The 244952-nt window shown below is 37.4% G+C and overlaps 2 protein-coding genes, 1 long non-coding RNA gene and 3 pseudogenes across 22 annotated transcripts; 3 read left to right on the forward strand and 3 right to left on the reverse strand.

Moving 5' to 3' along the window:
- Positions 1–41374: 41374 nt before the first annotated feature.
- Positions 41375–177567, forward strand: Lcorl (ligand dependent nuclear receptor corepressor-like). 19 transcript variants are annotated; one of them, XM_087584061.1, is made up of 8 exons: positions 41375–41529; positions 76131–76196; positions 93993–94072; positions 95000–95129; positions 127578–127829; positions 139035–139128; positions 147090–151864; positions 172509–177567. In XM_087584061.1, exons 1-8 carry the CDS (start codon positions 41379–41381, stop codon positions 172520–172522), a joined length of 5562 nt encoding a protein of 1853 aa, XP_087440187.1. In that variant the 5' UTR covers positions 41375–41378; the 3' UTR covers positions 172523–177567. The 19 variants fall into 19 exon arrangements, with proteins under 19 accessions (XP_087440187.1, XP_087440200.1, NP_001419749.1 ...); XM_087584074.1 differs by lacking the exon at positions 147090–151864 and having other exon boundaries at positions 41375–41525; NM_001432820.1 differs by lacking the exon at positions 147090–151864 and having other exon boundaries at positions 172509–177561.
- On the forward strand, positions 102258–107613 carry LOC148001380 (DNA-directed RNA polymerase III subunit RPC6 pseudogene; annotated as a pseudogene). Its single transcript, XR_015637060.1, has one exon. The product of XR_015637060.1 is annotated as a DNA-directed RNA polymerase III subunit RPC6 pseudogene (transcript).
- Ncapg (non-SMC condensin I complex, subunit G) lies at positions 173765–202737 on the reverse strand. The gene is made up of 21 exons (NM_001398911.1): positions 202536–202737; positions 201489–201692; positions 200669–200897; positions 198661–198806; positions 198322–198406; positions 197028–197220; positions 196427–196576; positions 194723–194863; positions 193253–193376; positions 191813–191896; positions 191366–191545; positions 186875–186985; positions 186391–186510; positions 182701–182922; positions 181146–181327; positions 180481–180655; positions 178904–179065; positions 178549–178684; positions 178184–178255; positions 175840–175909; positions 173765–174936 (listed from the first exon to the last, which is right to left on the reverse strand). Exons 1-21 carry the CDS (start codon positions 202644–202646, stop codon positions 174822–174824), a joined length of 3012 nt encoding a protein of 1003 aa, NP_001385840.1. The 5' UTR covers positions 202647–202737; the 3' UTR covers positions 173765–174821.
- A 9637-nt stretch (positions 202738–212374) lies between these two features.
- Hsp90ab1-ps5 (heat shock protein 90 alpha family class B member 1, pseudogene 5) lies at positions 212375–217400 on the reverse strand (annotated as a pseudogene).
- Dcaf16 (DDB1 and CUL4 associated factor 16) lies at positions 219460–219844 on the forward strand (annotated as a pseudogene).
- LOC120096619 (uncharacterized) lies at positions 221929–225841 on the reverse strand. The gene is made up of 2 exons (XR_015637061.1): positions 225729–225841; positions 221929–222111 (listed from the first exon to the last, which is right to left on the reverse strand). It is a non-coding gene; the product is annotated as an uncharacterized LOC120096619 (long non-coding RNA).
- Positions 225842–244952: the final 19111 nt, after the last annotated feature.

A 244952-nucleotide genomic window follows, 5' to 3' on the forward strand; every position in this document is an offset into this window, starting at 1 on the left:
AGTGGACACTATTTTTCAAGGATTATCCTTAAATAAAGAATAGTCATTCATGGATCAAATTCTAGAAAATGTTGCCATACACAGTGAGTTAAGCCAAAGAAAACTCACATTGCTCTACAGGTTGGAAAATATTGTTTGCATTCTCTAGCACATTATCAGGTCCAAGGCTCTCAGATTTATTCAGTGGCCTGAATAAATTTTAGAGAGAAGGATTAAAGAAGAAAGTAGAGACCATAAAAGATTTAAAAGTTCTGTTATTTCTTGACATTATGGGAATATTAACCAGATAAGTAGTTTGGAGGATCTCATAGCTCAGAGTTCCCTCATAGCCTATTTTTCTCAGACAGGGTAAAAATCAATTTGCCATCTTTATTACATTTTCAAGATACAAATACAACTCTTCAGCTCAAATATCAACAGATTTTCTTAGAGTTTAAGAACAGAACACGATCTTGAACATTGCTCAGTGACCTAGTTTTATAAGCACAGAAAGGTCCAAGAATCCTAAAGCATTTTGAACTCGAAAATCTGTTTTATATTTTTAGAAGCTTTTGAAAAGCAAATATTTTTAAAACGTTCCATTCCTTTAGGAATGTTGACAATGGCCAAATTATGGAGTCAGCTTAAATGCTTATCAACAGGTTAAAGGAGAAAAAGAAGTGAACAGACAGACAGAACAGAGGGAAGGAGGGAGGGGGGAGAGAGAGAGAGAGAAAAAGAGAGAGAGAGGAATGAAATTATAGCATCTTCAGGAAAATAGAAAGAACTAGAGATTATCATGCTAAGTGAAATAAGCCAAACTAATGATAACATGAATCATGTGTTTTCACACACATGAAATCAAGAGACAAATAAAAGAACATAAAACATAAAGGTGGATACAGAACTAACTACTATGGCTGTGGAAGGGGAAAGGGGGAAAGGATGTGAAGCTAAAGGTAAGAAAGAGTGAAGAAGTAAATGTGATCAGTGTGTAACATAAGCACATACAAAAACAAGCCCTTGATTCTCTGTAGGTCATAAATGCCAATAAAATGTTAACTGTGATCTTATCATATTTAGTTGTCTGTTTCTTCGTGAGCAATTCAGATAACTCTGGTGTCTCAAAAGATACATCAACATTTGTTTGTGGATGAGTAGTTATGATTATTGATTCTGCTTAGAACAAAAATATTAAGAAGGAAACAAACAAGAATCATAGTATCTCCCAATAGTCTAAGAATTTCTTCATCTTCGGGCTGTAGAGATGGCTGCATTTGTGAAGGCCGACCATGCAAGAATGAAGACCTGAATCTGGATCTGAAGCATCTATGTGAACAGCTGGCATAGGAGCAAGCCCCTCCTTCACCATCATTCTTCTTATTCATGCATTCGTTCATTCGTTCTCTCACACACCACCACCACCACCACTCCCACCACATTCTGCTCATTCATATACTCTACACACACACACACACACACACACACACACACACACACACACACACACACATCACCACCACCTTCTGAACATTCATATATCCTCCCACACACACCACCACCACCACCACATTCTTCTCATTCATGCATTCTCCCACACAATACTACTACATTCTTCTCATTCATACATCACCCACACAAACACACACAACACCACCACCACCACCACCTTCTGTTCATTCACACATCTTCTCCCTCACTACCACAGTTTCTGAAACTGGATCTATCTCTGTAGTATAAGCTTGCTTTAAACTTGTGGCAATTTTCATGCCTCATCCTACTGAGGGTTGGAAATGTAAACACAAGCCACCGTGCCCAACTTGAATTTCTTTTTTAACATCTCAGGTGAACTACAGAACCTTTATGCCCACAATATAAATGTTATTTGCTCTTTTTTGGTCTATTGTCTCCCTATAGCATAACCCAAATGTTAGTCAGAAGATTTTTTCCTTTCTTTGAACTCTATCTCCCCAGAAAAGTGTCTATTGTCATAACTGTATTGATCAAATCTAGGCGAATAACAACCTATTCTGCCTTCAGCCTTGACCCCTTTCATGCACTTCTATGTTTATCCATCTGACTCTATATATTTCTGTGTGACTGTCACACTATTTTGTTTTCATTTGCCATGACTAAAATGTCAGTCACTGTTGACCCACTGTAGCCTCTGGTCACCATCCTTCATCTTTCTAAATATAAGAAACAAACTCCCACTTCAAGTAGAAAATGAGTTGATTCTAAGACTCTATGGCCTAGCACTCTGGATCACTAGGAGCTCTGGATAATCAACCTCAAGAGAACTGGCAGAAACCAAAGGAAACTACATCTCTACTATAGACCCAGTCCACCAAGGATGCTGACCATCTGCCATGCAAAGTAAATGTTTGCTTTTGTGCCTCTAATTCCACAACTCTGCCACAGACAAAGGTCTTTGACTGTCCAGTGATTCTTTTCATCACTGAGTTAAAATTCTAGACCAGAACATCTGATGTGCTTGGCTAAGGCACAGACTTATATGCACTGCATACAGAAGGTTGGAGAGGGATCATCTGCTTCTGAGCATATACTTGTGCCTCTCATGGTCAAATGCAAACATATAAATCAAGTTTATTATCCAATAGAGTTGAACAAATCCACATGCACATGCGCGCGCGCGCGCACGCACGCACGCACACACACACACACACACACACACACACACACACACACATATTCATGTGCACACATCTTATGATGGAATCTGGGAAATTCTACAACTTGCTGTCCACAAGTTGTGGGCTCAGAAAATCCAGTAATGTAGCTCCATTCTAACAGAAAGTGTAGGAACCAGGAATTAGTAGTATAATTCCCAATCCAAAGACAGAAAAGACCAAACGTCAGGTCTTAGGCATGTAGAACATGGAAGCATTCCTTCCTTTTCCTTATTCTCCTCTATTTCTTACCTTGACAGACAAGATGATCTCAAATATCAATCTCATATCACATTTCAGGTCATCTGCTTTACCAAGTCCATGGGCTAAAAGGTTTTATAACATTAAGAAACACTTTTAATTACATACCCAGAAATAATGTGCAAATAATACAACTAAGTCAGATTGACACATGCAATTACCAACCACAATAGGACCTTTCCATTTAGATGGTAAGCATTCAAATTAACTCATGTCGATCTTTCTCCAAGACTAATTTCTCCTCTTGACCACCTTGCTTTTGTTATTCTCAAATCTGCTTGCAGCTGGTTGATGCTATTATATAGATTCAAACTAGTCAAAATATGGAGAGTAAGCAATTAATTCCAGTTATTACATCTACAACCCATACACCTAAGACACAAGAAACATTCTAGAAGAAGGGATGACATTCTGAGAACCAGAGGAAAGGGATACCTGCTACAAGATAATGCCTTCTAGACATGGCTGGGACTCCCTTTTTTTGTTATCCAGCCCCCCAAGCCCTCCCACTCCTTGCTATTTGCATAGGAAAGTGGCAAAAGCAGACATGGAGAGGGAAGGTGCTCACTCCACTCTGTTCTACATTGTCCATCAACTTGAATCAAAGCACCAGGATGTGCAGATAACCAATACTATTGTTTGAATGAATGATTGTATCTTCTGACCCTCCTCTGATCTGTTCTCACCCAAAACATTTTTGTAAATCTGTCCTTGCTAACACTGTTAAAACAGTATCTTGACATCACAGTGGATTCCAGGCTCTCCACCTGTGTACTTCCTAAAGACATTATACCAATGTGGCAAAGCACCAAAATCTAACTTTTTCTCTGTTCTTCTGTTGGGAGTTCTGGCATATGTCTACTCAGAAAGGGTCTCCTTCCTTTCTATTACATTTCAGATAGCACCCTTTCTTGACTGAATCTATTTCCAGTCTTGAGTCTATGCCCTACTTTATATGTTGTCATGGCATGAGATATGTTTCCCTAAAAAAGATAAACTGAAGGCTTAGCCCCACAAATGTGACCTTATTTTGAAACAGTTGTTTCAGAGGTAATTAGTAAAATATTATAAAGACCATCATGTGAAGTCAGAGACGCAAAGGAAGAATGCCCATGATAATGAAGATAGATGTTGTAGTTAAGAGATCATAAGCCATGAACAACAATGCCAAGCAACCAGAGCTTCCAGGGACTAAGCTACTACCCAAAGACTATACATGGACTGACCCAGGGCTCCAACCTCATAGGTAGCAATGAATAGCCTCGTAAGAGCACCACGGGAAGGGGAAGCCCTTGGTCCTGCTAAGACTGAACCCCTAGTGAATGTGGTTGTTGGGGGGAGGGTGGTAATGGGGGGAGGATGGGGAAGGGAACACCCATAAAGAAGGGGAGGGGGAGGGGCTAGGGGGATGTTGGCCCGGAAACCGGGAAAGGGAATAACAATCGAAATGTAAATAAGAAATACTCAAGTTAATAAAGAAAAAAATTTTAAAAAAAGAGATCATAAGCCGATCATCTTCAGAAACTGCTAGCAAAGACCCCAAATCCAGGAAAGGTAAAGTAGGACTCCCCTCAAAATTCCACACTTAGCATAGCCCTGTCAATGACTAGATTTACTGACTTCTGGATTCCAGAACTGGGGGGTTTCATGCCTCATCAAGGTATTATGTTATACCAGTCCTTGAAAACTTAGACAAATTCCTAATATATTTTTCACTTTGTCAGGTTAGGTTGAAAAAGGAGTGGGAGGGGGACACAGAGATAAAGAGTAAGCATATTGCCTTGCCCAGTGTACTTAGTGACTATCTTTCTTGCTACCTCATCCTTCTGTTTCCTTATCATCGACTAGAAATATTCAATTGCAAAACAGAAAATACATTGAATTTGAGAAAATTACCTTTATGCATCCAAGACTTTCTGACTGGTGTGTGTGCTTGTACAAAGTAACTTGTAAAATATTCTTTTCCTTATTGTATCTTACTTTTAAAATATGTGTACATGTGGAGAATGAACTATGTACACACAAGTATATACCGGTGCTCTTGGAAGACAGAAGGTTTAAGATCTTTAGTTATAGGTGGCTAATAGCCACCTAACTTGAAGATCATGAAATTGAACTTGGTATTCTTAAAGAACAGCTTAAAAGACATCTGTGAAAGAATTTTAAGGGCCATCTTTCCAGGCCCTTGTGGAATTATTATTAAGCTCAATATTTTTTACATTATGGAAAAAGAGATGTATATAATAATGGCTGTCTAAATGTGGTCTGGTATTCTGTGGATAATAAGTTCATTGCTAAGCCGCACCTCTACAGTGAAATATTTCTACACCTGAAACATTCCATGACAACAAAACCTTTTCTGTAAAATCTTTCCACTTTTTAAAATTTTCATCCTGGAAGAAAAAAAATAGGAAACAAAAGAGGCTATATGGAATATCATGTCGAGACGTCACTATAAGCCTCATTGGTCATCCAGCACTAATCTCCCACCAACAAAGTGAGGAAACTGTTTCAACAAAGCAAGTAAGGCAATGAAGTGAAGTTATATACCTGAGAGTGGATATTCTATTGCTGCCAAAGGAATATGCATTTCATAGACATTGCAAGATTATGGAATTATCAAATGCATCATTTTATAACAAGAAAATCTTCAAGAGAAAAAAAATCAAATGAAATTTCTTGGAATAGTCATTCACTTGATTTTACTACATGAATGAAATCCATGACCTTTGGCCCAAAGAGCTTTTGAAATTATTCATCTTTGCTAAGAAGCTTAATAAAAGGAGTTGCTTTAAATGCAATATTTTATCTAATGATCACTTTAAACTTTTTAGGGAAAAAAAGCATCATGCTGTCAGAGTTTATAGAGTTCACAAAGTCGGGCTTAAGCTGAAGCCAGTAGACACCATCCAGCAAGTACAGAAAAAAAGCAGCTAGCTTTTTCCACGTGTTTTTGGCCAATGTCTTTGAAGTAAGACAGCTGATACAAAATTTAGTTTTTAAAGCATGGCAAAATGTTGTACATTCTACTTCACTCTATGGCAACTGTTCTTGTTCCTAAATTTTCCAACCATCCTGAATGGTAGTTTTAGAGAAAAAATAAAATTAATATATGTATAATGTAAAGTAGAGAACTGAATGTATTCCATAAATAATTCCAGAACTTAATAGAGGGCAAATAATGTGTATTTATACTCATGACCCTAAAATGTATAAAGTATTCAGAATAAAAAACATAAATACTTCTAAAGTTACAGATCATTTCAACATTGCTTTAAAATATCGTATTTAAAAATGTGTTATGTGTTCACCACAGCACAAAAAGTATAACTAACAACCTACAGAAATCAGCTCTCTCGTGTGTGCGTGCTCTCTCTCTCTCTCTCTTTCTGAACCAGGTTCAGGTCATCAGGTAATGAGAAGTTACCTTTCCTTGCTGAGCCATCCCACAGGTTCTTCTTACCATTATTTCACTCACTTATTACATGTTACATCTCACCAAGTTCCTGCTTTATATAAGGTACTGCCTTACTATTCTGTGACTGAGCTCCTTTTCTTAAATGTGTGATTTTATTAAAATAAGAGGCCTAGTGTTTTCCTAGCGTTACTCTCCAATGGAATGGAGTAAATGATTCATGGGAAGCTATGGCAATTAAACACAGTTATTGGTAGGAAGCTGACAATTGTTTCTTCCCTCGTCTCAATACTTGGCAGGTTTTATGGTAAGTGGACTATATAGTGTATCTCACTGTCTTTGGGCTTAGCTTAACTGTAGTACTGTGTAACGTAACTGTAGTAGTGGAATGAGAGTGGATGTGACTAAGGAGAGACACCTCCTACGATCTCTGTTGTCTTGCTTGTCTTCAGGTACTTCTGTCATCTCCATGATGACAATGAGCCCCATTAGTCACAAATCTCAGATCGACATAGGGAAAATGCATATACCAAGGCTTCTAGAACCTATAAAACCAACAGTGCCAAGCTAAGAGAGAGAGAGAGCCAGAGAGAGAGAGAGAGACAGAGAGAGAGAGACAGAGAAAGAGACAGAGAGAGAGACAGAGAGACAGAGAGAGAGAGACAGACAGAGACAGACAGAGACAGAGAGACAGAAAGACTTGGTGTTGTCATAAGTCATAGCTGTTGGGAGCTAAGTATTATGCAGCAGAACTGCTGCGATGTATAAGCCCCCACACTCTGGCTCACCACCTCAACTAAATGCAGGGGTTGCCAAGTAAAAAAGCCAGTGTTTGAAAAACTGCTATAATTCCCCCAAAAATTATACATTAATAAGTAAAGCTTAGTCAGAGCACCTTAGGGTCATTGTGCGCATGCCTTTGAATGGGATTGTAGGACCTGAGCCCTCCTCACTGTGCTGCTTCCTGATAGAAAAATCAGCAATTCACTCAGCAATGCATTCCCATTATGAGCAGCCTGTCTCAAACCAACAATCGGGGGTACAGTTGATTATGAATCACAACCTACAGAACTGTGAGCTAGGGTAAAGGTTTTCTCTTTTTTTTTTTTTTTTATTAACTTGAGTATTTCTTATATACATTTCGAGTGTTATTCCCTTTCCCCGTATCCGGGCAAACATCCCCCTCCCCCCTCCCCTTCCTTATGGGTGTTCCCCTCCCAACTCTCCCCCCATTGCCGCCCTCCCCCCACCAGTCTAGTTCACTGGGGGTTCAGTCTTAGCAGGACCCAGGGCTTCCCCTTCCACTGGTGCTCTTACTAGGATATTCATTGCTACCTATGAGGTCAGAGTCCAGGGTCAGTCCATGTATAGACTTTAGGTAGTGGCTTAGTCCCTGGAAGCTCTGGTTGCTTGGCATTGTTGTACATATGGGGTCTCGAGCCCCTTCAAGCTCTTCCAGTTCTTTCTCTGATTCCTTCAATGGGGGTCCTATTCTCAGTTCAGTGGTTTGGTGCTGGCATTCGCCTCTGTATTTGCTGTATTCTGGCTGTGTCTCTCAGGAGCGATCTACATCCGGCTCCTGTCGGTCTGCACTTCTTTGCTTCATCCATCTTGTCTAATAGGGTGGCTGTATATGTATGGGCCACATGTGGAGCAGGCTCTGAATGGGTGTTCCTTCAGTCTCTGTTTTAATCTTTGCCTCTCTATTCCCTGCCAAGGGTATTCTTGTTCCCCTTTTAAAGAAGGAGTGAAGCATTCACATTTTGATCATCCGTCTTGAGTTTTATTTGTTCTAGGCATCTAGGGTAATTCAAGCATTTGGGCTAATAGCCACTTATCAATGAGTGCATGCCATGTATGTCTTTCTGTGATTGGGTTAGCTCACTCAGGATGATTTTTCCAGTTCCAACCATTGCCTACGAATTTCATAAAGTCGTTGTTTTTGATAGCTGAGTAATATTCCATTGTGAAGATGTACCACATTTTCTGTATCCATTCCTCTGTTGAAGGGCATCTGGGTTCTTTCTAGCTTCTGGCTATTATAAATAAGGCTGCAATGAACATAGTGGAGCACGTGTCTCTTTTATATGATGGGGCATCTTTTGGGTATATGCCCAAGAGAGGTATAGCTGGATCCTCAGGCAGTTCAATGTCCAATATTCTGAGGATCCTCCAGACTGATTTCCAGAATGGTTGTACCAGTCTGCAATCCCACCAACAATGGAGGAGTGTTCCTCTTTCTCCACATCCTCGCCAGCATCTGTTGTCCCCTGAGTTTTTGATCTTAGCCGTTCTCACTGGTGTGAGGTGAAATCTCAGGGTTGTTTTGATTTGCATTTCCCTTATGACTAAAGATGTTGAACATTTCTTTAGGTGTTTCTCAGCCATTCGGCATTCCTCAGCTGTGAATTCTTTGTTTAGCTCTGAACCCCATTTTTTAATAGGGTTATTTGTTTCCCTGCGGTCTAACTTCTTGAGTTCTTTGTATATTTTGGATATAAGGCCTCTATCTGTTGTAGGATTGGTAAAGATCTTTTCCCAATCTGTTGGTTGCCATTTTGTCCTAACCACAGTGTCCTTTGCCTTACAGAAGCTTTGCAGTTTTATGAGATCCCATTTGTCGATTCTTGATCTTAGAGCGTAAGCCATTGGTGTTTTGTTTAGGAAATTTTTTCCAGTGCCCATGTGTTCCAGATGCTTCCCTAGTTTTTCTTCTATTAGTTTGAGTGTGTCTGGTTTGATGTGGAGGTCCTTGATCCACTTAGACTTAAGCTTTGTACAGGGTGATAAGCATGGATCGATCTGCATTCTTCTACATGTTGACCTCCAGTTGAACCAGCACCATTTGCTGAAAATGCTATCTTTTTTCCATTGGATGGTTTTGGCTCCTTTGTCAAAAATCAAGTGACCATAGGTGTGTGGGTTCATTTCTGGGTCTTCAATTCTATTCCATTGGTCTATCTGTCTGTCTCTGTACCAATACCATGCAGTTTTTATCACTATTGCTCTGTAATACTGCTTGAGTTCAGGGATAGTGATTCCCCCTGAAGTCCTTTTATTGTTGAGGATAGCTTTAGCTATCCTGGGTTTTTTGTTATTCCAGATGAATTTGCAAATTGTTCTGTCCAACTCTTTGAAGAATTGGATTGGTATTTTGATGGGGATTGTATTGAATCCGTAGATTGCTTTTGGTAAAATGGCCATTTTTACTATATTAATCCTGCCAATCCATGAGCATGGGAGATCTTTCCATCTTCTGAGGTCTTCTTCAATTTCCTTCTTCAGTGTCTTGAAGTTCTTATTGTACAGATCTTTTACTTGCTTGGTTAAAGTCACACCGAGGTACTTTATATTATTTGGGTCTATTATGAAGGGTGTCTTTTCCCTAATTTCTTTCTCGGCTTGTTTCTCTTTTGTATAGAGGAAGGTAACTGATTTATTTCAGTTAATTTTATACCCAGCCACTTTGCTGAAGTTGTCTATCAGCTTTAGTAGTTCTCTGGTGGAACTTTTGGGATCACTTAAATATACTATCATGTCATCTGCAAATAGTGATATTTTGACCTTTTCTTTTCCGATCTGTATCCCCTTGATCTCCTTTTGTTGTCTGATTGCTCTGGCTAGAACTTCAAGAACTATATTGAATAAGTAGGGAGAGAGTGGGCAGCCTTCTCTAGTCCCTGATTTTAGTGGGATTGCTTCGAGTTTCTCTCCATTTAGTTTAATGTTAGCAACTGGTTTGCTGTATATGGCTTTTACTATGTTCAGGTATGGGCCTTGAATTCCTATTCTTTCCAGGACTTTTATCATGAAGGGGTGTTGAATTTTGTCAAATGCTTTCTCAGCATCTAATGAAATGATCATGTGGTTCTGTTCTTTCAGTTTGTTTATATAATGGATCACGTTGATGGTTTTCCGTATATTAAACCATCCCTGCATGCCTGGGATGAAGCCTACTTGGTCATGGTGGATGATTGTTTTGATGTGCTCTTGAATTCGGTTTGCCAGAATTTTGTTGAGTATTTTTGCGTCGATATTCATAAGGGAAATTGGTCTGAAGTTCTCTTTCTTTGTTGTGTCTTTGTGTGGTTTAGGTATAAGAGTAATTGTGGCTTCGTAGAAGGTATTCGGTAGTGGTCCATCTGTTTCAATTTTGTGGAATAGTTTGGATAATATTGGTATGAGGTCTTCTATGAAGGTTTGATAGAATTATGCACTAAACCCGTCTGGACCTGGGCTCTTTTTGGTTGGGAGACCTTTAATGACTGCTTCTATTTCCTTAGGAGTTATGGGGTTGTTTAACTGGTTTATCTGTTCCTGATTTAACTTCGGTACCTGGTATCTGTCTAGGAAATTGTCCATTTCCTGAAGATTTTCAAGTTTTGTTGAATATAGGTTTTTATAGTAAGATCTGATGATTTTTTGAATTTCCTCTGAATCTGTTGTTATGTCTCCCTTTTCATTTCTGATTTTGTTAATTTGGACGCACTCTCTGTGCAAAGGGTTAGTCTGGCTAAGGGTTTATCTATCTTGTTGATTTTCTCAAAGAACCAACTTTTGGTTCTGTTGATTCTTTCTATGGTCCTTTTTGTTTCTACTTGGTTGATTTCAGCTCTGAGTTTGATTATTTCCTGCCTTCTACTCCTCCTGGGTGTATTTGCTTCTTTTTGTTCTAGAGCTTTTAGGTGTGCTGTCAAGCTGCTGACATATGCTCTTTCCTGTTTCTTTCTGCAGGCACTCAGCGCTATGAGTTTTCCTCTTAGCACAGCTTTCATTGTGTCCCATAAGTTTGGGTATGTTGTACCTTCATTTTCATTAAATTCTAAAAAGTTTTTAATTTCTTTCTTTATTTCTTCCTTGACCAGGTTATCATTGAGTAGAGCATTGTTCAATTTCCAAGTATATGTGGGCATTCTTCCTTGATTGTTATTGAAGACCAGTTTTAGGCCGTGGTGGTCCGATAGCACGCATGGGATTATTTCTATCTTTCTGTACCTGTTGAGGCCTGTTTTTTGACCAATTATATGGTCAATTTTGGAGAAAGTACCATGAGGAGCTGAGAAGAAGGTATATCCTTTTGCTTTAGGATAGAATGTTCTATAAATATCCGTTAAGTCCATTTGGCTCATGACTTATCTTAGTCTGTCTACGTCTCTGTTTAATTTCTGTTTCCATGATCTGTCCATTGATGAGAGTGGGGTGTTGAAATCTCCCACTATTATTGTGTGAGGTGCAATGTGTGTTTTGAGCTTTAGTAAGGTTTCTTTTACGTATGTAGGTGCCCTTGTATTTGGGGCATAGATATTTAGGATTGAGAGTTCATCTTGGTGGATTTTTCCTTTGATGAATATGAAGTGTCCTTCCTTACCTTTTTTGATGACTTTTAGTTGGAAATTGATTTTATTTGATATTAGAATGGCTACTCCAGCTTGCTTCTTCCGACCATTTGCTTGGAACGTTGTTTTCCAGCCTTTCACTCTGAGGTGGTGTCTGTCTTTGTCTCTGAGGTGTGTTTCCTGTAGGCAGCAGAATGCAGGGTCCTCGTTGCGTATCCAGTTTGTTAATCTATGTCTTTTTATTGGGGAGTTGAGGCCATTGATATTGAGAGATATTAAGGAATAGTGATTATTGCTTCCCGTTATATTCATATTTGGATGTGAGGTTATGTTTGTGTGCTTTCATTCTCTTTGTTTTGTTGCCAAGACGATTAGTTTCTTGCTTCTTCTAGGGTATAGCTTGCCTCCTTATGTTGGGCTTTACCATTTATTATCCTTTGTAGTGCTGGATTTGTAGAAAGATATTGTGTAAATTTGGTTTTGTCATGGAATATCTTGGTTTCTCCATCAATGTTAATTGAGAGTTTTGCTGGATACAGTAACCTGGGCTGGCATTTGTGTTCTCTTAGGTTCTGTATGACATTAGTCCAGGATCTTCTGGCCTTCATAGTTTCTGGCGAGAAGTCTGGTGTGATTCTGATAGGTCTGCCTTTATATGTTACTTGACCTTTTTCCCTTACTGCTTTTAATATTCTTTCTTTATTTTGTGCGTTTGGTGTTTTGACAATTATGTGACAGGAGGTGTTTCTTTTCTGGTCCAATCTATTTGGAGTTCTGTAGGCTTCTTGTATGTCTATGGGTATCTCTTTTTTTAGGTTAGGGAAGTTTTCTTCTATGATTTTGTTGAAGATATTTACTGGTCCTTTGAGCTGGGAGTCTTCACTCTCTTCTATACCTATTATCCTTAGGTTTGATCTTCTCATTGAGTCCTGGATTTCCTGTATGTTTTGGACCAGTAGCTTTTTCCGCTTTACATTATCTTTGACAGTTGAGTCAATGATTTCTATGGAATCTTCTGCTCCTGAGATTCTCTCTTCCATCTCTTGTATTCTGTTGGTGAAGCTTGTATCTACAGCTCCTTGTCTCTTCTTTTGGTTTTCTATATCCAGGGTTGTTTCCATGTGTTCTTTCTTGATTGCTTCTATTTCCATTTTTAATTCCTTCAACTGTTTGATTGTGTTTTCCTGGAATTCTTTCAGGGATTTTTGCGATTCTTTCAGGGATTTTTGTGATTCCTCTCTGTAGGCTTCTACTTGTTTATTAATGTTTTCCTGTGTTTCCCTAAGGGAGTTCTTCACGTCTTTCTTGAAGTCCTCCAGCATCATGATCAAATATGATTTTGAAACTAGATCTTGCTTTTCTGGTGTGTTTGGATATTCCATGTTTGTTTTGGTGGGAGAATTGGGCTCCGATGATGGCATGTAGTCTTGGTTTCTGTTACTTGGGTTCCTGCGCTTGCCTCTCGCCATCAGATTATCTCTAGTGTTTCTTTGTTCTGCTATTTCTGACAGTGGCTAGACTGTCCTACAAGCCTGTGTGTCAGGAGTGCTGTAGACCTGTTTTCCTCTCTTTCAGTCAGTTATGGGGACAGAGTGTTCTGCTTTCGGGCGTGTAGTTTTTCCTCTCTACAGGTCTTCAGCTGTTCCTGTGGGCCTGTGTCTTGAGTTCACCAGGCAGCTTTCTTCCAGCCGAAAAGTTGGTCTTACCTGTGGTCCCGAGGCTCAAGTTCGCTTGTGGGGTGCTGCCTACGGGCTCTCTGCAGCGGCAGCAACCAGGAAGATATGCGCCGCCCCTTCTGGGAGCTTCAGTGCACCAGGGTTCCAGATGGCCTTTGGTGTTTTCCTCTGGCGTCCGAGATGTATGTACAGAGAGCAGTCTCTTCTGGTTTCCCAGGCTTGTCTGCCTCTCTGAAGGTTTAGCTCTCCCTCCCACGGGATTTGGGTGCAGAGAACTGTTTATCCGGTCTATTTCCTTCAGGTTCCGGTGGTCAGGTTTTCTCTTTATAAGTAGATTATCCTGGATGTTTGTTTCAATGATAAAAAGCTGACAAGCAAGTCTAGGAAACAGTATTTTCTCCAGTTTTTATAATGCCTCCTTATTAAACATATGCATATGCAAAGAGTTCACCAGCTATTTAAGGAATCTGTAAACAAGAACATGAGAGAGAAAAGTTGTTTTCAGTAGAAGACAGTAGGATCCCAGAGGAAGCAACTGAGGATAGGAAACTTAACTGTAAAATAATTTAATGGCTATTCTCACACACATTTAAAAGGAAGAAGCGACATAAAGCAAGAGTTTGATGCTATAAAAAGAACAATCATTTCATAACAGTGTATATGTGAATTATAAAAACGTGTTTTTGAACAAGTAAAAGTCATTACAATAATGTGGAATACAAAAGATTCTTTCACTGTGTAGGGAAAAGGACAACTATGAAAAATATGAGAGAAAAGGTTTTTAAGCTAGAACATGGGCCCCTGATAAGAATGTAAGAAAAGAAAAGGAGGGAGAGAAATTTCGAAATGAAAAGAGAATTTCCCAAAGCAGAATATATGCGTGTTTAAACTGAAAGACCATTGGGGCTGGAGAGATGGCTCAGCGGTTAAGAGCACTGAACGTTCTTCCAGAGGTCCTGAGTTCAATTCCCAGCAACTACATGGTGGCTCACAACCATCTGAAATGGGATCTGATGCCCCTTTCTAGTTTAAAGAGAGCAACAGTGTACTTATATACATAAAATAAATAAATAAATCTTAAAAAAAAAACCAAAAAACTGAAAGACTGTTTTAACTCTTCTGTGTAAAGTATGAGTTAATTAATTTCTTCTTTATTCAGATACAGTATTAAATTTTAAATAAATATTTTAAAAGTACCAGAGATTTTTTTATGTTAGATGGTTTTACAAGTGAATGAAACATTTAAATGACACAAAACTTCCTCCAACGGTTCAGTATGCTAACAGACATCAGCGCAGCAAACCTCAACGTTCTAAGTGAACAGTTAAATGTAAAGGTAGAATAGAAATACTTAAAATAGAAAGACTGATGACATTTCACTTCCCAACACAAACATTTCAAAAGCTCCCTGCAGGATACATTCCCACTACATGAAGGGGTAAACCAGGAAAGGGGAGGCAGGGGATCAAAGAGTAATAGTTCCTGGCAAGCTTGGCAAGGGCAGGAAGTATTGCCTGGATCATCTCCCTGGAAGACAAAGACGGCTGCCAGAGGTCTGTTCTGGGAAAAGAGGAAAGTCGTGAGATTCATAGCCTCAAAAATTATTTAGATTTTGTTAGAATTCATAATACGTGAAGACAACAAGGGGATTAGCAACCTTGAGGGAATGAAAAATAAACTACTTGACTTTTCAGAGAACATCATCAGATGATGTGAACATCTATTGTTTCCAGTTTTTAGGATCAACCTAAAGAAATATTAACTATTGTTAGGGAAGGGAGGCTGAAGGTTATCAGACTTGATGGGAAAGCACGGAAGATGAGAGGCAGAACCTGAGTAGGTACAAGAGCAAAGGAGAAAGGAAAGGTAAGGGTAGGTTTGAAAAATAAAAGTAAAAAAAAAAAAAAAACAAAACAAGCAAAGAACAACCTTGTCCTACTAAGTGGAGAATCAAATGCATGTGTTGTTGGTGAAACAAATCATAAACACACATTTCTTAAAGTGTTCATCTTGGTTTGCTAGTACTGACTGCTCTGACAACAGAAACTAAACACTTCTCACGCCTTTAAGGCATCAGCAGAGGTGGCATCACTGTGAAGCCCCCTTCATTCCTTGACTTGTGGAAGGTTGGCCTTTCATGGAGCCCCAGTGGTCTGTTGTCAGTGGGTTCACATCCTCAGTATTTATGTGTCCAACTTTCTTCTTCTTATAAAGACACTATCCACATTAGACCACCTATTCAATGACTTCCCTTTGACTGAAGTCTTATCTCCAAATAATCACAGTACGAGGTAATTGGACTATGAACTTTACATGAACATGGACAGTGTTTTAGCTTATAGCAATCACAAATTTATTTTTGATATGCACAAAAATAATGTTATAGTCATTGTACTGGGTGGTTTTGTCTGACTTGACACAAGCTAGAGTTAGTCATCAGAGAGGAAGGAGCCTCAATAAAGGAAATGCCTGAATGAGAACCAGCTCAAAGGAATTTTTTTCAATTAGTGATCAATGGGGATGTCACAGCACATAGTGGGTGGTACCATTCTTGGGCTGGTGGTCCTGGGTTCTATAAGGAAATAGGCTGAACAATCTAGGAAGAGCAAGCCGGTAAGCAACACCCCACCATGGGTCATCATCCAGCATCCAGGTTCATGCCCTGTGTGAATTCTTGTCATGACTTCCTCCAATGATGAACAGGGATGTGAACATGTAAGCAAAAAAGAATAAACATTTTCTCCAAACTTGCTTTCTGGGCATGGTGGGGTTTTTTTGCAACAATAAAATCCCTAACTAATACAGGTATTATTAACATAGTTTAAAGCATGTTTCGTCTAGTTACAATGTGTTAATTTTTGTTTTATCTTATATTTTATTTCATTATTTTCCCTCAGAAGTCTGTTTGTTTTTCTAATGAGTGACAGACAGGAGTGGATCTGGATAGGAATCGAGGTATGGAGGAACTGGTAGGACTAGAGAGAGGGGAAATCACTCAAGATATATTAAATGAAAAAATTATTTTTAATAAAAGAGAAAAAAGAGAGAGCAAATTTTCATATAAAATTCAGTTAAGGAAACATGTTATTCTTAAATAATATCCAGCTATAAGTAACATTTATAATAATGAATGTCCTATACAGCTATTTTATCTACTTTTTCAGAATTTAATCCAGAAATGTACAAATGAAATATGCATATTGTCTCTGTCTCAGTCATTCTTTTAAGAGGACAGGTCACCTGTTCTATAGGATGTTCCATTTAGGTCTGCCTGATATCTATTGTCTCTTCGCAATTACCTTTACTGTGGTGAGTTATCTGTCTCTCTCAAAGTGTCTTACTGGACATGAATGCTATTTGTCCCAAATTTTGGTGATACTAGGGTTGTCTTTTTGCTCAATATGGCATAAAGTATTTTTCTTTTAAAATAAATAAGTAGTTTGTACAAAGACATCTTTAAGTAATATAACTGTCCTGTTCCTGGTCAATACATTGGTGATTCCTAGATATGTCTTCTTTGTTATACTTGTTATTCAGAGTTTTATTATTGTGACTAGCTTAATTATTCATTAATTCAGTTAACTGTATCAAAACATCCTTGTTTTTTTTTAAAAAATAGAGGAAGCAGAATCTTGATAACATGTAAAATTAAAATCTACAACTAATGGTATACATTATGAATGCTGTTGCACAAAATGTGCACATTGTGGCATGATCAAATATTGCTGGCCTTACTAACCATAAGAGTGGGCTGGTGAACCTGAGGCAAGGCAACACCATGGAACTGACTGTGGTAGAGAAAGAGGAAGCTAACTTCATGGTGGCAAGTGGGGGTAGAGAAAGTGACAGGGAAGCAGAGAAGGGAGGAGAGAAGAAGGAAAAGAGGGAGGCAGATGAAGACAGCCTAGGAAAGAGAGAGAGACAGAGACAGAGACAGAGACAAATGGACAGACAGACTGACAGGGAGGGACGGACAAAGGGAGAAAGGGAGGGAGGGAGGAAGAAGCTGGTGTAACAGGCATCCTTCTTCCTCTATTTTGTTCCTTCTAGGTTCCCAACCTGTTTGAGAGTAGTACCATGTCAGCTGCTGTTCCCCATGCAAATAGTCTTTGGAAACACCTTCACGGCCATATTCGACAGTGTACCTAACAAACATTTTATATGTCTCATAATCCAATTCTTGCAGCGCCTGACCAACAGCAAGTTACCAAAACATTTACTGAATTTGTATGTCATAGGTGTTGCTTTCTAACTAAAATACCATATATGGTGACGTGTGTATCTGAAATAGTGACATTTTGAGATTAAAACACCCAGATGATACTGATGCATGCTATGTTCATATAAAAAGAATAGTTTTAGAGCTGTACATGAATTCTAATCCTACTAAATTTGCAAAACGAGACCATATTACACTTCGATTCATTTTGTTGTTTGGTTTGAATTGAGAAAAACCCATTCCAAAACACTGACATTTGGAATGCATTATTTCGGCGTGTTCATCTTTCTCAGCAAGAGCTTGAGAGCAGTGCTACTTCAGCAGTAGGCTGTGCATAATTCCCAAAGTACCAAGCAAGCATTCTAATCTAGGGTTACATAATATAACACAATTTTGTTTTTTAATATACAGAAAAACACATGTGAGGGCTTTTGGAGGTTTTCTGCTTTTTTGTTTGTTTGTTTTCTTTTCTTTTCTTTTCCTCTCAAAAGCCAGTGATTGTAAGATTGACATGTCTTGGGATACAGATGTGGTCAGGATGAGTCCTACCAGAATATCTGTGAGTTCCCCAAGTGCATGATGCAATTCTTTCATTAGCTGCGTATGAGTAAGTTGATGCTGCTCACTCTCCCTCGTCCTTGTAGAATCTGTCTGGGCAGCTATCTAATGCTACTAAGCCAAATTCCTTCTTCATTTGTTCCTGCCAAGTAGTACCATAATTGTCATCACGATATGTCATCTGTTTCACATTGCTGTCACTCAGGCAAAATGAAAGCTTTGGTGCTACTTGCCATTTCAATTCGGTTCTTATTCTTGAAAAGTAGAAAACATGCAAATATGTCTTATTCCATTACGCCGGGAGTACATTAGCATTATCCTTCTTGATTGAAGAGAGAAAGCCAAGCAGAGAAGAAGGAGGAGGTTTTTAAGATGAGGAACTGGTTGAAGATGGAGAAAGTGAGGACTCTATTTAGTAGTTTATAATGGCTCCCACAGTCCAGTACTGTCTAGCCCGATAGAATAGTCTCTGTGCAGAGACACTGAGAAATGTGGCTAATCTAAGCTGAACTCTCTATAATTTAAAATACACATACAATTCAAGCACTGTAGAAAAGAGAATGAAAAAAACATTTCATTTATATTGACTAGATGCTGAAATGATAAATTTTTAGAGGGAGGAGATTAAATAAGTCTTAAAATTAATTTCGCTCTTACTTTCTAATGGCAGTGCATGAAAATTTAGAATTTCAGGTTGCCTTTCTTCCTGCCCTATATGATATTCTGCTGAATATGAACAATTCTCACATATGACGTACAATGCATAGAGGTTAGAATGCTCAGTGATGGGACAGAATGGGTGTCACACGCATTCTCGGTGCTATTTTCTATTTTGAGAAATGGTTTATTTGGAGAAATAAGATGTTTTAGTTACTGTTGCTGAAATAAATCACCTGACCTGACAGAAATTACTTAATGGAGGGAAACTTTAGTTTAGTTTACAGTTGAAGTGTACATCGTGGCAGAGAAATCATGGCAGCAGGACCTCAAGGTAACTTGCCACATTTGATAAGCAATGAGGAAGCAGAGGGTGATGAATGCTCACACTGGTTCATTTTCTTCTTCTTTTTTTTTTTTTATGTAGCTCAAGGCTCAAATCCAGAGGATGGTGCTGTCCCCTTCAATGTGGGTTTGTCAATTTCAGCCTAAGCAAGACAATCCTTCACAAGCATGCCCAGAGCTAGTTTGTTTGAAATAATCCCCCACAATTGTGCCGGTTTTTTCTCCTAGGTAAGTCCAGAGCCTGTCAAGTTGACAATACTGTTTTTTGGGAGTGAGGGATGTTGTTACTTTTTTTTCTGTCTGGGTATCTATATATTGTTTTTTCCTGGTAGTTATAACCTGAAGTCTCTCCCCGTTTGATTCTGAGTCTACGTTCTTTGAGCAAAGCTAATCTATGATACTGGGAGCTGAGCATTTGACCCAGATTTAACCAATCAGGTTATTCTGCTCCTGTAATTACAATAATTGGCTCGAAAATGGATAAAATAACTTAAATGAATTGGCTCTAGCAATTTGAGTAGTTACAGCAAAAGTAGTGTTGCAAATCTAGGGGGTTAAGTGAGCTACTACTCACGGCTACCTTTACCAGAATAACTCAGAAGAGAAATAACAAGAGGAAGCAGAAGACTCAAGTTAAAACAGGTTCATTTCAAGTTCCTGGGTCCATTGTATGACTGAAGCCACCATTTAGGATTTTTTTCTCCCTAAGATTTTAATAAATCCCTATTTTTGATGAAAAATTCATTTAATGTCAAGTTTTCAGAACTGAGTAGCCTGATTAATCTGGATCAATGCACAATTAAGTAAACAGACTGCATTTATACAATCCAATCCATATACAATAGATTTTGCATATGTTCAAGTAAATGCAGTGGGTACTGATGGGAGGAATCAAAAGGTTGTTTATTAACATTATCCACTAGGTATCCATGTAGCAAGCACTGATTGAGATCCTCCTGTGCTAGGTACTGTCACAAGCATGGGATGAGGAAAGATAAAAATGACGTCATGGCCCCTGAGACTCTTTTTCACTTTCTAAATTATCCAAGTGCCCATTTGTTCTTGATCTCCCCAGTAGTCTTCCAATATTCAACTTCCCACTGCTTATATCTGTTTAATTTTGTCTTAGGAAGTTCTTTCTTGGGTCCCATATACCATGTAGACTTGTTTTGGGGGTCTGTTTTTGGCACTCCTCTCTGTCTGTCCTTCCTCAATGTTGAGGTTATTTGATCTTTCTCCTAAATTAGATTCTTAGTTCGTGGATCACATGCCTTCTTTGCTTTATCCCTAGCCCAGACTGGCATGGAACTCATGATTCTTCAACCTCAGCCATCCAGTGTTGAAATTAAAACCACACACCACCATCTAGGCTTCTCCACTTTGCCGTAAGGAAACGTCTTACAGTAGTATTCTGAAAGAGGATTTCTGGAAGTCAGTGTTAATGTGATTTTTCGTTCCTGAAAGTCAATCCAGGCAAGTGACTATTGATGTGACACATCTAAGTTAATGATCATTTTCTGACACAATTTCAAAGAAATTGCTCCATTGTCATCTACTGAGAAGCCCATTTCTCTCAGGAAGTTTCTAGAATCTTCTCATTATTTATAGGTTATAACATTTTCATTCAAATATGATTTATGAAATATGAAACTACTTAATCTGAAGGTACATTTCTCTCAGCTCTGGAAACTTCTTTCACTATTTCCTTGGTAATAACCTTTCTTCACCTTATATATGGCCTTCCTAAAATTAACGGCAGTCAGATCTATATTGATCTTGAAAATTTTCTAATCTCCTATGATTTCTTACCATATCCTTCCTTTTAAAAATGCTACTTCAAAGAAATGTCCTCATCTTTATCTCTCCATGCTTCTTTTGAATTTTAAATTTCATTTGACATAATTTTAATTTCCACATCTTTAGGCTTTCTCATTGTTCTCTGTTGCTATAGCATCTCCATTTAAAGCAATTCTTGTTTTGATGATACAATGTCTTTGCTCTTTGATGGTGTTAACCATAGTAGAACTTCTGTTCCCTGTAATGTCCCTATTCTTCTCCGAATTCTTTTTATCTGTTGTTTTGTTCTCTTTGTGTCTTTCAAGTTGGATGCTCTCTGTAGATGGCAATGCATATGTGTGACTGAAGTCCTTCACTGCTTAGGGCAAGCTCTGTGTAGGTGAGAAAGTTTTGATGACTGCTTGTTGTTTGGCTTTACTGAAGTGTAATCAGACCAAGGCCAGCTCTGCATCAGAGGGAGAGTCAAATGTCAGCATTTGTGAGTCTTCTCAGCAAACTCTTGAGATTTCCTCCAAATGGGCCCAGTGAAAGGGGCAGAACTAGTTACGTGTTTTCTGGGAACAAAATTGAAAAAAAAAACTCAGCAAACTTTTTCTTCAGAATCTGGGCTCAGTGTGCATTAGCCCCTTCTATATTATGCTCAGTAGCCTCAAGACCATAGATATCCCATGCAACTCTTTCAAGAGTACTTTGAGACAGAGGGCTAAATCTTAGTCCCAAAAGCATTAGAAAATAGCTGTCAGATCCATCAATGGTGCATATTTCTGCTACATCAAGGCATTTAGCGTGTAAAATGACATAAAAGGAAATTATAACCTAGTTTACATTGCATATTTTAATATGAAAAAGGTTAAATGTGTTAACTCTCTACTTTAAAACATAACTCCTTTCGGTATGTGGTCCTGTCACATTTCCGCTCCTGTCTCGATATGAGGCATGACACATAAGTTAAGTTAGGAAGAGGACGTGAGAATATGGGCAGATAGAGATCAAAGAAGTGCAGTCCTCCATGTCATCATTGCTCATTTGTTCCATGAAATTCTAAGTTGTTGCTTTCTCGTGTCAACCAATCGACAGTCCTGTTTGTACCAAGTCAGGTGTAGGATGCATGGGGATAGATATAGTAGTCACTTTACTTATTGGTGTGGCGAAATATCTAACAGAGCAATGTATGGAAGGAGAGGTTTATTTCAGTCCTGGGAGTCATATGGCTGTAGTCCCCAGCAGAGCACAAGGCATGGCAGCATCCAGGAAGTGGTAATGTTCTATGCCTACTTGTTCACCTGGGAGTGGATGGCAGATGGCGAGCAGAGAAAACAAACCAACACCAGGAGCAGGTCCAACCTCCATTGATTTGACCTTAGTGACAACTTCTGCCTGCTAGTCCCCACCTCATATAATTTCTGCCATATTCAAAATAGCCCATATACTGAAAACCAACCATTAAGAACTTTAACCTATAAGGGAGACTTTGGATTTAAGCCATAACCAGAAGGATAGATATATTGGGCTTTGAATTCATAACCTACAAGATGGTTGAGTGTATAATATGTCCTCAGATAGTTTCAATACATGGAAGGATATGATTAAAGTGAGGAAGAATTTGAAAAAAGTGTTTTGAAAGCGCAGAAAGTACTCATCAGTCAGCTGGGAGTGCTGAGCAGGCCTGATCAGAGAAGGACTCATGGGGGAACAGATGGGAAGAGGCACAGCAAAAAGACCATCTGGCTGAATGAGGATTAGATGGTTGGGGGCATGACAAGATGGTGGATGTATACATTTGTGCGTATCATTAAGGAAATACAGTGGGATCATCAGTAGCTCCTCCCTCCCCCCCCCCCAAAACAGACATAGCTCAGATTCCTGAATTCTTTCTAAGCAGCTTTGTCATCTTTTTTTTGTTGTTTCTTTGTTTCCTTTCCTCTAAGGAAAAGTAAGAGTTAAACTGGAAAAGACAGAGATCCAAATACTAAATTCACCACTAACTAGCTATATAATTCTGGTCAATTAATTTAACTTATCTGTACCAACTTAAATTTTTTCCCTAATATGAATATAATATCAAATGTGCTCATTTAAGGTTATGGTAAATGATTTAATAAAGTGAATTATATGGAACAACTGATACCTATTATTAAAGCCAAAAAACGTCAAGAAGCAAGACTGCTTGTGCTATCTTTATACCCATAGGCCTAGTACTTATGGTATGGTTCTATCCATGTCTGGTGAATTCTCCATAAGCTCCCCTTCCAGTGCCATCTTCACACAACCAGAGCTAACTCTAGTCTCACACATCCTGAAAAAGCCTTTTAATGCTAAGTCTTTGAAAACCAAATGCACGTGCACTATCTCCACACTCCCAGGCCTGGATAAAGACTCACAGCTCCTGTACCTGCCTAGCCTCAGACAGACTGGAATTTCATGTCACATAGGTAACCAATGTAACAAATCCTCATGTTTACGTCATATTGAAAAAAAAAAAAACACCAGCAATATTAAAGGCCAAAACAGTACATCCCCCCCCCCAGATCCATTAGTCTTATAGAAATGTTCTTCAATGGCAATTACTTAGATGAACCCCAGAGCACAGAATTTAAAAGAACCAATTATAAATTTGTTCAAAAGTCCAAGGTGTTTAGAGAAGGCAGAAAGAAACAACTCCACGAACGGAAAGAACATAGTCAGCAATAATGCCTTAGCAATGTCCAAGTAAATGAAAATACATGAATAAATGCCTCAGTGACATCCAATTAAATCAAACATACAAAAGACTGAAATGAAGGCAATCCAGAATTTGAAACTAAATTCAGTAAAGATATGGAAAAGCCAACATCTATACGCACACATACACATGTGTGTGTGTAGTAATAAAATTAAAGAAGAAATTATGAATTTGAGGAGGAGGCATGGGAAGAGATTGAAGAGGGAACAGGATGTGTGGGAATGGTGTAAATAGAGCACTCATTGATTTAAGTCTCAAAAATTAAACCACCACAACAAAAATAAGCCAAAACTGTCAAGACTAGGAATGAGGAAATTGAGTTCTGGTAGGTAATCTCGTAAACTTTGGGACTTAAATGAATTGCTTATTCTCTCAGGATCCCAGTTTCTCTAGCTACAAAACTAGGGGTTGACTTGGATAATCTGTATTTCTTCTAAACTAATCGGTTAGGCACCATAGATATCATTTTTATTTGACTTTGATACTGATCTGTACAATTTGACTAAATTGGACAAAATTACCATTATTGAGCCTCTAATACATTGAGAATTTATTAAAAGACTGAAAATGAAAGCGATAACAATGCATTAGCCCATGGGAGTGATTTCTAATGGACACAAAACGTAGTGATCTCTCAGGTCCTATTATCGTGCCTGGATGCCAAAGAGTCAAGGCAACTGGTATTAAATTCATATCCCAGCCTCAAGGTGGATAATTTTACTTTTTAAAAACTGGAAAAATATCCGATTTCAGCATTGTTTATACAGGCAGTTTATCAGTAAGGTAAAAATTATGGCCTGCTACATGATGTTTACTGTGACAATGATAACGGGACACAGCAGTGATGCTTTTAAAATACTCAACAGTTGCACATATTTTAGAGTACAAGGAATATAATTTTTGAGAAGCTACCCTGATAGGACAGAATTGGAGTAGCTATTAGGCCTGTTCTTCTGTACGTTTAGGTTAGCCTTAGGATACAAAAGAGGCAGATATCACAATCTAAGAAACACATTTCATCACCATTATGCATCTGTTTCCTGAATTATGATTTTCTTTTGAAATTTTGTCCTTGTTCCGACAAAATGTACAGAAAGCTGTTGATACAAAAATATGCATTTGGGAGTGCATTAAGAAAACAAAATAATGTATTTTATGTGTCTTTACGATTCAACTGCAGTACTGAGAACAAATGTATTAGACGTGTAAATCTGATATACTGTCCATAGCCTATGCTCTTATAAGATAAAAGGAAACTATGAAATCTTTTGTTCATGAATACAGATTGATCTAATGTAGCTGCATAATGTTTAAAATGATATATGTGGTGATCAGAAATTTTGTGGACAAGGGCTAAGGTCCAGGCCCTATATAGCTGATTAATCAATTTTCCCTCTGATTTTGCTTTTTTAATTGTAATTTAATTGTGCATTATTCATAGAGTGTAGTATGTTAATTGGATACAAGTATACAATGTAGAATGATACAATCGGAATATCTCTGATTGATTGATTGGTTGATTGATTCTTACACTCCAGATTTTATTCCCCTCCAGGTCCACTCCCCCGACAGTTCCACACCCCATACCTCCAGTAGCTCCAGAAGGATGTCCCCACCCTACCCACCCCACCAGACCTCTAAACTTCGTCTCTTAAGGATTAGGTGCACCTTCTTTGACTGAACCCAGGCCAGAGTCCTCTGCTGGATAAATGTTGGAGGCCTCATCTCAGCTAGCATCAGCTACCTGGTTGGTGATCCATTGTCTGAGAGGTCTTGGAGTCCAGGTTAATTGAGACTGCTGGACCTCCTACAGGGTTGCCCTTCTCCTCAGCTTCCTCCAGTTTTTCCCTAATTACACTAGAGGGGTCAGCAGTTTCTGTTCATTGGTTGGGCGCACATATCTGCATCTGACTCTTTCAGCTGCTTGTTGGGTCTTTTGAAGGGCAGCCATGATAGGTCCCTTTTTTTTGAATGCCCCATAGCCTCAGTAATGGTATCAGGTTTTGAGGCCTCCCTTTCAGCTGGATCCCACGTTGGGGCTGTTGCTGGACCTTCTTTTCCTTAGCCCTTCTCCATTTCCATCTCTGCAGTTCTTTCTGGAAGAATTATGGGTCAGAGCTTTGACTGTGGGATAGCAACCTCATCCCTCACTTGATGCCCTGTCTTTCTGCTGGCGGTGGGTTCAGTAAGTTCCCTGTCCCCACTGTAGGGCATTTCATCTAGAGTCCCCCGCTTTGAGTTCTGAGAGTCTCTCACTTCCCAGGTTTCTTGTACTTTCTAGAGGGTCCTCCCAACCTCCTTCCTCCTGAGGTTGCCTGTTTCTACTCTTTCTGTTGGCCCTCAGGGCTTCAATCCTTTCCCCCCACCCAATACCAGATCATGTTCCCCTCTTCCCCCACCCTCTTCCCCTTTCCCTTCCCTGTCTCTCCTTCCCTCCCCCTCCTGGTTGCTTTCTTCTCCCTCCCAAGCAGAACTGAGGCAACCTCACTTGGGCCCTTCAACTTGTTGACCCTTTTGGTTCTGTGGACTGTATCTTAGGTATACTGTACTTTGTGTGTGTGTGCGTGCGTGTGTGTGTGTGTGTGTGTGTGTGTGTGTGTGTGTGTATCTAAATATCCACTTCTTAGTGGATGTCCTTTGAGGTCTGAGTTACCTCATTCAGGATGATATTTTCTACTTCAATCCATTTGCCAACAAAACTCAGAATATCCTCTTTTCTTCTTCTTCTTCTTCTTCTTCTTCTTCTTCTTCTTCTTCTTCTTCTTCTTCTTCTTCTTCTTCTTCTTCTTCTTCTTCTTCTTCTTCTTCTTCTTCTTCTTCTTCTTCTTCTTCTTCTTCTTCTTCTTCTTCTTCTTCTTCTTCTTTTTTTCGGAGCTGGGGACCGAATCCAGGGCCTTGCGCTTGCTAGGCAAGTGCTCTACTGCTGAGCTAAATCCCCAAACCCCGAATATCCTCGTTCTTAATAGCTGAGTGTATTCCATTGTGTAAATGAACCACATTTTCTGTATCCTTTCTGCTGCCATGGGACAACTGGGTTGTTTCCAGTTTCTGGCTATCACAAAAAAGACCACTATGAACATAGTGGAACATGTCTGCCTCCCCACCCCACCCCCCACCCCATGGCATGGTGAGGTATCATTTGGGTATATTCCCAAAAGTGGTATTTCTGGATCTCTAAGTAGGTCTATTTCCAATTTTCTGAGGAACCTCCAAATTGATTTCCAGAGTGGTTGTACCAGTTTGCATTCCCACCAGCAATGGAGGAGTGTTCCTCTTTCTCCATATCCTCACCAACATGTGTTGTTACCTGAGGGTTTGACCTTAACCATTCTGACTGGTATAAAGTGGAATCTCAGAGTCGTTTTGATTTGCATTTCTCTGAACACTAAGGACTTTGAACATTTTTTTAGCTTCTTTGCAGACATTGGAAATTCCTCTATTGTGAATTCTCAGTTTAGTTCTATACCCCATTTTTTGATTGGGTTGTTTGGTTTTTTGGTGGTTAGCTTCTTGAGTTCTTTATATATTTTGGATATTAGCCCTCTATCAGATGTGGGGTTAGTGAAGATTTTTTTCCCAATCTTTAGGTTGCCAGTCTGTCTTATTGACTATGTCCTTTACCTTACAGAAGTTTTCCAGTTTCATGAGGTCCCATTTATCAATTCTTGATCTTAGAGCATGCCGCATTGGAGTTCTGCTTTGAAAATTTCCCTCTGTGTCAATGAGTTCAAGGCTCTTTCCCACTTTTTCTTCTATTGGATTCAGTGTATCTGGTTTTATGTTGAGATCCTTGATCCACCTGGACTTGTGCTTTGTGCATGGTGACAAATATGGGTCTATTTTTATTTTTCTACATAAAACCATCCAGTTAGACCAGCACCATTTATCAAAGATGCTTTCTTTTTCCCATTGTATATTTTTGGCTTCTTTGTCACAGATCAAGAGTGTGTAAGAGTGTGGTTTTATTTCTGGGTCTTCAGTTCTATTCTATTGATCAACCTGTCTCTGTACCAATACCATGCAGTTTTTATCACTATTGCTTTGTAGTAGAGCTTAAGGTCAGGGATGGTGATTCTCCCAGCCATTCTTTTATCGTTCAGAATTGTTTTTGCTATTCTGGGTTTTTTGCCTTTCCAGATGAATTCCTTTGAGAATTGCTCTTTCCATGTCTTTGAAGAATTGTGTTGGGATTTTGATGGGAATTACACTGAATCTGTAGATTGACTTTGGTAGGTTGGCTGTTTTTACTATGTTAATTCTGCCAATCCATGAGCATGGGAGATCTCTCCATTTTCTAAGATCTTTGATTTCTTTCTTGAGAGACTTGAAGTTCTTATCATAAGGTTAGAGTTACCCCAAGATATTTTATATTATCTGTGACTATTGTGAAGAGAGGCGTTTCCCTAATTTCTTTCTCAGCCTGTTTTTCATTTGTATAAAGGAATAATAGTGATTTCTTTGAGTTAATTTTATATCCAGCCACTTTGCTGAAGTTGTTTATCAGCTGAAGAAGTTCTCTGGTAGAATTTTTGGGGTCACTTATGTATACTATCGTGTCATCAGCAAATAGTGATACCTTTATTTCTTCTTTGCCAATTTATATCCCCTTGATCTCTTTTTGTTGTCTTATTGTTCTAGCTAGCACTTCGAGTACTATATTGAATAAATATGGGGAGCATGAGCATCTTTGTCTTGTCCCCAATTCTAGTAGGTTTGCTTCAAGTATCTCTCCATTTAATTTGATATTGGCTGTTGGTTTGCTGTAAATTGCTTTTATTATGTTAAAGTATGGGCCTTGAATTCCTGATATCTCCAATACTTTTAACATGAAGGGGTGTTGTATTTTGTCAAATGCTTTTTCTGCATCTAAGGAGATGATCATGTGATTTTTTCTTTGAGTTTGTTTATATGGTGGATTGTGCTAACAGATTTTCATATATTGAACCAATCTTGCATCCCTGGGATGAAGCCTACTTGATCATGGTGAGTGAAGGTTTGGATGTGTTCTTGGATTTGGCTTGTAAGAATTTTATTGAGTATTTCTGCATCGATATTCATAAGCTAGATTGCTCTGAAGGTCTCCTTTTTGGTAGGGTCCTTGTGTATTATAGGTATCAGAGCAATTGTGGCTTCATAGAATGCATTAGGTAGTGTTCCTTCTGTTTCTGTTTTATGGAATAGTTTGAGGAATATTGGAGTTAGGTCTTCTTGAAGTTCTGGTAGAATTCTGAACTAAATCCATCTGGCCCTGGGATTTTTTTGTTTGGGGGGTTTTTAATAATTTCTTCTATTTCCTTTTGGAATATGGGCCTGCTTAGAAAGTTTACCTGCTCTTGATTTAACTTTGGTATGTGGTATCTGCCTAGAAAACCACCCATTTCCTCTAGATTTTTCAGTTTTGTTGAGTATACGTTTTTATAGCAGTATCTGATTATATTTTGAATTTCCTCAGTTTCTATTGTTATGTCTCTCCCTTCTCATTTCTAATTTTGTTGGTTTGGAGCCCTTAAGTTAGTTTGGCTAATGGTTTAACTTTTTTGTTGATTCTTTCAAAGAACCAGTTTTTGGTCTTGCTGATTTTTTCTATTGTTCTCTTTGTTTCTATTTGATTGATTTCAACCCTGAGTTTGACAATTTCCTGCCTTCTATTCCTCTTGGGTGAGTTTGCTTCCTTTTGTTCTAGAGCTCTCAGGTGTGCTGTTAAGTTGCTAGTATAAGATCTCTCCAGTTTCTTTACCAGTGCACTTAGTGCTATGAATTTTCCTGTTAACACTGCTTTCATTGTGTCCCATTAGTTTGGGTATGACATGTCAACATTTTCATTAAATTCCAGGAAGTCTTTAATTTCTTTATTTCATCCCCGGCCAAATTATCATTGAGTAGAGAATTGTTCAGCTTCCACATGTATGTGGGTTTTCTGTTGCTTTTGCCGTTATTGAATACCAACTTTAGGCCATAGTGGTCTGATAGGATGCATGGGATTGTTTCAATCTTTGTGAAATGGTTGAGGATTGTTTTGTGAATAATTATATGGTCGATTTTGGAGAAGGTACCATGAGGTGCTGAAAAGAAGGTGTATTCTTTTGTGTTAGGGTGAAATGTTCTGTTCATTACCTCTATTAGTTTTACTGTCCATTGGTGAGAGTGGGGTGTTGAAGTCTCCCACTATTATTGTGTGGGGTTCAATGTGTTTTGAGCTTTAGTAATGTTTGTTTTATGAATGTGGGTGCCTTTGCATTTGGAGCATAGATGTTCAGAATTGACACTTTCTCTTGGTGGATTTTCCATTTCATGAATATGAAGTGCCCTTCCTCATTATGCTTGATAACTTTTGGTTGCAAGTCTATTTTATTGGATATTAGGATGGCAACTCCAACTTGTTTCTTGGTACCATTTGCTTAGAAGACAATTTTCCATCCTTTTATTCTGACATAGTGTCTGTCTTTATTATTGAGGTGTGTTTCTTGCATGCAGCAGAATGCTGGATCTTGTTTGTATATCCAATCTGTTAGCTTATGTCTTTTTATAGGTGAGTTGAGTCCATTAATATTGAGAGATATTAAGGACAGATGACTGTTAATTACTGTTATATTTGTTTTTGTAGGTAGCTTTTGTGCCTGTGGTATTCTCCTTTTGCTTTTGTTGTGAGATGCTTCATATCTTGTCTTTTCTTTGGTATAGGTATCTTCTGTGTATTGGGAGTTTTCCTTGTGGGATCCTCTGTAGGGCTGGATTGGTCGATAGATACTGCTTGAATTTGGTTTTGTCCTGAAATATTTTGTTTGTTTTTTTTTAATGTATGTTGATTGGGAGTTTTGCTGGCATTTTGAGTCTGCATGACTTCTGACCAGGCTTTTCTGGCTTTCTTAGTCTCTGTTGATAAGTTTGGTGTAATTTGATAGGTCGTCTTTGTATGTTACTTGGCCCTTTTCCCTTGCAGCTTTTAATATTCTTTCTTTGTTCTGTGTTTAGTGTTTTGACTATTATGTGACAAGAGGATTTTCTTTTCTAGTACCATTTGTTTGGTGTTCTGTAGGCTTCTTGCACCTTTATAGCCATTTCTTTCTTTAGATTGGGGATGTTTTCTTCTATGATTTTGTTGAAGATGTTTTCAGGTCCTTTGAGAGGGAATCTTCATTCTCCTCTATTCCAGTTATTCTTAGAGTTGGTTTTTCATTGTGTCCTGAATTTCCAGGATGTTTTGGGTTAGGAGTTTTTTATGTTTTGAATTTTCTTTGACCATTGTGCCAATTTCTTCTACAGTATCTTCTACACCTGAGATTCTCTCTTTTATCTCTTGTATTCTGTTGATGATACTTATATCTGTAATTCCTGTCCTCCTTCATGGGTTTTCCATTTCCTGGTTTGACTCCATTTGTGTTTTCTTTTCTGTTTCTACTTCCACTTTTAGGTCTTGGACCACTTTATTCAATTCCTTCACCTGTTTTGATTGTGCTTTCCTGTATTTCTTTTACAGACTTATTTGTTTCCTCTTCAACAGCTTCTCCCTGTTTACCTGTGTTTTCCTGTATTTCTTTCAGTGAGTTATTTATATCCTCCTTAAAGGACTCTATTATCTTCATGAGAAGTACAGTGGTTCTTCTGGTATGCTTCAGGATATGATGTCAAATGTTCTGAGTGTAGCAGTTCCTCTGGTAAATCTCAGGATATGGCTTCTTCCAGGGAGCAGACTAGCTAGCAGTCCCTGCCAGTAGAATGGCATCTCTGATTGTTTTTTTTTTTTTCTCAAATCTCCAATCAGTGCAATACATTATAGTTCAGAACTAAAGCAAATAAAATAAAGTGTGATTGTTTAAAAGCAGATAATCAAAATTGGGCTTATCAGCACTATAATCCTTTTTATGATTAAGGTATCTGTTGTGCTTTATAATACAAGTATATAATACATACAAGTGTTTAAATTTTATTAAATTGTAAAGTGTATTTTTAGGTTCTATATTAATACATTTATAAATGAATGGATATTTTTACAGTCCTACCAGTATGCTAGATTCTGTACATTTGTAATAACGGTAAAGAATGTTAGCATTTTTAAAAAATATGAGTATCGATCTTATTCTGTAACTTTATTTTTCTAGTGTGGAAATATATTGCACACTACTCAGTTTAGTCTACATTACATCATGCTTTCCTAAAATGTACCTTAAATTTGAAGGTTAGTCAAATGAATACATTAGTGGTTTGCCAAGTATACATAAGATGTCTACTTATATACTATCAGCTTTTGGTGGGTCATAGTGAAACTGGGTGGATATTCATGGCAGTTTGGTTGTGGGAGTGACACCTTTATGTCGGTTTGGTAGTATCCTTCCATTCACATCTTGGGCTTGCCTACTATATTTCCTTTGACCAGCAGAAGAATGGCAAGCAAACATGAAAAACATTTGCATATCAGTATTTACCCTCTTGTGCTTCACATGATGGCTCTACATAGATAAGTTTCAGCATTAGCCATCCCAGACAAGATTTGTAGGGCCTCACCAGACCTGCTCAACCACCCATCTGACCTATAAGTTTAAGAGTAGTAAGAATCTCTGCTCCCAGACCCCGTGAGAGAGAGACCCAACCGCCTGGTCAGGTGGGCACTCCTGAGGCTGCAGAGCAGAAGAGACCACCAACACTGCTCACCCCTGCCCACATCCCTGGCCCAAGAGGAAACTGTATAAGGCCTCTGGGCTCCGGTGGGGGAGGGCCCAGGAGCGGCAGGACCCCTCCTGAGACACCTCCGGAACCTGAAAGAAACAGACCGGATAAACAGTTCTCTGCACCCAAATCCCGTGGGAGGGAGAGCTAAACCTTCAGAGAGGCAGACAAGCCTGGGAAACCAGAAGAGACTGCTCTCTGTACATACATCTCGGACGCCAGAGGAAAACACCAAAGGCCATCTGGAACCCTGGTGCACTGAAGCTCCCAGAAGGGGCGGCGCATATCTTCCTGGTTGCTGCCGCTGCAGAGAGCCCGTAGGCAGCACCCCACAAGCGAACTTGAGCCTCGGGACCACAGGTAAGACCAACTTTTCGGCTGGAAGAAAGCTGCCTGGTGAACTCAAGACACAGGCCCACAGGAACAGCTGAAGACCTGTAGAGAGGAAAAACTACACGCCCGAAAGCAGAACACTCTGTCCCCATAACTGACTGAAAGAGAGGAAAACAGGTCTACAGCACTCCTGACACACAGGCTTGTAGGACAGTCTAGCCACTGTCAGAAATAGCAGAACAAAGAAACACTAGAGATAATCTGATGGCGAGAGGCAAGCGCAGGAACCCAAGTAACAGAAACCAAGACTACATGCCATCATCGGAGCCCAATTCTCCCACCAAAACAAACATGGAATATCCAAACACACCAGAAAAGCAAGATCTAGTTTCAAAATCATATTTGATCATGATGCTGGAGGACTTCAAGAAAGACGTGAAGAACTCCCTTAGGGAAACACAGGAAAACATTAATAAACAAGTAGAAGCCTACAGAGAGGAATCGCAAAAATCCCTGAAAGAATCGCAAAAATCCCTGAAAGAATTCCAGGAAAACACAATCAAACAGTTGAAGGAATTAAAAATGGAAATAGAAGCAATCAAGAAAGAACACATGGAAACAACCCTGGATATAGAAAACCAAAAGAAGAGACAAGGAGCTGTAGATACAAGCTTCACCAACAGAATACAAGAGATGGAAGAGAGAATCTCAGGAGCAGAAGATTCCATAGAAATCATTGACTCAACTGTCAAAGATAATGTAAAGCGGAAAAAGCTACTGGTCCAAAACATACAGGAAATCCAGGACTCAATGAGAAGATCAAACCTAAGGATAATAGGTATAGAAGAGAGTGAAGACTACCAGCTCAAAGGACCAGTAAATATCTTCAACAAAATCATAGAAGAAAACTTCCCTAACCTAAAAAAAGAGATACCCATAGACATACAAGAAGCCTACAGAACTCCAAACAGATTGGACCAGAAAAGAAACACCTCCCGTCACATAATTGTCAAAACACCAAACGCACAAAATAAAGAAAGAATATTAAAAGCAGTAAGGGAAAAAGGTCAAGTAACATATAAAGGGAGACCTATCAGAATCACACCAGACTTCTCGCCAGAAACTATGAAGGCCAGAAGATCCTGGACTGATGTCATACAGAACCTAAGAGAACACAAATGCCAGCCCAGGTTACTGTATCCAGCAAAACTCTCAATTAACATTGATGGAGAAACCAAGATATTCCATGACAAAACCAAATTTACACAATATCTTTCTACAAATCCAGCACTACAAAGGATAATAAATGGTAAAGCCCAACATAAGGAGGCAAGCTATACCCTAGAAGAAGCAAGAAACTAATCGTCTTGGCAACAAAACAAAGAGAATGAAAGCACACAAACATAACCTCACATCCAAATATGAATATAACGGGAAGCAATAATCACTATTCCTTAATATCTCTCAATATCAATGGCCTCAACCCCCCAATAAAAAGACATAGATTAACAAACTGGATACGCAACGAGGACCCTGCATTCTGCTGCCTACAGGAAACACACCTCAGAGACAAAGACAGACACTACCTCAGAGTGAAAGGCTGGAAAACAACTTTCCAAGCAAATGGTCAGAAGAAGCAAGCTGGAGTAGCCATTCTAATATCAAATAAAATCAATTTCCAACTAAAAGTCATCAAAAAAGATAAGGAAGGACACTTCATATTCATCAAAGGAAAAATCAACCAAGATGAACTCTCAATCCTAAATATCTATGCCCCAAATACAAGGGCACCTACATACGTAAAAGAAACCTTACTAAAGCTCAAAACACACATTGCACCTCACACAATAATAGTGGGAGATTTCAACACCCCACTCTCATCAATGGACAGATCATGGAAACAGAAGTTAAACAGTGATGTCGACAGACTAAGAGAAGTCATTAGCCAAATGGACTTAACTGATATTTATAGAACATTCTATCCTAAAGCAAAAGGATATACCTTCTTCTCAGCTCCTCATGGTACTTTCTCCAAAATTGACCATATAATTGGTCAAAAAACGGGCCTCAACAGGTACAGAAAGATAGAAATAATCCCATGCGTGCTATCGGACCACCACGGCCTTAAACTGGTCTTCAATAACAATAAGGGAAGAATGCCCACATATACGTGGAAATTGAACAATGCTCTACTCAATGATAACCTGGTCAAGGAAGAAATAAAGAAAGAAATTAAAAACTTTTTAGAATTTAATGAAAATGAAGATACAACATACTCAAACTTATGGGACACAATGAAAGCTGTGCTAAGAGGAAAACTCATAGCGCTGAGTGCCTGCAGAAAGAAACAGGAAAGAGCATATGTCAGCAGCTTGACAGCACACCTAAAAGCTCTAGAACAAAAAGAAGCAAATACACCCAGGAGGAGTAGAAGGCAGGAAATAATCAAACTCAGAGCTGAAATCAACCAAGAAGAAACAAAAAGGACCATAGAAAGAATCAACAGAACCAAAAGTTGGTTCTTTGAGAAAATCAACAAGATAGATAAACCCTTAGCCAGACTAATGAGAGGACACAGAGAGTGTGTCCAAATTAACAAAATCAGAAATGAAAAGGGAGACATAACTACAGATTCGGAGGAAATTCAAAAAATCATCAGATCTTACTATAAAAACCTATATTCAACAAAATTTGAAAATCTTCAGGAAATGGACAATTTCCTAGACAGATACCAGGTATCGAGGTTAAATCAGGAACAGATAAACCAGTTAAACAACCCCATAACTCCTAAGGAAATAGAAGCAGTCATTAAAGGTCTCCCAACCAAAAAGAGCCCAGGTCCAGACGGGTTTAGTGCAGAATTCTATCAAACCTTCATAGAAGACCTCATACCAATATTATCCAAACTATTCCACAAAATTGAAACAGATGGAGCCCTACCGAATTCCTTCTACGAAGCCACAATTACTCTTATACCTAAACCACACAAAGACACAACAAAGAAAGAGAACTTCAGACCAATTTCCCTTATGAATATCGACGCAAAAATACTCAATAAAATTCTGGCAAACCGAATTCAAGAGCACATCAAAACAATCATCCACAATGATCAAGTAGGCTTCATCCCAGGCATGCAGGGATGGTTTAATATACGGAAAACCATCAACGTGATCCATCATATAAACAAACTGAAAGAACAGAACCACATGATCATTTCATTAGATGCTGAGAAAGCATTTGACAAAATTCAACACCCCTTCATGATAAAAGTCCTGGAAAGAATAGGAATTCAAGGCCCATACCTAAACACAGTAAAAGCCATATACAGCAAACCAGTTGCTAACATTAAACTAAATGGAGAGAAACTTGAAGCAATCCCACTAAAATCAGGTACTAGACAAGGCTGCCCACTCTCTCCCTACTTATTCAATATAGTTCTTGAAGTTCTAGCCAGAGCAATCAGACAACAAAAGGAGATCAAGGGGATACAGATCGGAAAAGAAGAGGTCAAAATATCACTATTTGCAGATGACATGATAGTATATTTAAGTGATCCCAAAAGTTCCACCAGAGAACTACTAAAGCTGATAGACAACTTCAGCAAAGTGGCTGGGTATAAAATTAACTCAAATAAATCAGTTGCCTTCCTCTATACAAAAGAGAAACAAGCCGAGAAAGAAATTAGGGAAACGACACCCTTCATAATAGACCCAAATAATATAAAGTACCTCGGTGTGACTTTAACCAAGCAAGTAAAAGATCTGTACAATAAGAACTTCAAGACACTGAGGAAAGAAATTGAAGAAGACCTCAGAAGATAGAAAGATCTCCCATGCTCATGGATTGGCAGGATTAATATAGTAAAAATGGCCATTTTACCAAAAGCAATCTACAGATTCAATGCAATCCCCATCAAAATACCAATCCAATTCTTCAAGAGCTAGACAGAACAATTTGCAAATTCATCTGGAATAACAAAGAACCCAGGATAGCTAAAGCTATCCTCAACAATAAAAGGACTTCAGGGGGAATCACTATCCCTGAACTCAAGCAGTATTACAGAGCAATAGTGATAAAAACTGCATGGTATTGGTACAGAGACAGACAGATAGACCAATGGAATAGAATTGAAGACCCAGAAATGAACCCACACACCTATGGTCACTTGATTTTTGACAAAGGAGCCAAAACCATCCAATGGAAAAAAGATAGCATTTTCAGCAAATGGTGCTGGTTCAACTGGAGGGCAACATGTAGAAGAATGCAGATCGATCCATGCTTATCACCCTGTACAAAGCTTAAGTCCAAGTGGATCAAGGACCTCCACATCAAACCAGACACACTCAAACTAATAGAAGAAAAACTAGGGAAGCATCTGGAACACATGGGCACTGGAAAAAATTTCCTGAACAAAACACCAATGGCTTATGCTCTAAGATCAAGAATCGACAAATGGGATCTCATAAAACTGCCAAGCTTCTGTAAGGCAAAGGACACTGTGGTTAGGACAAAACGGCAACCAACAGATTGGGAAAAGATCTTTACCAATCCTACAACAGATAGAGGCCTTATATCCAAAATATACAAAGAACTCAAGAAGTTAGACCGCAGGGAAACAAATAACCCTATTAAAAAATGGGGTTCAGAAGTAAACAAAGAATTCACAGCTGAGGAATGCCGAATGGCTGAGAAACACCTAAAGAAATGTTCAACATCTTTAGTCATAAGGGAAATGCAAATCATAACAACCCTGAGATTTCACCTCACACCAGTGAGAATGGCTAAGATCAAAAACTCAGGTGACAGCAGATGCTGGCGAGGATGTGGAGAAAGAGGAACACTCCTCCATTGTTGGTGGGATTGCAGACTGGTAAAACCATTCTGGAAATCAGTCTGGAGGTTCCTCAGAAAATTGGACATTGAACTGCCTGTGGATCCAGCTATACCTCTCTTGGGCATATACCCAAAAGATGCCTCAACATATAAAAGAGACACGTGCTCCACTATGTTCATCGCAGCCTTATTTATAATAGCCAGAAACTGGAAAGAACCCAGATGCCCTTCAACAGGGGAATGGATACAGAAAATATGGTACATCTACACAATGGAATATTACTCAGCTATCAAAAACAACGAGTTTATGAAATTCGTAGGCAAATGGTTGGAACTGGAAAATATCATCCTGAGTGAGCTAACCCAATCACAGAAAGACATACATGGTATGCACTCATTGATAAGTGGCTATAAGCCCAAATGCTTGAATTACCCTAGATCCCTAGAACAAACGAAACTCAAGACGGATGATCAAAATGTGAATGCTTCACTCCTTCTTTAAATGAGGAAAAAGAATACCCTTGGCAGGGAAGAGAGAGGCATAGATTAAAACAGAGACTGAAGGAACACCTATTCAGAGCCTGCCCCACATGTGGCCCATACATATACAGCCACCCAATTAGACAAGATGGATGAAGCAAAGAAGTGCAGACCGACAGGAGCCGGATGTAGATTGCTCCTGAGAGACACAGCCAGAATACAGCAAATACAGAGGCGAATGCCAGCAGCAAACCACTGAACTGAGAATAGGTCCCCCGTTGAAGGAATCAGAGAAAGAACTGGAAGAGCTTGAAGGGGCTCGAGACCCCAAAAGTACAACAATGTCAAGCAACCAGATCTTCCAGGGACTAAGCCATTACCTAAAGACTATACATGGACTGACCCTGGACTCTGACCCCATAGGTAGCAATGAATATCCTAGTAAGAGCACCAGTGGAAGGGGAAGCCCTGGGTCCTGCTAAGACTGAACCCCCAGTGAATTAGACTATGGGGGGAGGGCGGCAATGGGGGGAGGGTTGGGAGGGGAACACCCATAAGGAAGGGGAGGGGGGAGGGGGATGTTTGCCCGGAAACCGGGAAAGGGAATAACACTTGAAATGTATATAAGAAACACTCAAGTTAATTAAAAAAAAAAAAAAGAAAGAAAAGAAAACAGAAAAAAAAAAGAGTAGTAAGAAATAATTGTGCTTTTAAGGCACTGTTAAAGATGGTTATTGTTAAAAAATGACTGATATATAATAGCTACAGGAAGTACATGGGACAGGACTGTCTTTTTACAGTCTTCATACCACATATTTGTTATGTTAAAGTCTGTTGCAGGTGAACTTTGGTGTAAAAGACAATATTGAATATAATCCTCTTCCTTCTGTTGGCAATCTAGATATTCTAATTATTCATCAAAACAAATATCAACAGAGTATCAGGAACTAGATGCTTAGACAGAAATGACTTGACTGTTATGTTTATGGGGATGATTATAATGGACTGACATACATGTTATGAAAGATTCCATGCTATTGTCGATGAAACTGATTCCTAAAGTTATTTCCATTTATATATGCCATTGTATTTAGTCATGCTTTCCCCATTTCTCACAAAGTCTAGAGATATGTTCTATTTCTCTTTGTATTTACTCTTTATTTGGGAGAAACATTTAATTTCCCCCTTTATGTGACTTACACATCTTCCTATTGTGTAGCATAATATATTACCCATATTGACACTAGGCTTGGCCATGTTACGTGTTTTAACCACTGAGACCTGAATGTGATCTGTGTTGAGACTTGATGTTCCAGGGTGGGGGGGATATCTAGGTCCTCCATTCTCTCGGAGGAGAAAGGGGGGAGAGGTACTATGGGGAAACAGAAATCTGGATGTAAAGTGAGTAAATAAAAACAATGTGTATGAATAGAGGCTACTAGCTCTCATGCAGCTTTTTGGAACCCTGTGACAGCCACCATGTAAACAAGTAAGGGGACCCCCTTGAAGAATAGGAATATCTTGGTAGACACTATCCCTCAGAAATGAAAGTCCTTTTACCTACTAAACCACCTCACTATCCTATAGTTGATATTTTAAGCTATTAAGTTTTGGGTGGTTTGTTAGACTGTCATAGTTATTTAACCCACCATTCCTTTCAAGTTAGCATGACCAAATACTTTCATTGAGAAGTCACTTTAATCAGAAGCTTCTAAAAGCTGGGCCACATCCTGTTTTTGTGTCTCTTGTCATAGTGTCTGATGAGTTTTTAGATGGAAAAGTTCTAGTACAACCATTCCATCTTCCCACTCTAAACTATGGAGATAAGCCACTCCAACTTTAAATTTCTGTTACTGAAATTTAGTAGGCTATCTCTATTCTACATATAACCTTACTCTAGCCTCCCAAATGACAGGATTGCAAATGTATATTGGTAAACACAAAGCTTCAAACTTCACATTCAAACATTTTTGATGAAGATGTAACACTACATATTTACTACTGAGGCAACGCTGAGCAATAAACTACTCTAAGAAGAAAAAAGAATGAGAGGTAAGAATATACCACAAAATAGAGGGCCTACAGAATTGAGAATTCGAGTTACTTAGAATTAAATATTTTTCTCTGCAGAGGTGAGCATAAATGCCCAATAATGTATGTACAGTACTTCTCTGTAAACTCTGGATGGCTTACAAGCTTTTGGTCCCCTGTGACTATACAGAAATAAATGTAGAAATGGCTCTGTGCAAAAGCTTTTTTTTTTTTTTTTAAGTAACTTAAATATATACTTAATCAAAAGATCCTCCTCTCTCTAAGGAACTTTTCTCTAGCACAGCGCAGGATCTATCCGCGTAACAATTACAAAGTGCTAAATCCCATTCCAGATTAGGCAAGGGAAAAAAAAAATCAAGGCACCAAAGTCTGAGTGAGTCATTCCTTCCTAGATTTTACATTTTGTGGAGTATGTCCTTCCTGGAGTTTTCAGCCAGCTATAACCATTATTTATGGCTAAAAGCCTCTTCAACGTTCCCCGATTTTTGTAACTATTCTCACTTTTCAAGATCTCTTCGCTTCCAAAACTGATGTCCCCGCACGTCTTTCCTGGATGTAGTGGAATGAATGGCGTGCGCTTTCGCTGAAAGTGAAGAAAGATGACATTGACCCTGAAAAGTTTCCAGCACTTAAAGAGCTGCTTGGCCGGCTGTTCAAGTTGCCGGCTGGTAACTCCAAGTGCTCCCCTCGCGGAACTAGACAAAGCTAAAGACAGGACAGGGCAAGGCCCGCCCTGCAGGCATTTGGGCGGAGGGAGTGAGAGGCTAAACACCCCCCCCGGGGGAGGGGTAGCATTTGAAGTCTGGGGCCAGGCTGAAAGCTGGAAAAGTGCAAACTGGATAGGAGAGCGCTCAACGCGAGTGGACTACAAAGCCCAGACTGCACAGCGTCGCTCTCTTCAGCTCCACTACGGGCCCTGCGCGCCATGGAGGCTGGGAAATGAAGTCTGTGGACTTCCAGAGCCCCGCGCCAGGGCAGAAGAGAGGCGTTGCTAGTCCGCTCCTTCAGCACGCGGGTTCCTGGCTGGCCTCGGGGTTTCTCGCTCCCGCTCAGGGTTTTCGTGGACGGCGGGAGCAGTATGGCTTGCCTGAGTAAACTCCGGGGGGAGGCGGGGAAGGGAGTGGATAAGGAGGCGGGGTCAGCGGAAGCGGCAGGTTGCTTCCTTCTCTTCGCGCTCCCTCCCCGCCTCTCCCTGAGGGAGCGGTGGGAGGGGGAGGGTAGGGCAGAAGGAAGGTAGTGACACGTGTCAATCAACCCCCCTCCGGGGGGCGCGCGCTCCGGGGCTCGCGCCGAGGGCTCGCGCCCCTGCCTCGTGCCTGCGCCGCTCGTATGTAAATGAGGGCGCGTGACGCGGGACGCAGATGGACAAGGGAAGAGAGAGAATGGCCGCTGCCGCCGCTGCTGCCGCCGCCGCCGCTGCCGCTCAGTGCCGGAGCCCTCGGTGCGCGGCGGAGAGGAGAGGATTCCGGCGGGAACTCGACTCTTGGCGCCACCGCCTCATGCACTGTGTAGGTAAGAGAGACACGGGCCGGGCCGGGCTCCGCGCCGCTGTGCGGCTGCCGGAGGAGTTTGTGGCTGAGCGGTGTAGTTGGAGCTCCGGTTCGGGTCAGTTCAATGGGGAGCGATGGGAGCGGCGGCGGCGGCGGCGCGGCGGCCCCGGCGGCGCCTTTTGTCTCGGGGCTCCCTGCCCGGCGCGGTCCGCGCCCCGCCGCCCGCCTGCCCGGCTCCGGGCTCCCGGGGAACTGTTAGTTCGGACCCACTCTCCGGGCACCCCGCGGAAGCAGCCCGCCGGCTCGCGCTGCCCCGAAACTCCGCGGCGCCCATCGCCACCCGCCGGTGCCCCTGTCACCGCGGCTCTCCACCCGGGCTGAGGGGACCCTGTAGCGGCGGGCCGGTCCGCGCCCCCGCCGGGCGCTCACACACCCCCTTCTTGCCGCTGGGGGCTGGCCGGGAAGACGCTGCCTAGTTCCCGGGACGCGGGACCAGGGGTTGCGGGGCGCTCGCGGGGCGGGGGCCGGAGAGGGCCGAGGGGCGATGGGGGCGGCGCCTGAGGGGCGGGGGGCGGCCGCCTCTGCCCTCTTGCGCGCGGCCTCGGATCTGTGTGTACCCCTTTAAGAAGGAGCCGCTCGAGCGCTGACGGTTGGGATTTGAAGTTCTTCCTCCCTCTTTGGAAGTCTGGACGGATGGGGGGGGTGTTGCTATGGCGACGGCACCCTCCCCATGCCCCCCCTTTCCTTGAGGACGCCCCGACGACTCTAGTCCTCTTTGGCTGTCATGTGATGGACTCGCGTAGCCCTCCCCACCTCCCATTCCTGTTCAAATGCAATTCAGTTTGCCGTTTCGGTGGGGTCTGATTGGTTTTGCTTCAAACTTCCGCGCTCCGGGCTGTCATTCAGTGGGCTCCTCTGGGTAGCGGGAAGTACTGGTACTCCATACCTTGTTGCGGTCACTGCTTTTCCTCACTCACGGTGCGACGTGTGCCCACAGCTGCTACCCAGCAGGTTGGTTCAGTGCACTAGAAGGGTTGCGGAGGGTGTGCTCTGGCGGGGGTTACGGGGTAGCATTTGAAGAAGTGGGAGTGGAGGCTGGTCGGTGTTAGGAGTGGGTGGTTGCGTCGGTTTTCCTTTCTGACGAGTGTCAGCATTTGGAGTTGAGTATAGTAAGCTCAGTTCTTTGGGAAGACAACTCTCTTCTACCTTGTTTTCATCTGTTCTTGCGCCACCTCGCGCCCTGCCCTGTCCCCCATCCCCACCCCTCTCAGATTTGTTTGGTTAGAGCCCCAAGGTCTGTCTTGTCTTCACTATTCATAGTAGATGAAACCAGAAGCAACTCCAGTTCAATAATGTGCCATACTGAAGAGGACGTATATAGGAAAATAGAAGGAAGGGTACTCTGATTTAGGAACATTTCGGTGATGTTTAAGCAGCTTACTCTTAAGAGCAGTGTGTCACTTCTATAAAATATATTTTGGGTTGATCTGTGGCAAAGTTATATGGAAGGGGGTGTGTGAAAAAAAACCCTCGTACTAAATGTGTCTGTACTTGTACTTTACGAATGCAAAGTGGACTCGTTTTATGTTTAGATCTGTTCCGTTGAAAACCCGCCTAGAAATTGTCGCGTTCCTTCTTGTGGAGTCCAACAAATAGCTCTGACAGCATTGTAGTACCGGCTCAGAGAACTGTGTTAGGCACCCAGGTATTTGAATATGACCATGCTTAAGTTTTGTTTTACAGTATTTGACGATTAGTTTTTCTCATGTTGTGTCACTAAATACATTTAGTATGTCTTTGAATTAAAAATATGTACTTTTGAAAGTCAAATTTTAACCAAGTGAAACAAATTAATTTGATTTAATGGGAAATGAGGTAAGAATTTTGAATACTTAGTATTCTGTAATCTGTATTATACTTTCAGTGTTATACACAATTATATTGTACGATACATGAAAATGTTTTCCTGGACAACAGCCATATTTTAGAAATTGTTTCATAGTCCCAGTTTTTGTGTAGAAATGTGCTGAAATCCATCTTGTATATTTTTGTCATTGCTATTTTAAAGTAACAAATGTTCTTCTAAATCGAATACCTGCTGGTCGGGGGGAGTGGTGTGAATAGGTAATAAAAGTCATTATTTTAAGCTACCCTTTGCTATGATATGCACTTTGCAGAAAAATCTTCCTGTTCCTTAAATGTATATGTGGGACTTATATGCAGTATGCAGATGTATAAATGTATACATTTCTATATTGAAATTCTATTGTCAGTGCTCACAGTTGGAAATCATAAAGCACATTCAGGTTATACAGCTAATTGGTATCAAGTATCAAATGAAGTTTCTTAAAATCTACTTGTTAAACAAATATGATTGGTCTTTTTGTTATGTATATTGTCTGAAAATTTTGGGAAGAAAGTTCTCTTCACTGTCAGTGAATTACTATAGTGATTGGGAAGGGACAATGTTTGAATCCATCTAGAAATATTTCCTTTATAAATGTGGGACTCATGTCCTTATCTTAGATTTACTGCTCTGATTCATTTCTGGTTTTGTTTTAAATTAAAACAATGTTCTTCAAGTTTTGTCTCAATTGATGGCTCTGTTTATAATGGGCTTTTTACAGTCTTCCTATGCTAGAGTATAATTTTGAATATCCTCATGTAACAAATGCTTGAGTGCATATTGGATGTGGGACTATTATCCTAGTATTCAGAATTATACTGAACATTACAAGATACAGTCTCCTATTTTGCAGAGTGTATAACTAGTATTTACTAACCAGAATGACACTGAACATTATTCCTTATGGAATAATAATATAATTAGTATCTGATGATTTATAAAATTAAAAAACAGCTAAATATAACAAAATAATGTTTTAATGGAATTTAAAACATTATTCAGACTTGAAAAATAATTAAAATATTTAAGCTAGGACAGGCCCGATTTTTAAAAAATTAATTTTGGAATAATTTGCATCTTAAGATTGTCAAATCAGGAACTAATAGTTACTCTTGCCCAGGTAAACTATTTGTTTCATATCTTGTTGTATTTTCATTATTCTTGTCCTAAACTTGCACACAAACACACAAGCATACACACACACATACAAACACACACACACACACATACACACACACACAAAAGCAATTTGAGAGTAATTTGAACCTAAGCTTTTCATTATTCCAAAAAGCAAGGACTCTGTTGAGCATATATTACCTAATTTATAGTTGATTTTTAAATTTTATCTATTTTCTCTATCTAGCTCTTGTCTGTTCCCTAGCTGAAGGTCCATTCTAAGATAATGAAGTGCATTTCTTGGTTATCATGTCTCTGGTCCTTTTTAATTGAGGATAGTTCTTCAATTTTATTTAATTATTTATTTATTTTTATTTCTTGGCCTTGATATTAAAAAAAAATACAGGACATTATTCTGACAATGTCCCTCAAATTGAATTGGTTTTTTCTCATGACTAGATTGTTATGCATTTGTTAGGAATACTACTGAAGAAATGATCTGTTTTTCTCAGTACATTGTATTTTGAAGTTCAAAGTGTTGGTGTGTCTTAACCTTAAAATTTGGTCAAGATATTTACTATATTTCTCGCTGAAAATTATTCATCATTTTGTAATTAATGTGCAACTTATGGGAAAGTATTTTCAAGAACAGAGTATTGCCATCATAGCATCAAAATTTAACATCTGTCAGTATTCTGGTTTTGTCCCCTCTTTTTAAGGATTGATACTTATTCAGTTATACTTTGTATGATTTCATGAATTCTTACTCAAAGATAAAAATCTATCACTGTCATTATTTAGAATTGTGGCAGATTCAACTAAACTTAAACCTCCCCCCGTTTCTCTCTCTCTCTCTCTCTCTCTCTCTCTCTCTCTCTCTCTCTCTCTCTCTGTGTGTGTGTTACACATATGCACATATTTCTGAACAAGATAGTCCACATTTATATACTTTATTTTCCCAGGTTTTGTATTAGTTACTTCACCAAAATGATCTTTCATTCTTTTTTTTTTTTTTTTCCCAGAGCTGAGGACCGAACCCAGGGCCTTGCGCTTGCTAGGCAAGCGCTCTACCACTGAGCTAAATCCCCAACCCCATGACCTTTCATTCTTATAGAGAAAAAGTAAATTTAGATAACAAACTAAGCAGAAGGTTTTGGGTCTGTTTTTCGTTAATCTGGTTTTTCACACACACACACACACACACACACACATATACACACACACACACGTATATATGAATATTTTTCTTAAGATTACAAAATAAAACAAGGAAAAGATTGGCTTAGAAACATCCTATAAAGCAATAGTGCCTTTCTTATAAAAGACTGGTTCAGTAATAAATGGAACCAAATATGAAATGTTAAATCTTCTGATCAAAGATTAAATTGTTAATCTACCTCATTAAAACACATTTATTCTATTATCTTTTTTATTGAAAACTATCATTTTTGTACTAATCCATGTAGATACTGTTGAGAACTTAGGTTACTACTATTTATGTTTTAGAATTGGGTATTTTACATTTGTGGTACATCTCAATTTGAAGACACTATATTTAACTGCAACAGGTGGCAAATGGACTTAACTGGATAGTTTAGTTTTCTTGATTTCCATGGTACCACTTACTTTAAAAATCTCTTCATAATAAGCAAATGTATACTTTTACTCAGATCTTTTATTTGGTAAGTATAGAATAAACAGATCGTAAGAAAATAAGCTCTGGAGCTAGACTTCCGAGTTTGGAACCTAGTGACACTATTTACCAAGGTTTGTTTTTTGTTATTGTTGTTTTGTTTTGTTCTTTTTTATTTGTATTTTGTCTTTCAGTTGTTTCATCAGTAATTTGGAGAGAGGTAGATTGCTAGAGACAAAGTTTGTTGGTTTGTGTTAATACGTGTCACCTGTATAGAAAGCACCTGTATAGAAATGCTAGCTAGTTGGTAATTTTTTTTCCCTGTGCTCTTGAATGTTTGGACTTTATAATTTTTATCTGTGGACTTGGTGGAAATGGTGTTGGGTAATTTAAAAAGATTATGGAGCATGCTAAAGTAAAAACAAGAGTTTAAACGATCTGTATTTTCCAGTCCTCTATAGCTATAGTGTTATAGAGTTTTAAAATCATGTAACTTAGTATTGATTCTTTCTCTGTATTATGAGAGCAGAAGATATTTACCAGTCTACATCCTAAGGAATCTTTGGTAATGGATATAAGAAATTAGTTTGTAGCTCATTAAAAACTTTATTACTTAGTGTGGTGGTGCACACATTACCTTTAGTAACAGCATTCTGGAGACAGAGCAGAGGAACTCTGTTTTCAAGGTCAATTCTATATACACAGCAAGTTCTAGGCCAGCTAGGATTTTTATAGCAATAATCTGTCCAATTAAAATAAAAAATTAACAGTAATAACTAGACACTATCATATTAAATTATTTTGAGGGTTTTTTTTTTTTTTTGTTGATATGAACCTTCATGTTAGTTTGATGTTTTCTTCTGGTTTCTTTTTGCCTGCTCTTCTGTTATCTTACCACAGAGTTCTCCTTTGTCACTGTTAGCATCTAAATCACAGAAGAGTAGATTTACTAAGAAATTTGTATTAATGGATCACTGATCGGTTTGGGCAGCTGTCAAAGAGTGTTGACTGTACAACTTGTTTCAAGCACCAGCAAACACGATGTCCATTTCTTTTAAGTGGTGGCAGTTGTGATACCATCTAATCACATACTTTACACAGTTGGAATCTGTTGAATAAGTTAAGACATGTATCGAGATTATCTTTTTTAAAAAATAAGAATTTTGGATAATTTTGCAGTTTTTGGCAAAATTTATATAGGCTGCAGATAGGTGTGTGTGTGTGTGTGTGTGTGTGTGTGTGTGTGTGTGTTCGTGTTCTGTCTGCCTGTCTGCCTATCTGTATTTTTGTCTGTCTATGTCATATGTGTGTGTGAGTGCCCTCTGAGGCTAGAATAGGGCATGGAATCCTGGAGTTAGAAGAGATTGTGAACTTCATCTGAAGAGCAGTAAGTGCTCTTAACCACTAAGTCATCTTTCATCCTGCAGAATCATATGCCTTGGGCCGGCTACACATATGCCACCTTCCCAGCTTGGCAGCACATGTGATTAGTTTCTGTTAATGTGTCTGCATATTCCTCTCACCTTCACTACCGGCCTTTATTTCTGTCTCAGTTCACTCACTCTTAGGAGGGGCAACAAAGATACAGAAGAGTTTTTCGTTTTGTTTTGGTCATATATGTATTTTTCCCTTCATAAGTCTTAATAAGTTAAAGTATCCTACTTTGTGTGTGTTCATAGTCTTCTTTTTTCGTGATATACTTTACTTAAGACATATAGGTTGCCCATAAGATTCTATACTTTATAATTACATAAAAGTGATACATACTTGGCAGATAACATTGAAAATTTGAATTTTGTGTTCTATGACAAGCAAAACACAGTATGATATTCTTGATATGTCAGGTGGAAGCTTGAACCACAGCTTCTAATTAGCCACATATTTATTAGGGTTAACAATTGATACTTTTGCAGTGTGCTTCTACCATAATATTTAATAAGTTATATGAAATACCTTACCCTTTGTTTTATAAAATAGGTTTTGAATTTTGTTTTTCACAACCATAGGCAGTGTAAGTGTTCTGTGCATGTTTAAGGCTAAGCTGTGATCCTGTAAGACAAGAAGTATCTATTGTACATAGACTAGCATTCACCAAGTACAAAACATGTAAGTCTACAATATTGAGAACATTATTGCAGTACATATTTAGGATTAAGTTTGTAATCAATGAATCAGTTGAAAAGCTTTTATTTGTAACAGAATGTAAATAAGAAACGATGATGGATTCAGTCCAACCTGCTGCTGCTACTAGAAACGTAATTAAGAAAATATGCTGTCTTTGAAGAACTGCACATTGTTCTTACTTAAGCTAAATACAAATTTTGTTGTAAGAAGTTTTGTGTTTACTAGAAAATAAAAGAATAAAGTGAATCTTGTCTTTTTTTCTGTATCTGCTTTCCTTGTGTAGTTGCCAACAACTTTATCCTGCTTATATTTTCCTGTTTGGGTTCTTTCTTTAATCTCCTGCCAAGTTATTTCCCTTGTAATAGTTCACGGATTCAGTTTTTGTGATAGTGCAAACACTTGGGCAAATTCCGATAAGGTTTTGGTTTATGTCAGTGTATGCATTACTGATTTTACTTCCTTCTGGTGTAACTTATAACTTAAAACATACAGTAAGTTATTGTGTAGCTGCTTTGATTTCATAGTTGACAAGGCATTAATGTCTCATGTGTATTAAGTAAAAGCTCTTAACCATATTCCACTATTTAGTCATAGATGATCAGACAGTTCCTTCCATATTGGTTCTTTAGGCCAACGATTCTCTTCATCTGCTTTTATTTATTATATATTTCCCCAAATTCTTGGGTATCTTTTTAACTATATCTTCTGTCTTGGATTCTTAATCACCTTTAAATTTTAACTTGACTCTAGATTCTAGGTTTCCATTAATTCAAATTGGATTTTTCTCCTCTAATATGTGTATGCAAGGTGTGTATATTGGAGGTAACTTTGTCCATTAGACTTCATGTTTATCACACTGTTGACAGACAGGAGACTAAGTCTTCATAAATGGTAGAAAGGGCTAGAAAGGAGCACTGTTCCTTCTTCGCAGTTATAATCAGATATAATTCATCTTTTACAGAGAACTTTATGGGACTGAGATAATACTATCATTCCTCATGTGTTTGCTATTTTTTGGCTTAATGAAAGTGTTAAAATATTTATGTAGTAGTATTTTGGTGCCAAAGATATTAGTTAAAGAACAATATAAGCACAAATATATTTAAATCTATGCAGATGAATGAGATGAACTAGGGACATAGAATAGACTATTGGATAGTAAAGGATTTGGCACCGCACTAAGATATGTTAAAATTCTTTAGGTAGAGAAAGGAACCTCACACTCCTCCCAGTGTTTATACCAAAAGATAAGGCTATTAGATAAGCAGTAACCAGAACAGAGCTAGCGCTGAGAGGAGAAAGGACTTTTTTCCAGATGGACTGTTTGTTACCTGTCAATGAGGAGTCTGGAACATAGGTGAAACTTGGAATGTGCTATATTTTGGCAACATGAGGGTTCCAGGTGATCTTGATTAGATGAATTTCAGCAGAGTGAATAGAAATGGCAACTGTATTGTAACAGGTTAGATAGTAATTCAAATATATCCAAGTGGAAATAATGTACTCATATTAAATGGGACATGTTTTAAGGACTGGTGAAATGGCTCAGTGGGTAAAAACACTTGCCACAACCTGAGTTCCATCCCCAGTGACACCTATCTCTCATGATCTCGCTTCTTTTTTTTTTTTTTCTCCTTCTGAGCAGGTATGTGTATATGCATAGACACATGAGGATAGCATGCATGTATGTGTAGGCATATGCATGTAGAACTTAGACATCACCATTGAATGTCTTCCTAAGTTGTTCTCCTCGTTTTTTGAAAGAAAAATTCTGTAAATTTGGAGTTACCATATCTTGTTAGACTAGTCCCAGAGATCCTTTTGTTTCTGCCTTCCCAGATCTATGACATGAACCCTGCTTCCAACCACTGATGCTCCGCCTTGACATCACACTGAAGTCATCATGCTTGTATACCAAGCACTTTACAGACTGAGCCATCTCCATAGTTCTTGTATGTATTGAGCTTAGTAAAGCTGAGAACTAATAGCAACAGAATATTGAGACTTACACATTAAGTAAAGAAATGAGATGGACTTTGAATTCTTGAATATCAATTCTAAATGTATCTCTTTAAGAAATTTAAAGCAATATTTTCTTAATCAAATTAACTATTAGATTTATGACATCATTCTGTTATACACTTTAAAGGTATGATTTTTCCCCCAACTTATTTTTCTCAGTTTACCATCAGATCTTTTGATTCCTATGTGCCAGTTGTTTGGGGTTATAGTTCTGTTTTTTCCAAACTGGGTTCTGAATCTCCATAGAATTAAAAATCCAGAATCAAAATACTAGCCTTAAGTAAGGTTGTATTTTGAAGTATTTGACTTAGAACCGTGGTTAAAAATAGGTGTCATTGGTAATGTGGAGGAGAGAAACTCACAAAGCCTCAACCCTACACAAAGAACTACAGGCAACTAAGGAATGCTGAGAGAGGGAGAAATAGTCTTGCACAGGGAAGAGCACACTAATTCCTTATCCAATACCAATAGTCAGTCCTAAAGCATACTTACAGGTAACATTATATAGACTGAGCAGGTTGTATTTATATGTTTGGGAACACATTTACCATCAGCACCACCACCACTACCAACAGCAAAGAGAAAAAGAGGCCATGGATTTGAAAAGGAGCAGGGTAGGAGTGCTTCAGAAGATTTGGGGGAGTAGGAAGGGAAGGGACAGGGAGACGATGTAATTTGTAACCTCAAAAAGTAAAACATTACTAAATAATAATAAAGTTAAATTAAAAAAAAAGTGTTGTACTTCTTACCTTTCAGCTCCTTAAACTGAACTAACTTACCAACCTATCAGAAGTGCGGCTGGACTGGCAGCTTCTTTTGAATATAAGGAGGCACAGCTACCCTAATGAGGCAGATGAACAAAGAGAATTGGTTCTGTGTGCAACACAACTTCTAAGACACTCTGTTCCAGTAAGGAACAGGTATAAAGCTGTTGTCAGGGGTAGTATTTTTTTCTTCTTTATGAAGACTGAATAAAATATGAAGAACAGAAGCTTCTTCCTAAATATTTCCCCTAAGAATGGGAACTTTTGGGGGAGTTCTGTTTTATGTGAAATGCAAGTATGAGAATTGGGGTTAAAATGCTTACCTTTAACTGTAGGTTTGTATTTAGACTTTGTTTATAAAGACTGAACTATGATTAAGGGTGCTAAGTATTAAGATATGTTATAAACTAATGGAAAGACAGGAGGAAAAATTAATTAATTGAAAGGTCTCAAAGACTAGGTCCCATGGGAGGGAAAGCAAGGATTGGGAATCTTTACCTATATAGGAATGGTTAGTAAATTTTAGGCTAAGCTAACTTAGAGCAATAGTCAAGTAGGCAGGCTTAAGTAGCCTTTCCCATCCAGTCAGTGATAGATATACTAGAGAAGCATAATGTAATGTGAGCACGCTACAGGTATGTTCTGCCTGGATAGTTTACTCTCAAGGATCATCTGATCCCTGCTAGAGTTAGGCCTCTCTGCTGTTGTAATGCAAAAGCAATAGTAACATGAATAATCATGGTTGTGTTTCAATAAAACTTATTTTTATAAAAAAGTACATTTAGCTTTGCAGGCCATAGTTTGCTGGTCCCAGAGTTTCAAAGATGAAATATAAACTGACTTAGGGAACAAGTTGAGAAGGATAAGGATAATACAAACAAATACAAATAACATATTCTGAAAATATTTAGCACAGGCGTCATTGAGTGTAGGGTGGATGTGGAGCAAGAATGCAAGTCTAAATTATGATCTTAACCAGGAAAAGATATGAACTTTTGATAATTTTTGTTAATATGTAATAAGCATGATCAAATAAATCAGTTACTTTTCATTTTGAGCATCCTTTGTTGATAAAGTTTCAGGTTTTTCTTTAATTTTTGTTTGCTTGTTTACAGTAGTTTTAAAGAAACTTAATTGAAGCAGCTATTTTAAGTCAAAACTAGGAAAATGGGCAGCCTGTAATGTACTAGTGAAAACATTGAATATTCAGATGGTATCCTTTTTTCTACTTGAACTTTTAACAGTTTGGAAAATTAAACATGGTGAAAGATGGAGGCCAGAATAACATTTCTACTGTAAATAGAAGCCAAGTTAGAATAGAATCAAAGGGACTGCGAGACACTTAAGGGGAACACTCTTAAACCATCTCTTCAGGCTTATTTTCCCTTGGTGACACTCCCCCAAAACAGCAGAAGCAGAGCAAGAGAAGCAAAACTAGGCTCTGCCTGATCAGTGACTCCTTTTTAGTTCACTGCTCAGAGAAGCCATGTCCCTTGTCTATGAATGAAGAAAGGTTCAAATCCTGCTCATTGAAGCATCCTTTCTGGTAGAAACCAGGAAGAAGGAGAAGGTTGTAAAACCTCTAACACTTGGGTTTTTAGGACTTTTTTTTTCCTTCTTTTTTCTTTTTTTTTCGGAGCTGGGGACCGATCCCAGGGCCTTGTGGTTGCTAGGCAAGCGCTCTACCACTGAGCTAAATCCCCAACCCAGGCAAAATCGTATTTGTGAATAACTATACCAGAAACCATGCAACTCTTACTATATAGAAAACAGACTTACATATCTGGATGTTTAAAATTTTTTAATTTTAGTATTCTGAAAAACCTTGTTTTAAAAAATTCTTTAATAAATAAATATTAACTAGGTCTATATTTTTCATTAATTTATTTACTTATTCACTTTACATCCTGGCTGCTGCCCCCCTTTCTTTCCTCCTAGTCCCATCCTCACAAGTCCCCGCCATTATCCCCTCCCCTTAGGTATTACCTGGCCCTAGGACAACAAGTTGCAGCAGGACTAAGCATATCCTCTCCCACTGAGGCCAGACAAGGCAGCCCAGCTGAGGAAAGGGGATCCAATAGCAGGGCAAGCAACAGATCAGAGACAGCTATCGCTCCAGTTGTTAGGGGACCCAAATGAAGACCAAGCTGTATATGTGCCACAAATGTGTAAGGGTCCTAGATCCAGCCCCTGCATGCTCTTTGTTTGGTGGTTCAGTCTCTGTGAGCCTTCGTAGGCCCAGGTTAGTTGACTCTCTGTAGGTGTTCTTATGGGGTTCTTGCCCCTTTGGCTTGCTCAATCCTATTCATTACTATTCAACACAAGTTCCTGAGATCTGCTTGATGTTTGGCTGTGGGTCTCTGCATCTGCCCCCATCTGCTGCTGGATGAAACTTCTCAGGAGACAGTTATGCTAGGCTCCTGTTTGCAAGCATAGCAGAGTATCAATAATAGTGTCAGGGTTGGCTCTCTTCTGTAGGATAGGTCTCAAGTTGGGCTAGTCATTGGTTGGCCCTTTCCTCTTTATGCCTGTATATTTTGTAAACAGGACAAATTTTAGATCGAAGGTTTTGTGGGTAGGTTGATGTCCACTTTCCTTCTTTCTTCCACCAACAATGTCTGTTTTATTTCTCCTTGTGAGTGAGATTCATGCATCTTCCCTGATGCCCTCCTTATTACTTAGTTCCTTCGGGTCTAAGGATTGTAGCATGGTTACCCTGTACTTCATGGCTAATGTCCACTGATAAGTGAGTACGTACCATGGGTGTCTGTCTGGATCTGTTTTGCCTCACTCAAGATGATATTTTCAGTTCCATCCATTTGCCTGCAAATTTCAAGATGTCTTCATTTTTAATAGCTGAGTAGTATTCCATTGTGTAGATGTGCCATATTTTCTTTATACTTTCCTCAGTTGAAGGATATCTGGATTGTTTCCAGCTTCTGGCTATTATGAATAAAGCTACTGTGAACATAGTGGAGAATGTGGCCTTGTGATATGGTGGGTCATCTTTTGGGTATATGCCCAGGAGTGGTATAGCTGGGTCTTGGCTTAGAACTATTCTCATTTTTCTGAGAAACCACAATATTTATTTTCAGAGTGGTTGTACTAGTTTACCCTCTCACTGGTAATGGAGGAATGTTCCTCTTGCTCATCCTCAACAGCATATATTGTTGTTTGAGCTTTTGCCTTAGGCGTTCTGATGGGTGTACGTCATTTTGATTTGCATTTCCCTGATGACTAAGGACTTTGAACATTTCTTTGAGTGCTTCTTAGCCATTTGAGATTCCTCTGTTGAGAATTCTCTGTTTAGTTCTGTACACCATTTTAATTGAGTTCTTTGGTTTGATGGTTCTTTTTTTGAGTTCTTTATATATTTTGGATTTTAGCCATTTGTCAGATGTAGAGTTGGTGAAGAGTTTTATTTGAACTCAACATATAACATTGGTAAACGTAAACATTTTAGAATCTTCAATTACAATTTTTAAAACTTTCAAAAGATGTCTCTGTTTACTTTCCTAATAAAACTAAATATTTTTAAAAGATATTTAAATAGCAGATGTTCTAAAATAAAGAATTCCACTCTGGAAACAGTCTTGAAAGTATCATGTAGCCATCTACACACACACACACATACACATACACACACACACACACACACACGAAAAATAAAAAAAAAGGACTTTAAAATTAGCTTTCAAAAGTTTTGCACTTTGCTAGAATTATGCAGCTCATAAGTAGTAAATGAAACTAAACTGATTTCATCATGTTCAATTATACAACGACATACAGCATTCAGAGGCAAAAGTTATTCCTGGGAAGTAGAAACAATGATGTATGCCTAGTTCTACATCCCGAGTAAATAATTCAGACCAGTTTAGCAGACTGAACAAAACCAGTTTATCCTTGGTATTGTTGCCTGGGGAAGAATCTAATGAGTTCAGTTTTTAGTTTTAGTTTTGAGATTATAATTACATTTATTCTTTCCCTTTCCTCCTTCCTAACCCTCCCATATACCCCTACCTACTATCATTCAAATTCATGACTTTTTCACTAATTATGAATTGCTTGCATATATGTACATATGTGTGTTTACATATACACATACTACATGCACATATATTCCTAAATATAACGTGCTCAGTCCATATAGTGTTACTTGTATTTATATTTTCAGGGCCCATTGATAAATGTGAAGTTGGAATTTACATCTGTATAAAAGTCTTCACTGGTTCCCCATTAACCTGTAGATAAAGTTTTTAATATGGCTTAATAAGTCCAGCTTTTTAACTTGCCTCCCTTACAATGCTTTACCCTTTTCTCTTGTCATTCTACACTGAGCGCCACAAACAAACAGTTTCTTATTAATACAATGACAGTGATATAGTGACCATAGCAGCTGACAGTATTGATTACCCAGTGACACTTTATTTTGGGTAATATGTACTTTACAATGTTAGATCTTCTATGAATCATCAGTCATCTTGAATAGTATTATAATTTTCAAGTGACATTGAATCCGTCTGAGATCCTTAAATACTGCCTCTGGACTTTGTTTTCTCAGTAGCTGTTCCATTGCTACTTTTGTAAATCTTTTAAAGAAAACAAACAAACAACAACAAAGCACAAGATAAATTTATTTCCCAGTGAAGAAGTGAACATATGCCCCTAAGTACCAACACCAGATCAAGATCTAATAGAACCCCTAGAAGTCTTCTTGTAGCCCCTCTTATTTACAGCTTTTTACCCCCTCTCCAAATGCACACAGTATGCTGATTTTGTAACACAATATATTCATTTTATTCATTTTGGGACACTTTGTTTAAATTGAAGTATATAACGTATTATTTTTTTGTTAGCTCGGTATTATTTGTGTAATTTATTCATACTGCTTACATGTAGATAAGTGTTCATTTCCAGTGCTCCATAATTTTATGATATGCAAACATTTCATAATAGTTTCTTAGAGTAAAACTTCCAGGAATCACTTCCATTGTTCCATTATCTTTATTTTCAGGGATATTTGGCTTGCTTCCAGTATATATGGTTAGAAATAAGGCTTTCATTGTAGTAGACTAGATTTTACTTTTTCTGGGAATCCTCTTAGCCTCTTGTGCACATTGGTACAGTTCGTTCCTCTGTCATAAACACTCATGCTGTGTAGTAACTGTGTAGTAACATTTATTAGACATGTGTGTATATGTATGCATTTCTGCAATAGGTTGCTATGATGTTTTTGAGATGCCTTGAGTGTTAGTTATTCCTCCCCATATTCCCTCCCCTGTCTTGCTCTCCTATCCCACTCCCCATTTATTCCCTCATGCATTTCATTATTCCCCTTTATCTCTTTATACCAGTATGTTCTATATCCCCTCCTTTGAAATAACAGCTCATGGTTCCTCCCTGATTTCCTGACTATTTCTTTTTCACTGTAGTCTATATTACTTGCTGTTTGAATGGCCTCTTCAAAAATAATCTTAACACTGTAGTACTTGAAAGAGTTAATATTATTTCATTCTTGTTCTTGGGATTAAAAAAAAATTGCCAAAATATGCCAGACTCTTCAGTATCCATGTCTATACATCTTATTAGCCATCTATATTGTCTTTTGTATTACATTCATTACTTCTACCACATCTCTTCAATTTCTAGATATTACTATTTAAATTAATCAAAACTAGAAGTTATAGATTATTATAGATGAATTCCTCAAAGTCCTTTGTCTAGAATGTGTGGTGGTATCTTCAGCAATAGGGTCTTACCTTTGAATTCTGGAAGGCAGTCTCTGACAATGGTAATAGCCTATATTGTTTTGGGAGTTTCCCTTGACCAACAACTTGAATGGACATTTCCTATGTCTAGCACTAGGGTTTTTGTTAGATAATCTATGGCTATTAGGAGGACCATTATAACATGTGACATAAAACTTCATTCAAAATGTAAACCTACATATTATATTTGTATTTTTAGGCAAATATAAAATAATATTTTTCTGTGGCTTTTCCAAGTGTTCTTTGAGTTACTTCTGTCTCCCCCCTCAGCTTCTGCATTGTTCCCTCATGACATTTCCTAGTTAAAGTCAACCTATATCTGACTACTATCATTCCCAGAAACTCTCTCTAGCACTGGTCCCTTTTTACTTTCCTGGTTTGAGCAGTTTCTCCAGGGTGTGTGCCCACACCCTAAGGATCCAGAGGTAGGAGCCACAGCATTTTCCATTCTTATCTGAGTTACTTCACTCACTATTCCATATACTAGTGTTATCCATTCACCTAAAGTTTCATGATTTCATTTTTATTTATAACTGAATAGTCTTCTGTATTGCATCTATACAAATTCATTATTCATTCTTAATTGAAGAACATTTAGGTTGTTACATTTCCTGGCTTTTGTGAATAGAGCAACAAAGAATATGGCTGAGAAAGTATCTAACCTCAACTTCCAATCTGTTAAATAAGTGAGTCTTTTGAATACTAGATTACCTACCCTTTTCTCCCTAGGATTGGAATTACATTCAGAACAGCTTTTTACATTCTAAATGGAATACAGACTGTATTTTTAATAACTAGACTAAAGTGTATTTTTGACAAATAATCTAAAGTGTACTCAGCTTAAGTATAACGGGAAAGAATTAATGGCTTATGTTGTTTTAAACAAGACTAATATACTCATTTCATGATGTAAATATTGCCATTTGTTTGTCAACCCACATCTTAGTTATGTAATTTTGATTATTCTGAAGGAAAAGAATAGATTCTACACATGGTTAAGATTGATGATGGTACATTCATTTTTGCACTCAGTTGAAAGATAATAAATCTTGCTTGTCTTAGACAAGTAGATTTTTTACTTTTTTACATGATGACATTTTTAACTAAAGTAAGGTTTTCAAAATGGTCAGGTAGCACAGAGATATCTACAATGAACTCTAGATTAAAGATAGTAAGAAAATATTATGTATAAGTGAACAAGAATCTAAGCTCTATAATCAAAGTTTTATTGGAATATTGTGTGGTAATAGCAATGCAACTCTAATATTTGAAAACGGATAAAAGAAACATAAAGAAAAAATCTAATGATTTATGCATGACTTTCATTAATAATGAGCCTTATCTTAAATGTATATCATACTGGGCACAATTCTAAGATGGTTATATTAGAAGACACAGTTGACATTTAAGATGCATATTATCCACGTGATCCTGATATAACCAAATGAGCCCTTTAAAAGCACAGAATTTCCTACTTCTAGTGGAAGAAAGGTAAATGAGATATTTGCATTTTGTATGGGATTGCTAGATAAACTATGCCAGGTAGTGGTGCTGGGGTGAACATATAGGACCTTGAGCAGGCTAGGCAAACACTGAACCAAACTTACAGTTCCCAAACATTTTTGAATTTTGTCTTTTCAAAACATTTGAATATTAAGGGTATATAGTCAAATTTTTACTAAGTAGGGATTCATATTCCAAAATTATAAAAGATACATAAATGCTGCACATAGAGTTTTTTATATGTATCATCTACTACACTATCACTTAATAAATTTATTTTTCTCTCATCAGAATATCTGGTCCTTAAGATTGTCTCCCTGTCCTGTCTCCTGTCCCTTTTCCCCTGTCTCCAGCTAACAAGTTCTGTTTACTCTGGAAAATGAAATAAAAAGAAATGCAACAAAAAGAAATACTTGTGATTTTAAAGATATATTATTTAGCAGAAACTCACACTGAGCATTACATGTAAGATTAAAATTGGAGTCCCATTCCCTTCTTAGCCATCTATCAGCCACCCCAGCTGCCCACTGTGCTAGCTTGCCTAGCATCTCAAGAAAATTGAGCAGAGTTCAAATGGGAACACCAGATAGGAATTGGGTCTTGGAACTGCTTGGTATCTGACCTGAAATCCTTGTTAGCAACATCTAGAGCCATACTCCTCCCCTTCCTGCTGGCTTACAAGTCATTCTACTTATTGTGTGGATGTGGAAAGTTTTAGGATTTATACATGGAACCTTAAAGTATCCCCAAGATTGAAAACAAACCATTATTCAGTTGATCCACAACATGACAAGCTGGGGGGTAACAGAAAACAAACATCCAAATACCCACTCAATAAAAGAAGACTAGGTAGTCATACAAAGAAACAATTCATCCCTAAACCTAGATTAGATTTTAATATCACATTAAAAATATACAAACAAAAAAAACCCAGTAAGAACATAAATAGTCAAGACAGTATGTCTCACAGAAAAGAATAAGCCTAGTTTCCCAAGAAAAGCAACTTGACTGATACACAAGACATGGACTTCAAAATAACAATTATAAATATGTTCAAGAAACTCCAAAGATTCTTGAATGAAGACCACAGAAACACACATTTTAATGAAGTAATAAAAATGCTTTGAGACATGAAAATAAAATTTAATAGAGACAGAATCTTTGAAGAAAACTCTAATTGAAATTTTAGAGGTATTTTAATCCAGCAACATGGCTCTTCTGGCAAGGGATCATATCCAAAGACCTTCTAAGCCCATGTGATCTAAATGGAATACAGACATGCCCTTAGCGCACCTTTAATTCCTTTGGCTAGAATACAGATACCTGCCTCTACACCTGTAATCCCAAACAATGAAGGAAACTTTGGCTTGAAGAAGCAATTATGTTTGAAAGTCTTTGAGGGGCAGACAAAGTGACCTATTAGAGAAATATTTGACAGAATGAGTCAGAGATAGGATATGCCCAACTCTCATGAGAACAGAGAGGAAAGAGAGACTACTCAAGAGAACTGCAGAGGAAAGGGGGACAACTTAAGAGAGCAGCATAGAGCAGAGGGAGTGGGGAGCTTTACTGGGACAGTTTTACAGAGACAGGTTGCAGGTGAAGACAGAATGAGCCAGAGAATGAGAAGAAGCCAGATTAGAGCAGATTGCCAGAGTTATTTTGAGGCCAAGCAGAGCAATCCAGTCAGAAGCCAAGAGAACCCAGTTTAAATAAGTCAACTTGAAGAGGAGTTTGGTCCAGAACAGCTAAGTTGAATCAGTTAGCCAGAGTTCAGAAAGAACTAGATAGGATAAGCTTATTCAGCAGTAAGCCACCAAAATGACAATTATCTGAGAAAATAAAAATATTTACATGAAATAAAACTCAAAATGAAAAGCTCAGGGAGTCAAAGAAAAAGCTCAGAGGAAAACCTCACCAACAAATTGGATGAAGTGGAAGAGAGTAGGTGGGAGTGCTATATAAAGTCTCAAAAATAGTGTTGAAATGAATCACATCAAAGAAAATGTTAAATCCAAAAAAAAAAAAAAAAAAGAAAGAAAGAAAAAAAAGAAAAAACCTAGGAAATCTGGAACATTACAAAATGACCAAACTCATCAATCCTAGGTACAGAAGAAGGAAAAGAAGCCCAGGTCAAAGGCACAGAAAAATATCTTTAACAAAATCATAGGAGGAAAATTCCTACCCTAAAGAAACATGGATAAGTATATAGAACTCAGAAAAGATATTGAAAGACAAAAGTATCAGTTGTAATCAAAAGGGAAAGAAAAATATTTCATATTAAAATCATTTGAGAAATGTATGTTCACTAACCAAGGTCTTCAAAGGATAGTAGAAGAAACAAGACTGAAGGGAAGATTAAGTAAACCCAAGAGGATACAATAAATAGATAAATTGATAAATAATCCCAGAACAGTTGGCCAAAAGAGATTGAAGAAAACTACAACATAATAGCAAGAATTAATGAACACTTTTCAATAGTAATGCAGTCTTAATACTGCAATAAAAATTCAGACTAGCAGATTGGATTAGGAAAAAAAGTTATCTTTTTGCTCCAAGACACATACTTTACATAAGGGACAGATTAAAATAAAAGGATGGAAAAAGGTAGTCCAAGCAAATGGAACTAAGAACAAAGCAAGCATAAGTATTCTAATATCTGAAAAAAATAGACTTGAAATCAAAACTAGTCAGAAGGGTTAGGGAAGGGCACTTTGTAATTTCTAAAAGAAAAATTTACTTAGAGGATATTACAATTCTAAACATTTATGTACCAAGCACACCCCACTGAGTTTCATAAAAGAAACATTAAATTTAAAATTACATAGAAATAGGTTATTTTAATCCTCTATCCCTGCCAATGTCCAGATAGGACATATGGAGGAGAGGGAAAAAAAAAACTAGGTAGAAATTCCAGAGTCAAGTGACAAATCAAATAGGTCTGATAGACATCCAGAGATCATTTGCAATAACATCCTGCATTTTGTCTCTACAACATGGATTAAAGCTGGTAATTAACAACAATTGGAATGGCAGAAACAACACACTCCTGACTGAAAAAATTGTATCAAGGGAAAAAGCAAGAAGGACATTTAGGAATTTCTAGATTTGAATGAAAATGAAAACAACATATCAAAATCTATGGGACATGTTGGAGCAGTCCTAATAGTTAAGTTTATAGCACTGAATGTCTACATAAAGAAAGCTGGGAAAATATCACATAAGTTAATGATGTACTTGAAAAGTTTTAGAAAAATCAAAACAAACCCTCCAAAATGAAAAATAAAATCAAACTCAGTGCTGTAATTAATGAAATGGAAATAGTTAATATTAATGGCATCAAAATTTGGGTCCTGGAAAAATTAACAAAAATTGATGAACTTTTGCCAAATAAACCCAAAAAAATAAAATGCAAATTAATACATTTAAAGATGAAAAAAATATTGAAACAGAGCCTGTCAGTTCAGACACTCATAAGGTCATACTTTAAGAATTTATAATCTACTAAACTAGAAAACCTAAAACAAAGGGTTGAATTTCTAGATGTAAATGAAATATTCTATTCTAGCTAACTCCTATAAAAGACTCTGAACCTGGTATTTTATTTATAAACTGTAAGCCTCAGTTGGGCAAGTTATATACTATATCCCACCCATCTGTCCCTTGTTACTTGCTGTTTGAATCTTGCTCCAACTACTTTTGTTCCATCGGTCTGTCTTCAGAGTGCATTTCTCTAGGCCGTGTGCTCTTGATCCATCCTCCTATCTAGTAGAAACCTCCTATTTTTTCATCTTCTTCTTTTCTTCCAGTCCTCTGCTCTCTCTTGAGATCCCTTAGTCAATGCTCAGTTCCCTCCTTTCTCTCCCTAGAAAAATATAGTTCAATATCTTTGATGAACACAGATTCAAAATTTTCAGTAAATTACTTGAAAACCAAATTAAGTACACATAAAAAGACTATTCACTGTGACCAAGTTGGCTTAATCGCATTACATAAGTAGAATAAAAGACAGAAACCATATGAACCATCTAATCAAATGCAGAAAAGACCTTTGTCAAAATCTGGCCTTTCTTAATGATTAAAATCACAGAGGCACTAGAGATACAAAATACCTCAATAAAATAAGGCAGTATCCATGCCCACAGACAAGATCATTCTAAACACGGATAAACTCAAAGCATTTCTTGTAAAAAGTAGGAACATTCCAGTTTAACATAATGCTTTAAATCTTAGCTAAACAGTATGAGAAGAGATTAAGGGAATACATATAGAAAAGGAAGAAGTCAATATACCTTTATTTGCAGGTGATATGAATTATACATAAAAAGACTGTTGATTCTATGTCAGTGAATCTGGGCTGGTAGAACAAGATGTACAAATACTCAAAGTGCTCTGGGGGAGTCTCCAGCACTCTATGGTCCCAACACCCCTCCTTGGTACTCTAACCTCTTTGTAACTTAGCTTCTTCCCCTCCTTGGTCCTATACTAACCATTGGAGCTTTGCTACTTTTGGCATCATCCTTCATTCAGTTTCTAAAGCAGCAGATGAGTAACATTGCAAAGATACTGAATCAGGTCTTGGTTCAATATCAAACTGTTCCCAACATAGGAGACAGTTATTCTGATACAATTCTTCTTTGTAATAAGAAAAGGAGGAGTTGTGGGACAGTAGACAGTGCTAGGAAACTTGGTAAGGTTGAGTGGGTTCAGAAGCCCCGGCACTTAATACCAGAGGACTTTAGGTGCTTCTCCTGCTCCCGACCAGGCCCCTATCATGTGACCAAAGCACCCCATGGAGAGGAACATGATAATTAATTACATAGGCAGCACCCCAAGCCCCTCTACATGCAAATGAGGCATCCTTTGGTTCTTCCCCCCCCCCCCCCCCCCCCCGGAGCTGGGGACCGAACCCAGGGCCTTGCGCTTCCTAGGTAAGCGCTCTACCGCTGAGCTAAATCCCCAGCTAAGCTAAATCCCCAGCCCCTAAAACGAGGCATCCTTAACATCTCGGACCAAGCCAATAGAAAATCTTGTCTGTCAGACCCCAACCCACCCAAAATGTATATAAGACCCTATCCAGAAGGAATAAAGGGGTGTGAGAATTACTCCATCAAGGATCATCTGAGAGCTGTAACACTTCCTGGGGAAGAGAATTCTCTTCTGATATAAGGTCACCTCCCACCCAGAGGCCTGCTAGCTGAGCTCTCACCCTCTGCGCAGTGCTGTAGCAATGGTTTTTAGTTTTAATTCATACTACAGAGCTATAAAAAGCATGTTCCTGGCATAAAAACAGACACATTGGTCAGTATTTTTTTTTTTTTTTTTAGATACAAAGAAGCCAAAAGCACTGGAGAAGAGTACAGATGGTACTGGGGAAATTGGAAAATTTGATAGCTATATGTAGAAGAATGAAACTAAATCCATATTTCTTTTTTTTTTCTTTTTTTTCGGAGCTGGGGACCGAACCCAGGGCCTTGCGATTGCTAGGCAAGCGCTCTACCACTGAGCTAAATCCACAACCCCTAAATCCATGTTTCTTAATCTACAAAAAACTTAATTGCAAATTATCATTGTCCTCAACATATAAGACCTAATGGCCTGAATGTAATAGAGAATATGTTTAAACTTATAAGAACAGGAAAGGACTTTCTGAACAGGAGCACAGTGGTATAGGTATCAAGACCAACAGTTGACAAGGAGGACTATATCAAAGAATTATATCATGCCAGTGATGAGGGAGTCTACAGAATGAAATTTTTTTCTCTTACATCTAACATGAGTTTATGTCTATGATATACAAAACCGTCTAAACATTCAGAAAACAGATAACCCAAGTTAAAGAGGCATAGAACTAAATAGACTTTTCAAAACACTGAAAAACATTTTAAAATGTTCAAAACCAAGCTGGACTGTGGTGGTGCATAGGTCTTGCTTCCCCCCTTTATTTCAGGGCTGAGCAACCATCACCTGCACTAATCTCTAACAGCTACAGCCTTATGCCAGCATATGCCCTGGCTATAACGCTCTTCCTTAGTGCTCTTTTCCTTTCCAAACTGTACGTTTTGTGTTTTCTTCACTTGTTTTTTTTTTTTTTCATTGTATATTTGTGCGTGAGTTATTAGTAACAATCATGCCACAGAAGTTAGCCTCAGGCAAATTCTTCAAACATGGGCAGAGTTCAGGCTTGATTCGTTGCCAGAATATTACACAAATGTACGGTCGCCCAGAACAAATTACAAATATTGGTCCTCTCTGAAAGTGCTTGAGCACAGTCCATTTCCAGTACTACTATCTACCAATATTCTACCAAAATGGCCCATTAAGCTCTGCTTATAGCATTTATCCGTTTATGGCCCAAAGTCCCATAAAAACATGATCAGGTTCTTCAAGCAACAACCTACTCTCTGGTACCAGTTTCCATATTAGTACTTTCTATTGTTGTGATAAAATGGTATGACCAATTTCAGTCTGTTCAATTACAACCTGAGGAAGAGTTTATTTTGATTTATTATTGTAGAAGGATAAAGTTCCATCATGATGAGGCAGAGGCTTGGCAACAAGTGCCAGACATAACAGCAGGAAGAAGATCATATCCTCAGCGACAAGCATGATACACAGTAGGTTGGAAGTGGGTTAAAACTTTATAAATGATCAAAGTCAGTGATCATCTTCTACATTAAAGGTATACCTCTCTAAATAGTGCCACCAACTGTTTAAATAGATGTCTGAGCCTCTGTGGGGGTGTGTGTGTAGTCATTTTGGTGGTTCATGCAAACCACCAAAGAGGTTAACACACACAACTACAACCAGTCAGCATGTGGAGAATAAGGGACTGTGGCGTGCTCAGCTCTATACTGGACATTTGTATCACACACCTCTAGCCTAACTTCCACCTCTAGTGCTTAGGAATCAAAATGGAAGAAGGTGTGGAAAGATTGTAAGAGTTAAAGATAGTGTTCATCTGCAGTGAAACAGTGTTTGCTGACTCATAGCAACTGGGACTACTTGCACAATACTTGTAAGTTAGCAAGAATCTCAGTATGGATGGGGAGGCGCTTACAAAATTACACCCACAGCTGAGGAACAGAATGTCAGTTGCTGTTGGAAGAATAAGAGGTTTTCTTTAGGGATGTGGCCCCTGAGAGACTGTTCATGTTCCAGTTGGTGCCCTTCCACCTATGAACATACCGGTGGCTCTGAGTGAACTTAGTGAGTTTAAAACTAAAAGAACATGAAACTCAGAGGGAAGAGTAGGGAAGGGAAATAGGAATTGGACTGTGAGGAAAGGGAAAGTGGATTAGAGCAAAACACATTTCAAGTATTGCATGAATATTAAGTGAAGTGTTTTAAAACATAAAAACAAATAAGCAAAAAGGTAAAATTTATTAGATAAGCTAACGCTAAGTAGTGTGTTACACTTGAATTAAGAAAACCATAAAACGTTAAAGATAATTTTGGTATCTTGTGGAGTAGTAATCTTTGAACTAGTTAGGAATAGTTGTACAGACAAACGGAAAGCCTAAAATCAAGTCCATAAAGAAAAAGTAGATTAATTGGATTTAAAGTCACAAATGCTTGAAAATGAAGTCCATGAACTTGAAACAAAACACTTGTGTATGTATAATTGATGAATTTTTATCAAAAAAATCTTTACAACTCCATAGAAAAAGAAAAGTCAAAAATGATCAAAAGGTTTGAATATGTATTTCACCAGAACATACACAGATTATCAGTATTGTTGAACAAGAAAATGAACTGGACATCATTAATAACTAGGGAAATAAGGTAGCCTTTAGAATTCTTAGAATGACTCTAATAAAATACAAAAATCTTGGTGAAGAGTTGTTGATCTGAATGCAAAATTGTGTCTCTATTTTGGTAAGGAACTTGGCAGTTTCTCCAAATGTTAAACATAGGATTAAATTACCACAGAACTCATTGGGTTTTTTTGCTCTGTAACTATGAAACTATTTCCATACAAAGATTTGTGCATAGTGTTCATAGCCACACCATTCATTAAAGCCTTAAAGTGTGAACCACTCAGTTCTGTTAGCTAGCAAATTGTTAAACAAATGTGGCATGTGTATACAATGGAATACTATTTCATAATAAAGATTGAACAGCATGCTATAAAGTGATAGATTTAGGAATAGAATTAGATACTGAAGAATACATAAGATACCATTCTAGTAACATGAGATATCTAGAAAAGGTAAGTTTACAGTGATAGAAAACAAGTAAATTTATAGTAATAAACTTTACATTTAGAAAGCCATTAAATATATACAAACATACATGCTTTAACACTTTGGAACTTTACAGTAATAAAGATGGCCTAAAGTGGTCAAAATTAATGTCTTGATATAAAATTGATTTTTTCCATTATACTGTTCATTAAAAATGAATTGTCATGGGTTAAAGAGCTACATGTGAAAATCAAATTTATACAGACACAGAAAATGATTTTATGTTCACAAATTTCCTTACCTACAAAAAGAAAATCATAAAACAAGACAAAGTATGATTATACATATGAGTACAAAACATTTGTATGATACTACTTGTGCTTTTTGAAATTGGTAATTATTATTTAGAATATATGATACTTTTGTGGAATTCTTAAAAGATTCAAAGCCTAATTATAAAGTGCTAGAGGAACAGTCTGAATATAGAATATGTGAAAATACACTGTACCTCAGTAATAGGAAACGTCAAACTAAAATGGCAATTGTATAATTGTATATTTGATAAGTGTTTTATATCAGTTTTAGATGATCATTTAATAAAAACAGGATGTCAAACTTAAATTTACTTAACTTCATATCCCAGAACCACCTAGTTCCTCTTATAAATTTCTACCTAAAGAAAACTCTTTAACACTTGAACACAGCAAGGCATTCATGAAATAAGTGGAAGCTGGTCTGATTATCTAACAGATTTGTATCTTGTACCCGTATAGAAATTTCAAGCCACAGTACTAGTCTGAATCATGTATTAATTTCCTTTTGCTATTGTAACAAAAATCACAGGTTTGGTGGCATAACACAGTATATCATACATCTTATAATTCTAGTGGTCAGCAGCCTGAAATGGGTGGCACTGTGGTATAGGCTATGTTCATTTTCTGTATCTCCATCATTTAGAGGCAGCCACCTCTCAAAGGCATTGATATCCTTTACATGGTAAGGAACCACTAGTTGCTGTTAAGTTTTACAACACAATTTCATACTTATAGGAATAAATGATAGCACTAATTATTTGCAAAGAGAAAAACTAATAAAAAGCAAATATTTGAAAAGAACTGAACAAAATTTGAATGCACAAAATACAAGCTAATATAAACCAGAGAGGATAAACTTCCTCCTCTGACCATGAAGAAGTAACAAGATTTGGATTATCTTCTGCAAACATCTAGTAAACTAGAACATATACCACACACACACACACACACACACACACACACACACACACACACACACAAAAATAAATTATTTTTAACATTTGCTTATTATATGCTTATGTGTTTGTGCATGTGAGTGTGCCATGGTATGCACACATTAGGAATAGAGAGAAAACTATTGGTTTTGGTTCTTCTTGTTCATCATGTGGGCTTCAGGGATACAGCTCAGTATCTCAGGCTTATCAGCAAGCACCTTTGACCTCTGAGCCATCTCCTATATCCTGGAGCATAATTTTACCCAAAATTTGCAACAATGGAAAACAAGGGACAGGGAGTAGTGAGGCATAGTGTAGATTAGGGGGGCATAATAAAAAAAAGTTTAATTGCATGTGTAAGAAAATGTCACCCTGAAACCTGTTACATTGCATAGTAATTTCAAAGTTTCAATTAAAAAGAAAAAAGAAAAGAAAATCAGGACTATGGGTCATGGACTAAAAGGACCCAGTGGTCTCACTGACATAAGACTAAGACCAGCAGTCAAAGGATCAATGAAACAAAGTTGAACAAGGTTGATAAACTCTTAGCCAAACTAACCCAGGATGGAAAAAGACCCTGATTAATACAACTTAGGATATATTTCAACAGATATTCAGATACAGAATATTTTGAAAACTTGGATTTCATCAGATTGAAAATCTACAGAAAATGGATAAATTACTAGACATATGGCCTATAAAAATTAAACCATCAGAATAAAGTCAGCCCAAATAGATTTACAAAGAACAACATTATTTAAGTACTAGTAGTTTCTCAACAAAGGTAAGTCCAGAACTGGATGGTCTCATTGCTGAATTCTGTTGGACCTTATAGTGATTAACATTGTCAACTTTATCGACTGTGGAACTCCTAGGTGATAAGCTGGGAACAATTGTGAGGTATTGTCTAGTATAAGTTAAATGATGTTGGAAAACCCACTATAACTGCCAGACTGAGTAAAAGTGAAAGGAGAACTGAATGCTAGAGTTTGTTTCTGCTTCCTGACATCAGATGTGCTGTGACTAACTGCCTCAAGCCCCTCTACCATGACTTCCCTACCATGATGGACTGTATATACCCTAAACCTGTGAATGAAACAAACCGTTCCTTAAGTTATTTTTGTTGGCATGTTTTATCACAGCTATAGGAAAGATAATATGTGTCTACAGTAGTTACAGTTCTATTGCTGTGAAGAGACACCATGATCAAGGCAACTCTTAGTAAAGGAAACATTTATTATTAGACAGCTTGCTTACAACTTTAGAGGGTTAATTCATGATCATCATGGTGGCAAACAGACATGGTGCTGGAACTTTGGCTGAGAGCTTTACATCCTGATTCAGAGACAGTAGACAGGGGTTGGGGGGAAGAGAGAGGAAGAGAGGATGAGAGAGAGAGACAGACAGACAGACAGAGACAGAGACAGACAGACAGACAGACAGACAGACAGACACTGACTAGGCCTGGTGTAGGCTTTTGAAACCTCAAAGCTCATGCCTAATAACATAACTCTTCTAATAAGGCTATAATACCTTCTAATCATTCCCAAACAGTTCCTTGATAACTAAGCGTTCAAATATATAGGCCCGTGGAGCCATTCTTATTTAAACCACCACAACTTGTAAAGAAAAACTAACACATATGCTTTTCAAATTATATCCTAACAGAAAAGGAAGAATACTGAACTCAAACATAATAAAGTATATATATATATATATATATATATATATATCCTATACATAAACACATATAAAACATAAATATATATATGTTAAAAATCCTAACAACTTCACTAGAAAGTTTTTGAGCTGATAAAATAGGATATAGAAACAACATATAAAAATCTGTAACTTTTCTGTATATCAGTAACATATATGTTGAGGAAAATAATTCATTTATGATGGCCTTCAAACAAACCAATCATGTAATAAACTTAATTGAAGAGACAAAAGTCTTCTACACTGAAGAAATAAACTGAAGAAAACAGGAAGATAAGGGACAAGCCTAGGGATCTGAGAAATGTATGTTATCAATTTGACAGTGTTTCTTAAAGCCCTCTATAGATTTTGTGTAATTCCTCTCAAAATTGACATTTTTATTTCAAAGTAAATACCATAAGAAAACTTGCTACTCTGAAGTAATTACAAAATAAGGTAAAATTTAGGCTTGGGAAAATGATACCTAAGTGGATGAGAGCTGGCATTTGAGCTCCCAGCATGTAAAATGCATGCAATCACAGAAGTACAAATCTTTTGTTTATCGGATATTTTATGTATTTACATCTCAACTATTATCCTCCTTTCCTGGTTTCCTCATCTCCCATTCGCCCCTTTACCTGCTTCTATGAGGATGTGTTGTGGTAAAATTAAAAAAGCGACAGAAAAGGTTCCTGCAAGTTCCCACTCCACCTTGACCTGTGCGCTCTAGCTGTTTCTCTGTCAGTCGCTTTCACACACTGTCCCCTTGGTGGGTTGTTAACCATGCCTGACACACAGATAGCATTCTGTGGGCTGTGCCTAGCATGGCCCCATGCCACACTAACCTCAAGTATTCTATATCCTAGCATGGCTTCCTGTCATGGACTCTGCTCACACTCCCAACAAACCAGTGAGATGACTCAACAAACTGTAACCCAACAACCAGATTTATATGTTAATTACTCAATATACAATACATCCACACGATTAACTTACAACCAGTTGATAAGGATATAACCCCCCCACTTAGGTAAGATATAATTTGTTCATCTAGACACACTAAATCCTGTACACATCTATCCCTTAAGAATAGTCATAACAACCTGTAAATGTGCAGAGAGAAATCTTAACACCTGCCTCCATGTTTTTTCGGATGCTTCCCTCTCTGCTCCAGTCTCCTCTGCCTCTCTAAAACTTTTCTCCCACCCATCCTTCCTTCTTATCCAATGATAGGCCTTGTTTTATCTTGTATCTGCCTTCACCTGCATAATGACATCAACCTACAAGGATGCTCCTCCTCCCACCCACCACTCCCACCTCACTGCCCTGGCATTCCCCTACACTGGACTATAAAGGCTTCACAGGACCAGGCTACTCCTATTGATGCCAGACAATGCCATCCTTTATTACATATGTGGCAGAAACCATGGGTCCTTTACAAATCTTAACTGTAGTGCTGGTGGGGACAGGCAGGGGTGGCAGGTACTTGGGGTTTACTGCCAGCACGCATACACACATGTATACACATACCTGCACACTGCCACATAAATATGTATATGCACTGTATACACATAAACACAACACTAAAATTTAAGAAACCATTGCGGATATCACACTTCTGATCTTTCATAACTTCATTCTTTTCTGACTTAGAAAAAGAAACTGAACCAAATGATTAATAAGTATGTTAACATTAATACAGTCATAAAACTCATATAGGAGCAAAAGTAAGACCAAGTAAACAAAGCACTCTTGAACAAAAGGAGTGTGCTGAAGTGTTTTAGAATTTCTTTTTCAATATGACGTACTTAAGTACAATAACAAAGGATACAGGGGTAGACAGTGTAGAGTAGAGTAGAGGAGAGTAGACTGGGGCACAGAAATAAAGTCACACAGCTAAGCCATTCGATGTGCAGGAAGTCACCAAAAATAGGTTGGAGAAATGAACAGCCTTTTAACAAGATAATTTAGAAAAGTTGAGTATCTGCATATTGCTATAGGGAGGTCAGCTAAGGAAGTCAGACCACTTCTATCAAGTTTTTGTTGGTATATCACTTAATAGATGGACAGAAAACCAACAAGCAAAAGTTTTATATGATTGAGGATGTAATTGAAAAAAAAGATATATGTCCATTCCAGGGAATAGCAGTGCAAAAGCCTTGCTGGTGAAACTGTGTTGGGGTTAGTTGAGACATTGTTTTTTATGGCTTTACAGGTGGATAAGGGAAAGTACATAGTGGGATCATAGCCATTTTCATGGTAAACCAAATAATAGTCTATAATTGTGTTTTGGGAACACAGAGATTAATGATTTGACATTAGGATATGTATAGTGGGGTAAGTGTTCTTCTACCAGTCAGATACTGTCAGTGAAATGTCATATGCCAGTCATCTAATCAGAGTTAGAGGACTGAACATTCTCAGGGGCTTTGCACTTGGCAGGGATTTTCAAGATCTTAAAGAGCATCTGGGAAGACTGGGGCCCTTTTTCTTCCTGATTGGATTAAGGGGACAAGCAGTTTGTCTCATTGTATGTAACATAAGGAAGGGATAATGAGAGTTGGCCATGGTCCCTAATTCCTGACTTCCTGGCTAGTCAGGAATCTTTGTCATTTGTAGAAGAATGAAATTTCATTTCACCCTATACAAAAATCAACTCAAAATTAATCAAAGACCTTAAAATACAAGTTAAATATTTGAAACTACTAGAGGCAAACTAAGGGAAATGCTTGAAACTATAGGGACAGGCAGTGGTGTTCTGAATAGGACGTAGCTAAGGAAATACAACTGAGAAATGGGCTATCATGAAATTAAAAGCTCTGGCAGTAAAGAAAACAGTTACCAGAGTGAAGATAGAACCTACATGAGAACAGAAAATCTTTAGCAACTGTTCTTCTGATGGGATTAATATCCAAAACGTATAAAGAATGCCATACTGAGACACCAAATAACTAAAATCCAGTCCATAAATGGCATATAAACCGAACAGATTCTTTTTGATAGAAGTTAAAATGGCCATCAAATATATGAAAACATGTTTTGTCATCTTTGTCCTTCAAAAAAATGCAGATTAGTACTACATTATTTCATCTCAGTCAGAAGGACTGTATCATCAAAAAAAATTGTTGATGAGAATACTCTAAAAAAGGAACCATTATGCACTGTTAGAAATAAAGAAGGTCTAGACATCCTGGAAAGCAGTTTGGAGTTCCATCAAACAAACAAACTCTAAAGTAAAGCTACCTATACATTTCCTGAATGAGTCAATCAGCATAAAATTCATATCCTATACACAGACCTGTATTAGTCAGGTAACAGAACTTATAAAATGAATCTCTCTCTCTCTACACACACACACACATATGTGTATGTATAAATGTATACATACATACATATAATACATACATGGCTAAACCAGCAGAGGTCATGGCCCAGATTAGAGCTGGGTCTTCCCACCTCATAGATTCAAATTAGAAATGGATCTTTACTTCAGATTAAGCAAAAATCCCTCAGATTTGTATTCCCCCATTTTTTGGTTTTAGTTAATTACAGATGTAGTCAACTTTATAACTAAGTATAACCATCACAATTGTTTATTGGAGCATGGTTTACAAGAGCCAAGTTATGAAATCAGGTTAGGATCCCAACAAAGGACAAAGGGGTGTGTGTGTCTGTGTACACATATACGTAATCATACGTGTGTGTGTGTGTGTGTGTGTGTGTGTGTGTGTGTGTGTGTGTGTGTGTTATTCAAGCATAAAGAAGACTGAAGTCATGTATATAGGAAAATAGATGGAACTATGATATCAAGCTAAACAAACTAGATTTCCTTAGTTACTGAAAAGACCATGACAAAAGCAACTCTTATAAAAGAGTTTTTAATTGGGGGCTGTTAGAGGCGTAGTTCTTTATGGTGGAGAACATAGTGGCACACAGGTAGACATGCATTGGAGAAGTGGATGAAACTTCTTTATAAGTGATCCTCAGGCAGCAGCGGAAGAGAGAACCTGGGCTTTTGAACCCTCCAAGCCTACCCTCAGTGACATACTTCCTCCAGCAAGGCCACACTTCTAATTCTTTCAAACACTTCTTCTCCCTGGTGACGAAGCATTTAAATATTTGAGCCTGTTGGGGGCCTTTATTATTGAGACTAGCACATTCCGCTCCCTGCCCCGCCCTCATGGGCTTATAGCCATATCATAATGCAAAATGAATTCAGTTCAAAAGTCCTCATAGTCTTTTGGCCTTAACAGTGTTTAAAAGTCCAAAGTCCAAACAAACTCTTCTGAGACTCCAGGCTATATCTTAACTGTAACCCTGTAAAATCAAAATAAAAAAGCAGATAACACTTGCAACATCCTTTGGCACAGAGTATACATAACTATTCCAAAAGTGAAGGAAGGAAGCATAATAAAATACCATACCAAAGCAGCAGTAAGACTGAAAACCAGCAGTACAAACTTCATATCTGATGTCACATTGTTCTTCAGAACTCCATCTCCTTCCAACCTTGTTGACTGCAACACACTTCTCTCTTGTGGGCTGGCCATATTCCTAGTTAGCAGCTCTTATTGTGGTATCCCACAACTCTGGCATTGCTAGCATCTTTGGGTAAGAACTCTAATATGACTCAGGCTTCTCCTTCACAACTTCATACATTGGACTCTCTGGGCCTTCATGCAAGGACAGCCCTGACACGTGCCTGGCCTCAGTGGCTTCCCTTAGCCAAAGAAGGAGATTCCACTACTGCTTTCTTGTATTAACTTTGATAAAGTCAGAACCACTTGGCTGAAGATGCCAGCCAAGCTCTGCAGGTAGTCAGGGCTGGAACTTTGCCCATAGTCAATTCCATTTCACCAGCTTTCTGTTTTCAGTGTTTTTTTTTTTTTTGTTCACTGCTTAAGATTCCCTTTAACTTCTAAGCATGGAGGCTCTTACCCTGAGGTTACCACTCCCTTTATCTCATTTATTATCAGGCTTTTCTTTAACCTTTTTATCTCAAGCTTAGCTCGAGAACTTAGCTCCATTACACTTCTTGGTGCTCTACTTCTTAAATTCTACATTTTAGATTTCTCTTTATTAAGACTGCTCCTTTTTTTTAAAATTATGAATCGGCACAAGAGTGATTACTAATAAACCACACAACAGAGTCAATAGTAGGCTCTCCTGAAATCTATTCTGCCAATGACATTAATCCAAAACTCAATTTAGCTTCAGACTGATTTTTAGGGTGAGGACAAAAAGCAGCCATATCGTTTGCCAACATTTCACAAGAGTGATCTCTAGACCACTTACTCATATTCTTCTCCTTTGGACTTGAAGTTACTCTACATAGTTCAAATCACTTTCAGTACCATTCTCTTAGTAGTGTGGCCCATTAAGACCCACCCAAAAGCATTCAGTGGTTTTTCTAGTTCAGAGTCTACATTGTACCAACAAGTAGCATCGTTCAGGTCTGTTACAGCAATACCCTACTATTGGTACCTACTTCTATCTTAGTTACTGTTCTGTTGCTGTAAAGAGATGCCATGGCCAAAGCAGTTTTTATAAAAGCATTTAATTGGGGGCTTGATTACAGTTTCAGAGACTTGGTACATTATCATGGCATGCAACATGGCAGCACAGAGGTAGACATGGTACTAGAGAAGTAGCTTAGAGTTCTACATCCTGATATGCAGACAATTGGAAGGAAAGAAAGAAACATTGGGCCTGACGTGGGCTTTTGAAACCTCAAAGCCCACCCCTTAGTGACATACTTTCTTGAATAAGGCCATACCTCTCAATCATTTCAAACAGTTCCCTCCCTGTTTTTCCCATTTTCCTTTCATAGCACTTGTTTCCTACTATGCCCTGTTTATAGCTCTCTCCACCCTCAGCCCCTTGATCCTGGTGCCATTTTACTTTCCTGGTTTCAGTAGTGTGGTTTCTTCAGAGTATATACTCATATCTAAAGATTTAAGCTAGAATTAAAAAATGGGAGAAAATATGTAGCCTTTGTCTTTCAGGGTCTGAGTCACCTCATTTGGTATAATATGTTCTAGCTCTATCATCATATTATCTGCAAATTTCATGATTTAACTTTTCTTTACACCTAACTAGTATTTCATAGTATACCTACACCACATTTTCATTATCCACTTATCAGTGTAGGACATTTAGACTTTTTCCGTTTCTTTGTTAGCGTGAGTAGAGTAGCAATGAACATGACCATGCAAGTATGTATGGAATATGATGTCAAGTTGGGCATATGCCACAGAGGGTTATAGGTGGGTCATATGGTAGATTTACATTTTGCTTTTTTGAGAATTCTCCATACTCATTTTCATTGTGGTTACACAGTTTTGTAGTCCCACCCACAGTGAATGACTATTCCCCTCTTCCCATATTCTGACCAGCATTCTTGATCATATTAGGTCATGATTGACACAACTTTAGCTTGGGTTAATATATGCATTTTAGTATTGTAATTACTTTACAATCTTAATTTCACAATCACTATATAATTAGTATATTAGCTAGTTTACTTTAAACTGGGTGAAAATAACAGTTACACTATGGTATATTATTTGTTGATTGACAAAAAAATTAGATGTTTTAATCATTTAAAAAAACTTTTCTAGGAGCTAATACAATTTTCTCTCTTTGAAAACACAGGTTTTGAGAGTATTTTAGAAGGGCTTTATGGACCACGGCTACGAAGAGACCTCAGTTTATTTGAAGGTATTTAACTTTTTTTATTTTAAAGTTGAAACCTTCTACCCCAATTAATAAAGTTGTTCTAGCAAAACTATATTTTAAATGTAAATATATGATCACTTTGAATTTGATACTGTTTTAAATAAATAAAATAATCCAATATTCTTCATTATTTATTTTATTACATGATATGTATTATACATTTGTGAAAGGCACAGTGACTTTAAATAGAAAATGAATTTTGTCTAAAGCTCGTAATATAATTTTATTTTTATGTGTCTACTATTTTATAAATTGAATATTCTGACCTATTCTTAAGTAGGATTTAAATTTAAAAATGACATAAATATCAAATCAATTAAACTAATCAAATTATTAAGACATGTAATTAAATTGAAGTAAGTAAATGTTCTGTGAAATAAATGTCTGTTTAAAAGCTGTTACTCCAGTTTTTATTTTAATTTTTAAAGTTTCCATACAAGTTTATATTGTTCAGCACATTGCCTACCACTGACCCTCCATTTTCATTTTCCACCTAACTCCTGTTAATCCACTTTGTTCCCTAGACAGGCAGTTTTGTATTATTTTATCTTAAAATTATTTGAAAATACATTATTTTAAGTATATAAATTCTAGGAATGACAAATGAACATACAATTTTGTCTTCCTGAGACTGGGTAAATTTACTCAAAATGATTAACTCTGATATCCATTTTCTTTCCTGCAAATGACATAGTTTTGTCCTTTATGGCTGGAAACAACTACAGTGTACAAATTACCACATTTTATTGTTCCTCAATTATTGGACACCAAGGTTGGTTCAATAACTTATTGTGGAAAGTGCTTCAGTAGTCATTGATCTATAAGTATTCTTATGATGTCTTGATGTGTTTTTCTTTCTACTTTTGTTTTTGTTTTGTTAAACATCCAAGAGTGAAGTAACTGAGTCATAAGGTAGAGTGAATTTTATTTTGAGAATCAGTCATACTGACTTCTGTAATGTTTCCTTTATTTTGTATTTTCACTCAAAGTGTGTACGTTTTGCCCATATCACCACCAGTATTTGTTTTTCCTTTTTTGAGACTTATTTTTATTATTTTAACTATGTGTACTACATGTGGGTATATCCATATGAGTGCAGATGCCCTCAAGACCGGAGGCATTGAGGAGCTGGAGTTAGAGATGATTATCAGCCTCCTGACATGAGTGATGGGAACCAAACTCAGATCTCTCTTCCCAGACTGACAATATTTAGGTTTTTAACTAGACAAGAAGGAGACCCTGTGACCCAGTTACCCAAAGATAATCCCCAAATCTTTTCTTAGTCAAGAAACACCCTGATTGATTGGAAGACACACCATTATTAAGGTTCTACTTGTCCAGGAAGTACTCCAGCAGCCTGGATTGGTCAGAAATGTCCATGATTGAATGGCTGTGTCCAGAGTCATTTGCTATTGACCCTCCATGATTTCATGGACAGGATGGATAGATCCAGGGTGGTGGGATAAGGTAATGCCATCGAGGTGGGCCCAGGACAAGAAGCCTCTCTTCTTGGTAATGAAGTGGTGCTGGTTGTTCTTGTAGCCATGCTAGATGGAGTCAAGGCACCTATCCTGTCCCTTTTGCTCATCATAGTGATGCAGCATGTGCTGCAGGAAGGTCAGGAAGGACCGTGGCCACACTTCTAAAAGCAGTCAAAATGGAAAGTGAGCCTAGCTCAGCCACAAGTGGGACATTTTCCTGTCCTTGACAATTTCACCCTAGAAGAGGTCTTTAAACTGCTACATGCATCAGCAGCAGTAACACAGGCCTTTCATATTGGAGAACATGAGGCCTGCCCACTGGGTGAACCAGCCTCATCATAGTTAATGATTACGTATTCTGAATTTGAATAATATATACTATAGTGAGAACTTTTGCATCTGTTCATCAGTGAGATTGGTCTGTAAGTTTCTTTTTTGTCTCTATTTGGTTTTGTAATTGGTAGTATTGACTTCATATAATAAGTTTGGTAGTATTCTTTCCTTTTCTATCTCAGAATAGTTTGTGAACCATTTGGTGGTAGTTCTTTAGAGTTACACATAGTCTATGTGGACCTAGACTTTTTTTAGGACAAGAATTTGTTTTAAATTATTGTTACTGATTCAGTACCTCTTTGTTTGCTGTAGGTCCATTCAAATTAGTTATCTTGATAGGTTATATGAATCTAGAAATGTATTTATTTCTTTTACACTTTCTAATTTAGTGGAATATGTTTTTAAAGTATGTCCTAGTGATATTTTCAATTTAATTGGTATCTGCCCAAATTACTTTTTGTTTATCTCAAAGTCTATTAATTTAAGTCTTTTTCTTTCAAGTAGTTTGCCTAAGTGTCTTAGTTAGGGTTCTATTGCTCTAAAGATACACTGTGACCACAGCAACTGTTATAAAAGAAAACATTTAATTGGGGCTCGTTTACAGGTTCAGAGGTTTAGCCATGAAGGAAGCACATAGGCAGACATGAGGTTGGAGAAGGAGCTGAGGGTTCTACATCTGGATCAGCAGTCAGCAGGAAGAGAGAGTGACACTGGGCCTGACTTGAGCTTCTGAAACATCAAAACCTACCTCCAGTGACACACTATCTCCAACAAGACCACACCTACCAAAAGGTCACACATCTCTAGTAATGCCACTCGCATTGAGAGAGAGAGAGAGAGAGAGAGAGAGAGAGAGAGAGAGAGAGAGAGAGAGAGAGAGTGAGAGTAGAGGGTACATTTTCATTCAAACCACCACACTAAGAGTCAGTCAGTCCCTTCAAGAAGAGCTGGAGAGATGGCAGAACAGATCTCTCCTCCTAAATTGACATTAGGTGTTAAAATAAAGTAAGAGAATGTCAAGAGCAGAGGGTTGGACCATGGTATGTCTTATGAATGCAGCTTGGCCTGTTTGCCCAGTGTTAAGACCCTCAGCATTTCTTCCTTGATTCCCAGATGCCTATCAGATCCCTGGGCCTTCTTTGTCTCAGATGCTGGTTATGTATACCAAGGAATTCTTAGGTGCTCTTCTTACCTCCAGACTGTACTTTGGGAAATCAGGTTACAGATGCTGGTTCAGTAAGTGGGCTTTTCTTCATAAGTATAGTCACAGATGCTGGCTATACTTGTGGGTAGTACTCAAGACTGTGATTGGGAATGCTGACTTTGCCCTTGAGTAGCTTTTTTTTTCTCCAAGGTTGGGTCTAGGTCTTTGAAACTTTAGTGTGTTCACCTGAAGTCCCACATTTCTACTCTATAGCTGATGTCGAGTGTGTGGTTCTGATTCAGTTTCTTCCTGTTATCAAAAGTATTCTGCTAGCCTGGTTTCAGTTTATAGTCTTCTGATTCTTTTGCTGAGCTTGCTCAAAATATAGATCATAGAACTCTTTTTAACATGTTCTTGGCCAGCTGCTCCAGGTGAGTGCTAAGTGCCAAGATGAGAGGTTTCTTGCCATCTCAACTGTGTGCCAGTGCCAATGAACATCTCTAGTCTGGCTCTGTCTTCTTTCTGCTTCTTAATAGTCTCATTAGTGTAAGTGTAGTACAGATTTTCTAAGTCTCTCTGTATTAAGCCCTGGGTTGGGCCATCTGCTGTTGGCATTCCTTTCACTGCCAGCAGCAGCTCCCAAAACTAAAACAATCCTACCCGGATGGACATTTTGCTTTTTATTCTACTTTATAAAATCCCCTCTTTTACTATACCATTGAACTAGAGACATTTCAGTGTCACTTACCTTTCCATTTCCTCACTGTTTTCTGCAGAGTCTATTAAACTACGCTTGAATGTCAACTCTAGGAATCATACAGTTTAAGTGGATAATTCAGTGAGTTTTGTCAGATATATGTCAGTTTTTATTTACTTTTCATTTTACTTATTTTTTACTTATATAGATTTGTTTTTGCTTGGAAAGGAGCACATTTGACTTGGTGAGTTTATGCACTCAGTATGCTCTCTTTCTGTCAGGGCATCTCTTCTGGTATAGATTAAGGGCTTTATTCAGGCAGTGTTTACATAAAACTTGTTTCTATTGAGTTTGAGGATGTCACTTGTGTCTGTAATGATACATTTAAAAACTATAAATTCAGCCCTTCCTAGCATAGGTTCTGAAAATTGTGGAGCCTTTTATCGTAATTCATCAAGGGAGGAAAGTCATTTTTGGTAGTATTGGCAGTAATGATTTCGGTAATGAATAGTAGAAAAAAGTGTTCCCATTTAACAAAAATATATTCTTTTTTATTTAAAATAGATTTTTCATATAATGTATCCTTATTATACTTTCCCTCCCTCTGCTCCTCACAGTTCTTTCCACTTGCTTCCCCATCCAGATGTGCTCTTCTTCTCTCATTAGAAAACTAAGGTTTCTAAGGAGTAATAGTAAAATATAAGATAAAACAAATTAACACATCAAATTATACAAAACAAACAGAAGGAAAAGAACCAAGAGAAGACACAAGAATCAGAGAGCCACTCATTCCTATTATTCAGAAACAATGGACTAGAAGTCATAATATTTGCACAAATGAACTGGTGCAGACCCATGCAGACCCCCTGCATGCTGCCACAGGCTCTGTGAGTTTATATGAGCTTAGATCGTGCTGATATTGATGGCCTTGTTTGGGTATTCTTCCCCTCTGGCTCTAATGCTTTTCTGCCTTGTCTTCTACATGGTTCCCTGAACGCTGATGTGAGCATTTGATAGGAACATCCCATTTAGGGCTGCATGTTCCAAGGTCTCTAACTGCCTGCATAATGTCTGCATGTGGGACTCTGTATTGTTTCTATTTTCTATCTGCTGTAAGAAGAATCTTGTCTGGTCACTGCTGAGCAAGGCACTGAACTATGAATGTCAATAGGAGTTACTTGAAAGCTGCTTTTTTTTAAAAATAAAAATGGTATTTACTTTTCCTCATTGGTCCCTGGGCTATCTAGTCTTAAGTTCTTGCTTCCCTAATCAGTTAGGCATAGGCTTCATCTTGTGGAGTGGACCTTAAGTCAAATCAAACAGCTGTGGGTTGGCTACTCCCACAGTTTTGTGCCGTTGTTGGCCTAGCATGTCTTGCAGACAGGACACTATTGTAGACGGAAGGGTTTGAGGCTAGGTTGTATTCACATCTCACTTTTGTTAGTACACAGAGTACTTCCTGTACCAAAGATGTTAGCATGAATGGCTGAAGACTTTATGTAGGTACAAGCTAGATGTTTCCATGTTCAATGAATTATCTTATCTTTAGCAATGGAACCTTTCTATCAATTTGTGGAGAGCAACCTGTAGTCTTGACAACAGCCTGGGTTGTTTGGAGATCCCTTTGTCCAACAGCTCAATCAGATGTACCCAATCCCAGGTCTAGAAGTTTCATGGTGACAAAGAGATGACCAGTTGAAGCTCTCTCTCCGCCATCATTTGGTGATTTCATTTAGATGGCCTTCATATATGTATATATTTTAGGATGCTTCTACTATTATATTTCTATACTGCCTCTCAGATGGCCCTTAATTTTAGCTGTCTCTCTCTGTATTCCTTCCCTTGCTCCCCTCCCCACTTGATCTTCTTGTATCCCATCCATCCATCCATCGATCCATCCATCCATCCATCCATCCATCTTCTATTTTCCCTTTCCTAACAGATCTATTCCCCCCATCCTCCAGTACATCACCCTATATCTAGCCTCTGTTGTTCTGTAGTGTGATTATTATTTACTTAATAGCTAATATCCGTGTATCAGTGAATACATACCATATTTGTCTTTCTGGGTCTGGAGTACCTTACTCATGATGATTTTTTTCCCTAGTTCTACCCATTTACCTACAAATTTTATGACCCACCCCCTGCAAATATCCGTTCTTCTGTTGAGGGATATCTAGGTTATTTCTACTTTCTGGTTGTTATGAATAGAGCATCAATGAACAAGGTTCAACAAGGATCTCTGGTAGAATGACGCATCCTTTGGTTATGTGCCCAAGAATGGTATAGCTGGATCTTGATGTCAGTCAATTTCCATCTTCCTGAGGAACTGCCACGGTGATCTCCGTAGTGGCTCTTATGAGTTTACACTCCCACAGCAATGGAACTATGCTGTCATTGTTCCACATCCTCACACATAGGAACTGTTACTGAGATGTTCTCAGCTGACAGGTGTAAGATAGAATCCTACAGTATTTTTGATTCGCATTTCCCTGATGGCTAATAATGTTAAATTTTTCTTTAAGTGTTTCACAGTCATTTGAATTACCTATTTTGAGATTTATTTTTAGACCTGTACCACATTTTTTGATTGGCTTATTTATTATCTTGATTCCTAGGTTTTTTTTTTTTTTTGAGTTCTTTATATATTTTGAATATTAGGCTTTTATCTGATGTTTAGTTAATAAAAATTGTTTCTAATTCTGTAGGCTGTCTCATCTGACTAACAATGTCCTTTACCATGCAGAAGTTTCTAGGGTTCATGAGTTTCCCATTTATTTTTGTTGATCTTAATGCCTGTGCTATTGGTGTTCTATTCAGAAACTCTTACTTTGCCAGTGAGCTCAAGACTTTTCACCACTTTCTATTCTATCAGGTTCAGTGTATCTGGTTTTCTGTTGTGGTCTCTGATCTAGTTGGACTTGAGTTTTGTGCAGGGTGATAAGTATGGATCAATTTGGATTTTCTTCTACATATAGCCATAGCCATCCAATTTGACTAGAACTATTTATTGAAGATGCTGACTATTTTGTTCCTAATGTTTATTTCTGGACTCTTTATCAAAAAATCAGGTGTCCGTGTGTGTGTGTGTGTGTGTGTGTGTGTGTGTGTGTGTGTGTGTGTGTGTGTCTTCAGTTTGATTCCATTGACCAATGTGTCTGTTTTTCTGCCAACACCATACTGTTTTTATGACTATATATCTGTAATACACTAATATCTGAAATCACTAATAGTGATATTTCCTGCATTCTTATTTGTTTTAAAATTAATGATTTTTGTAACTATCCTGGGGTGTTCGTTTTATTTATGTTTTTGGTGTGTGTATGTGTGTGTATGTGGATGTGTGTTTCCATAGAAAACTGAACTTGTCCTATCAAAATTTGTGAAGAATTTTGTTTGAATTTTGATTGTGGTTGCAACTAATCTGTAGATTGCTTTTGGTAGGGTATCTACTTTTATTATATTAATCCTACTGATCTATCGAGCATAGAAGACCATTCCAACCTTACCTCTTTTATGATTTTAATAAAATTGCTTTTGAGTTTCTTTCCATTTAAGTTGATGTTCTCTGAATGCTTGGTGTTAATTGCCTTTATTGAATCTAGGTATTTCCCTTGTATCCCCATTTTCTCCAGAACTTTTATCACAAAAGAGTATTGAATTTTGCCAATGAGCTTCCTTGATCTAATGAGATGATCATGTAATGTTTGTCTTTGGTTTACTTATGTGGATAGATAACATTTATTCATATGGATGGTGAACTATCCCTCACTCTCTAGAATGAAGCCTCCTCGAGTATGGTGGTTGATCCCTTGATACATTTTTGGTTTCAGCTTGCAAATATTTTATTGAGCATTTTTGTATCTATGTTCATAAGGGAAATTAGTCTATAATTTAGTCTCTCTCTCTCTCTCTCTCTCTCTCTCTCTCTCTCTCACACACACACACACACACACACACACACACTCTCTCTCTCTCTCATATATTTTGGTATGATTTGGCTATCAGGTCAACTGCTCTTTTAAAAAGAATTTGGAATTTTGAGGAGTATTGACATTAACTCTTCTATGAAAGTCTTGTAGAAGTCTACACTTAAACCATCTGGCCTTGGACTTGTTTTGTTTGGGAGAGTTTTAGTTTCTGCTTTTATTACTCTTGGAGGCTATAGGTCTGTTTAAATTTTTTGATCATCTTGATTTAACTTTGCTAAGTCATATGTATCAAGAAAATTATCCTTTTTAAATTTTCCAAGGTGGATGTCAAGACACCATGACCAAGGCAACTCTTATAAGAACAACATTTAATTGGAGCTGGCTTACAGGTTCAGAGGTTCAGTTCAGTATCATCAAGGTAGGCATGGCAGCATCCAGACAGGCCTGGTGCAAAGGGAGCTGAAAGTTCTATATCTTCATGTAAAGGAAGCCAGGAGTAGACTGACTTCCAGTCAGCTAGGGTCTTTAAGCCTACTCCCACAATGACACACTTACTCCAACAAGGCCACACCTTCTAATAGTGCTGCTTCCCGGGCCAGGCATATTTAAACACCACAGTGGATTACAGGTTTTTAAAGTGTGTCCTTATGATTCTCTGGACTGTGTTCTCTTAGTGTTCTTAAACCCCTCTGGCTTCTACAGTTATTCCTACCCCTCTTTCATGGGATTCCCCATCTTTTGTCTAATGTTCAGCTGTAGGTTTCTATATCTTCTCCCATCAGTTGCTCTGTAAAGCCATGGCCATACCACCCTGAATTCACCCGGTATTATCTCTGTTCAGATTTTGTCTGGATGACTTGTATATTGTCAAGAGTGTAATATTGAAATTTCCCACTATCAGTGAGTGAGGAATTTAAGTGGAAGTAGTATTTCTTTTATGAGTGTCCTTGTGTTCGGTGCCCAGATAGTAAAAATTGCAATGTCCTCTCATGAATTTTTCCTCTGATTAGTATATAGTGCGCTTTCCTGTCTCTTATGATTAGTTTTGGCTTGAAGTCTATTTTGTCAGATATCAAAATGACTGCACCTGCTTGCTTCGTAGGTCTATATGCTTGGAATGTTTTTTCAACCATTTTACTTTGAGGGGATGTCTATCCTTGATGTTTAGGTGTGTTTCTTGGATCTAACAGAAGGATAGATTCTGTTTTCCAATCTATTTTGTTAGCCTGTACCTTTTTATTGGGGAATTGAGACTATTCGCATTTAGAGATGTCAGTAATAATCATCGTTCATTAATTCCTGGTATTTTGTTGTTGGGGTGGTTGGTGGAGGGTGCGTGCGTGCGTGCGTGCGTGCGTGCGTGCATACGTGCACGCGTGTTCCTGTGTGCGCTCACATTTCCCCTTCTGATTTGTTCTGGGATTATTTATTCCTTGTGTTTCCTTGGGTGTGGTTATCTTCTTTAGGTTGGTTATTTACTCCGTGTGTTTCCTTGGGTGTGGTTATCTTCTTTAGGTTGGTTATTTACTCTGTGTGTTTCCTTGGGTGTGGATATCTTCTTTAGGTTGGAGTTTTCCTTCTAGTGCCTTCTGCAGGACTGGATTTGTAGATGGATATTGCTTAAATTTGGTTTTAACATGGAGTGTCTTACTTTCTCAGCCTTTGTGTATTCCTATTATTAGATTTTATAGTGTCCCAGATTTCATTAGTGTTTTATACCAAGAGATTTTAAGATTAAACGTTTTCTTAACAGAGATACCTATTTCTTCTATTGTGTTTTCAATGCCTGAGATTCTCTCTTCCGTCTCTTATATTCTGTTGATGAGGCTTCCCTTCGAGATTGCTGTTTAAATCCCTAAATCTCTCTCAGTTTGGTTCATTTGAGGTGTATTGTTTTGTTTTGTTTTTTTAGTAAATTTGATTTCCAATTTCACTTTTTGAGCTGTTTTATTCATTTCCTTCCATTGTGATTTCATAAATTTCTGTCAGGGATTTATTCATTTCCTCTTTAACAGCCTCTATCATATTCATTAATGCTATTTTAAAGTCTTTTTCTTGTGCTATAGCTATATTGTAATACTTAGTGGCCTGTTGTGCTAGGGTTGCTGGACTCTAGTAAGAGATATTGCATAGCTGTTATTGGTTATGTTTTTACATTAGAGCCTAGGCATCTGCGTTTGGCAAAATAATAATTCTATATATGGTGCACTCTGGTTTCTTTTTTCATTTTTTTTTTTGAATGGCTGTTTAGTCCGTTGGTTTCTGTTGCCCCTCTCTGAATTTTAGGAGATTGTGGTGGTTGTGTGTGGCCTGTTAAAAAATTCTTCTATAATCCTGATATATGTGACCACTGCAGGTTCCAGGTAAAAAGTGTTTCTCACACTGGGAACTGGGATGGACTCGGAAGGGCAAGACTGAGTGAGTCCATCACAGGTAGGAAAGCAGAACATTCCAGTAGGAGCTGCTTGTCTGTGGGAATGGGGTCAGAGAATAACAAGGTCTGTTGGAGAGCTGGGAATGAGACTAGGGGATTGGATTTAGAAGAGTGGAGCGAGAGGCAAAGATCTTCAGTTAGCTTCATGCTTCATGGCCAAAGTGGGTTCCCAATGAATGCTTGTCAGAGTTGTGTCTAGGATAAGCAATGAGTGGAGCAAAACAAGTTTGGAGGGAAAGATCTGTGTGCTCCACATGGGAACAAAGAGGAAGGGGGTGCTATAGCAGGTGATATGCTGCAGAATTGGGCATTACACCAGGATTGGATTTGGGAGAGCAGAGAGAAAGGTGAAGGTCTGTAATTAACCTGTCTACCCCCTAACTAGAGTGGCTTGGGGAATCCTAGGAAATGCCTCCAGGACTTAGGGGCCTGGATAAAGCAAAGAGTAGAGGGAGAGAAGCTAGGATTGGAAGGTCTGTATGTTCCAATGGAGATGGGGGCGGTGCAGCCAGTGATCTACAGAGCTGATCCCCTATGAGACTCAGGGGTTGGATTTGGAAAACTAGAGGGACAGGTGAAGATCTGGAGTTATTCTCCTCCCTTCTCTGGCAGGAATGGCCTGCAGGTTCCTGGTAATACATTTACTAAGTGTGTTTGATTTTTATTTCAATACCTCTGTCCAAAGGATACCCTAATTGTTTATACCATTGTAACATTACTATCTTAAATTTAACCTGATAGGCTTCTTCTCACATATGCCAAAAATTATAATTTGTAAGGTTCCCTTAATGTTTCTTTTAATTATTTCCATGTGTCTGTGTAAGGGTACCTGGGAGTAAATCACATATGCCACTGTATACATGGGGAGGTGAGGATAATTTGAGGTAAAAGTCCTCTCTTTCACCTCTTTTGAGACTGGATCTCTTTGTTGTTTGTTGCTGCGTTAGCTAAGGTAGCTGGACCATGAGCTTCAAAGGATTCTTTTGTCTGCCTCCCATTTTACTGTAGGAATACTGAAATTACAGACATGCAACTTTCTGTAGCTTCTGAAGATTCAGGCTCAGCTCCTCATGTTTTGTGTAACATATGCTTTATTTAGTGAGCCACCTCCCCAGCTGACTTCCTTTTAAGTTAACATATAACATCCTGTCTTTTATCTTGTCATTTTTATGCATTATACCATGCATTATACTTTGCTTATATCCAGGAAGTCCCACTACCTTCCACCTGTATGATTTTTGGAAATTGAGTGCCTCTTTTATTTCTGGACTAGATTATATTCAGCTATTACAGCATGCTAGTAAGTGTTTAAGGAATCAACATCATATTTTGTTATGAATTATTCTAAGTAAAAAATTTATTATCAAAATGTAAAAACTTATTTTTAATGATAAAAATTTGTGTTTAATCAAGGTTAAGTTAGTATACTTTAGGGGACCCTGTGTATCAGTACAGCATTCCTGAAAGAGTTTATTAGTGTTACCCAAACAACATTTGTGCCAGTTCTGAATCAGTGGACATATCTTGCCTGGTAAGTCAGTATCGTAGCTGGCAAAGTTTGCTGATACTAACCATTGATGGCTTCTCTCTCCCAGTGACCCTTTTAGCACTTTCCAGCACGGAGGTAATTTTTGGGTCAATTCTTACTTGATTTCTGTATGTCTTAAAACCAAAGTGTGTTGAATTTTCAACAATAAGGTATTAAAAGTATGTCTATTTTTATTGAAAAATGTACTAGGAAGAAGAGATAGCAAAATGGTAATTATTTTTTGAAGTGTGGATTATGAGTGATTTTATATATTTTCCCTACTGAAAATATATAATTTAAAGTGCAAAAATGTTTTTAAGGGGTTATTTTGTAGTATTCTTGCAAAGACTCTGAATTAGAGAGACAAATTAGTGGCCAAGTAAATTAAAAACATTTTGAATTTTTTATTGCCATTGATCATATTGTCTAGTCTAGTTTTTATTAGATGAACCTTACATCTAATTTATAGAATTTGAGAACCATAAAGGAAATTTTATTTTTGTTTTCAAACTTATTCTCATTTTATGTCACGTCTTCATATATTTTTAAGATATCCTTGGATGGGGATGGGTCTTAACACAGGTATACAGAGAGTATTCCACTGTTTCCTATCTAGCTTTGAAAGCACTGACTGTTGATACTAGATGTATTATCATCTGATGTTTTAAGGTCCTCGGGGTCTTTGAACTTTGAAATAAAAACTGTGGTGTATTCTTCAACCTTCATTTCTAAACAGCTTCCCTTTCACAGTCATATTTGAAATTAGCATTAAACTTCATTATTCTCTGCCAAGTTGGGACTTGTAGCCTCACCTGTTGTGTATACATATTTGCATATATATTATATTCCTTTAGAAATTAATTTGTTACACATATTAGGTTCATGCATGCTATCATTACCATTACACTACACAGTTCTGCCACTGTCTATCCGTCTCCTCTACTCAACCTTTCCTTTTCCTTCCTTCTCTCCCACTTGTGGGAAGCAGTCTATATTTTAACTGTCTCTCAGGTTTGACTTTTCCTACAATGTCACATAGTCAGAATGGGTTTGTATGTAGTTAGCAGTATGCATTTGTGGATCTGTCTTTTTGTGGCTTAGTAGTATTTTATGTGTTTCTTAATATTTTTGCCTAGTGTGAATCTGCCTTGTGTTTACTTATCTGTTTACTTACTGAAGCATATTCTGATCACTTTGAAATTTGTCAATTTTACATAAGACTTCTCTAAATATCTACAAGATTGGGGGTAGACGTAAGTTTTCAACTTTCTTTAATTATCATGAGTAACTATCAGCATCATTGGTAGATCATTGGGAAAACTATGTGTATTTTAGAAACTGCTAGACTGTTTTCAAAAGTGGCTAGTCCACTTCAAATTCCCGCCAGCAGCGAATGACCTTGCTGTCCCCTTACTGTTTCTAGTTCTTTCTAGCTAGCTTTTGATAGCTGCATTTGGGTTTTTTCCATTCTAATAGATCTGTACTGATATCTTGTTTTCTCAATGTGTAGATCCCTAATGAGACTTGATATTGGCCATCTAGTCACATATTTGAATCTTTTTATCTTCTAAGTGGGATGTCTTTGGATTGATTTTAGTATTTGGATAGTGATAGAACCAGAATTAGGAAGAATTTATTTTGTTTCGGTTTTCTAGAGTGGTTGGTAGAGAACCATATGGGCTGGTGTTTCTGTTTGGCAGATGTATTCTTCTTGATCTATTTTTAATAGCTCCAGCCACTCTAAGGTTATCTGTTGTTCTTGCCCGAGCTTTGGTTTCCTTGCTGTTAGAGGAGTTGATCATTTCCCCTAAGTTATCACATTTCTGGACATAATGTTATTTGTAACATTCCTTTATTCTTCTAACGTCTCTAATTTCAGAAATGACTAACCCATCTGTTCTGATAAGTGATTTTCCACCCTTTTTTTCCTAATTAGCCTACCTAGAGATTTATGGCTTGTATTTTCTTTTCAAAGTATCAATTGATGTTATTTTTTAGAAAGGTCTATACTACAAACTGGGAGAATATATAGCAAATGTTGCAAACATTCTTTTGATATTGTAGTTTGTAGATGAAATATTTTCCCTTCATACTTTAGTTCTTCAATTTTTTATATATTGTACTGTGGTCATATTCTTTTCCCTTTCCCAACTTCTCCCAGATTCCCTCTCAACTTCATAATCTTTCTCTGGAAAAAAAAAAAAACAACCCACAAAACCAGACACCCCCCTCCTGAAAGGCAGAAAAAAAAAACCTCAGACACATCAGGGAGTCTCATTTTTTTGTGTAGCTACTAAAATGTTTCATAATAAAAATTGGTATAAGTATATAAAATTGTATGTGCTTGTGTATTTGTGTACTTGCATGAACCCCCCCCTCTGTGTGTGTGTGTGTGTGTGTGTGTGTGTGTGTGTGTGTGTGTGTGTGTGTGTGTGTTTTACAGGGTTCAGATCCATTCACTGAGCTGCAGCTGCAGCCCTAATGTTATTTTGTAGCTGCATTGTCATTGTTCAGTATACGTCTCTAAAGTCAGTAAGCTTAAAACCCATTCAATGAGCAAAACAAAATAAAATCTAGGGCTTTATTTTTCACTGAAATTTGTCTTTGGGAACTATAAATTAATAGTCTGTGAATAAACTATACTAAAAAGAATAAAGTATTCAAAGTAAATGAAAGTTGTGCCTTTTAAAATTACATGTATGTTTTTATATTAACTTATCATACAGCCTTAAGATACAAGTATTAATCTCTTCAAGTTCCCAAGAAGAGACTGAAGCCTGGAAAAATGCTTAGGCCACAGCTAGTATGTAGAATGTCCCTGTATCTATATCAGCTTTTACAATCGATTTTTATTGACTTTTATTTATAAGCATATTTACGTTTTGTTATTTTTGGTGGAGTCTTAATAGAATTCCCTATGTGAATTAAGCCTGCCTCTGCCTCCTGAGTACTAGAATTATAACTGTATGCTATGATACCTATTTTAATAAAGGTACATTATTTAAATCTTTTGAACCCTAGTTTTTATTTTACAATTGGTAATTGTAAATTGAAGTCGAAACTCATTAAATTCATATATTTTTGAATTTTTAACATTTTTATGCATAAAAACCACCTATATGTGTTTTGCCTGCATTCATGTTTGTGTACCATGTTCACAGATGGCTAGAAGAACTCATCAGATCCCTAGAGCTGGAGTCATAGATAGTTGTGAGCCACCATGTGGGTGCTGGGTTTGGAGTAGGTAAGACCCTTGGTAGTACAGCCAGTGCTTTTAACCACTGAAACATCCCTCTGTACCCCTTACAACCATTCTTTGGGTTTTCTTTCTTTTTTTGGGGGGGGGGTTGTTTGTTTAATCTTAAATCTTTTAGCCATTTTTCAAAAATCCCAATGTTATGTTTTTCTCATGAAGCCATGATAAAAATCAGGATTCCTTGACTTTTCAAAACTGTTCTCTTTGACGTAAGTCATATATTGCAGCACTAATCCTACATAAGTAAGTAGCTCTGAAATCTGTGACTACTTAGGGGTGATCTAAGGAAACTGCACAATAGTCTGTATATGCAAGTCCTAGGGTTACACTTGCATTAAGTTCCTGTGGTAGACAGTGAGATGTCAGGGTAACTGTGGGGAGCCCTGGGTACGGTGCTGAGCTGTAATACTGGCAGTGGGAAGAGAGAAGGATCTCTACAAATTCAAAGCTATCCTGGTCTAGATAGTGAATTCCAAGCCACCCAGACCCTATAGAACATGATCCTGTTTCAAATGGGGTTGGATTATTCCTTTTCTTTCAAAGCCTCGGCAATGAATGATGTATACATCTTTATTCCAGGATCAAAACAACTAAAGTTCTAAAAGGACTCAATTTTTTCCCAAGTTAGTGTGTATGTGTGTGCGTGCATGCGTGCGTGCGTGCGTGCGTGCGTGCATGCATGTGTGTGTTCATTACCTTTTTGAGGGTGCAGTCCCTCGTTTGTACTGCTGCACTTTATACTTCAGGGTAGCTGGCCACAAGCTTCCAAGTGATTCTGTCTCTCTCTTCTCACTATAGGAGTGATAAGTTCATACCACCACAATGACTTTTTAAATGTGGTTTCTGGAGATCAAACCTGAGTTGTGAGACGTGTCTTGACCCTATGAGCCATCTCCCAAGCCCAGGAAAGAATTGTTTTTAATTGTTAAATTATTTACAGTTTTTATATGTGAAGTTGTCTGTAGAAAAGTAAGCATGCGTTCTTAAGCAGGCATTTAATCTACAAAATAACATCAAATACGTGTTTGATGGTACGGAAATTTAGAAAAAACAGCATTTGGTAATCCTGTGTTGTATGGTGTTAGGTTTTATAATTTTTTGTCTATCTGTAAATTAGGTAATATAATCCACATTACATTCATAAGCTGACTGAAACAAAGCTCTGTGTCCTGAAAAGTCACAGCTATTAAATGTGTTTCCAGTCCAGATCTCCAGTCTTCAGATATCTTTACATTACTGTGTACTGGGTCTTATGTTCCTAGTTACTGCTCTTTGCAAAAGTATGTAAGTATTAATACTATTTTTGTGCTACTGACAAGGTCTTTCTATACATTTTTTATGATCTTCCACTCTGTGTTTGGATTAATGTAGAAGAGAGCCCTAAGAGTGGCCCTAATCAGTGTAATTGTTCATTATCCTACCAGGAACAGCACATTAAAATAGGTATGCTAGCATACAGTTGTGTAACGTAGAAGAGATACAGCCTTATCTCTGTTGAGCCTTTTAAAAGAATTTCTGTACATACTGATGGTTTTCCAATTAGCTATTGTATAGCTGCCTAAGATAGTAAAGGCTTAGCATGCAAAGTTCTTCATGCAGATTTATTTAGAGAAAAAAATTTGAAGGACATTCTGTTGTTATCAATGATTTTAAAATTTATTCCATCTACTAAATGTAAATGACAGTGTCACCATACCTTCTTATCATGTCCTTAGCAGATAAGTGTTCCAGAACTTTTTCAATACATTAGAATTATTAGATTGTAAGGAGTAGCATTAAAAAACAACAAAACAACAACAACAAAAACATAATCCATTTTAAATGTTTCATTTAAACATGTTCCATAATATAGCATAGATGTATATAATGTGTCTTGATTATATTACTCCTGCCCATATTATCCTCAATCCCTCTCGTCTGCCCAAGTCTTGAGTTATTTATTTGAGCAAAGATAACTTAACCAGTGACTATGTTACTGTGGAAAGGACTTCCCCTCAGCCAGCACCCACATTAACTCTTTAACTCTTCATGGAAGAATAGGGCCTAAAGCCCACTCTGCATTTATGATGGAATATCGATAGGTCCTGTCTTCTGCAGGTAACCACTGCTTTTGAGTTGATAGACCCAATAGCTCTATCAGGTCCAGAAGACAACATTTCTCTCCATGCTCCAGATCTTAAATCCTGTTTCTTCTTCCAAGATGTTTCCTGAGTCTTAGAGTGTAAAATATGATAGAGATGTCCCATAGGGTTGAGCACTTAACAGCCATTTGTTCTCAGCACTTTTTGCCCAATTATGAGTCTCTGTATTAACTGTCCACACTGTAAACATGAATTTCCCTGACTAAGGCTGAGAGCAGCACTAGTCTGTACATGGTTTGCATTGGATGACATACCCTATGTGTTTACTCTGTCTTTTTCTTTTGTAACCAGGCTTTTGGAAATGAAAAAGACTGACCTTATTTTTGATCTACAAATTGGATTGCTCCTTGTTTTTGTAGACATAATTCTATTTTCCCAAGTCTGGGTATTCTCAACACCTTTGGTCTTTTCTTTGGTTTCTCTGTATTATATTTTCTTTCATATTGTGCAAAATTTATTCCTTTCTTTTCTTATATCTACCTCTTTGGTCCCACTGTCATAATGAAAATAAAAAAGAAATTAATAAATAGTAATCATTAAGTCTTTGAAGTGATTAGATGATACTTAAAACTATATTGTTGAAAAATTAGTAATCTATAACCAGCTCTTTATTCTTGGTATTTTGTCTCCGTATGGCCTATTCTGTTTTTTTTCTTCTTCTTCTAACTATCAGGAGGTTAATTTGAAAGGTAGACTCTCTCCCATAATTGTTACTAGTTAGGTTTTATTTTTGTTTTTTCATTTTTTTTCTTTGCCATTGCTGTGGAAGATGGTGATTTTGCTGGTTTTAATAAAGTTAGTATATTTAATGAATATTTTCCTTCTTTTAAAGACTGTGAACCAGAAGAGCTGACTGACTGGTCTATGGATGAAAAATGTTCATTTTGTAACCTACAGAGAGAAGCAGTCAGTGTAAGTTTTAGTGCCATGAAGTTATTTTTAAAATAATCACACAATTGTAACACAGTTCTTTTTTTTTTTAACTTAAGTTGTTCTGATAATTTGTGACTCAGTGAAAATTTAAGTACTTCATTTTGTTGAATGAAAAAAATATGTCCAACATTTAGTTTAATTTTAAAAACAAACTCATTTTTTTTCTTTTTCTTCTCTTCTGTCTTTCCTTTTTATTTGTTTGTTTGTTTTTGGTTTGGTTTGGTTTTCTTCCATATTTGTTTCTTACTACTTTCTGATTCATGAGCTCTACCTTAAGGTCAGGTTGGTATTTATGTGTTCAAGGGTGAGCATGGAGACCTAGCTTATATAAGAACACTCTGAAGTCTTGTTTCTTAGCAGTTTGTAGCAAGGGGATAATATGTTACTATCTATATGTTTATAACCCTCTTAGTACTTTTAAAGTCTTTGGCTATCAGAAATATTTCCTGTGTTAATGATGAAATATGTGCCTACTGTCTTAAAGGACATAGATGTGTGTAACCAGCACTTCTTTTGTGGTAAGAAATCCTGATTCCTTATCTGTTATGGTGAGCAGAGCTGAGAGGAATGTGAAAATCGTAAGCTCCTCTGCTTTTCTAAACTTCACTGCTTTTCTAAACTTCACTGCATGCATAGCAAACTTTCCAGCAGTGCCTGCCCACACTCACTCCCAACCCCCCCCACACACACATTTTACCAAAAGTTTGGTAAGGAATAAGGTTATTTTGGTACTCTATTAGAAGTACATTTTTTCCCCTGAATTCTATCACAGATTTTATATTCTTTTGGTACAATATGAGATTTTATGGCAGGCAGAGCAACTGAACATTAAAGCAATCTTACATATTAATTGGAGCCCAGGTTTAACTGAAAGTAATTACGTATGTTACTTTCTTATAATTTTAGGATTGTATGCCATCTCTTGATTCTTCACAGTCAACGCCAACAGAAGAGCTATCATCTCAGGGCCAGTCCCACACTGATAAGATTGAATGCCAAGCAGAAACTTACCTAAATGCACTCTTTCGAAAGAAAGGTAATACTGGCATGCTTTGTCATTTAAATTTTGCAGTGTTTAGAATATTTCTGATGCGGGATTTTTTTAAATATGTCAGTCCCTACTTCATTATTAACTACTTCCTCCTTTGTCTTACTAGAGCCAATAAGATTATCCGCTCTCTAGTGCTAGCCATTCATTTTCACCCTCCTGTTCTCAAACTCCTCCTTCATGAACACCTCTCAAAAAACTTTTGTGCTTCTCACGTTCATTATTTTGTTGCTGTTTTTACGTCTTTAAAAAGTGTTGGACAAGGAAGAAGTTATAGATAGGTTTTATTGCGAGCCTATCCCTATAATGTATCTCTTACATCATTTCCAACTGGCACCGTTTGAGTATTTGTCAGCTTGAGTATGCATTCTTGACATTAAAATGTCTGTATTTGTCTCTTTCTGATGTCTTTCAACCACAATGGACCTTGTTTCGCTTTTCTTCTATTTGTTACATATCTGTAAGGAAAATGAGTTTTTATATTTAAATTGCTTGGGAAGATCATGGTCTTCCAGCTTTTGTACCTAACCATGCCTCTGGTTGTGGGTCGTCCTTAACCCGCAGATGGAGGTTGGGAGGACAGGGCGTGTGGGTGTGGGTGGAGTGTGCTGGCCTTTCCCTTCAGCCTGTAGAAATTGAGAAAGCACTCTGTCTTCTTCTTAGCCTGGGATTGATTCTGTTCTACTGCTCTTTAAAATTAGGGTCTAGCATATATTTTCTGCTAAATTGATAACTTCATATTTAAAAAAAATTAAACAGTAATATTAAAAGTTTTGAATCTTTCATTTAGTTATTAATTTTTTGAAATTCTTTGTGTTCAATATGAGAATCCTTATTATAAAAATCACTAGCATAATTAAAAGACCTAAAGAACTACATATAAAAAAATGAAGTAGCTAAAAATAAAATAAAACCCTTTCCCTATGTGTTACTGAAATAGTGTTGGAGAATTTGGATTATCTTTAAAAAGTATATTTCTTCACAGTTTTTAGGGAGCTAATGTTAAAATAGCTTATTTTCTTATACGATTTACACCATGCTGATTTAGAAGAGTTATTCTGCCAGTGTGTTTACAATACTTAACTGTTAGACCTGTATCACCAAGAGCTTAACACACATGCAGTGTAACTACTTTGGAATTAATTATTCCTTATTGTTTCTTTGAGACATTTATATTGGTAGTAAGTTGTCAATATGAATAACTTTCAGTTTTTTTATAGTATGGAGTTAGCCTGTTCTCCATTGCTTTTTTAAAGAGTACTCAGTAAAAAACTTGGTACTATTTCAGCTGATTCAAGCATCTGTGTCTCCAAGAGGTCTCCTACCAATAGTTGGGTGAGTGTTGCTGGATATTTAGTGACCACTTAGTCTAGGAATTTCTTAGTTTTCTTCAAGGTCTTTTGAAAATTGTGGAAATTTTAAACGAGTCTTATTAGTATAGCAATTTTGTTTTATCAGGTCTTGTCTTTGGTAATTCCTTTCTTTGTGTAATATATCACCATTTTCTGAATTTACTAGGGTTTTGTTGTTGTTATTGTTGTTTTAGTATTTTTTCTTCAATAGAACCATTTTAGAAATCTCCAGTATGATTTAACCAAAATGAGGAAAGGAAATAATACCTTTTAATGGTATTGACTTTGTTAGTTAATTAGATTGTCACTTTAAAAAAATATAATTAACTATACTTTGAGATAATAGACAATAAATGTGATTTTAAAGACACAAAATACATGGGTCTTTAGCAACTAAGATGTTGATAAAGCTTTTGTTTTCTGAAATTTTCCCTAATTTGATCATTTTTAAATATTCTGAATATTGACAGCGGTAGTATTGATACTTTGCCACTTACTGTGAGCAACAAGTTTATATTGATTATCTTATTGAAATGTAAAGTAAAATTTTAATACTCTGTTTGAACTTATTTATTATATTTCTAACTTAGAATTTTTTGGGTTATGTTAATGATAAATATAAACTATGAATACTTGGATTAATAATGTCATCAAATAAGATTGAGCATTAAAGCCTTTTACTGCCTGTGTCAGTTACTTTTCTCATTTCAGTGACAGAAATACTTGAGAGGGAAGGCTTATTTGATTTACTATTTCAAAAGATTTCAGTCCTTCATGGTAGGGAAGGCATGAAGGCTGAGCAACTTGAGCTTTCAGAGTTCTGTATAGGAAAATGAGGCACAGCTCCTAACACAGCAGCCAGGCAGAGAAGCAAAGAGTGGGACCTTTAATTCTGGTACCATGACTGCTAGTACTCAGGCAGGTTTTTAGGTTAGAACCAGCTCAGATCCGCTGGGTCTTGTGTCCAAAGTACATGGTGTACTCAACAATATGGACATACGTCAACTTTTTGGAGGCAACAATGGACAATAGCAATAGTCTGTGTTTTGGGATTTTCTTAGATAGCCCTGACTAACAACCTAAAGGGGGCTTTTCATGTCTGGTGTTAGGGGTTGTTAGTCTGTGACTTATGGAGAGTCCAGATGAAAAAGATCATCTAAACTGTGTATGTATATCTATACACAGATGCAAGTATCGTGTATAAACTTACATATCTGTGATTCCTTGTGATTTTTTTCTGACACATTTACCTCCTCCTCCTTCTGTATTAGTCTTTCTCCCTCCTCCCTAACTTCTGAGAAAATATTTCTTAAATGAATGAGTTATTAATAAAATAAATTGGGCTGGAGAGATGGCTCAGTGGTTAAGAGCATTGACTGCTCTTCCAGAGGTCCTGAGTTCAAATCCCAGCAACCACATGGTGGTTCACAACCATCTGTAATGGGATCTGATGCCATCTTCTGGTGTGTCTGAAGACAACAACAGTGTACTCATATATAATAAATAAATAAATAAATAAATAAATAAATAAATAAATAAATAAATAAATCTTTAAAAAATAAAATAAATTATGTTCAGTTATCTAAATTTCTCTAGGTATTTAGTTGTATTGGTGCTTTATTTGTTTTATTTAAAGAAGTAAAGTATTTAGTACCTATATATATTATGAATATCAACCCATAGCTTCATTATATTTTGATTTTTGTAGTGCTAGGATACAAACCCAAGGCCCTACCTATACTAGGCTGGTAGTCTGCTAATGAGCTATGTCCTTAACCCTTAGTCAGTTTGTTTGTTTTATTTTTCTTTGTTTTCTTACTTTTTATTTTTTAGATTATACTTTAAAATAATATCTATATATGTATGTACACATATATGTATATATTCAGGTTTTTTATGTATATAAACATAATCGTATAGCTACAAATGACCTTGTCAAATCTTATGTAAACTAAATTATATTTTAGATTTTAGGTTCACATTCTCTGATCACATAAAGTATTAAGCTTGCCTAAATTAGACAAAATATGTACATGTTAGCTGAATCATATTGGTAGAAATATAATAAAATGAAAATATCTCTCATCAAACTGTTTTTCCTGTTTTATTTTTATCCCATACATCCCTAGCAATGACCTAACTATTATTCTGGAAAGTCATATGGTCCCTCAAAAAAAAAATATAATGATGGATTTGATTGGTTGTTTGAAAGCTCTACTAATGAACACATTCCCCTTAAACTTAATAATAGCCACATTTTACATGTCAGTCTTTCCATGTCTTTGAGTTCAGTATAGACAGATTACGGCTGATACAGAATATATGATTTCTTAGGAATTTAGTTATTTATATGCTTATATTGCTTTTATTTTTTTTTTTATTTTTTTTATTTTTTGGAGCTGGGGACCGAACCCAGGGCCTTGCGCTCGCTCTACCACTGAGCCAAACCCCCAATCCCGCTTTTATTTAAATTTAAGCATCTTTATGTTACTCTAAATTGGCATGACTCATTTAGGCCATAAATTTTCCTTTCCATGGTGTTTATTTATTTATGATATCATTGTGTCATATTTTGAGTTTCCTTTATGTGGGTTGCACTTTTACTTTCAAGAAACAACTACAATAAAATAATCCACACACTACTATTCACATTTAGTTTTGTTCATGAAAATATTTTTAATCTTATTTTCATCATATCTATAGGCACACTTTTATCATCAGATAGATAGAGAGAGAGAGAGAGTGAGTGTGTGTGTGTGTGTGTGTGTGTGTGTGTGTGTGTGTGTATGTGTGTGTGTGTGTGTGTGTAGGTATACTTGGAATCCCTGAAAAGTAAAGTAAGATAGGGAGATAAAAATACGAGACCTTAGATATTACACAGTACAAAAGTAACCTTAAAACCAGTCCTAAGATGCCCACTCTGCCCGTTTCTTTCCTTCTCCTGTTCTGAGACTTTATTTTTGCATAGTGATGGAGACTAAACAAGTGCCTTGAGCATATGAGGCAAGCAGTGTACTCTAAGCTACGTCCCCTACTGTGAACTCTTTAATTTCCGGAGCCAAGGACACCACCTCAGACTGCTTCAACCTGAAAGTGTTTGACTTTGTTAATCACCCCCCCCCCCCCCCTTGATAACACTTGGCCTCCCTTAGATTCATGAAATGGTTTCCTTCCAGTCCCTTTACTGACTGAGCCTTGTTTGCCTTTTTCTCTGTACTGTTTTCCTCTGGTGAATTCAGTAAATAAATGGAGAATGAACAAGTTAGAGTAAAGAAAATTTTCCTAGTTAGAAAAAAATAAACTTATTGTGTGTCTGTTTTTTTATCAGTACACGTGTGTTATCCTGTGTATGGAGTAGGAGAACAGCTTGCAGGAGTAGTTTACTCCTACCATTTGGACCTTGGGATCAAATTAAGGTGGTCAGGCTTGGTGGCAAATGCCTTCCTTCACTGAGTCCTCTTTTTGACTCAGCTTCTCCTATTATTCCAAATGGATCCCTGAAATTTTCTCTCCTAAAGCTAGAACTTCAACCACCTTTTAATTTCATCCTTTTCCATACAAAAACTTAATTCTGTAGCTTCAGGACTCATTTTTAATTAAAATAAATCAGTTGCTAGTCCTGTTTTAAGCTGTTTGATTTTTATTTATGTGTAGGTGCATATGTCTCTAAGAATGTGTGTAGTTGCCCACAGAGGCCAGCAGAGGGCATTAAAGCAGCTGGAGCTGGAGTTGACAAGTGTCATAAGCTACCTGGCAGGGATGCTAAAAAATGGCACTCTGGTCCACTGTGAGAGCAGCATGCACTTTTAGCTATTGAGTCATTTCTTCGGACTCCCCTCCTGAGTGTTCTCAGGCTCACATTCCTATTTACATCTTGTTGGGTACAGCCCACATGACATATAGGAGGCACTACCTGTGACACGGGAGTTTCAGTTCCTCCTTTTCAATTCCCCTACACCCTTTTCCTATGCCATTAGATCCCTTTCCTGCATAGCACCAGAAAATAGTATAGTATTGATGCTATGCTTTCTTTAATTCTTTCCTTATATTAAGATCATAGACTTATGGTATATAAGTGAATGAATTTTTTTCTCTCCAGTTTCCCAGGAAATGGTAGACTTTTAAACCTTTGTGTGTTTTTAGACTTTGTGTGTTGGGTTCTTTGCATAGCCAACTGATATACCTAGTTCTGTTGAAAAGATACTTCCTACTTGATACTTCTTGGAACAGACTTTGTCACAACTACTCAGTACCATTTGTTTTTATATGGAAATGATTTTTAAAACAATAAAAATATTTATTTAAAAATTTGATGCTAGTTTTATTTTTGGTACAAAGGCATAATTACTATACTTAAAATTTTGTCCTGTGTTTTACTGCTTAGTACTAGAATTAAAGGCAACTGAAATCCTGTTACATACATACCATTTCACACTTCTCTTTTCTGATACATTTAAAATCTTCTTTGAAGAAAGAAATGTTCTATCTCCTCAGAGGCTTGGCCTATTATTATTTCCACACTTGCTAGATTCCTAAACCGTTACATTGTACAAAATGGAGCATGAAGTGTATGTATCTTTCTGAGCAAAGAAGGTATGATAACTAAAACCTATATCATGTAGAAATTGATTCACTCTTCTACACAGCTGTAATCTACTTGGTAGGGACCATGAATGAGTGATAAATAATTTAACTGATCTTTTATTAGCTTTACATTTCACATAAACTCTAGTGGTTTCTGTAGAGTATAATCACCACCGTTTGAAAATGTGTTTTATAATATACAATAAATTTTAAGCGTTGAATTTAAGTAATATAACAATACTTGTAGAATATTTAAGAAATTTTTAAAAATAGTTTTTACTCTTCAAAATAATATGCCAACTGAGAATATTAACCTTCATAAATTTTGAAATTTAGGGACAGAATTTTTTTAATATTTTATTTTAGTCCTTTATATAATAAGTACTGCCTTAATATGTTGCAGAGTATATTAGTCATTCATAAGATATATGTGTATAAGCTTCTTTATATCTAGAGAGATGATAGCAAAAGGGAGAGAAGGAAGGAGTTATTTCTTGTTATCCATGAAAGATTTGTTGTAGGACCCTGCAGATACAAAACTTTCTACTTGCTCTTGTCTCATAAAGTGGTACAATATTTGCATATAACATGCATATATCTATTTATTTCTTTCCTACAGTAAGCATATCTGTATAATTCTGTGTAAATAGTTGTTAAACTGTTGTTAAGAAATAATGACAGGAAACATATCTATACATGTTTGATATATGTGTATATGTGAATATTTTTTATCCACACCTTGAATCTAAGGATATGGAACCTACAACTAATGAAAAGGGCTACTATTCTAGTCATTCAATTTACGTATGATTTAAATATTTTATTTTATTTACTAATGTCTTCTTTTAAAAATGTGCATACACTGAGTGTTGATGATGCACCTTTAATCCCAGAACTCAGAAAACAAAAGGAAGTGAATTTCTGAATTTTGAGACCAGCAGAGTCTATAGGGCAAGTTCCAGAACAGCCAGAGCTGCAAAGAGAAACCCTATCAAAAAGCAAAACTGTATGGGCACTATGTTCTCATCTGTGGTATGTGCAGTAATATGACACAAAGCTTTAGATAGTCACATGTAACATTGCAATGTAGGACTGTTAGATCAGACCAATAAAGTAGAATTCTGATCAAAATAACATGCCAAACTGGGTATATAAAGACTGGTGAGCCCTCAATCCCACACAGTGCCACAGTTACTTGAGGAAAGCTTGGAGTAGGAGAGGTGATCCACCCCAGTGACAAGCACACCAATTAGTTAGTCGTATAATACTCAAATGGTTAGCCCTGAAAACATGCAGATGCTAGATGTAGATCTAGTAGAAATAGAAGACAGAATTATAGATATAATAAAAAAAGCCCAACATATAAAAGCCCAACAGTGGTCAGTGGCCATCAATAGAATGTTGTTCATGGGTCATTTGGAGTAATACAGGTTTTTTTTTTAAATACAGAATAAAGGATTCTCAGAATGCTAATAAAATGAAAGGGTCCAATCACCAGGAAAACATTAATCTATAAAATCATGCAGGATATAGGGAATAAAGGAATATGGAACACAGATATTTGATATAAAAGTAACTTTGTATCAGAAATTGACAATTTTCAAGAATTCGGAAAGTTAAAGGCTTATCAAAGCTATAAAGTCTATAGCAGCCTTCAAAAGGAAGATTTCATGCTCTATAATTTACAGCCAGGCTGATTGATCTCTGACTGACTGGGGCTAGGATTTTGAATCTGAATTTGTGTACATGCTTAATCAACAGTGTTTCAAATTCCTACAAATGAAGAGAGAAACAGAATGAGAAAGTGAGCAATCCAGTGATACAGTCAGGTCATTAGCCTCGCCACTTGAAGTGTGGAAGTACATTGTGAACTGGGCATCAGCACGGTGGAGTTGTCCCTGGAGGACATTGAAACCATCTCAGACACCCTCATTTATGATGGGAAAGTGGAGATAATTCTCATTGCTATGAAGTATGGCACTGTTGGCAGTGTGGATGGACCTATGAAACCGTACAGGACAGGTTTGGTCCAAGCACCCTGTGGACTCTTTCCAATTTTGATGTCTGCCATGAAGGTAGTAAGCTTTCACCATCTAATTGTATTTGCATGACATGGTGGCTTGAATTTTAATAAAGAGCTGAGAATTTTACTTTTTAAAAAATTTTTTTTGTCAAGTGGAATTACTGAAGAGCAAATTATTAATGATGGAACATCAAATTTCTTTGAAAGCATTCTTTACGCTGATAGATACTGACTTACTGCTGTGAAAAACATTTATTAAGACAACACAAAGCAAATTAAGTTTAATGGGAAAATCATTCTTTAGTAAGTAAAACAACTTGAAGCAGTAGAAGAGCACAACTTTCGATAGCCCAGGGAAAAGATGCCAGTAAAGCATGCTGCCGTACTGACCTATCCCAATGCTGTTGTCCAGGAAATAACTTCAGAGCAGGGGATTCAATCCCAAGGGGCTCCTAATTGGTCTCTCACTATTAAAGCTGTAAGTTTTACTTCTGGCTTAATTGTATTATTACTTGCCAGATTTTTTCCCCCAGATTCTTATTCTGTTTCTACTGTGTGATCCTCCCAACTACCAGCACCAAATTCTAATGTTGTAATCGAATTCCTATGTGGAATGTGATAAGTAGGACCTTTGCTGGCAGATGAGGTGACAGAATGTACATGAGGAGTCTTCATGAGTAGAATTAGGGCCTGAAAAGAAGAGACCCAAAGTGCTGTGTTGCCTCTCTGTCATGTAAGAACACAGGGAAAAGTAGAGGGAAGTGGGCCCTCATCAGATAGTGATCTACCAGCTTCTAGAAACTTGATAAATTATTTTCTTGATAAACCATCACTCTGCAGTGTTCTATTAAAGCAGGTAGAAGGACTTGACAGTATCTAATCTTTTAACTAAAGGTAAAACAAGATGGGCATGGTGGTGCACTCCTTTAATGCCTACACTTGGGAGGCAGAGGTGGGCAGATTTCAGTCACTTCAAGGCTAGCCTAATCTCCATAGTTAGTACCAGGACAGCTGTCTTAAAAAATAAAAATAGATCAATAGATTGCCTTTCATTCACTCTCTGAGGTGTGGGAAATAGGTGTTTCTTACCCTGTTTTATAGTGGTCTCCTTATTTTTTTAATCCTTTTTCTAAAATCATGGTGTGCCTGTCTATGTAGAGAGCCATCACTGTGCAGTTTGCCAGTCTCAGGTGCCGGGCATTGAAAACTAAGTTTGCATGTTGTTGTACAGAAGATAGCCATATCTCTTTTAAGGATCTCAGCAATTGGGTTTTTAGCTTTTGATTTTGTTTTAAGACAGGGATTCTCTTTTTTGCTCTGTCTGTTGTCATGGAACTCACCCTATAGACCATGCTGCCTTTGAACTCAGAGATCCACCTCTCTGGTGTTGGGATTAAAAACCTTCTCCACTATGCCCAGCTCACTTTGTGTCTTAAGCTTCTTTATGTCAACAATGACCAGTTGAAAGGATTCTCACTGCACTCCTCCTTGGGGCTGAGCCCTATCATTTTTCAGTGCTCTAAGTGAACACCATTGGAAGTGTTACCTTGAGATAAATGGGACCAATAAAATTAAACTTGCTAGCTCATTTTTATTGCATGAATTTTGAGCTATAGAATTAGCATTTAATGGCCTAGTTATTTTTAAGTGTTAGATTATATGTAAGATACAGAAGGTTCTAGAAGACAGATACTGCAGGTTTCTTATTGTTGTAGTAAGGGCTAGTATGGAGAACAAGTTTCAGTTTTCCTAGGTCTATCAAATAAACATTAGTCTTATTTTAAGTGGAAACTAAATAAAGGAGAATTACAAAAGAGAAAAATATTATTTTATAAATATATTCTGTATTATGTCTTTCTTTTGTTGTAATAAAAGTCACTATAGCCCTGAAATTTACTTTATGGCCTAGAATAGCCTTGAACTTCTACTTTAGCCTCTCAGATGCTGTGATTACAGGTTAAACTGCCATTGCTGGATTTATATTATGTCTTGGTAATTAGATACTGAATCTTTAAATTTGCAACTAGTGGCTAGAAGTGTCCCTTGCCTCAGCAGAATAAAGAGATATTTAATTTTTTTCCTTATAGCATATTTTCTTACTCTGAGTATTAAGTGGAAAGCATAGATAAATTTAAAAATATAGCAACTGTTCTGTATAGTAAAATGAATTCTACAGAGATAAGCTATGATCCAAAGAAATTATCAGCCATCGAAATCATGACACCACAAAATCAAATTGAAGATCTTTTCCACTTAGCGATAGGTATTTTGCTGAGAATACACACTCCAGTTTGTTGTGGACCTTGTTAAAAAAATGTTCTATACAGCCAGTCATGGTGGAGTACGACTTTTAATCCCAGCCCTCAGGAAGCGGAGGCAGGCAGATCTCTTAAGTTCAAGGGCAGCCTGGTCTAAATGAGTCCAGGACAGCTGGGGGATGGGGATGGAAGGGGTCAAAAGAAAACGAAAAAGTGATCCATACAAAAACAGATGTCATGAGTCTGTGATTCTATGATTTTTTTTTTTTTTTAATGAACAGTAGTGTGGATTTTCACATGAAACTTCTAATCTGGTCTGGCAATAAATACAAGGGGTTTGATGGTGATCAATTGAATTCTGTGATGGGGCACAATGGTAGAAAACTCCTGGCATGAGGAGGGTCCTGGCTCAGCTGTTAGCCTAGCAATAAAGGAGTAGGTCAGGGACAGCTACAGAATATATGCCTTACAGTAGTGTGATCCAGTAAGACAGGTTGAGCTCAATCTGTCTCCAACTCCAGTTGGATCTATAGGTATGCACCATAACATCTGACCAGCTAGCATTTTTCTATCATGATTGAAATAATCTATATTGTACAGTAACCTGAAGCCAGCTTTCTGGTCAGCACTTAAAACAGTAAAAGTTAAAGCATTTTTTTATTCAGTTGCCTATGGATACCGCTCATATTAGGCAGCACAGCTCAACAATCAGAAAGCTCTGCCGAATACTCTCCCTGGGGATTATTAAACCTCACACTGAAATATATTAGTTTGTAATTAAAATACATTTTTAAATAATTCATTTTAAAGGTTGAAAAACAAATTAATTTAAAAACATTAATTATATATCTAATATAAACAGACAAAACCAAAAAAATCTAAGTTTGAGTCTACATGAGTTATTTGAGATTGATAATTATGTACTTTGCACTTTTGAATTCTTAAAAATTATTAACTTACATAAATAACATTAGTTTATAATTTGTTTTATACCCAGGATAAAAATAAATGATTATTTCTGCTCTTCATTTCCACATGAACAATTACAGTAGACCTATATGATTGTGTTCCTGCCTTTTAAAAATACCTGTTGTTAAAAGTTGAGTATTTCATGGCTTCTTGTATTTAGAAACCCCCAAATCATTTCGGGGTAAAACAATAGTTTCATATTGACTCTGGGTTTGATAAAACTGTGGAAAATCACACTCCTGTATCCATTCCAAGCTCTGCACCACCAAGTACAAGTGTGCTGGAAATCCTCAGCATCACAATAGTCACAAGATACAGAGAAGTGTGTGTATGTGTGTGTCTGTGTCTGTGTGTGTGCATGCGTGCGTGTGTGCATGCACATGCATCCTATGACCCTTAGTGGAAACGTTAAACATGAAAAGAAAAACTCTTTCCGATGTTTCAGGCCCCAGAGCTATTGGGTGGGGTAATAGAGTTGTCATAACTAGAGCTGAGCACCTCAGAGCCTTCGTCCCTGCACACTGATGAGACTGTGCCACTCTCCCATCCCTCATCAGAGAAGCCTCACACAGAGCCACAGCTTCCAGCTGCACCTTTACATGAAGATTCTGTCAGTGCAATTTCATAGAAGTAGTGCTTTGTTACAAAGAAAATATCACATCTTATTTAGCAGTGTGATACAGCTTATGCTCCATTTTAAAGGACTTATCTATATTAGATTTGGAGTCTAAGAGAATGATTAGGTTTTGACTTTCTCTTATTTAGCTAAATTATGGAAGAAACTCAAAATTTTTATGATTTGGTTAATTCTTACCTTTTTTAATGTGACCAACAAGAGAAAATTACTATCTCACCATTTTTAAGTTTTTGTGTAACTATGGGCTATTTGGTTTAGTTTAATATTTTCTGTTGGCTGGTTATATATTGTAACTATAACCCACTCACACTGTCTTGTAGTTTATTGACTTCTCAACCCCAAACTTGAAACAAGTTATCCATGCTTATAACTGCAGCCAATATGTCCATAGCACATGCTTCCTACAACTGTGTATGTGGATTCAGGTGTTCAGATATTCGCTGAAGTACAGACCTTCTATTTACATGGAAATACATCAACAGTTCTTCTGAATCAAAGCCACCTAGAGAAGTGCTTGTTTTCATTGCTTCAGATGGGAAAACACAATATAAACTAGCTTTTGGAGCTTGTTTTTTGTTTCTAATAAAGTGCTCAGTAAAAGAATTAAAATAAGTGGGACTGGCAGGAGAGAAGGGACAGGGGGAAGTGTAAAGTGAATAATGAAAAAAAGAATTAAATAGAAAGGACTATTGATGGCAGAGTTGAAATAATTTTAAAATTAAAATAATAACTTGAATTTTTATCTCATGGCCTGCTTGGTAAAATGAGGATGCATGTTGTATGCGATAGCATGTAAATGAATAAATGAGGAAGAAAGGATAGTTCTTCGCAGAAAAACTCCAATTTTAAGAACACATAGAATAATGAACGAAATAAAAATGCTTCCCATACAAAGCACAGCAATAAGTGTTGGACTCAATGAGTAAGTACTGAAACCAATGGAAAAGGCGTGTGCTGTGCAGTGAGATTTTTGGCTGCTTATTTTATGCCTTATATATTCAGAACCACCAAGCTGTAAACCATTTGTTGCAGTAAATCTCCAACCTGAATAAGCTGGTGCAAAGAACACACAACTCAGGTATATTCATAATACTTAAAAGCCGTACGCTTAGATTGGGCATATAAACCACTACACTGCTCTCTATCCCCAGCTATGAGAACCCTTGCTTCTTATGGCTTCTCCAGGTTACATGGTTTTGGTCCATCTTCCTCTATCTCCACATCTGTCTCCTCCTCCTTCCTCTCTCCCCTCCTTAAAACCTCCAGCCCACTCCCTTCCACTGCCCAATCACAGCCGTAGCCTGTATTTGACCAGTTAAAATGGGAAGAAGGTTCACTTGAAATCACCTGAGTACTTGATCCACTCCTCCTCTGGCAGCCCCTCTTGAGGAAACAGAATTAGCATCAAAATACAAACAGTACAGAGGTAATCTACAACAATCCTCCATTAAGTACTTTTAAAATACTTCTCTTCAGTGACTTTACTGTTCAATAACCCTTTGTTACTGTGGAAGTGAGGAATATTTGGTCATTATTTTTCTGTGGACTGTGGGGTTTTTAATTTTTTTTTAATTCTTTGTTTTTGGAATTAAAATATAATTACATCAATGCCCCCCACCTTCTCAGATATGTAGCCTCCTTTTCTTTTAATATTGGGGTGTGTGTGTGTGTGTGTGTGTGTGTGTGTGTGTGTGTGTGTGTTCTGTTTTCCTTACTTTTTTTTTCTTTTCTCTCACCTCCTTCCATCCCTCCAGTCCACCTGCCCTCACCTCTGAAGTTAAGAGAAGGATCTTTGATGTTTGCCACACTGGAGTGCTTAGGCTCCTACTTTAGCCTCTAAGTAGCTAGGACTAAAAAGTAACAGATCATGATCATAAAGAGCCTTGATACTTGATTTTTAGTAATTATATTCATAACAGCAAAAGGCAGCTTTAGTTAGATATAGCTTAGTTTCCTTGCAGCTCTTTTTAAAAATACTTGTCAGTAATTGTTTGCCTTTATCTGGGGTCTTAGCCCATTCAGAATAGAAGCTGATGGGTTCAGAAAGCAGTGTTTAGAAGGGTGTTATTGGCAGATACTCTGTAGACAAGAGCAAGCACAGAAATAGTTGAGTACTAAGACTCTGTATTCTTTCTGCTGCTGCAGCATTTGAGCAGTGCACATGGGTTTGTTTGCTTTTTTTGTCTGTTGTGAGCAGTATGTGAACAGTATTTTAATTTCTGTAGTAGTCATTAAACTTGTTTAGAATACATGTTTTTAAACCCCTGTTTAAAACACAACAGTGTGCTTGGTTTTATGTCTTTCCTCCAAGTAGCCCAGCCATAGCACAGCTCATGCACTAGGAGTGCTGTTATTTGTTAAAGTAGGTAAGTTTGCCAGTTACTGACCCTGCCATTTGTGGCACTTCTAGCAGTAATCTTAGACTTCAACTTTGCTAAAGATGGCTGTGGTGGGAAAGGAAAAGGGCTTATCCAAACAACTAATTTGTGGGTCAGAGATTGGGACAGAAAACATATAACCTATCACTAGAAGTGATCCTCCAGCATTTTGAATACTTTCTAGTCACATTTTCTCTACATGCTGTGTGTAGACATAATGAGTATTGAGCTAATGCAGTTTTGAGCGGCTTACTAAGCTCTTCTTCAGTATGAAGAGAATAGTTCACACTTTCTGCCCTGTGTCACTATAAGTTACTTTGTTTACCATAGCAGTTAGGCTAGCTAAAGAGACCTAGGCTGCTATGTATTGTCTCCTCTGAACTTGTCCTGGATAATAGAATACAGTAGTTTGTTGTGTAGCAAGTGCACACTGGATGAAGCAGAAAGGGAGTGGAATGTGTGGGTCTGAGGATATAGAAAAAGATTACTGGTTTGAATAGATTTTTAAAGATTTGTTTTCTTTTTTGAAAATATTTAGAAATTTCTGAGTCTTTTCTAACTTTCTTCCTTTCACAAACTGTTCTTTGACCTTTTTGTAAGATATGAGGAAATGAATATACTCGTTTACGTTTCCAGTGTGAGATGACTCTTACTCATTTGTTGTTATGACTTCTGTTGTTCTCTATCAAGTTTTATGTCCTTTTAATTTTTCTTCTTAGCTCCAAGCTTCATAGCCTGGAGATCTACATATTCCCCCAAAATTCATAGGCAGAATTTAATTGGCTCATGAATTTGAATGGGAGAAAAATAATTCCAGTTTATTTTCAACTAGCCCAATTGAATATTAACATCTTTACATTTAAATATAGACAGCTATCAACTGTGATTTTTAATATCTATTCTAGTATTATTATCTAGTATTTAGTATCTTTTCTAGTATCATAGATACTTTTATGATACAATGTCTTTTAAATTACATTATCATTGCTTTGAACTTGTAGATACTAGATTATTATTAGATCTTAGATTGTAATATATTGTGGAAGAATGCTGTGTAATTACCTCAATTGTTTTTCAGCTGTACTGATATATATATATATATATATATATATATATATATATATATATCCATCCATCCATCCATCCATCCATCCATCCATCCATCCATCCATCCATGGGTTTTAAAACGTGATTCTGAGAAAGAACACTTCAACACATAGCCAAAGGAGTGCCTGCATGACAATGTTTATGAGTCTCATTTGTTCCTTTACTGTTTGATCTTTCTACTTCGTCTGTTCCTTACTATGCCTGTTCTAGCCTTCAGATTTTTTTCTGCCTTTAGTGGCTACACCACTTAACCTGTGCTTAAATGCTACCAGCCTCTTATCCAAAGTCTATGTTAGTGACTAGATATACATATACTGCAGGAAGAATTTTAGAGCATTAAATTTAAAGTAAACTTGTTATTGTTGTAAATCCGTTACTTTTCTTTTTAAGTCCCCACTAAACTGGGCTACTGAGATCTTCTGACCCAAAATTAAAATAAAAGCTGTTTTTGTTTTTTGATACATCCTCAGTAAAGAGTAATTGAGACATATCAAAATTGTGTTGTGTTCATTACAATGATCATTATAATGATACAAGATCAATACTTATCACTAATAAGGCCACTGTGATTATTCTTAGACAAGTTTCTTGACACTGTTACTCCTCTAGGGAAAATTCATGAATATTGTCTTGTGAGGTCACAGGGTTATTGCATACCTAGAATGCATTGATGACTGCCAGACCATTCTCTCGAATGTGATGTTTGGTTTCCTTAGCAGATCATGAGGGTTTCATTGCTGCTGTTCTAATGGGTGTGGATTGATGCTCTGAGCAAACATGTACACTTCTCTTTTTAAAGTGTCTGCTTGAGTTACTGCGCCATATTTAACTGAGTTGCCTACTATCATTGGTGATTTGTAGATATTCTTTATATATTCTCAACAGAAATTCTTTGTCAAATTATCAATGTTCTGTATTTACCGAATATTCTTTTTCTGAAGCAATTTTATGTCTTGTATTTGAGTTGTTGGACCAATTAACATTATAATGCTTACTACATACTAGTTTATGTCCTTCATTTATTAGTAGGGAAATTAGATACTTAGAACCACAGGAAATGAACAAGACCTAGCTCTGAAGCCCTAGGAGAGGCGTGGCAAATTTACCTATAGAGTAAAAAAATACAAATTGTATATTGTAAATGTTTTTTTTATAACATATTAAGTTTTTGGCACATACATAAAATAAAATTGTAGTTGCAAGATGATTATAGGATTTATAAGATCAACATGGTCTAGATAGGGATAATCCTTCCATATAGAAATATATTTGAAGAGGATATTATTTGTGTATGTATGTATATCTGTGTGAGAGAGTATGTATAAAATTTATGAACATGAGACTCAAGTCAAATGACTTTTCTGTTTGCTCTTATGACAGCTACAGAACTAGGCCATAGTTTGTTCTGCTATATCACCCTTTAGTGAAAATACATACCTAGGTTTACCAGTAGTTGATAATTGATAGATAATATACATATCCTTTCTATTTGTGTTAGCTGTATTTCTTAATTGTGAAGACAAGCTTGTGTACTTCCTTTGTCTTTTAGTATTCTATGTATCATACTTCTTACGATAGTTCCGTGGGGAATGTTCTATATTTTTCATTTATCCCTTTATCGCATGAGATTTTCAGCAAAGGAAAGGGGTAAATTAAACGGTTTATTTTTCCTTTGTTAATATGAATGATGTGAGTAACCATCCTAATTTTTTACATTCTTCTGTGAAAAATACTTTAAAGGGTTAAATTAATACTACCATTCACCATGCAGTATTACCACAATCTGATGATGTAAACCATGACTGTAGGAAAGGACCCATTGTTTTTAGAGTTCTTTTCCATTCATGTAGTGTAGTAGGAACGTTAATGCTTCTTGTGTGAAGTGTACCAACATAAGTGTGCCACACATACTACTGGAAATGCATTTGCAATAGTCATCAACACTTGGGAACCCTCTGGCGATCTCAGGTCATGGTTATGTTGACATTAACATACAAGATAGATAAAACCAGCCTAATGTATATCTCTGGATTGTTTGGGAGAATTTAAAGTTTAATAATTTTTTCCTTCTTAAAAATTATTTTATATTCTATCAAGGTCAGAAGATAACTTGAAAAGCAAGTTTTCTTCTTCCTCCTTCTGGATCCTGGGGATCAAACTCTTGGTGTCAGGTGCTTCTTACCTGCTGAACCCTCCCACATAGGGTTCATGCACATATATCTATCTACACACTGGCCCTCATGCAGTACAACTGTTAGCCCTGTATATAAATTATACAAGATAAAACATACAGCATTTGTGAAATTAAAGTAAATTAGTCCATACCTAGTAAGCATATTGATACATAAAATGTATTTGCTTGACATAATGTGTACTGTAAGTTGTTCCCTGAATTCATGGTTTCACTTTCTGTGGTTCAGTTGCACATGGTCAAGCATGATCTAAGACTAGTAAGTAGAAAATTATAGAAATAATACACTAAGGTTTAAGTAACCTTACTGTAGTATGTTATTTCTACAGAAGAGTATTTGGCATTAAGAGGTCTATGAGTAGTAGAAACAAGCCTTAAGTGAAAGTGAGTGAATTGTTCAGAGGGATTATAAATATGTTTAACATATACCATTTTATATTCTAATTTTTATATTAATTGTTGTTTCTTTTTACTTATTTTTTAGTCTACTACATCACATTGATAAACTTTTTATCATAAACATGTATGTACAAGCAAAAATACAGTTTCCAGGGTTTTATAACTTTAGATATCTAAAAGCAACTTGGAATATATCATTTGTGGATAAAGGAAAACATTCCATAGATTTTTGCTTGTACTAATCTGGAGCCTTCCATAGAATTTTAAGTTAATTATTCCAGCTGAGAAAAATTAATAGAAACATTGTTATAATTTGACCTTCAAATCAACACAGGTAACATTAGAAACATGCACAAAATGGAAATGATGAGTCAAGGTAATCCATCATGTTCTGTTTTACAATGCAGTATCCTTTGAACACTTACTCTCTGAACCCAGGAAATAAATTTATATTAGGGCATATGTTTATTGCCTTTGAACCAAATAAGTTCAGATTATATAGTTTCTTTTGCATTTTCTACCTGCCTTTCAAACTGTGTGAACCCAAGAACCAAACTGATTTGAGTTTGAAAAATGATCGTGATGCACTAGGATTTATATTATGGATACCACGTGGTCTTGCCTTAGAGATAAGCTGGTTTTGGAAGCTCTGTCACTATCCATGCCTTGCTCTTTCTTTCTCTGTTTTTCATTCTCTGTAGAAATACACGTAGGTTAAGTCCTGAGTAGATGTGGTAGATCCGAAAGTCTTTCCCTGTAAAGTCAGCATAATGATGTATGCCTGTAACCTTAGCACTTCTGAGGTGAAGTAAGAAGGATCAGGAGTTCAAGGTCACCCTTGGCTGCACAAGGGTGTCTGTCTCTCTCTCTGTATAAATATACACACAAACATATATCTACACACACACACACACACACACACACACACACACACACACACACAATCGCTCAGTCAGAAGTCATGAATGACCATGCTTCTCAGCTCTTACTGTCATGTCTTTATTTTAAAATATAGAGTTAGGGAGATGGCTTAATCAGTGCCTACAATGTAAGCTTTAGTACCTGATTTTAGATCCTTAGTATGCATAGGAAAGCTGGGTGTGGTAGCCATGGAGATATTCAGACAGGAAGATCCCTGGAGCTCAGTGGTCAGTAAGCCTGGTCCAATGGATGAGCTCCAGGTTCAGTAAAAAACTGCCTTTAAAAAATGATATGAGGGGCTGGGGATTTAGCTCAGTGGTAGAGCGCTTGCCTAGCGAGCGCAAGGCCCTGGGTTCAGTCCCCAGCTCCGAAAAGAAAAAAAAGAAAAAAAATGATATGGAAGGTGATCACATGTGATACCCAGTGTCCACCTCTGGCCTCCACACATGTGCGTACACAAACAAATACATGCACCAGAGATACCCACAAAAAATGAAATTTTAATGTCAAGGTGTATGTGAATACTTGTGTTTGTAAATCAAAATTAATACATCGTTTTGTGCAGTCAAATATTATATGAACACATAATATTTGTACACAAATTTTGTGTAACTGACGTATACTAGGGACTCACTTCCCAAAATGGATCATTTCTACTATTATTGCATATTAGGCCTCATTTGATTCTAGGTTTTTCAGCTTACAGTTAAATTATGTTCTAAAAGTTTATTGGAACTCTTGAGTAGTAGTTGTCCATGAAAATAGGTGCCAACATGAAGTCTACCGCAGCAGAAGTCTATAGTGCTCATTAATGGTGAGTTTTTATTCACTGTCATTATAATTTGTCTATTGAGAATTTGAGTTTCTTATCTAAAAGAATGAGAATTTACTTTCTATTCTCTCTTTAGATAATACTTTGATTCCTTCCTATCTTTTCCTAGCCTCACCAAAGTGGCTTACTTAGTATACTTTACTCCTTCATCAGGGAGTATACTGCAAAATAACCAGACACCTGTATGAAACCATTTGTCAGTTAGCCAAAATAAAAAGATGGGGATTGAGTTCTTATACCTTAGAGCTACTTCATTTGTTGTCCATAGAAGTACATAGCATGCTTTTCCAGTGAACTCCTGTGGCCGAGTGACTAGTTGCTTGGAAAATTATTTAAGGTGCTTACACTCTGTTTTTTTATTTTATTTATTTTTAAATTTCATATATGTATACTATATTTGCATCATTTCTCCCCCCAAGAAACATTGCTTTAGTGCTTTATTATGTCTTAGCCTGAAGAGAATAGAAACCTTAAACTGTTCATGCCATGTTTAGTGAATGCTTTTCAGTATGGAGAAAACAAGTTTGCTGGGATTCTTGCCTGCTAGTAGCTGGAAAGTGTCAGGTGGACCTGCCCTGCGCATGCCACAGTGTGAGTTAGAACTTGGCTTGCACATAGCATCATATAGTGCCATCTTGATTTGCCTGTAGTGTTTAGGCACTGTCTAGTAGTTCTCCAAAGTATAATTCCTGTATTTTTCAAGATTAGGTACCTAACTATGGGATGAAATAACTTGCACTTAAAAGAAGAAATATTGATTAACTCTTTCTTAGAGCTTTAATCATATCACTTATTGGTAAAGAGAATTTCAAAAGCATGTTTCAAACCAAATATTATGAGGAGCATTGTGTATCTTGTTATTCTTTATTCTAAAGTAATGTTTCTCAACCTGTGGGTCACAACCTCTTTGGAAGTCTAATGACTTTCACAAGGGTTGGGTCACCTAAGATAATCAGAAAACAACGTGTATTTCCGATGGTCTTAGGAACTGAGACACCACTCCTCTGTCTTTAGACAGATCCACATGTAGATAAGCCAACATACCTGGACACAGACACCCGAACAAATGCAAGGGTGTGTGATAGGGTTGACACCATAAGGCACTTTGGCAGACCAGTCAGTCACACATGTGTAGAGAAGACTAATGTGTTGAAAGCAGCAATATTGGAGGTAAAACAACACTTCATGAATTACTATTGCTGGGTAAATATAAAATCATTAACTACTGCAAAAAAATAGTATCTGTACCATGGGAACTTAATTTTTTTATATTCCTATTGAATACTGCCCCCTTGTGATAGTTAAAGGAATATAAAGGAAAAGAAAAAAAGTAAATCATAGGAAACATTAATGAACTATATTAAATGAACTGTGCCATGTATGATCTTTTGTATTAAAGCTATTGTTATTCTCATTAGAAAACCATACCATGACAGTGGTTCGTGTAGAGGAGAAGACTAAGGAAAGAAAATATAGTAAGAGTTTTTGTACAGTGTGGTTCGACCTCAACAATTGCAGCAGGAGTTGAGAAACCATAATGTGGTATTTGTTGTGAAGTTGAACAAACTAAAAAGCCATTTTGATAGCAAGCATCTGAGCTTTGCTGGCAAAGACACCAACTACTTTAGAAGCAAAGAGGATGGACTCAAGAAAGGCAGACTTGACACTAGTGGTAGGTACCATACACACAGTGTAGCAGCCGAGGAAGCTTCCTGTTGGTGGCACAGTCAGACTGGTGGTGAAGGGTTTTTGCCAGCAGCCAGAGACATTGTTCAAGTTCTTATTGAAGGTGAGTTTGTTATGCAGTTGAGTGCAATTTCCTTATTTAAGGACACTGTCTATTGAAGAAAAGATGGCATATCTGCTGATATTCTTGGTCAGGTAGTCCAGGAAATTAAATATGTTCCACTTCCAATATTCAGTATCCAGCTTGATCAATCTACAGACATTGCAGATTGTTCACAGTGACTGATTTATGCAAGGTGTATTAATGATAGTGACTCTAAATATGATTCCTTTTTTGCAACCATCCTGAAACAACAATTCTGCATGTGAAGTATTTGACATAGTTAGTTCATCTTTGAAAGAGCACAAGGTCTCTTGGGGACAGGTTTCTGCCTTAGCTGTGCTAGGATGGTGATCAGGATTTCAATGTTTGGTACTGAATGAGTCACCAGAAGTCATCGGAACTCTACTTTATTGGCAAATATTACCAATGAAGACACTGCCACAAGAGTTACAAGAAGTAATGAAAAGGACCATAAGTTCTGTCAGTTTTGTCAAAGTGAGTACTTTATAAACAGTCTGCTGTTTTCAAAACCGTGTGTGAGTTAGATGCACCAGAGCTCTGCTGTTTCACACTGAAGTGAGGTGGTTCAAGAGGAAAAGTGGTAAAACATGTTTTCGAGCTTTGTGATGAACTCAAAATGTTTTTTAATGAGAAAGCAAGACCGTAGTTTGAAGCACTTTTCAACAATAAAATGGAATCACAGAAGATAGCTTACTTTGTTGACATCTTTACCATCTTGAATAACTTAAATTTATCACAAAATGCAACATGCCTCGATTTGTCTGAAAAGGTCTGAAAACTTTTAACCTACTTTATCTGCTTTCTATGAGGCACATGACATTGAAACAGACAAAAAGATTACTATGATAATTTCTATGAAAAAGCACTTGCTTGCAGACGAAATTTTATTGTATTTTCCAAATCTACATGGCACTTGCAGGAAGCCCTTTCACAGTCAAAGTTGAAGGTGTTCCTGAGACAGTACAAAAAGAGTTCATTGAGCTTAATAACAGCAGTGTAGCAAGAGTTGCTTTGATCCACAGTGCTAGTGACAAACTTCTGGAGCAAATATTTCCAGTCATGACCTGTTCTCTCTGAGACTGTGTTGTAACTCCTTCCATTCCAACACCGCATCTTTGTGAAACAGGGTTCTCCAGCTTGTTGGTTATCAAGGCTAAATATATAAGTAGACTCATGGAAATTAATCTTCACTGTCCTCTTGTAAAGATTACCATGAGAATTTCTGATCTGGTTAGAAAGAAGCCTTCTCAACCTTTGCACACTGACACTGGCTTTTTACATATACTGTCACAAAATGAAGCAATGTAGCTTACTGTTGCTATTAAGACTGTTAGTCGTCCTATACCATGCTTCAAAACGAATTTTTGTTTATTTGTAGTTAGAAATAAATATTTCACAATATATAATTACATATTGTTTTGTGATTAATCACTATGCTTTACTTATGTTCAATTTGTAATAATGAACATATATCCTGCATACCAGGTATTTACATAATAATTCATAACAGTAACAAGATTATAGTTATAAACTATAAACTATATATTTGGGGTGTCACCACAACATCAGGAGCTCCTAAGGATTTCAGCGTTAGGAAGGTTGAGAACCACTATTCTAAAGGTTCTCTGGTGCCATCTACTGAATGTCTTTCTAAGGAAGATCATGGGGAAAAAAGTATAAAATTTTCATTTAATCTTTTTTAAATTAATTTTTCATTAATACACCTTATTTTTTATTTGTAGATGGGGTCTCACTATTTTATTCATGCTGGCCATCAACTTGAAATTGTCTTACCTCGGCCTCCTGAGTATTAGTATTTATTATAGACATATACCACCATACCTAGTATAATCTGTTTTTTTAAAGAATGAATTTAAGTTTGTAGATGGAGCAGAAAGTTCAGTGTTCTCATATATTTTCCCCACATTCTTTAAATTTTCAGTATAAACATACTATATTTTGTGTAATTGATAAATCAATAATTGGTGAACGTTATAACCAAAAGTAACATGGCGATGAAAGAGTTTATTTCATTTTAGATTTCCAAGTGGCCGTCCAACACAGAGAAAGTTCAGAGCAGGAACTCAAGCAGGGTAGAAACCTGAAGGCAGGAACTGAAGTAGAAGCCACAGAAGACTATGTAGCCTTGGCTGTCCTGAGACTCACTCTGTAGACCAGGATGGACTTGAAATCAGAGATCTGCCTGCATCTGCCTCCTAGTGGGCTTTCCAAGAAATCAACCTAGTCCCAACTATTAGTAAATTTTGAGCATAAACTTACTCATAATTTTTATTTCTCTTTTAATTAATTGGCATCCACAGTAATGACTCATTTTTTTGATTCTAGTAAACTTGTATATGTTTTCTTATTCTTGATATCATAAGGGCTATCAAACTGATTATTTTTCAAAGAACCAAATGAACTTTTTTAACTTTAAATTTTTTACTTATTTACTTCACTTCTATGTATATAAGTATACCATCACTCTCCTCAGACACATCAGAAGAGAGCATCAGATCCCATTACAGATGGTTGTGAGCCACCATGTGGGATTTGAACTCAGGACCTCTGGAAGTACAGTCAGTGCTCTTAACTGCTGAGCCATCTCTCTAGCCCTGAACTTGTTGGGTTTTTTTCATTTATTTATTTATTCACTTTACATTGTGATCACAGCCCCCTCCCCTCCTGGTCCCCCTTCACACAGCTCCTCTTCCATCCCTCCGTTTTCTCCTCTGAAGGGGAAGGTACCCCCGTGTCAAAGCACCCTGGCACATCAAGTCACGCAGCACTAGGCAAACCCTCTCCCCCTGAGGCCAGACAAGGCAGACCAGTTAGGGGAACAGAGACAAAGATACAGAGTCAGGGATAGCCCATGCTCCGGGTGTAGAAGTCCCACGTGGAGAGGAAGCTGTACATGTACGTAATTTGCAGGAGGTTGATCTAGCCCATGGAAGCTCTTTGATAGTTCAGCCCTTGGTGCTTCCAAGGGTCCAGGTTAGTTGATTCTGTTGATCTTCCTGTGGAGTTCCTATCCTCTCTGGGCCCCCTCAGTTCTTCTCCCAACTCTTTAACAGAACTCCTCAAGCTCCATCTAATGTGAAACTATATTCTTTATTCTAGTCTTAAGCAATATAAACTCTTGATGACTTTAAAGCAAGAAAAGTTCTAAAATCATGAGTTTTCCCCCTTAATCCAGTTTTTGCTTTCATTGTTTGCACGTGCTCTCTAGACCTTATATGACACTAGAGCGTAGAGGCATTAAAAAAAAGGGGACCACAAAGATGCTTCTTTCAGGGTAAATGAATGGCCTAAGAGTTTTTACTCTAGGATTTATCGCATCTGAATGAATTGTGTATTTACAATATAGTGGATATGGGAAATTTGATTTTAAATGAATCATCAGTTTGAAAAATGCTTAAGAATTTTGAATGATGAATTTAAAACATTTTTTTTTTTGGTTTTTGGTTTTTAAAGAATTTAGTTAATTCAATTCAGTGAACCAAAAATACTCACAGTAAAAATCATCAACATTTATATGTAAAACAAAATCTATTTTTTTTTCTTTTTTTTTTTTTGGTCTGGTTTGGAGGGCAATTAAAGTTAAAATATTCTTTAATGGGAGTTTATTATCAACGAAGTCTTTTGTTCTAGAAATAAAGAAAATTAGTACTGTAAAAGTCTCGCTAAAACAAAACACTGGGGCAAAAGCAAAATAAAACTGCATATTAGACAAGAAAGAAATCTGTATCCTGAGCAGGAAATTTTCCCTGGGAATTTATCAGGAAGGACACATGAGCTTTCTGGGTATCCTTATCTTTTCATCATTTTGGATCAGGATTTCTCCGATACTGCAAAACCAGGTTAGCTTGCCCACAAGCTTTTGGGGATTCTCTCATTTCTGTGTCCCATCTCCCTACAGACCCTACTGATTACAGATGCTTATATTACTGTGTCCAGGGTTTCTATTCATTCTGGGCATCTGAACTCAGGTCATGTAGGCTTGTTTAGGAAGTGCCTTGACAGCTAAGATTTTAAATTTACACAGAAATCTGAAGTTTATTTTATAATTATGGGTCAATCAACTCTAAGAACCAGATAAAACAAAACAGACAAAGAACACATCCAAAATTAATCTCAGAACATTCCTAAATACAAAACAAAGTTCTCTGGAATGTTTACTTTCCCCTAAGTCAATAGATTATAACATACAAAATAAGATTCATTAAGTAAATGATCATAGCATACAGAAATAAGATTCATTGTTTAAAGTATTGGAAGAAAATAATAAAGAGCAAGATCAGACCACCGAAGGCTAAAATACAAAGACAAAAGGGTTTGGGCATGAAGTGTTAGCTCAGCGCTTGTTCTTGCCGAGGAAATGGGTTAGATTGCCAGCCCCCACATAATGGCACAAAAAGATCTATAACTCCAGTTCTGGTGTACCTGACACGCTCTTGGACCTCCATGAGTATCAAGCATGCACATGGTATATTGCACATTCATGTGAGCAAAACACTTGTGTATATAAAAGAAATAAAAACAAAAAGGGGGGGGGATGAGGTTTTCTTTAAAACAATAAAAAGCTAAGAGCAACAACAACAAAAACCATGGGTTGAAAGCTAGTACAGTGTGGTACTATAGAGATGGCTCAGCAGTTAGGAACTCTCAGAGGACCTGGGTTTATTTCCCAGCACCAACATGGTGGTGGTTTACAAACATTCATAACTCTAGTTCCAGGGGATATGATGCTACTTCTGATCACCCTGGACACCAGGCATGCCTGTGATGCACATACTTTCATATAGACCAAGCACTCACACACATAAGAAATAAATATAACTAGGCATAGTGGCATACAGTGAGGTTCAGACCAGCCAGAGATACAAGTAAGCAAGCAGAATATTAAAAATAAAAATCACTACAGTGGAATTTAAAACGTAACTTTTAAACAGTATTGCATGTAGTAAGAGTTTGTGAAAATCTGAAGAAGCCATGAATCACTCATCTCTAAGTTGGAAGTGTTTAAGGCACTAAGAAAGGACAGATAGAAAAAAACAACTACTATGTGTTTAACTACTCTGTGTTTACTATGTGTTTAATGATAGGTAGGTAGAAAAGAATTAGGGAGGGGACTGATGCCAGACATCACCATGTAAACTAGAGCTGCATGGCTAGAATTAAAGAATTATTCATGTATTAAATAGGACAAATATGTTCATTGTAAACATTTATAAGAAAGATATGCTTGTAAAAACCTCCAGTGACTAATAAAAGAATTGATGTTAGACTATTTAAACCAATAGAAGAGAAAATAATGAGAGAATATTTTGGAAGAAAAACTGACACTGAGGAAAGTATAAATGGAAATACCAATTATTTAATCTGTTAAAATGGATTGTCAAGTATCATAAAATTCATTACCTAAGTGTTCTTCACATAGGTTTCCACATAGATAAAAAGCTAGACAAAAATCAAGACTGATGGGGGTGGAGAGAATGCTTAGTGGCTAGCTGACATGTTTGCTGCTCTCGCAGAAGACCTGAGTTTGATTCCCTGAGTTCACAACCTCCTGTAAATCCAGCTGTAGGGGATATGACATCTTCTTCTGGCTTTCATAGGCTGCATTCTAGTACACTAAAGTACACGTGGACACACAGGCACATATATACAGTATTAAAGATAAGTAAATCTTTAAAAAATAAGTACTGAGACTGACCATTCATATATAATATATTAACACTAAACATAATAAATTTCAAATACAAAGGGAAGTATTGTTCATCAGAGAATCCATGACAGTTCTGAATCTTTGAATCAAAAATAATAGTGACTAAAAATAACAACCAGAATATTATAAATGTCATAAAAAGTTTGATATTTTAATTAAGTCCAACAGATCAGTATTAAAAAGATACTGAGACCTATAGCTCATTCCTTTAAATTTTATACCCAGCAGTTTGGAAAAACAGAAAACTTGCAGGAAGATTGCAAATTCATATCCAACGGAGCTACATAGTGAGGCTCTCTCACAGAGAACTGAAACTATTCCTTCTTCAGATCAAAAAGCAAACATAATGTTACTTATGTTGTGTGGATTGAAGCAGTTATCTTCTGTTCTGAGTCAATACTTTTTACTGTGTTACTATCAAGGCTTGTTAGGCATTTTTCCTGCATTTTTGAGGTTGATGCTTTTGTGTGTGTGCTGCATCCTATTAATAAATAGTTTTACAGTAACGGATTCTCATTTCTTTACCCAGACTCCAATTCATGGGATAATAAGCCCCTCTACTTTGTTGTTCAGAGTCCTTTTTTTATGTATTGCTAAAGTCTATTCGGTACCATTTTGTTGATATATCTCCGGGGTGTGTGTGTGTGTGTGTGTGTGTGTGTGTGTGTGTGTGTGTGTGTGTGCGCGCGCGCGCGCGTGCATGTGTGCGCGCGTGCGCACGCATTCTCATCTGTAAAATTGATAATTTTCTTTTGATATTGTTATGTGCATGCTTTTGTCCTGTCTTGACATCAGATTAATAGCCTTACCAGATGAGTTAGAAGTACAGCTGCTTTTGACTTAAAGAGTTTAAAACAGTTGGAATTAATTCTTGTTTCAATGTCTGATGGTAAAGTCGCCATTGAAACCATCTGTTCTTGGATTTTTTTTAATTGAGTGTGTTTGTTTATTGATTTTATCTTTATTTGTTTTAAGTCATTCGAGACTTTCTGTTGTTTCTTGAGTTAGCCAGCCAGCTTGTGTTCTTCTGGGAATTAGATTATTTTGCCTAGGTTATCTAATTGAAGTATCATTTTTATAGTATTTATATTTCTGTTTTTTTCTTTTAAAATTGATGGTGTTACTTGTAATCCCAATTTTAGCAATTTTGAGTTTATCTTTTTTTTATCAGTCTATTAATGTTTTACTGTTGTTTTTTTTTTTTTTTTTTGTTTGTACCTTTTTTTTTTAAATTGATCTCTATTTTTCCATTCTGTATTTCATTGATTTCTCCTCTGGCTGTTTATTTACATTCTGCTTGCTTTGATTTGGTTTTTAGTTTATTTACTTTTAATGTGGGACATGAAGTTATTGATTTGGACTTTTCTTCTTTTTGTATGTGTTTAGAGTTTTAAACTTCCAAGCACTCTTAAGTACATCTTCCACCTGAATAAGCACTCCTTAATTTGATGATTTGCTCTTTCTCCATATGTGAGAATTTTTAAATAACCATGGTTTAAAAGCTTTTATTTTAAACATTTCTTTATCTCCTTTTTTATTTTAATTTAATTAGCAAGAATAAACAAAACGACTTCTGTTTTGCTTAGAGATTTCCCCAGTAGATCTTCTAACATTAGATACATTGTTTACTTTGGGAGTTACTGTAGACAAAATACATGTAGTATTATACATTTATTTCACTTTCTACCATTGCCTAGTTTTCCTGTATACTTCACTCTGTGTATTAAATAAGTATTCTGTAAACTGAAAGTTGAGATTATTTTAGCCTTTCATTGGTAGTACTTTCATAGCTCACAGCCTGGTTCTATAGTCTCTAATCTTTTATTATAATAGCCCCCAACTAATATAGAACGAAAATACTACAGTATTAATTTTATAACAAATTGCCTCTAAAATTTAGCTGTTTAAAATTGGGCTGGAGAGATAGCTCAGCACTGAGACTGCTCTTCCCGAGGTCCTGAGTTCAAATCCTAGCAACCACGTGGTAGTTCACAACCATCTGTACACAGCCATCTGTAGTGAGTTTTGATGCCCTCTTCTGGTGTGTCTGAAGACAGCTACAGTGTACTCATATATAATAAATAAATCTTTTTTTAATGTCTAAAATTATACAGATATATTAATTCACATTTTCTCTGGATCACAGATCTGATCCAGAGAATCCATCTATTTCAGCTAGATGAATTAGCTCACAGTTCTTCACAATTTGAGAGTCAGCTGAGATTTCAACCTTGTAAAATTTTTTTAATTTAGAATATATACTTCCAGGAAGTGTGCTGTTGACTTTTGAAGATGCTCTGCTTATTCTTGTGAGACTCCCTTGGGACTGCTCTTCTGAGGAGAGGAGTAAAATGGAAGAGACTAGAAAAGACAGAGTGAGGTCAGGACAAGGCAGGTGACAGAATAAGATTATGTGTGAACTGTACCGATAGGAACAGTCTGTGAAGTGGTGACCTATGTCAGTATAAACTGATGTCCAATAGCATACTTCCACTTTGTGCTGTCAGTCATCTAGGCTGCCTATTATGACATTGGAGTGGACTACCAACACTAAGTGTACAGTGATACAGGAATCTACAGGAATCTGCAAGCACACAGAATGTGTCTTAAGTTTTTTTGTTTGGTTAACTTTGAAAAATGAAGATATGAGGCAAAAACTTAGGGGCAATATAAAACCTATTGGAGATGGCAGCATTCTTCCCTCTAAACAAATGGCACATTTTCCTTAGTTTATATAGAGGACTGCTTTATAGACCACCCCTGCTAGAGCTGCTTATGCCTTATATAAAACAGCACAGTATTTACATGTAACTAGACACATTGTCTCAGGTGCCACTTACCTATAAATGGAGCTTAAACTCCCTTACAGAGATCTTACATTGTACTCTTTTGTTTCTATTTATTTTGTTTTTTGTTTTGTTGTTGTTGTTTTGAGTTACAGCAGATTTGCACAAGCAACTTGAGAAGCATCTCTTTGTCTTATCCCACTTCACCGGTATATATTCCATAGTATACCAACCATAAAGACATAAAAGAGACAAAACATGATTTAATGAATAGGGAAGAATTTAAACTTAGCTTTAAACTCAGATATAATTCTAGTTATACGACAAAGTGTTTTTGTTCCTTCTATGGTAACTTTTTGTGAATTGACGAATGATTCTGTTCAATAAACTGCACAGCAATTATCAAAAATACTTAAATTTTAAAACAACCATCTTATGTAAACAGATAATATGAAGCAAGATTCAGTGTTTAAAAGTGAGAAATTTTTATAGAAGTCATCTATTTATGAAGTAATAATTAAGAAATGCATCTGTTACTTCTGTGTCCAATAAAGAAACTATTTATTTTGCTTTATTAGGAAGCATATGATAATATCATATTTTTTAACAACAACAAAAAATAACCTCACTGGAGTTTGTATGTTATCACCTCAGGTATGAAAACTTACTTTGCATTTTGACTCTGATTTATAATATTACCATTCAATCTGTGTCTATTTGCTTCTTTTATTCTTACAAACTCTCGCCTCTAATAACAGATCACACTTAACTGAACTGTTTATATATCTGACACAGTTTAATATTTTAGTTACAATTATATATTTTTTGTACCATTTTATGATAAGGCCCTATTATGACTTCCCATTTTCTATTTTTGCTACTTTAATAAATATGGAGACAGAAAACATAGATGGTATGTGGCTAGCTTAAATTCACAAAGGTTGCTAAGATTCTTACCTATAGCTAGGTCTTCTGGTTCATAGCTGATAGATTGTAAACAGAGAGTGAAAGCAGAGACTAAAGTCTTCTTTTATATCCCATGGTGCCTTCTCTCAGATGTTTTTCATAATTGAAAAATACTTGCTTTTAATTAAATAGTATGTGTTATGCAATATCTCCACCAGATCTGAGAGAATATTTTATGGTTGGATAATATGTTGACTTAAGTTGAATTTTGTTACAAAAAATTATAATGGACTTGATAGAAGTAGGATTTTTTTCCTTTCCTCCCTTTGAATTTTATATTTTCAAATTCTCTTGTGTTATAGTCATGAACATATCATGACAAATGACTTACCATGCTGGGATGACTTTCCTTTACCTTTTTAACAGGTATTCTAACAAATATGGAAGTGTGAAACTAGGAAACACTGCCCCTCAGTTCTCACAGAGCTCTGGGCCAGCACTGGTCTGTCGTACTGGTCTGTGTAAGTAAGTGTCTCTAGAAGTGGGTCTGTTTCAGAGAAGCAGGAAGCCTTCCCAAGTGTAATGATCTGGCCTTCGTGGCTTCTCATTCTTTCTACCCCTGAAGGCCAGAGAGACCAGAACTGTGTATAAAAAGTTACGTACCACCAGGCCAAACAACGTATCTTGCTGGGACTCGGCTGGTTTATAGATGACCTTGTGATTAACCTATACTTGATACAGTAAAGTCCTTTAATTGATCCCATGCCCCATTTTACTGATTTCTGCCAGTGGGGAGTTGGGGGGGCTATGAGAATGAGGGCATACAGGCCTGTGTGAGAGCTTTACTGTGGTTGTAGCTAGCCAACATGTTTTGTATGATCAAGATCTTCAACAGTAAATAATACTGCCAGTTGGATGATACTTGCTGCAATTTTTCTTTAATAAATAAAATACCATAATTCTAGACAGTTTGCTTTCTTCACTAGCTCTACAAATTTAAGGAAGCAATGTATCAGGATATTAGCAAATCTTGAACCTTGATGGCCACTCTTTAGGTCACTGTACTTGCCTGCTGCTCTCTACAATGACCATTTTTCTGTATAAAAGAAAATAAATCTTTGATGACAATTGAACATAATACACGAAACACATTTGATAGAATGAATGTAAAAAAATAATCATTGGTAAAGAGTTCTAAAGTCGTTCTTCATAGTCATTGATGTATATTATATATTGTATACCTTTGGCTCACATACGAGGTTTGTATTTAAATACCTAATGAGTTTTAATATCTAATAGAATGTTTGAACATTTAATTGTGGAGGTAAGTTCTGCTCCTGTGCCTAATTCTTTGATCTGTACTTTTTTTTGTGATAGAAATAAAAAATGGATTTTTCTTTTAAAGTTACATTTTGGAAGAATAGTTGCTATTTCTGAGTCACAGAAACTACTGGCCACTGTGGACTGACACTAGATACTAATAACGTCATTTCTCTGTAAAACCCCCAGGTTGTTCATATTTGTCTTTTAATGATACATTTATTTTTTTCCCCAGATCTTCCTCAGAACTGTGATCCTAACATTCCCTTAGTTGCTCAGGAATTAATGAAAAAGATGATACGTCAGTTTGCAATTGAGTACATCTCAAAAAGCGGTAAAATTCAAGAAAATAGAAATGGTTCAATTGGAGCAAGTCTCGTTTGTAAAAGCATCCAAATGAACCAAGCAGAGAACTGCCTTCAGGATGAGCAAGAAGGCCCCTTAGACCTCACTGTGACTCGAACGCATGAGCAAACTGCTCAGCAAGGTAAGTTGTTTGTTTAGCATATAATACATTTTTGTTCTGAAATAATTAAATATTGATACGTTTTATGTTCATAGGAAAAAGTTACATTTCTTTCCTTATTTATATGGCGTAGACCTGAGAGATAAAAATACAAAACTTTGTGATGCCGTCTTTAATAATTTATCTTTTATTTTGACTTGTGTATATATAATGTGTGTGCAGGGCTCAGGGAGGCCAGAAGAGAGAGTCAAAACCTAAAGCTGGTATTACAAGAAGTTGTGAACCTGCTGGGTGGTGGGTGCTGGGTTGCTACCCCAGGTGCTCTGGAAAAACAGTGCATGCCCTCAACTACTTAGTGATCTCTCCAGCCCCCTGTAATACATTTTTAATAGTTTATAAAAGAAAGTGTCTCTCTTGCTTTTTTCAAAATGGAGTACACAGTAAGGATTTCATTGAGAAACTTAAAAAATAAAGTATGTGTATAAAGAGATACTATGAGAAAGAATTGTTTTTCTAGTAAATAGTGCAAAACATTAGTTTAGTATTTCCTCTTCAGTTTCTGAACTGAGATGAGAAAGAAATAGATAATTTACCATTGAGATTTTTTTCATTTTTATATTAATTTGATTATATGAATGTTTTTCCTACATGTATGTCAGTGTAACACATGTAAGCCATGTGACTTTAGAAGTAGAAGAAGGTAGAACTGGAGTTATAGATAACCATCTATAACTCAGCACCAAGAGGGTGCTGAGACTCAAACTCAGGTCATTTTTAGAGCATCAGTTGCTCTTAAGCTGCAAGGCCATCTCTGCCACCCCCACTTCCCAGTTTTGTTTTATTTTTTTTATGATATGACTGGAAAGGGTTAAATTGTACATGTGATAAGTAAACTACACTCCTATCGTGTAAAACATACAGAGATACCTTATCATGTTGAATTTATAGAGTTTATTTGTAAGATATGTGTCTTCACAGAAGATCTCCCAAAAAAGCCTTTTAAGAATGTGGGAAGATGCCAAAAAAGTGGCTTGTGTGGAGATGAAAGAACAGTTAGTTTTTATTGGAATGGTTTAGGGATCATATCACTTCTTGGAGAGAAAAGAAAAAGCTGGTGTCTTTCCTGATTTATCCCATGCTTGATCAGAGATAAGATATAGGTAATGATCCAGCGATATTCACAAATGATGACTCAGAAACTGAGGAGTTTTTTTTTTTTTAAAGTATCATTGAAGTGATCCCAGAATGCATTTATGTTAGGACTCTTAAGAGATGAGCACAGCAGTGTGTTTAGAAGAAACAGGCTCTAGAGACTTATCAATATTGAAAGATGGAAATAATCTACCTTACTGGAAACCTGATTTTAGACTGCATTAGTTATGCTTATGAGAAATATTAATTATTAGGCTATAAGAAAGGTAAAATATAACTATAATATAATACTTAAGAAAAATATATATATTTTAATTTTTGGACATTGCAAAGCTTGGGATTTTTACATTTTTATTTGCTGTCTATACTGTGTCTCTCCTCTCCCTTTACAGAAGCAATGTAGCATTCTATTAGGATAGAACAAGAACCTTGGTGTCTGACAGACTTATGGTTGCAACTAGGAAAAGATGGCAAAAGAAAGGAAAATTGAAACTTACAGATAGAAGTTCAAATCCTAAATAAGATAGTGTACAAATCCATAATCTCAGCTCTTAGAAGGAAAAGGCAGGAAGATTGGAAGTTCAAGGCCAGCCTGGACTACAAGTGCCTATCTTGATAGAAAAAGTAAAATCATAAAAACCAAAAAAATGAGACCAATAGAGTGTGTAAGACCTTACAGAGAACATCATATAACTTTTTGATAGACTTACATCTCAGCTGATTAGAAATACTTTTGCATATTTAACGTTCAGTCAGAATTTTGCTAGTTTGATGGTTTTACTAAAGTGAAATGATTTCCTGATCTTAAAATTGACAAGTATTAAAGAGTCAAGAATAATAAAATCAAGGTTATGAGAAGTGTGCTTTAAGACCCATGAAGGACTTATAGTGGAGTAATTAAAACTGGGTCCTGTTGGTCACAATATTAATCAGTAAAATCTCATATTTCCTAGGCATTACTGAAATCTTAGTAAGATGCAGGTGTCAGTAGAGATCACTGGGGAAGATGTCCTGTTCTGCAACTGACTACACACCCAAAAGGAGGTTGACAATAGGTTTCTACCTTAAGCTGCTCATAAAAATGTTAAGTGGTAAATATGAAAAGCACATTAGCTGTTCAGAACACTGGACAGAATAGAATTTTGACTAATGAAGTTTCTGGAATATGACTTCTTAGATGAGAGAATGCAGTTTTCATCACTTGTAGCCTTATGAACTTTGCATGCTAATTGACCATCAATCATTTTGTCCTGTAATTAGAAAAGTAGTATTAATAAAACATTAATGCTATTGTATAAATTCTAATATGTTAAATTACAGCATTGTCCTTATTGCTTTTGTAGCTCTGGAAAACATGATGATCAAAAGCAACTTGGGGCAGAAAGGATATATTTGACTTAAACATCCTGATCATTGATTGAGAGAAATCAGGACAGGAAGTCAAGCAAGAGCAGAGACAGGAAGCGTGGTTGCTTGTTTTCTGTGGCATGCTCAGTTTCCTTCTTAAACAACCCAGGACCATCTACACAGAGTGGTACAGCCCAGAGTAGTCTGAGCCTTCCCACATCTATCATTAGTCAAGGAAATTCCCCACAGACACTCCCACAGGCCAACCTAATGGAGGAAATTTCTCAGTTAAGGTCTCCTCTTTCTGATTTAACATTAGTTTACATCAAGTTAACATTCAAGATTAGCTGTCCCAAGTCCATCCTTGTCAGTTTGACACCCAGTTGCTTGTCCTGGCATTGCACTTATTTTCCAAATGCTAATACTCACCACCAGGATATATTTCTGCCTTACACAATGTTACTATCCCATTTGCTACCACAAGTGTATTATATATTTTAGAGTAGGTGGCAATGCCCTTTGAAGAATATTTAGTCTTTTAGCTTCGCATAATAATAATACAGATTTATAAAAACCACTAATTATACCTCAATCAATGGTACATTCCATGACAAATAGAGGAAAGAAAACAGGTATCGGCTTAATATATATGTATTTGTGCATACGTGTTCTTAACAAAGTAAGATGGAAAAATTCATATCAGCTATTTCTGCAACATGTCATGTGGTCTTAGCTGGTATTTATCTTCCTCTACTAGACATTCCTCTAAAATACTATGTATTTTCTCTACCCTCAGCAAGCACCTTAGCAGCTCTTCTTTCTTTTACTGGAGGGGTGACCCATATCTTCATTCTTTTTTTTTTTTTTTTTTTTTTTTTGGTTCTTTTTTTTTCGGAGCTGGGGACCGAACCCAGGGCCTTGCGCGTCCTAGGCAAGCGCTCTACCACTGAGCTAAATCCCCAACCCCCCCCCCCCCCCATATCTTCATTCTTGAAGAGCTCATCTGTGCCCTTTGTCATTCTGGGTAGATTGTTTCCTACTGACTTTAATCATAGTACATGATAGCATCAAGAGACACCCTAAAGGATCGCCTGCACTCCAGAGTAATCTTCCCTACTTCCTTTATGGAGAAGCAATCCAATTTCCCCCTGCAGTCTGAATCATTCACCCCTCTAACACCTTTTCTTTTCTTCCCTCCTTCCTTCCTTTCTCACTTTCTTTCCTCCCCCTTTTTAAAGATTTCTTTAAATGTATGGATGTTTTGCCTGGTATGTATGTCTATGTACAATATGTGTACTTTTGAAAAATTTGAAGTGAGCATCAAAATCCCTGGAACTTGAGTTACTGATTGTTTTCAGCCACCATTTGGGAGATCAGAACCAAACCCAGGTCTTCTAGAAGAACAACAAGTGCTCTTTTGCACTAGGTCATTGTTCTAGTTGATATTGTTCCTTCCTTAAAAGTCTGTTGACTTAAAGGACATCAAAAGCCCCAAATAGCCAGTAGGGAGGCTTAGTGTCCAGTTCAGTGGAATGTTTGTAGTGTTTCCTAGTAGAAATATTCCCTCCAGGAAAGCCTAGGCACAGGAAGCAAAATTTTCCTAGTGAGTCACTGGGAGTGATGAGTGGAACTTCCTGCACCCATTAATCCTAGCTGTAGGAGTAATAGTACCATATATTAGACACTGACTCAAAGCATATACTGCCTTCTAAATGATTTTCTAGAGCTCCAGGATATTGCCACCCATTTAGTGCTATCACTAAACAGTGTTTAAAAGGCCGTTCCACCATTCTATTAAGCCAGTGCTTCAAGTCTATAAAGAACATGGTATGGACAGTGTTAAGTATACTGTCACACTTTTATGGCTGGGAAATTAGTTCTTTTGTCTAAACTGATGCTGTGTAGAATACTGTGCTAATGGATAGTAGTTTGGACAGAGAGGCATTATATGCAGGAAATGAAAACCCATATAAATGTATACTCCGGTAAGGACAAACATTACCCTCTCCATGAAGGAAGTGGCCTGATGTAGTTTACCTACCACCCAGTCACTGGCTGGCCATGCCAAGGAATGGCACCATAGTAGGGACTTGGTGTTGGTCTCTGCTGCAGGATGATTTGGCAATCAGCAGCAGCTATAGTCAGGCCAGCCTTGTTGAGTGGAAATCCATGTTGTTGAGGCTGTGCATAATCTCCATCTCTCCACCATGGCCACTATGTTCATGAGCCCATTGGGCCGTAACAAATAGGATATTAGAGAAAGGCTGACTGCATAGAATGGGTCATCTTGCCTACTTGGTTATTAAATTCCTCTGTTAAAGTGTAACCTTTGCATGAGCATTTGCTTGGAATAGAAATATCCTCATGTTCTTTGACCATTTAAAGACATCATTCATGTTCCTCAAATGCCTTTCTCACTAGTTTTCCAGTCATGCTTCTTTCAAGTTCTTTAGCCATACACTCAAATGCAGAAAAAGCTCTTTGCATACTTTCCATCATAGAAAAGAATCATAGCTTTTCATATGTTTGATTATATGAAACTACAAATATTTTCTGGCAGTCAGTTAAATACCTCTGATTAAGAGCTATAACCACAAAACTTCCCCTACGAGTACTGTAAGAAACAGTGCAGAGCCAATGCCTTACTAAGCAGTATACTGGGGGAGGAGGGGAGGCCCTTTGTGAAGAAATAAAGCATGACTAGAGAGGTAAGATGAAAAAGCCAGAAGGCATTTTTTTTCTTTTTTCTTTTTTTTTTTTTTTTGGAGCTGGGGACCGAACCCAGGATCTTACGCTTGCTAGGCAAGCGCTCTACCACTGAGCTAAATCCCCAACCCCGCCAGAAGGCATTTTAATGATACTGACATTACTCTGTTTAAGCACTGATTATGACAAGTTTTATTAGTGATAATTTTAACATTTTGTGGAATCTATTTATAAAAATTTTTCCTTGTCCAGACAATATTCCTTTTCATTTGTAGTCATGTCCTTCATATAATGAGTCATAATTTTTTTTGGTATATTTAATATTCATGATCGATAATGTGGCTTCAAAGACTTTTGAACTCATGCTCATAGTCGAGTATGCACTGAACCACATGACTTGCATTGCTTAGCAACTAGAGCCAGTGTGAGGAACTAGCAAATGCTTTTCACTTAACATTCAGATTCAGCCAAGCATTAATGATTATCTTGACATTTCTGAAGAAAGTCTTGAGTGTTTCTCTTTTGAAAGGGGAGTTGGTTAAAAATCACTTTCAGCTCTTTGAGAGAGTAATGCTCAGTCTTTGCCAGGTGAGCATTACTGATTCAGTGAACAGACTCCAAAGCTCAGCACTACTCATCCATTAGTAAGGATCTACTGTATAGATTGCTATGTGCTGGTTATATGCATTGAGTAAACCAGTGCTCGGTTAATAAATGAAGATAATAACCATTGAATTACTCCCGCTTTTATGCCATTATTTTAAGAAATGAGTACTGTAGAAAATCTATTAAGTAGCAATAAGTCTTAAATATATTCTAACCCATACCTCTCAAATACTACAGAGTTTGTGTTTTTAGACTAGGCAGCTTACATGAAAGTGGCATAGTATAGAATTGACCTAAATAATGTGCTGTAAAGTTGTGAAAGACAACTGAGTAGGGAATAATGCTGGAAAGTGTGTAGACGCTAACAGGGCAAGCAGAGTACCATTTAATAGTAACAACAGCAATAAAATCTAAAAAAGAATTATGACCTTAGAAGAGAAGAAAACAATTTTGTGTTACAACAGTATTCCTCGTCAATAGCTTAGAAGAAAAAGATGAGGTCAGTTTGGAAGCAGTTTTTAATTTTTGTCAGAATACCTGATAAAATGTCGATGCTGAAAAAATTGTTCAGCATCATCATGGCTTAAATTTTCAAACATCAGTCTACTTTTGAATTTGTCTTTGGTGGTATAATATGTACAATTAATTCTATGTCCTTATTGAACACTTTTGTTGGCCTGCCTTTACTTTTGAATATTTTCAGTAGGGTTTGGTCACAGGCAATTACATTCTGATGTTAAATGGTAGTCTGCAACTAATAAATAAAAACAGTGTTGTGTTTATTCTTTGGTTGTTTTTAAACATACAGAAAAAATAACAGCATGATAATCATATACTAATCACTTAAAATTAATTAATGTACTACTGACTCTTGTATTTCTAATTTGTTTACTCACAAAGAATAAATACATTCTAGAAATATATTTAGATCTCCTTAAATCTTTTAAGCTCTCTGACTAATTTGTTGATATCACCAGTTTATGGATTTATACGGAAAGTAGTTTTCTGTGCTTTAAAAATTCACACATACTGCATGCTAAATGCACAATTTTTAATTATAAATATTTGAAATACCTATTGACATTGAAAATAAACATGGATCATTGTCTAGCACTTTGACTTGTGGGTGTAAGTTAGAAAAGGTCCTTACAACTTGGACATAAGATGGCATACTTATTTACTAAGGTGTTTCTATCAGCATTGCCTCTAAGACAATAGATACTTAGAATGAAAAACTAGACATGAATATCTACTGACAGGTGAATGGAAAGTAAACTACCATATATTAAAGAGAATACAGTGTTACTTATTCAAGTACATCATCATGAGAGCATAGTGAGTACAGTTCTTACCTACTGATGAGTCATTAATACTTTAGATATGGACATTCATAAAAAGCAGTAACAGTAGATGGAACTACCATTTGCCAACATACAAATTATCCTTTGGATCCAGAAAATGCTCTGCCTCCATTTCTGATCTTCCCAGTCTGTGCTCCTTACCCACTGTTCTTACTACATTTCTCTTTTCCAGTTCAGACAATACTAAGAGTGACAATTTTCTCCAAATCTACAGACTTTATATTTGAAAAAAAATAGTAGCAATATGTTTTAATAGAAATGATAACTCTAAGAAAATGTGATATTTTCTTTGGATTTCTAAAATGTATCAAAAATCTAATACCTATTAGAATATCTATGCATATACTTATTTATGAGCTTCTGTTTACTATGTAAATTGTCATAGACTGAAATTTTTCAGTGTTTTATGACAAAAATATATTGGAGAATGTTTTCATCTTCACTAGATAGACTATAATATCTTGTCAAGTCCGTTTAGAACCAGACTTAATATATGTAATACAATCCTTGGTTATGGAGAGGGACTAAAAAAATGTTACCACCTTTGGACTTCTACAGAGAAAAAAGCCAGGAACTATTAACCTGATCTGAGCAGATCTCTTAAAGGATAGTATGAGACTTAGAAATAGTTCATCCAGTTTGAAAATAGGTATAATTTTACTTTCTCTATGTGATGGTGATTGAAAAGAAAAAGAAAGCTTTATTGACCCAGCTGGAACGCCACCACTATTACACTGTATATGAAGAGAGAAAATTTTCACTTTGAAGAATTAATGAATTTAATTAAGCACATCAAAAGTCTAGAAGAATTTAAAATTATACAGACGTATTGATTTGTTCTTAAACTCTGGCTAGCAATTAGAGTTAGGGGTAAAGTGTACCCCCTCCCCCTCTGTTTAAGTTATATATATTAAAACCTAATTTGAAAAGGGGTCAGGCAATAGTCACATCTTGAAGAAAATGCACTGAAAAAAATTCTTAAAATAGTAAAACTTCAATTTATAATTAACAGAAATGAAATAGTGAAACAGAAAAAACTATTATTTATTCATTAATTTTAATGAATATTGATTTAGTTCTCTTAAAGAATTATTTCTTGGAACTGAAGAGATGGCTCAATAGCTACACTTGCTGCTCTTGCAGAGGACCCAGGTTCTGTTCTCAGTACCCACATGGTACCTCACAACCATTCGTAACTCCCACAGCAGGCGTCTGATGCCTTCTTCTGACCTCCATGGGCACCAGGCAGGCATGGGGTGCACAGACATACATGTAAGCATAATATCTATAACTCTAAGATTTGTTTTAAAACATAATTTTTACTCCCAGGAAGAAAACCTCAGCCAGTGCACAATGATGGGTTGCAAGAGGCTGCTGACAGGTGGATAAGGAGTCTGCTTGCAGAGATTGTGCCTTGAGAATAGCTATGCAAAAAGTTGAGCAGATGTAAAGAACATTGTGGACAGAGGGAATGCTCTTTTGCAGTTTGAGAAATAACTAGCATTTTTGAAGAACTAAGTACAAGTGGTTAGACGCATGAGAAATACAAGATTTTATTGAAAACTGTATAAAATTAGGCTGAATGGATGAATTTGTCAAGGTACTTGGAATAATAATTTTTATGTAGCAGGAACTTTATCTCTCTCCTTTACTCTTCCGATCTGTGTTCTAATCTGTAACTCAACACTAAAGTTTTTCCAGTTTTTTAGTTTTGTTTATTTAGCAAATATTTTCTGATCACTTTGGCCAGGCACTCTTCTAGACAGAGTGATGTATTACTAAATGAAATAGATAAGCCAGCTGTAAAACCGTAACAACTAGATGGTGACCTGCTAAATGGTGAATAATGGATATAGCAGTGCTGGAATGGAAACCTAGAGTGATGACAAACCACCAAGTCCGAATTATGCCCAAAGTGACTGAAAGATTCCTAAGCTCTGAGAAGGATCAGTATGATTACGAGGGGAGATGAGTAGAACTCCTAAGAAAAGAGAAGGACTGAAGTGTGGAACCCTAGACATGAAAAACAGTATGGAGCTTTCCAGGTAGATTTCCCTATTCCACAGGCCTGGTGGTCTACTCAGCATGGCACTGATGCCTTAGAAAGATGAAATCCTGTCAGTCTCCTGGAATCCTTCAGTAACTTCCTGTGTCCTTCACAGTTAAACTCAGCAGTGAGCCATGGCCGTGTGGCCCTGTCTGTCTTCTTCCTTCTTTCCTCAGTTTAGCCTGCTTACTCTTTTCTGGCTACCCCAGCCCCTGTTGTTCCTCTAAAGTCTCAAGTAATTTTATAAGGTAGTCCTCTGTACAAACTGTTTCATTTAGAGCCTTTTCCAATACATCTGCTCAGTTGGGAATCCTTATTTTGTTCAAGATCCTGTTAGATGACAGTCCTACAACAGTAATGGAAAACTGCGTCCCATGCTAGGTGCTTAGTTAGGATTTTATTGCTGCGAAGAGATACCATGGCCAAGGTATGACTCTTAAAAGAGAAAACATTTCATTGGGGCTGGCTTACAGGTTCAGAGGTTTAGTCCATTATCATCATGGCAGGAACCCTGGCAGCATCCAAGCAGTCATGGTGCTGGAGAAGGAGCTGAGAGTTCTGCATCTTAATCCAAAGGCAGACAGGAAGGACTCTCTTCTGTAGGTTATCAGGAGGCTCTCTTCTGCACTGTAGAGCTTGAGCTCTAGGAGCCCAGGAAACCAGTCCACACACACCTAGTCCAGCAAGGTTATACCTCCTAACAGTGTCACTTCAAAGGGGCCAAGCATAGTCAACTTATCACAGCGAGGGGTGTTTGTCCACACATGTAATCTTAGCACTCAGAAGGTAGATCACAAGAGGTCAGCCTGAGCTAGTCAGTAAGTTCTAACCCAGCCTTTTCTAGGTGGTAAGTCCTTACCTTTAAAAACAGTAATACTGATGTGTGTAACTATGCGGGCACATGTGCTTATTAATCTACTAACCCGCGGCCTGACCTTCACTCTCACTTCTCTGCACTGCCTTCCTCAGCAGTACCCCATCGCTGGCAGAGCACTGTGTGGACTGGATTGTCCTATTTGATACCAAGTGCCATAAGAATGGGTACTTTGTGTGGGTTTTTTTTGGGGGAGGTGGGGTTGCTTGTTTGTTTTCGTGCTGCCATTCTATCATATTGATTTGTACACAATAAGCACGTACTGCATGGTGATTCATTTCTACAAAAGAGGTTATAAATATAGTGTTTTATTCAGTCATCTTTATGTCTCCCTAGACATTTAATTTTTTTATGTGGATTGATTTAGTTACTATGAAAGCTAGTAAATTTTCTTTAGCCTTTTTAGGTTTTTAGTTTTAAGCAGGTTTTTTTTTTTTCCTTCATGATTCCTTTCCAAAGGCTTGCCTTTTCAGTTTTTGAGCAAATAGAAAGATGTTTATTTCCGGTATTACTTGTTGTTGGATTTCAAGTTAATAGTGCATTCTGTGCTGGCCTTATCCTTTTAACAATTTCTGAATCATTTAAGTTTTTTAATTGTGAAAATCCAATATTATATCTGTGGTAACTACATTTTAATAAAAAATACTGAAAAGTATGTTTTATAGCGGTTGTCTTTCCAAGTTCTGTATTGTTTTAGGTAGTATCTTTATCTCGTCTTAGATATAACATAGGCACAGGCTCAACTGTTGTGTGTTCAAAGCAGTTTAAAATAGTATATAAGTAGGTATTCTATTCCCATGCGTAACACATTCTATTCTTTCTTTTCTAACTTGGGTTGCTTCAGATCTCCCAAAGTGCCAGCCTTGAGAGAAGCCAATCATGGATGAGCTGTCAGATTGACATAACATTGCACAATTTTAAACAAATCATGTATTTAGGGTTTTTTTTCTATCCCACCTGGCAGTACCAGCTCTCTTGTGCTTTGTCCTAATGCAGTACCTTTCAGTCATGTCCTAAAATCATATTGAATAAGTGTGGAATTTATATCATTCATACATAGTAAAATGGGGCAGGAAATGTAAGGACTAGTGTTCTGTGCAAATATAAAGTGTTTTCTCTTGCACTAATTATAGGGGATGGAGTGTTAGATCTCTCTACAAAGAAAACCAGCATAAAATCTGAAGAGTCCTCCATGTGTGCTCCTCCTTCTGAAAGTGCAGTGGCTGGGTAAGCAGAATGCAGGAAATACAATTCAATGTTAATATAAATGACCTCTGGAGAGAACACTTAATTCTGTGCTGAGTAGGACTGACATAGCTTTCTCGGAATTTTTGTCACTCATAAGTTTGTCTCTCTCATACCTTCATTTGTCCCTTCTCTTTCTTTTTTCTTTCTGTTAAAGAAAAGTTATCAGAACAATCACCAAACTTCAATTCATGTTACTAAAATGAACTATCAATTTAATCATGGGATACAAACTAAGAAGCAGGACAAGTAAGAGAACTTGAAATACTAGAGGCAATTTTAAGGGAAATATGTAACTTTAATAGTTTTTAAAAACGATGAACCATTTCTAAAACTGCTGTAGTTACTAATACTAAACTAGCATAGAGCTTTACAGCCTTTGCTTTAGTGTGGTGGCAGACAGCTTAACAGTATCTAGTATCACCACAAAAAGGTCCTTTCATGTCTTTAAAATTCACTAAATTAACTTAATAAATAATTACTAGTGAAATGCTGTTCTGTTGGATTTTTGGATTTTTGTAACTTTTGCATCTTCTCATTAACTGCATAGAAATCTTTTTTTTTTTGTCCCATTTAAATCTGAGATGAATTTATTTCAGCTAAAGCTGTAATAGAGCTGGAGTCACAGGTGTAACAGACTTAAAAGAGTACGAACTTGCATTTGAAATATAGTAACAGTCTAAAATGAAATGTTCATTTACATCTTTTTTCAGATTTTAAGTTTTTATGTAGAGGACAAATGAGTCTGTGGAACTGAGTTGTCTGTGTTTGGAGTATTCTTGCTGCTACAAATTTCCTTTAAATGGGTTGACTCTTTTATTACTTGTTTAGCGGTAACGTCACGTTTCTACTAACAAAAACTCCTTTAGGATTTGGGTATTTTTATAATGGAACTCTAATTGTAAATAAAAAATTTTAAGTGTTGCTCTGCAAGCAGCTTTCAGAGGAAAAGCAACATCCTGAGAATATTTTTACCAATACTCGGTTAGGATTTTATGTTCTTGGAAGGTCTGCCCATCGAGGCCACCGTGTCATTGACACATGGTCCTCCCAGGACTGTAGACTTTGCTTTGATATGGAGTAACTCCCACATGTCACAGCCCTAAGGTGCAGTGAGCAGTGATGTTACCTAAGCAAGGAGTGTAATAAAGGAGTGGGCCCTCCCCTTCCATAGCTGTGAGAGTCTCTCATACACCAGTTTACCATCGTTTCATTCCATCCATCCAGGAGACTACACAGAAACAGAGAGGACTATGTGGAAAGAAGTGCTGAGTTTGCAGATGGTTTGCTCTCAAAAGCTTTGAAAGACATTCAGTCTGGAGCACTGGACATAAATAAAGCAGGCATACTTTATGGCATACCTCAAAAAACTTTACTTCTCCACTTAGAAGCCTTACCAGCAGGGAAGCCTGCCACTTTTAAAAACAAAACTCGAGATTTCAATGATAGTTACTCATATAAAGAAAGTAAAGAAACTTGTGCTGTGCTGCAAAAAGTAGCCTTGTGGGCAAGAGCTCAGACAGAGCGCACAGAAAAAAGTAAACTCAACCTACTTGAAACCTCAGAATTAAAATTCCCAACAGCTTCCAGTTACCTCCATCAGTTAACTCTACAGAAAATGGTTACTCAGTTTAAAGAAAAAAATGAAAGCCTTCAATATGAAACTTCAAATCCTACTGTTCAGTTAAAAATTCCTCAGCTACGAGTAAATTCAGTTTCAAAATCACAACCTGATGGTTCTGGTCTGCTGGATGTCATGTATCAAGTTTCCAAAACCTCGTCAGTCCTTGAAGGATCAGCTCTCCAAAAACTGAAAAATATACTCCCTAAACAGAACAAAATAGAATGTTCTGGGCCTGTAACTCACTCAAGTGTTGACTCTTACTTTCTACACGGGGACCTCTCTCCTTTGTGTCTTAATTCTAAAAATGGAACGGTTGATGGAGCCTCTGAGAACACTGAAGATGGACTGGACCGGAAAGATAGTAAGCAGCCCAGGAAAAAACGTGGCCGCTATCGACAGTATGATCATGAAATCATGGAAGAGGCCATTGCAATGGTAATGAGTGGAAAAATGAGTGTTTCCAAAGCACAAGGAATCTATGGGGTACCTCACAGCACTTTAGAATACAAGGTAAAGGAAAGATCTGGAACACTGAAGACTCCTCCGAAGAAGAAACTACGATTACCAGACACTGGGTTATATATGACAGATTCAGGGACTGGCAGCTGCAGGAACAGCAGCAAGCCTGTGTAGATTACTGTTAGAGAACGTGTGTGTGTGGGTGTGTGTGTGGGTGTGTGTACAAGGGTGTGTGAGTCTTTGTGTGTGTGTGTATCTACATACACATGTGGAAATTACAAATGCTCACTCTGACAGGAGACATGAAATTTAACAGTTCAAAAACCACTTACATGCCTTTTGAAAAAGTTTTATTCAGGGTTTTCACTGTGGACAGAATTATAGAGTTGCTTATTAATTCTGATAGTTTGTATTTAATCCTTGTATAAATAGGTGAAAAAGATTCAGGTTTTCTTTAGTAGTCAATAGCATAAAATGTGGGAAAACGAGTAATTGTCAAGTGAAACTTTTTTATGGGTAAAAAGATTCTAGCCATTCAGTTGAACCATCTTATAATGGAAATATGATATTAATAGTCTGTGAACACTTTTATGTAACATACCTAAAATGATTGTGAGTATGTCAAAGAACCAATCAAAGTCGAATAGTTACCTCTGTACTGAGAGTAACTAATAGATACAGTATTAATACACTACAGTGCGTTCTATGAAATACAGAATGCACTAAAGTGCATCCGCCAGGATAGAAGAGAAAACCTTAAAGGATATGTATAGTAAAATTTAATATTTATCATTTAATTGTTGAGTTAGCAGGAAGTTGGGGTTATTAAGTATATAATTTAAATTTTAAAAAAAGCTGACATAGTTAACCCCAGAAGCTATAGAATCCTTTAATATAAGATGGAATACTAAAAACAAAAAGTAATTTAAATTTAATTATTAAAGTAATTTAATTTTGTTTTTCATTTGAAAAAATAAGCTAATGTGTAAGGTTAGAAAAGAAAGTTGGAATGCAACTTAGAGCATGTTTATGATGTGCACAGAAGAAGCTTGAGAATGGTCATTTTGGTTAAATGTGCTGGTTAGTTGACGTTATGACTACTTTAAGGATTGTGACACACTCCTACTGAAAAACCTCAGTGTAACTTTAATATATTTGCTGCTGTGACATTTCAAAACATTTTCAGTTTATCAAGATGAATACAGATTTCATTTTGGTGGGTGATACATTATCATTTTGCTAATAACCAAACTTGCAGTTTGTTCAGGGTCTTGAATAGATTTACAGATATTTAACACTGACGCTGTTTTGAACTTTCAGTAATGTAAACTCTTTACTACTTGGATATTTAGAAGCTGGGCAGTGCATTTTAACTTTTACTAGACTCATATGAAACCAGTAATTTTTATAAAACAGTTTTAAAAATATGGGTCAGAGTATTCATGTGGGTTTATGAAGTATGCAGTTTTGGTAGTAAAATGTAATAAAGCATGTACCTCCATGTAAAGAAAGGAGATTTGCTTTATAGATGAGAAGCCTCCCCTACACCCCTTTTCTCTATTAGAATTCAGGTTCTGGTCATGTTCCTAAGCCACTTTTTATAAACCCAAAAGGAATTCTTACAGCTGAATTTAAATATAAGTGCACCTTGTCAAATACTTGTGTTGCTACACTTGTGTTTGTGTGTGTTTAATAATCACATGAACATGTGATTGTTCAGCTACTAAACTTTAAAATTGCTTGCATGTATTTAAAGAAACTGAAGAATAAGAAAATGTATGACCAGGTAATCACTTGGTCTCTGAGATCTGTACTGAACATTTTCAGCTGTTTTAACATTACCTGCATACTAGGGTATGAATCCTCTTGATCTTTTTCTTCCCCCAAGAAAATATACTTAATAGATTACAAGACAGCATTTGTCAGGGTCATCTTTCTTTTTAAAGAATTAAGCCATATTTTGTGAGGACCAGAACATGGATTATTTATTATATTTCCCCCTCCTCCCATTGAAAAACAAAGTTAAAAAGTAAATGCTTCAAAAACAATTTTCTTGACCTCTTTATACAGAATTTTACTTGCGAAACTTTGGGAGCTCGAATGCATTACATAATATTTATATTGTATTGAGCTTTTTTATTCCTCACACTATATTTACATTGATAAATTGATTGAGAAGTTTATAGTAAAGGGAAACTTACAGAACACTTTTATATCATTTAAAAGATGACCTGACCAAAAACTTTACAGGATTCATAAATCAGGGATCATTTTGCTATTGACTTCACAGTGATCAGTAGTTTTATAGGTAATATCATAGTTAATTTGCAGCATTTTAGTACTTATTATTTATTTTTGGTCAAATAGTAAATTAAAATATTTTTTGATAGTTTATAGGTAATGATCAACCCATAACTTTTAAAAGAAACATAACGTTTGTATTACTGAGTTGACTTTTTAATTATACAAACTAGGAAAGGCAGGGAAGTTTATGGGTTCCCCTCTCCCCACTGGTTCTATTAAAATGTGCTTTATGTTGAACTTTCAGAATCCTTTATAAATTTAGTTACCAGTTACTACTTAATTGACAGTTTCTGAAAAATCCAGTTTCAGCTGACTTTTAATAAATATGAAAGCAACCCTTATATGCTTTCTACTTATTTGAATGTTCCTCAAGTATTTTATATTTAAAATAAAAAAAGAAGGAAAAGAAAAAAACAGTGCCTCTGTTTTTAGAAAACTACTGCTCAGTAAAGTTGTTTAAACCATTTCTGGTAGCTGATGACAATTTTATATTGAACTGTATACTGACTTAGTGAAACTGATTTCTTTTTTAGTTGTTTACAGTGCAGATACTTGTGGGTTTTTTTTTTTAATTGCAGTATTTCCATTGTTGCAGTAATTTAGTAAAACTCTGTGGCTGCCTTGATTTTGACAGATTTTGTTAATATAAACTGATTGTTAGGCAATTAGTTATATTTATGCATAAATCAATTGCACTATAATTCATGAATTATTTATTACAATATTTTCTAATGAATTCACGTATCTGTCTTGTGTTGTACATGTACTGTAATTTTGTTCCTACTTTGTGTTGTTATATATCTAAATCTGATTGTATGAATTTTAATTGTTCAGTTAACGTGTTTCTAGGTTGTAATTTGTAGTAAAGCACTTCAATGCTTTTGCACTTAAATTTACAACACTGTCAGTGTGTGGTTAATTTACTCATTCAGTAAAAGAAAAGTAAAGTAAAACTTGACTATCTTGAATTCTTTGATTAATTATAAAAAATCTTTTTTGTTTTTTTGGGTTTTGTTTTGTTTTTTTGTTTTGTTTTGTTTAAATAGTATTAGAATTTGACTTTTCCAATAAAATATTCAGCAATAAATTTCTAACAAAAAGGAGGCATAGAAACAAAAACGAGATGTTTGGGCTTATAAGTAAACAGGAAGAATTATAATTGATCTAAAGAAAAAGCATGACAGCCAATTAGATTAAGGTGGCCTTTAAGCTCAGCATTTAGGAGGTAGAGGTAGGTGGATGGATCTCAGTTCTAGGCCAGCTTAGTTAGTCTACATAGTGAATTCCAGGCACCCAAAACTACATTGTGAGACTGTCTCAAAAGTTTACTTTTAGCATCTTCATATAATTACTTGAGAATAAATTGTGAATTGGAGATTCACACATGTTTTTCTAAGATGGAAAAAATGAGGGTGGGGGAACCTTGAAGAAAAGAGTATATTTTAAAAGTTTGTATTTAAGTTGCCCTCCGTGCTATGTAAGGTAGAATCTGATACCTGAAAGTCTGATAAATCAATCTGTTGTTCGGATTATTGGGTTAGTATCAGCAACCACTGAAATTTTTTTTAATTTCCAGTATTAAAACTAGCAGATTCAATAAGAAAACTCTTGTTTTAAAACAAAGGTTTCCTTAGAATGTCAGAATAGGTAGATAGAAGTCAGTGGTTTTAATAATTTTATTAGATTAATCAAAGTGAAATAACATGCTTATATTACTAAACCCATGCTACCTTTTATCATTTTGACAGGGCTTACTCATTTTTGTATTGAGACTTGCACCCTGGGCTTTGGACATGCTAATAATAAGCACATTCTCCAGGTCCTCACTACTTCTGTACAAATCATTTCATTAACAGAAAAATGCGTTTGAGCATTAGAGGAACTGCAAAGACGGGATACTAATCTTTGTAATATAGTATAACATTCCAAAACCTTGTAAGCTCTCCCATTTATTACTAGTTATAAATATGCTTAACAGGCCATAACATTGCTTCAGAAACTGTCTGAAGTATACTCCTCAGGGTGGGTGGCTTTTGTTTGTTTATCGGAAGTCATAAATTTGAGTTGCTGAAAATAATTATCTAATATTTGCTATTGTTCTACATTTTTAAAACAACTTTTGACATTGAATCTTGAGTTATTTATACCATTTTACGCTCTACCATTACAAAATTAATTTTAAAAAATATTTACCTAAGAGACTGGAGTTATATCTTTTGTTTAGTTACAGCACTGAACTTAAGAGTTTTATTTATTTTGGTATATTTTTGCTTTGTGTGATCCTTTATGTCAAACTGTGTTAGTCTTACTAAAACATTTGTTAAATTGATAGTTATATTTCTCTGTGAAGTTTTGATCACGTGCTCAGAACATGCTTTGGTATTTTTATTACTCGGATAACATAATTGTATACAACTTAATAAATTATTATGTAGATCTGAAGATTCCAATGTCAGGGAACAATAGAAAAATACTGATATCACTACTTATTTTAAAAGAAAATCCTTTAATTTTTAATACCGTGAACATACTAACCCTTATTTTTTAAAAGTACATTCTTCTCTTGGATCAGTTTTGTAAGCAGCATATCCCAATTACAATCCTAAATAACATTTTTACCAACTAGGCACAAATGACAGAACATGGATTTAAGAGAGGAGGGCTATTCCCACTACAGAGTTTGGTGATGATTCATTAAAATGGATACTTTTCTGAAACAGAATTCCTTTAATATATTTTATTCTTCTTACTCCTGGTATTGAATAAAAAAATATGAGCTTCTATATTGTTGATTAGCAAACATGGGTCTTAGATAAAGCTAGATGTGTATTAGTTTCTTTGGTGGGGCATTTTCCAGCACTTGAAATTTAGTATTTAGGTAAGTAATACCTTTAGTTTTCCTGTGCTTTTTTCTGTAGTTTTTTAAACCAGTAAAAAGTAGTTTAATTTTTAAATAGCTTCCTTTTTCTTTTGTATTCTTACTAGGTTAAAATGCCTTCAGCTTAATCTCAGAAAAAGATACTCTCTTATATATATGGAACCTAAATTTTGATAATTTTCTTCATGATTATGCAAACTATTCTTTTAATATTAAATTTCCTTTTTACTACATAGCAAAGTATTTTAAATAAAAATAAGTTTTCACTCCTTATTTTCCTTATTTGAATTAACAAGGACTGATCATACAAAATATGGCAAACTGTCCTACTTTACAAAAACTTTTATTCCTTCTGAAGCATTTTTTTATTAAAGGTTATTAACATTTCCAGAATTATTAATATTGTCAATGTGTTGATGTAATAGTAATAATATGACATCATCCACTTTTGTATTGCGAAAGACTTTGCTTTGACTCCTGTACTTTGTCATAGGAAATTATTTACCAGTGCTTCATTCTGTTTCTGCTAAAAAGTAACCAAGATGTCCTTGCAGTTCCGCCTATAGGGGTCAGGAGTCCAGCAATATCAAAATACGTCATTCAGACGCTGTCAAGAATTATAACTCCTTATGGTATTTTTGCTGTAATTCATTTTTTTTGTTTGATTTTTATTTTTAGTTCAACTGTTGATGCAAAATCAGAGGAAGCTACTAAAATGGAAAAAGGAAAATCAGCATTAAGCAAAGTTTTGGAATCTTTGTGCATACATCACCATCAACAAGTTTTGGCTATGTTGAAATTTCTAGTCCAAGAGCAGAATGCTGCTTCTCTTTGCTGTTGTAATTCATCATGTGCTATGTCTTCAGAATCTCAAAAGCCCCTATTGGAGGATGGTTTTCATGGTCTGTTCTGTAGCTGTGAATATAGACTGGCAGAAAGAGGGTGTTTACACAATGAGAGACAAAGCCCTGGTCTAGTGCCTCTGCCAGTCTGTATTAAAGAATTACATTGTTTGTCTTGTCAGACTGTAAGTGTTGAAAATATTAAGACAGTAATGAATAGAGGAGTTGAAAACAGTTCTCATCCACACAGGTGCTCTTGTGGACAGTTAGCAAAGATTCACTCTACAAGATCAACCTGTCATAGTCCTCTTTTGTCAGGGGAAATTTGTGATCTTTCAGCTACTCTTCAAGAATCCTGTAGATCTCGAAGTCCCTCACCACCACCATTATCACCTGTGGAGACTGGAGGATTTGAAAAATGGAAAGACATCGTCTCAGAGCTTTCAGCCTTAGAAAATAACAAACTTGAGTCAAGCATTAACCAGCCTCCATCTCTTACACCAGCAGAGATAAACATTCACAAATGTGGCCACGACAGCAAAATACATAAAACTAAGAAGTCTAGTAACTCTGATTCTGTGCTCTTGGGTACCAGCAGTAGTTATACTACAAATCATGATAAGGGTGAAACAGCTGTAATTTTTCAAGATTTAATGGACCGTATTAATGAAAAATTAAAATCAATAGAAACCACAGATATATCAAACCTCATAAAATTATCTAGTACTGATTGTGACTCAGACAATGATTTTAAATTGGGAGATTTAATAACATCTCTTTTGCACAGTGCAACAGCCAATGATTATAGTTTTATGGAATTGCTAAGTCAACATGATAAAAAGGTAGAAAATAAGATTATTCAGACAAGGTTTCGAAAACGTCAACAAACGTTATTTGCAATGCACAACTCTCCTGACTCACCTGTGATCAGAAGGCAGTCTTTACAGATAAAAAGAGAACTTGCCAGTTTTGATGAAAACTTTCTGAGAAAAAGGTACAGTGAAAGAAATTCAAGAAAATTGTCATACAATGATAAGATGCTTTCAGTGAACAAAGAATTCCAGCCTTGTCAGGAACCTTTAAAAAACTCTAAAAGCTTTCAAAATGAAAATCATGCCGAAACATTGTTTACACCATCACTTCAGGTACCTCTTGGGAGTTTAGAAACTAATTTGGCTCCTAATCAATTTTCAGAAAACTTTAAAGCAACTTCATTTGAGAAAATGAGCCAAAGAAAATCACAGGAGAGGTCTACAGCTGAGAAACTAACTGTACAGAATAATGGGGAAAATACAAAATTAGAAAGTACTCCAACACTTTCGAGAACTGATGCTTCTCTATTGAGCAGAACTAAACGAAATATTGTGCCTCCAGGATGGTATTCTATATATGTAACAAACGATTCTGTTTCCAAAAAATTCCTCGAGAGCAAAAGAGTATCAGACTCTGCACACAGAAAAGATCCAGTCAGAGATCCAACTGAAAGTTTTCAAACTATAGACTTAAATAAAATTGCAATGAATTCTAATTTGCAGGTTGTTGTGGAGCGTTTAGAAGACACAATAAATATGGCTCAAAGGTCTTGGACTAGTCAAGACCTATCTGAAGGATGTAAAGCTTCCAAGAAATTGATTGAAACAGGTGATAAAGACCAAAATGTTGGGAGAGATTTGACTTTAAGTGGAATGGCTTTTAAAAATCAGAGTTTATCAAAATCTGCATTGGCATCTAGCAATAAAAGAAGTCATGGTATGTTTGTAATGGATTTGAACAAAACATTCGATAATCCGAAGACGTCACCCATTTTAGAGAGAGGTAGCTCGACAACCAGTGTTGAAAGTTTGCCAACAAAATGTGAAGGTATTGAAAATTCTGTTTCTAACTATTCTAGTCCTATCAAACTCATGTTTTTATCTGAGATTAAAAGCAGTGAAGGAGTCAAATACACTTTAACTTCAGTCAGCACATCACAGTCAAATGCTGATTTTGATTCTCACAAACATAAAACCCATCAGATGATTGGAAGAAAAAGAGAAGTAAATGAAGACATACCAAACACTAGCTTTGAAGATTATAATTCTAATCATCATGCTACTAACCTTCAAAGTGAATTGAACCAATTTAACTGTGTACATGAGGCTACACCATCATCTGCAGAGTTGACTGATAGTTTAAACAATGATAAGCCACAAGAAGACCCTAAGGGAAAGTCAAATGGTGCTGTTGACTTACCATGTAAAAGAAAACCAGGTAGACCTAAAAAAATTGGTCCACAAGTTGTGAAGCAGATTAAACGGCCAATTGGAAGACCACCAAAACCTAAAGCTGGTCAAACAGATGTCAATGTTTGCCAAAACGAGTCTTCTAGCCCTAGAAAGGAAAACCCACAATCTTTCATATCAGAAGTCAAAGAAGATGTTTGCAGAAAGAGTATTATTGTCACTGTTGTTTATGGAAGGTCAAGAAGAACCAAGAGATGTGTTTCTGAAGGAAGCATGAAAATCAACAACATCTCACTGAACAGTGATGGCGCTGACTTTTCAGTTAACTCTAGTCTTCTCAGAAATACTAAAGCTCATGAGATTGGCTATGGTGAAAGTCTGAGTGCTGGGTCAAGATTGACAACTCAAAGTGGGGTTTTTGATTCTGACTTTGAAAATATTAGACCAATCAAGAGCAAGTCTATGATAACTCAGACTTGCAAGAACATTATTCGACCAAACCAAAAGCCTTTGTCAATTGTTAGGAAGCCTGGTAGACCTGCAAAAGTGAAAATTTCTGGTATATCTGTGACTGTTAATAGAATTTCACCTCAGGAAAGAGAAGTATGTGTTAGCAGTTGCTTACCTCCATTAGATCAGGAGATAGTGTTAGAGAAAACTTGCCTAGAAGAAAAGCCTGACCAACAATGCAGTAATGTGGATAATATCAAGCACACCAATGTTGACATAGTTAAGGATGAATCAAATAGTACTGTTACTTCTATACCTCTGAAGCATTCAATTAAGGCTAGAAAACCTTTGCATTTCTTACATTCATTTGCATCTTCTGGCTCACTTACTTACAAAAATACCCTTCGTCATAAATCATGTAAACTCCATTTGCATAAATGCAAAAATCCAAAGAAAAAATACAGGCAGTCAAGTTTTAGACTAGCTTCCAAAGGTATCCCAGGATCTAGATGTTCAAAGAAAGCAAAAAAGTATTTGGAAGATAAAAAATTAATGCCTGTTTCTGATGTATCCTTGGACCCTGTGATTTCATCCAACCCTTTACTAAGGTGGTGGGCTACATCTGCTTCAAATGATTCCTTGTTAGAGGAATTAAACAATAGATTTGAACAAATAACAAATGCGTGGGTACAGGTGAGTAGAGATGAAGCTCAAAATTTTGTTCATAAAACAGAATACTCTAAAGGTGATCATTTCAAAGCAGCAAGCCCCTTGGAAACTTGTCTTCTAGAACTTGAAGTTTCACCCGTAAAAATGCTTTTTCAGAAAAAGTATAATTTGAATGAACTTTGTACCTGGTTTATGCAAACAACAGAAACACAGTCCCTTTCACTAGTTAGAAAAGCAAATGCTCGAAACCCTTTGGAAGTGATAAGCACCAAGGGCATTAAGTTAGGGGTGAAATGCTGTGGATTTAATACCAGCCCCTTCAGGAAGCACTTTAAAAAATTTGCAGTCTCTTCTCCTTCAAAACCAGCCGGGAAATTTCATATACTACATAAAATGGTTGGCTCACCACACTTAAATGTGAAAAGTAATTTAACATTAGCGAGGTTGAAAAGGACAGAGTTTAAGAGTTTGCACTGTGAAAGGTGGAGAAGAGAGGAAAGGCCATATAGCCACAGAACAGTTGATTGGAGCTCAAAAAGAAGGAACTTAAGATTGTTCTGCCAGAATCAATCTTGGACTAACACAGAGGGGCAGACAAATGCAGAGACATCACTCAGTGAGAAAAGCACAGTTGGTAACCAGTGGGCCTCGTCCCCGGAACCCAGAGTCACCTTTGCTAAAAAGAGGGTAGCAGTAGGTGACTTCAGAACACATGCTAGTTTAGAGAGTAAATTTAAGTCAGAAGCAAAGGAGAATGGAACAGGGTGTGGACAGGTTGATGCTGAAAAGGAACAGACAATAGAAAGTGTATCTTCCCATAATTGGAGGTCAAAAACTTTAAAAGACTGTAGAATATTTTTGAGGAAAATCAACTGTCTTGAACACAGAAATACTTTTAAACTAAATACAATAATTTATTCTCCTGAATCTGTTGACAGTGGAGGTAATCAGGCACAACCAGAAGAATCAAAGCGTTTTAGTTTAAGATCCCATTCCGCAAGGCAAAGTTCCTTAAAAAAGCAAAATGAAGAAAGAGAAAATCCCAAAGCAAATAGTCCTGCAAGTGGTAGGTTGACTGATGAACTCAACAGTAGTCAGTTAAGTAAGCATGTTAACTTTGACAAGAATCCTGATAATTCTGAGGCTCTTAGCAAATTAAACAAAAGAAAAAGACCACCATGGAAGACCACAGAAATGTCAGCAAAAAGACATAAACGGCAGTCTTGCAACAGTGGACAAATGGCAAACTATTGTACAAAATCCCAAGTGGGTAAGTTTTTCTCTCCTTAATTTTAAAGTTTCATTGTAGGTGCCTTGAGCAAAACGTAAGCTAGTAGGTAGAAAAGGAACAGCTAATTTGGTTCTAATTTATCTAAAATATTTGAGCAACTTCATTTCTTGGCACCTAGTATGAAACTCATGAAATTAGGTGCTGCTAGATGTAGTGAGTGCACTTAACTGCTAAGTTTCTGACATTCAAACACAAGCAAATACATTTAGAAGAGACATGAAGAGCATCGTGAAAATAGGCCATGAGTGTATTTGGTAGGTGACTGAACAGCTAACTAAAAATTCACTACTGCAGGCTAATACTTGCTTATTCTCTTCCAAAATCCAAACTATGACAATATACAGAAAACAGCTGTGGCTGTCTCATTTAGAGACTGTAACATTGTAATCCTAAGGTGTAAATCCTCACTAAACTGTTACTCTGTTTGATACTGTTTTGAAAACATACTGCAAGACTGCTTATTTAGAAGGTGGTATACTAATTTTTTTTCAATGATCAGCAATTATATTAAGTGGGCTTCTATGAATAGAGCCCACTTGTGCAGATAGAGAATTCCTTTATGTAGATGAACAAGTCACTGTTAGGGTCATTTCAAATTGAGAATGCAATCAGGAATGAAGTGGTAGTGCTGTACCTTACTAAGTTACACTGACAGAACGTCGGTACCCCAGCGAGATTATTGACCTTTGAACATAGTGGTAATATGAGCATGGTGCTTGCCTGGATAGCCATTTTCCATCTGCTTATTTGGTAGGTACTGAACAATATGGGATATTAGATAGGAAACTTGACAGATTCTGTCTTCACCATGAAAGAATACCAAGTTATATATTTACAGAGAAGAATATTTTATGGCTTATGTTCATTTTCACAAGTATTAGTGTCTTACTAGAGTCAATAACATCATGTCTCATTAAAATATTAAACACAGCAATTAGGTTGAAAAGTTTTATATAGGCTTTATGTGTATCCCCACCCCCAGTTCAATTAAATGAGTAATTTTATATATATATATATATATATATATATATATATATATATATATATATATATAACCCAGTACTGTGTAACATATAATGATTAAAATTTCAAATATCTGTCATGAAATGACTAAATGAGGTCAGAGAATAATCTCTATTACAAAAGGTAAATGGAAACTATGAAGAATAACTTATTTGTGACCCTGAAGAAGGCTAAAAATAATAATGTAATATGCTTTGTCAGGAAAATACCTAATAGCAAATTTTTAAGCTTATAATTCACCTAAAATATGTATACAAGTTTCACGAAGAATAAAATATAGTTTCATTTTATTTCTGTTTCATTTTCATCTCATGCTGTTACAGATTTTTCAAAAGTAATTTGCATTAATTCATTTACAACAGAACTGTATTTTATCCTTGAAGCTTCTTACCCATTGTATTTTCCTAACAATCAAACACAATCTTTCTTTAATATTATTCTTTACCCTGTCAAATGTAAGATTCCTAAAATAGGAAGATGAAATATATTTTAATATTACTTTTGCAAATTAATTTAAAAATCCTTTGTGGCTATTTTTAAAAATTAGTGACATATAAAGAATTGTTTTTCACCTTTTCCATTTTAAAATTTGCTACTGCTGTTTGCTGTTCTGCTTGAAGTTTATTCATCTTTACTGATAACTTTCCTTCTTTATTTTTAACATTTTTAAGTCAACGAGATTATTATTTTTACAGTTATATTTATAACAATATTTGTTATGTTTATGTGATTTTTAAATGTTTCTTACAGTGTTGTTGTGTTTTTTTTTTCTCTCATTATTTTTTGGTAGTCCATGCTTCTTTTTGCCTTTTTGGAAGTAACACTAAAATTCATCATTAGTTTTATATGTGTTTTGTTTTTCATAAATAATTATTGACTGAAAACATAAGACTGGTAACTACAGGACTTTTCTAGGCAAATTCTGAGGACAGTGTATATTATAAATTTTAGAATATTTCTATTGGTGGAAAATAATTGTTTCTATCATGAATGTCTTGCCTTTGTACATATTAACTGTCCAAATGTGATTTAATACATAAGATTTCACTGCATTTGCTGTACTCTGTGTTAAATGTAGAAGTGGGAAGAAAGGCAAGTGTATTTCTCCTTTTGAAGGAATGACTACAGTATCTTCTTAGTGTGGAAGATCTAATGTACACATTAATATACAGTTATTATATATTGTAAGCAGGATTCTTCATGTTCAAAGGAAACAGTGATTAATGTCACAGATTTTGCTATTAGGAAGCATAGAGAAGTAAATACTTACTGAAGGCTGAGTAATGTGACCAGGAAGAAGTTACCTGAAGGAACATGAAGGAGGGACATGGGATTGCAGATTTATCCAGGATTCTTGCTTATATAGTGACAATTGTAAGAATCTCAAATACTAGAAGCTAACAAGTGGTGGGAGGGGTTCAAGCAGAACAAATTCCGTGCAGAAAATGTAGACAATAAAGCTGGCTCATTTGGAACAGTGAGTAATTTGTCAGGGCTAAGGTACAAAATAGAGACTCTGCAGTGGTCAGTCGGAGGTATATAATCTCAGAAGACAGAATCACTGGGGAGGCATTGTTCAAATGCTGAAGCAACATCAAGTAATGGAGGGGGGAGTTTAAGCCCTAACAAGAAAGTAGGAAAGAAATTTTACAGAAGTCTATGAAATAAAATCACATCTTTTTTTTCTTCTGATGTAATACATCTCAACTGCAGTTTCCCCTCCCCTGACTCCTCCCATTCTCCTCCCACCTCCTCTATTTCAAAGATCCACTCCTCACTTCCCTTCAAAAAGAAAAAAAACAAGTGCAGGCCTCCCAGAGACATCAGCCAAACATGGCATAACAAGTTACAATGTAAAGACTAGGCACAAACCCTCATCTCAAGGCTGGATGGACAAGGGAACCCAGTAGGAGGAAAAAGGTCCCAAGCTCAGGCAAGAGTCAAAGACAGCCCCCACTCCTATCCCACGGGAACAGGAAGCTATAGAACCATAACATGTACAGAGGATCTAGCTCAGACCCATACAAGGTCCATGGTTGTCACTTCAGTCTCTGTGAAAGTCAGTGTCAGAATAGAGGAATGAAGGGAAACAGCCAGAACTTTGCCTTGAGCATCAAGAACATTTCAAGGGATTTGGTTTTTAGCTTTAAGGGTTTAGATGAAGTTAGTGGGATATCTAAAAAAGATGTTAAAGAAGCAGGTAGGTAATGCGAATCCTGTACAGAGATGAGGCTTGAACTAAGACAGATTTGGCAAGTGAGAAAAGTCACTGGAGTAGGAGAGATTCCTCAATGTAAGATTGCAGGATCCTAGACTCCCAGAGTCACTCCAGGCTGTAAAAAAAAATAGGTATGCACAAAACGAGACTGATGAAAGTAGTCAAAGGATGAGAAGCAGGCAGATTGGAGGAAAATGTCTTAAGCAAGCAGTGTACTTAAGTCAGTCATGATGAGCATTGAGGTAGTTCTGTTAAATGCAGCAAGAGGTCATCATCATGGTGAAGGAGGAAACACCTGTGTGGAGGAGTAGTGGTAAAAGCCAACTTCAATGCCAGATGCTAAGTGGTCAAAGAGGAAGTGATAAAAAAGTGCCGAGAGAGAGAGAGAGAGAGAGAGAGAGAGAGAGAGAGAGAGAGAGAGAGAGAGAGAGGGGGAGGGAGGGAGGGAGGGGGGGAGGGAGGGAGGAAGAGAGAGGAAGAAAAACAGAAGCTGCTGTGAGTGGTCAGGATGTAGGAAGGCAGGTGCCATCTACTAAAAGTGAGCTATAAAAATGTCTCAATGTCAAAGCTAGTGAGTAGTAAGAAGACTGAAGGTATGGAATGAGAGGGAAGCCCTGGGACTGGCTATTGAGTATGGATCTGGGCAGCTTAGAATGGAGTGGTTAGAACTTGTTCTGGACCAGAAGTTCCTATTTCTCTTAAAGTGGGGAAATAATATGTTGGAATACAAGTCAGTAGTCCATGGGGTTATCTTGAAATATTCAAGTTCATGTTTTATGAATCAAGAGGTAATCTGGGTCTAGGGAATGCTTAATCAGAAAAGCATCTGTTATGGAAGCATGAAGACATGGATGTAGATCCCCAGACTCCATGTTAGATCTGGCCACAGATGCACACATCTATACGTACAGCATTAAGAAGGCAGAGAAGGGTGAATGCCTGGAGCTCATTGAACTCCTGGACTAGTCAGACTGTGAGTTCCAGTTTCAGTGAGAGACAGCGTCTCAGAAAATAAGGTGGGAAACTGTTAGAGAAAGGTGCCCAGTGTTGATCTCTACTGGCACATGCATGTGCACAAGCATATGCACTCACCCAAATCCACATGCACTACTACACAACATATACATAGCACATACCTATTCACAGATGATGGACTCTAAAAGTGTAGTAGGATTAGGAAGCAGAGGGTTTGAATAGCTGTCTCGGGATATATAGAACTGAATAGTTGTGTGTTTTATCTCAGCTGCCAGAGTTTACGTGGGTTCATCGTGTGTGTAAATGAGAAGGCAGAAGGGATCAGTCCAGTGTGAACAACATTCTGTGGGCTGTAAGGAACCATATGATCAAACTGAATTGCTGCTACTCACTTCTAAAAGTATAAAGTAGACGTGAGGGTTCGATAAGGAAATGAGCATTTGATTAGATGTAATTTACATGTGCATATGCTGCTATGTGCTCTAGCATATAGTACTTTAGAGCTTGAACACTGAGCCAAGCACATGATAGGCACACTACCACTGAGATACAGCCCAGCTTTAAAATGGTGTGTGTGAAGGGCCAGGTGCTGAGGATTTTTAGGTGATATTGGCCCAAATAGTCTGTAATTACCAAAAAATACTAATACAGACATTTGTTAATGTCCGTGTTTCTCAAGTCCAGAGCAAGTACACCTCTTCCTAACTGGTAAATATCTGGGTGTATATACACTAACTTTGGATATATGTGAGGAACTTGGTAAGACTACCTCCTATGGACTTGAAAATACTGTAGACTCATTTAACTCATCCTAAAATGTTAATTTTCTTATATAAATATTGAAGCATTTGGATTGTCACATAACTTTTAAAGTAATCAATTTGTCAGTTTCTATTTTGTCTTCTGTCCTGAAAAAGCGACTTAAATTTTTCATGCATCCTGTGTTCTAAATGCTGCTCTTTACAAAAATGTATCACTTCTGTGTGATTTTTAAATGATATAAACCCCTTGAGCTACCTAAGACCAGGATTGCAACTGTAACCCATCCTTTCTCATCCCTTTAGAACATTCATTCACATTGATGATTGAACACAAGAGGTTCTATCAGATTTGTGGGGCTGAGGTACCTCATTACAGGGTAATATTAGACATTATTATAGTTTATATTATTCTCCATCATAATTGTCACTTATGGAAAAACTCAGGTTTAGAGTGGATTATCCTAGCTTTAATTTTGGTGGAGAAGTGTTCCTATGTGGCTCAGTCTTTTTTCCCAAGCTTCCAAAGGTGGATTCCAAGGTGCATCAGCTGCGATGACACTCTTATGTGCAAGGTACTACACTAATATGACTGCAGTGGATCGTTTCCCTTTGTCCCCCGGCACAGTCCTTCTCAGCATGTTAGAGTGCATCTCCTAAACTTTTTCTGGCATTTTTTCTATCCATGCTTGAAAGCACTCCTTTACAGAGTTTTGTGAAAAGAATGTGGCTGTAAAGATAAGTTATGTGCTGTATTTAACCCTGTTCTGCATAAAATAAAAAAAGTCCAAATGACAAGGGCTTTGTAACATGCCACAGTAGAGGAATACTGTGATAAAAACCATTAAGAGCTAGATAATCACATTCTGGTACCTGTTTTTGCTGTTTAGATATTAGCTCAGGTGACTTTACTATTGCATTTTTGATAGGTTGTAGCTAGATCAAAATGATTTTTGTTCATTCCCAATTCTGCAGCAACATCTCCCAACAGTTGCTTTAGCTCTGTGGTTGTGTCACAGGAGCAGTGTCCTCATCCAGCTGCATGGTGCTGGGGTGCCACGGACACCAGGTTTTCCATTCTATGCATCTGTATTCTCTCCTTCAGATTGTTAGTGCTGTTTCTCTAGCTGAGGTAAGTCAAAGGTCGTCCTCCTCTTTGATGGCCAGTTGCTGACATTTGTTCAAAGCCAATTTCATTGCTCACATCTGCCCCATATGATCTTGTTGCTTCACTCATGCATTAAGTAATCTCTGCCTTTGTGTGTGTGTGTGTGTGTGTGTGTGTGTGTGTGTGTGTGTGTGTGTTTCTTTGTTTTAACTTAACTTTCTTGAGACAGAGATGCTGTATTACACAGACTAAGTTGAAATCCTGCCCATGGAGTGACTGTCATCCAAAACATGGCCATCGAACCCACTCCATATTTGTTTCTTCACTTGAGAATTCAGTACTTGGACTGTAGACATGACTCCACAGTAAAATGCTTTGGCTGCTCTTCCATAGCATCCGCAGTTCCCAGCACACACATGAAAGCTCACAGCCAGCTCTAACTCATTCCCAGGAGATCTGATAGGCTCTTCTGCCCTCTGCTGGCACTGCATTCATGTGGTACACAGACATACATTCAGGCAAACACCCATACCAAATAAAATAAATAAACAAACACACACACACACACACACACACACACACACACACACACCTTTCAAAGAGAGGAAAGAGGGGAGTGGGGTGAGGAAGAAAGGAAGCAAGGAAACCGAAATTCAAGGGGGAGTGTGTGGGGGCTGGGTTCTGGAGCTCCCTTGCAGTGTGCTCAGTAGCTCGTCTTTCTACTCTGATCTAAGAGTAATAAGAGTAAAGACAAAGAACTCAGAACTCTTTGTCCAGCTCTCCTACTTTCTGGTTCTTTCCCTTAAATTTTCTGAGCATCCTGGAATCACAACACTAAACCTGATGCAGTTGCCTATCGATGCTTTACACACACGCACACACGCACACATACACACACCAAAAAAACCCAAAACATGATAGGTGTCCAAATGATTATTTTGCCCCCTCCATTTTTTTGTTTATATTAGTTTAATTTTCTGCCAAACATTGGCTTCTTCCTCTTCCTAGTTCTGGGCAACACTGGGAAGTTGATTGTTTATGTTGTTTCTTGGCTATAAGAATGTAGAACATATTGGACCTTGGAAAACTGAGGATGAGCCCAAGTTTCAGACCAGGCTGGGCTGCATAGTAAACTCAAGACCCAGTCTCAAGAACAAGTTTGTCTTCTGTATGTTAGCCAGTGTAACAAGTGCATGGGAAACAACAGGCGGTGAAACCAAATCCAGTTTCTACTTTTGTTTTTACATTCACTAAATGAAGCAGACATCAAGCAGGTATTTAGAACTCATAAGGTCTCAATTATTGTGTGGTGCTATGAGAAGTTATTATACAAAGAATCTATGTCTGATCCAGAAAATGTCCATTACTTAACTTCAAGGATAAATAGGTACTAATTAGACCAAGCAACAGGTAACTAGTGGGAGTGGAATGATTTTCCAAGAAGTGGATGGGGGAAATAGATCTTCTAGGTTACAAAGGCCAGTGTGTTTCGAGTCAAGAGAAAGAGGAAAAAAACATGATATTGGATATGGTTAGATCTGAAGAATAGAAAAAGGGTCCTCGATGAGCCATGAATGGCGAGTAGGTGACTTGCCATTGTACACAGATTTAGATTGCGTATGACTAGGATAACTAAATGATATCCTAAAAAGATCTCTGATTACATTGTGAGAACAGGTCATATAGGACAAGAGTGGAAGCATAGAGCCTTATGATAGCCCAGCAGAAATGTTTTTACCATAGATGAGTGGGTCACAGTCTTTAGTATGCATTACAGTCAACAGAAGTGCTTATCTAGAGATCATTGGCTATCTTCCACAAAGTTGGATTCAGAATGTATGGAGTGCAGCAAGTGTTGCTTATGCCATTGATCTGAGGACCTCACTTTGAAAACCATCGACCTAGAGGGTAGTATTAAAGAGGTGGAAAGATTAATTCTTTACTCATGTTAGCATAGAAACATGCTCTCCTCTAAGTACTTGAAGTATATTCAAATTTTGCTGGTATATTTTTGTTTTCATTAATTCAAACTAATTTGTAATTTTATAAAAATTATTTTATTGCACTGAATTCACAAGTAGAAAGATCAGACAACTAGATCAGAGTGCCACACAAGCACCTTCCATACCCAGATTCAACATTTCAATGAACTTCACAGTCAAGAGGAGCCATTCGGAATCCATGAAGCTTGCCTTACTTGGGGCTGTTACACTTTCACTGCCAATTACATTTCTTTTTGCAATTATCTACCACAATACATGAAGAAAAAATACATTACAGAGTTGAAACCAGAAAAACAATTAGCTTTATATATCCTCTTCGCAACTCATGTGTCCTTTTGCCTGTATCCTATCCTATCCTTCTTGTGATATTATCCTCCTTTCAATTTTTTAATCTACCCTATGGATTATTTCAAATTTTGTTGTTGTTTACAAATAATTGAGACCTTTATTGAAACCTTAGTGATTTCTGATTTGTTTGTAGCTTTTAAGAGAATAATCTACATAGATCCAGTCTTTCTTTTTTTTTTTTTTTTTTTCCTTTGGAGCTGGGGACCGAACCCAGGGCCTTGTGCTTGCTAGGCAAGCACTCTACCACTGAGCTAAATCCCCAACCCAGATCCAGTCTTTCTTAATTAACAGGTTTAGTTTATACTCCAGAATCTTTATTTATTAAATTTTTTTGGTTTACTTACTCATGTGTGTAGATTGGTGGTCATGTGTACATATTGTACATATGAAGATCAGAAGAGAACTTGTGAAAGTCAGTTCTCTCCTTCCAACATGGAATCATACTCAGGTCATCAACTACCCATGGGGCCATCTCCTGGACCTCCAGTGTGGAGGCTGCATCTGTTGAGGGCCCTGTCAATGCCAGTGATCCAAGTTGGTAAATGACCCTGCTGTTTCAATTTTCTCTCACTGAATTTCAGTCCTGTCTGTTCCCAAGAGGTGTCAGTCTGCAACACAGATTGTTGGTCTTTCTGTATATTCTTTCAAGTTTCACGTCATGTATTATATAGCACTATATTGGGTGCATACATAATTAGAATCTAACTGCTTTGTTAAATTGGTTTTTTAAAAATTGTGGAATGAACATGATCCCTAAAAACCCTGTACTGTAGACTCTATTTTATTTTGTAATGATCATTCTGGCTCACTTTTCACTATTTGTATGGTATATCTTTTCTGTAATTTTATTTTTTACAATCATGACTTTATATTTACATGGGTTTCTCTTAAACAGCATATGGTTGAAGCTTAGTCTTTTCCTCCCAATTTGATTATATCTGCCTTTTATTAATCCACTTATATTTCATGTTATTAATATGATTCAATTTAAATCAGCTGACACATTTACTTCCTTTTTAGCCTAATATTTTTCTCTTAGAGTCCATATATTTTAATAGTCTGTTTAGTCTCTTAATTCACTCTTTTTAAAAGAGTGGGCCTGTTAACACAAGCTGGTAAGACCAAATATTTGGGAGGCAGAGGCAAAAGGATCCCAAATTTGAGGCCCTCCTGGATAAACCAGTGATGATCTTTCTTGAAAAGTTTAAAAGAGGGCTGGGGATATATCATAGAGTACATGGGTAACACCCTAGATTGCATCACCAGGGCCACAAATAAAACTTAAAATGGACCTATTAGATTTATAGTTTATATCTATCATTCAAATATTATACCATTTCATAAATAATAAATTTTATTATGTTTCTACTTCCTTCCCCAAATCTTTGTGCTGTTGCTGTCATATATTTTACATCTATCAAAATATAAATTATACAAATACTATTTCTAGAATACTAATTCCACTATTCCTAATCTTTTTCTTTAAACAATATAATGTTGCATTTTCTGTTGCTATAACAAAATACCTGAGGCAGACACTTTATAAAGAACAGAAGTTTATCTATCTAGTCTTGACTGAAAACTGTCAAGCCCCAACTGTTCGTTAAGTTCGTCAACTTCGTTAAGGCAAGGGCCCCAAAATCAGAGGCAGAAAGTGAAATTATTACCTATGACAGGGACAGGCGGGCCTTGTGAAAACTACATGAATCCCTTCTGAGGATAGGGTTCTCCCACTGGGAAACACAATGGGAATTCTACCACCTCAGTACCATGGCACTTCTAAAGACTTGAACCCTGGGGGGGACAAACAAGCCACATCCAGTCTGAAATGCATAGTCATCTTCCAAGCACATTTAAAAGAAAATTTTTCTTATGAATTTTTGTTTTTGTGCTTTTTTTCCTTTTTTTTTTTCTTTTAACCAAGATTGCCATCTAATATCATTCTTCTTGAATCTTTTTCTTGAGTCTTCAGTAGTGCAGTTCTGCTGTGGGTTATTTTCTCTCACCTTTTTCTTTTTATGAGACATTCCTTTTCAGAGAGTAGCTTGTGAGCTGGGCAGGGAGATAGCATTCCAACATACATGGGAGGCAGAAGGATCGTGGATTTGAAGGCATCCTGGGCTGTATAAGGACTTGTTCAAGGCCATCCTGAGCTACTTGGACCTTTAATAAAACAAGCGCTGGGGATATTGCTCAGTAGTGGAGCACTTGCTGAGCATGTATAAGGCCCAGGGTTTGAACCCGAACACTTCAAATTACTTTTTCTCATTAACATAGATTTCAAATTTGGTTGATTTTAGTCTTTTACCTTGCTGCTCCTGAAGTTACATCTCTTGCTCTGGTTAATTTTATCTCCTACATGTTAATTTTCCCCTATATTAGCAGTTTAATCAGGAATATTCTTAGCATTATGCCCTAATTCCTCTTAGTATTTGTGAAGAACCTTGAATGTGTGAGTTTAGTCATAACTATTGTTTCTTCAATAAGTATCTGTCTTTACTTCTGTGATGTGTGTCATATGTATTCTGCCCATGTCAGATACTAATCTCAATAGTTGCCTCTCTATTTTCTCTCTTCCACTGTGGATAGTATTATTCATGTATTTTTCTCTGTCATGGACAGTTCTTAGTTGTCAATAACCACCCAGAATGTTTCACACTTCATTGACTATGTGTTGCATGTAGTTCTAATACCCTGCTTTAAACTTCAAGCAGACCACACTACCAGCTGAGAGAATTTTGGGTCTGCAGATGGGAAACACACACACACACACACACACACACACACACACACACACACACACACACTTACTTTCAACCTGCCTTATTGGCCCAATTGCTGGACGCTTCTACTCTCCCGTGGCTAACACACCCTTCCCAATACTCTTAGCACCTCTTAATCTTCCCTTAGCTTAGTATTCTGGTTACCTTCTTGTTCAGCAACCCAAAACTGCCCTCAACTTAGTTGCATTTCTAATCTCCCGCCTGGGGAAGCAGGCTATGTCTGCTCCGCCTGAGAGCTCACATGTCTGGTCACCTTTTCTCCCTCCAAAGCATGGTCAAATCCTCCATCCTCTTCCTGCTTCTCAGCCTGCCTGTGGGGAACGTGGAAGTCCCACCTCTTTCCTTCCTCCCTGCAGTTGGCCCCTGGCATCTTTATTGTTCAATCAAGAGCCAATAGGAATAGGACCTTAGTATCAGAACCACCCCCTATCACTTCCAGTTCAGACTTGCTATTTGTGTTCAGCATTTCCTGCTGTTTTCTCCACTTGAACTTACAGAACTTATACTTTCAATATCTGTATTATCATCCTTTTGTGCTAATTTTGTAATTTGTATTATCTGTTCCTGTAGTGTGAATCTGTGTTGTTAGGAATCATTTTCCTGTTTTTATGACTAGTAACTTGTATGAAATGTGAGGCATTGTGAGTTTTAGGTTTTGTACTGGGCTTTTCATGGTACTATATGTGTTTTGTATTCTTACTGAGAAATGCTTTGATCCTTTCAAGTTATCTGTAAGCATTACTCAGAAAAACCAGAGTAACCATTAGTCTAAAACAGTGGTACTCAATAAGGGATGATTTTGCTCCACAAATGACAATTTTTGTCCCATTTAGAGGGTGCTATGGGCATCAGGCAGGTGGAGACCAGAGGTGTTTCTAAACATCTTAGAGTGGATAGACTGACCCTTCACAATAAAGAATTATGTGGCTCCCAAATGCTATGATAGAAAGTTTTCTATCTTAACACTCATGTGAAGACTCTTAATATCCAGTCATGAATGGCTTTACAATTGTCACAGCCTTGGGAAAGATTCGTGCCCTGCTCTCCACATCACCATGTGTCTAAACCCTGTTGTAGTTCTGGGGTATACACTAGTAAATATTCCTGTTCCCCAAAAATTTCTATCAGCAGCTCTCAACTGTGTCCTGTATTCTCAACTATATCTAGTGCTTCCTGGGTTCCTCTCCTAATCGTGCGGCCTGGAAATCTGCCAGGTGTCAAGCCAGTTGTAGAGCTTTGTCTTCATTCAGGAACCAGTTATCCTGCCCTGCCCTGTATATTTTAACTTTTGGTTTAAACTGTTTCAAAGCAAGAAGGCAAATCTGGTTCTTGTTACTTTATTTTGGCCAAAGCAGATATACCAGATTTATTCTTTCAGCAAACATTTGTCCAGTTTTTAATGTGCTGGCTGCTGGAAAGAAATGGTGAACAAAGCAGCAAGAATCTCTACTCTCATACTTGTATTCAATGGAAGAGTAAAAATAGAGCCGTTACGCAGGGATAAGCTGTGTTGAAGATGCTGAACTCTAGAATGAATTTCTTAGGGGACAACTTTGGGTTAAGAGAGAGGAAAATCTTTTGGGACACTGGGGTTGAGATAGCACTTATGAACACATCAGAATGGGTAAGAATCTTGAAGAACTTGCATAGTGAGAAGCAAACAAAGAACTCCCCTTTGAGGATCCCACCCTTTATTTTCCAAATAAAGTGGCTTGCAGTGGGAAAGGCAACAAAATGTGTCTGCTCTTAAAGGCCTGTTTGAGGAAAGAAGTTAGGTTAGCTTAGTCTGCTCGGATTGACACAAATACTACAACTTACTGCCTTAGTCATTTGATTTCTGCTGGGAACCACAAGTACCAGCAGGATTTGATTTCTAGTGACTATGTCCTGGATTACAGAATAGCAGCCTTCTTACTGTGTTCTTACATTGCAAAGACTGGTATTTCTTCCTCAGAGGATAATAATCTACTCTGTACAACTCTGATTTATCTTAATTACTTTCCAAAGGCTGAAGTGGAGACATAGCAGGGACCAACAGTATTGAATGGTGGAAAAAAAGATGAGACTGAAAGACGGGACTCATCAGTGTGATTATCAGGAGTGGCTTGAGTAAGAAGTACTATTTTCATGGAATAGTGGAAGCCAGACAGGTTTATTTACTGAACACATGAGATTGTAATAAAAGGATTTTTCATTTATGGCACCTAGGTCTAAAGGATTAAGGAGGAACTTTAGTTACGGTAATTCTTGTTCAAGGTTAAAACTGTACTGACTCAAACCATTATGATGAGGATCAGATTAGCAAATTATCTTATGAAATACTCAAGAGCACTGACACCCCTCCCCCCCTTACTAACACTCAACCCCAAGCAACTCTACTCATGAGTCTGGTTGGATAGAGCCAATGTTTTGATGTTGGTTTTGCTACCCTCACTACCTCACTTAGCTGGCTTATCTCTCTGGTCCATGAGACTTTCACCCCCTCTCAGTAGGTGGGTATATATCAGTTGTTATCACCACTGCCAACAAACCACTTGACAGCAGTCATACTGGTGATTTGGTTATAGGGAGGACAAAAGGGTGAATTTAGGTACAGATAAAGAAATTTAGCTATGAGTCCATTCAGTTTGCCTTAAGAGAAACAATATTAGGATTACTATTAAGTCCCAAGAAAGCAGATGGGAACATTTTAAGTCATGCAGAACCTCAAGCTAGTATTATTTTAAACCCACAAATTTTGTGTTTCTAGAGCCTCTTTAACAAACCAAGTCCATGGGTTTGGGGACATCTACTGGAAAGCACAGTTCATCTATCAGGAGCTACACCTCTTAAACTTCCCTCAGAAGCCATCAACTGTCCATACATCCTCAGTTATGTGAAGGGATTGATGATTTTATTTTTGTTTTTTATATCCAGTCATACCCAGTTTCCTAGGTTTTGCCAGAGATCCCTAGACTGTGGGTGGAAACAGTGTCCCATCAGCGGGATCAAATGGGGATTTTAACCTCAGAACCAACATCTGTGTATCAAAAATTCACCCAAAACAAAGTCTTTTGTTTTGGAGGGGACTAACTAGCATGGTTTCAACTCAGCCAGAGGGTCCTGGACCCAGATAGGCAGTAGCTGTAGTTGGTACTCATGGAGTCCAGAAGAAATGTTTCTAGCAGAGGACAGGGGGAGAGAAGCAGTTCCCATGTGGCCAGAAAAGACCTGGGCCACCACCTGGGGACTCAACTTGTGTGTTCAGCACTATACGATAGTTATTTCTCTGCCAGTGAAATGAGCCAATTCAAGTCAGATTAGATTATATTAAATGAAGGTTTATTGGGAAGCTGCTCTTGGGTGATGTCTTAGGGTTTCTATTCCTGCACAAACATCATGACCAAAAAGCAAGATGGGGAGGAAAAAATTTATTCAGCTTACACATTCACATTGCTGTTCATCACCAAGTCAGTACTAGAACTCAAACTGGGCAGGAAGCAGGAGCTGATGCAGAGGCCATGGAGAGATGTTACTGGCTTGGTCAGCTTGCTTTCTTCCAGAACCCAAGACTACCAGTCCAGGGATGGCGCCACTCACAATGGGCTAGCCCCCCACCCACCTTGATCACTAATTGAGAAAATACCTTACAGCTGGATCTCATAAAGGCATTTCCTCAAGGGAGGCTCCTCTATAACTCCAGCTTGTGTCAAGTTGATAAACAAAACTAGCCAGTACAGGTGAGTTCACTGGCCCCAGGGAAGGACAGAGAAGTCACCATGGGAAGAGAGAGAATGGAGAGGGAAACAGGAAGAGTATGCACATAGAAAGCAAACACAGACGGATATCAATTGTCGGATTATACAGAGAAGAGACTGAGGGAAAGGTAGCCCAAACCCCTGGGCTGAAAACAGGGCTAGGGGCAAGGTATGCCAGGTAGGAACTGAGGAATGCTGGGAGAAGCCAAGTCTGTTTTGGTAAGATATCCACCTCAGTCCCTTGTCCCAGGATCTGAAACCAAACATGAACCACTTCCCCTCCATGCTACCATGTTGACAGGCTTGATCTTATGTGGAAAAAGTTGAGTACTGCAGTCTTGTCATGTCTAGAAGATGCTATTTGACTCTGACCCTCCGTGACCTCTGGCTTAAAATTCTTCCCCCTCCACTTTCTTGATGCCTGCTGAACATTACAGAGGTAAGAGGTGATACAGATGTCCCATTCGTGGCTCAACACTTAACAGACAGCTTTAACTAGGTACAGATTTCTGTGTTAATCACTGTCCACAAATCGACATCTCTGATGTGGTCTGAGAGCTGCAATAATCAAAGGGTATAAAGGTAAAAATTTAGAAAGCAGTTTTATATTATATCCATTTACCAGAACAAGAGTAGGTTTACCCATAGGTCCCATGAGCTAGCTACCCAACCATGGGTTCTTGACCCAATTTATAGAAACAGACATGTTTCCTCCTACAGAGTAAACCTTAAATCCAATCATCAAATCCATAATATATGTGCCATTATTGTATCCATGTGCATATCCTGCCACACCAGTCATTGCATTTCACAAGGTTCACAGTTGGGTAAAACTGTTGATAAGTACCCATCACTGTCAACCACCACCCAGTGCCTTAAATAGCACATTCCTGAAAGAGCAAGCCAGCAAAGAGGAAGCTTCATGGTCAGTACCAAGTTGATTCTCCATGTCCTGTGGCCAATGTGTGGTCTTCAGCAATGTTTATGGTCTTCCTATCAAGTTCTGGTGGACAACCAACAGCAATGGCAACAGCTTGAGGAGGGAGCATCCCACACTTGCACTGGACTTTTTATTTGGCAGCCTAAAATCGTATTCCCCATGTAGGGTAATGCCAATTCAAATTATATGAACATGTGTATGTGTGCTTATAAAATTCTAGGTTTCCATAAGACTTTTTGAAAGAGCTTTGGCACTGCTTATCCTCACTACCTCTAACCTACCACCACCTCTAACCTACCCTCCTCCTGCCCCCTTTCCCATCTTTCTCTGGATAACACCTGTGTTCTTTTAGGCTCCCGAACCTTTAAGACCCTTCTCCCTGAACCAATACTCTTTCTAGCTTCTCCAGTCTTACAAATACTTCAAATTAAATACACAAGTCCAAAAATTTGACAGTAAGATCCACATAAGTGTTTGCTTTTCTGAGGCTATTAAGAAAACAGAAGAGAAGAAAACTAGTACTTTATTCTAGACTTCTTATGAATTTCTTTGCTATCAGTACTATGGTTTACTAGTATAGCAGAATTTGTGCCAGCTTTATATTTGAAAATTTGAAAGATATTTCTAAAACTTGGAATAAATCATAAATCTAAGATTCTTTGATTTTGTGTTTATGTAACACAATACTTCAAAAGTGGGTATTATACAAAGAAATGGAGTCTACTTAGCTCATGGTCCTGAAGATTTGAGAGCATGGTCTTCATGGTCTCAACTAACATGGACTTCAAAAGGGTGAAGGGAGAGAGGCAAGAGGATGAATGCTGAGACCATGAAGAAGTCAGGCTTGTTCTTCTGAAACAGCTAATCTTGCTTCTATAAAGCCTTATGCAGTACATAAGATTAAACATTAATCTCTTCAAGAGAGCAGTCACGGCTCAGTCACCTCCCACTAATCCCTACCTCCTAAAACTCCTGTCATCTTTTTCTGCTTTAACTATCTACACTTTCGAATTCCTCAGTGCCAATTCAGTGGAAATTTGTACTTGAAATTAGGACATTAAAGAAAAAATACTATAATGTTTTTCAGTATGCCAACCAAGAAAGCTTACTCAAATTAGTGTCCATAGTCACACTGGCAATTCCAAGTGAATAGCTTAGATCTTAGCCTCCTTGTACTCCCTCTCCACTCAAGTTAAGCCTTACCAAAAAACATAACAGAAACTTCACATATGAAATGACCATATTTTACCATGAGAGAAAACACTTGTACCCTTTGATTTTAACAGAAGTAACATTAGCTCACATTTATTGAACTATTCTGAATATAGTCAGTGGCCCAGTGATAAATACACTTATTAATCATCCCATTAAGTGGACAGTTGAATAAATATGCACTCAACTAAGCATGGGATTAGAATTGGAGTTTCCTTTGCCTACATTAAGGGCTTCATCATCCAAGACCTATTTCAAATGTTTCTTACCTTATAGCCTTCCCACTCTGCTGGCAGTAGCTTGCTTGCTTCTCTGGTTTTTCTGGTAATTCATGAATAACTTCTCTCCCTGTGTCCTTTCTAAGCTCTGAAGACAGACACCATAGGTCTTACATTCCTAATATACAAGATCTTGGTTAAGGTTTTGCAGTCACCATATAGACCAACTGGTTGACCATGTGGTGGCTCCTCATGGAATGGAAAAGCTTTGCTTTGTGCTAACTTCCAAAAATCATAGTCCAGCACACCAAAACTCCTTCTCTTGATTAACTGCTTAGTAAATCAGAAATGTGGGACTACACAATTTGACAACTTTATATTTGCATAAATTCATGTTGACGTTAAACTATAGATTCAAGCTTGGCCATATTAAGTATTTAGAATATTTGTAACATTTTTAGAGCAAAGTCATTCAAATTGTCTAGAATCCATTTGTCCAGCTCAAATCTGATGCTGCCAAGAACACTACAATCATTACACAAGCCAAAAATCCAGCTTTTCTGTGCATAGTGACTTCTCAATCCTCTTGAAGAGACAGACGTGGATCCCATTTCTGTCTATGCCCTAACATTTTTCCCACTTTGCATACTTGAAGGGTATGAATCAAACTTCTTACTTAGCTGATGCTACAAGGAAGTTTCATGTATTCAACATGGTTTTGCTGCCTAATGAACATGTATATCATAAGAAATGTGAGAATTAAGTGGTAGCTATTAAACATGAGAGAATCATGGCAGAATTATAACTAAAGTAGTAGATAACATTTAGTATATGGTGACTGGGAATGAGATAACCGAGAAAAGACTTTTCATACAGAGCTTGCCTGGTCTGTAACAACTGTTCTATAAATGAAATTTTCAGACATGTAGATCACATGAAAATTTACTATTCTTTGAATGTTGTCTAGCTAACAAAATTTACTGTGAGACGATGTCACATAACCAAAATTGCAATTTACTGTGACACCACGGTTCTAGCAATGAAATTCCATGACCCTCAAAACACAATTACAAATGCACATACATACTCTCTATAAACTGTCTTAGGACCCAAGAGATTATGAACACTGAAATAGTGTGCATAACCACTTGAGAGTCCTTATGTCTCAGTCAACCCTCACCTCATTAGGTTGACTGCTTTGATAGAAGAAACCTGATTTAGGATAAGTAACTCCTCCAGCTTCCTCTTTGACTAGAATATTCAGTGCTACACATTTTAACAGATATAGAGCTCCCTATTTTTTAAAGCAACTTAAATCGCTCAAGCTTAACTTGACAAGGTGTCATCTTTTCATACAAATAAACACAGACAAGGATAATTCTGCTTTTATAAAGTCAAGGATTTACAATTAACATCTTCAGAACTTCCTAGTAGTTTATATGAATTCAACATATTAGTATGCACATTAATAGTCCTATAGTAAAGCATTTACTTCTTGTATTTTTTCACTATTCAGTTTTTTGCACCCTTTGTCGTTTCTGTAGTAATAGCACTCCAAAAAACTAACTTTAAAAAAAAATTCCTTAAAGTATTGAAAAGAATACTATACTTATGAAAATATTAATTTCCTTAGATAAAGGCATCATTGTCAAACAAAACTTAATTTGTGACCATGAGTTTTTTTCTCTTTAGCGTTATACTTATATGTTAGCTGCCAGCCCACTTCCATCAACATGCCTCTATAGCTTGCCTTACATTCTCAGAAAGATGGATATTACATACTTGCTTTAACCAGTAATTCAATGACACTTGCCACTCACTCACACACATCACTTGCCAAACACAGCATATCTTAGGTTCAGTCCCCACCCAGTAACACAGCAGAAATCAAAATCATCTAATAACAAAGAGGTGGTTTCTGTAGCTAGAGAGATGATACTTTAGCAGTAAACGGGACATAGTTCCTCTCACAGAGGACTCAAGTCCCACATGCCAGTCAGGCACCTCACAAAGAACTCTATTTTCAGAGAACCTGATAACTTCTGAAAGACGGCACTCACATATGCACAAACCAACAAAAAAACACACACATAATACATAAACAAAACAAAATTACAGCAAATAAAAATACCATTTTTATTTTTCTTAAAACTAGTAACAATTCTAATAGTATGAAAAACACCAATGTCGCACTAACTTGGGAAAAAAAAACAAGACATGAAATACCCAGGTACCTCAGTCTAACAAATAAACCAAAATTTTTTTTCAAAATTTAACATTTCAGGTAATTGTCATTTAGATCTTTCTGTCATTTATCATTTTAAATTTTTATATTTATATTTACTAATTACATGTTTTTGCTTAGTATATTTTATGACTAATAAGATAACCTATAGTTTTATTTTGCTAATACCTAATTATATAAATTGAAATTTTATATAATTGAAGTTTTATTTTTAATAAAAATATAGTAGAAAAGGACTGTGCGTGGAGGGAGACAAACAAACAAACAAACAAACAAAAGACAAACACTGAGACTGTCGGCCAGTGTTGGTAAAACAGTGTAAGGAAGAATCCAAGGCAGGGAGGACGGATGTGTGGGCAAGCAGAGAGAAGAAAAGGAGTTACATGTAGTCGGAAGCAGGATCCTGATTATCCTGCTGGCACTGCCTGAGTCCCTGTGTTAAGCTGGCTACTAGAGAAGACTGGATAGACAACCCAACTCTCTTACCAAACAGGCCTATTTTCTGTCTAGTTTCAATGATAATCAGCCCACTAGAAAGCTAACAGAGGACGCAAGACGGAAAAGGTTTCTAGTTCCACACCAGTTACAGTATGACGTCACTATTTATACTTAACTTTGAGACTCAATTTATCATTGGTAAAGAACAACAGTAATTTTCATTGGTTTATATCATTACCATATCTGCCTTTTCCTGAAATTAAAATGATTATTGCATGTGAATGAGCTTAGAACATGGCAGGAACTAACAAATGTTCATTCTCTTAAAAGTAGTTCTGATACTAAGGAGTTGAACCTTGCCAATAAGTTAAATGCCTTTCTTATGTCAACTAATGTGATCCAGTGATTGATGGCCTTTGTATTGAGGTGTCTGAGTGCACTACTTAAACATGATCTAGTTCACCACACTCAGTTCACTAAGACACCTACAGAACTAGTGGTGTCAGCATGATACAGTTTGCTTAGCTGCTTTAGAGTACAAAAAGTATTCCAAAATTTTCTACAAGGTCGACAATTTGAAATTTAAACTTAAAATGCCTTACACTTTTTTTTTACAGCATGCTACAAATGAAAACTGATGAGAAAGTGGATCTGTGTGATGGGAACACAGCAAGCTGCCCTCTGAGCCCCATTCAGATGTGCCTTAATCATCCTATTGAATGGAGTCTAACAGCAGCATCTCTAGCAAGCTGCACAGTTCATAACCAAACTCTCAAAAATGAAGACAATTAGTCTGCAGCCCTTGCACTATCTTTATTTTCTATGTCAATATTCATTCTCATGAATACCAATTGATACTAACATATTTCTAGTCCTGTGATCTGTCTATATATTAGGTCATTAGCATTAATCATTTTATTATAATTCTGTTTTTACATACAGTACACAAGACCATTGTGGGGTTTTGCAACAAAAGCAGATTTTGATGTTCTCTTTTTATCGGTGAATTTTTTAATGCCCTCAGCTTAAATATGTAATTGCCCAGTTCTATTTCTGTGCAGTTTTCACATATAACAATTCTGTAACTTAGGAAGCTAGTATTGTAAAGATGTGTGACAACGACCTAACCCATGAACAGTTGTGTAACAGGTGGGTGCCAACTACCTCGAGGCAAACTGGGAAGGGCAAAGGTGTCGGTCAGAAGTGTATCTCTTCTACAGTTATACATGTATAGAAAAAGACTGATTAGCTTATCAAATAGCATGTTTTCATTCATTAAAAAAAATGGGTTCTCAGTTCTCTTTCTGTAATTAAACCTCTCATCTGTGGGCCATAAGAGCAATGGCACAATTGCATGTTTACTCTTCAGCAAATGTGTGCCTCAACGGGAAACAAGAACACTGGTTTAAGTTCACAGTTTTGAATGGAAAAAAAGGTAACTGTTTTTATACCTGTTGATTTTATTGTACTTTAGCAGTTTGCTCCAAAGTTTACAGGGGTATCCTGTAGAAACAGGATAATACTCCTTAGTAATGCTGATGCTGTTCCCTGCAGCCACAGCTATTGTCTAAAGTCGGAGTAGTAAAACTACTGCTAATGGAAAAGTCGGTGCTTAAAGTCAGAGAAAAGCAAACTTTGGTAGTGTCTACGTGATCACAGCGTCTTTCCTTTTGGCTACTCTGCACATGTATAAATGAGATGATAGTTCATTCCTAGTGGCTTTCCCTTACACCACACTAATGTGCCATTTTAGCCCTGCTTACTTCCTATTCCCCACGAATTTATTCTAAGACAGGGATTTAACAAGAACTATAACAATAAGAAGTATGAAGCACAGGAAAAGACATATAGCCAAGAGTGAAGAACAACAGTGTTTTCATTGGTTTATTTTATTACCATATCTGCTTTTCCTTTTGCTTAATAAGCATTCTTGCTTTGTAACTTTGACTCCTTTTCTGAGTTCTATAAAGCACATATTATATATATAGAATAGCCTTTTGGTTCTCAAAGCCAGCAATATTACCTTTCAGTCCATCTCAGAGCATCTGTTAAAATGAATGATCTCTGACAAATTTTAAGAAGCAGAAGCACAATTAATAAAAATTTCATGTTAGGACATTTTTATCCAAATAAAAGGTGTTTCTTTGGGTATGGCAGAAAGAAAAACGACTACTTTTATACAATGCAAGTTTCAAAATATTTATGTTTCATAACAGCGACAATTTCAAAAGATAATTGAAATTTAACAGTGAAGAAACTGTGCTCATAATCAATACATAACGATGACTTCCTATAACTTTTTTCCCATTCATATTGTTTATTTTTCAAGTATATTTTGATGTGCCAAAACCCAATGTACCTTTCATGATTTATGTGTGTGAACACCTCCCTAGTCTAGAATCATTTATAAACTAGTGTTCCTATATGGAAAGATTTAGGAAGAGGAATTACCATTGAGGTAAAGTTATCAAATAAATCCTCAGTATAGGAATGATGCAATTCTCAAAGCCATGGTTTAATGTAAATACGGAGAGCTTTGTCCATTATACTGGTTCTCAGTGGTCAGAGCAGCTTTCTATGTACTTCATCCTTCATTGCCGTTTGTTTGATGCCTGACATATTCACCTATTTTACAGCTTGTCTAAGCTTCTCAATATAAGCTACTGGGCTAATTATAAATCTTTCCAAAATATCATAGTTCTGTAGGGTTCACATAGGGGACCTATTTAAAAGCAGGTTTCTAGGCCCACCTAATGTCCTGATAAAGACAAATCTGGATCCGTGCAGATGGATGACACTAACAGATGGTGAACTCATGTGGCATCATTCATGTTTGCAGAAACAGAGCAGGTATTTCTGATTCTTCCATAATAACTATTAAAGCAAAGATATAAGCACAACTTCAAAGGACTCCATCCTTATCAGCTCCCTTAACTCGGGTCTTCATTAAGAAACTCTGCAAGGTTAAGTTTACTTTTCTGAAGCGCGGCTGTTTTGGCTCGTCTGGGTAATCTCATCCTCATTTCTGATGGTGGTTCATGATCACTAAACATGTTAAAAAGACATTCATTTAGATATAAGCTTTAAAAATCAGAATATTTATAAATAAAGCTTTTGGTTTCTGACATTACAATATAGTGTAATAGATAGCCTGAGTCTAATAACTAAGCTTAACACTAAAATTTCAAGCAATAACCAAAAAACAATGGCTGGATGACTGTCCTGCCAAGTGAATCAGAAAACCTAACTAATTTGGTAATTTTTAATCTACTGGCAATACCTGGTGCCATACATACAGGGAAAGAAGAAAAGCACCAAGCTTTTACAGTGAAGCTTGTAATTACATAGGAACCATACTATCGTCCTAAAGGAGTTAGAATTCATCTGAATTAACAGTACATGTCATTTTTATTAAGTATATTACTAAGACATTGTAAGGTCCCCCCAAAAGCACTTTAACCAAGGCTTAGTCTAAGGAAACAGGGAGGGCCCAATACCAATGACTAAACAAATGCAAGATAGCGACAAACTTCAAGCTCAACCATGGCTTGACAGCGACTGAAAGAAAACTATCAACACGAGCCACAGTACATGAAAGTTGTAAGCAGAACTGTAACTGAAAGAATACAAATGTTACCTAAAGCAACATAAGAGTCACATATATAAGGTCATACAAACAGAATACATGGGAATACATGGGAATAAACTCGTCTCAATACAAAGAGAATATATTAAACTACTCCTTAAAGCTGATGCCAACTAATAAAAATATACACCTCTTCATCAGTCAAATGTTCTAGATAATTTTACACTATTTACCAAGATCACAGATAAATTAGTTTTTACTATCTTGTAATATACAAAGTTTCTCTCAGAAGAAAATTGTATTTTACTTGTGAGCAAAATGAAACTGGCATCTTCCATGTCTTATGGAAATACATGACACACCTTTCAGAGTCAGGCCCAGCAGTCTGGCATCTCCTGTTGGTCTTAGATGAAACTGGCGCTTTTCTCCGTCCTTAAAGACAACATAACTTATTGGCAAATTTTTTAATGGTTTCATGTTTCTAAATCTAGTGTCTAAGCCATCTTTTACTTTCAGCACAACAATCTTTTTCAACACATTTCCTTATTGCTATCCACTCTGATGCTCTCAATACACAGTGGAGGGGGAAATACTAAAATTTATGTAAATTTCTTTGGATGAGAACTACAAATATGTAACAAAGAGGAAAACTTTAGGTCACTGCATATGGTGACAAAAACATCTCAGGCTAGCTATGATAGCTCATTTGGTAAAGTTCTGGCTTTGTTAAGTATAGGGTTTAAGTGCCACAACCCACATAACAGTGAAGTGTGGTGGCACATGCTTATAATCCCAGCACTGGGAGGGCAGAGACAAGGAGGGGCTCTGCCTAGATTCCCTAGATGGCCATCTAGCCTAGCCTACTTGGAGAGCTCCAGATCACTGAGAAACTTGTCTCAAAATCAAGCAGACTGTGACTAGGGAGCCTCCACATGAATACTTATGCACACATAAATGATCACATACATAGAAGACAGTTTTCTCTTACAGCAGAGGTAGAGTTAATATGGAAAAACTAACAAAAATATTACAAGGGCAAGCTCAATCAATGAACAGTTTCTAAATGGAACTGTACTTTTATTATATATAATATTTATCTTTGAAGCACTACATTGCTTAGCTAATCTGGCCTCAAACTGATGGCCTCAAGCTATCCTCACACGGCCTCCAGAGCAGCCGTTATAACTTCTGGCATTATTGTAACTGGCTTCAAACGAAACTTAAGTAGCAAGATACAGCTTGCTTGTAAAATACTTAAATTTATACAAAGAAAAGTCAAATGTGTTCATAAATATAATTCAATGTTTTAAAATAAATAAGAACCTTTATTTACCAGGGTTTATTTGTTATATTCTACAAGGTTGAAAGTAAGGACTAGGGGCTGTGCTCGGTGGGTAGCGTGTTTGCCTAGTGCGTACAAATCCTGGTTTGCTCAACCATATGAAATGGAGCATGCTGATCCAACACCTATATTCCCAGCCTGTAATCACAAGTTCAAGGTCAAAAGAGTGACTTTGAAGTCAGCCTAGGATATATGAGAACCTATTCTGAAAAAAAGAGACATAATAAATTTGGCCTTCAATGTTCTTCATTTATGAAAGATAAAATGTAGCATGTATACATTAAGTTTGGACTATAAAAAACTGGAGTTTTCACACTTTATTCTGTAACTAAAAGTAATCTGATCAAAATCAATTGTTCATTTGACAATTTATTTGAAATTGTATATCCTATTCATTGTTATGTATTTCCCCTCATATTTTATTTATTTGCCTTCAATAATGTATTAACCCCGAAGAAAACATCCAAAAATATGGAAGTAATTTGGAACAATATCCAGTAATTGGTGTTTAAATAACCGGTTTGTTATGAAACAATGTTATGGCCAGATTCTATTCTAGAGAAGATTAAATATACTTAGAACAGAGCCATAAAACTATTTTCAATAATTAAAATCATATTGGCTCATGGGTGGGACTATTAGTGTTCTTGATGGTAGGTCTGCCTGGATGTACTTTCTTATTCTTCTGTAATAAGCATGCATTGCTTTTGTAATAAGGAATTAATAAAACAATTTAAAAAGCCTTGAATTTCAGATGTTTTTCAAAATGGTCCCCTACTATTTAACATTTATTTATTCTAACAAATATTCTGCTGTTGGATATCACTTGGGAAAAGGTTAAAAATGAAAATGGATCAGGAAAAGGAATTAAAAAATACAAAAACTTGGGAGGGGAAAAAATGCTCATTCACACAAAAAGTACTGTCACTTCTAACACTGATACTAAACTCTTATTTAACTCTTTCCTTTCCTTGTTTGTTGATACTGGGCTCTCTACATAGCCCTGGCTGTCTAAGAATTCACTCTGTAGACCAGGCTGAACTAAAAACAGAGATCTCCCTGCTTCTGCCTCCCAAGTGCTGGGATTAAAGTTCTCCATGCCTGGCAATTTAACCTAGTAATTTATCCTCAAAGAGCCCTTTATGGTATAATTTTTTTATATATTTTTTAATTCTAAAGCATATGGAACAACAATGACCTTACAATCTTCAGTAAAAGCAATAATCCCCATTAGCTGAAAGAAATACAACAGTTATGCATTCCCAAGACATTCAAAAAGTCTTATTCCTAAGAAGGTAAAGATAAGGAAGTATTTTCAACTTGAAAAGAACTGTATTTCAAGATGCAGTCTATGCACACGTTACCTCTGTTCGTTTTTCCTTGTGTAGATTTTGATGCTTGAGTTCCTTTTACATTCCTCGCAGGAGTCCTATATTCTTCCATACATGGAATCATACAAAAATACAAAAGACAATCCTATTAACAGCTATTAAATGGTTATAAAGAATCACCATTCCAAAAGTGTGAATGCTATAAAGTAAGAGCTCCTGGAAAGACAGGAAGAAATATACTCAAATAAACTGAAAGGTAGAATAAACACATGATTAATAGCTTTTATCAAGAGGATTATTAAGAAAAAGGGTTTTGGTTCTGAAATTTAAACAAAATAAAAATCTCAGTAAAACCAAAAAATATACTTTTATAGATATTTAGGTCAGTATGTATTTACCATTTTCATCCTGAAGAACCTTTGTAGTTGTATTGGCATCCTCTGTTACCACACATTGGTCAAATTCTTTACTTCCTTTTCCTAACTGAATCTTAATCTTCTCCAAGGCTCTCAGACATGTCCTATCTGTTACTTGCTGGGGGTGGGGGATGTGGGAAATAGAAAATTAAGTAATCTTTCAAAGTTATATGCCAATATCAAGTTTGAAAACATTCTTCAATTACATAAAATTCATGAAGAAAAGATAGTTCAAATGAACATGCAGAATATATAACATATTACTTAATACATCTATCTAAATTCCACCATATATGTATAAACACAAACTACTCAAGAGTATTAAAATCTGCTTTACCTCCAGAATCTCATCCAATAGAAGCAGGAGATCTTTTGTAACACTGCTACTGAGTTCTACCAAACTCAAAGCTTTTGTATAAACCCGATTTTCTGGTGAGCATGGATTTGTTAAGATCTCATTGCAAATTTTTATAGCTAAGTTGTCATGTACTGTTAAGGCCTAAAAAATTAAAAAGAAAAAGCTCTATAAAATAAAAATACTTTCATCACAATGCATACAGTTCTCTATATCAAACAGTATTTCTAGCTATGTGGCAGAAGTCTCACTTGCATAGTGTCTAACCCTAAATTTACACCTCCCTGCCTCCAAAAGAAGCTCCTTCCTTATTACAAGGATCAGGTCTCTACCCCCTTTAGGATTGAAGTATTTTCCAGTTGTTAAAACTATCTATGCTGATGAAAAGTGGGCCTTTCCCAAACTCACACTGCCCTCCCCCGCCAAAGGTCAGCCCTCACCTGGTGACGGGCCAACCGGCGCAAAGGCACCGCAGTGGCACAGCGTATTTCAATTTTCAGCAATGCAAAAAACATCTCATTTCTGGAACTCCTTATAAATCAACTGAAACTCTTATTTACATGCCAAATTCAATCCAGCCTATGGCCCAGCCTACTCTGCTCACTTTTCCAAGAATTCTATGAAATCTACTGTTACTTAAGACTGTAGACTTTTCCCAGATTTTACTATCTCGTTTGCCTCTGAAACTTTCCCCAAGTCTTCTCACAACTTCATCTCTTCTAACCATAAAAGACCATTAATTAAGTCTTCCTGGTAACTAAATCTTATCTTATTAACCCTTTACTAAGTCCTACATATAACTACAAGTAAAGCCAACTCCAGCTTTCATATAATCATCTGCATTTATCACCTTTATATATCCATCTTTCCTTTCTACTCAAACCACTTCTCAAACCCTTCCAGGCCCAAGTGAATTTTTAAAACTCAAATGAGTTTTACAACAAGGCAAATAAAACTAATGATACATTGATCACTCCTATAATGAATGTTATATTCCTGAAGTCCAAAAGCACTTGATGGCTAATCACTGTTCTTTAATATATTTTGCTTAATATCCTTTGTAATATAATCTTCCCAATAACATATAATATGACTCAAGCAGAGCAGTCACTAAATAGTAAATAAATATACAAACAGAACAAAACTATCTACTTGCAGTTGGCATCTAAAATCATTAACACATCAAGTTTCTAAGTGTTCAAAGAAATGTCATTAAGAAATTTTAAAACAGTTTAATTATAATTTATAGATGAGTTTGTAGTTCACTAATGTGCTTCAGTTAAAAGAAAAAAAACTTGAGATAAATACTTTTAAATTGTCCTCCCTCCTCAGTATTAATAGCATAACAAGCAAGCCAACATTTGCAGATGTAGTAACAGGTCATTACTTCAGTGATAACCTTGCTAAATGGGGAGAACGGTAATGGAAATGACAAATGTAAATTTAAATATATTATAAATAAAATATAGACTATCATGATTTCAAAAAACTCAGGAGAAAGATTCTTTAATCAAACAATGCAATGATCCTCATGCAGTTATATCTGCTCCCATATATACCTGATAATCTTGAGAATTCTTTGCCTGAGGATTTAATCCACTTGGTCTTGTCAGATCAACAAGCAATTCAGCAACATTTGTGACATCTACTTCCGCTAAAGGAGATGATGCTGGAGCATTGGCCAGTGTTTGTATAGTTGGAATAAAGGCTTCTTCAAAGCACTCCTGATTTGTCCTAATGAAAGCAATCAGAGCTTTGAGTACAAGGCCAAGGACAACTGCCCTGCTGAAGACTTCAGATGCGACTAACCTCTTTGCCATCTCCAACTTAAAGCTGCTGAATGAAATGATTTGACAAAAAAATAAAAACAAAACAAAACAACAACAAAAAAGCCCCTCCAATTACAAGCAAGTTGGCAAAATATTATTTGAGAGAAAAATTCTAATTCTAAAATATGCATAAAATGTCTCTATTGAAAAGATATAGTTCCTTTTATACCTTATATATTCAGGAAAGATAAAAAATCTGGATATAAAAATGTTATTTGAAACGTAAGTAAAGAAAATATCCAATAAAAGAAAAAATAAAAAAATAAATTTAGAAATGTATGTTATATTCTTATTCATCAACAGAAAAGTGTATCAAGAACAAAATGGCATAGATATAATTCAGGTGCGGAGAGCTGAATCTGACTTTAAATAAGATTTTATCAGTGGCTCACTACCTGCTTGCATAAGCAAACATGGGGAAAAACACTCCTAGGCAATGTCGAAGTCGCACATCCTCTTCAGTCACAGGATTATACCATAACAAAATAAGACGAGAAAGAATCCTGCTGCTGACCAAAAGCCCAGAGAACATCAGCTTGGCTAGTCCTTCTGCAGCTCCTGTCCTGAGTTCAGATACCTAGCAAAAAGGACATTCATTAGAAAGTTTTTATCTCATTTCCTTTTAAGCTTATGTGTGATATTTTAAAATAACTATCCTAAAATCATATTATGCATGTGAAAAAAGTAGGATCACTGCAGGTTTGAAGCTAGATTTGACTACACAGTAACTTCTAAATTAACCTGGGCTACAGAATATCACTGTCTCAAAAATCAGAACTAAAATAAAATATTCACAGAATTACAATGAATAGTGCTCAGGGAAGTTCTGCAGTAATAAATATCTCCATTTTTAAAAAACCTCAAATCGATAACCTAAATTACACCCTAATGACAAGAAAAGAGCAATTAATCTGACTGTAAGGGAAACAAACTTTAGAACTGAGGTAAACAATAGAATATATGGTAAAAGAAAAGAACATATCACAAGAAAACTAGGATGACTATCACTTATGAAAGTAATTGAAAATTTCTCAATCAAAATAGTAGCAAACCAAGTTCGTCAGCACAGCGAGAGGGCTGTTCATTATGTGCACACAGAACTTAACCTAGAAACCCACTGATGGTGCAGATGAAAACCCAGTAACATTCGATACTACACTAACATATCCAAGAGAAGAAAATCCTTCATGGTCATATTGACTGAAGCAAAAAGAACATTTGACAAAGTAAATATCTTTTTATTAAGATATAAACACAAAATATCCAGGAATATAGGAATAGAAAGTAATTCTCTCAAAACGATAAATGATATTTTTGAAAAACTCTGTAACTAACACCACAATTAACAAGATTCACAACTTTACCCCTAAACTCACAAACATGACAAGGACATCTGCTTCAGACACTTAATGGCTGGTGCTCAACACTGTACTAGATGAAGCAGAACAATTAAATAAGAAATAAAAGACATGGAATTAATACTGTACCTATTCAGAAATGACATGGTTTTACACGGAAAATCCCAAGAATTCCCTTTCCAAAATAACTTATTAATAAGCCAATTGAGTAAAGTTATAAAGCTAAATACATACACACACAAATACTGCAGCAACAAACAATCCAAAAAGAAAAGAAAAAACAAAATAAATTTAATACTTGTTTTAAATAGTAAAAAATATTTCTGAAAAAGAAAAACTATGGTAATTTCAATTACAATCTGTTCTAATTTCATTTCTGTTACTGTGATAAAAACACTGACAAAAGCACTTTCAGTTTTTTGAATACTAACTTGATAATGAAAATTATAATAGATGTGAAATTTAAATTTTAAATTAAGATTTTTTAAAATAAAATAAAATTGTGTCAAAAGTAAACAAGTACAAAAGTAAAGCAAAGAACATAAATACTGCTGTGAATGCTTCCCAACTGTGGGGCTGGCCGGCTTCTTACCTCGCTGTCTAAGAAGTCAGAGAGTAGTTTCAGAACACTCTTAGCTGTGGCCCTGTCTTCAGCATCTTCTTCTTGTTCATCAGGACTGCTAAGTTCTGCACCTTCACAGTGAACGGCCTTAACTTTCTGAGCTTTAAATGGCTCAATCCCAAACATCATCAGTTGGTCAAATATTGCCTTTAAAGCACTTACTTTTATTGTGACATCATCAATTTGCAAAACCTACAATTAGACATGACCCCCCCAAAATTTCAGTAAAACAACTTAATTCTATAACTTAAATAAAATCAGTATCTTTAATTAAATCTCAATGAGTGTTAAGTGTGAACATTTTTCAGAAGTATAATTAAAGTTTTAACTTTAAAAAAGAAGTATATTTATCTATAACATCTGGGCATTAGTCTTTAATTTTTGCAGTGGATAAAAAATTTAGAGTCAGTGTCCAGATGGATTGTATTATTTGGTCCATTCATAACAAAACAGACAAAAAAAAGAACTCCAACTATGATAAAGTTTTACCATTTTTCCAAGATCCAGAAAATCTTCATTGTTATATATAAATTGTTCTGCTTGCCTCTCAAAAAAAAAATTAGTACAGTATATTCTAATCAATTTAAACCTTTGTGGGAACAAGAATACCCTTGGGAGGGAATAGGGAGGCAAAGTTTAGAACAGAGGCAGAAGGAACACCCATTCAGAGCCTGCCCCACATGTGGCCCATACATATACAGCCACTCAATTAGACAAGATGGATGAAGCAAAGAAGTGCAGACCAACAGGAGCCGGATGTAGATCGCTCCTGAGAGACACAGCCAGAATACAGCAAACACAGAGGCGAATGTCAGCAGCAAACCACTGAACTGAGAATAGGATCCCCGTTGAAGGAATCAGAGAAAGAACTGGAAGAGCTTGAAGGGGCTCGAGACCCCTTATGAACAACAATGCCAAGCAACCAGAGCTTCCAGGGACTAAGCCACTACCTAAGGACTATACATGGACTGACCCTGGACTCTGACCTCATAGGTAGCAATGAATATCCTAGTAAGAGCACCAGTGGAAGGGGAAGCCCTGGGTCCTGCTAAGACTGAACCCCCAGTGAACGTGATTGTTGGGGGGAAAATGAAGAGGGGAACACCCATACAGAAGGGGAGGGAGAGGGGTTAGGGGGATGTTGGCTCGGAAACCGGGAAGGGGAATAATAATTGAAATGTAAACAAGAAATACTCAAGTTAATAAAGATGGGAGGAAAAAAAAAAACCTTTGTTACAATATCAGTACTATTAAATTTCTTTGAAGAAAAATTGTTCTTGTCACTTAGGAAATTCAGATTTCATTAATAATGAATTCAGTTACCAAGTAGACTCTTATAAAGCAGTTTAGGGAGCTAGGGAAATGGCCTAGTCCATACAGTGCCTCTCAAACCTAAGCATGAGGACCTCATTTCAGATAGCCAGCAACCACACAGGAAGCAACATGCACAGCAATGCACAATGATGACCCCAGCACTGGGGGCACAGAGACAAGTGGATCCCTGGAATTCATTAGCTGACCAACCTAACCAAATAAGGAGGTCCTGGTTCAGTAAGAGATCCATGCCAGAGTTAGAAGAGAAACTGAGGAAGATCCAACATAGATGTCTGTATATACACACAAATGGTTGAAATCTATCTTGAGTTTAAAACTATTCCAAAACCATGGGGGTAGAGGGATTCTATTATGAAAGATTAACTATATTATACAATGTAACTTGAACATATCCTCTCCATGTTTTGAGAATGAGCCCTGTAAATCTGCCAAACCCAAATTCTCTTAACATGTTATTATGATGGCTCTAGAAACTCCAAACATGCCACTAGCCCCACATCACTGTTTCTCTAACGCTCTCACGGACCTTCACACGCAGCGACTGCTACCAATAGTCAGTCCTAACAAGAGTTTAAAAGAAAATAATCCCCCTCGGCTGCCTTTCTAACAGAACTTTATACATTATATCAATTTTTATTATTAACAGTTTAACAATTTTTCTTTTCCTAAAATAGACTAATCTAAAAAACCTTCCAATGAAGCCTTGAGAATAATTAAAAGAAAAAAAAAACTTTTATACAGCTGGGCATGGTGGCACACAATTTTAATGCCTAGGGACAGAGGCAGGTACATCTTAGTTCAAGGTCAGTCTAGCCTATAACGACGTAAGGTCCAGGACAGCCAAGGATTTTTTAATAAAAATCAAAAATAATTTTAAAAAATGTTTTTAAAGATTACAAGATTGAATCTATTTAGTTAGTAGTTATCTTCTTTTGATCATGGACCCTGTTGTAAACTTTTTAAAAAAACTAAACAATAAAAAATTTTAAATTAAAAATCACACCTCAGACTATACAAAATATAGGCAAACTTCAGGTTTTTTGCCCTTGAATCTGCTATCATTCAAATAATTAAAAAAAAAAAAAAAAAGGCCAGATCCAATAATTGTATTAACTGAGTTAAGCTGTTAGACTTTCATATCCTAAGCTAACAGTATTTATATGTAGGTATATAAGTGGGGCAGGGCTATGCACAAGTAATAAAAAGGAAGGTTTGGGAGAACAATAGGACACATGAAATAAGCAGAAAGGAGGTTGTAAGAGGTAAAAGGGTATGTGGTGGGTGGGTTGGGGACGAAAGAGTAAAAACAAAAGCACCATAGTTTCTTCCCTGAATCATTCATAATGGATCTCTGTATTTTTAGAGTGTAAGTTCTTGGAGCACACGGACATCATGTTCTTTCTCCTGTTAGACTTCACTTTGCTTACTTTCCTAGCCATATGTTCTTTTGTTCCTCAAATAGGCCAAGTAAAGTCCTACCCCTAAGACCTCTCTCCTCTATTCTCTCTCCTAAGGAAATAAAATGTCTGAGCTGGAGAGACGACTCAGCAGTTAAGAGTAGTTATGATCTTGCAAAGGACACAAGTTCAGTTCATATGAGCACCTATGTCAGGCAGCTGACCTGTAACCCCAACAGGAGTGGATCAGTGCCCTCTTTGGGCCTCCATGAGTAACCTACACAGCATAGCATATATACACATGCAACATATCTAAGAAAAAAAATCTTAGAAAGAAAGAAAGAAAGGAAGGAAGGGAGAAAGGAAGAAAGAAAGAAAGGAAAGAAAGAAAGAAAGAAAGAAAGAAAGAGAGAGAGAAAGAAAGAGAGAAAGAAAGACAGCATTCTTTCAAGTATTTATAAGGATTAGTCTTTTAACTTTCCTCTATGTGTCTGAATGTCAAAGTAAGACTCAGGCCAGCATCCCAGGCACAGGCTCTCTGCCTCACCTCACTCCCACAACTGCTGCTGCTATGTTCTGGTTATGCTTAGCTGGCACAACACATAGTCTGTTTCCCCTTCAGAAAAACAAGCTCCAACAGCACAAACTCAGGTTGGTTCTCCTCATCATTTACCTACTATATTTATCGTAAGCCAAGAACAGTGACAGCACATAGTATGCACTCATATAACCTACATGACTCAACTTAAACTGTTACCCCATCTTGTTCTATGAAGACATTTTTATAAACTATCAAGATAAAAATTAAAACCCTAAAGATTATCCACAATCCATCAATTAAACATCTGAACACACCCAGAATTTTAACATATCACCAGAGATAAGAGCATTTCAAGAAACAGACACACAGTCATAAAATAAATCCTACCTGTAAGAACAATATAAAGTGTTTACTTGCAAAATTCTGATCCTGTAGTCCACAGCATCCCAAGCACAAAACAGCCAAGTTTCTTACTATAGGATGAACACTTATTATTCCAGGAAGAATCTACAACAAAATATATAGTATTTATTTTTTAACAATGCTGCCTTCACTTAAGCAGAAGACCCAGGATGGCTATCTGTAGTTTTGTATTTTATGTACACTATATTTCAAGCATTTCTTAGATAACATGTATTCAATAAACATATCCTATGAATAACTTGTTTTATTTAAAAGTGACTTTATAAAAATGTATTATTTAAATTATTCTTCATATTATGAAGTAGTCACTATGGATATACATAGTTCATTATATTTATCTGATGTGGTTGTCTTTTAATTATTAATTTTTAAATTATTAATTAATTATTATAAATTATTATATAATAAAGTAGAAGAGCATAAAAGGTCTCAAAGGCCAGCAGTGTACCAAAGATTCAATGATCCCATTCATGGTTGCACCAATTCCAGTTGAAATGGACATTCGTTTCAACAGTTCATAACACAAAATAAAACACTTCTGTAATGTTTCCACATCGTTCTAAAATGAAAGACAAAATAACCATCATTAGTAAGAACATCACTTACCATCCCTTAAACAACTGCTCTCTTGAAACCTTTTCTGTGCATACTGTTACTCTGTTCCTTTGGCAGTCTTATCTCACCATGCAACTTTATCTTTCATTTATGAGCTGGCCCAATTTTGTGTAACAGTTTCCTCCTAGATTGAAACATTCCAGTCTAAAAGGACACTTTAATCAGGATTGTTAATCACCTCAAAACAGATTCGGGAAGTTTCTGAAATTGACCAGATTCACTAGGCCCCTCCCCTGCCAGAGTAAGTAGTAAGAGCTGAAAAGATTTTCAGACAAGTCACCTGCAAAGACTCAACGACTGCCTGTAAGAAGCAGAAACCATTTGAACTGCCTGTTAGAGGTTTAGACCAACTGAGGCACCTAGAACGAACACTCTCCAACCTGCTACCAGCAGACTGTATAATGTTATACTCCAGGTTCTCAGCTTTATGAGCTGTCACCCTCACTGAGGTGACCTTTAGTAATACAGCTGTCCTTTGAGTCACTCATTTTTTTTTTTTTTATTCTTTTTTTCGGAGCTGGGGACCGAACCCAGGGCCTCGTGCTTGCTAGGCAAGTGCTCTACCACTGAGCTAAATCCCCAACCCCGAGTCACTCATTTCTGCTCCTATAAGTAACCCCTCATATTTCTGTAAGTAACCCAAAGAAAACACATTAGTTAAGGAAGTTGGACATTGGTGTACAGTACGTCGTCAGTCTGTCATAGAACACTATCTGGGGTGAGTAGAATCTAGAATCTAGAATCTTCTAGAACACACTTCTTTCATGTTTCACAGGCTCCTCAATCTCAGCACATCCAAAATGGAACTAACCCATTACTAAATGTCTAACTCGTACACTCTATCATCATATCATGACCATCTATTTTCATTTGTCCAAAGCAAAAGGAGACCTAAGAAACTCTTGATTGATTCTTTTTCTTCCTGTTACTAGACCTTAAATAACTCTGACGTAGGTCACATCTATTTGTACTCAGCATCATCTGGTTCACAATGCTATCATCTCAAGCCATACTTCTGAAACTCTGCCAAGAAGTATGAGCATCTCGGCGTTTATCATTCTAATCTACTTTCAAATAATACTAACCCTGTATTACAGAGTACTCATCCTATTCTTAAAAATATCCTTGTATCCACCATCATCTCTGAATAAGGTCGATTCTTTAATATGGACAATGCAAGGCCTTACATTTATCTGGCCCATAACATTTCCTCTGATTTGCCTATTACCTCTCCAATTCTCTTCCCATGTAAACTGGAAGGTTTAAAGCACAGCAAGCATCTTATTTTAAACTCTGTGCCATCATACTTACCATCACAACATCTACATTTCCTTACCCACTCATTACGGAGAAACAACACAAAGTGCATTAAAGTATCATTTTATAGTAACTATTAGGTTTGAAACCATTGGGACTTGAGGACTGTAAGAAAAATGAATTCACATTTGTAAAGTGCTTGAAGAGATAATCACCTAACTAGACTACCACAAGGGAAAAACGCCCTTTAACTTACTAGGTTACACTATGTGTTCTATAGTACTAGGTGTAGATGCTTAATCTTGACGGCCAACTCTACTGGGTGGAGAAGCAGCTAGTAAACATTAATCGAGCACATCACTGGATGTGTATGAGGGTATCTCCAAAGACAATTAAAGGAAGGAAAGATCCACCCTGAATGCAAGTGGCACTACCTCACAGGCTAGTATACAAGGCCTAAAAGTACACGGCAGTAAAGAAACACACGCCTGCACGCACGCACGCACACGCGCGCGCACACACACACACACACACACACACACACACACACACACCCCAACCACCACCAGACACCACCACCACCACCACCACCACCACCACCACCACCACCACCAAACAGCATAGGCATTCTGGCCCCTGTCTGTCAGGATGGGAGCCTCTCTGTTCTGCAACAACCTCTCAACTCTCGCAGAAACCTCTAAAACTTTATGAACTCAAATAAACCCTCCTTCCCTCCTATGACAGTTTGTATATTGGCCCAAGCAGTGCCATTATTAGAAGGTATGGCCCTGTTGGAGTAGATGTGGCCTTGTTGGAGTGGGTGTGTCATTGTGGGCGTGGGTTTTAAGACCCTCACCATAAATGCCTGCAGGTCAGTATTCTGCTAGCAGCCTTCAGATGAAGATGTAGAACTCAGCTCCTCCTGCACCATGCCTGCCTGGATGCTGTCATGTTCCTGCCTTGATGATAATGGACTGAACCTCTGACCCTGTGAGCCAGCCCCAATTATAAAGACTTGCCTTGGTCATGGTGTCTGTTCACAGAAGTAAAACTAAGACACTTCCCAACTGTTTTCTTAGTATCTCACGACAATGAAAAGTCTAACATGTTAATTTTATTTGCATCTCTAGTTAACCTATTTCTTCCTGGAGGAAAACCAGTAGCATCCTACATGAAATTATGAAGTACATATCTCTCAAACACATTTCTATAGTTTCCTGATCACATCATCTATTATATTAGAATTATATTACAATAGTTGTAGCTCTCAAATAAGACAAAAGACACTAAATGTTCAAAGGAACTCAAAACAGGTTATTAATCAGACAAACCAGCTTACAAATGCTTTATCTTTCAGCAGGGCAGGTGGATTTAGGGCAGGGCTGAGAATCAAACCTGAGGCCTCACATATGCTAGGTCAGCAGTCTCATTACTAAGCTTCTTCTTTGCTTGGATTTTTAAAGGAGGGCCTCACCTATGTAGTCCAAGCTGGCCTTGACCCAGATGTCCTCCCTCTGACTCAGTACTATTACAGGTAGACACCACCACATTGTCCAAATATTTTCTTAATTTGAAAATCTTTAATTTTATTCGTAGGTTTCTGTTTAAATTTTTTTCTCAAATTTAAAGCCTAGGACAAGCCACAGACTATAGGAATGTAATATAAATAAACTATAAAAGTAAGTCATCGTCTCTGGGAAAGTGAGATGTTATTTTAGGATATTTTTATGACTAGAAAAGGATACACAGTCAACTCTAACCCTGTCATGTATGGTAAACTTTCCTATGAGCACTCTCTTAAGCATTCTCCAAATCAAAGTGCAATTTATAAGTATGTTCAGTGGGCTGGAGAGACGGCTCAGCGGTTAAGAGCACTGACTGCTCTCCCAGAGGTCCTGAGTTCAATTCCCAGCAACCACATGGTGGCTCACAACCATCTGTAATGAGATCCGATGCCCTCTTCTGGTGTGTCTGAAGACAGCTACAGTGTACTTATATAAATAAACAAATCTAAAAAAAGTCAATACAAAGGCAAGACCTTTAAAAATATAAAATTCACAAATTGATATCATTCCATCTTGGGCTAAAATTCATGTGCAAAATCATCCTTTTAAGAGATTAAATTTTTGTCAATAACTAAATTAAAAAACAAAAAAAAAAACCCTTAAAATTCTACGAACTATCGAGTGTTTCATTAAAAATAAATAGTAAAGCCGTGGTTATGAGTACTTGCTGTTCTTGCAGAGGACCAGGTCCCATTCCCAGCACTCGCACAGCAGTTCACAGCCATCTGAAACTCCAGCTCCTGGGGATATGATGCTCTCTTCTGACCTCTAAGGGCACCGGGCACACACATGGTACACATGCATACACATGCATTCAGGCAAACACTCATACACATTTAAAAAAATTTAAAATACACATAAATTTTTAAAAAATAACATAGCTACTCAGTATTTTTTCTTAACATGCATATGCACATTTACCAAGGAAGATATCAAATCTCAGCTAAAGTATTTTTTTTTCTTAACAACAGAAAAGTCTACAGACTTCCCACAAAAGGGAAAGATGGTTGCAATTCCTTTTTAGACCATTCAAGAAAAATAAATAAAACTTCCAAGTAAACCACTAGAAAACTAGTTTCCCCAGGAAGGGAGAAACTATTCAAATCCCAGGGAGTAGTAAGGAAACAAGTCCTAGCTATAAAAATTAAATGTATTTTTTAAAGTCCAAAAATGTCTGGCCTAGTGTGATGGCATAACATCCCTTAATCCCAGCACCAGGAAGGCAGAGGCATAGATAAATGGGTAACTGTTAGTTCAAGGCCAGCTTGGTCTACATTTTGAGTTCCAGACCAGCAAGGGCTAAAAAGTGAGACGTCTCAAACACCACAAATTAAAAATATAAAACAGAAATTTTAAAAATAAACTCTATGTTTTCATTTTTATTCATGGTATTGTCACAACTCCCTCCAAAATAAATAAATCCTGGCAGTCTAGTGAATTAACAAAAATAAGGTTTGTTGAGATAAGAGTAGTTAAAATTTAGTATGAAAAATGATATATACCTTTTCTGTTTGGACTTCTTTAATCTCAAGTTGTTCTGTCTCTTTTAACAGGTTTATTCTGGCATCTTCCAATGTTTTTATTTCTTCTTTTAATTTTGATGCCTGATCAAAATCTTGTACAGCAATGCAATTTTCCAAAGCTTCTTTAGCCTCGATAAGTTTAACTTTTATTTCAGCCATCTAAAATAAGAAATTGATCATCCTCACAAATTAAAAATTAATATGAAAATCTGTCACAATATCTCAAAGACTCGGGATTTAAGCAATCAAACATTAAGATTTCATGTTCCTGAAACAGATTAGAAAATCTGTTATAATCTGGTAACAATTTCATGTCCTTCAGTGTTAATATCTTATGACTTGGCTTCATGAGAACACTTCGAAACAGTATAGCAAGAGGAAACAATGACATTACTAAAGGACTTCATTAATTTAGAAGAGACTTACCTTGAGTTCTTTCTTTCTTGTATCAGATGGATCAACATGAACAGTAACAATGGGTGCACGAATCTCTGAGATAATTTCTGTGACCTGATAAAATTTATAATTCAAAGTACAAGCTGTAATTTCTGCTTTATAGTAGCAAATGAGGACTGCTACATCGAATTCTAAATAGTACTTATAGATATACATATAACAATACAGGTTGACCTAATTTGCTAATCTGGCTGGATTTGTAATCACTCAGGAAACACACCTTTGGACAAGCCAGTGAGGGTGTTTTCAGAGAGGTTTAACTGAGGGAAGACTAAATGTGGGCATGACCATCCCACAAGTCGCAGTATTATGCTGAGTAAAAAAGCAAACAATCTGAGCACTAGATTCATCTCTCTGCTCCCTGTGAACAAAATGTGAGTGACCAATTGCCTCACGTTCCTTTCTACCAGTTTTCTCAACATCATGCCTTTGCCACCATGACAGACTGTATCCTCGTGCCAAAACAAACCCTCCCTCCTTGCTTTTCTTTCCCTTCCCCATTTCCTCCCTTAATTGCTTCTTGTCAGTTGTGTTAGTTACTTTTCTCATTGCTGTGGCAAAAACAACTTAAGGAGCAAGAAGTACCTAGTCATAGTGCATTGTACAGCTGAAAAGGAAGGGGAAGGGAGGGGAAGGGAAGGGAAGGAAGGAATGAAGGAAGAGAAGGAAGAGGAGAGCTGATACTCAGTCTACTTTGTTCTTTGTAACTCAGAACCATAGTCTCTAAAATGGACCACTCACACCTCACCCAATCTAGAATCTCTCACACTCACACCCAGGTTTGTCCTCTCCTTTATTCCAGATCTTGTCAAGTTGACAATAGTAATTATTAAAACAGGTATTTATGGTCATGGCAACAAGACAGCAACTAATACAAAGACTGAACAATAAAACTGAATCATCTAGTCAAATGTATTATTTGACTAAAAAGTAACAATTTTTAAATTGCATAGATACTAAAGACAAATTATCCCTAGTGTAGTAAAAATGAAATATTGAACCCTAAGATTACTCTCTATATCTAAAATTTTCTGCCTAAAATTCTTAACTCCTTCCTCAGTTCTGTAGAGCAAAAAACCATACCAAATATATAAGTGATAATAAGCAATGATAATAATGACCTTCCTCAGAATCACTTGCTCACTAGTTCACAATGACTGCTCCCCATCTGAGAATAACTAAGCAAACCTCCTGTTCCTTCCTCACACACTTGCTGTGCTGACTAAACAAAGTAACAGGCATGCTAAGAAAGGAAGACATTTTAAACTGTGTGTGAGAAAGATCTACTTTTCATCTTTGCAACATGTTGAACAATAAACACTAATACATTAAAAACAAGGGTGATAAAGAGAAACTAATACTCCTTAATGTCACTAGCCAAACTTATCTTCATCAAAGAAAAGCACTTACAATCTGTATCCTTTTACTATCATCTGTGACAATGTGGAGGAGTCTCTCAACAATAAAAGAAAACAAAGATATTGGGGTTGTAGGCAGAGTAAGCGTCTCTTGCAAAATAGCCAGCAGTCGTTTCCTGTAATCAAAACAATCTATTTTAATTTAACTACCATTATGACAAAATGCACTATATATATTTTTAAACATTTTTGTGTGTGTATATGTAAGTGGGCACACTCATGCCTGGGTCTGAATGTGGAGATCAGAGAAGAAATTGCAGAAGTTAGTTTTCTCCTTCTACCCTGTGGGTCATAAGGATCAAATGAAAGTCACTGGGTTTGGCACCAAGCACCTTTGCCCAATGAACCATCTTGCCACCTGAAAATACATTCTAACATTTCCCTTTACATTATCTTAGTTTTTACTTCTGTTTATAAGTATAGGTACAAATTCTATACATACAGACTTTAGGCTAAAAAAAAATCTCATATTCTGTAAATTTATTTATAAATACACATAAAAATTATATAGTTCTATCTATACCCTGATCTTTTAAAAAAATAATAAACCAAAAAATCTGAAGTTACTTATTCCATACTAATTATACTAGAATTCTATACATATATAGCCATATATACATGCATACATACTTCATCAAGTGCCACATATGTTCCAGTAAACATTAGACTACAAATCTGACGGAGGTCCTAGAAAGTCATAATAAAGCTAGAAAACATGTAATAATATAGTAGCCCTAATAATGCTATAGTTCACTGCATTTCTCTGGAAATGATGGTATAAACAAACACACATATGTATATGGATTGCCATATGTATACAAGTATAGTACAAACAATTACATACAATTAGATACAGTTTTGGAAAGCTAGGATATTTACATCTAATCATAACAAAACTGTATTTAAATATAAGAAATTAGCCAGATGGGGAGGAGTAATAATTCCACCCTCTAGGCAAAACTTAACTGTTACACTCATGAACTCAGCTGCCAGTCAACATTCCAGTACCCAGGCCCAATACCCCAGCTGAGAAGGTATTGACAGTTAATAGCTACTGGAGGAGAGAGAATCATTTTTCTTCTGGGGTGCAGCTAGCAGTAGGCCGCCTATGTTCTGGTTGAAGGCCACATATCCAGGCACATTCAGACAACTGTAATTGGGTTCAGGTAACTAAAAAAAAAAAGGGCCAGGGGAGCTTAAGGTAGAAGGAACATGTTGAGCATCAAAGGAGTGGGAAGAGTCTTGAGGTGGATATGATCAAGATATATTACATATGTATAAAATTATCAAACAAAATTCATTGTTTAAAAAACCTGATTAATCAAAGGATATAATATCTTTATTATTGATAGTTACACTAAAATTAAAATCAGAATCATTATCTTTTAAAAATTAAACCAAGGTAGGTTCCTAAATACATGAAACTAAAGGAAATTAGGTCGATATTAACATTTAGACATACCTTCCTCCTTCCTCACTAGTATCCAAAGATTTTATAATTAGAATCAATTGTTGACCTATGAATTCTCTTGTCATCAAATTTCCAATGTAGGTAAAATCACTTTTCTGTTCTTCATTAACTACTGGGAAGCCCTGGATGTAACTAAAGCAAACAGAATTAATAAAGTAGGTGTCAATCAGTGGGAGAGCACTTACATAGCACACATGAGGCACTATAAAATAGTACAATAACAACACATAATTTTGCATAGGGTTCAAAAATTTTAAAAACTGGAAAACAGTAATATACAATATGCTATATTTTAAAAACTGAAACCTATATGTGCATTTAAAACATGTATAGAAAGAGATTTGACAACAAATATACTAAATTATTTAGCTGTTTAACTCTACAATGATTGATGGGACTAGGGAAGCAAAGAATAAATTTACCTCTACATTTGAATTCTGACAAGAATATTTTTTTACAAAATTTTACAGTCAAGTAGAATTATATTGTCTTAGTTGAGTTTCTATTGTGATAAAACACCATGACCAATAGAAACTTGGGAAGGGAATGGTTTACTTCCTGTTACATATCCAGTCCATCACTGAAGGAACTCATACAGGGCAGAAAACTGGAGGCAAAAGGCGATGCAGACTATTGAAGAATGCAGCTTACTTGTTTGTTCCCCAGGGCTTGTTCAGCCTGATTTCCTACTAAACCCAGCACCACCAGACCATGGATAGCATAGCCCACATTAAGCTGGGCTCACCCAAAGAAAACATCAATCAAGAAAATGGGCTTGCCCACAGGCCAATCTACTGGGGCATTTTTCCAGCTAAGGTTCTCTCTTCCAAAATGACTTCAGCTAGGGTTAAATTGACATAAAACTGGCCAACACGTATATCAAGACAGATAATTTAGAAAAATAAAACTTTTAAAGTTATAGAAGTTGTTTTATTTTATACAAGTTTATTTTATTTTTAATGTTATCAATTGAAAAATACTTATACTAAAACTGGCCATACATCCACATCCTATGATTCTGAAACTAGTTGTGACGGTTTGTACATGCTTGGCTCAGGGAGTGGTGGCACTTGTATGGAGTAGATGTACCACTCTCAGCATGAGCTTTAAGAACCTCATCCTAGCAGCCTGGAAGCTACTGTTCTCCTAGCAGCCTTCAGATGAAGATGTAGAACTCTCAGCTCCTCCTGCACCAGGCCTGCCTGGATGCTGCCATGCTCCCGCCTTGATGATAATGGACTGAACCTCTAAGCCAGCCTCAATTAAATGTTGTCCTTATGAGAGTTGCCTTGGTCATGGTATCTCTTCCCAGCCGTAAAACCATAACCTAAGACACTGGTCCATGTACCAAATCTAATCATCATAACATCTGTTTTGTATAGCTTGCAAATAAAGAATAATTTTTTAAAACTTTGTTATATATGAATATTAGATAAAATTCAAGAAAAAGTCAGTGAAATTTTATCAGGGAAAAGTTACACTAATCAGCTAATATTGAGTCACTGTGACAGGGATAGTAAGGCCCTGACTGTCCACTTTCAGTATACGCAACAGATTCCTCAATAAACATATCCATTCATACCTTTTTATACAAAAATAGTTTCTAAATTGTTTCCTCTGATATTGAATAAGAACACTATGAAATTGGTAATTAAAGTGCATTAAGTACAGTTCAAACCAAAAGAAAAACTTTACCTCACTAAGTATTCTGCGTATACTGCAGGCTCTGGCAAAATCTGCTCCAAAAATTCTTCACCTTCATCTCCCTTTGACTTCAAATACTCACAAAGGGTGCACCAGTACAAAGCAATTTCAGGAGTTAATGTTTCCACCGGAATCAACTTCCTTCATATGGAAGAGAATAAGAGAAAGTATTATCTTTACATGCAGTTGAAAAACAACAAGAATAGACATAAGAGGAAGATTTCTTTCAATTATTAAGTCTTTTAATTACTAAATCATTAATTTACCCAGCCAAAAAGAATGAAAAGAAAAAAAAAACTTAGACTGAAAAAAGGCAAAAGATAAAGTTTCAAATGAGTTAACGTGGCAAGAACTCGTATATTTGTGGTGTTTTTCAGTGGATGTAATGCAAAAATCAAAATTGCAAAATGAAAGGGCACAACCTTACAATGCCTGACAAAAAGTACTGAATCCTTGTACCAGAAGGAAGAAAGACACTCACTAAAGGGAAGAGGGACAGATAAAAGGTACTGAGGGAAGACAAACTCACTTTTAAGTGCATAGGTTCAATTTAAAAACTCTGTACAATTTAAATAAAGAAGTCTTTATATACCTGCCATCATCATCTTTACAAATTCCCACCAGCTCACTGAGAGGACTCATTGAGAATAAGGAATGGAGAACGGAGACTGCTACATCAGAAGAATTTTCCACATCTAACCGATGAAGCAACTCTAGGATATTTCCTTCAGTAAAACGCAACCAGCCTTGGAGAAGATGCTTCTGCACAGCTTGTTTCACAGCATCTGGTGAGCCATTTACATAGTTAAATGATGCACATTCTAGACCTTTTTCCCTGTATCAGCCCCATCTTAACTTGTAGCAAATCACTGCTAACACTGAATTTATGATTCAAATAGAAATTATAGGTAGAACAAAGCATGTTAATGAAAAAGATGCAATATTACTAAAGTCATGACAATGCTTGTTTCAAATGCAAATGGAGATCAGCCATTAAAAAAACAAACTCCTATATCGAAAGTCCTAAGGGAAATGTCTTTATATTGTCTCCTAACTGAACATCATGCATAGCATGTGTGAAATCTGTCATTTCACTTGTTGGAGTTGGAGTTCATTCACTCCAACTATTACATGAATTCGATTTGCAGTACTGAACCACAATATACTTTACTAAACAAACTTTATTTTTATCATTTAAGAAGTGATTCTCAAACCCACATAATACTGTGGCCCTTTAATACAGTTCCTCATGCTGTGGCAATCCCCAACTATTAAATTATTTTCATTGTTACTTCATAGCTAAAATTTTGCTACTGTTATGAATCATAATGTAAATATGTGTTTTCTGATGGTTTTAGGCAACTACTATTTAAGGGTTGTTAGGCACCCCCAAAGGAGTCACTACATAGTGTTAAAAGCTGCTGACCTAAGGGCATCCTAATCAGTCCTCTGACAATACTCACAAATTCAATTGTGCTTTCCTGGTATAGCAAAACTGAGACTACATGGCTTCATAAGAGTTAAGAATTTTTAAAACATCCTTCAGAAAAACAGAATCCCTAGTTTAACAGATAAGAAGGTGGGGCATTATACTGGTCTGCTCATTCCTAATTGTGATGCACAGAACACATTTATGTTAAATAATAGAAAAATGGGACAGTACTATTTAAGAAAGATGAGGTAAAAAGATTCTATCAGACTTTTGCAGAAGTAACTGCATAAGATTTAGAATAGTCTTCCCCTCCCTAAATCACAGACGTTTGAAAGAAATGCCTTCAAAACACCAACGTCTTTAACCCCAAAATGTTTCAACTTATTTATGGAAATGATAGTTTTATTAAATTCAAGCCTCATTTCTCCAATGTTTACAAAGATGTGTATCTTACCTGATCTGTCACTGAGACCTTGCTGAAGAAGCAGTACTCTCTGAGCAATGGACAGAGCTCTCATATGAACTTTTTCAGCTAACACCTTAAAAAGGTGAAAGACGGCCATTAATCTCAATACACTTTAGAGATGTCTTATGAATACTGCATTCTTCTATAAGTTAACCCAATTTTTAAAATTATCTGTTAATATGCTTACTATAAGAATACTACTCTTAAGTTACCTATATTCTTCAAAAGTCCTAACTGGAAAAAGAAATCATTATTACCAAGTTTTTTCCAAATACCAAAAATAGGCTCATCTTTCAAAAACATGACAACATAAGACACTGAACTCACCTGATAAGCCAGCTTTCTGACAATATCCTTTATGTCCTTTGTACGTTCTACAATTTTTGGCAAAGTCTTTGCTGATGGTGCAATACAAGATAACACTGCACGCCTAACTTCCGGATTTGAATCATTTTCAATCAAAGTAACATATGCTTAAAAAATAAAGCAATACATTTTAACATTAATAATGTTAAGTCATAAAAGTTCCACATTCTTTCATTTTTAAATAAGAGATATTACCGTTATATATTCACTTCTAGCAAAAAAAATTAGCATTTCCTTTTGAATATAAAATTAAAAAATTATTAAATATATTGTGATTGAAAATTAACCCCAAAAGTCAGATGACGATTGGAGGAGGGAATTTAAGTTGATATGGTTTTATATAAGGACCTGTTATTTTGATTCACTTTAAATTTTACTATAAAATGTTACAAAAAAAAAAAAAAAACAAAACCTGGAAATTAACCAGTCCCAAAGACTATTCAATTTAATCAACTTCTATACAGTTAGTGTAGCTATTCAGAAGGGAAACTATGAAGGTTCACATTTGACTTTACACTTTTAGTTTTGAGAATGTGTTTTTAAATATACTTTTACCATTGTTTGAGTATACTCTTCCTATATTTAAAAAAAAAAAAAAAAGAGCTGACTATAAAAAAAGAGTATGCCAGATTATACTGGCAGTAGTCTCATACCTCTTTAGTGGATCTTTAGACTGCACCAGAAGCCACACTGAGTGATTAAACTGTAACATCCATTTGTAAATCACTTAGTAATAACATTTCTCAGAATGTAATACAGTCCTTAACCAACTCAGTATGATCAGATGCTAAATTTGTGAAGCTGGGTAACGATACTAAATAGAGCATCAGACTTTAAAATGTGCTAAAACTAAAGAGGATGTGGATCAATGCATACCTTTACGCCCCATGACTGACAATATCAGAAAGTAAATAACTTTTTTTAGAATACTTTACCACCTACCCTAATAAAGTGGAACCCATAAGTCTATCTCTAAGCATAACTTTACAAACCCTTTCATCTATGTACCAAAGGCATGAATAAGTAAAGTCCTAACTTTCCTTTGGGTTTTTGAGATAAAGAGTTTGTCTGTGTAACCATGTCTGTCCTGGAACTCACTCCATAGACTAGTCTAAGTTAAACCCAGGAGATCTGCCTGCCTCAGCCTTCAGGGTGCTGGGATTAAAGCCATGGCACAGTTGCCTCTAACATTGTTTTTAAAGCAGAGTAATTGCAAACAACTAAAAGGGTTATCACCATTTAGGATAAACTACATAAAATAAAACATTAAAATATAGCAAAAATAAATATGTATCACCCTAAATGAATGCTAAAATTAGGAATAAATTTGAGGGGAAAAAGACACAAAAATATAGTTTGACTCACACACAAAAAAAATAGCACACAAAATTTAACATTGAGACAAAATGTGATTGTTTAAAATGTAATTTTTTACATTAAACAGGGCAATTAATTCAAAATTCATGTAATTATTTCCACCTCTGAGAGAAATAAATACAACTGAAGAGCAGGGCAGAGTCAGGGTGATATGCTTTCATTTGAAGTTGCTGGGTTGATTCTTCCATAACACAGACATGTATAATTAATTCATAACCTTCAGTACTACGTAAGGAAAGTGGATCTGCTGGTACAGTATTGTTGCACAAGCATGAGATCTGATGTTCCAATGCCCAGGACTCTCATGAAAAGCAGTCCCAGTGGCAGCAACCATGACCTTAATACTGGGATAAGGAGCCAGCGCTTCTCTGAGGCTTCCTGGCCAGCTGGTCTGAGTAGATGAGCCCTAGAGTTAATGAGACGCTGTCTCAAAAATACAAGGTGTAGAGCAACTGAGGACATCTGATTATAACCTCTGGCTTCCACATGAATGTACACACCCACACACTCAAACGCACACACACATAAAATCCAAATGCTGAAAAACAACAAAGTCAGCATACGGAAACAAGACTTAGGAAAGCATACATACCATCAACTACCGGGCAGTCATGGTCCTTGGGATCTTGGAGTCGAGAAAGAGCCAAAACCGCTTGTATTCTGACATTTGGGATTTTATCTTTCAATCTAATAAGCATGGCTTCATTGATTTTATCAAATAAGTCATCATCAATTTGGGCATTTTCTGGCATATTCCCAAGAAGTTTATTAATGAGCTGGCATGCTCTAAATCTGACTGCACTGCTGTTTGCTTCATGAGACTACACAAAACAAACCAAAAGTTACTCCCAGTCACGTTCCACTCTTAGCAGCCAGTATCATTTTAACCCTATATTCAAAATTAAAAGTTGACAATATACCCGGGTAGATATGTGCAGGCCTACAATACCAGAGAAAAGCAGTACAAGTTCAAGGCCTGTTTGGGATACAAAGTAACTCCAAGGACAATATGGGCAACTTAAAGAAATCCTGTCTCAAAACAGAGTAAAAAGATAGGTACATCAATGATCCCTAGCATTACAGAAAAACATAAAAATAAGACAACAGCAAGTTATTACTTGCAAAGATGTTATCTAGATAGATCTTATACTCTCAAGTAGTCTGAAAAACTATTTACTGTCACAAAATATATCCCTTTCTGTAGGAATTTTTTTACATAATGGCAGAGATCGTTTACAACAAAAGTGAGAATTTAATTTTAATACTGGAATTATTCTTTTATCTTAATGACAGCTAAGGTTTCCATAAAAGACTTCTTCACATACATTTTTCTCTCTCGCTGATATTTCACTGTGGAAAATACAAACATAGCCAAATATATTACTTCCCCAAAGTACTAGCTTTCACAGTACCTTCAAGAGAAAAGTAAACAAATAATTTAAAATGCCACCATCTTTCTCTTCCTCTTCTTCTTCCTGATCAGACTGGTGAAATGAAGTAACGAACTTGGCTGTGAAGTCCATGACCCTCTCCACAGCAGGCTCACGTTTATGTACCACCATAGCATATTTAAGGTAATGAACAAACTCTTCCTGAAAAGCTGTTTTATCATTAACCTGAAAGAAGAAACACCTCCATAAGCTGCATTAGTAAAAAGTCTTTATTCCCAACTCTGCCATAATACGTTATAGGTCAAGCTATAATATTTCTTAATAAACTATCAATTATCCAAACCAGGAAAGGGGAAATAAATCTGGCCAACCTTCTCTTCAGCATATATGTACCTCTGAGAAAGCACAAAGCATAAATTTGAACACTGTAAAATGATCTCGTTTTTCCCTCAACGCCTTTGGATTATCAATATTTCTCTTACCGGATTAATGTAAAACAAGCTTTGGCAAGAATAATTCAAAATCAATAGCTTTTGTATTTCCTTTATTTGGGCCTTTCTAATATCCACCAATTTCCTTGTGGCTTGACTTCCACATCTTGCTCCTTAATCACTTTTATATGTACTTAACTTTTCTTGAACTCCAAAACAATTTATCTTCCTCACATTCGCTGTCCTATAATTCCCACGGCTCCACTGGGTGCACAATTAACATGAAAGGGGAAGACCAGGCCCTTATGACTTTGATAGTTGCTGAAATGAACTTGACTTTAAGCTTAGGAGTTGGTTGAAACAACTTGATCGATTTCCTGAGATGAACTAGAGAACCCAAAGGAAAGAGAAGCATCTACGATTCACAGAGCAGACTAAGTGACTGCGGAACTGGATAACAGACCGCTCCCCGCCTCCCACCCCTGGCGGGGGAGTGAGGGAGGAGGCCCCGAGTGGCAGACGCCAGGAGTTCCGATCACTGTCTAAGACCAGAACACCTCGGGCAAACCTCAGAGCACCGACGCCGGTCGCGCAAAGGCAAAAAGTTGAGCTCGGGAGCCGAGGCCAGGCCGCTTACCGCGCCGTACGTGCGGCTCAGCGCGACTACCAGCTTCGCCTGGTTCTGGTGCGGCTGCTGCGCCAGCTGAAAAGCCTCCTTCACAGAAAGCCGCTTCTTCTGCGCTGCCATGGCGCCGGATGAGAACTGCCTGAGAGTGGCTGTAGCTCCCGGTCCGCAAAGGACTTAGTTTCTACAGACTGGCCAGCGAGGGTCCAAGGGTGTAGTTACCGCCAGAGTTTTCAAACAACTCTCGCGGGAGGACGAATCTCGCGAGACTTGGGCCGGAGGCAGTGTCCGACTACCCCAATCTGACTCCACCCCCCAATTCCGCACCCCCCCCCCCACGCTGCTGGGACGCATGCGCCTAGGGTGTGGCCTGCCGCTCTCCCAATAGGAAGAGGTGCTTATGTGAAAACGTGGACGCGACCGGAAGTGGTCCTGTCAAGGCGCACGCCTGAAGTGGGCATTCAACTTTCTGAATTGAACTGGTGACCCTTAAACCTGTTGCGGGATCCTGCGGTTGGGAGTGAAGGGAGAAAGCGGAGAACTGCCGCGTCGAGCCCGCCCCGGTTGCCTGACGGGTAAATCCTGAGCGAAGGAGACGTTTTGGGAGATGTCGCGCGAGACCCACTCGGGACTTGAGGATGTCAGCCTTTTTGGAGGGTGTCTTTGGAGGCTGTGGGTCTCGACCGGAACTGCCTGCCCGCGATGAAGACAGTCTGGGGGACCTGGGACGAGAAAGGCGGGGTCAAATTAGGCTGCGGCCGCTTGGAGGTGCTCCAGCTTTACTGGTCTGCTTTACAAATCTGCCTAACAACTCTTCTGAGCAGAAGAGAACTCCCGACAATATAAAAGGAATTTGCGGCCTTAATTAAGATCACGTACTAGATACATAGTATTATCTCAAAATGAATGCCTCCACTGGGGCATAGTACACACCACTGCAAAAATGTGAAACTTATTGGCCTGTTGCCTGATAACTTGGAAAACATAAATGCAGCCACCCGTTCCGTATATACTGGAAATATATATTGTATCAGTTCAAGAACTGCCTCCAGACTAAATTCCCAACGGGAGACTTTGTTCAGACTTTTCTCCCCTTTCCATAAGTTCTGTCACCCACGTTTTATCTGTGCATGGACAATCTCTCTTATTTCGTGTTTGCCAGCAATCCTGTGTCGGTGTTTTGGAATTGTTTTTGTTTTGTTTCCTTGCAGTTTTATCTCGATTTACCTCATAATTCAAAGAACTTAGACTCAGGATGAAGGGAAGTTTTTTTTCTTCCCTGCACTTCAGCATCCACTGGGAGCAGAAGAGAACATTTCAAAGCCTATTGGATGCTCTTTTTCTCCTTTCGAGTTACTACCTTCCACTATCACGTTTAAAATGTGCGCTTTAATTTTCATCGCCCAGAGTTTTACGCATATCCACAAGAGTAAATTCCCGAATGAGTGTTGCACTGTTTTTTTTCTTATTTAACCACCCACTGTATAAACATCCATAAATGCAACTGGCTTTTTTTTTTAGTCCCTACTGTTTTCGAGCTTTAGCCATATATGTTAAGACTAACAAATTTTACTGACGTCTTGCATGTGCCACGTACCATCCAAAGCTCTTTACTTCATTTAACCTTTAGCTCCTTGTAAAATGAGTAAAGTGAGCCATAGACAGGGTGCTATGGGATTCCATCCTAGGAATGTTCCATAATTATTCTCCTGCTTCATCCCTAGTTCCTGAAAATGTAGAGATACACAGTTAATTGCTGGTTAAAGTGATGACTATGGTGCTGATAAGTGCCTGTAATTTGAAATCAACATGTCTAATTTGAGAAAGTTACTTCAGATTAATCATGGGACAAAAACAAGCTAAGAATGTGTGCATTCTGAGAGACACAGAGATAGACAGAAAGAGCACCTAGAAAACTAATTTTTTTTTCTTTTCTTTTTTTTATTTTTTTTTTTATTAACTTGAGTATTTCTTATATACATTTCGAGTGTTATTCCCTTTCCCGGTTTCCGGGCAAACATCCCCCTCCCCCCTCCCCTTCCTTATGGGTGTTCCCCTCCCAACCCTCCCCCCATTGCCGCCCTCCCCCCATAGACTAGTTCACTGGGGGTTCAGTCTTAGCAGGACCCAGGGCTTCCCCTTCCACTGGTGCTCTTACTAGGATATTCATTGCTACCTATGGGGTCAGAGTCCAGGGTCAGTCCATGTATAGTCTTTAGGTAGTGGCTTAGTCCCTGGAAGCTCTGGTTGCTTGGCATTGTACTTTTGGGGTCTCGAGCCCCTTCAAGCTCTTCCAGTTCTTTCTCTGATTCCTTCAATAGGGGACCTATTCTCAGTTCAGTGGTTTGCTGCTGGCATTCGCCTCTATATTTGCTGTATTCTGGCTGTGTCTCTCAGGAGCGATCTACATCCGGCTCCTGTCGGTCTGCACTTCTTTGCTTCATCCATCTTGTCTAATTGGGTGGCTGTATATGTATGGGCCACATGTGGGGCAGGCTCTGAATGGGTGTTCCTTCAGTCTCTGTTTTAATCTTTGCCTCTCCCTTCCCTGCCAAGGGTATTCTTTTTCCTCATTTAAAGAAGGAGTGAAGCATTCACATTTTGATCATCCGTCTTGAGTTTCGTTTGTTCTAGGGATCTAGGGTAATTCAAGCATTTGGGCTAATAGCCACTTATCAATGAGTGCATACCATGTATGTCTTTCTGTGATTGGGTTAGCTCACTCAGGATGATATTTTCCAGTTCCAACCATTTGCCTACGAATTTCATAAACTCGTTGTTTTTGATAGCTGAGTAATATTCCATTGTGTAGATGTACCACATTTTCTGTATCCATTCCTCTGTTGAAGGGCATCTGGGTTCTTTCCATTTTCTGGCTATTATAAATAAGGCTGCGATGAACATAGTGGAGAACGTGTCTCTTTTATATGTTGAGGCATCTTTTGGGTATATGCCCAAGAGAGGTATAGCTGGATCCTCAGGCAGTTCAATGTCCAATTTTCTGAGGAACCTCCAGACTGATTTCCAGAATGGTTTTACCAGTCTGCAATCCCACCAACAATGGAGGAGTGTTCCTCTTTCTCCACATCCTCGCCAGCATCTACTGTCACCTGAGTTTTTGATCTTAGCCAATCGCACTGGTGTGAGGTGAAATCTCAGGGTTGTTTTGATTTGCATTTCCCTTATGACTAAAGATGTTGAACATTTCTTTAGGTGTTTCTCAGCCATTCGGCATTCCTCAGCTGTGAATTCTTTGTTTAGCTCTGAACCCCATTTTTTAATAGGGTTATTTGTTTCCCTGCGGTCTAACTTCTTGAGTTCTTTGTATATTTTGGATATAAGGCCTCTATCTGTTGTAGGATTGGTAAAGATCTTTTCCCAATCTGTTGGTTGCCGTTTTGTCCTAACCACAGTGTCCTTTGCCTTACAGAAGCTTTGCAGTTTTATGAGATCCCATTTGTCGATTCTTGATCTTAGAGCATGAGCCATTGGTGTTTTGTTCAGGAAATTTTTTCCAGTGCCCATGTGTTCCAGATGCTTCCCTAGTTTTTCTTCTATTAGTTTGAGTGTGTCTGGTTTGATGTGGAGGTCCTTGATCCACTTGGACTTAAGCTTTGTACAGGGTGATAAGCATGGATCGATCTGCATTCTTCTACATGTTGCCCTCCAGTTGAACCAGCACCATTTGCTGAAAATGCTATCTTTTTTCCATTGGATGGTTTTGGCTCCTTTGTCAAAAATCAAGTGACCATAGGTGTGTGGGTTCATTTCTGGGTCTTCAATTCTATTCCATTGGTCTATCTGTCTGTCTCTGTACCAATACCATGCAGTTTTTATCACTATTGCTCTGTAATACTGCTTGAGTTCAGGGATAGTGATTCCCCCTGAAGTCCTTTTATTGTTGAGGATAGCTTTAGCTATCCTGGGTTTTTTGTTATTCCAGATGAATTTGCAAATTGTTCTGTCTAACTCTTTGAAGAATTGGATTGGTATTTTGATGGGGATTGCATTGAATCTGTAGATTGCTTTTGGTAAAATGGCCATTTTTACTATATTAATCCTGCCAATCCATGAGCATGGGAGATCTTTCCATCTTCTGAGGTCTTCTTCAATTTCTTTCCTCAGTGTCTTGAAGTTCTTATTGTACAGATCTTTTACTTGCTTGGTTAAAGTCACACCGAGGTACTTTATATTATTTGGGTCTATTATGAAGGGTGTCGTTTCCCTAATTTCTTTCTCGGCTTGTTTCTCTTTTGTATAGAGGAAGGCAACTGATTTATTTGAGTTAATTTTATACCCAGCCACTTTGCTGAAGTTGTTTATCAGCTTTAGTAGTTCTCTGGTGGAACTTTTGGGATCACTTAAAGATACTATCATGTCATCTGCAAATAGTGATATTTTGACCTCTTCTTTTCCGATCTGTATCCCTTTGATCTCCTTTTGTTGTCTGATTGCTCTGGCTAGAACTTCAAGAACTATATTGAATAAGTAGGGAGAGAGTGGGCAGCCTTGTCTAGTACCTGATTTTAGTGGGATTGCTTCAAGTTTCTCTCCATTTAGTTTAATGTTAGCAACTGGTTTGCTGTATATGGCTTTTACTATGTTTAGGTATGGGCCTTGAATTCCTATTCTTTCCAGGACTTTTATCATGAAGGGGTGTTGAATTTTGTCAAATGCTTTCTCAGCATCTAATGAAATGATCATGTGGTTCTGTTCTTTCAGTTTGTTTATATGATGGATCACGTTGATGGTTTTCCGTATATTAAACCATCCCTGCATGCCTGGGATGAAGCCTACTTGATCATGGTGGATGATTGTTTTGATGTGCTCTTGAATTCGGTTTGCCAGAATTTTATTGAGTATTTTTGCGTCGATATTCATAAGGGAAATTGGTCTGAAGTTCTCTTTCTTTGTTGGTTTAGGTATAAGAGTAATTGTGGCTTCGTAGAAGGAATTCGGTAGGGCTCCATCTGTTTCAATTTTGTGGAATAGTTTCGATAATATTGGTATGAGGTCTTCTATGAAGGTTTGATAGAATTCTGCACTAAACCCGTCTGGACCTGGGCTCTTTTTGGTTGGGAGACCTTTAATGACTGCTTCTATTTCCTTAGGAATTATGGGGTTGTTTAACTGGTTTATCTGTTCCTGATTTAACCTCGATACCTGGTATCTGTCTAGGAAATTGTCCATTTCTTGAAGATTTTCAAATTTTGTTGAATATAGGTTTTTATAGTAAGATCTGATGATTTTTTGAATTTCCTCCGAATCTGTAGTTATGTCTCCCTTTTCATTTCTGATTTTGTTAATTTGGACACACTCTCTGTGTCCTCTCGTTAGTCTGGCTAAGGGTTTATCTATCTTGTTGATTTTCTCAAAGAACCAACTTTTGGTTCTGTTGATTCTTTCTATGGTCCTTTTTGTTTCTACTTGGTTGATTTCAGCTCTGAGTTTGATTATTTCCTGCCTTCTACTCCTCCTGGGTGTAATTGCTTCTTTTTGTTCTAGAGCTTTTAGGTGTGCTGTCAAGCTGCTGACATATGCTCTTTCCTGTTTCTTTCTGCAGGCACTCAGCACTATGAGTTTTCCTCTTAGCACAGCTTTCATTGTGTCCCATAAGTTTGAGTATGTTGTATCTTCATTTTCATTAAATTCTAAAAAGTTTTTAATTTCTTTCTTTATTTCTTCCTTGACCAGGTTATCATTGAGTAGAGCATTGTTCAATTTCCACGTATATGTGGGCATTCTTCCTTTATTGTTATTGAAGACCAGTTTTAGGCCGTGGTGGTCCGATAGCACGCATGGGATTATTTCTATCTTTCTGTACCTGTTGAGGCCCGTTTTTTGACCAATTATATGGTCAATTTTGGAGAAAGTACCATGAGGAGCTGAGAAGAAGGTATATCCTTTTGCTTTAGGATAGAATGTTCTATAAATATCCGTTAAATCCATTTGGCTCATGACTTCTCTTAGTCTGTCTACATCACTGTTTAATTTCTGTTTCCATGATCTGTCCATTGATGAGAGTGGGGTGTTGAAATCTCCCACTATTATTGTGTGAGGTGCAATGTGTGTTTTGAGCTTTAGTAAGGTTTCTTTTACGTATGTAGGTGCCCTTGTATTTGGGGCATAGATATTTAGGATTGAGAGTTCATCTTGGTTGATTTTTCCTTTGATGAATATGAAGTGTCCTTCCTTATCTTTTTTGATGACTTTTAGTTGGAAATTGATTTTATTTGATATTAGAATGGCTACTGCAGCTTGCTTCTTCTGACCATTTGCTTGGAAAGTTGTTTTCCAGCCTTTCACTCTGAGGTAGTGTCTGTCTTTGTCTCTGAGGTGTGTTTCCTGTAGGCAGCAGAATGCAGGGTCCTCGTTGCGTATCCAGTTTGTTAATCTATGTCTTTTTATTGGGGAGTTGAGGCCATTGATATTGAGAGATATTAAGGAATAGTGATTATTGCTTCCCGTTATATTCATATTTGGATGTGAGGTTATGTTTGTGTGCTTTCATTCTCTTTGTTTTGTTGCCAAGACGATTAGTTTCTTGCTTCTTCTAGGGTATAGCTTGCCTCCTTATGTTGGGCTTTACCATTTATTATCCTTTGTAGTGCTGGATTTGTAGAAATATATTGTGTAAATTTGGTTTTGTCATGGAATATCTTGGTTTCTCCATCAATGTTAATTGAGAGTTTTGCTGGATACAGTAACCTGGGCTGGCATTTGTGTTCTCTTAGGGTCTGTATGACATCAGTCCAGGATCTTCTGGCCTTCATAGTTTCTGGCGAGAAGTCTGGTGTGATTCTGATAGGTCTGCCTTTATATGTTACTTGACCTTTTTCCCTTACTGCTTTTAATATTCTTTCTTTATTTTGTGCGTTTGGTGTTTTGACAATTATGTGACGGGAGGTGTTTCTTTTCTGGTCCAATCTATTTGGAGTTCTGTAGGCTTCTTGTATGTCTATGGGTATCTCTTTTTTTAGGTTAGGGAAGTTTTCTTCTATGATTTTGTTGAAGATATTTACTGGTCCTTTGAGCTGGGAGTCTTCACTCTCTTCTATACCTATTATCCTTAGGTTTGATCTTCTCATTGAGTCCTGGATTTCCTGTATGTTTTGGACCAGTAGCTTTTTCCGCTTTACATTATCTTTGACAGTTGAGTCAATGATTTCTATGGAATCTTCTGCTCCTGAGATTCTCTCTTCCATCTCTTGTATTCTGTTGGTGAAGCTTGTATCTACAGCTCCTTGTCTCTTCTTTTGGTTTTCTATATCCAGGGTTGTTTCCATGTGTTCTTTCTTGATTGCTTCTATTTCCATTTTTAATTCCTTCAACTGTTTGATTGTGTTTTCCTGGAATTCTTTCAGGGATTTTTGCGATTCCTCTCTGTAGGCTTTTACTTGTTTATTAATGTTTTCCTGTGCTTCCCTAAGTGTGTTCATGTCTTTCTTGAAGTCCTCCAGCATCATGATCAAATATGATTTTGAAACTAGATCTTGCTTTTCTGGTGTGTTTGGATATTCCATGTTTGTTTTGGTGGGAGAATTGGGCTCCGATGATGGCATGTAGTCTTGGTTTCTGTTGCTTGGGTTCCTGCGCTTGCCTCTCGCCATCAGATTATCTCTAGTGTTACTTTGTTCTGCTATTTCTGACAGTGGCTAGACTGTCCTATAAGCCTGTGTGTCAGGAGTGCTGTAGACCTGTTTTCCTCTCTTTCAGTCAGTTATGGGGACAGAGTGTTCTGCTTTCGGGCATGTAGTTTTTCCTCTCTACAGGTCTTCAGCTGTTCCTGTGGGCCTGTGTCTTGAGTTCACCAGGCAGCTTTCTTGCAGCAGAAAATTTGGTCTTACCTGTGGTCCCGAGGCTCAGGTTCGCTCGTGGGGTGCTGCCCAGGGGCTCTCTGCAGCGGCAGCAACCAGGAAGACCTGTGCCGCCCCTTCCGGGAGCTTCAGTGCACCAGGGTTCCAGATGGTCTTTGGCTTTTTCCTCTGGCGTCCGAGATGTGTGTGCAGGGAGCAGTCTCTTCTGGTTTCCCAGGCTTGTCTGCCTCTCTGAAGGTTTAGCTCTCCCTCCCACGGGATTTGGGTGCAGAGAACTGTTTATCCGGTCTGTTTCCTTCAGGGTCCGGTGGTGTCTCTGGCAGGGGTCCTGCCGCTCCTGGGCCCTCCCCCACGGGAGCCCAGAGGCCTTATACAGTTTCCTCTTGGGCCAGGGATGTGGGCAGGGGTGAGCAGTGTTGGTGGTCTCTTCCGCTCTGCAGCCTCAGGAGTGCCCACCTGACCAGGTGGTTGGGTCTCTCTCTCACCGGGTCTGGGAGCCTATTTTTATTTTTTACTCAGGTGGAGTCGCTTGTCAGCAGGAATCTATTTTCTTGCACTTCTTTGACATAGGCATCGAGTTCAGAATGTCAACGTTATGTTTCTCCTGAGACCTCTCTACCACATCTTCAGCTGGCATTCAGAGCTCAACTTCTTGCTCCGCCCGAAAACTAATATTTTTAAGCAAATATATAAAATTTCTAGCTATGTAATGTTATGCATTATTAAGATAACGCACATTCTTTTTTTGTTACCTTGCTAAGACCTTGCATCTCTAGGTGTTATTTTGCTCTAGTGTCATTTCTGATGCTCATTATTCTTGTGGCTGGTGAACATACAGAACTACGTCTTCTGTAGGTACTCTGGGAACCCCTAGAGGAGCTTCGAGATGAGGGCAATTCCTGGGTAAAGTGCTTGCTGAACAAGCATGAGGATCTGAACTCACGCCTGATATTTCACACAGGATGTCAGGTGTTGCACCTGTCTGTGGCCCTAGCACTTGAGGGCGCTGAGATGATCCAGACAGTGGGTCTTGGGTTCACTGGCCTACCAAAATAGCAAGCTTCAGGATCGCTGAGAGCCTGTCTCAAACAGTAAGGTCTAAAGTAATCAGTGAAAACGCTCACTGTCAGTCTCTGACCTAAACATGCGTGTACCACACATACAAGATAAATAAAGCTTTAAATAAATGATAATAAAATGAGAAGCAGTGTGTGTGTTTGTTTTTAATATTTTGTAACAGTCTTTGGCCTTTCATTGTCTCTACGTTTTAGGTGCTTCCTACCTTTATTATTTTGTTGATTTAAAAAAAAAAAATGTCTCACATTATATCCTTACAGTATTTTATCTGGCTATTTCAGCATCGGTGAAATATAAATATCTGACCACTAGAGGTCAGTATGACTATGTTTTGATTAGAGTTGATTTTAGTAATGAATGCTGTATGGGTTTGGTATGCTTCTGACACCATAATCTTAGAACTTTTTCAGTATGCTATATTAAATTCAAACAGCATAGTCTCGTAAAGCTTACATAGTTCTTGACTCTACTTTTATTCTGCAAGAAAGAACAAATACATATAGGAATAAATTTGTGTCTTTGATAAACGTTAGAAACTAACAAAGAGTAAAGGATATACACCATAAGATTGTTGAATTCTAAATTTTAGATCATTAATTCTCCAAAACAATTATACATGAAAATGTTTTAAATAGATGTGATTATCTTGTTTTGATATGGAAATACATACATGAAACAAGAAAAATAGCAAGAGGACCGTGTATATGTAGAGTTTGTATATCGGTTTTTTGGTATAAAACTGCATCTTTATTTTACATACTTTTAATTTCAGAACAAAATAAAACAAACAAAAAACCACAATACACAACACTCAACCCTGCTATTCTTTGGGAATTTTCCTGCCTTAAGGCACAAAGACAAGATAGAAGAGATTCTTGTAGGTGGGTCAGGGCCAGTTAGGGCTGTTGGGGTAGCCACTGGGATACTATAGAGAGGGCATGAGCTTCCCAGGAGCCTTTAATCCACTTCTTCCATGAAAGAGGCATCCTCATCACCCTCCATTGGGGGCATCTCATCAGGAAGAGCAGCACTGGGCTCTTCAGTGACCTCATCTTCATTGATACCCAGGCCTAGTTTAATCATGCAGTAGATTCGGTTGGAGTGGGTTTGGGGGTCCTCAAGTGAGAAGCCAGAGGTGAACAGAGCAGTGGCAATTAGCAGCACCACTAGGTCCTTGACAGCTTTGTCTTTTTGATCTGCCTCAGTCTTCTGCTGGAGGTCTCCACAATGAGGTGGTCAGGGTTGATGTCTAGGTGTTTCTTGGCCATCATGTAGCCCATTGTCGAGTTGTCTCGCAGTGCCTGGGCCTCCATGATCCGTTCCGTGTTGGCTGTCCAGCCATAGGTGCTGGTCACAATGCAGCAGGGTGAAGACACAAGCCTATTGGAGATTGTCACATTTTCAACCTTCTTGTCCTAGATCTCCTTCATGAGCTTGCAGAGATTCTCAAACTTTGCCTTGCTCTCCTCTCTTCCTCATCCTCTGGTGGCTCCAGGCCCTCCTTTATCACTGAGACCAGGCTCTTTCCATCGAATTCCTTGAGCTGCTGCACAGACTACTCATCAATAGGCCCAGTCATATACACCACCTCAAAGCCCAGTTTCCACACACGCTCCACAAAGGCAGAGCTGGCCACTTGCTCTTTGCTCTTAACTACAGTATTATTAAATATAACTCAATGGCCAAAACAAACAAAACAAAAACAAACAAACAAAAAAAAACCTTCATGCTGCCACTTCCCCTCCCCAATTTCATAAGCCCGCAAGGCAGCTTTGATCAGACCCAAGCTCCAACATACCAGTGATATAGTAGATGGACTTGTGTGTCTCCTTCATGCAAGATGCATACTCTGACAAGGAAGTCGTCTCATTTCCAGACAGAAAGTGTAAGACTCTCAGAGAGAATCTTCCCTCAGGAGGGAGATCCTCAAGCCCAATGACCAGTCCGAGTCCACAGGCTGCAATCTGCAAGAGGATTTTTATTGATCAGGATACACAGGTACCTGTGGGCGTCCCAGTCAATCCGGAAGACTGGTGCGCCTAACAGAACCAGGGACGGGTTTTTATAGGGTATTGGGGAGCAGAAGCAGGCTTACAGAAGCAGATGCATGGTTGGTGGATTCAAGTGAGGCGCAGATGTATGGTTACACCCAATTGGCTATTCAAATGAGGTTGTCACACAGCAAGAGAATACGTGCAGGTTGGGGCGTCCGGAATGTCAGGGGCTAGGGGCTTATCTCTTGTTAGGTGGCCCATAAAGCAATATCAATAATTTAGACTGGTTTCTGTATTTTGTTTTCTTTTATGGTCTGTTTTGTCTAAATGATGGGTCAGCTTGTCCCACAAAGCTTGGACACATCTGAACTTTCCCAGGCTTATTTTAGTTCTGAGTCTGTGTATCTAAAAACTTACTTTTTACTTCTATAGTTGAGGGCCTTGGGCTTGTACAATCCCCTTTCTGGGAGGGGGTCTTTCAAAAGGTGTGGTAGCAAAGGAGCTCAGAGAGGCAGCAATGGTTAGTGGAATTTTCATAGATTCCAAGCTTTAAATTCTTGGAGAACACCTCATAAAATTTCTTGTAGTTCTCTTTGTTTTCAGTCAACTCAGAGAAGAGCTCAAGGCACTTCTTCACAGTGTTTTTGCAGATGCTTTTAGTATCTTGCTCTGCCAGAATATTTCTCAGGAGATGTTCAGAGGCAGGTCCTTGGAATCAACCACACCATGGATAAAGTTGAGGTACTCAGGTATCAGCTCATCACAGCTGTCCATGAACACACGATGGACATACAATTTGATGTTGTTGTTGTTGGTGGTGGTGGTGGTGGTGGTGGTGGTGCTGCTGCTGCTGCTGCTGCTCCTCCTCCTCCTCCTCCTCCTCCCCCTCCTCCTCCCCCTCCTCCTCCTCCTCCCCCCCCCCCCTCCTCCTCCTCCTCCTCCTCCTCCTCCTCCTCCTCCTCCTCCTTCTCCTCCTTCCCCTCCTCCTCCTCCTCCTCCTCCCCCTCCTCCTCCTCCTCTTCTTCTTCTTCTTCTTCTTCTTCTTCTTCTTCTTCTTCTTCTTCTTCTTCTTCTTCTTCTTCTTCTTCTTCTTCTTCTTCTTCAGGTCAAAGGGAGCTCAAAGTGGATTGAAGAGCAATGCCCTGAATTCCAACTTACCTTCTACAGAGAAGTGCTTGACCGCCAAGTGGTCTTCCCAATCGTTGGTGAGACTCTTATAGAATTCACCATATTCCTCTTGAGTGGTGACATCCAGATTTCTGGTCCAGATAGGCTTCATCTTATTCAGCTCTTCCTGGTCAATGTACTTCTCCTTGATCTTTGATTTCTTTTTCTTTTCATTTTTAAAGATTTATTTATTTTATTTATATGAGTACACTTGTAGCTGTCTTCAGACACCCCAGAATTGGGCATCAGATCACATTACAGATGGTTGTGAGCCACCATGTGGTTGCTGGGAATTGAACTCATAACCTCTGGAAGAGCAGTCATGCTCTTAACTGTTGAACCATCTCTTCAGCCCCGATTTCTTTTTCTTATATTTGCAACAATCATCCTTCTCGTTAGATCCCACATCCTCAATCTTAGGCTTCTGCTCATTCTCCTCTTTCTCACCTTTCTCTTCCTCTGTCTCATTATCACTGATCTCCTTCTCTCATTCCGTCTCCAGCTAGAGGATGATGGGATAGCCTATGAACTATGAGTGTTTCTTTACCATGACCTTGACCCTCCTCTCCTCTAAATACTCTGTGTGGTGTTCTTTGAGGTGCAGGATCACTTTGGAACCCCAGCCGATGGGCTCACCATGGTCTGCAAAATGCTGGAGGGCTCACCAGCAGAAGAGGCACACTGCTCATCATGATTGTGCTTTGTGATCACAACCACTCTCTCTGCTACTATACAGGCCAAGCAGAAGCCGACACCAAACCACCCAATCATGGAGATGCCTGCACCAGCCTGGAGAGCCTCCATGAATGCTTTTGTACCAGACTTAGTAATGGTTCCCAAGTTATTTATGAAGTCAGCCTTGGTCCTGCTAATGCCTGTGTCCACCAAAGTCAGTGTGCATTCCTGAGGGTCTGGGATGTTGTCAATTTTCAGCTCTTTCCCACTGTCCAACTTGGAAGGGTCCATCAGGCTCTCTCTCATACCAAATCTTGTCCAGGGCATCAGAAGATTAGAGATCAACTCCCGGAGGAAAATCTCCTTGTTTGAATAAAATGTATTGAAGATGAGGGACATGAGCTGGGCAATTTCTGCCTGAAAGACAAAGGTCCCCACCTCTTCTTCTCCATGGTGCACTTCCTCAGGCGTCTTAACAGGAAAGCCAAGTAGTAGTACAGAGCAGAGTGGGCCCGGATCAGGTCCTACTCGCACAGCAAGCGTAGGCTGCGTGGGAGTGACTCGAGTTTATATGTTTTGAATTATACCTCTTACTGGTTTTTTTAAGGGGAGTTGAGATAGCCCTTTGAAGAGTACTTTGAGTAATCTAACAGATGAGGTCTGTTTGGAACGAAAATATAAAAGGAAAGGACAATTAAAAGCTAACCTCTCCTGTCTCAGTAAAATACAGACTTGACAGACTATAACAAAATATCCTTTTTGGAATGAAGTAGATGTTATAAACTAGGTTTGAGAGCACTTTTATTTTTTTTATTTTTTTCCTCCATTTTTATTAAATTGGGTATTTCTTATTTACATTTCTTTTTTTTTTTTCTTATTTACATTTCAATCGTTATTCCCTTTACTGGTTTCCAGGCCAACATCCCTCTAACCCCTCCACCTCCCCTTCTATATGGGTGTTCCCATCCCCATCCTCCCCCCATTACCGCCCTCTCCCCAACAATCCCATTCACTGGGGGTTCAGTCTTGGCAGGACCAAGGGCTTCCCCTTCCACTGGTGCTCTTACTAGGATATTCATTGCTACCTACGAGGTCAGAGCCCAGGGTCAGTCCATGTATAGTCTTTAGGTAGTGGCTTAGTCCCTGGAAGCTCTGGTTGCTTGGCATTGTTGTACATATGGGGACTCGAGCCCCTTCAAGCTCTTCCAGTTCTTTCTCTGAATCCTTCAACGGGGGTCCTGTTCTCAGTTCAGTGGTTTGCTGCTGGCATTCGCCTATGTATTTGCAATATTCTGGCTGTGTCTCTCAGGAGAGATCTACATCCGGTTCCTGTCAGCCTGTACTTCTTTGCTTCATCCATCTTATCTAGTTTGGTCCTATATATGTATGGGCCACATATGGGGCAGGCTCTGAATGGATGTTCCTTCTGCCTCTGTTCTAAACTTTGCCTCCCTATTCCCTCCCAAGGGCACTTTTATGTTTGTTGCTTAAAGGCAATGTCAGAAGCATTTTGCTTTCTTTTGCTGTAGAAGCAAATACTCTCTTTATTCCTTTCTTCATAGAAAGTTGTTGTCTTCATAATATTCATGTATTCTGTCTGAGAGCATGGAATATGTAACCTTCTTTGTCTTTTAAGATACTAATTACACATTGGCTCCTGTGACCTTGGATGTTCGGTTTTCTTCCTGTGAAATTATCTTTATTTAAAGCATTGACTAAGGTTTCAAGTAATATATCAGTCAGTCAGGAAGATTTTGGTCAGCCTTGTTTGCCAGAGTCCCACCCCAGACAATCAGGTACCTTGGGAAGGCAGTGAGAGTGACATCGGCAAGGGCCAAAATCTGATGACTTCTGGCAGTTTTACCATCATTTGCTATTCTGGGACCAAACACTAATGGCTTCTGGCAATTAACTCTTGCTGATAGCAGCAGAGGAATTAAAACAGAGCTTAGTTACTTGGGCTCATTACTCTTTGAGTCATGCTGCTTGCTGACCAGGCAAGAGACTTGGAGTTCCTTAACTCTTCATGAGCCAGAGAGAAAAAGAAAGGAAAAGAAAATCAGGCACACAGAGAGACGCATGCATACCGGATGAAGCAGAAATTGATCATACGGTTTCTTAAGCATTTTCACATTCCGTAAGTTCATAGTAAGTTTAAGGCAGTAGTTCATGTCATAGATCAATAAAGGTTTAAGGAGTTACAGCACAATTGTTTACATGACTTTCCATTAAGACTAGTATCTGACTAAACATCTTTTTCTAGCACCATAAATTCATTATAAGTTTAAAGCAATCATTTTTACGTCATAAGTTAGCATAGTTTTGTCAAGAGATAAATTGTCTGCTTTGTGTTTTATTATTTTGAAGTCTCATATAGATACTCTATCATGTACTTTCTGTCCTTGCACCTATTCCCAGTTTGTGCTCTTTAGTTACCAGATAGTGGCCTCATTCCTAACCTAGGAATGTTTTCCTAGATTGTAAATTTGTTACAAGCGTGTTTTATTTTCCTAATGCAATTAGCCCTTTATAGAGCTCTATTTGCACCTTTTATTCTACAGGGGGGTTAAAATTACTTGTATCAACTTAGGTCTAGAAAATTATCAGGAATAATGAAATTATCAATTCATCTACACAAAATTACTACAAGAAAGTGGATTTTCATGTTGATCTGCAGGATATTTGCCCCATAGGGTGGGCTGATGCCCAGGAATCATGAGCCTACGTAGTGAAGGCAGGAAAGGTATAGCAGTGTTGAGAAACAATCCTGGGATGAAGTCTCTGAGGACCTTGCATCCCAGAGCCCACCCACTGAAGCCATGCAAAATGGTGGACCATTTCTGGAAACTCATTTGTTTGCTATAGCCTTTCCTAGGTGGTTTCTGACACATACTAATTGCAAAGAAGTTACTTTTTTTCCCCCCTTAGGTAACCCTTACTTGAAAATAACATTCTATTTTGCTCTGTTACGCAGTATTTAGAGCTTTGTAAGGAAAAAAAAAAAAACAAGGAGTTTACCTTTATTTGATTTGCCTCTAGAGTTACATTTAATGTGTTTTCCTTTAGAAGGAGCTGGTGAACATTTATGCTTCCCCCACATCCCAAGTGTTTATGAAAAGTTGATCACATGACTACTATTTCAGATATCACTACAAGAATCAACAATTCCACTACCAGGACAGGTTCCCTGAAACATCCCAACAGATACATCTAAAGGCAAAAAGATAACCCCTTTATTTAGAGTTTGGAGCATAAGTGGTGTGCCTTTACACAAATAATTTGGGGTGATGAGACCAACTTGTCCAGAAATCAACAAAGAAATAAAATAGCTCAAACTCTTGGACAGTTTTGTGATTGTAAAAGCTATTCACAACAACAAAAGTATCTTTACTCTATAAGAGAGAAATCAGGCCTTTGTGTGGTAGAACTGGCCTTTGATCCCAGCACTTGAGGCAGGGCCCAGGATCCATTTTCTCCAAAGCCCCAAAATAAGATACATAGTAATGTTACCTAGTACATTGAGTCCTTAACATTATGTCTCTAGTTTTATTCACATGTTGAAGCTATCATACCAGATTGCTGAAACGCCATTTCAAAGGACATGGAATTATCTCTGGGAAGCATCAGAACTTTGAATACCAGGTGTTATTGACAGTTTAGCAGAAAACAACTACTACAAAGTATCTCTGCCCGCAGGCAACCAAAACAACTGACTTTTAATTGTCAAGTAGAAATAGTATCACTGCCAGCCAAACCAAGCGCAGTGCTTCTATATGGAATCACTACCAGTTGAGACCACTAAGAGAATCAGCTTGCCTAGATCAGGGTTCTTTTGGAGTAACCAGGTTTGAAGGAAGTTCGCTGGTAAGTGATTAACCCCATGGTGCCCAGTGTAACACCTCTTGGGAGTCCTGCATGCCAGGTTAAGAACCTTTTTTTTATTCAATAAAATGCTTTTATTCTGGTAATGAAGACAGCTAACATCTGGAAAGTACTCACAAGGGAGAAACCAAGGCATAGCGTTTCACTGGCAGTGCACGCTATGAGGAAGGGGAGTCAGGCCTTGAGCTCGGTTAAGAACCTTTTAAAGTATTCTGTAATTTAAAAAACTTTTAGGTCGGGATTCCTGGTTATATTATGTTGAACTCTTAAAACAAGTCAAAATAATCCAGTCCTTAAACTACAAGAGTCTTATGACTTTCCTATTGGGTCCCCAAACTGGAACCAATTCTTGAATCACCTCCTCTGGCCTCTTGTAGAGTCTCACCTGTTCAAAAGCCCCTTAAAAGTCTCAGCCAGCTCTCTAGAGATCATGCTACTTTAAATAGAGCACTGCAGTTTGCCGTTAAACAGCTAAGATGAACACTGAGGAAAGCCATCCCCAAATGTGAATTTCTAAATCATTTCCCTGACTCTTATGTTTCCTCTTGTTACTGTAACTGCCTGATAAATGTAGTTAAGGATGCAGCCTGCACTGAACTTTTTTGACACTACTTTTTCCTACACTCATCTCTAGAAAGCAGTTAACAAACTCCTAACTACTTCTCTAGAAAAGGCAGTATTTGCTTTGATAGTGGTGTTCTGTATTTAGAGAAGGGTTCAGGGGACTAGAGTCATGGCTCAGTGGTTAAGATTGTTTGTTATGGCAGAGAATCAGGTTCAATTCCCAGCATTCACGTGACGGCTTATAAGTGTCTGTAATTCCAGTTCTAGAAGATCCAATGCTCTTCTGACTCCCTTGGGTATCAGGGATGCGTGTGGTACATACATACAAGCAGGCAGAACCATTATGCATGAATAAAGACAAAAAAAAACACTTAAGGACTACAAAGTAAATCACACAACCTACATTTGGGAAATGGGTGCCTTCTCAATCAAATAATATTCCCTGATTAGCTAAAATACTACTGAATACTTAATAACCCAAAGATGTCATCATCCAACTAAAGAAAATGTAGGATTTGAGCATGCCCTGTCAGATATTATTTTTAGGGAGGTAATAAAATTATTACCTAATAATCACCTAATAATTATACAGAGAGCTGATATGTTCCTATGACACCCATTGAAGGTTCTTGTTTCTTGTGGGGGTGTGGTTTCAAACCTAGCTTACTCTACTCCAAGCCTAGTAAAGGTACTTCCAATTACTTTGTGAAGTAATCGCAGGCCTCCACCACACTGTCTCCTAGTTAATAAGCCCTGTAAGATCATACCCTAGATTCAAATAGACTTCGGTTTGGAATGTATCTCGTAAATCTCTCTATCAAGACTTTTTCAAATAAATGTATTCAAATTATGGAATGAACCAACTTTCACCAGAACTAGTGTTTTCAGTATTAATTGCAAAATGGTCAAAGTGTTTTACCTCTATTGGTTTCCTGGAACAGAACTTTATGTACTTCCAACATTCATTGCAAACATTTCAGAAATCGTCTAATTTCAAAGACACTTCCTGTGAAACTATATTGATTTTAAATTAAGAGCTTCATTAGTAGTGTTGTTTTTTAAGTAGATCAGTTTTCTTTCCTTTTTGTGGGGGGGGGGGGAGGCTAAGTAAGGATGGTATACGCCCTTATAAATGTGTCCTACTATGTTTGTTTGAGTCAAAACAGGTATCAACATACAGAAAATGCATAGGACTGTTAAGTCTTTTTATATATCCTAAAATTTATGTGTGATTCTGGAAAACTGAGCATGTAAATTGAAACAGGTTGTTAAAAATATATATCTTCATCTTGTTCTGTTTTTTTTTTTGTATTCCCTACATTGAGCACAAAAATAAGTAAAACTGAAACAGTATCAGAATCTTAATTCTGTAAAATTTAGCAAGTTATAGGAGAGCAAAGAACGCTGAGCCATTTAGTCCTGTCTAAAGGATAAAGGAGTGAGTGCATTTTAAGAAGAGAAGAAAAATGTTCATGGAGATCGTTGGCTTCAAATAATATCATACTATCAGTATAATAATATGTCAGAACTTGGTTTTGGCTTTGTGAAGTTTTCCTTTTTAATTTTAGTGTTAAAGAAAGCTTTTACCCTTTTTCAGAGAAGGTGAGGTTGGTTTAGGTATAGATCTGAAGCAATGTTGATTCCTATGTATCTGTAGTGTCTATATGTCTCTGTATATAAAAGTGCCTTGATCATGGATGTGATGTTTTAAATTCACTTCAAAGGAAACTTTTCCCTAACACTGGCAGCCGAACAAACCAACAGCTATGTACATGCTAAACATGGGTGGCCATTTGTCCTCAACAAATGAGATAGATCCTATTTTCCTTAGGCACATTCTAGATTTCCTAAGTATTGAACACAGCTAATAGATACACTGTCCATATCTATACAGAACCTGTGATAGTGTCTTGGTATCTTTAGAAAAGAAATAGTCTTGAAGAAAATGTCTTATTCCATGAGGGTCACATTTGTTTGTGAATTTTCATCCTCGGCTGTACAAAGTGAAAGCCTTAAGCTTTTGCTTATTCATGTGTTGTCAGAGGCATGGGTGTTGGAATGATAATTTACCACTCTCACATTTTCCCTATGTTAGCATCTGATTAAATGTATTCACTACATTTAGGATAAAGGGTAATTATACCATATTTGAAGAACATATATAATATAGAGAATATAGTTCTCATGGCGATGAAATAACAGGGCTTTCCAACTAGGGAACATCCATAATGCATTTCTAGATGTTTCATCTTTATTAATGGCAATCAATAGTCTTTTGTTGAAGCAGTCCAGATAATCTTGGATTGTAGAAGTTCATAATCATGGCTTAATCTCATCTGTTTCCTGAAAAGGGAAAAGCCATACCCTGGAGGAATACAAATGGTAGTAACCTGAACCAGCAGGTCATTCTTCCTGGAAGAAAGAACCAAAGAAAGTTTAGGATTAGGAGATCTTGTACAAGCAATATTACTTAAGGAATATATAGGATATCTCAAGTCCATCACAGACCAAGCATTGGGATTAATAACTCTAGTCTGTACAGGGGGCTAGAGGGAGTCAGTTCCCTGGAGCTAAAGCCATAACTCCTTAGAGGCTCTAGCCCCAGCAGCAGAACAGATCTTGCCAAGTCTGCTCCTAGACAAGGACACAGAACTAATATTCCCTTTGTTCTTTCATCAGGGATGCTGAGAGCCTTTAATCAGTCTTGATCCCAACACATAGGTCTTGTCCAGGGAAATTTCCTATTGTGACTCATATCTAAAAATAAAGTTTAATAATTGTATGTAATTGGTTGGACTTTTTGCATTGGTTACAATTGTGAAACCTTCACATGGTTGTAATTGGTTACAACCCTCGCATGGGAGTAAGACCAAGAAGAAAGTCAGGACAAGGAGACCTCAATGATATTTCACTAACTGCCTACTATTTCTCATGAGCTGAGAGCATGTCAATGAGATAAGGAAAAAGAATGTCTGATTTGGGATATAATAATAATAATAATAATAATAATAATAATAATAATAATAATAATGTAAAAATAACAACATAGCAGGAAGACTGGACTAGAATTGTATGTTGACTCAAATTGGAGCAAGTTATGTGAGAAAACTTAGATGATTGCAATGTGACATGCGAATCCTGGGTTTGCTTGCAGTTAGGCCATATTTAACCAGTAGTCTTCCAGTAGATCAGAATCTTGCTTGGCCTAACAAGATTAAAGCAGTTCCCAGCAAACCAGCCAAAGTGCTATACCTAGTTAGATCCATGAAGTTAGTAAACTAAGGAGTAGGTAGGGTTTGTCATTTCTATGTTAGGGATGGAGAGTGAGGTTTGGATATGCCAAATATTACATTCCCATCTATGCTGTGCATCAGGACTCGACAATCCAACACCAATTGTTTTATAGTACACTATAGACAGTAGTCCAATAAAAACAACTTCCCTTTGTGAACACTTCAGGAAGGGTACAAGGGTATAAACTTCCACCAATGAGACCCTATAGGACTTTTAAATTATACCTTTAACAAGCTAACATTTTGGCAGAGTATTTACTCTATTGACATGAATAAGGGAACAACAACTACGTAAAGAATCAACATTCTTTTATTCATTTAAGGCTATTAACGTTGGCCTCAACCCAAGGAATTTCTTGGGGAAATTTAATTAAGTATGTTAGATGTTGGACCCTAGATTCCTATGACTTGAAGATGACTTTGTAGTGGCTGAAAGCTATGATTCAGAGCCAAATTTCTTTCTTGGGACATAACTTGACTATGTTGATCACATTTACTTAGTATATGCATTTCTTTAAATGGGCCAGGTTGCAAAACTTAGCAAATAAAAATAAAGTGTTTAGGGGAGAAAATATAGTACACACAAATCAGTTTGACTGTTGTTGGGAATGACCTTTTCTCACATTGTATTTAAGGTGTGTCGCTGTATTTTCAGTTGTTGATTCTATACTGGCAGAGAGCTAACTACTGGCAGGATTTTGGTGTTGTCATTTCTATGGCCCATCATCAGGCTTTCTATTTTGTAAATATTCATCCTTTCCTCGCCTACCTAAAGACAATCTAGAGATATGTCTGAGCTTGTCTTGCTGCTGATGAGTTGTAAGGAAGATCTGCAGCCAATAGCTAGGGCAGGAAGGAGGAGGGTGGGACTTCCAGGCAGAGAGAGTGATGCAGGGGGACCAAAGTAGATATGACAGAATTGAAAACAGACAAGGAGGGGAATAGACAGGACCAGAGAGATATAGCCTCATGGCAAGTTATAGGCTTGAATAATTGGGTTAAGTTTAAACCGTGGCCCAGCAGAAGGCTGGAAGGTACATGACTAAATGACACAGTTTGGGCTATGGAGCACTATCAACCTGAATAATGCATCCCTGGATTTCTAGTATACAGATGATGTTGCTTTTTCTTGTATGTTTGTCTGTTTTGCCTTTTTCTATACCATATTTGTCCTCAAATACAACTCTGGTAAAATGTCCTGGGAAAGGGATTTCGGGCATTACTAGAGAAAGAAATGGCTCTGATGTGTCTTTGGAACAAACTGTTCTGGCTCTGGCCATTCAAGCAGTCAACCCAGGCATAGGGGGACAAGGGATTTCTGGATGTGGAGGCTGACTGCCTTAATTGTTTTAGCCAACTCATGATGATCAAGTTGTACCAGGAAATATTTGAAGCAGGAAATGTTTTTGAGAGACCTGAAGTTTTAGTAGCTAAGAGAAATGAAGATCCCCAAGGGAAAGGAACATTGGGTCTAGGTCACTAAGGATAGAGATGGGCATAAAAAGTATGAGAGACAAGATAGAGGAAGAAATGATTGATCTACTGGATTAGTGAGCAATGGCGAGAGCCCCCACAAGAAGAGATCTCCAATAATAGAAGGTTTGATCCAGAAATATGGCTGGGGAAAACTAGAAGATATATGTATAATATAAAAGATAAAGAGTGTGTTGAAGAGTTTGGACCCCACAAGGGAGTCATAGGATTCGTGAACCAACCTCCCCAGGAAGATTGGAACATACTGACTTCACCCCCTGGCATCACCTGCCTAAGGGAACTAGGGTACAGTTAGTTCTAAGAGATAGAATTCAGGTTTGTGAAGGAGCCCTGGGGGAAGCTGCAAGAGGAATTAATATTGCATATGAAAAAGAGTTTGAAAATCATTGTAGAAATAGATACTAGGATGAGCTCAATAAATTGGAGGAATAGACAAGCTAAAAATGTTAACATTATCCTTTTTGTTCTTATGCTAATGCTGTAACCACAAGTTTTTGCCCAGATGACCTGCGATTTGAAGACTTTTTTGAGAGTTAAACATTAATGTATAACTTGTTTTTGCAGACACTGACCTGTGACTTTGTGTGTGCATTGTGCTTTCTGGTGACATAGTTACATGGAGTTTTCAGGAAAATAATGAGTTTGAGGAAAATAATGAGAAGGCTTTTGATTATGTATTATCGTATAAAAAGGAGATGTGTAACCAATAAAAGGCTGAGGTGAACTCAGAGAGAGAGAGAGAGAGAGAGAGAGAGAGAGACTTGAAAAGAAGTGAACCTGAAGGCTGTCTCCAAATGCAGCTTCAGAACAACATTGAGTCACCTGTCAGCTTCCACCTGCACCCTTGCCTGAGACTCTGATTTCACACTGATTCGAACTCCCACCCTCAGCAAAAGGCCTAAGCTTTAAATTATATAAAAGACTCAATGTCATTATTTATACCTCTGGTGGGTCCACAAATAGCCCCCACAATAGATTGTCATGCAAATGATGACATAAGGGAGATATAACAACAACAACAAAAAAAAAACCAGTTATCTAAAAATCAGATTTCACTGGCTTCTATGTTAACTGGAAACCCTGTGAATATGCTGGTTTTGAGTGTCAAATTGATACAAGCTGGAGTTATCACAGAGAAGAAGCCTCCCTTGAGGAAATGCCTCCAGGAGATACAGCTGTAAGGCATTTTCTCAATTAGTGATCAAGGGGGAAGGACCTAGCCCATTTTGGGTGGCACCATACCTGGGCTGGTGGTCTCGGGTTCTATAAGAAAGCAAGCCAGTAAGTAAAATTCCTCCATGGCCTCTGCATCAGCTCCTACTTCCTGACCTGCTAGAGTTCCAGTTCTGACTTCCTTTGGTGATGAATAGCAATGAGGAAGTGCAAGTTGAATAAACCCTTTCCTCCCCAGTTTGCTTCTTGGACATGATGTTCGTGCAGGAATAGAAACCCAACTAAGACAATTCGAATAGCATTGTGTTTGGCTTGATGTCATTAAATACTTAATTATTAGTAAGAAAAGTGCATGCATAGTTGCCCCAAAGATAGAATTGTTGAAGGGTTAAAGAGTAGGCCTAATTGCAGAACAGAGACTTTATTGAAGAGACATGGTACTGTCCCAAAATAATCTACATTAACCATCGTTTCTAATTTTCACAAAGCTGTCCTCAGTTGTACAGAGAAGTGGTTGTGTTTTATTGATCCTTATTTGTGGGCTTTTAGTGTACTTATTTTCTTTATAGAGGAAAAGGTCAGTTTAGAGTTCTTTTAGGGAAAAAAGTGTATGTAGCAGTTTTCCAGCAGCTAAGCTCATTTAGTTTTCACAGCAGAAAAAGTCTACAAGGAGCTAGGGAGATGACCGCTGGTGATGAGCACTCTGACAGACAACCTTTGTCTGGTTTCTCACCTATGTCCAGTGGCTAACAGCCTCCTGTAAACTGTCTCCAAGGGATACAATGTCTTCTTGTGCACAGACACAGACACAGACACAAACGCATACAATTTAAAAATAACAAAGATGAGTGTTTAGAAAAAGAAAAAAGTCTACAAATATAGAAGACAAGTACTGCTTTCCACAACACTGAAAGACTAAAGGGACAACTGAAAGTAGAAATGAGCAACATTAAAAGCAGGGGCATTTTTTGAAAATATTTTTTGCCTAACTTTAACCGGGCAACTAACTCCTTCTAGCAAATTACAGAAGGCGTATTTTCTGGAGAAACGGAACCAAACAAATCTGAGAACTGAAAGACAGTACCAAAGCTATGCTGAGGACAAGACACCTGAGAATACCAGTATTAAGAACATTGTGAGCCTGCATGCATTTTCTACCAGGCTTTATGAGTGTATATACCCAGACATGCCTAACCCATCCAGAAAAGATGAGCAGTAAAAAATTAACTCAACATTTAACTGTTTGCTACAGTGAGATCCAAAGACTACAAACTCTGCTCATTATGACACAACTTACAGTCATTTGAACTTAAAGTAGACTTTCAACTAAGAATCACTAGACATTTGAGGAACCTCCAACACCAAAGCTTAACATAAAACTGTCAAAGACTCTATGATATTCCCAGAAACATTGGAAAGCATACTACATTCATGAAATAACCGGAAAGAGCTACTGGAGAAATTTAGAATTCTTACTCTTAATGTAAAAATTTGCACAAAATTCAGAAAGTAAAACATTAAGTCAGGCATATCATAAAAAAAGAAAATTATATCAGAATGAAATACTCCTTGGTGACTTCCAAAATGTTATCAGAAAGGACATTATTTTAGGGTTTCTGTTTATATTGAAGAATCAGGAAAAAGAGTTATGTCATTTACTAAAATTATGCAAGGCCCAAAATAAACCTTCACTTTTTTTTTTTTGCAAAGAATGACTTCAGCTATAAATAGAATAGTATCAGATTTGGAAGTCAGACAAATATTAATCAAATCTTTGTCTTTTGAAAATGCTAATTCAGGGGCTGGGGATTTAGCTCAGTGGTAGAGCGCTTACCTAGGAAGCGCAAGGCCCTGGGTTCGGTCCCCAGCTCCAAAAAAAAAAAAAAAAGAACCAAAAAAAAAAAAAAGAAAATGCTAATTCAGAATACAAAAGGGTGATTAGGTTTTTGAAGGCAAGATCATCACCAATAAATGAATGGATTAGAAATATGGCAATATTGGATCTCATGTTTATGATGCTACTTTGATAGGAGAAATAATTTCTAACAGTTTTAAGAAATCCCAAATGACAGATGTTTTAATTATGGTAAACAAGTCATATGTAAAGAGACTGTAGGTAAGACATTCCAAGAAACAATGTTATTTTTCTAGAGATAAATTCATAAAGAAGGCCCCAGATTTTTGGAGTATGCAGAAGGTACAGCATAGGCCTACATTGGACTATGAATGCAGACCAATAAAGGACAAGCAAGGTATGTCTTTGCTACTGGGAAACACCCTAAGGGGCCTCCTGTAGCCCCTCCTCATATTAAATTGGATTCAGTCATTCCAGGTCAGTGTCAGGAAACTCATCCACAGAGCAAATAACATGAACTTCTGGGAGCTTCCAGAGACTGAGTCACCAACCAAAAGGCAAACAAGGGCTCGTTCAAGGCCCCTGACACTTATGTAGCAGAGGGCTGCCACATCTAGCCTCAGTGGGAGGGATATGCCTAATCCTGTAGAGACTTGGTACAGGAGGTGGGACTTGAATAGGGGAGCTGTCCTCTCAGAGGTGAAAGGGGGAAGGGAGGAACTCCGTGAGGGAGGACCAGAATGGGAGCAATATTTGGAATGTAAATAATATATATGATTTATATATATGTATATATATATATATATATATATATATATATATATATGATTTAGTACCTGATGTTAAAAACAACACTGCTCTGAATGTAATCAAGTCAGAACAGCTTCTTCAGGAGATAAAACAAAAAATTCGGGAGAGACAAAAAAATATTTTGGCAAACTGCTATAAATGATCAGAGACCAAAGCTAAAAATACAAATAAATGACATTGAAATTGAAGATTTAGTAGACACAGGAGCAGATGTAACAATAATTTCACCAAAATATTGGCATCTGGATTGCTCTCTTCAGGAAGTAAATATTCAACTTCTAGGGATTGAAACTTAATCTCTGGTGAAACAAAGTGCAAGATGGGTGAATAGGGCCAAAAGGACAAATAGAAAAATTAAAGCCATATGTGGCCAATATAGCCATGAATTTATGGGGACATGATTTGTTGCAGCAATGGAAGAGAGAGATAAGCATTCCTCCAATCTCAGAAACAAACGATAAAATAATGTTTCTGAGAAAAATATTGAAATGCATTGTTAAGAACAGTCACAGACCATTCAGGTTGTACATAAGCAGGACACAACAGCTGTTGGTCTTTCAAAGACACCAACCAACCTACCTCTAAAATGGTTAACTGACAAATCTGTGTGAGTGGAAAGAATGGCCTTTGACATCAGAAAAATTACAGGAGCTAGGACAGCTAGTACAGGAGCAGCTAAATGCTCAACTTATCAAAGAATCAACCAGTCCTTGGAATTCTCCTATATTTGTCATTAAAAGGAAATCTGGAAAATAGAGACTGTTAACAGATTTAAGAGCCATAAATAGTATGATTCAGCCAATGGGCTCTTTACAGCCTAGAATTCCTGTGTTTTCTTTATTACCTAAGGGATGATCTATTACAATGATTGATTTAAAAGACTGCTTCTTATTATACCTTTACAAGAACAGAGTAAAGAAAACTTTGTCTTCACAGTGCCTACTTATAATGTTGCTCAACCTATTAAAAGGTATCTTTACAGTGCCTACTTATAATGTTGCTCAACCTATTAAAAGGTATCACTGGAAAGTTCTTCCAACAAGGAATGTTAAATAGTCCAGCACTGTGTCAATATTTGATACAACAGCATTAGAAATAATTCATAAACAGATTCCTCAATCCAAAATTTATCATTATATGGATGACATCCTACTGGACAATTCAGACACAGATACTCTAGGGAAAAAATGTTTGACAAAGTAAAAAGAATTTTGCTTTGCTAGGGATTAAAAACTATTCCTGAAAAAATACAAAGAGGAGCTTCTATCAATTATCTAGAATATAAGATACATTTACAGAAAATTTAACCATAGAGAGTACAAATCAGGAAAAATCAATTACAAACTCTTAATGATATTCAATTATTGCTTGGAGATACTAACTGGCTATGGCTTATAATTGGATTAACTACTCAAGAGCTAAGTAATTTATTTCAAATCATACAAGGTGTTAAGGACTTAAATAGTCCAAGAAAATTATCAGCTGAGGCTGAGAGAGAATTGGTTCAGGTAGAAAAGATATTACAGGATTCTCATGTGGATCAATTAGATCCAAAGTTTGATTATATTTTAGTTTTTATGCCTTCTACTCAGTCTCCCATAGGAATTCTTATGCAGAGAGATATAATATCTTAGAATGGATATTTTTAGCACACCACAAAATAAAAAGTTAAAGATATATGTATAAAAGGCTTCTGAATTGATTCTGAAAGGAAAGGAAAAACTTCATCAATAAGTAGGAATTCCTAATAAAGTTGTGGTACCTTTTACTAAGGCTGAAATTGCCTCACGGGGCAGAAAATGAACAGTGGCAAAAAGCTTACAGTAATTTTTTGAGAGAGAGACTAACGACAAATATCCCAAAGCAAGTAACTTCAGTTTATAAAAAGAACTAATTGGATTCTCCTACATATTGTAAAAATGGCCCCATTTCTCGAGACCCTACATTTTATAGTGATGCAAATAAATCAGGAAAGGTAAACTATAAATCAGGAAAAATAAAGTGACTCAAAGCCCCTATGACTCAATTAAAATATCAGAGCTGTGTGCCATTTTTATGTTATTATTAGATTTTCCTAAATCTCTTAATAAAGTTATTGATGCTCAATATACAGAAAGTGTTGTTTTACATATTGAAACTGCTGACTTTATTCTGGAGGATTCAGAATTAACTTTGCTATGTATTCAACTACAACAAGTAATCAGAAATAGAAACCATCCATTGTATCTAGCTCATATCAGATTTCATACAGTTCTACCAGGCCCTATAGTACATGGTAATTGATCAGCTATTGACAAAAAATGTGCTTAAAGGCTCAGAATTTCATAACAAACACCAAGTTAACAGCAAAGGTTTAAGGAAAGGTTTTTCTATCACTTGGCAGCAAGCAAGGAAATTATAAAGATATGCCCTACTTGTTCTTTGTATAACACAACTCCATTACTTTCTGGAAGCAACCCAAAGGTACTACCTTAGTTAGGATTTCCATTGCTGTAAAGGGACACCATGACCAAGGCAACTCTTAATAAAAATAAAAAAAAACAGCAGCAGTTAATTGGGGCTGGCTTAGAGGTTCTGTGATTCAGTCCACTATCATGACAGGAAGAATGTCAGCATCCAGACAGGCATGGCATTGGTGGAGCTAAGAGTTCTACATCTTCATTCAAAGGAAGTCAGGAGCAGACTGTATTCCAGGCAGCTAGGAGAAGGTTCTCAAACCCCAACCACACAATGACACACTTCCTCCAACAAGGCAACACCTAATAGTGCCACTCCATAAACCAAGCATATTCAAACCACTACATTCCATGCCCTGGCTCCCACAAGATTGTTCAAACACATGAGTCTATGGGAGTGGGGAGGGGGGCATACCTAGCCAAAGCATAAAGCAAAATACATTTAGTCCAAATTCAAAAGTTCCACAGTCTATAAACAGTCTTAAAAATGTTTAAAGTTCAAAGTCTCCTCTGAGATTCATCCAATCACTTATAAAATCAAAATCAGAAAGCAGATCACATACCTCCATCATCACAGGATATATATTATCATTCCAAAGCAGCATCATAGTGAGGAAATACAAAAAAAAAAAAAAAAAGACCAAAAGCCAGCGGGCAAACTCCAATGTCTGATGTAAAAGAACTCTTCAGATCTCCAACTCCTTTCATCTTTGTTGGCTACTGTTAGCAGATCTGCCATTCAGCAGCAACGAAGTTCATTCTCTTTGGGCTGTTTCTATTCCCTGTTAGCGCCTTTCCTCAGCAGATAGCCCACAGCTCTAACATCTATAACATCTTGGGGTATTCAAGGCAACATCAACTCTACGGCCTCTTGTTCCAATGTCTGGGATCCACACATGATCTTCTGGGCTCCTCTCAAGGACTTGGGTCATATTACCAACTCTGCCCTCTGTAGCATTCTAAGATCTGGTTGACTCACCACATTGCTGCTGCTGTTCCTGGTGGTCATCCCATGGTACTGGCATCTCTGAGACACTGGGGCTTTTCATTGCAACTAGGCTTTACCATTAGCCTCATGTAGGCTCCCTTTAGGGTGCCAAGCCTAAACTTCTTTGCCTGACCCCTCAGTCCAAGGCCATCAACTGCAACTTAGGCTTCACTTTCACCACAGCCCTTCACCTTCCCTGGCTCTCATAGTGCCAAGACTCAGTTGTTTTCTCTCATCCCTTCATGCCTTCAAACCCAGTACCACCTGGGAAATTCTTATGCATTACTAAGTCCAGCTGCAGCACGAGGTACAACCTTGGCTATCTCTGGAACACAGCTTCTTTGTGCTCTCAGAAAACACTTCCCAGATAATTTCACTAGAGTGATGTTGGTCTCTTCTTAATCACTGCTAATTTCTTAGCTCCAGCTAGCCAGCATCAATTGTCCCAGTAGTCCTTTCTATTCTTGATTCTAAAGCCAGAGCCACATGGCCAAAACTGCCAAGTTCAGCTGTTTGCTGGAGCTAGAACATGCTTCCACCCACCCCCATTGTTCAATTACATTGCCTAAGATTGGCTGTTCTGTAAATTCAAGGTCTGTAAACTGATCTTGAACTCAAATCTACGTGCCTCTGTTTCCTGTGTCCTAAGAGTAAAGGTGTGCACCACCAAACCCGGACCTACTTTATCTACTTTATCTACTTGGACCATGTTCTGGCTGGCCTTTTGAGATCTGTTTGCCTGTATCTCCTGGGATTAAAGGTGTATACCACTATGCCAGGGTAATCCTTCCATGACCACAGTTCTTCAAGATGCAGATCAAAAGCATGTGTCTTCCATTTCTGGGTTGTAGTTCATTCCAGATTAAAAGTCCAAATGAAAACAATAACCAGATAATAGTAACGCCTAGGTATAACTATTCTTTGTTCAATGGCAAATACATAAACAATAAGCTTAGCTGTGTGGGATCTTGCCCCAAAGTAATTTTTCCCTTAATATGTTTATCTCGTGGAACACAAGATTTAGCTCCATTGCACTTCCTGATGCCCTTTTATTACTTGAACCTTACGTTTTGTATTTTTTTTCTTTTAAAGATTGTTATGCTTCAGCAAAAACACTTTTCATGAGACTAAATCACAGCACAGTCTAAACTGCTTGTTTTGAGAACTTCTGGGTCAATACAATTAATTTGACTCTCTTCCCCTTAGCCTCAGGCAGACTTTTCAGACAAGGGCAAAAGGCAGCCACATTCTTCAACAAAATATCACAAGATCAGTCTCTTGGCCATATACTAAAATCCTCCTTAGACACGTCTAGACCCAAGCTTCCACAGTTCAAATCACCCTTCCATATTCCTACTAGGATGATCTGCCAAGCCCTACTTAAAGTATTTCCCAAATCCACATTCTTCCAAACAAAAACATGGTCAGGCCTGCCAGAGCAATTTAGTTAGGGTTTTATGGCTGTGAAGGGACACCACAACCAAGACGACTCTTATAATGAACAACAGTTAATTGGGGCTGACTTACAGGTTCTGTGGTTCAGTCCATTATCATCATGGCAGATAGCATGGTGGCATCCAGGTAGGCATGACACTGGAGCAGCTGAGAGTTCTACATCTTAATCCAAAGGAAGCCAGGAGCAGACTGTATTCCAGGCAGCTAGAAGGGTCTCAAAGTCCAACCCCACAGTGACACACTTCCTCCAACAAGGCAACACCTAATAGTGCCACTCCCTGGGTCAGGCATATTCAAAACACCACAGATACCCAAAGAAATGAAATTTGGCAAATGGATATATTTCATTTTGCAGAGTTTGAAAAGTTAAAATATGTGCCCCATACCATAGATTACAATGGGCAACTGCTTTAATTTCTGAAAAGGCTGATTCTGGAATTATACATTCATTAGATGTTATGGCTATTATAGGGATATCTTTACAAATTAAGACTGACAATGCTCTAACATATGTCTCTAGTATAATAAAACAGTTCTTTGCATAGTACAATCATAAAGCCTATTACAGGTATATCACACACTCCTACAGGAGAAGCAGTTATAAAAAGATCTAATTGCACTTTTAAAGATGTACTCAATAAACAGAAAGGTGAAATAAAGATTTGCCCCAAAGATACTTTATTAACTTTAAAATAGTTTAAATGCTAGTGAGAAAGGAACAGCGGCTGTGGAGAAACAGTGAATAGAGACCTGCTGAATTAAATCAGCCTGAATGATTTAAAGCTGTGTCGACGTGTATAATATATCACGTGGTGTATGTTCCTCAGAACAGAAACCTGGATATGTGTTACGCTGGGAAAGAGGTTTTGCCTCTGTTTCCACAGGAGAAGAAAAGCTATGGATACTATCCAGGTTCATAAAGACGAGATTCAAACAGGAAAGACCTCCTGAATAAGGAGAAAGATCTCCTTATTCAACACAGCTTAGTCATTCAGTCCAACTTATAAAGACTAACAAATGTCTTTCACTTGATCAGGCATGAAGAATAAGAGAAATACAAAATAATAATAATTTCAAATGATAATTTACCAAAGGCATATTTGCCTTACAGGCATGAAATGAAAAATGGGTTTTTGTAAACCACACCTCTTAATCCTTGGTGCTTCTTCACAAATGTATAATGTCAAGATTATTTCAAGATACATACACTCAGAATATAGCACAAAAATGTCTGATTCCACAGAATTCCAAAGTAGCTACTTTTATAAAGGTCAATCAGTTCTCTTTTTCCTCAAACTTCGTGTGAATTGGAGCCATATACTATGTGACGTATTGTAGTCATCTTCCTTCAACATTCCACTTCATCATTCCTTTAATATATCATATAGATTACTACAATTCATTTATCTTTTACCTGCTCCTGCCACTGGTGTTCTTAACAAGCTTGGGTTATTACAAATAAAGTTGTCATGAGCATCCTATGACTTTGTGGAAGTGTACCCTCACTACTTTTGTATTAAACCAAGGAGTCAAACTGGCATCATGAGTGATGTGTGCTTTGGTTGTAGTAAAACTGCCATACACTTTCCAAACTGATGGCATCATTTTACTCCTCTATCAGTAATACATAAAAGCCCACTTTAATATGTACCTTTGTAAACACTTTATATCTTGCTCTTTATTTTACACATTCTAGTGGACATTCGCTGTTTATTTTATACGTTCTAAGTGGTATAGGAGCATCATAAAGTGCCTTTAATTTATATTTCCATGATTAGTGACATTAAGCGCATCTATAAGATTGTAAATCATGATCTATATGATTCATGTACTAATGTTGAAAATACCACTTCTTGTAGAAGAATATTCATTTTTTAGCCACTCGGTAAATATTTGGGAACCTAATAGTGGTATGCTAAATACTATTCTAGTCCCTGCGGCTTTAGTAGTACATGAAACGGGATAAGAAGTCTCCATTAAATTGGATTGTCAGGATTAATATAGTAAAAACGACCATTTTGCCAAAAGCAATCTACAGATTCAATGCAATCCCCATCAAAATTCCAACTCAATTCTTCATAGAGTTAGAAAATTTGCAAATTCACTTGGAATAACAAAAACCCAGGATAGCAAAAACTATCCTTAACAATAAAAGAACTTCTGGGGGAATCACTATCCCTGAACTCAAGCAGTATTACAGAGCAATAGTGATAAAAACTGTATATGGTATTGGTATAGAGACAGACAGGTAGATCAGTGGGATACAATTGAAGACCCAGAAAGGAACCCACATATCTATGGACACTTGATTTTTGACAAAGGAGCTAAAACCATCCAATGGAAAAAAAAAACCTCAACAAATGGTGCTGGTTCAACTGGAGGTCAGCATGTAGAAGAATGCAAATCGATCCATTCTTATCGCCCTGTACAAAGCTTAAGTCCAAGTGAATCAAGGACCTCCACATCAAACCAGATACACTCAAACTAATAGAAGAAAAAGTGGGGAAGAGTCTCAATCACGTGGGCACTGGGAAAAATTTCCTAAACAAACCACCAATGGCTTACACTCTAAGATCAAGAATCAACAAATGGAACCTCATAAAACTGCAAAGCTTCTGTAAGGCAAAAGACATTCTGGCAGTAGGACAAAATGGCAACCAACAGATTGGGAAAAGATTTTTATCAATCCTACATCTGATAGAGGGCTAATATCCAAAATACACAAAGAACTCAAGAGATTAGACTCCAGAAAGCCAAATAACCCTATTTAAAAATGGGGTACAGAGCTAAAGAAAGATTTCTCAGCTGAAGAATATCAAATGGCTGAGAAGTACTTTAAAAATGTTCAACATCGCCCAGACCCTGTGAGAGAGAGACCCAACCGCCTGGTCAGGTGGGCACTCCTGAGGATGCAGAGCGGAAGAGACCACCAACACTGCTCACCCCTGCCCACATCCCTGGCCCAAGAGGAAACTGTATAAGGCCTCTGGGCTCCCGTGGGGGAGGGCCCAGGAGCGGCAGGACCCCTGCCAGAGACACCGCCCGGCCCTGAAGGAAACAGACCGGATAAACAGTTCTCTGCACCCAAATCCCATGGGAGGGAGAGCTAAACCTTCAGAGAGGCAGACAAGCCTGGGAAACCAGAAGAGACTGCTCTCTGCACATACATCTCGGACGCCAGAGGAAAAAGCCAAAGACCATCTGGAATCCTGGTGCACTGAAGCTCCCGGAAGGGGCGGCACAGGTCTTCCTGGTTGCTGCCGCTGCAGAGAGCCCGTGGGCAGCACCCCACGAGCGAACTTGAGCCTCGGGACCACAGGTAAGACCAACTTTTCTGCTGCAAGAAAGCTGCCTGTTGAACTCAAGACACAGGCCCACAGGAACAGCTGAAGACCTGTAGAGAGGAAAAACTACACGCCCGAAAGCAGAACACTCTGTTCCCATAACTGGCTGAAAGAAAACAGGAAAACAGGTCTACAGCACTCCTGACACACAGGCTTATAGGACAGTCTAGCCACTGTCAGAAATAGCAGAACAAAGTAACACTAGAGATAATCTGATGGCGAGAGGCAAGCGCAGGAACCCAAGCAACAGAAACCAAGACTACTTGGCATCATCGGAGCCCAATTCTCCCACCAAAACAAACATGGAATATCCAAACACACCAGAAAAGCAAGATCTAGTTTCAAAATCATATTTGATCATGATGCTGGAGGACTTCAAGAAAGATGTGAAGAACTCCCTTAGGGAAACACAGGAAAACATTAATAAACAAGTAGAAGCCTGCAGAGAGGAATCGCAAAAATCCCTGAAAGAATTCCAGGAAAACACAATCAAACAGTTGAAGGAATTAAAAATGGAAATAGAAGCAATCAAGAAAGAACACATGGAAACAACCCTGGATATAGAAAACCAAAAGAAGAGACAAGGAGCTGTAGATACAAGCTTCACCAACAGAATACAAGAGATGGAAGAGAGAATCTCAGGAGCAGAAGATTCCATAGAAATCATTGACTCAACTGTCAAAGATAATGTAAAGCGGAAAAAGCTACTGGTCCAAAACATACAGGGAATCCAGGACTCAATGAGAAGATCAAACCTAAGGATAATAGGTATAGAAGAGAGTGAAGACTCCCAGCTCAAAGGACCAGTAAATATCTTCAACAAAATCATAGAAGAAAACTTCCCTAATCTAAAAAAAAGAGATACCCATAGACATACAAGAAGCCTACAGAACTCCAAATAGATTGGACCAGAAAAGAAACACCTCCCGTCACATAATAGTCAAAACACCAAACGCACAAAATAAAGAAAGAATATTAAAAGCAGTAAGGGAAAAAGGTCAAGTAACATATAAAGGCAGACCTATCAGAATCACACCAGACTTCTCGCCAGAAACTATGAAGGCCAGAAGATCCTGGACTGATGTCATACAGACCCTAAGAGAACACAAATGCCAGCCCAGGTTACTGAATCCTGCAAAACTCTCAATTAACATAGATGGAGAAACCAAGATATTCCATGACAAAACCAAATTTACACAATATCTTTCTACAAATCCAGCACTACAAAGGATAATAAATGGTAAAGCCCAACATAAGGAGGCAAGCTATAACCTAGAAGAAGCAAGAAACTAATCGTCTTGGCAACAAAACAAAGAGAATGAAAGCACACAAACATAACCTCACATCCAAATATGAATATAACGGGAAGCAATAATCACTATTCCTTAATATCTCTCAACATCAATGGCCTCAACTCCCCAATAAAAAGACATAGATTAACAAACTGGATACGCAATGAGGACCCTGCATTCTGCTGCCTACAGGAAACACACCTCAGAGACAAAGACAGACATTACCTCAGAGTGAAAGGCTGGAAAACAACTTTCCAAGCAAATGGTCAGAAGAAGCAAGCTGGAGTAGCCATTCTAATATCAAATAAAATCAATTTTCAATTAAAAGTCATCAAAAAAGATAAGGAAGGACACTTCATATTCATCAAAGGAAAAATCCACCAAGATGAACTCTCAATCCTAAATATCTATGCCCCAAATACAAGGGCACCTACATACATAAAAGAAACCTTACTAAAGCTCAAAACACACATTGCACCTCACACAATAATAGTGGGAGATTTCAACACCCCACTCTCATCAATGGACAGATCATGGAAACAGAAATTGAACAGAGATGTAGACAGACTAAGAGAAGTCATGAGCCAAATGGACTTAACGGATATTTATAGAACATTCTATCCTAAAGCAAAAGGATATACCTTCTTCTCAGCTCCTCATGGTACTTTCTCCAAAATTGACCATATAATTGGTCAAAAAACGGGCCTCAACAGGTACAGAAAGATAGAAATAATCCCATGCGTGCTATCGGACCACCACGGCCTAAAACTGGTCTTCAATAACAATCAAGGAAGAATGCCCACATACACTTGGAAATTGAACAATGCTCTACTCAATGATAACCTGGTCAAGGAAGAAATAAAGAAAGAAATTAAAAACTTTTTAGAATTTAATGAAAATGAAGGTACAAGATACCCAAACTTATGGGACACAATGAAAGCTGTGCTAAGAGGAAAACTCATAGCGCTGAGTGCCTGCAGAAAGAAACAGGAAAAAGCATATGTCAGCAGCTTGACAGCACACCTAAAAGCTCTAGAACAAAAAGAAGCACATACACCCAGGAGGAGTAGAAGGCAGGAAATAATCAAACTCAGAGCGGAAATCAACCAAGTAGAAACAAAAAGGACCATAGAAAGAATCAACAGAACCAAAAGTTGGTTCTTTGAGAAAATCAACAAGATAGATAAACCCTTAGCCAGACTAACGAGAGGACACAGAGAGGGCGTCCAAATTAACAAAATCAGAAATGAAAAGGGAGACATAACAACAGATTCAGAGGAAATTCAAAAAATCATCAGATCTTACTATAAAAAGCTATATGCAACAAAACTTGAAAATCTTCAGGAAATGGATAATTTCCTAGACAGATACCAGGTACCGAAGTTAAATCAGGAACAGATAAACCAGTTAAACAACCCCATAACTCCTAAGGAAATAGAAGCAGTCATTAAAGGTCTCCCAACCAAAAAGAGCCCAGGTCCAGACGGGTTTAGTGCAGAATTCTACCAAACCTTCATAGAAGACCTCATACCAATATTATCCACTATTCCACAAAATTGAAACAGATGGATCACTACCGAATACCTTCTACGAAGCCACAATTACTCTTATACCTAAACCACACAAAGACACAACAAAGAAAGAGAACTTCAGACCAATTTCCCTTATGAATATCGATGCAAAAATACTCAACAAAATTCTGGCAAACCGAATCCAAGAGCACATCAAAACAATCATCCACCATGACCAAGTAGGCTTCATCCCAGGCATGCAGGGATGGTTTAATATACGGAAAACCATCAACGTGATCCATTATATAAACAAACTGAAAGAACAAAACCACATGATCATTTCATTAGACGCTGAGAAAGCATTTGACAAAATTCAACACCCATTCATGATAAAAGTCCTGGAGAGAATAGGAATTCAAGGCCCATACCTGAACATAGTAAAAGCCATATACAGCAAACCAGTTGCTAACATTAAACTAAATGGAGAGAAACTCGAAGCAATCCCACTAAAATCAGGGACTAGACAAGGCTGCCCACTCTCTCCCTACTTATTCAATATAGTTCTTGAAATTCTAGCCAGAGCAATCAGACAACAAAAGGAGATCAAGGGGATACAGATCGGAAAAGAAGAGGTCAAAATATCACTATTTGCAGATGACATGATAGTATATTTAAGTGATCCCAAAAGTTCCGCCAGAGAACTACTAAAGCTGATAAACAACTTCAGCAAAGTGGCTGGGTATAAAATTAACTCAAATAAATCAGTAGCCTTCCTCTACACAAAAGAGAAACAAGCCGAGAAAGAAATTAGGGAAACGACACCCTTCATAATAGACCCAAATAATATAAAGTACCTCGGTGTGACTTTAACCAAGCAAGTAAAAGATCTGTACAATAAGAACTACAAGACACTGAAGAAGGAAATTGAAGAAGACCTCAGAAGATGGAAAGATCTCCCATGCTCATGGATTGGCAGGATTAATATAGTAAAAATGGCCATTTTACCAAAAGCAATCTACAGATTCAATGCAATCCCCATCAAAATACCAATCCAATTCTTCAAAGAGTTAGACAGAACAATTTGCAAATTCATCTGGAATAACAAAAAACCCAGGATAGCTAAAGCTATCCTCAACAATAAAAGGACTTCAGGGGGAATCACTATCCCTGAACTCAAGCAGTATTACAGAGCAATAGTGATAAAAACTGCATGGTATTGGTACAGAGACAGACAGATAGACCAATGGAATAGAATTGAAGACCCAGAAATGAACCCACACACCTATGGTCACTTGATTTTTGACAAAGGAGCCAAAACCATCAAATGGAAAAAAGATAGCATTTTCAGCAAATGGTGCTGGTTCAACTGGAGGTCAACATGTAGAAGAATGCAGATCGATCCATGCTTATCACCCTGTACAAAGCTTAAGTCCAAGTGGATCAAGGACCTCCACATCAAACCAGACACACTCAAACTAATAGAAGAAAAACTAGGGAAGCATCTGGAACACATGGGCACTGGAAAAAATTTCCTAAACAAAACACCAATGGCTTACGCTCTAAGATGAAGAATCGACAAATGGGATCTCATAAAACTACAAAGCTTCTGTAAGGCAAAGGACACGGTGGTTAGGACAAAACGGCAACCAACAGATTGGGAAAAGTTCTTTACCAATCCTACAACAGATAGAGGCCTTACATCCAAAATATACAAAGAACTCAAGAAGTTAGACCGCAGGGAAACAAATAAACCTATTAAAAAATGGGGTTCAGAGCTAAACAAAGAATTCACAGCTGAGGAATGCCGAATGGCTGAGAAACACCTAAAGAAATGTTCAACATCTTTAGTCATAAGGGAAATGCAAATCAAAACAACCCTGAGATTTCACCTCACACCAGTGAGAATGGCTAAGATCAAAAACTCAGGGGACAACAGATGCTGGCGAGGATGTGGAGGAAGAGGAACACTCCTCCATTGTTGGTGGGATTGCAAACTGGTACAACCATTCTGGAAATCAGTCTGGAGAATCCTCAGAAAATTGGACATTGAACTGCCTGAGGATCCAGCTATACCTCTCTTGGGCATATACCCAAAAGATGCCCCAACATATAAAAAAGACACGTGCTCCACTATGTTCATTGCAGCCTTATTTATAATAGCCAGAAGCTGGAAAGAACCCAGATGCCCTTCAACAGAGGAATGGATACAGAAAATGTGGTACATCTACACAATGGAATATTACTCAGCTATCAAAAACAACAACTTTATGAAATTCGTAGGCAAATGGTTGGAACTGGAAAACATCATCCTGAGTGAGCTAACCCAATCACAGAAAGACATACATGGTATGCACTCATTGATAAGTGGCTATTAGCCCAAATGCTTGAATTACCCTAGATGCCTAGAGCAAATGAAACTCAAGACGGATGATCAAAATGTGAATGCTTCACTCCTTCTTTAAAAGGGGAACAAGAATACCCTTGGCAGGGAAGAGAGAGGCAAAGATTAAAACAGAGACTGAAGGAACACCCATTCAGAGCCTGCCCCACATGTGGCCCATACATATACAGCCACCCAATTAGACAAGATGGATGAAGCAAAGAAGTGCAGACCGACAGGAGCCGGATGTAGATCGCTCCTAAGAGACACAGCCAGAATACAGCAAATACAGAGGCGAATGCCAGCAGCAAACCACTGAACTGAGAATAGGACCCCCGTTGAAGGAATCAGAGAAAGAACTGGAAGAGCTTGAAGGCGCTCGAGACTCCATATGTACAACAATGCCAAGCAACCAGAGCTTCCAGGGACTAAGCCCCTACCCAAAGACTATACATGGACTGACCCTGGACTCTGACCTCATAGGTAGCAATGCATATCCTAGTAAGAGCACCAGTGGAAGGGGAAGCCCTGGGTCCTGCTAAGACTGAACCCCCAGTGAACTAGACTGGTGGGGGGAGGGCGGCATTGGGGGGAAGGTTGGGAGGGGAACACCCATAAAGAAGGGGAGGGGGGAGGGGGATGTTTGCCCGGATACCGGGAAAGGGAATAACACTTGAAATGTATATAAGAAATACTCAAGTTAATAAAAAAAAAAGTAATTTGGATTGGTCCCAAGTAGTAAGCAAACAATAAACACAGATGTATATTCTACTGCGTAGTAAAATATTAGGATTATTTCTTTTAGTGTATTTAAAAGACAAATGCCATGGCTGTTTTCTGAAACTAGCTTTTGGCTATGAGAAAAAAAAAAATGTTCAACATCCTTAGTCATCAGGGAAATGCAAATCAAAACAACCTTGAGATTTCACCTCACACCAGTGAGAATGGCTAAGATCAAAAACTCAGATGCTGGCGAGGATGTGGAGGGATTGCAAACTGGTACAACCATTCTGGAACTCAGTCTGGAGGTTCCTCAGAAGGACATTGCACTACCTGAGGATCCAGCTATACCTCTCCTGGGCATCTTCCCAAAAGACACTCCAACATATAACAAAGACACATGCTCCACTATGTTAGCCACATAGCAGCCTTATTTATAATAGCCAGAAGGTGGAAAGAACCCAGATGCCCTTCAACAGAGGGCTGCATACAGAAAATGGAGTACTACTCAGCTATCAAAAACAATGACTGCATGAAATTCATAGGCAAATGGATTGAACTAGAAAATATCATCCTGAGTGAGGTAACCCAATCACAGAAAAAACAGACATGGTATGCACTCACCTATAAGTGGGTATTAGCCTAAAAGCTCAAATTACCCAAGATACAATCCACAGACCACATGAAGCTCAAGAAGGACAACCAAAGTGTGGGTGCTTCACTCCTTCTTAAAAGGGGGAACAAAAAATGTGTGTGTGTGTGTGTGTGTGTGTGTGTGTGTCTGTGTGTGTGTGTGTGTGTAGATAGGTAAGTAGATAGATAGATAGATAGATAGATAGATAGATAGATAGATAGATAGATAGAGACATGCACATACAGTCACCAAATCTAAGTAAGATTGATGAAGTTAAAAAGTGCATGCTGACAAGAGCTGGATATAGATGCCTCCTGAGAGACACAATCAGACCATGTCCAATACAGAGGCTAATGCTAGCAGCAAACCATTGAACTGATAACAGGATCCCCCTTGGAGGAATTAGAGAGAGGACTGAAAGAGCTGAAGGGGCTTGCAACCCCATAAGAACAACAATGCCAACCAACCAGAGCTCTCAGGGACTAAATCACTACCCAAAGACTATACATGAACTGATTATGAATCCAGCTGCATATGTAGCAGAGGATGGCCTTGTTAGGTACCAACGGAAGGAGAAGCCCTTGGTCCTGCCTGGGCTGGAGCCCCCACAGTGTAGGGAAATGTTGGCGGCAGTGGGGGGTCAGAAAGGGAGGGTGGATGGGGAGGGGAACACCCTTATAGAAGAAGAGGGGGATGGGATGGGGGCTTACATCTCGGAACCTGGGAATGGGAATAACATTTGAAATGTAAATTTAAAAAATCCAATAAAAGAAAAAAAAAGAATTCCCCATAAAATCTACATTTTATGTTAAAAGTTTTTTTTTTACTTCATATACAGAATGTTACCTTTGTTTAAAAGGCTAAGTTGTTTACCACAGTTATATGTCTATCAAAAATATGTGCTTCACCCTTTTGGGGGTAGAAATATGAGAAATTTGCTTTTCTATTTAGTGAGGAGCATTTATTACAAACAGAACTTAAGGTCCATTCACCCTTTGGGTGTTTGAGAGTTTGGTTTATTTGAATTCTAGAAAAAGGCCAGAAAGAAGACTATAATAGTGCCAGATTCATTCCTTCCAAAGTACTCTAAAGTCAAGTGTACTTTGCAAACTGATTGTGTTACTGGCGCTGAGAAAACACTTGTGCCAGTGTGCCTGACTCTCCTTTTATCACTGGGTTCCATGCCTATTGCCACTACCACAATTTTAAGGTGGGAAGCAGGAAGCAATATTACCAAACACTTACAGGAGGCTGTTTCCAAAGCATATCGTGGTCCTCCTAATGATCACATTAATATTTTATATAACCTGATTGTATTTTTTGCCTCAACACATTTTATTACAAAATGACTTATAATATGAATATACTTAATGAAGTCTCAATGCAAATGTTGCCATTTTGTGACAAGGTGATCTGTTTTGTAGCCCCCATGGAAGAGAAGAGTGAGACATTCTGGTCCTGGCTCAGAGGGCTTGAATTTCAGCCACCATACCCAGTCCCAACACATTTTAAAAACTGGTTTAATTTCTTGACATTGATGCGAAGAGGAAATGAAGTGGATGAAATTAAATTAAATTTATATACCTTTCGGTATATAAATCATGGCAATGCAACACTCAGGGGCTTTTGTGTTAGGAAACTCACCAATGTGGCAAGCGTGCATTCTCACTCAAATACCATGAGTCAGGGGACCAGCGATCTGATAATCCAACACAGTGAGTAATTTATGGCTCAATTTTCTTGTTACATGAAGGTTAATTTTCTTCTCATTTGCACAGTGCTTGCATTCCTGTAAAAGTATATTATTTATATACTAAAAATGGCATTCTGTACAATTTGGACATAAAT

The sequence above is a fragment of the Rattus norvegicus genome, chromosome 14 (assembly GCF_021556685.1).
Source record: "Rattus norvegicus strain SHRSP/BbbUtx chromosome 14, alternate assembly SHRSP_T2T, whole genome shotgun sequence".
NCBI classification, from domain to species: Eukaryota; Metazoa; Chordata; class Mammalia; order Rodentia; family Muridae; genus Rattus; species Rattus norvegicus.

Bases quoted from the DNA above. Each gene is read 5' to 3' on its own strand.
- Ncapg (NM_001398911.1), bottom strand. From the start codon at position 202,646: ATGGCAGCGCAGAAGAAGCGGCTTTCTGTGAAGGAGGCTTTTCAGCTG. The intron at 191,546-191,812 runs GTAAGTCTCTTC...TTCTTATTTTAG, and splicing joins CAAGAAAGAAAGAACTCAAG to ATGGCTGAAATAAAAGTTAA. The intron at 178,685-178,903 runs GTAAAGCAGATT...CCCCACCCCCAG, and splicing joins TATTGGATGAGATTCTGGAG to CAAGTAACAGATAGGACATG.
- Lcorl (XM_087584060.1), top strand. From the start codon at position 41,379: ATGGACAAGGGAAGAGAGAGAATGGCCGCTGCCGCCGCTGCTGCCGCC. The intron at 76,197-93,992 runs GTATTTAACTTT...CTTCTTTTAAAG, and splicing joins AGACCTCAGTTTATTTGAAG to ACTGTGAACCAGAAGAGCTG. The intron at 94,073-94,999 runs GTAAGTTTTAGT...TTATAATTTTAG, and splicing joins TACAGAGAGAAGCAGTCAGT to GATTGTATGCCATCTCTTGA.